Here is a 243,793-nt window from a genome sequence, read left to right as displayed (position 1 = left end):
GAAGCAGGCTCTTCAGGCTGACCTCCTTCCCTGCGGCCAAAACGAACCCAATCTCCCCGGGGTGTGACCGCTGCCTTTCACCACTCCCTGCCGTCCAGACACTCCGAGCTTCACCACAGCAGAGCCTGAGGTCACTGCCCAGGCAGGGCGGCAGCCGCAGGGAGACGGACTTTCTCAGCTCTGCCAGCCGGTGCCCACCTGCACCTCACGTCAGACCCCGGTATCTACCAGGTTCAACAGCACTCTGGGTCCCGGGCACCATTGGGCCGAAGTGGGCAGATGGAAATTTGGGATCCAGAAGTCCTCGCCTTCCCAGAAGCCTGGATGTTGTTAAAAAAACATACTTCCTGGCCGGTGTGGCTCAGTAGTTGAGCGTCGACCCAGGCACCAAGAGGTCGCTGGTTCGATTCCCGGTCAGGGCACATGCCCAGACTGTGGGCCCGATCCCCAGGGGGGCATGCAGGTGGCGGCCAGTCTATGTTCTCTCTCATTAATGTTTCTATCTCTCTCTACCTCTCCCTCCAAAATCAATATAAAAAAAAAAATCCTGAAGATGTTTAATTTGTCTGCATACACTTTTGGCTTGTTCATGTTTTAAGGTGTATTTTTATTTACAAAGTGAGATGATACATAACAAAGAGGTGATGCAGTTACAAACATGTCTGATCACTCCATTTTCATGAAAAAGTATATAAATATAGTAAATTCTATATAGTAAACATTAGAAATTGATACAGTAAACATTTGCTACTTTTTTTTCTATGCCAAGTCTACTGCCATTTAAAGCTTAAATACTGATTTTAAGTATCCCCTATAAAATAACTACATTATTAAAATACTGGAAAAGAATTTTTCTATAAACAAGATTGGTACACTAAAAAAAGACTCAGTGTGTCTCTGTAACAATGTCCACTATAATCAAATGCTGCACTAGTCAGTTAGTGTTAACATTTAAAAAAATAATTATCATAGGTTAAAGTGGCTGTAAAAATACAGCCTCTCGGCATTATTTACTGTTATAAAGATGCCCCTCTCAGGTAGAGAAGGATACGCCTAGTGGTGTGGGGTGGACTTGCTGCCTGGTCTTCGCTTTCGAGGCTAACAGGAGCGCCCCTGGGAAGCAGGGCGAGCCCGGAAGGCGTGCAGAGGCCGCTCTCTTCAGGTCATTTCGGAGGCTGCGGCTGCTCTTTGTGCTCTTCTTCAGCTTGAAGACGTGTCAGGACATAAAGGATGACTTGGTAGCAGAAAACATATTGATCCTATGGCGAGAAAAAGAGATGGGTCGGGGGGGGGGGGCTTTAGATGTATAATGTGAATGTTTTATAAATATAGCTTCACTATACTTGATGTTTGAGTAATTTTGAAAATACAGAAAATACTTAATGGGAGAAGCAGGATGTAGAATTGTGCAGTGTCATCAAAGTGATTACAAACAGAAAGCAGACTGATGAAATGAGAAGGGAGAAAGCCCTGGGTTGAGGTAGGAGGAATGGATAGAAATGTCCGGGGTACTAACTGAAGCTGTCCTTGGTTGGTGGGCCACTTCTATTGTTTGGTGATTTAAAAAATTTTTTTTTTCTTTATTCATTTTTTAGAGAGAGAAGAAGAGAGAGGGAGAGAGGGATAGAAACATCGATGAGAGAGAACACTGACTGGCTGCCTCCTGCATGCCCCCCACTGGGGATCGGGCCCACAGCCTGGGCATGTGCCCTGACTGGGAATCGAACAGGCACCTCTTGGTACATGGGCCAGTGCTCAACCACTGAGCCACACTGGCTGGGCTGTGATTTGGTTTTATAATGAAAAAGTAAACTTCCTACAAAATTTATTCTAGATTTATTGAACTCATCTTGATGTTTTTTTATCCTCATCCAAGGACATTTTGGCATTTATCTTCAGATAGAGCAGGAGGGAAAGCGAGGAGAAGAGAGAGAGAGGGGAAGAGAGAGAAAGAGAAACATCGATGTGAGAGAGACACATCGAGTGGCTGTCACCCACGTGACTGCAGCTGGGGCGGGGACAAACTGCAACCAAGGTACGTGCCCTTAGCGGGAACCGAACCCGGGTCTCTCTGGTCCGCAGGCCGACACTCTAACCGCTGAACCAAACTGGCCAGGGCTCATCTTGATGTTTTGAAATATCAAGAAATTAATACCGAAGAAGCTACACAAAATACTTTTCTTTAAATATTTAGAACAGGAAAATATGAAAATCAGTGTTTTATGAAAATTAACTGTTTTTGGTGAAATTATTCTCTATTAACTTGATGATGCAGGGGTCTGAGTATTTTTATTTGACAAGGATTTACTGAGTCTGGAAATTGAAAAATTCACAATATGCGAAATGGAAACTAATAAAATAATAACTATAGATGAATTGCACTGAAAATGGTGTGTGTGAGAGCATGAGCAACTGAGACTAAAGAATGTAAGAATGTTGCCGAAAAACATTAACTGAAGTGTAGGAATACAAGTAACACTTTTATTTACTTTTTTGCTCATTTTTTAAATTTTCCCACATTTTCTACAGTTCATCCTTAACCTTCTCTCATACCCCAAACAATCCATTAGCAAACCCACTTCTCTTGTTTTTAAAGATTTTTACTGATTTTTAGAGGGAGAGGAAGGGGGAGAGAGAAAGAAACATCAATTGTCCGCCTCCTGCACGCCCCCTACCGGAGATCGAGCCTGCAACCCAGGCTGTGCCCTGGCTGGGAATCTGACCGGCAACCTTTTGGTGCACAGATGATGCCCAACCAACTGAGCCACACCAGCCAGGGCAGCAAACCCACTTCTGTTCTCTCTATATCCACACCCGACTCCAGTCTAGGCCACCACTGCTTGCCACTACCTGACCTCCCAGCTTCTAACCTTGTGTCCTCTTCCCCCAGTCGGTCTTGTTTTAACAGGGAAGCCAGAGTGGGCCTTTAAAATGCGAATCAGATCACATTGCCCAACACGGATACCGACAGGCCTGCCACGGCTCCGTTTCACTCAAAGCAAAGCCCGAGCCCTGGCTCCGGGGCCTCCCTTCTCACTGCCCCTCCTCCCTCCACCTCAGCCACACGCCACCCCAAGCGCACAAGACCCACTTCCCCCCCGGACTTCCACGCAGGGGTTCTGTCTGCCCGAAAGGCTTTTACTCGCAGTATCGACAAGACCCCCCACGTGTTTGCTCAGGTGTTATTCTCAGCGGTGCCCCCTCTTCAGGCAGCGCCTGGACCTCCAGGACTTTCCCTCTACTTGTTTCCCTCTGCAGCTCGGGCACTTCAAATGTCCTGCATCATTTACTTCCTTAATGAGTCTGTTACCTGCCGCCCTCACACCACCCATCCAGGAGGTCTCTGTCATTCTAGCAGGACCTTTGTTTTATTCACTGATGCGCTCCAAGCACCCAGAGGAGCGCCTGGTACAGTCGGCGCCGATCGATACCACTGCCGCGCCAGTGAACGTCCCGGGGCTAAAGAACTGCCTACGCAGATCAACATGTTTCCTTCACCTATAAAAAATGTGACTAAAGCAGCTTAATGTTTAGGTTTAATTTGAATTAAAAAGGCATGTAAAGGGAAAGTGGGCACATTCTAATTTTAAAGATAGTAAACTTCTGTATACTTCAAGAGGTAGAGAAATGTGAACAATCAAAAAGGGCAATGGAGCTGCTCAGAGCAGACAGACACGGTGTGGGATGCAGACCTTGTAGAGGGCACAAGGCTGTAGGTTAGAGGGAGAGAAACTGGTTTGATCTCAGAGGAGTGAATTGAAAATGGTCAAAACGGAGGAAAAACAGACCCACCCCTTCACTATCCAACAGCGCCTTGTCCAGCCTGCTTCCTGCCTTCTGGTCGATGCTGCAGAATCCATTCCCTCTCGGGGAATTTCTGTAGCAACAATGTGGCCTTCAAACTTTCTGGGTGAATGCAGGGAAGGAAGGACACTAACTGCATGCTATTTTGTACTATACCACATTTTTGCCTGCAACATGCCACCCCATGCTATAATCTATTCAATGCAGATATTACATTTCTTCATTTTAAAATTAAAAGGCAACATTTTAAAAGATAGAGCCTACAAATATTTTCTTTTTTTTTTCCTGTATGAGTCCTCATGCTTTAAAAAAAAAAAAAATCCCTCATTATCATAATTCTTTGGATTTATGCACTAATGTGGGAAGCCTCAAAAGAGTAATGGTTTAATCAGAACTTTTAAAATATCAGCATCTTCATGAAAACCCTCACTGGAAGACAGCAAGACTCACCTCCGTCTGCACCATCCCATGTCTTTGCAGTCTCATGCAGCGCACCAAATCGGAGATGTCAAACTGCCCAAAACAAAACGAGGCAGTCTCTGTATGTTAGGTAAAAACCATAACCCAGTATGAACCCCAAAGCTTCACAGAGCACTGGCCTAGAGAGATCTCTGTACCCCATTCTTCTTCCCTTTCTAGCAGTCTAAACTATTCTGGACAAAACAGAGTGGTGAATTGACTTTGCCATCATTTGATCATTTTATTTATGATCTTTCAAGAATTAGGGAAGGTTATTCTATTTGAAAATTCCCAACATAAATTCTTGTCTCTGACATTTGACTAACTTCTAATGTTAAGAAAACAAGGGAAACTAATTTTCCTACCTTTGCTTTTCAGAAAAACATTCCTGATCTTTTTATTTTCATGGATATTTAACAGTTTGAAACAAGGGGGAAGTAGACCACTTCATTTTGTCCCCTTAAACTATTACGGTAGACACAGCAGAGTGTGAGGTGCAAGGCAGACCATTTTTAACTGAAATTCGTTAAAAGGCAATTATTCCAATTAAATATTATATATAGTTGATATTCTAACATTTTAAATAATCTTTGTACTGATTTGGGTTAAGTAATATTACATTCATTAGCTTCATTTTTATTTTTTTTTGTTAATCCTCACCCGAGGACATTTTTCTATTTTTTGTTCAGTTGAGTGGGAGAAAGAGAGAGGAAGAGAGAAACATCGATGTGAAAGGGACACATTGAGTGGCTGCCACCTGCACGACCAACCAGGGTCGGGGACAAACTGCAACCAAGGTACGTGCCCTTAGCGGGAACCGAACCCGGGTCTCTCTGGACCGCAGGCCGATGCTCCAACCGCTGAGCCAAACCAGCCAGGGCTTAGCTTTATTTTTTAAGTAATCTTTAAATTGGGAATAATCATTTAGAGAGACACTATTTAGCATTAATTTGTTTAACAAAAGATTCATTTCCCACCTATCAATAACAATAACCAAAAAAAAAAAAAAAAGAGTATAAGTCTGTTCATTTCAAAATATGCTTTCCTCTGTGCTTCAATATTTCCATCCCTTGCATCCTAAGATATAAGATAAAACTGACTTTATCTTATACAAGCCTAAAGACGATAAAGAGTAAACTTCAATACTGCATAAGGGGTTTTTGGTCACATGGTTAAAATAAAACAAACAAACAGTAAACAAATATAAATTTGAAATAGTAATTCTTTTTCATTACAGTATATGCAGTTTTGAACGTTTGCAAAAATACAATTCTATAATAGTAAGAAAATTAAGGCATTCATACAAACTGATAAAACAATCCCAAGATTGTAACTCATTAAACAGTTACATTCCACTGTTGTTTCTGGCGAAGGCGCGCTCAGCCCACGCTCCTGCTCACCTCCAGGTCCTGGCGGATCAATCCCAGAAGCACATCGATGCATATCAGGGTCCCTGAACGCCCGATGCCAGCGCTGCAGTGCGTGATGATGGGGCCTGACCTGTGAATGTGTCTCATGTAGGAGATGAACGTGAGCAAGTCGTCTGGCTGAGAGGGCGTGTCGTGGTCTGGCCAGGCAGTGAAATTCAGGTGGGAAATGTGTCGCACCTCTCCTGTCTGAAATCACACAACAAACTCCCTTGATGAGGGGCTTCTAGATCTACCTTTAAAATATTGGTTAAAACTTTTTGAAAATCCTAAAAGAAAAATATGTTTTCATAATGACCCCTTTTAAATGAACCAACTTCAAATTCACCCCAGATAAAAGCCAGTCATTGCAATGAATTAAAACCCTATGTAATTGGGCCCCGCTACCTCAGACCTAACCTCCTCCTCCTGGCCACTTTGCTCCAGCCACAGGGACATCTCTGTGGCTTTTTAAAAACACGAGGCACAATTTAGTCTTGGGGCCTTTGCACTCACTTGTCCTGACTGAAATGCCCCCCACCCGCACCCCCAGATATCCATGTGGCTCATTCAGCGCCTCCACGATTTTCCCCACAGCACCAGCACTTTCTCATCGGAGAGCAAGCTCTGTGACGTCAGCATGTCCCTTTGCTGTGCTAACTGCTAGGTTCCATAACGGCCTGAGCTCCAGAAACGTGCTATTAATTAAATTGGTTGAGGAACACTGAACAATTGTGTTAGCATTAGCAATGCAAGCTGGTGTATATGAAAAAGGAGGTATAAACTTCTTTGTAAAATAAAGAATAAAAGATCATGAAGGAAATTCTCCGGCTTTAATTACATGCCACCAGCAGAACTGAGTCAGTATGCTTGTAAGCTTTGTTTCTGTGAAAATAAAATTACTCTCGCTCTCTCTTTTTTTAAAAGAAAATATTTAGTTTTTAAACTGAATTTTAGAGAGAGAGGAAGGGAGGGGGGGAGAGAGAAAGAGAAACATTGATGTGAGAGTGAAACATCGATGGGCTACCCCCTGCACGCCCCCCACTGGGGATCAAGCCTGCAAGCCAGGCGTGCAGTCTGACCGGGAGTTGAACCAGCAACCTTTCGGTGCACAGGATGGTGCACAGGATGATGCCCAATCAACTGAACCACACTGGCCAGGGCAAACTACTCTTTCTTTAAGAGTGAGAAGACTCCAGTAGGAAACACATTATTCACACCTAGCTAGAATTACTGGGGGAGGAGTGAAATAAAGTGTGGAGGTGAGGAAACAGTAGCTTTACTTAAGGTACACCCAACTGTCTAATTCAGGCTACACTGATTCTGTTGTCAGGTAGCCACAGTAGGAATTACTTGAATGGCAAATGTTTATGCTACAATTGTCCATGTAGTATACCAAAGATGTTGTCTTTATGGAGGAATATCTTCTACTTAAAGATTAAAAAAAAAAAAATAGTTCTCAAGTCTACTTAGAGGTTTGATTTTTAAAAAACAGGTTGCCAGCACACAGCCTCTGAGCCATTCCGTGCTATCACTACACAAATGGTGGACGATCACGTTGAAAGCTGTCTTCTCATTTTCCTTTTAATACAGTACGTACTGGAGGAAACTGGCAGAATTTAAGAAGAATGTCACATTTAAACTTATATCAGATAAAAAAAAAATAATAGGTGGCATTAGCTCCATTGAAATGGGAACCTAGAAATCACCGGCTTTTTTTTGAGAAACACATTGATTACAATCATGGAAAGAGTCCAGGCCTGCATTCCAACCACGAGAGGAGCCTCAGTAAATGGAAAGATTTAACTCCCTTACCTGAATATCTTCTAGGCTCATTGCCCTTACTACAAAGCCCTTCAGCTGCTGCATCTTCACGAGCGCCAGCCGAAGCCTGTTGCTGACCATTGTCGTTTTGCCGAGGATGTTAGGCCAATAGCGCTGGCATTTGACTTTTTCTCCTTCTACCTCTTGGGTCATCATGGCTATCACTGTGGATTTTTGTTCCCAAATCATCTGCCAGAAATCCCCAACAGTGGTAGGGAGAGGTCCTTGGCAGGCAATATAAACAAATTCGTCTTTCCCCACTGGGATCTTAATGAAGCTGGCGTTGATATATCCACCTTCATCTCCAAGGGGCACTCTCGTGGCGTCATCTGTGAATTTCCCACCACAAAACAGCCATTGTCTCATGCATTTTTAAACAAGAGCTTTATAAACAGGGTGAGTCAAAGATTATGAGAAATTCCTCATAACCATAGATGAAATCACCAACACTTTAATAAGGGCATACTTTCAAATTATAGTATAAGTCGTTTTATATTTACTCATTTCATTCATGTTACAAGTATACCAAAGAGGGCAACTCAGTTTCTGACTGATAGTATTCATACAGATCTGATAAAAGATATTAAAATTAATAAATTAATAAATGCACTGAGAAGTTCTTAATAACTAGGGGAAAAATACAACTTTGTGACTTTTTTTCCATCCTATTTTTAATGATGACATGATAGTGCAGAAAAATTATTTCATAAAACAAAAATTAGTATCACCGCGAAACTATTAAAGTACTTATTACAAATATAATTGGCATAATTAACTCTTGCTCATCTAATTAAGTTATACTCTTTTTAATAAGCAGCCAGAATAATAAACACAATAAAAAGGGAGCTCACTTTATTCTCTAGGCATACAGACTCTTGTCTTTATCTAATTGTAATTTCATATAGTCAAAATATAAAATTTCAAAACAGGCAGCCTCAGTGAAAAGTATATATATATATATAAAGCTGTCTTATCCAAGAGAATTAATTTGTATGTACTTATACACTAGAAGTTATTTCTATTCCAAGTATTTATAAAATTAACTGGTAATTTCTGTGATTATCAAATTATGACTTTTAGTAACAGGTTTCAAAATCTTCCATCGATTGCCGTTCTATTACTTGACTTGTATCTCTTAGTCACAGAAACAAACCCACTCAGTGGTTTTGTATTCATTCAGAGTGGCTTATCCCACTCTGACTATGAGATAATAGTCTGACCATTTTCTTTTTTGCCTGAAATAATTCCCATTTATTTCATGCCAAACCATAACCTATTCCATTGTAAAATGCCAAGATGCACTTCTTACAATAAGTTTTCCAAAATGTATTTTGTGTTTTCCATCTTGATTGAAAAAAATGCAACTGTATTATTATTTATAGCATGATTTATCACTCTTGGTCCTGTTATTTATCTCTGGATTTATGGCTTCCTGGCAAAGAAAGGGTTAATGTGCCATATGGTATTATCCACTGTGCTAAGAGATATACAAATGTGGCTGATAATTTCTTTAAGAAGTTGCTAGACATAAATATTTTCGCTATACACATATACTCATATATAATTATAAAAAATCAAATGTTTGGTAATATGGGTAAAAATATTTTTTCCTTCTGGTACCTTCAAAGTATAATGCTACCTGGTGGTACCACTGTAGCCGCACGTATGCACAAAGCTGTTATGGACCACAGACGTTTCTCTAAACTTGTGATGAGTGAAATAAATAGATGTTGGTTGTGACATATAAACTATGAAATTGCTCAACCAGAAGGCAATTCATATTGTTAATAAGACTTAAAATACTGATTTGGCATCACTGATAAGGTGCACTTATGTGACAGATAGTAAAATTTGAAGCCAAATTGGAACTTACAGGGAAGTATATTTTTATATCGGTTTTTCCTTCTGTTTTCCTTAGTTTGTCCAATTAAACACTGATCCAAAGGTTTTAACTCTTGAAGATTCTGTAAGCAAAAATGGAAAAAAAGTTGAATTTGTTGAGATAAGCAGTAATTCAGTAATAACTGCAAATGCTTTAAACGTTCAGGATACATACAAAACTGGCTATTGATTGGGAAAGGCTTTGAGTGTTAAGAAATAGATGTCTTGCCGAGATACATAAGCCTAAATTCCCAGTACTAATTTGGTACACCAGTTGTTAAAATATTCTATTGCAAATATCTTTTACACGTTGTAGTCAACTAACTTTGTGAGGTAGCATTTTGTACCAAGATTTTAAATTCAAGTTTAAAGATGTCTATAATTATAATGTAAAACAAAGTACAATTTATAAAGCCAACTTTGTGAGGTCATAGAATATTCCATGTGGCTGAGTTGTAGTTGGAAAGTATTATGTTCTAAAGTCAACAGTTTTCACTTTTTAAAAAAAATCGTTACTCGAGGACATTTTTCCATTTTTTTTGTTCAGATAGAGTGGGAGGGAGAGAGAGAAAGAGAGAAACATCAACGTGAAAGGGACACATTGAGTGGCTGCCACCTGCATGACCCAACCAGGGCTGGGGACAAACTGCAACTGAGGTACGTGACCTTAGCGGGAACCGAACCTGGGTCTCTCGGGACTGCTGGCCGATACTCTAACTGCTGAGCCAAACTGGCCAGGGCTTACTTTTTTTTATCCTCACCTGAGGACATTTTTGTATACAACTTCAGATAGAGTGGAAGGGAGAGAGGGAGGAAGACAGAGAGACCCATCGATGTGAGAGAAACACATCGATTGGTTGCCACCCACACAACCCCAACCAGGGCCGGGGACGAACCACAACCAAGGTACATGCCCTTAGCGGGAACCGAACCTGGGACTCACTGGTCTGTGGGCCGATGCTCTAATCGCTGAGTCAAACCAGCCAGGACAACACTTTCTCACTTTTCATTCCTTTCATCTGTCACCATCCGTGCATCCATCCACCCATCTACCAACCATCTACACACTCAATGAATATATACAGAAAATGTCTACTATATATGCAAGGCAGTGTAATAAGTGTTGGAAATACAGTTTTGAGGAAAAATGATTCTGGCTCTCCACGAGCTTATACTCTATTGAGAGAAAGGCAATAAAGAAGTAAACAAGCAAATTTATAAAGGGTTGTGATGAAAAGTCTCTAACATTTATTTATTTATTTTAAAATTGATCTTAGAGAGCAGAGAAAAGGAGCGAGAGAGAGAAATGATTGGCTGCCTCCTGCATGCGCCCCAACAAGGGATCAAACCTGCAACCTGAGCAATGTGCTCTGACCAGGAATCAAACTCACCACCTTTTGTTGTACGGGAGGACGCTCCAACGAACTGAGCCATACTGGCCAGGGCAAGGTTTCTAACATTTAAACTCAAGACTTAAAAAAGAAGTCATTTCTGCAAAATGGAGGGGAACAGTGTATTCTTGGAGCTGTGTTAAGTTAGAAACTGTTGTTAATGATGAACCACATCTACAGTGTATTAGTTACGAAGTTTAGTGGATGATTGGAATTGATAATTGACTTTAAAAAAACAAAAACAATTACAAAAGTAAAATTTTATAGTTGACTTAACAAAAACAAAAACTGGTAGGGCTCAGTGGTTGAGTGTCGACCCATGCACCAAGAGGTCACCAGTTCGATTCCAGGTTAGGACACATGCCCAGGTTGTGGGCCCAGCCCCTAGTGGGGGGCATGCAGGAGGCGGCCAATTGATGTTCTCTTGCACTGATGTTTCTCTCTCTCTCTCCCTCTCATTTCCGCTCTCTCTAAAATCAATAATAAAAAAAAAAATTAATAAAAACAAAAACAAACACTTTATCCCTACATATGAGGCAGGGAGAATAATCTGCAGGGAGATGTATCAAGCTCCAAAATGGCCACAGAGATACTATGTTTTAGGATCCTAATTAAAACAATAATGTACTGCTAGATATGGTGAGACGGTGGTATTTTTACAGTTGCAAGTTAAGTAGTAAAGTAACAGACATTTTCAAGATTTCTTCTAACCCTCAATATAATTTTGTTTGAGAAAGAAAAACCATTTGCAGAGGCTACTTACCTCCAGCTCCTTAGCAGGAATCCCTTGATCTAGTAAACCCCGCAACATTCGGATGACTGATTTCAAGTTGGCGCCAGTGTATTTGCCAGAGGGAAGCACTCTGATGACGGGAAGTGCAGCGAGCGCCTCGTTGGTCAGAAAAGGGTAATCTAACAAGAAGTCAGCAGTCGATTAAAATAAATTCCCCCCAGAACTGATTGAGCCCACAAGGGAACTAAATTTGGCCTAGTCTCACCTCATCTATTTTTACAAGAGCGAGAGTCCTTAGAATTAATGAGGCACTAGAATTAATAGGCAGGCAGATAAGCACAATCCACACAGGAAAATCCTGGCCACAGCAAGGCCCTTGTACTCAACTTTCAAGGAAATACTGTTCAGAAATTCTTTTTTTTGATTCTTTGAAATACTGATTTGAGAGAGAGAGGAAGGGAGAGAGAGATACAAACATCGATGTAAGAGAGAAATATCAATTGGCTGCCTCCTGCACGCCCCCACCAGAGATCGAGCCCACAACCCGGGCATGTGCCCTGACTGCGAATCGAACCGGGACCTCTCAGTCCATGGGACGACGCTCAATCCACTCAGCCACACTGGCCGGGCCTATTTAGAAATTCTTAAGGCTCTTGACTCAAATGGCACTGCTTTCTTTATGAAAATGCATCTAGGCCTAGATACGTTCCATTTAAATGAGTTTCAAGCACATGGGGACAGGGAAAGGGGGAGCTTCAGAAATCCTTCACAACAGGGCAATGCACCAGAAACACTGATCTTCCCCTATCTCCTCACTCAGTGGCACTCAGGCCAGCATCTCTGGTATTTGATGGTTTTCTCCATGCACATGGAGCCCTTGGGGTCTTCAGGAGTTTATCAAACAAGTGGCATCAGTGTCTTAGAATAGACACATGTCTAATTTAGTACCTGCTCTATGGAAATTGCTTGTAACGGAAAGAAATTATTATCCTGAAAAAAAGTTGGAGAGATGTCCTGCTACAGTCTGTACAAGGGTAGCTTTTATTATGTCAATCAGTTGATTAAATAATTTTGATATGCAGCTACTACATAGGCAATAGTAATTTTAGGCATCGTGGGGGACACAAGACTGTACAAGATATATCTCAAGAAGCTTACCATCTGGCTGGGGTGAAGGCTAGCTATGAGCACATAATTCACTCATATGAAATAACGGTGAACTTCTACAGAGCTGGTGTGAATGCAACAGGAGCTTAAGGCTAAAGCGCACAGGCTGCCGGGATGAGCACTGTCATCAACAGGTCAACCTGAGTCCAAAACGTATTCAATACACTGCTTTTAACTAAGACTTCAGCTTACAAACCCATGTTCTTTCATTGCACTGGTATATTTCCTTATATGAAAAAGAGGAATGAAACTCCGGCCGAGGACTTCGTTTCTCCGCTGGCTCAGTTACAGAACGAGAGAAGCGCCAATACGAAGGACAGACCGAACGACGCTAGCTCCTAAAAACGAGGTTGAGATTCAAGGGTAATAAATCCTTATCTCTGAACTAGTCTACCTATTTCACTATAAATAAAATGTGCTCCTTGACTTCTCATCACAGAATGGCAAAACTGTGACTTTGTGTTTCCATTTAAGTCGTTACACATTTATTTGTTTTACTCCAAGCCACTGAGAATTTTAGCCTACAACTCTGCAAACTTCTGGTTATATAAATGAATTTGTTGATTTTTGCCTGTGTGATTTAACTTTATATATAGACTCAAACAACGTACACATATGGTGAAGTAATATATCCATATATTCTGAAAATAATCCTTTTCAAACATTTATTTTTTCTATCCATTGTTTTTGATGAAAAAATTGCTAATAAAATTCTTGCCTTTACTGGAATCTTCGTGGTTTGTTGTTTCTATTGGCAGTTCATCACTTCCCCATGTTATTTCATCATCATCAGTCCTTTCTTGTGACTTCTGAATGAATCTATGAAAATAAAACACATTTGCAATATTTTCTTCCATTTTGTCCCAAAATCTATATAATACTATGTCCTAGAACCACTTATTTCCTCTACAATTATTATGGTAGTTAAAAATAGATTATCTGATTAAAAAACCCAAGTCGACAATTCTTAAAATTCACCCTCAAACAAATCCCAAGCCTGGACCTCAGACTGCAGGCACCCACTCAGGAGGGAGGAGGCGGTGGTCTGTTCCACCGGGATGGCTGGGCACAGCTGGGCCGTACAGCGCTCGTCCTAACAGCCTCCTACTATCGGACTGCACGACGCACCCTCCTTTGCTTACAGAAGTCCCTGCCAATGAACACTGTTCTGCTACACTCGGGAGCCAGGACACTCCTGTACCTGGGCACCAGCTCAATGTGATAAAACTCAGGACAGTTCTCATTACTCTAGGGGTGCATAGTGGATGCCACCTCCCTGGTAAGGCAGAGGGCTAGAAAGACAAACTAGGTAGAAGAATGATGGTTAGTACTAAAATGAGGTGAAAAAGAATGATGTAAAAGCCGGAACAAATCAAGGTACATTTGTCCGTGCTCCCAAAAGGTCAATAATTGGGCATGTATTCAGTTTTAGGGTGGATGTTTTCCTCTGCTTCAACTAAATGTGGGTCATAATTAACATTTAATTTGCAAGTTCTGCATTCATGAGGTTGTTTTTGTCTTGTAGTAAGTATACTCTGTCTTCAAGGATGTGTTTTGGAGATCTTTCCATCACACATTCTATTCTATTCTTTCTCATTCTTTTGAATAGCTCTCTAGTATTTTATTGTGGAGTATACCATAATTTATTTTGCATCTGCTAAGGTTTTTTTTTTTTTTTTTTACTACTATAAGTGATGTTGCAATGAAGATTCTTATAGAAATATCTCTGCACACAAATTGGTAGTGGGACCAATTCTTAGAAACAGAATTGTTAGATACCACAGTTCTTTGAATTTATGACACTCATCATTTAATATATTATTTTGTATGCATTAAGAAAGAAATAACATTTATTGTAAATATTCATGATTTCAGAGATGTTAAAAAAAAAGTGTATCCAAGAATTAGTAGCATGCAAATAAAACTTATATGTTAATAGTGTTTCCAGTTGGTACCTAAAGTGCATTAATTTACCCTTATTCCTTCCTCTCCTTGCCCGGTTCAACTGGGCACAGCTGGTATTTTTACAATTATTGGCAGCTGCCTCAGATATTTGCTACTCTTTTAATTGTAAAGCTGTATGCATTTTGACATTAATATGTACCCCCTTTTCTAACTTTACAAAGTAAAGTATTCATTATCAGTTTGTGTTTCTAGGAAAATGCAAATCCCTCTGGCTGTTTGGTTATCATCTAATATGAAGCAAAATTTATGTACAACCACTTTGTTGGCCAACAATATATAAAACTTTTCTTGACCCATCATTTAGATTTACAAAAAAATCATATTTTATATTAAAAATTCTTTTCAAAAAGAAAAAAATAGTGGAGTTTCAAAATGTTCCTTCTTTGGTTTTATTTTGTTATTAAAGAAAATAATTTATAAAGTATAGAAAAATAGAGAAACACAGAAAGATAAGTTACCTATAATCTCACCAGGAGAAAATAATCAATGTCATCATTGTTGACACATTCCTTTTAGACCTATTTTCCATTTTTTTCATACGCTCAGCAGAATACTATTTTTGGAGCAATGTTATAACAAACACATTGTTAAATGTCACTAGAACCGCCTTGCAACAATATTTTATTTATTTATTTATGTAATTTATTTAGTCTCATCCAAGAATATGTTTTTATTTTTTGAGAGAGAGAGGGAGAGAGAGAGAAAGGGAGAGAAATATTGATGTGAGAGACACATCTATTGGTTGCCTCTCATACATGCCCCAACTGGAGATCAAACCCACAACCTAGGTATGTGCCTTGACTTGGAATCGAACCACAACCTTTTGGTGTGTGGGACAACACTCCAACCAACTGAGCCACCCGGCCAGGGCTTGTAACAATATTTTTAAAACATTCTTCCCTAGTACCATAATTTATGCAACAATTCTCATTTTATTGGAATAGAACAAATTAATTTTAAAATCAGTATCTAAAAGGAAATCTTCAGAGCACTAAAAAACAAACAAAAAACCAAAAATTGGAATTGTTATAAATACTTAAAAATTATTTTCTTACCTTTCACTTTTTTCTTTTTCTTCACAATACTCTTCATCACAGCCATTCATTTTGGTAGACTAAAACACATAGAAATAAAAATTAAATCAGCCCATTGTAAAAAAAAAAAAAAAATTAAACAATCTCATAATGTTCAAATTTTTCCTGTTGATTATTTCCTATATGGTCTGTTATTGTCCGCCTTCATATGACAAAGTCACTTATCACATTCAATTAATTAATAGATGCCAAACTGTGGCTGAGGCAATTTCAGTGGCCTGAGAGATTTTGCTGGTTCCAGTCACCTTCACTTGGAAATGGCTTTCCATTTCTTATACAAGGGATATCAATGGTATACAGGTAAGGATGAATCTAAAGTAATGATTACTAAGATAAGCATATTTGGCATATGTTTTTACATTATTTCAATTTTAAAATCTGAAAAATGGGCTAACCAGAAAAATCATGGTAATTTCCAACGTATAAGATTGTCTTGCCCACCCCTCCTTTTTAAAAATATGTTTTTATTGATTTTTTTTTTAGAGAGAGAGAGATAGAAACATCGATGTGAGAGAAACGTTGATCGGCTGCCTTCTGCACGCCCCTACTGGGGATGGAGTCCATAACCCGGGCATGTGCCCTGACCGGGAATGAAACCGGGACCCCTCAGTCCATGGGATGACATTCCACCGAGCCACACCGCTGGGTTGTCTTGCCCTTTTACTATTAAAGTGAAGAGTCTCTCCCTAGGGAACATGGATCAATCAGTTCGTACTATAATTAAGTATGGTGTCTCTGAGACCCAAATACTGCAGGAGCTGTTTGATACAGTTAGAAGATGCTGAGTTGCATTCTTACATAGATAATAAATCTTACATTTCAATCTTTATCACACAAATTATCTTCAGAAATGGGAAATTTCTTTCATTTCAAGACCCTGAGTCATCCGCCTGTCTACTTCTACCAGCCATCTGGTGTGCTCTCCCCTTCACTTACTAGGCTCCAAACCCACGGGCTTTCTCTTATCCTTCAAAGTCGCTCATCTCTCTTCACCACAAAGCTTTTCCTATGGAAGGTACTTTTTCTTCATTCAATGTGTCTTTTCCTTCTGGGACTGTTCCCTAAGCACCCAGTCTAAAGTAGGTCTCCTTGGTCTCTCTTTTGTAGCACTTATAAAACAACAGCAGCCCTGGCTGGTTTTGCTCAGCGGTTAGAGCGTCGGCCTGTGGTGCAGAGAGACCCGGGTTCGGTTCCCGCCAAGGGCTCGTACCTCAGTTGCAGTTTGTCCTGGCCCTGGTTGGGTTGTGCGGGTGGCAACCAGTTGATGTGTCCCTTTCACATTGATGTTTCTCTCTTCCCCTCTCTCCCTACCACTCTATCTGAACAAAAGATGCAAAAATGTCCTCAGGTGAGGATAAAAACAAAAAACAAAAAACAGCAAAAAAAAAAAAACCCTCATAGACCTTATCACAGGTTGTAATTGCATGTTTGTCTGTGTTTATTTCATCATTCTCTTTTCTTCTCCATTAGTCTGTAAGCTGCATGAGGGCAGGAACCGTGTCTGTCTGCCACTGCCCGCCCACACACGCTCATGCCTGAGACTCAGAAGGCTGTCTCACTTAGTAAATAAAAATGTGAAAGACCTCGAATGAGACCTCTTTTAGTTATAGACTTTGTAGAATTAAAAAGTATCTAAAATTAAATTATTATGATATCAATTTCAATTTATGAGGGAGATGCAGAACTTCTAAGAAAAAAAGGCTGTTTTTATGCACTGACAACTTAAAAGGAAGCCTTGGACTTGTCTGTTTTTAGAGGTTGATCACTTTTGTCTGGGTTAAATTTTTTTTCCAAGTGAAGTCATTTAAATTTCTGATTCTCTGTCATAATCCTGGTGTAAGAATCTACTCTGTGTGCAATAATTTTGAAAAGTATAAAGTCTTTTATAGGAGTCAAGTGCTATTGTTGACATTAATGTGGTCATACAAAGCCCGACTGGAAAAAAAACCCCTCAAAACTATAGTGATCCTTGCTTGTATTAAGCAATTTCCCACTATTTTTGCAAAGTTCACCTGTGTATGGAAGGGGTAGGGTTGGGTTAGAGGCTGACCTTCAGTCTCTCTTCTCATGATGGAGTACAGGCTCCTGGGAAGAGGAGGCAGCTGTAGCATTGCCTCAAGGAAAAGATTTAAGATTTTTATCATGGCCAGCCCATTGGAGGGTTACTCTGTAATCCTACGCTCAACGAATCCAGATCTAGCAACCTGAAGAGCAGAGGAGCTATCTCCTAGATCCAAGACCAGCTACATAATTTATAGTGCTCAGTGCCAAAGGAAACTAGGGCATCTTTTATGAAAAATCATTAGGAATTTCAAGATGGTGACGGCACAGCATTATTTTATAAATAATGTGGAGCTCGTCCGAGCACAGGGCGCGTGGGGCTGCCCTGGCTGAACACTGTAGAGCCAGCCTTGCCTGCGTCCTGCAGTCAAGCGTGATTATCTCATAGGTGATGGGAAGCCACGCAAAGTTTTGAATAAAAAATTAAAAACACTTTTTAAGACTAACTAGAATTAGAAGCATATTGATGCATTTCAGCACAATGATGCCATATCTTTGGAGGATATGCCTTTCTTCTCTTCATTCTGCTCTTTTGACTTCATGGGAAAATGTTTCTAACCTCTCTCAGGAAAGTCACCTGCCCAGAGATGTGCAAAGTCCAAATTCCTTGGTATGACATATGTCACTTCACAAACTCATCCTGCCTATCTCTTCGGACTTAGCTTTCAAGATACCACGTAATGCCCTACGCACAAGGATTCAGTTTCCAGGACGTTCCAGGCTGATCCAGACCCTCGTGCCTTTCTAAGCAGGTCCTCAGTGTGGAATGCTCTTTCCCATCTTATCTCACCTATCAAATATCTTTTAAAAACAATCCTCACCTGAGGATATTTTTCTATTTATCTTCAGATAGAGTGGGGGAGAGAGAGAGAGAAACATGATGTGAGAGGGACACATTGACTGGTTGCTTCCCGCACGACCCGACCAGGGCCGGGGATGAACCTCAACCAAGGTACGTGCCCTTGACCGGAATCAAACCCGCGACTCATTGGTGTGCGGGCCGACCCTCTAACTGCTGAGCCCAACCGGCCAGGGCTCAAGTATCTTTAAAATACTAATTCTCTAAGAAGCTTTAATAACCATACCCACCTACTCCTGTGTAGTCCCTATCATTACACAATTCTTTAAAACCCTCTCTGAACTCAATATAAATATTCACCAGGACATGTTTTTACTACAGTTTTTAATATGACATTTACTTATTCTGCACCTCCCAAATTGATTACTAGACTGTACAAGCAAATTTGGGGTGGAAAACCTGACATCCGTTCTTACCCTGTTACTCCCAGCACAAGCAGAATCAAACAAATTCAACAGTTAAGTCAATAGTTTCGAAACTTAGGCAATAATATACAATAATGTACATGACTGGTATTCATTCTTTAACTCATCAATAAGACACAGACAGAGGCCTGAAGCACTCAGTAAGAGGTAGTCAAGTGTCAAGACAATGTCAGTAGTGACAAATATGATGACTGTGCACAAGTAGCTACCAGAGGATAATCTTTCTTTTAAAAAGACACTCCTGTATTCTTTATAATACCAGTGGCTAGCATCTTAACTTTTGATACATGCTAAGCTTTCAGGGTTACAGAACATATTGTTAAGAAGCAATTCAGTATATAATCTACAATTCATTTAGGATGATCCCAGGGTGACACACTTACAAGAAACTGAATTATTTTCAGAAATTCTAAGAACTCCTAAAATTACTCAAATGTAGGCAATATTCTAGAAACAGAAGATGAAACTGAAAACGGTTCTGGAATACTGCAGTATTCCTTTCTGCTACGGAGATTATATTAGTTCTGAATTTGTCTGCTTATGAAAATAATGTCCATAGTGATTTTAACATTTAGAGTTTGATACAAATAAAACCTTTTTATGAGTTATCTCAGTGTCTTGTTTTCTTCTTTCCTGAATTTGTTTCCTCTCTTCGTTTGCTTATCGTTAAGTCAAAATCTCTTCTAAAGCAGAAGACCCATCTATACAAGTTCTAATTTATTATTTTTATTATTATTAAAAAGTGTTTTTCTTTATTGATATTAGAGAGGGAAAAAAGGAGAGGGAGAGAGAGAGAGAGATAGAAATATCAATGAGAGAGAACATCGATTGGCTACCTCCTGCATGCCCCCGACTGGGGATCAGGCCCACAACCTGGGCATGTGACCTGACCTGGAATCGAACCCACGACCTCTTAGTGCATGGGTCAATGCTCAACCACTGAGCCATACCGGCCGGGCCTAATTTATTATTAAGGACGAAGTGGCCCAAAGTATTTGGTGTTAAACATGTTGACTTCTCAAGGCACAAATTTGTGAGATCTTTGTGTATATTGGTGGCAGGACAATTTATATAATATTTCCAGATAACTGGTAGGAATATTCTCCCTCTACAAAACTTAATTTTTAGATTTGTCCTGGATAGTTTTACATCCCAATTCTTCCATGTGCATTTTAGAATCATTTTTAACAAGCCACTCATGCCTCTACTGTAAAAAAAAAAGTCAAATATATTAAGGGACCATATTTAGTTTATGAGTGAATTTAGGAAGAATTTAACTTTTGGGTTTTTTATCAAAGAACAAGGGCTGTTTTTCTTTAATACTACTTTTATGCATCTTTGTGTCGTTTTAAAGTTTTCCTAATACAGATCATAGACATTTTGGTTGAGTTTATGTCTAGAGCTTTTATTTATTTTATAACTATTGTGAATGAAATTTTCTCTAATTATATTTTATCACTGGTTAAAGCAAAGACTGTGTTATATATAGACCGACTTGTGTCTCCCCCAAATCCACAGGCCAAAGACCTAACCCCCAATGTGACTACGTTGGAAGATAGTGCCTTTATGAAGGTAATTAAGGCTAAATGAGGTCGAAGGAATGATGCTCCAATCCAAAGGGACTGGTTTCTTAGAAGAAGCAAAAGAGACACCAGCAGTGTCCGCACAGAGGAACGGCCACGTGTGAGGTCACAGCGAGAAGGTGGCCGTCTACAGGCCACGGACAGAGGTCTCATAAGATGCCAACCTGCTGGCACCTTCATCTTGAATTTCTAGCTTCCAAAACTGTGAGAAAATAACTTTCTTTTCTTTTTTTTAAAGCCATCCAGTTTATGGTATTTTGTTACATGGCCCAAGCAGAATAGGACAGACTTCAAAGTCAATAGCCTGCAGGAACCAGACCAGTAATAAGAACGTTTGAAATGCTGAGGCTGGGAGCGGTGGTGGTGAGCAGGGGTGGAAAATGAGAAATGGTGGGGTTAGTAGAGAAATAGTCAGAGCGTACAAGGAATTTAAATTTTGAAATTTAATTTTGTCTTGGGAATCCTGAGAGTTTACAGTATAAAGAAGTAGGAATGTGTTGCATTATTGTTTATAATAAATATGAAATTTAAAATTTATTAAGAGCCAATTTAACAAAGGTATATCGATGCAGTAGAATACTGGAAAGGCATCAGATTTTTACGTGCCTGTGGAAAGAGGATAATAATTATAAAGAGAGACTAAAATTTAGAACCATGTGATATAATTTATATTTTAAAAAAATCATTTAGTTCTTTCTCTCTCTTTTTTTGATCTGAGGAAACTTGAGCAATGATTCTTTCACTTGGATAGGATGATGATTAAATGTAACAAATAAAACTGATCTCCTTTTTCACCTTAAATGTAATGTTTCAGTAAAACAGGTAATAATTTCAGATGATGTCAACTTCTTTTCTTTTTTAATTTCAACATAATGTTATGATATATACTGAGCCCTAATTATTACACAGCTTATTCTTACCAGTTTGGATCCAACTATTAAAATGTATTATGAACCAGTCAGCTGTTCAAGTCTTTTTAAACAAGTCTCAATTGAAATCTCAAAATAATCATAGCAAAGCCATGGGATCATTGGAAGAATTAGATGTTTCAATGGTAAGTAAAAGACAAGAGTCCATGAGGAGCAGAGGGAGCATTCAAAGATAAAAGCCAAGTTTCCTTCCTAGGTTAGGGATTAACTGGAATGGGATCTTGGAATTCTCAATATTTTTTTTTAAAGACAGAGAGAGAGAGATCTGTTGTTCCACTTATTTATGCATTCATTGATTGCTCCTTTATTTTTATCTTATTTATTATTATTTAAAAACTTTTTTATCTTTATTGTTGAATGTATTACAGATGTTCCTCATTTTTCCCCCATTGACCCCCTCCTCCCCACTCCCGCCCCCCTCCCGCCTTTTCCTACACTGTTGTCTGTGTCCATTGGTTATGCATATAAGTTCTTTGGTTTATTTCTTTCCACCCCCCAACCCCCTTCTCTTTGAGGTTTGTCAGTCTAGCAACCAATTTGTTCTTCTTAATCCCTTCACCTTCTTCACCCATTCCCCCAACCCCCCTTCCACCTGGCAACCAACAAAATGTTCTCTGTATCTATGGGAATGTTTCTGTTCTGCCTGTTCATTTTGTTTGTAGATTCCATTGCCGATAGATATGTATTCATTACCATTTTGTTTGTTCATATATTTTATCTTTTTCTTCAAGAAGACCCTTCAACATTTCATATAATAATGGTTTGGTGGTGATGAACTCCTTTAACTTTTTCTTGTCCGGGAAACTCTTTATATGGCCATCGATTCTAAATGATAGCTTTGCAGGATAGAGTAATCTTGGTTGTAGGTTCTTGGTTTTCATCACTCTGAATATTTCTTGCCACTCCCTTCTGGCCTGCAAAGTTTCTTTTAAGAAATCAGCTGACAGCCTTATGGGAACTCCCTTGTAGGTAACTAGCTGCCTTTCTCTTGCTGCTTTTAAGATTCTCTTTGTCTTGAACCTTTTACATTTTGATGATGATGTGTCTTGGTGTGGGCCTCTTGGGGTTCATCTTGTTTGGGACTCTCTGCTTCCTGGAGTGGTATGTCTGTTTCCTTCACCAAGTTAGGAAAGTTTTCTGTCATTATTGTTTCAAATAGGTTTTCGATTTCTTGTTCTCACTCTTCTGCTTCTGGCACCCCCAAGATGCGAATGTTGGCACGCTTGAAGTTGTCCCAGAGGCTCCTTACACTATCCTCATTTTTTTGGATTCTTTTTTCTTTTTGCTGTTCTGATTGGGTATTTTTTTTGCTTCCTTGTATTCCAAATCGATGGGGCTATCTGAGTTATGGGGCTATCTGAGACCGGATGCTGCTTGTTTGAAAGAATTTAGGAAAACCTGAAGCAGGATCCAAGACAGGCCAATCCTACGATGAAGCAAGTGGCAACAGCTTGGGTGGGCCTGAAAGTTGAGTGGGGCGGGACCTCAGGGAGTCACCAGGGCGGGGCTACCAGTGTGAGCCAGGTTGCTGGAGCCCCAGATATGGCGGCGTCTGCCACCCCAGGGAAGGGCTCACCAAAGGAACAAAGGCCTCTGACAGCATGTTTGTCCTGGAGAAAGCCCCCTCTCCAGCCCTCACTCCAATGCCAAACAGCTCAGTTCTTCCCTGTATGTCTCTGGCGCCCCTCGAGCTGCCTCCCCTCCGAGCTCAGAGGGAGAGAGTCCGATAAGTCCGTGCGCGGGCCCTTTAAGGAGCTGCCTGGGGCTCCAGCCGCTTCAGCCTCCCTGAGCCTCAGTTCCGGCTGGTTTTTCCAGCCAGAAGTTATGGGGATTCTCTTCCTGTCACTGGAACCCTGAGCGGGGCACCTGGTGTGGGACAGGGACCCCTCAGTCCTCAGAGAGGACCTTCCCAGCCGAGGTGTCCTCCTGATTTTTATCCGCCACACGTGGGTGTGGGACCAGCCTGTCCGCCTCCGCCTCTGCCCCTCCTACCAATCTCAATGCAAGTTGCTTCTTTAATTCCATAGTTGTAGGACTTCCATTCAGCTCAATTTCAGGCGGTTTTGAATGATGATTGTTCTGTACTTTAGTTGTAACTTTGATGTGGTTGTGGGAGGATGTGATACTGCTTTTACCTACGCCACCATCTTGACTGGAAGTCCCATTCATTGGTTGCTTCTTGTATGTGCCCTGACCGGGGATTGAACCTGCAACCTCGACACATTGGGACAACCTCTTAACTGACTGAGCTACCAGTCCAGGACCTCAACTTTTATTTGGTATAAAAATAATGACATTAAAAAAAAATCATGTTTTTTTGGCACACCATTTTTATTAAATGGAAAATTTCACCAAAAGAAGTTAAAAGATTTAAAGGTAAGTTCTTTCTCCAAAATGAGTAAATGACATTAGTTCTCCTTCTTACTGAGGTTACTAAACAGCCATCAGGATATCATCTTTACCTCGTGTCTAAAAGGGAAGCTGGGAGATAGGAAGCGGTAAGGCCTCAGCAGAGAAAGCAAGTTTTAAAGTAAGGAGATATAAAATTCTAACAGGACATAACCCCCTACAGTGTTATCCAGGCGTTATCCTTACCTCTGTAAAATCTTCAGGTAAAGGGGATCCATCGCAATCTGTATCTTCTGCTCTCTCTTCAGACGATTTCCCATTGGTTTTCAGTGCACCTGGGAGAGATATAAAGAAGCCAAGGGGGGTTATCCCGAGAGGCCTTCTGGTACTCCTTGGCGTACCAACCGATTCCTCCGGCTCATCTACCTGGAGCACAGGCATCTCCTGCCGCGTTATGCTGGTTTAAAAGGTTCTGGGCTTCCTCGTCCACAACATCCAGCAAAGACTGGATCACTTCAGCTTCTTGAGGGTCATCATAAATATCATCTTCCTGAACAGCAGACTCTTGAGAAACAGCAATTTACATGGGGTTTTACTTTTAAAATACTGATATAAGGAAAAGACAACGTTTCAAACAGATTAAAGCAGGTCTTTCAAATTTTAAGCCTCGACTTTGAAAGTAGCCACGCTGGCCAAGCAGGTTACACTAACGGGCTAATTGTTCTCAGCTTCAGAACCACTCTGGCTGCTCTGACGAAGACCACGCAGATGCAACTTAACAAAGCACAACCCAACAGCAGTGTCTGTGATCCACCTTTTCATGAGACATTAATAATTTAATGCTTATTTTCCTAAATTAATCCCAAATTATTAAGTCATAAAAGAAACTCAAATTATGTTATAAAGATTAAGGATATGACAGAGCAGCCCAAATGTCTCCAAGAAAAAAAATTTTAATTATTAGGTAGCCTGTAAATTGTTCTTTCAAAAAATATAAGAAACACTATCAAACAAAAAAGCTATCTTTTCAGTCATTTAGAAATAGTTTTAATCCTAGAGATGAGAATGAATCCTGGACACCTGTGTAGTTATTCAGCTAGCAATGATTAATTTTACATCGTTCTTTTATTTCTCTGAACAAAAATCTGTCCTTTTAAAACCAACTGTAAAAAAAAAATAAAACCAACTATAGGCACATGTAAGGCAAAATAGAGGATAACTAGTATTTCTTTTTAGGGGATTTAGTGAAACTAGATGACTGATTTGGAAAACTACCTTTGGACAGAATCAAATTTGCTGATCCCTTCATCTGATAAGTAGAGCATTTTCCTTCAGGGTACACAACTTCCATTATTTCTTCCCCATTAACCTAAGGCATAAAACCAAAACAAATCATTAGCTTACTATTTTATTAACTTCCAGGTTAGGGAGCGACTATGCATTGCCCCTCAATGTCCTTCCCCCCTATTTCTTAGTACAAAGTCCATTTCATATCTCCCCACCTTAGACGTATTTTTAGAAAATACGAGTGCTCTAAAATGTGCAACGGGGATGGAAGTTTCCATCACCAGATATGTCTGCAACCCTAGATTAAATATTAAATCAATATTTTTATTCTAAGAATTCTCACAATGCTTACTAATATAAATTCTAAGTTGCCAAAAGAGAAATCTATTACCCAGTATTTCCTAAATTCACTTGAGTGCAGAAATCTCTTTTTGGAGACATACTTTATGGGACTTGTCTTTCTTAGAACTTCATAGAAAAGTTTAACAGGATTACTAAACTTAGACATTGAGGGAAAGGGGGAAAAATAATCAACTTTTAAGTATTTGTGAAGCTGTTATAATGGACATAAGTTCCAGTTCAGCAGCTTAATCAACTGTTAGGTATAAAGATTTTCAAATCTAGTCTAAATCTCATCTTAATTTAAGAAAAACAACAATGGGCTCATAACTATAAAGTAATTATTTATAATAAAATGTAACTTTGTAATTCAAGGGTAAATTGTAAAGCACTTCATGGTGGACAGCCTATTGATAACAATGATTTGGCAAAAATGCAAAGTTAAATAATTAGATAATTAAAGTAAATTAAATAATTTAATGCAAATAAAGGTTTTGCTTTATTAAGATAAAAAGTAGAGATGATAGATACAATATAATTATTTCTTTGTAAGTAGTGGTTACATGATGTCAAAAGTTTCACTGGATTGTGAAACCCTTATCTTTATGAGAAATTCATAGTACGGACTTTTGAATTCAAGGACGGAATATTGTTTGGGCAACTTTCTAGAATATTTTAACAACAACAAAAAGTGTTTGCAGCTATGAACAATCAAAATCGTAGTTTCTAGGGTTTCATGTTAATTTAAACAGAAACTCTACCCTTCTCTCCTTCAACAACATGCTGATATTTAAAAAGAAAAAAAGCACTATACAGCATGACTAACACTCAAAACATGTAAAAATTCAGTTGCTTCAGCTATGTGAAATTGAAGGCATTGTGAATAAAAAGAGAATAGTGAGTGTTGCTGTATCCAATCCACAAGCATACAAATACCAAGAAATTTTTATTGTTGTGTTCCAATCGCTTCTGCCTAATAATTCTTCTGCACAGTATCTTTTCAGGCCCTTGCTAACCCATGTCACAAGTCTGAGCTAATATAGTGAGATGAAAGGCACAGATTTTTGGGCTTCTGGCCACTAAATCCATTTTCTTCTCCTCCACTCAATCTAGGTCATGTCCAGAAATTTAGTTGAGACGGTAAGCTTTTCAGGTTGCGAGAAGAGTAATGCCTCAGCTCTGGACTTTACATGGAAAGACAGTCCAATAGTGAGGTTCAGAACAGATTGTATGGAATGTGTGTGGTATTAAACAGTCTCACAAAATGAAGATCCAGCTGTTATTATTTTATTTTTTTAATTCTTACCAGAGGATATATTTTCTATTGATTTTAGTGAGAAGAAGGGAGAGAGAGCTAGAAACATCAGTTGGTTGCCTCCTGTACAAGCCCCAAATGGGGACTGAACCCAAAACCTGGGTATGTGCCCCAACTGGGAATCAAACTCACAACCTTTCAGTGTACGGGACAACGCTTCAACAAACCGAGCCACACTGGCCTGGGCCAGCTGTGATTGCTTTAGAATGTACATTACATGCCAAAAGAGGATTATTAAACAAAATGTTAGCCAAACAAATGTAGCCTTAAAGAGAGAGCCTGAAGTGGTATTTAGTTATGTGATAAAATAGTTTTGTTAAATCACCGCCAGGTTTCTCTGTGCTAATCTTAAATTATTTAGGCTCTTTCATTTTATTATTGGTAAAGCATTTTCTGTGTCTCTCAAGAAGCAGGTAAGCCTATTTCTTTCGCCACTACTGTTCTTCCTCAGTAGCGGCAGAGATTTGTCATTTGAGAATCACTGCTGGTCAACATTAACCCAAAGGACCAATTTCACTCTTAATTGCATTCTTCTCTTCCAGGTATCTAAGACAACCAAATGCTTTGTCCACACTAATAAAAAATCCTAGCATTAAAGCTATCTACTTAAGTAATTAGCTTATTCAGAAGCAGAGTATGTGCTAAATAAAGTAAGGTTACTTGTGTGGGGGCTTGACAGTGTGAGCTTTACTTAGCAAGGTCTATTATTCACTGAATGTATTCCTGTTATCAATATATGTTTCTAAAAAGGCAAATATTGAAATGTGAAATGCGTTTGTTTCTAGACACAAACAAGCTGGTTATTCAGATAAGGAAGTGGGACACGAGGAGGGTGGCCTTTTACTTACCTTGGAGAACGAATCACTGTGAGCGAGGGCAGGCTTGCCACACGGCTCCACACTGTGGTGACCTCAAAGGGACAACAACAGAGTAAGGGGTGAGCCAGTCAGAACCACGGTAGGGACATCAAAATGATGAGAGAAAACCTATACTATCTGTACATGCTCTTATTTTGTACCCTTATTAGTACATTAAAAGAGATATCACGTCACAAAGTAATTTAAAACCGACTAGATGGAATCAAATATTAGAGAAGGATTTATCCCAAGAAAAAAGCCAGTTTCTTAAAAGAAAATAGTTTGCAAAACAGCTGTTCAGGCTGAATGGTTCCAGTGTGAGGTACTGAATATGAATTATCCCAACCAAATGGGAGACACATCACAGGTCAGAAACTAGATTCACTTTACTATTTAAGAAAAGACAGGAAGCCTCTTAGACTGTCAATTTAACACAGTAAAATAAGCTTTGGCTATAACTAGTTAGGATTTTTAATATATATCTAAACTAAATGCTAATTTGAACTCTTAGCTGTCAGTGCAAAAATTCAATACATATATTAAAATAAGATTATGCTTCTCTTACAGTTAAAGTTTGTATTTAAAAAGAAATCGATTCATTGAATTATATTTTTAAGAGATTTTAAAAGATATGGCAGAATTTGGGAAAGTTAAGAAGAAAAGAAAAAGGAGTTCTATTTGAGAATGACCCAAAATAACTTCACTTAGAAAAAAGAAGGTTGAGATAAAGTTTTAGGGATACATCTCTATACTTTCGTGAATGGTGTTACAAAGAGCCGAAGGATGCCTTTTAATATCACTTCCAGCAGATACAGCACAATACTAAACTTCTAGGAGAAATAGTGAAAAAGCATACTAACAATAAACCACTGGTTCTAAATATCAGATTAGAGAAGCATAAAACACAAGTTTATTATTTGTAACTGCTCCTCCTGCTAACAGGGCCGCTCCCTTTCCCTCCTTGTCTCCAGGCAACCACGAACCTGCTTTCTGTCACTATAGATTAATTTGCATTTTCTATAATTTCGTATGAGTGGAATAATAAAGTATGAACTCTTTTTTGTCTGTCTTCTCAGCATAATTATTTGAGGTTATTTTAATTATGTTCCTGTGTGCATCAACAGACCATTTTTATTGCTAAATAGTATTCGGTTGTTTGGATATATTACAACTGGTTTGTTCATTCAACAATTTTTGGACATTTCAGTGGTTTCTGATGTTGGCTATCACAAAGAAAGCTGCTAAAAACATTCTGGCACACGTTTTTGTGTGTAGATAAATGCTTTCTTTTCTCTTCAACGAACAAATAGGAGTAGGATGGCTGGATCATATGGTAGGAATAGGTTTATATTTTTAAGAAATTATTAAGCTGGTTTCCAAAATGGTTGTACTATTTTATATTCCCCTCACTATGAGAGAGTTATTATTGATACTCTATGACTTTTCAGAATTCACAAAAGAATTAGTTCTGTGGGAGCCAAGGAAGAGAAACCCATCAGGAGACCACTAGGCAGTTTCTACAAGGGGGGTGGGCATAGCTACTCTCTTTAGCTTCGAGAGTTACGAGCTGGAGTCTTCCCAGAGGTCCCTAGAGAAATGCCCAGGGGCTGTTCTGAGAGGCAGTCCGACTCCACTGTACACTGGAACTGCTAGAGAGCAGACAGGAGGAGGCGTCCGAGAACAGAGGAGGAGAGGCGCAGATCTGCCAGCGTTTAGAGGACAAACTACGACTGCCCTCTCAGTGAGGCTCCTTCGAGCTATTTTTGGTACTTAGGTATTACTACCCGATAACCTACAAGTTTAGTTATGTAAGAAATACTGAATTTACATTTCATATACACTGATTTCCACGACATTTTCTTGTGCCTAACATTCTCATTATTACATTAATACTAGCATTACAAGCTACATTTACGGAGTATAGTTATGTAAGGGAGAACACGAAGTCAGACATCCTAGGTTTAAATTCTAGCTCTGCTACTTGTTAACTCTGAGCGCGGGCAAGTCATCCAACTCGTCCGCGCTCCGGTTCCCCTTCCATGGAAGGACAACCCTGGTGAGGCAGGGCGGTGTGGTGGGGGCTGGCGCGCTTGGAAGAACACCTAGTGCAGAATAAGCAGTAAATCACTGTTAAATCTGCCATAACTACTAATTCGATAACTTATATTATGCTAAAATGTAAGACAGGCACTTTGCTTACTCATTGTCATATTCACAATGCCCAGAACCGTGCCCAGCACAGATAAGAAATTAACTGTCTGAATAAATTAGTATGTGACAATTAATGTGATGTTTCACATATATTATTGTATTAATACCTCATTATAACCTCACAAGGTAGATAGAGATCCCGCAAAACACTCTGCAAAGGCACTAAAAACATTTTAGTGATTGCCTCCATACCTGCTTCCAGGAAAATACAGTTACCTCTCCATAATGACTTGTGTCACAACATGAATATATGCTTACCATTGGCTTGGGTTGACTTTGGAGCTGAAGTAGCAGACTTCCTGGAACTTGGGATCACTGGCTGACCATCTCTGTGTTGTAAAAAAAATGAAAAGGCAATTGCAAATTACTTAAGATGTTTGCTTAAATATCCTCTGAGCAATCTGTTAATTAGACTAAGGAGTTTTATTTTGGAGGGCTTCAGGGATGTAGGCACTCCCTAAAGCTGATGACAAAATTTTATCAGTTGTCATCAACGTATTTTCTTTTTTTTTTTTTTTAAGTATGTTTTTATTGATTTTTAGAGAGAGAAAGGAAGGAGAGATAAAAACACCAACGAGAGAGAGACATCAATCAGCTGTCTCCTGCACGCCTCCTACTGGGGATCGAGCCCATCATGTGCCCTGACTGGAATCGAACCTGTCACCTTGTCCTGCATGGGATGACGCCCAACTCATTAAGCCACACTGGCCGGGCTCATCTATGTATTTTCTTTCTTTTTTTTATCCTCACCCCAGGACATTTTTCCATTTTTTATTCATATAGAGTGGGAGGGAGAGAGAGGAAGAGAGAGAGAGAAACACTGACGTGAAAGGGACACATCGAGTGGCTGCCACCTGCATGACCCAACCAAGGCCGGGGACATGCAGCCAAGGTACATGCCCTTAGCGGGAACCAAACCCAGGTCTCTGTGGACCGCCGTCTGATGCTCTAACCGCTGAGCCAAACCGGCCAGGGCTCATCAATGTATTTTCTGAAGAGAAATATTCTTGACCAAAAAAAGATTAAGAATCACTTCTTTATATAATCTCTCTTTGGGTTTCAGTTTAACATATCACTTTCTTTTCTCCCTCATTTCAAACACTTGTAATGTTCATGATCTAATAACTTGGTTCTCTGTCACTCAAGTGGTAGTTGAAAGATAACTTAGGCCCTGGCCGGTGTGAGTCAGTTGGTTGGGCATCATCCTATTGCACTAAGAGGTTGCCGGTTCGATTTCTGCTCAGGGTACATGTCTGGATTTTGGGCTCGATCTCGGGTAGGGGGCATGCAGGAGGCAGACAATGGATGTTCTCACATCGATGTTTTCTTTTTCCCTCTCCCTTTCCCTTCCTCTTTCTCTAAAAATCAATAAAAAAGAATATATTTTTTTTCTTTTTCTTTTTTATCTTCACCCAAGGACATTTTTGCATTTATCTTCAAATAGAGCGAGAGGAGAGAGGGAGGAAGAGAGAGAGAAACATCAATGTGAGAGAGACACATTGACTGGCTGCCACCCACACAAACCCAACTGGGGCCGGGGACAAACTGCAACCGAGGTACGTGCCCTTAGCAGGAACCCAATCTGGGTCTCTCTGGACAGCGGGCCAATGCTTTAACCGCTGAGCCAAACCGGCCAGGGCAATAAAAATATTTTTTAAAAAACCATACAACTTAGAAATCATAGATCACTAAGTTTTATGACCCTAAAGCCCTTGATATGTATTTTACTTTTAAGTTATTTAAAGTGAAAATCTAGACAACGTATATATATATATACATATATATATATATATATATATGTATATATATATATACTTAAAGGATTATAAGAATAATACCACCCAATGTGAAAAACAGTAAAAAAGCACCTTGGAAACTGAGGATTAGTATGCAATGTCATTGTTGTAAATACTTGAGAAGAAAGGTAGGTTGCCTAAAGTATACAATGCTGAGAGAGGTAGTTTGCCATGGGCCCTTAGCATCCCTGCATATTCTTCTCAAGTATCCCAGAAATGAAGGCTATGACCATTTTTTATCTGGGACAATTCTCAAGGCTATGTTTGTGGTGAGCAAGTTTGAGGGATGACATAACCTCTGTTCCCAAACCAAAAGCAGGCTTTCTATCAGGCCACCACAAAGGGGCAGGTTCCCAGGCTCTTCTTGAAGTATTCCTCTCCTGTAATACTACCCACCGCATGTGCAGAAGCCCACTAGGCCCACTATGTCATCTCCATGGGACTTAGAGGGCGTGCAGAACTGACACCAATACATCTGCAACAAGTCTCCTATCCAGGGGTTTCGTATCTCCTACCAGCATGCAAGAAACAATAACTGGCTAACTTGTTAGCTTGGAAGTAGGGTAAAGTCACAGACCCTTTACAGTTCTTGACATACAGAGAATTACCTTAAATACACACCCCTCCGTTATTGCTACCCTGAGGACGTTAGAGACAGCGCGTTAATACAACGGTGGAGAGAGAGCTGGGAGAACAAAGGGGAAAGCCGTTGGGACCCCCACTTCTATATCTTTAGTGACTCCAGGAAAGATAAAAGCAGAAAGAAAAAAGAAAGTAATTTCAGACCTAGAGTAAAGGTGCTCTACTGATTTTGAGACAAAAAAATTCAGCTAGATCTGTGGTTAATGGAGATGGTTAATTTTCATAAATTTTTTTCAGGCTGTTTGAACCCTTTCCTTCCCCACTAATTAACATTCAGCAACAGCTATGAAAGTGACTTTACACCCAATCTAATGTTTAGAAATATATGGGAGAAAATGGTCAGGAATTATATTCAAGGAAAAAAGTACACAATCTGACTTAAAGATTTAAATTTTTTTCTTTATTGATTTTTTTTTGAGAGAGAGAGGAAATGAGAGGGAGAGAGAGATAGAAACATCAGTGGAGAGAACATCGACTGGCCGCCTCCTGCATGCCTTCCACAACCTGGGTATATGCCCTGACCGGGAATCGAACCGGTGACCTCTTGGTGCATGGGTCAACGTTCAACCAATGAGCCAAGCTGGCCAGACTGACTTAAAGATTTAGAAGGAACAAACAAGTTTAATATCATGATTTAATTAATAGTCCTTATATTTTGAAAGGCACACTCTGTAAAACTCATCATGTACCACAGATAAAAATGTGAAGTTTCCCTTCATATACAGGCACCTGTACAGAAAGCCTGGATTTGTATACATTGAGGTAGGCAGCATAATGGCCCTTCCCCACATGAACACTGTAATCCTCAGGACCTGTGAGCATGGAACCTTACAAGGCAACAGGGATTTTGCAGATGTGAGTAAATTAAGGATCTAGGGATGAGATTATTTTGGATTATCTGGCAGGGCTCAGTGTAGTCACAGGGGTCAGAGGAAAGAGGCAGAGAGTTGGAGAAAGATGTGGCGACACAGGAGAGTGCTGTGATGCCGGCTTTGAGGACGGACGTGGGCTGGGGGCCGAGGAACACTGGCAGCCCCTGGACGGGGCAGAGACAAGGCCGTGCGCCCCTCCTGGAGCCTGCAGAAGGAATGCAGCTCTGCCTCCACACACCTCTGACCTCCAGAACTACTAAGACAATAAGCTTCTGTTGTTTTAAGCCACTATATTTGTAGTCATTTGAAACTCATACATCTATTTTTTCCCAATTTCTTTCTTTCTTTTTTTTTTGTGTGGTACGTGCCCCTAGTGGGAACCGAACCCGGGACTCTCTGGCCGATGCTCAACTGCTGAGCCAAACTGGCCAGGGCTCAATTTATTTCATTTTAAGTGAAAGAAAAGTTGCCATTATCATTTCTTATAATGTGAAACTGTTATGAGGTACAGTGGATGTGGTAGTTCCATGCCTCACTGGGTGTAGACAGGAGGTTTAGGTAGGTCTAGCTGTCCCAACACTGGGAATGGGCCGAGACTGGCCCAGGCCAATCAGTATATTCTTGTCTCTGCTTAATGCAGGGACTGGCCTTAATTCAGGTCTGAGACAATCAGCACTCAGTCCTGGCTGTACCATGGTGACTGGTGAGACTGTTGAAGGCTGCTCTGGATGTGCAGTGAGCAGGTGTGAAGCAGGAACCTGACACAGACACGTGGCTATCATGAAGCAAACACACACAGAGTAGAGCATAAATGAAAACAGCAAAGAAGTGGAGCCAGAGACCTAATCAAATTTTACCTGATGACAACAGAATCTTTTTAACTACATAAGGCAGTAAATTCCCCTTCTTATTTAAACCAAGTTGAGTGGTATTTTCTATTACTTGCAACTGAAAACATCCTAACTGTCAAATGTGGTAACCACCTTATTAATAACAGCAAACATGTATCCAAACACTAATCCACTTAAAGAGCTCTGAGAATCTCCTGTCTATCAGGAAGTCTGTTTAACTCTATTAAATCCTACCAGTGTAGTCTGTGAATGACTAATTTATGAGCATCTTTTCAAGAGAATAGAAGTAAAATCAAGAGCCTGAGATGTGTATGCATACACAAACAAAACCCACAAATAATTGCATAGTACCTTGTTGCTTTTAACACCAGTGAAGGAAGTGACGTGTCTAATGCTCTCTTAGCTTCTTCCAAGGTCATGCCTTGTGTGCTGACTCCATTCACATAGTGGATGACGTCTAAGAGCTGGAGATTACCCTCAGTCGCTGCAACTGACCTTGGATTGATATCGCTAATAAACACCACTTGATGAAGGCTGTCGTGACCTCCAGATAAGGAAAAACCTTCAGGGAATAAAAAATATTTGTTTCCTTAGCCTTTAGAGTACTTATTTTTAATCTAGCCAAGAAAAACCACACTGCACAAAGCTTGAATCTGCATTACCCAGCTCCTCTTCGCTGCACGTTAAGGGAATGTCAGGTAGCAAATGAGGCAGCACTGGCATCCTGGGTAATTCCAAAACTCGTCCGAGAACTAATCTGACTGTCTTGGGTGCAGCTCGGAGCAGATTCACCGCATCTGTGTGAGTCATGTTTGTAACATCTGTATCATTAACCTACAAAAATGAGAAAGGGGAAAAGTAAGATTATAAATTTTGGAACAGAGAAGTTGCCAAGAAAACCCCCTTAACTCAGCGATTTTTCAACCTGTATACCACAAGAATGTTTAAAACATGCAATACTTATTTAGTCAGGAGCACTGACCCCTTTTCCCTTAGATTGTCATATAAAAATATTAAAATAGCCAACACAACACTAGCTGTCTGGTGTGAATGATCAAAATTATACCTATTTTTTCCATCAGGTTGACAAAAAAAAAAAATGCATTTTTTGGCGTGCTGCAGAATTTTAGCAATTAGTTTATGTGTGCCATGAGATGGAAAAGTTGAAGATCGCTACCCTAACATTTGTAATATAATATATATTAGCCAGTAAGAGATTCACCATAAAGAATGGTCTCTAATTTACTGGTAATTCCCTGCACTGTGGAAATCATAAACACAATGATCAACTAATTATAAGTGAAATAATAATGTAAAATACTTAACAATTACATTGTTATTTTGCTAATATAGGAAATGTATCCTCATAGCAACTTAAGAAACTTTCTGTCCCTGAAACCCAAATAGCTTGTTTAATGCTTTAACTGAGATTAGGGGGGCTTCCAAATTAAAAAGAGAACTTCAAGCGTTTCTCAAAGTGTTAACTATATGAAGGCCTTCACATCTAAGAGGCGGAGAAGGAAGTGTAAACCAGAGAAATAGAATGTTGTATTAACTCCACCTTCCTGCGCTTCTCCAGCCCTGGCTTGCTCTCTGGCCACATTCGCACAGATTCGTTCCACACAATGTCTGACCTTTATGAGCCGGTCCCCAGGTTTTAGCCTTCCATCACTTTTGGCTGGATCCTGAATGACATCATGAACATAACAACCGATACTCTGATTGCCTTTGGTTACTGTAAAACCCAGGCTTCCTTTTTCCGATTTAATTAGGGTAATGACGAGTTCTACTTCCTAAGGGAAAAAAACAGTGAATCTTTTAGAAAGTCTATTCTGCCGTACAGACAAATATAAAGATGACTACTATTCCCATTGAATAACAGAGGAGGAAACCAAACCTTAAAAGGTTACTATTCTCGTCCAAATGAAGAAGCCAGGTCTATCCAATTCTAGAAAGGATGCCACCCCTCCATGTAAAAGTTGGGTTTAAATACAACATTATGTGTTTGTCTAGAGGTATCTGAGACAGAACTTACTCGTGGTTCAACTCTTGTATTTTCAGAATAAATAAGGACACATTAATGGTTATATCTTGATCATCAAAGAATACTTTTGAAAGGGGAGGTTCAGAAAATTCTTCATATATTTCTAGACAACCAAGATATATGTCAAGAGCCACCAAAAAAAATGTGTTTTTGAATATGAAGTCTTTGGGTGATTAAATATCACAACTTCATTATTTAGTTGTATAAAAAAAAAGATTTCAGCTGACATATAAAGGTTGCTTACAGTTTATGGGGGTGATGACAGATTTCCAAGGAAATCATTCAAAAACTATTTTCACTCCATTGCTGAGAATGAAACTGAAGATACAGAAGACACACACTCACACACACACTCACACACACACACACACACACACACACACATTATAGACAAATAAAGTATGTGGAACAATTAACTCCCAAATGTTTATGGTTTTTAGGTGGCAAGATAATAGTTTCAATCTTCTTTGTTTTCTAATTTTCTTATAATAAATATTTATTACATGAATAATAAAAACAGTATTGAAAGTGTATGACTTTCAATCAGTGTAAATGATATTCTTGAAAATTTGGCTTCCAAACAAAATTTGTAGGCTAAGATGTTCTAGGGCTATCAGTACAATGTAAAGGAGCCCATTTGAGCACACAAAAACAAGTAGGGAGGAGGAAAGGATTACATTCAGTCCTGATTAAAAATTAAACAGGTAATTCATCAGAATTTAGCAAGCAGCAGATACTGAACTAGATTATCTATCTATATTATTCCATTTAATCCTCACAATTGTATGAGATTACTAGCCCCATTTTATAGCCAAAACTACTAAGATCAGTAGTAGAAACAGGATTTGTACCTAAATATTTTTGCCTTTTATCCTAATTCTCAACAGAGAAACATACCAGATATGTTATCTTTTTTTTGGATATAAATATAAAGGTATGCTACAAGACAGTATGTGTAACTACCATGGGACTTTCTTTTTCTTTTTGGAATTTTCTTTCATTTATTTATTTATTTATGGAATTTTCTTAATACAGAGAAAATAACTCACCAGCTCTAAGTCTTCGAGGTAGTTTTCCAAATCATTTTTCAAAGATGTTACGTTTTCTTGTCTCGTTGGTTCAGAAGTGTGATGTACATGGTATTTATCTGTTAGATTAGTGGACACAGATTCTGTTTGGGGTGGCCCAGGAGTCACATCCGGTGGTAGAGGGGAAGGAGGATTACTATAGAGACAAAGAAGCAAGACTTTTTTCAAATACATTTCAATGCTAATATAGTAAGTCTGTGCCAGAAACATAAAATTTTAATAAATATTCATGTCTGCTTTTGAGATCCTAGCTACTCTTTGACTCTGGACTATGAGTTTATTTCACACCTGTCATATGCTAACATTACCATTTTTTTTCTCTGTCTAGGTTCTATTTTAAAGCTCTTTAATATGCACAAGTCATAAGATGTTAAAAAAATATACTTTTGATTCCTAGTACCTAATTCAAGGCTGAAGTTAATGTTACCTGAAGGCTAATGTGTTTCCATGTAATAAGAAAGAGATGAAATTTTTAAAAAAGTCTTATTCCTGTGGTTATTTTGGATAATACAACAGGAAAAAAAAATCATGAATAAATATGGTTGGACCTGGATATATACAAAGACATAACCAAACAGTAAAATGTGTGAATAACTATTAGAGGTATAGATGTAGTCTTTCTCTTTTTATGCCTCTATGTTTTCAATTATCTCTCCTTTCCCCATCTTCCACACTCTTTCATATCCTACCTTATGCAAACCTTCTACCCCTTTTCCACACCACTTCCCTTTGTATTTCTTCTCCCTACTCTCCCACCCCAGCCCTCTCTAGATAGATTTCTTCTCTTTTTCTTAAGTAACATGAACGATGGTGAAATACAGACAAATTTCCCAATTTTCAGTAAATATGCTCAAGAGAGCAGCAAGGCTCAGGTTGTATGGCTAGAGAGCCTACTGGTTAGCTCACTAAAACTGCAGTCGCAATAGTTAGATAGCCAATAGAGTCATCATCTATTCAAACATGAAGTTCACATACAGGCACATTTCATTCTTAGAGAAACGTAGGTTGCTGCTCCCGTTACCAACAACCGAACCGGTTCCCCTGAGTGCTATGCATTACAATACGGACAATACCTGTGGTCCAGTCCTGGCTTACTGGGTATTTTCTGAGGATAGCAAAACATGGTACAAATGGCATCTTCTTGACTTTTGGTCACTTCGTGTTGACTTTGTGCTTGTGGTACCATGTTGCTTAGAGTCTGATGCAAAGCTGGACTCCAGCTCATCCTGGGAACTTTCGCTGGAGCTTTCGCTAAGTCTTCTTCCCCGCCCCCACTGCTGTCACTGTAACTGTCCCTCTGGGAGGAGGATGTGCACTGTTGCAGGCTTTTGTCAGACACTTCGTTTTCCTCTGAGCTGGCGCCTTGCCCCCCACATGCTGGTTGAGAAGGGTCTTTACTGTTTGGAAATACTTGTGCTGGAGAATGCAGTGGGCTCTGTAATGGACACATTTAAAGAGATCCGAATGTGGCAACTTACATTCACTTTAGAACACTTAATTGAAAATGAACCTGTTGAACAACAGCACCTTCTATTAAAATATTCAACTATTTTTTTGTTAATTAAAGTAGTTATATTCACTAGAGAAAAATATCATATATAAAAATAACAACGGTTAATATTGTATGACTTATACTTTGAATCAGGATTAGTTACAGTATATACTTTGCATTGTAGCCTACTTTCAAAATTAAGGTTTTTATGAGTATTTTCTGAGGTCCTTAAATTTGCTTTGAAAACAACCACATAAAAGTGTATAATAATCCTACAGGTGGCTATACCGTTCATTTATTTCAGAAGTCCCTTTTTATTGGATACAGTGCTATTTCTAGCTTTACACTATTAATAAAAATCAAAGAGAAGTTCTTTGTATATAGATCTTCACCTGGGTTTCTCATTATTTCCTTGATATTTTCTATATAATAGAAATACCAAGGAATTTTCTATAATAAGCACATAGAATGTTGTTACTTATTTTATTTATTTTTTTGTTAATCCTCACCCAAGGATATATTTTCTATTGATTTTAGAGAGTGTGGAAGGGGGGTTGGATGGGGAGAGAGAGAGAAACATCAATGTGAGAGAGACAAAAAAATTGGTTGCTTCCTGTACTTGCCCCAACTGGGGATCAAACCTGCAACCTAGGTGTTTGCCCTGACGGGAATCCAACCTGCAACATTTTCAGTGTGCAGATGATGCTTCAACCAACTTAGCTACTGGCTGGGCAGAACATTATTTTAAGTAGACAGGACAATGGCTGTCTTTCTTCATTTGTATTATTATTCATCTATGTATGGATTCTTACCCATCACTATGCAATTTGTAAATAACACTAAAATAGATTTTAGATCCTTTAGCTATTCCTTGACATGAGAAAGGGAAATAAACAAACATATTGCTTACTCTTTGATTTCAGCATTAAAAATAAAGACAAAAAAATCTTAATTATCATTTTTATCTAATCAAGCTCAGATTGACGACTATATTTCCCAATTTGGTTCAATGAAGAAATAAACAAAATATTTTTTGTAGCCATTATTTTATGTCTTTTTCTACTTATGCTTAGAATACAAATTCTTAAAATCCTAGAATCCTAGAATTGGAAGGGAGAGAAGAGAAAGTGAATCGAATTACTTTATATTGCAAATATAGAATGCACCCAGAGGTTAAATGACACACACAAGACAATACTCTCAGTTGAAGTAACTAGGATAAAACCCAGGAGATCACACATACATGAAACCACTGCAGCTGAATTAATCACTCAATTGATATCCTATAAAAATAAAAATTACTTTGCACAGGTCTTACCAAAAGAGCAGGGTCGATGTCCGGCAGCACACCAGGTGGAGGTCTGCAGAGAAGCAAGGACACTTCTGGAGCTGTTCCTCGGAGAGTGGATATCACTTCCTAGGGTCCCACACATGACAAACGAAGCTGCAGTTAAACCACCGTTACTAGGTCATCCCGAAGGGCCAATCCGGCTCACATGCTAGGGCTCACCTGCTGAGACAGTCCTTTCAAAGAGGCTCCATTCACTTTCAAGATAACATCTCCCACATCAATTTTTCCACTCTCTGCTGCAGGCTGTCCAGGAAAGAGTTTTTTAACCCTTACTATGCTGGCATTCATTTGCTCAGGTATAAGATTATCTTCTCGAGAAAAACTGAATCCTAGGCCTGAGCTATTTTTAAACAATTTCACCTCAAATGTATTCTCTGCAGGAAAAAAGATATAAAAACATTTTAAATATTTTAACATGCTATATATACATATGAACACACAAACATAAATACTTTTAGACACATTTTTTAAAGCCCATTTTCCCACCATAGTTACAGTTTTATACACACTCGCTGCACTCTTATTCTATAATAAAATCCTATTTCATACTCTCTATCAATAAGAAAACTAAACCTAGTGAACTAAGCTTCATGAACTAACTGCTTGAACAGAAAAGACGATTTTAAGTCAGGGTTCTGAAAATGAAATTTAATCCCATGTGGTTTAAAAGACTGTAGAACCACAGAAAGAGAAGAAATAATTCCAGGAGAGGAGAAGAAGAGAAAGTTAGGTATACAGTGGGAGAACCATGGTAAGAGTAAAAAAAAGTTCGTGAGGCACGGGGAAGATGACATTCTCACATTTTGGTACAGTACAATGTAATTCAGTAAATTGCAATGACATTATGGAAAAAATTCTCATCATCAACAATAAAATTTTACAAGCAATAGCCAGAAAAGAATTTTTAAAAACATATTTAAAGGAAGAATGAGGGAAAAAATAAAGAATATATAAGGCAGTGAGATAAAGTGGGTATACTAATTTTACTTTCATAATCAGGAAAAATATAGGCTGTATTATTTTTTCTCCATATTTTTGGGACTAATTTAGAGTTGCTAACATTTGTGTAATCAAATAAGAATTAAAAATAAAAGAAAAACAATGACTATACCACCACTTTCGTTTATAAAACAAAGGACATTTATGCCCCTTAAAAGGAAGCTAAATGGAACCTGAGAATAAAGGAGATTTCTGTATTATGAAGATATTTAGCCTTAGGAAAAGTTCACTACTACATCATTCTTAATTTTCTTATTTTACTACCAGTCCAAGGGCTGTCAAAGTTTGTAAGAAAGATCAGTCTCTGGGATCTATTAGGTTAATTTCTATTCAGGGTTAGCTTGACAAGTCCATAAAATTAAACCTAAGAGTCAAGGTTTCATATGGGCTTGAAACCATTTTTGGCAATTATTTATATATTTTTCTATTTTTCCCTTACAAATATGATTTTGAATTTTACAACTATTTAAGGCACTATTATTTGACCCTAATCTGTTTCATGCATGACTTCATTATCCAGTCTTTCAGACTCTAAAAGCTGTGAATATGTCTTTTTTTAAAAAAAAATTCACTGTAATGCTGCATCAGGTTATTTATACTTGACAAGTGTAATTAAAGAGACTCAGGCATGAATTGTCAGCCAACATACAAAAGTCAAATTTTGAATAAGCCAGGAATAAGTGAAAGCTGAGATGACAGTGTCCCAAGGCCTGACCTTCAGTGACAAAGCTGTAGTCTTTGACAGGAGTCATTTTCTTCATTATTTTATCTGGGACTTGACCTTGGCTGTCCGGATCTGGAAGGGTGCACTGTGTGGTTACAAGGGCATGTTCTTTGGATGCTGGAGATTGTCCCTTTTCTAATAACAGATGAACCAACTGAACAAATAAAAAGCACTTCATTAACTAAAAAGAATTATAAGAAAGTAGATAAATTTTCAAGACTTTGTACAATTGATGGTATAAAATCATTTCAAGTAAATACCTGATCTACCAAAATGTAGGTAGAGAAGAAAAAAAAATAGAGGGACAAAAGCAAGGGACTGAATATTTCAAATTCAAGGTTTTTTTGTTTTCTAAAATCCTCACCCGAGGATATTTTTTCATTTATCTTCAACTAGAGTGGGAGGGGGGGTGGAGAGAGGTGGGGGGGCACATCGATTGGTTGCCTCCCGCACAACCACAACCAGGGCCAGAGACGGAACCACAACCAAGGTACATGCCCTTGACCTGAATAGAACCCGTGACTCTTTGGTCCATGGGCCAACGTTCTAACCACTGAGCCTAGCTGGCCAGGGCTCAAATTCAAGTTTTTTACTATTTTCTGTATAAAAAGATAAATGACTGAGAAGAAAAATTTCTATTATAAAAACAACAAACATGCCCTGTCCAGGTGGCTCAGTTGACTGGAATGCCATCCTGCACACCAAAAGGATGTGGGTTCAATTCCCGGTCAGGGCACACACCTAGTTTGTGGATTTGATCCGTGGTTGGGGCGCATGCAAGAGGCAACTGATCGATGTTTTTCTCTCGCATCAATGTTTCTCTCTCTCTCTCTCCCTGAAAATCAATAAAAACATATCTTCAAATGAGGATTAAAAAACAAACATACTATACAAAATTTGGCTATTAGAATAAAATCACCATTGAATTATTACATAAAGACTTTATAAATAACTTGGGAAACTCCCTAACTCAAAATGTATTTGAACAGAATGAATTATTTAGCCTTTGGGATAAAGAATGACTAGAAGTGAAAATCACTAGATATTTGTAGATGCTGATGAAAAATTTTAAAAATGCAATCTCCACCATCCCTCCTGTCAGGTCTCTGCTAATATTAGGAGTAAATGTGATCATAGAAAGCCAGTTTCCTCAGTAAAAACAACCACTAAAAAAACCTCGTCGTATACTTGCTTCTTAATCTGGAAGAAAAAAACACTAGGATGTTTATAAAACTCAGGCTTGGTTTCCTGAGTAACAAATTTGGAGCTCTCAATGAAAATTATATTATTCATATATTATTATGTTCTTTTAGGGTATCTTAAAAATTTGGCACAATGAACTATTACCTGTCCTGTATTTCTCAGTGTCTCCACAGCTTGCTTATGGGTAGCTCCTTCCAGACTAACTCCATTGACAGCGAGGACACGATCCCCTATAAATTAGGCAGTTATTTTGAAATAAGCAAATCATAAAATATAATCATGCTCTGTAATACCTTGTGGTCTTGTTTTGTATTGATTTGTTGAGGAGAGACTCAGACAATTCTGGACAAAACTGTGTCACAGTTACTTTTAATGTGTATTTAATTTCTTTCCCAATTCTATGGCTAATCTTAGGTACATTTTAGAACAAGATATTGTATATACTGTAAAACTGATTTAAATCATGGTATAAGATAACTGAACTACAAATGTAGAACAATTGGAGGGAACCAACCTAGTTAGTTCTTATTAGAAAGGGAGATGTCAGTGTTTTCAACAAGGGCACCATCCTGTTCCCATTCTCTGGTAATTTGTTTCTTAGAAAGTACAAAACATGAATTAAAACACTGTCAAGATATTTCTGATACTAGAGAATAAGCTGGAAAAAAAGAGTTTTTGCAATGACATCAAGGAGTGTTTTAATGCTGAAGTCTTAAAATAAATGTGTATGTTATTTTATGTCATGAATAATTTGAAGCTCCATATCAACTTTCTAATTTTATTTATTTGTTGACGTGATAATCCTATACATAACTCCCATGCACACACAAATACTCTACCTTTGTGAATTCTACCATCAAACTCTGCTGCTCCCTTGGGAATAACAGCTTTCACATAAATGCCACCATGTCTGACACTGGTATTCACACCTCCCTAAGTGGAAAAAGACAAATAAAATAACATTTGTTATACAAAAAAGTTCACACTCCATTTTTCAAATCTGAGATCTAGAAAGCATTCAAATTCTCAGCGAAAGCAGCCACAACATGTCAGCACATGCAATTACTTGAATACCCAAGAATATTCCTAGCTAAATTTTCCATCTGCTAAAGCAGTTACTTTTTAGGAAAACTCTTTATTCAGAAAATAACAACATGCCAGATCATGACTATAGGAAGAATTACTCTTCCTTTGCAAGTCTACACCATGCATTACGAGCAAGCAGAAAGCAAAATCCATCCATATAAATTAGCGTGAGAACTTAATTGTCAAAAAAAAATAGCATATGGAATAATATACTTCTGACCATATTTGGTATTCTGAAAGCAAATCTCATGAGTCAGGCAAAAAAATTTTTTTTATTTTGAAAGGTTTTGGTAGAGAAGTTTGGTTATAGTGTAGAATGAGAAGTAATGAGTAGATTCTCCATCTCATATGAATATACAGCTTTTATTTCCCTTCACAATAGGAAGATACAATTCTAAAGAAGTTAAGGGCAAAAGGAAAAGAATTGTAATATTTTTACAAGTGCTAGAAAATTAGGTGTTCTTTTTGATATCGATATATTAATAGTGCTATTTCTATGTTTCTAAATCTCTTTTTATAACTAATATCCTTCAAATATCATAAATGATAATGTTACCACTTAGGGTATAGTATACTCATTAATAGAATTCTAAAGTAATTTTAGCAAGTAGCCTATGCTCATATTTTAACTACCTTAAAAATTACATATATTCCTTGGGCACCTGTAATTCTAAAATATTAATCATGTTTATAAGTTAAGATGTATGATAGAGAGAAAGGGCATATACATTATACTTATATTATTTATGATGTAGGTTAAAATGTATATTATTCCATGCTCATGCAGAATCTATCAAATGTATACAAAGCATACTTATCAATTTTATATTTGCCAAGTCTCATGTCAGATTAAGCAACTGTGAAATCTATGGAAAAAATGTAGCGTTTGTCTAATTTCTTTTAAACCACAGGAAAAAGTGACTAGTACACTGGAGTTTTTTAAAAAGTTTTAACATATGGTTCAATTTTTAATTTTGGAAGTATTTGACAAGTTTCCTTTTTGAAGCAAAATAACTCAGTTAATAAATCGGAATACAATAGGCTGCTGGAAACGGAGAAGAGAAAACATTTGAAAACCTTGTCAAACAGTACCGTGACACTTATCCCCAAGCTGTTATCATTTTTAGCCAGTTCAACCTCAAAGATATCTCCAGGTTTAGGAGGTGATGAAGAAAAAGTTTTAAAATTCATTTTGTTGGATGTATTCATTGAGGAGGAAGATTCCTTAACAAAGAAAAAACAAACAAAAGGATTTCTTGTTAGATCAAAATGAATTACTACTGGAAGATTTGATGTGTTTTTTGGAAAAATTAAGAAAAAGCAAGGTATTAAGGGATAGAGTGGATTCAAAGATCATGAGGGTTGGAAAAGATCTTTGAGATCATCTAATCCAATGCCTTCATACTTTATGGTTGGGGAAAATGAAGTCTAGAGATTAAAGGGCTTGCTTCAGGTCAAACAGCTAGATATGGAAGAGGGAAGCCCAGAACCCAGTTCAAACCCGGCTTTTACATAATCCTTGCCCAATGCTTTTTAGGCTCCCAAATTTGGAAAGTACTCTCATTTCCTGTACAAAACATCAATATATATTAAGCAGTAGCTTTTAACTTAGAAGTTTTTGGATAAGTAGCCTGCATGTTTATAAATCCAATATAAACATAGGTACAACAACTGAGCCGCATTTAAAAGGGCATAACCCTCTAAAGAGGAATGTTGGTTTTTCAGTTAAAAAAAAAAAAAAAGGCTTAAGAGATCTTTTCTGAACTTGCTTGTAAATATGAGCTTAAATTTATATCATTTCTAGGAAATGAGCAAATTTCTGCATCATTGTTGTTCTTATTGTCATACATCCAGAATTTCAGAAGAATTTGGTTATCAATAGTAAAGCCAACTCCATGTAAAGGCCATTCCATGCACAATTTAGGACAATGTTTTTCAGTATTAAATTCTCTTATAACATGAAGTATGCCAAGAGATGCAAACTTGTAGGAAACTACCATGATTTCATTATTAATTCCTTTGTGTTATCAGGTAACAAGTTCCCAGAATAATAGCCATTTTAGAGTTAGTATTCAAAGCTGCTAATTTCTCCAAAAGTTAGCATCAAATGCAGTAGCAGTTAGTAGCACAACATATAAATTATTCCTCCTTTCCACAGTAGATTATTCTGCTCTATAACATATTTGCTGTTGTTTGTTTTGTTTAAATTTAAAAAACAACACACAAACAAAGATTCAAATTAAACTATGCCTTTTTTGGCGTTTGACGATCCTGACTGCTCGAGTAAGTGGCTTCGTCCATGTCTGAGTCTCCACGATCCGAGTAATCCGTTGCATCAGAAACGCCCGGTTTTTTAGCTTTGCTTTGGTTGCTGTCAGTAGAAGTCCTCTTCTTGTCAGTGGCTCTGGCGATCACAGACGGGGAGGGGCTGCCGTGCTGTGATTCCTGCCAGGTTCGGTCCGCTGCGTTGCTCGTGAAGAACCCATTGACCTGGCTCTGGGACAGGCTGGCACTCTCGGTCCTGGAATCCTGAGAACTCAGGCTTCCTTCCCGCAGCCCCCCAGGCAGCCCAAAAGAGCTCTCTGAGATGTGCCTCAGGGTACCGCGTGGCCAGCGGTGATCCTCAGAAGAATCTACAGTGCTGCCTTGCATGTAGGAAGGTTTCTTCATGTAATTTTTCATGCCGTTGGCAATGTGCACAGGAGTAGAAGGCACTATAAGTCAAAATCCAGCAATGAAAGTAACAGGTTAGTGACATGCACACCTGAGCTTGCACACATACACCATGTCCCTGGTGATTGTTGGGAGGATTTTACACAGGATGACACGTACACTGTACCTGACCGGGGGCCAGGACCCATGACAAGAACCCAACAAATGTAATGTGCTTTCTGTTTCCTTTGCTCTTCCTGCCTTTGGTCATTCTTTTTTTTTTTTTTTTAAATTATTATTAATTATGCTTTATTTGTTTTTTTCTTTCTTTTTTTTTGGTGGTACGTGCCCCTAGCGGGAACCGAACCCAGGACCCTCTGTTCTGCAGGCCTATGCTCAACCGCTGAGCCAAACTGGCCACGGCCCTTTGGTCATTCTTGAGGCAGCTTCACCTTCACTCCCCATTTTCATTCTCTAAGACCTATTTCAAGTAATCTGAGAAGACTTTCTTGATTCCCTAACTAGAGATAAGTTGGGTCTCCAAAAATCCTAGTTCTTTGTTTAATATTGTCCCACCAATTACTCCAAGCAATTATCAAGAAAGGCAACTCCGCTTTTTTTATATATAGTCCTTATCAAAAGCCACTTAAGAAAGCTTTCCTAAGTAAGACACAAACCACATGAGGCATTTGCAAACGAATCACAGATGTAAATTTATAAGAAACTAAAAGTTTTATGTAGCAAACAGAGCCAAAAAGAACTGAAGAGCAATGAGCAGATGGAAAGAAAACATTTGAAAAAAATAGCAAAAAATAACCAAAGAGTTAATACCATTAATATACAAAGAGTTTCTAAAAGTCAGTAAAGTTTAGCCTTGGCCGGTGTGGCCTAGTTGTTTGGAGCATGCGCCTAAGAATTGCAGGTTTGACTCCCGGTTGGGGCACGTAGGGAGGCAACCAATCGAAGTTTCTCTCTCTCTCTCTCAAAACAAAATAAAAATATCCTTGGGTGAGGATTTAAAAAAACTGAAGAAAAAAGAAAAAGAAAAAGTTTAGAACTCCTGTGGAACAAAGGTCTGATACATAGACTTGAAATTAGGAGTAAAATCCTCATAACTAATAAATATATGAAAACACATTCTCATTGTTGATCAGGGATATGTAATTTTCTACCTATTTGCCTGACAAAAATGAGAATGACTAATAGTTTCTCATGCCACGGATGGTGTGAAGGGCACTATCGTATCTAGTTGGTTGACTGTAAATTGATACAACTTGGGCAAATTGGAAGCATTTATCAAAAATTTAAATGTGCATACTCCTTAGTCTACTTCTAAGTATCTAATCTCTGGAAATACGTACATTTCCAATGGTGTGTAAAGAAGTGTATTTGCTGCAGCAACATATGTAATAGAATTCTAGATAACCTGGCTGCACAACAAAAGGAAAAATTAAATAAATTTTGATATGCCCATGAACATAAAATATAATGCTACGTTAAAAAGGTATATATTCATGGATGTCCAGAATATACTGAATGAGCAAGTTACAGACTGATATTCACAGTATTAAAAATTTTTGTAGCCCTGGCTGGTTTTGCTCGGTGGTTAGAGCATCGGCCCACGGACCAAAGGGTCTCAGGTTCAATTCCCAATCAAAGGCACGTGCCTGGGTTACAGGTTTGATTCCTGGCCCCAGTAGGGGTGGTGCACAAGGCAGCCAATCGATGTGTTTCTTTCACATCGATATTTCTCTCTCTCCTCCCTCTCTTCCACGCTATCTAAAACTCAATGGAAAAATATCCTCAAGTGAGGATTAACAATAACAACAAAAATAATAATTGTGTTTTTTTAAAAAGTATATGCCTGTATGTATGTATATATGTATACACACGATTTTAAAACATTTTATCTACAATATATTCAAACATACCCAATAGTTTCCCTAGGAAACAGGGTAAGGGGACTTTTAGTTTTTGCATAAATCAGATTCATTTAAATACACTAGTATACATTCTATAACTTAAAAAAATTAGCAAACAAAATAATAAAAGCCTTCTTTTTTGGTAACTGACAATAGAGAGGGATAGCCTGAGGTACATAATGGTCAATGTTATTTGAGTTTTAGCTACACACCATGATATTAATTGGCTTTCTGAAGAAATAATTTCACAGAACTATACTTATGCTTTTAATTTTTATTAAGAAAGGATAGTAAAAGATAAAATAACCACAGGAAAGTCTACCAAGAGGAAAGTTTTACAGAATACATACTAGGATTCTGTTATTTTTTATTTTATTTTATTTTTTAATATGTTTTAATTGATTTTTTTTAGAGTGAGGAAGGGAGAGAGAGATAGGACCATCGAAAGGAGGGAGAAATGTGGATCGGCTGCCGCCTGCACACTCCCTACTGGGGATCGAGCCCACAACCCAGGCGTGTGCCCCGACCAGGAATCGAACCAGGACCTCTCAGTCCATGGGATGATGGCTAATCCACTGAGCCTCACCAGCTGGGTGGTTCCTGTGAAGTGCTCTCTGGAACCTTGACTCCTTCCTCATGTTTATCAGTTATAGCTGATTAACAACTGTGTCCCCTGATAAAGTGTAAGTTTGATGAAGGTAGAGGTCCTGTTTTATATATCACAGGCACTCAATTAATATTTGTTGAACAAATACATTTTCTATACAACATTTATCGAAAACAAAATTAAGATGGGAGTCTTAGCTCTGGCCAAGCTCTGGCCAGGTGGCCCAGTTGGTTGGAGAGTCGTCCTGTATACCAAAAGGTTGTGGGTTCGATTCCTGGTTATGGCACAAACGTTGGGTGCAGGTTTGATCCCTGGTCAGGGTGCATCCAGGAGGCAACTGATCAATGTTTCTCCCTCACATTGATGTTTCTGTCTCTCTCTCTCTCCCCCCTTCCTTTCTAAAATCAATTAAAAACAAACAAACATATCCTTGGGTGAACATACAATACAGATATAAGTCTTAGAGCTTTGTTCAAGGAGAAAATGAGTTTCTTCTGACTTCATATGTTTCTTTTGCCAAAATAACGGTGAGTAACGGAACCCAATGTTCTGCTTTTGTTTGGGTCATGGTTGCTTGAAACTAAGAATGCTACAACATTTTCAACTATAATCATCTTCCTTTGCCTAAGATGACTAGACCACAATTAGATTATAAGGCTTTTTTGGGCAGTGGTGGTGTTTTTGTTCTTGTTTTTTTTTAAACTGTTGTGTTTGTTCACAGTAAACAAGTGCTGAAAACATTTATATATGTACATTATACACATATATACACACACATACAACATATGTAGAATATTTAGTGAATAAAAGAAGAAACCACAGTTATCTGTATCTAAACTCGATTTTCAGCTATTATATCACTAATTATTTTACATATTTCCTGGTACCTTTGGGATAAAAAGTAATTTACATGTATCTAATGCATCAATGTTTTTGAAAAATACTGTTAATAATGACAACTAATATGTTGTCACTTTTAAGTGCCTAATATGTACCAGGCAATACGCTAATTCTGCACACACATTACCTTATTTACTTCTCACAACATACGAGATAAGCACTTTAAAAAAATTTCTTTTTTCTTTATTGATTTTAGAGACAGAGGAAGGGAGAGAGAGAAACATTAATGAGAGAGAACATTGACTGGCTTCCTCCTGCATGTTCCCCACTGGGGATTGGCCCCCAACTTGGGCATGTGCCTTGATTGGAATCAAACCCGCAACCTCTTGGTGCATGAGTTGATGCTCAACCACTGAGCCATGCCAGCTGAGCAAGATAAGCACTTTTATACTCATCATTTGATATAGGAGCACAGTGAGGCTCAGCAAGTTCAAGTGATTTACTCAAGGTATACAGCGTTAAGAGTGAAGATGGAATCTGACCTTAGACGCTGGAGCCCCTCCCATTGCCACTGCACTGCACTGCACTGGGGCTGCACTGGGCTGCACTGCATCGACCTAGACTGCACTGCACTGGGCTGCACTGTATCAGACTAAACTGCACTGCACTGGGCTGAACTGCATCAGACTGGACTGGACTGCATCAGACTGGACTGGACTGCATCGGACTGAAATGCACTGCATCGGACTGGACTGCACTGGTCTGCACTGCATTGGACTGGACTGCACTGGTCTGCACTGCATTGGACTGGACTGGACTGCACTGCATCAAACTGGACTGGATTACACTACATCAGACTGGGCTGCACTGGACCAGACTGGACTGCACTGCATTGGACCAGACTGGACTTCATTGCATTGGACTGGGCTGGACTGTACTGCATTGGACTAGACTGGACTGCACTGCACTGGGCTGCATTGACTACACTGCACTGCACCACACTGGACTGCATGTGCAGTATGTGCTTCTTTTAGACACTGCCCTATCAATTGATCCTCGTGACAACTCTATGCCAGGCAGACAAGGCAGGCCCGAGACTGTCTCCTCTTTGAAGAGAAAAACCAACTGTGGCTCAAGAGGACTTAGGTCATCAGCTAGTAAGTGGCTCAGGCATGGCTCACACTTAAGTTGTCTGATCTCCGTCAGGGGGTTTTCTCTCACAACATGCAAATAGCAGGGATTGAGACAAAATGATATGGTCTTGTTTTGAAATTTCTAGTAAGTTGTTATCTTTTCCTTTTTATAATCTGGTTCAGGACAGAACTTCATAGATATTATATTTCTATCTGTTGTGTTTTACATTTCACTGGTAATGATAAAGAATTTCATTTCTGATTTGGCCTAAATGAGAAAACACCAAGTACTCAGGAAAATTTACTTAAGTGACATCAATTTTGCACAACAAATCCATTTTAATTCAGATACAGTTGGCCCTTGAGCAACACAGGTTTGAACTGTACAGGTTTACTTATACACACTTTTTTCAATAAATACCCGTACTATTTTTGATCGTGGTTGGGAGTCTGCAGATGTGGAGGGCTGACTGTATGCATTGACGTATGCCACGTTATAAAAGGGACACGGGCATCCATGAATTTTGGTATACATGGGGTGGGGGAGAGCTCTGGAACCAATCCCTTATGGGGAGACAATTTAGATTTTAGGGGAGTTGAAAGTTAGACAAGGAATTTAAAATGTGTGTGTGTGGGAGGGGGTTTGGTGCCCCTAACACTGGGTTGTTCAAGGATTAACTGTATTACTAAAGAGGAACAACACAGAAAATCTTCAAAGTAATAAATCAAAAAATATACTGATTCATAAAATCAAAACAATCAGAACTATACATGTAAAATTTCCAGAAAGGAAATAAAGAGCTTAAGTCTCATTTATTGAGCCAAGATATTGAAGTTCTTATAAAAACGAAACAGAACACACAGTTAAGAGACATTTATGTTACCTTTGGGTATCTTTTCTTTTGGCTGAGAGATAACAAGTGTCACATCTTCAGGTGCATTTTGCAAAATTTCGATTGCAGCATGGTGGCTGACCCCCTCTAAGCTCACACTATTTACAGATATCAAACGGTCTCCTGTAAAAATAGACATTCCAGTATTTTCAATGACAACGAGAATTCCAAGCTAAATATCAATAATGTCTTCCCTCCCATTACTTTTGTTTTGCCCAAGTTCCACGTTGACATCTGTGCAAATTCATGCTGATCACTGAAGTACTCAGGAAACTACCTAAGTGTCAAGTACCTGGCTTTAAGCATCCGTCCAAGTCAGCTGGTCCTCCAGGGGTAATGGAACTAATAAATACACCTAGATCCAGTCTTCCCATCTTCTCCCCACCAATAATTTGAAATCCTGTGAAACAGCACATTTTAAAAAGATCATTATACTGGTACTTTCGATGACTAATGATTAGCCTGTTTGACTCACAGAAAAAGTGTGGAGACTGTCATAGCAGATATGAGTAATAGGTAACACCTGTGAGGTAGGACTGCTAAATTTGGTGGAAGAATGGATTGTAAGCATGTCATGTTTGGCATTTCCTGACTGGACGGGTGGGGTGAGGAGTTGCGGGTGGGCAGCCAGTGTCCTGATGAGAAGTAGGTTGTGCCCCAAAGCCAGTGCAGTGCTATAGACTTTAAGAATCTCACAGTGACTTACCTAAGCCGTACTTTGCGTCTTTTTTCAGGTTCACCAAGGTGATCTCCCTTTCTGGTGAGGATACTATGCTCCATCTTTTGTGCAGCACATCTATTGAAAATGTATAATTTTAAGATAAAATAAACATAACATGCTTAGGCATTAAGACTGTCTGTTCCAATTTAAATGTTAACAAGGCTCATTAATAGATTGCTCAGTCACTATAAAATTATACTTTAAATAATATAATGCCATCATCTTATATTTTGATAGTGATTTATAGTTTACGAAATGACTGTATGTGATCACATTTATTCCTTAGAAATGATTCTCTGTGAAATAAGTATATTTCAGGTAGAAATTAGTAAACACATTTCAAGAGGTTAAATAATTTGAGCGGGTTCACTCAGCTGGTACTGGAAGAGTTTTTGTCTCCATGTCTTTCTGTTGCATCATCATTGACTTTCTGAATTTGACAATACTCAGTATGTTAAGAATTTCCTACTAATAAGTGGTTGACATTTTTATTTATAATGAGTAAAATATTCATGGTAAGTTCTAGAGTTAAACAGCCATAAAAAGAAATGATTTGTTTTTTAAAATTTCATTAATAATTACTTGGCTAGCACATTTACATTCTCAAAGGACTGTCATTTATTTCCTACTTTACTTGTGAAACAATCTCATGAGGTAGGTAGAAAGATTTTTAATCACTGCTCTGTGGATGAGGAATAACAGTTCATGACTTATTCAACATTACAGGTAGTACCACTGCCCAGCAATTCGTCATGTCAGTACTTGATAAATGCTAGTTAAATACTACAATTAACTTTTTATTTCTATTTGGGTTATTTTTATTTTTTTTATTTTGTCTCTTTATTATTTAGAGAGAGAGAAAGAGAGAGGGAGGGGGGAGAGAGAGAGAGAGAAACATCGATTAGAGAGAACATCATTTGGCTGCCTCCTGCATGGCCCCCCATCGGGGATCTGGCCCACACTGGCCAGGCTTGGTTATTTTTTTAAGTAGGATGATCATTCATAAATATCTCCTAAATGAAACCAATAAATGCCATTTGTCATTTTAATAACAAACATTATTTACTTGCAATCAAACACTCTTTCTCCCCTTGTTATGAGCTGAATTGTGACCCCCCCCCCATTTATATGCTGAAGCCCTAACTCTCAGCACCTCAGGATTTGACCATATTTGGAGACAGGTTTTTAAAGAGATAACTACATTACAATGAAGTCTTCAGGGCAGGCCTGTGTCTTTTTAAGAGGGAATCTGGATACAGACATGTGCACACGAAGGGAAGCCCTTGTGAAGACAGAGAGAAAAGAGCGTCACCTACAAGCCAAGGGGAGGCGCCTCAGAAGAAACCAGTGTTGCAAACACCTTGATTCCAGACTACTAGCTTCCAGGACTGGGAGATAATAAATCTGTGGGCCTTGTTATGGCAGCTTAATTAATGCAAATTAATGCACTTCTTAAACGTCAATTATAATTTGACAGTTCAAACTGGTCTGTGTGTGAAGGGGTGGTAGTGGTAGTAAATGAGTTAACACACTCAGAAAGATATTTTTGTAAACTAAATCTTCAAATTCATCTCTACATAGTTCTTAAGCATATTGGAGCCTTTTAAAATTAGAGTTTATCTGCCAACATATGATTTACCCATGGATTTAAAATTGTATTGTGATAAAACAAGAAGTAACTTTATTGTACTACATGCATTAATGCTTAAATATGTATATGTGATACTCTATAGTCTAGAAATAAAATCCTTTAATTTCAGAAAAGGACAAAAGCAATCATTTGGTCTCTGAAGTAAATTAACCTTGTCCCTTAAGCATAAGTATTAGTGAAAGTTTGCTAGCTCCTTGTAGTATACATGTCCATTTTATTGTTTCTCTTTTGACTAAAACTCAGTTATAAACTTAGTTATAATCACTAAGAATAATAGCAATTCAGTATTTCCAATTAATCTATTGAAATCCCTCCCCCAAATCACTGGGCAATAGTGTGACGTCTTAATATATATATTAAGCATATAAGTATAAACTCCATGTGTTTGTTAATGCTTAGCTTAATATTATCATCTAAGCATCCATGATGCTTTTATCTTAAAATAGACAATTAACTTGTCCTGGCTGGTGTGGCTCAGTTGGTTGAGTGTTATCCCACGTCCCAGGAGGTTGCTGGTTCAATTCCCGGTCAAGGGCACATGCCTGGGTTTCAGGCTCAATCCTTAGTGCGCATATGGGAGGCTGCCGATTGATGTTTCTCTCTCTCTCTCTTAACAAAACAAAAAAGTCGACTAACTCTAATTTTCAGCTAGAATCAAATACAAAATACAGCAGAACAAAACCCATAAAATAAATAAGGGAGTGAGGTTACATTAGGTATTAAATGTAAACTTTTGTCACCATTGTGAAGACTATGTCCATTTACTTTATACAGTCTTTTTGCCTTCAATCTTAAAACTGATATATTTTTTTTTATCCTCACCCGAGGACATTTTTCCATTTTTTGTTCAGATAGAGTGGGAGGGAGAGAGAGAGAGAGAGAGCGAGAGAGAGAGAGAGAGAGAGAAACATCGATGCTAAAGGGACACATCGAGTGGCTGCCTCCCGCATGACCAACCAGGGCCGGGGACAAACTGCAACTGAGGTACGTGCCCTTGGCGGGAACTGAACCCGCGTCTCTCTGGACCGCAGGCCGATGCTCTAACCGCTGAGCCAAACCGGCCAGGGCCAAACTGATATTCTTAATATTCCTTGGGAGTATCTGTTAGAAGTCAAAGAATAAAAATGCCATTGTCATTATTTTCCTTTCCAACACATGCACTAACAAGATTGGTTATTTATATTACTTATTAGGCTAATGTGTATGTTAACATATACCCTAGGTAAACATATTGGAACACATACACACACACACACACACACAGCTAAATTTGCAGAATTTTGGGGTATTTACTTTCCTAACTAGAAACAACAGATCAGGCTCTCTATATTCAAGGATTCACCAGTGATATTTGAACATTCATTTATTCAATTATTCTTTCATCCTTCAAATGTTTACTGAACAATTTTCCTGTCAAAGTCCCTCACTAGGCAATTAGCGAACATAAAATAATGTATATGAAAGTCGTTAGCATAATAAATGTGAGCTGAATCAAACCAAATCTCTGTTAGACTAGCAAAGATCTAGCCTGTCAGGGAAATAGCTGCTTAGCAAAGGTTTGAGCCAGACCTATAAGAAAGGAGAGGCTTCTTCCTGCCAGAAATAAAGACGACTTCAAGGAAATGGGGCAGGATTTTAGTAAGTGGATTACAGAGATGGGTATACAGCAACAAATATGGCATTAGCGAAAGTTGAGATGGAAATCAGGCAGAAAGTGTTCTGGGGAAATGCCACAGATCAGTTTGGCTAGAGTACAAGACTCGAGTGGGGCGGAGTTGAATATTCTTTTGGAAAAAGGAAGCCTTGCTGACCCATTCTCTTTCTGATATCCTCCCCTGACCGCCCAGTCTTCCTCCATCTAAAGTGGCTTATTAATGTGGGGACAGAGGAAGGAAAAATGTGGTGTGCAACTACATGTCACTAGTACTCTGCACATGCCAAGTTTTTATTTATCTTTGTATTCTATTTACGCAGATGTTCAAATACTCTTCCACTGGTTTAAAAAAGAGGGAGGAGGCAGTATCTGAGGGTATATGATACATGACAATTAAATTTAAAGGTATTTATGGAATTCAATGAGGACTGAATAGGACTATGAATCTCTGAAAGTGAGGTAGCTAGATATTTCAAATACCAAAATATTTGAGTCAATTACTACAAGGAAGCAAGTATTAATATTCAAGGAGTACTTATATTTAAATCCTTAAAAAATTTTTTTCCCCATTAATGTACTCTATGATTCGGCAAATTCTGCAAATATTTCAAAGTGAAAAAAGCCTCAACTTAAAATTTCCACTTCTCTGATAATACATGCTGTATTATCATGTCAGTAACTAAGTAATTATCAGTGTCATTCTCAATAATGTTTTCCTGGAACAGATCTTAATAAATGCATAATATAGAATAGAATGTATACCCTCTCTGCATTAGAGACTGCTGTTCCAACGTTGCCTTTCTCTCTCACAAGGTTCACGTGGATATCTATGGTCCCTAACTAGAACCAACCGTAGGTTCTAATGATAGATGTATCTGTGAGAAAACTAATTGAATTTCCCAGTAGGATCATATATCTAATAAGTCCAAAGTCATACAGGGTGGGGCAAAAGTAAGTTTACAGTTGTTTGTACAGAAAATAATGCAATAATTAATAAGTAATAATACAGAAACAAACCGTTTCACATACAACTGTAAACCTACTTTTGCTCCACCCTGTATAATCAATGTAAGTATGAGTAAACAATTTTTTTTTCAAGAACAACTAATTTCTTGGTTATAGATATAGACCCTTGTCAATTATAGGGCAGCTCCATGCCATTGATTCTAAGATTAACTGGACTACAGGTAGAGAAGGCCCTGGATAAATCCATCACTCACCCGAGGGAAAAGGACCCACTTCAAATCCAGTGAAAATGGGTCAGTAGCACCATATTGGTATGAAAACAAAGGGAAGTATTTTTCATTGTTATACTGCTAATATAATAACTGCCCCAGTGGTAGGTAACTGCCCCAGTGGTAGAGGATCTTAATGGAAACTTTGGTGTTTTATTTCTGTGCCAGTACTAAACAGCTAAGTGTTTTGGGCCACATAACATCTTGGGAACTTGATCAGCTCATCCATAAAATGAAAATACTTGGTTTAGATCAACTTTTAAGTTCCATTCGGTCAAGGGTTTAGCTGATTTTATTTTTCACTTTTAGTTAATTTCCACATCTGCTGAATTCTTTGTAAGCACTTTGGACTTTTATCTTTATTATAATTTTCAACTTTGTATACATTCTAATTAAACTGTAGTGGAAAAAAAAACTAGCATTTAAAATTACATTGGTACTTGACATCTGAGTAAACAAAGTGTTTTAAAATATTCTGTTTGTACATTTTATTTCTTGGAATTAAGATTCCCATAAAAATAATATTCAGTTTTAAAATCAGGGAGAAAAAAGAGCTTACTTTACTGTCTGTACCAAGTTCCTCTGCACGAGAATAACCTCTTTCACATGGCATTTTGTTTTTTGCATTTTGTTTTTGTTGAGAGTGTTTGACCCCATTTTTGTGGTTTGGACAGGAAGGAAGGTGACAAATCTAGATAAAAGTAACTTTTCAATTATATAAAAATCCTGAATTAAAGTAAAATGAGAAACACTGAAAGATAAGTTTACACAATTCCTACAAAAGTTCTACATTTTTGTTTTTACTATCTTAGGAAGAAATATTGTAAGTGTGTTGTTTGAAAGGTTAAGCAACCTTATTTATTTATTTATTTATTTATTTATTTATTTATTTATGAAATTACAATAAAAAAAATTGGAATCCTTTCCATATCTGTTTCATGAGATTAGAAGATTCATGCCTTTTTAATCTTCTCTTTCAAGGTTCACCTTCTTTGAGGGTTTCTGAAAGTTGTAAAAGGTTAAGATTAAATTTTATCTGTTGGTCTTTCTATTAGGTGATGAATAACTTAATATTAATTGATGCTCATTTCTAATTTTCTTCTAATAATCTTGACCAGCAAGGAAGAGCACTGAAGTTAGAATAAGAAGTCATATATTTGATTCATGGGCAAGTACTTAACTTTTTATCAGTTACTTTATTTGGAAAAACATTTGCCATGGTTTATTATAAGAAAACTCTATTCTCAGCAGAGCACTAATTCAGGGTTAATGGGCAGACCCAGAGAGAACCTGAAGGAGCCACAGATGTGCCTGCAAGGCAACTGGGGCACATCCATCGGAAGGCGGATCGACCCTTCTTTATAGGGACGGGGGGGAAAATGATGTTTCTAAAGGTTTAAACAGAGAAACTACCCACATGCTGCTCATGTGGTATCCAGTGTAAATTCATACTCTTTTCCACCAGAAGCTAGGTCAAAACACATTTCAATTTCTTATCCTTGAATAAATTATTATACAGCTTCTTCGCTGGTAGAAATAATACCAAGAATATAATCAGGCATTACCATGCTAGGAGACAGTTTGAAGAGTGGATTAGAGTGCATGCTCTGGAAACAGACCTCCTATGTTCAAGTCCTGCCACAGGCACTTGCTAGCTCCATGCTCCTGTGTAATTCAGCCTCTCTATGGTTTGGTTTCTCATTTGTGAAAAGGAAATGATATTAGCACCCAACTCATAGGGTTATTGTGGAGATTAAATGAGAGCTGAACAGCAAGTGTTTGGTACATAGTAAGCACTCAACAGCTGTTGGTCAGTGATTACCACCATTATAGACATTTTAATAATTGAGCTCTTTAGGCACATGGATATTCTAAATTCAGTCCATGTAGGACACTTGATCATCATAAAGATATAAGGGTCTTAGTAACTTGGGCCCAAGTATAAGTTCACTAACTTTTTCTTTAATGATATGCCCTCAGATTTTTCAAGATTGATATATATTTTTAAACAATATGATAAAATCCTACATTTGCTTTAAGTATTTAAGATATTGTGTGTATTTTTACATTATGACACAATTTTACTTCCAAGGAAAATTTTCCTCTCTCAAAGACCTGGTATGTGTATTTCATTTCTATTAGAGAATGAGAATTATAGAAAATAGCACTCTGGTGTTTGACCTACAAAAACAACACTTTCATACGGTTCAGTCTGTTCTTATGCCTTCAGTTTTGCCTTGGTTCTCAGGCAAATTAGAACTAAACTTAAAGCTTCATCAAGTTTAAATATATTAAAACATTTGCTTCTTTCTCATCAGATTTCTTATTTCAACTTCAAGAGTTTGAGGGTAAGACTGAAGTATTTTTGAAGGCAAGTTGTGTATGCATAGTAAAACGTTCTTTCTACCCATGAAAGAGCAAGTAAAATAATATCCATGAAAGTATTTTGTAACTTAATTTCTAAAAATTGTGAATCCGCTGATTTTGAAGTCACTGCACAAAGTTTCTTCCCATAACTTTGTTTCTAACTAGACTTCTAAAGTATAAATCTCAACATTTTAAGTCTTCAAATTCTTCCCCTAATACTTAGGATAAGACTCACAGCTAGTCCCTGTTTACTTCTTGAGCTTCAACCTAGTCCTCACCTGCCTCCACGCTGAGATTCTTGCAGTTCCCCGAATCTACCTTTTCACACGTCTCCATGTCTCTGACCATACTATGCCCTTGGTCTGGAATGCTCACCCTCACCAATCTACCTGAATTAATCATTTTATTTCAAGATTCAGCTCAAGCATGTCTTTAAAATCACCATCTCAGTTAAAACTCTTTCTAATCAAAACTCTCTCGCGCCTGAATTATCTTAGCTTCCCAATCAGTGTCCATAACTTTACTTTGTCATTTGTCTAGTTTATCAACATCAGCCTAAATTACAGGTCCTATCACACCACTATGATGTTGCAAAACACAGTTTTCCTTTGACTCCAATGTAAGGCCTAAAATCCTTGGCATGAATTTGGAGATGCTTCATTATGAAGTTTAAGATCAGCTCATAAGGTACAAAGACAAGATATGATTGAAAGGAGGGGAAAAACATGTTATAAACCTACCATTTTCTTTTAAGGGTACTTGGGATGAAGAATTTCCAGAACTATGCAAAGTCATTCCTGTGATATAAATTAAATTATTAGACAGTTTATAAAATGATCATATACTAGATATAGAAGTGATTTCTTCTGATAAATTCATAAAAAGCAATAAAACATTAAGGTAGCAACATTTTCTTTTATTTATACTCAGAAAAATGTCTTCCCACAATGGGTTTATTTACTATTTTTAATGTGGAAGTTAAGCATATTAACTTGTTTTGCAGAATAAATTTAAACACAAATGTATCCTTTCTGACAATGACATTTTGATATGCCACATATGAAATGATGAAACTGAAATGAGTTTTAAAAACATTTGCTCAAATGTTAAAAGAAAATGCAATATTTAATAAGAACAAATAATCTGAATAAAAAAATGTAGAAAATAAATTTTCTTTCATGAATGACGTTTATCTGTGTTTGTCTATGGAATATTTACTACTCTACATCTGAGATATGATGGATTTTATGTAGGCCAAAGCCTTCCTAATGAAAAAGCTTAGACTCTCTAAGAGATCCCATTAGTGATGGTACTTCGAAGTGTTTTCTAAAAGACTGAATCAGTGTCTTAAGCTATTTTTAACATATAAGGTGACCAAAATCTTGCCTTTTCTCTGTTTAAAGTTTTTTTTTTAACCCATTAAATTAAAATTGATGATAGTATATTAATAAAGTAATGTTGCTTTCCATAAATATTTATCAACTATAATGTAGAGTTCTTTTCTGACTTCACTTCACATATTCCCAATCCAATTACAGGATGAGAAAATACCGCTTTCTAACTTTATGGAATCAGAGTTAAATGATCAAACTCTGACCTCTCGATCATTAGTATTACTTGGTGAGCAGCAGCAGAAGAGGGTTACTCTCGTTTCCCTTTTGTCTCCCCAGCCATTTCCTATTTTGAGCAATCTTTTGGACCTTTGTGCTTAAATATCTACTCTTCTGAAAGCTCAGTTCTGCGCATGTCCCTTTGAAGATGGAAACCTGAGCTATTTATCTTGGAAGGACATCCAAAGCTATGGGTTCCTTGTCTGGGTTCTCCTGCTAAGACAGCTTTTAATTGCCACCACAAGAAAGCTAACTGATGGTCTGTGTCACGGAGCAATCACTTGTTAAATCATTTTTTTATTTGACTTGGTGCATTGTAAGTAGCCTAAAATTTTGTATTCACAAATAGTTTTGGCAGTTAGGACATAGAACCAAAAATAATTTCTTGGTGAAATACATGATCTCATTTACTTCGCTATGAGCACCAGCGATGGGGAGAAAGAAGGTAAGCTTGTTCATGCTGACCTATAACATATGCTTGACCAGGGTCTTCAAAAGGTGAGTCTGATTCCTGTTTCCTCCTTTCAGGACTTCTATTTAAACTTGCAACAGACCTTGAACTAAAGAGGGAAAAGGAAGGTAGGAGGGGGTAGTGTCAATGTAAAAAAAAATTTAAAAATGGTGAAAATAATAAAACGTCAAAACAAAAATAAATGTATGAAATGTAGAATTTACAAATATGTAGTTTGGGTTAGTTAATTATGGTCTTACTTATTAAGTTTTGTGACTCCTGCCAAAGATTCTGTATCAGATCTCGCCATCTGGTGAAATGATTTTCCTACCAACTCCGCAATGGATTGTGATGGGGATTCCATGTTAACAATGACATTTTTCCGATGAGGATAGAGAGAGGCCTGACTGAGATCATGGTATGATTTACTCATCTCTCTAGGCTTTTCCTCCCATGAAGCTTTGCCACTCTTCTCCTTTGTACTTTTTTGCAAGGGCTGGTAAAGCGACAGCTCTGAGCAGGATAGCCTCTTCAGAATCTCAGCTTGGACTGACAGAGGTCGAACGGCAAGTTTGTTCAGGGTGCTGCTGGCCAGACTGCCAGTGCTGATTGCTCGTCCCATATTAAATCCTCTAACGGACTCCGCTTGGAGATTCAGGCTCCTAAACGAAGCTCTCTCTACAAGGAAATAGGATTGCTTTACACGATGGAAACACTGCAGTACCTTTAGGAGAAGAGTTATTTTAATAAACAAAATACAGCATGCAGTTTCTAATTATCTTGATTGCCAGCATAAGTAGAAAGCTTTCAAAGTGTGGCAATCCAGGGTTTTAAGAGGAGGTGGAAGGTCTTGGCTTTCATACCATCTCTCCATCCTTGCAGCTTTCTCCCATCCAGGGCTTGGTCAGCATTTCCTACTTCATCTAATGATTCCCTTGGAGCCAATAATGTTTGGCTTCAGGTTTGCTGACCCCAAATTCCCAATTATGGGTTTCCTTTAGAAACGGGAATGACATTTGACAGAAAATTTCAACCCTACTAGTGTGTCTGCTCAAACACCAGCAAACCAAGGATGGGGAGAGAGAAAGGGGAACCTGGAGAGGCCAACAGGGTGAGATCATGCCTGGAAAAGAAGCTGTGTAGAGGAGTTTTGTCCAGAGAAAAAGTTCTTGATTATTACATTTTTAAAAGCTTATGGCAGATTGTGGTGTTGGTTTCACAACTCTAAATATACTAAAAACTGAATTGTACACTTTAAGCGGGTAAATCGTATGGAATGTGAATTATATATCTCAATAAAACTGTTAGCAAAAAAAAGGCTTTATGGTAAATTACTTTTGTTATTATATTACTATGCCAATCCCACCATCCAACCTTTGTTGACGTTTTATGATTTAAATGAGGCACAGGAACCATGGGAGAATCAAATAGTACTTGTCTTCTCTCTCTTGGTTTCTGTTAATTAATGTGATCAAGGAGCTGGGGTTGTCTTCATGTTTAAATTCATTTCACTGCTAAGTACACATCCAAAATCTTCTTTTAGAGGTTAAACTTAGAGAACCTTATAACAAATGCTTGGCTATTCTATTTTGGAGAACCAATGTCATGGAAGTATTTGAACATTTGAGGCTATTAACAAAAGCATTGCATCACAGAATTTTTGCATCAAAACCCTTCCATGATTTAGTTGTTCATACATTAGTAATCCACACCACAAGCACCCCATTTACCACCTCCTATGTGAATGACCAACCCTGTGTTGCACTCTAAGGAATACAGCTTGACTACTATGCAACAGCTGTGAAACTTCCTTTTAAAAAGAAAACATCAACTGTTGCTGACTCAGATCTTTAGATTGTTTCATTATCTTCTAATTCCTAGGGAGATTAATAATAAATATTTCATCTCAGGTATAAACAGATAGGAAAACATTGAAGGTTTCTAATATTCATGTATCAGGATGAAGTTTAAATGAACATGTCTCATTATCACCAGAAAAATTCAATGTTCTTTTTCTGAAGTAGAAGTTAAAACAAGATAAAGAAAGAAAAAGACTTTGGTTTAAAAATTCCCAGAATGACTTTTAGCCTAAAACACAATTTTTATTAGAGCACAAGGCATTTCTATTTTCTTTAATAAAAGACACAAAACCGAGTCTTACACAGATTCAATTACCAGGAAATACCTTTACATTCAATAGATTCTTCACCCTTAGGGCAAATGCAGACCAAACTTTGGCAGAAATAGGGGCAGCCAGTTCAGTTTAGGATATATCTCTTTTATAAACATCAAGGATTTGCTATTCATATCCACTAATATCCTATCCCTGGGTAGGACTTAAAATATTGCACATATTTATGGGATGGGATCATAAACCATCCAGTTACCTATTGATTTTCACCTGGAAAAAACTCTTAGTGTAGCCAGGATGGGATAAAACATTAGAATGAGTCTACATCCTAATGTAATGTTCAAGCCTTGAACTCACAGGCTTGCTCGTTTCACACTCAGTCTGCACTCCACACTGCCTGTTCCTTGTGCTCCTGTTCGGTCCCTGTTCCTGTTCTGTAATCCTTATGGTCAGCTCGACTGTATGCTCTCGGGAGGAGAGGGACTTCAGTTATTTGTTTCCCACAGCAGCTAGCATGGTGTGGACAAGTAGTAAGTGCTTAATAGATGATTATCAACCTTAATTTAATTCCAGGCAAATTAGTTCTTAGGAAGCTCACCAAAATAGAAAGATTATTGGATTAGGATCGAAGAGATCAGGGTTCCAGCCTTGCTTGACCACGAACTCTCAGGTTAGGTGAGACACTACCTTCTCTGAACCTGTCTCCTCACCAGTAAAATTTCGGACTTATTGGCCTCTAAGGTTCTTTCTGGCACCAAAATTCTATAACTTTAAAGAAGTAACATACATTTGTTAGCCTTCAACATCCTATAGAAAACATCAGTTATTGTCACTTGTCTAGTACAGATAGTTATGTGGGCAGGCAGTTACTTCTAAGCCAATTCTAACCAGAAAATAATTCCTTTGATGGTTTAACAAAATCTGGGGGAAAATGTAGATAATACCACCCTAAAATGCTTTCACATATAAGTTCAAGGATCCATAGCTGTTGTGTTCCTAGGGCAAATCTGTGAGATACAGGGAGCAGTCCCACTTCATGGATGAAGAAACTGAGACTCCAAGAAATCACTTATTTTCCTAAGGTCATACTACTCCTACTACTCCTACTCCTAGTAGTAGTAGTAGCAGTAGCAGTAAAACAATGTTGATGATGATCATAATAATATGAAATATTTATTCAACATGTACACTATGCCAGGCAATTTTAAAGTACTTTACAGTATGTTCATCTCAGAACAACCTAGCGATATGGGTATTGTCATTATGATAATCATTTTATAGACGGGGAACTAAACCAGAGAGTTTCAGTAGTATGCCAAGATTCAGAACTTATAGGTAATAGAGTTGAGGCTTGAACTCTGGCATCTGGCTCCATAGTTCATGATCTATATTGTTAAGATCTATACTATATTGTTCTTCAGTATAAGACATGTTGAGGATGAAAGGCTAGCTTCACAGTTTGTCTTCTGACTCTTTTTTACTATAGCATACTATATCACATCTATAACGATGAAACCTTCAATTGTTCAATTCTGGTTTGTACCGAACAGAATATAAATCCAAGTAGAAATATGAATAGTCCTAATAAGTTTGATATTGTACTTTACTTTGAAAATATATAAGAGCACATAAATTTTTTAGCAGAGCAAAGCAGGGAAAGAAAAAAACTAATGAGATGATAGCAGTAGTTATCATATTTTAGCATGCATAAACATCATTACTGAGGGAAGCCTGTTAAAATACAGATTCCAGGAACCTAATGTCCAAAGATTAAGATTCACCACGTTTCAGGTAGGTTTCTGGAATCTTCATTTTTAATAAGCAAACGGCCCCTACCACTTGATTTCGAAAAGCCGAGAAACATCTATTCATAGGTTGCATCACCCCATTTTGATCCCACAGGGAATATAATTTCTGTAAGACTTCAGGATGTGAGAAAGTTTGGATAAAGAATTCATAGGGCTCTGTTGTGCAAGGTCATGAGTGCTTAAATTTTTAAAGTCTCCAGAGTGTTTAACTTAAAGTCTACAACAATATACTATGCAGAATGAGATTTTGTATAACTTTAATTTCTATATATGATCTTGCAAAGTAACCTTTAAATATTTCGGTTCTGACTGAGATATTCTTTTGGAACTGAATTAGTTTCTCCTGCTAGTTCCTTTTCAAAAGAAACTGAAACCACTCTCCTGACCATGTATACTGAGTACTGTGGTTATTCACCTCAGTCTCAGAACACGGACACACCCAAGTAAAACTAACAGGTGAGAAATGTGCCACCCCCCAGCCCCTGCCCTGTTTCCCATGTTCTTTCCCTCATCTGGAAAGCCTGTCCATTTATTTTCAATCTATTTAATTATTTTTGTCCTTAAAAATTCCAGTTAAAGTGCCACCACTTAAGACCCCTTGTCTCTGATCTCCCTCTCCTCTGGTGGTGATCACAGTTTGTATGATTTAATCCGGTATTCAAACCTTGACGCCCCTATTGTGTAATAGTTGTTTCATGCGTATTAGTCTTCCCTTCCCAAATAGTACTTAGGTTTACTATGGGTAGAAAATATAAGCCAAACTTTTATGACATTTACATCAGCTACCTTAATGATAAGCACAAAACAGACATTTCAACATGTATTCCCTGACTGATCTGGGGTGTTGTTTTCAAAATGAACGTGAAGTTGAAATCTCGGCTTCATTTTGACACCTTTGTAAACTAGTCATTTGACATCTACATATCTTGTAATTTTCATCCTAAACATGGAAGTTATTTTAAAGCTTATGGCAAACACCATGCATATACCCTGGAGTCGTCTGCCGTAGTTAGCGTCTCCTTACCAATATCTTGGGCATCCTGGTTGCTCTGTCTTGCTCTCATCTGCAGCTGGAACTTATGCTGGGAGGAGCAGAGATGCAGCAGGTACTGGCACACCTTACTGTTGTCTGTCTGGAAGGCATGCTTTATTCCATCGGATGTATTCTGCAATGTGATTTTCTTCTTCTACGATATTAATCAGGGGCATTAATAATTAGGACATTTTCCAGTCACTTTATTACATGACTAAATTCTATGAACAATAATTAATATGTAAATATTTTTATTTCACATTATTAGGCATAAATATTCCTTGACTTACATTTAATACAAGTATAGAAAAATATAAACCTGTATTATTACAAATTCAGAAAATAAATGAAATTAGTATTATTGACCACTTTCAGAAATTACAGTCTAAATCAGACTGTACACCAGCCATCAGCAAGGAAAACAGGTCCCTTAATGAGATGGTTGATATTTTTCATTTACTGCAATGTTTACAAGCACCAAACCTATTTGAAACAGAACGTACAAGAAATATATGTTCCATTCTCTTGGATAAAAAAAAATGAAGTTCAACAAAAATTAATTTATCAATATATAATAACAGGAGTTGTGATTAGGTCAAGAATAATGTTAGTGGTATGAAGGCTGGAATGGAAGCTTGGGAATGTTGCAAGAAAATTCTGGAATGGAGAGACACTGGATAACAAAACTGCTGGGCTGAAAAATGAACACATCAGTATTTAGAGACAGTGATTCTGGCCAAATTCAGAGAAAGAATAAGAACCACAAATTAGTCTTATCTCCCTGATGTTTCTTGAAAACCCAATCTCTTTTGTGTAAGAGGGCATCCCAAAATGTTGCAACCTACATGGTGAGGTTTGAAGGTGATCTGTGTGCCTTAAATGACTAGCATTCCAAATGCCAGGATCTAAGACTAATGTCTGCAGAACTGCTTAAGCCCAGTTAGATTCTACACTAGCTCTTGGCTTCTTGCATGGTGCAAATTCTTCTCCCTATTTCATGTCCCTTGTTTTTGCTTCAAATGCAGAAATAAGCACAGAAAAGTCAAATTTGGTAGGCTCACAAAAGATACAATTAACAGAGTATTACTTAAACTTCATTCATGCAGGTGACATTTTCATAATTTCTGGTCTTGTTTATAAATTCTTATATTGACTTTACTTACATAAATTCACTTGAAGAAACTTTATATCACAACTGTAAATAAAAAGCCAGTACCACTTGCTATACATAGAATTCAGCTATAAAAATATGAAATCAATGCAATAAAAACAAAATAAGATGTTGTTGTCAATGAACTCTCTGGGGCCCTGTTCTCTTTGTTAAAAAAGAAAACCATCATTCCAAGATGACTGCAGGGTAGATGGAAGCTACACTCACCTGCTCTCAGCCCCAAATCAAATTTACAGTTAAAATATAAAACAATCAATCTCAACAAACAACTGAAGGCTAGCTGAACTGAAATAATATAACCAAAGATTTACAGAAGCCACATAGAGACTGGTAAGAAGGGTGGAGATGTGGAAAGGGCTAGCTCCCATACCCAGGTGCGGGGCTGAGAAGACAGGGGGATTTCTCAGCTGCAAAACTCCCTCTCCACAGGAACATGGGGTCACAACTCCACCCAAGGTTCCCCAACTCGGAGCAACAGAGATGGAAAGAGGAGCCCACATAGCATCTGGTGGTGAAAACCAGGGGGATTCAGTCCACCTGGGAAAGAAGGGAGTCTGCTAGAGACCTAGACACACCCTTCCCAGGTTCAAGCACTCTTATTGTTATAGCACCAGCCTAGGGAGTGCACTGCCCGGTCCTCCAACTACTGGTGACACCACTCTGCCATGCTCAGGTCCTCGGGTCATACAGAGGGGTCTGCTGACTGTGCCCAGCAGGAATATTGGAGTGCTCTTTTTTTGGGGAGGCTCTTGGCAGAGACTCAGATAGTGACTAAGCTGTGGCTTTGGAAAGGGGACAGGTTTCCCTCACCTCGAGTGCAGAGCCAGCATCTACCCCCACAACCCGTTGAATCACTTGGCTGCCCCATCCTGCTGAGTTCAGCCACAGAGAGAAACCAGAGTGCCATGCAGAGCCGGGACTTCTGGTGCGAGTCTCCTGTGGAAGCTTTTGTCTGGGAAACAGATGGGTGGGTAAAGGGTTGTGTGGCAACGTGGGGGCCACTTCTATCTCCCCTGTGAGCTGCACTACCCTGGAAAGGGAAAGAAGTGACTAACCCCCTCCTATAAACTTGCAGGCATAACCTCCAAAGGGCAACTGTTTGGATCTGTTCTTCCAAGTCCCAGATACCGTGCTCCACTGAGCCCAGTGTTGCAGGGGGAAGTGAGAGCTGCTCACAGCTGGAATATTCAGAGTGTGAGTGTCTCGGGGGCTATTGTCTAGGACCAGGACAAAGTGCTTGGTCCCCTTCTGTGGGCTAGACTGGCATCATCCAAAATGGGAGGCTCTTCTGATCTGTCCCTCTGAGTCCAGTGACTGCAAGGCTAAACTTGCTCCTGCAGAGGGGCTGGCTGGCTGCACCCAACCTAAACTTGCAATGAACCCCTCTAGGGGGCACTAGAATTGGAGCCTCTGACAGAGACTGAGTGGTTTGACTCTGAAAAAGGGGCCACTTTCCCATAATTGAGTGCCTGACTAGGTGATGTCCAAGTAGAGGACTCACTAGCCCCATCCTCCCAACCACAATTGCCCTGCACTACCAAACTTGCAGCCTGTGGAAGAGTCTAAGGGTTGTAGCCCACCTGGCCTTTCTTTGGAAGACTCTGGAGGAAGACTGAGCAACCTCAGGGGGAGAAAGAGTGCTGAAAGATAAAGGTGGACCTCAGGGAGCCTTGGTCATTTTAGATTTGCCCCCAGCTCTAAGTTGGAAGAAGATGACCCTTCTACATAGATTGGCCCCTTGCCCACACACACAGGCCCAGTAGATGCAGCCACCAACAGTGAACTGTGTAGTAGCTCCAGACAGGTAGCTTAAGGCTGGTTACACACAATGTATGACACTGACCTGACCCCGCCTAAGTGGTCCGAGAACCAACACAACCATTGGTGGGCTTCAGACCACACCAGAGCTTGATCCAACTAGACACACAAGCAGCACACCCAATGGGAAATTCTGGCAGGTACCAGACCCTGCTGGGAACAACTCTGCCTTGGGGGGCAACCCCTGTACAGCGACTCATACACAGTGATGGAGGATTATCCATACAGTCAGACAGCCTGAAGTGTTCACTCCAACCACAAAAGAGCCAAGAGCATTCAAAACTCAACTACAACAGGAAGGTGCATATAATGCATAAGAAACATTCCTGGAGCACAGAACTCAGGAGATCTGGGAGATGTTGCCACTAAGCCCAGTAAGATATCTTCATCATAAAGCCATTATAGCAAGTTTGAGAGTCATAGCAGATCTACCTAATACATGGAGACAAAATGGGGAGACAAAAAAATGTGCCCCAAAAGAAAGAAAAAGAGAAGTCCACAGAAAAAGAATTAAATGAAATGGAAGCAACCAAAATACCAGATGCAGAGGTTAAATCAATGTTTATAAGAATGTTCAGGGATCTTAGGGGAAGAATAGATTATCTCTGTGAGAACTTAAACAAAGAAATTGTAAGCATTAAAAAAAAAAAAAACCCACAGAAACCATAAAAAAACAACCAGTCAGAAATGATAACATAATATCTGAAGTGAAGAATACACTAGAAGGAATCAACAGCAGGTTTGATGAAGTAGAGAATCAAATCAGTGATTTAGAGGACAAGATAACAGTAAGTGTTCAAGTAGAGCATCAAAAAGAAAAAAAGAATTTAAAAAATGAGGAAAGCCTGCCCAGCTGGTATGGCTCAGTGGATTGAACATCGTCCCATAGACTGATAGTTCCTGGTTCGATTCCCAGTCGGGGCACATGCCCAGGTTGTGAGTTTGATCCCTAGTAGGGGGTGTGCAGGAGGCAGCCGATCAATGTATCTCTCTCACATCAATGTTTCCATTTCTCTCTAAAATAAAAACAATGTCAAGCATAACAACATGCACATCATAGGGGTACCAGAAGAAGAAGAGAGTGAGCAAGGGATTGAGAACCTGTTTGAAGAAATAATGGCTGAAAATTTCCCTAATCTGGTGAAGGAAAAAGTCACACAAGTCCAGGAAGTGCAGAGAGCCTCAATCAAGATGAGCCCAAAGAGGTCCATGCCAAGACATATAATAATTCAAATGACAAAGATTAAAGACAAAGAGAGAACCTTAAAAGCAGCAAGAGAAAAGCAATTAGTATCTACAAAGTACTTCCATAAGACTGTCAGCTGATTTCTTAACAGAAACACTTCAGACTGGAAGGGATTGGCATCAAATATTAATAGTGATTAAAAGTGATTAAAAGCAATGACTTACAACAAACTACTCTATGCAGCAAGGCTATCATTTAAAATGGAAGGCAAAATAAAGAGCCTCCCAGATGGAAAAAAAAGCTAAAGGAATTCACTACCACCAAACCGGTACTGCAAGAAATGTTAAAGGGCCAGCTTTAAGAAAAAGAAATAGAAGAAAAATGGCGGATGAGTGAACGGGGCTACACAGACCGTCTCCCAGAACCAAACTGGAATTACAACTATAACACAGACAAATCGATGGGAAAAACCAACAGAAAAGCAGCTTGCGAGGACCATACAACGATGGACACTGACTCCATCCCGGTAGGATTGCTAAGGCGCGAGACGGGGCTGGAGCCCACGGTCGGCAGCTCGGCAGCGGCCTCAGCTGGGAGCGGCGCCCTCGGGTTACACTCCCAGGCGGCTCCACAGCGCAGCCGGGACAGAGGCTGAAACAGCCACAGCCACTCACCTTGGGCTCTGGCAGAGGGAGGGCAGACTGGACTGGAACTGTGTCGGGACACTCGGGGTTTGGAGGGCTCTCGGAGCTTTGGCTGAGTGCAGCCACTCAGGACGGTGGCCACATTGCTCCTTCCCAGGGCTCTGAGGAGAGGCAGCAGCCCCTCCCTCGGAGATCCAACCCCACCCTGTGGGCCATTGAAGTGTTAATTGAGGCTCACTAACAACCAGCATCTGTCCCACCCTCGTGAAGCCCCTTGGCTGAGCACCAGAGGGAGTTTTTCAATCAACTGACAACCCAAAACTCATCAATTAACCTAGACTGCTAGCCTCCAGGCAAAAAGCTAAAGGATAACAGTACGTTTCCTGGGCTGGCAACTTTAACCAGGAAAGTAAGACTTGACAGTGGTGTTCAACGCGGGTCCTCCCTCGCTCATCTAAACACAGGAGAGGGAGCCACAAACAGCAGAACACCAACACCCACAGGGAGAACTTGACAGGCTCCAAAGCCCACAGTGATAGCTAAAATGGTGAAACACAGAAACAGAAGCCAAATGAAAGAGCAAGCCACCTCCACCGAAGATGAGATCAATGTGGAGCAATTAGGCATGTTAACAGAGCTAGAATTCAGAGCCATGATCTTGAGGAAGCTGAACAGCATGAGTAAGGACATAGAGACACTGAAAATAAGCCAAATGGAAATTAAAAACCAACAAGAAGAGATAAAAAATGACATATCCGAAATGAAAAACACATTGGAAGGTTTAAAAAGCAGAGTAGGGGAAGCTGAGGACCGGATCAGTGAATTAGAAGACAGGGTAGAAAAAATCAACCAATCAGAAAAACAAAAGGAAAAAACTATTAAAAAACAGGAAGACAGCTTAAGAGAACTATGGGACAACTGGAAACGTAATAATATTCGCATCATAGGAGTCCCCGAAGAAGAAGAAAATGAGCAAGGGATAGAGAATATATTCAAAAAAATAGTGAGAGAAAACTTCCCTAATTTGGTGAAGGAAGAAGGCATTCAAGTTCAAGAAGCACAGAGAGTCCCAAGTAAGAAGAACCCAAACAGTCCCACACCAAGACACATAGTAATTAAAATGCCACAAATTAAAGACAAAGAGGGAATCCTAAAAGCAGCAAGAGATAAGCAACAGGTTACCTACAAAGGGAACCCCATAAGGCTCTCAGCTGACTTCTCACAAGAAACACTACAGGCCAGAAGGGAATGGCATGAAGTAATCAAAGTCATGAAAAACAAGAATCTGAATCCAAGACTACTCTACCCAGCAAGGCTATCATTCAAAATAGAAGATCAAATAAAGAGCTTCCCAGACAAAAAAAAAGCTAAGGGAATACATTAGCACCAAACCAGCACTGCAAGAAATGTTAAAAGGACTGCTGTAATTAGCAGTAGAAATGGGAAGAAAAATAGAACCACACTAAACAAAAATGGCAATAAATAAGTACATATCAATCATCACCTTAAACGTAAATGGATTGAATGCTCCCATAAAGAGACACAGAGTAGCTGATTGGATAAGAAAGCATGACTCATCTATATGTTGTTTACAAGAGACCCACCTCTCAACAAAAGACTCACATAGGTTGAAAGTGAAGGGATGGAAAAAAATTTTCCAAGCAAATGGAAAGCAAAAAAAAGCTGGGGTAGCAATTCTCATATCTGATAAAATAGATTTCAAAATGAAGACCATAACTAGAGACAAAGACGGCCACTACATAATATTGAAAGGATCTATCCAACAGGAAGATATAACCTTGATAAACATATATGCACCCAATATAGGAGCACCAAAATATATTAAAAATCTTCTGGAGGACTTCCAAGGAGAAATCGACAACAATACAATCATAGCAGGGGACTTCAACACCCCGTTGACAGCACTGGATAGATCCTCTAGGCAAAAAATTAGCAAGGAAACAGAGACTCTAAATGAAGCACTAGACCAAATGGATTTAATAGATATCTACAGAGAATTACACCCCAAAACTACAGAATACACATTCTTCTCAAGTGCACATGGGACATTCTCAAAGATAGACCACATGATAGGACACAAACTAAATCTCTACAAGTTCAAGAAGATTGAAATCATATCAAGCATCTTCTCAGATCACAATGGCATGAAACTGGAAATCAATTGCAACAAGAACATGCAAAGACATTTCAACACATGGAAGCTAAATAGCATGTTATTAAACAATGAATGGGTCACCGAGGAGATCAAGGAAGAAATCAAAAACTTCCTGGAAACCAATGAAAATGAACACACAACAACACAAAATCTATGGGATGCAGCAAAAGCAGTTCTGAGAGGGAAGTTCATAGCACTACAGGCCTACCTCAAAAAACAAGAAAAATTTCTAATTGACTGTCTCACCTCACAACTTAAAGAATTAGAAAGCAAACAAAAAGAAAACCCCAGAGCAAGTAGAAGGAAGGAAATAGTAAAGATCAGAGCAGAAATATGACATAGAGACCAAAAAAACAATTCAAAGGATCAATGAAACAAAGAGCTGGTTTTTCGAAAAGATAAACAAGATTGATGGACCCTTAGCTAGACTCACCAAGAAACAAAGAAAGAGAACCCAAATACACAAAATCAGAAATGAAAGAGGAGAAGTAACAACCAACACCACGGAAATACAAAAGATCGTTAACAACTACTATGAACAACTATATGGCAACAAATTTGACAATCTCAGCGAAATGGACAAATTTCTAGAAACACACAGTCTCCCAAAACTATTCCCGGAAGAGATAGAAAACTTGAACAGACCAATAACAACTAAGGAAATTGAAGAGGTAATCAAGACTCTCCCAGCAAACAAAAGCCCAGGTCCAGATGCTTTCACGGGGGAGTTTTACCGAACATTCAAAAAAGAACTAACACCCATTCTCCTCAAACTATTTCAAAAAATTCAAGAAGAAGGAAGACTTCCAAACACGTTCTATGAGGCCAGCATAACTCTAATTCCAAAACCAGAAAAAGATACTACAAAGAAAGAAAACTACAGGCCAATATCCCTGATGAACATAGACGCCAAAATCCTGAACAAAATACTAGCAAATCGGATCCAGAAATACATCAAAAAAATTATTCACCATGACCAAGTGGGATTCATTCCAGGGATGCAAGGCTGGTACAATATTCGCAAATCAATAAACGTGATACACCACATAAACAAAATGAAGAATAAAAACCACATGATCATATCAATAGATGCTGAAAAAGCATTCGACAAAATCCAGCATCCATTTCTGATAAAAACGCTCAGCAATGTAGGAATAGAGGGATCATATCTCGACATAATAAAGGCCATATATGAAAGACCTACAGCCAACATCATACTCAATGGACAGAAACTAAAAACATTTCCATTAAGAACAGGAACAAGACAGGGATGTCCACTTTCGCCACTCTTATTTAACATTGTACTGGAAGTCTTAGCCACAGCAATCAGACATGAAGAAAAAATAAAAGGGATCCAAATTGGAAAGGAGGAAGTGAAACTGTCATTATTTGCAGATGACATGATATTGTACATAGAAAACCCTAAAGACTCCATCAAAAATCTATTAGACTTAATAAATGAATTTGGCAAAGTAGCAGGATACAAAATTAACATCAAGAAATCGACGGCATTCTTGTACATCAATGATGAACTCACAGAAAGAGAAACTGAAAAAACAATCCCATTTACCATCGCGCAAAAAAAATTACGATACCTAGGAATAAACTTAACCAAAGAAGTAAAGGACCTATTTGCAGAAAACTACAGGTCATTGAAAAAAGAAATAGAGGAAGATATAAAAAAGTGGAAGCACATACCCTGTTCATGGATTGGAAGAATTAACATAATTAAAATGTCCATACTACCCAAAGCAATCTATAGATTCAATGCAATCCCCATCAAAATACCAACGACATATTTCATAGAACTAGAACAAATACTTCAAAAGTTCATATGGAACCAAAAAAGACCCCGAATAGCCACAGCAATCTTGAAAAAGAAGAACAAAGTTGGAGGGATCACAATACCAGATATCAGGTTATACTACAAAGCGACTGTAACCAAAACAGCCTGGTACTGGCACAAGAACAGGCATATAGACCAGTGGAACAGAACTGAAAACCCAGAAATGGACCCAAGGCAATACGCTCAATTAATATTTGACAAAGGTGGCAAGAGCGTACAGTGGAGTAAAGACAGCCTCTTTAATAAATGGTGTTGGGAAAATTGGACAGCTACATGCAAAAAAATGAAACTCGACCATCAACTTACACCATACACAAAAATAAACTCAAAATGGATAAAAGACTTAAATGTGACCCGTGAATCCATAAAAATTCTAGAAGAAAATGTAGGCAACAAAATTTCGGACATCATACGGAGCAGAATTTTCACTGATATATCACCTAAGGCAACAGAAATAAAGGAGAAAATGAACTCATGGGACTACATCAAACTAAAAAGCACAGCAAAAGAAACAATCATCAAAATGGAAAGGCAACCCACTGTATGGGAGAACATCATTGCCAATGATGTATCAGATAAGGGGTTAATTTCCAATATATACAGAGTGCTCATACAACTCCACAAAAGGAAGACAAAGAACCCAATTAAAAAATGGGCAGTGGAGCTGAATAGACACCTCTCCAAACAGGACATACAAATGGCCAAGAGACATATGAAGAAATGCTCAACATCACTAATCATCAGAGAGATGCAAATTAAAACAACAAGGAGGTATCACCTCACACCTGTCAGAATGACCGCCATCAACAAATCATCAAACAACAAGTGTTGGCGAGGGTGTGGAGAAAAGGGGACTCTAATACACTGCTGGTGGGAATGCAGACTGGTGCAGCCGCTATGGAAAACAATATGGTGCTACCTCAAAAAATTAAAAATTGAACTTCCATTTGACCCAGTGATCCCACTGCTGGGAATATACCCTAAGAAGCCTGAAACACCAATCAGGAAGAATATATGTACCCCCATGTTCATAGCAGCACTATTTACAATAGCTAAGATCTGGAAACAGCCCAAGTGTCCACCAGTAGACGAATGGATCAAAAAGCTGTGGTACATATACACAATGGAATACTATGCAGCGGTAAGAAAGAAAGATCTCTTATCCTTTGAGACGACATGGAGGGACCTGGAAAGTATTATCCTAAGTGAAAGAAGCCAAGCAGAAAAAGACAAATACCACATGATCTCACTTATATACGGAATATAATGAACATAACAGTCTGAGGAATACAGTAGACCCAGACACATGGAAGTAGGGCACAGACTGACATCCCTCGGAAGAGGGGATGGGGGGTGGGGGGGTGGGAAGAGATAAACCACAGAACTTATATGCATGTATGCATGACCAATGGACATGGACAACTAAGCCGGGGACAGGGTGGAGGGTGGGGTGGGGTGGGGGGTGCCAATGGGGTAAAAAGGTAAAATATCTGTAACAAAAAAATAAATAAATAAATAAATTCATAAAAAAAAAAAAGGAAAAAGAAATAAAAAAAGAAATAGAGAGATAAATAAAGGTATAGAAAATAAAATGGCAATAATAAGTACCTAGCAATAACAACCTTAAATGTAAATAAATTAAATGCTCCAAAAAGACACAGGGTGATTGAATGCATAAAAATCATGACCCAGGCCCTCGCCAGTGACTGGGTTGGTTGGAGCATCATCCCATACACTTGGTCAGGGCACATACCTAGGTTGCGGGTTTGATCTCTGGTGGGGATGCCTACAGGAGGTAACCAATTGATGTTTCTCTGTCACAATGATGTTTCTCTCTCTCTCAAATCAATAAAAACATATCCTCAGGCGAGGATTAAAAAAAGAAAGAAAAGCCCTGGCCGGTTTGGTTCAGCGGTTGGAGCGCCGGCCTGCGGTCCTGAGAGACCCGGGTTCGGTTCCTGCTAAGGGCGCGTACCTCGGTTGCAGTTTGTCCCCGGCCCTGGTCGGTTGTGCGGGTGGCAGCCACTCGATGTGTTCCTTTAACATCGATGTTTCTCTCTCTCTCTGTTTCTCTCTCTCCCTCCCACTCTACCTGAACAAAAAATGGAAAAATGTCCTCGCGTGAGGATAAAAAAAAAAAGAAAGAAAAAAGAAAGAAAGCCCTGGCCAGTTTGGCTCAGCGGTTAGAGCGTCGGCCTGTGGTCCGGAGAAACCCGGGTTCGGTTCCCGCTAAGGGCACGTACTTCGGTTGCAGTTTGTCCCCGGCCCTGGTTGGTCGTGCGGGTGGCAGCCACTCGATGTGTCCCTTCACGTCGATGTTTCTCTCTCTCTCTCTCCCTCCCACTCTATCTGTACATAAAATGGAAAAATATCCTCGGGTGAGGAAAAAAAAAAAAAGAAAGAAAAAAATTATATATATATAATTATATATATATATATATATATATATATATTCCACAAGAGATTCACCTCAGAACAAAAGATATAGACTGAAAGTAAAGAGATGAAAAATAAATTATCCCATGCAAATGTAAACAAACAAAAAGCTGGGGTAGCAATTCTTTTTTTTTTTTTTTGTTTCAACTACATCACTTTATTTTATTTTATTTTTTTTTATGAATTTTTATTTATTTTTTTGTTACAGATATTTTACCTTTTTACCCCATTGGCACCCCCCACCCCACCCCCTCCACCCTGTCCCCGGCTTAGTTGTCCATGTCCATTGGTCATGCATACATGCATATAAGTTCTGTGGTTTATCTCTTCCCATGGGGTAGCAATTCTTATATCTGACAAAACAGACTTTAAAACAAAGGCCAAAGAGACAAAAAGGTCACTATATAATACTAAAAAGATCAATCCAACAAGAGGTTATAACTCTTGTAAATATATATACACTCAACATAGGAGCACCTAAATATATAAAGAAAATCTAGGGGGATATTAAGGGAGAGATCAACAGCAATATAGTCATAGTAGGGGATTTTAACATGCCACAGTCATCAATGGATAGATCTTGCAGACAAAAAAGTCAACAAGGCAACAGTGACCTTAAATGACACACTGGATTAGAAGGATTTAATTGATATTTACAGAACATTTCATCACAAAGGAGAAGAATATACATTCTTCTCAAGTGTGCATGGAACATTCTAAAGACAGACCATATATTAGGACACAAAATAATTCTTAACAAATACAAGAAGAATAAAATCATATCAATCATGTTCTGACTACAAAGATATCAAACTGAAAACCAAGTATAATAAAAAAAACTGAAAAACATTAACACACATGGAGGCTAAACAGCATGTTATTAAACAATGAGTGAGTTAAAACAATCAAGGAAGAAATAAAAAATGACCTAGAAACAAATTAAAATGAACATGTAACAACTCAAAATCTATGAGACAAAGCAACAGCAGTCCAGAGAGGGAAGTTCATAGTATTGCAGGCCTACCTCAAGAAGCAAAATAAATCTCAAATAAATAGTCTAAACCTACATTTAAAAGAACTAGAAAAAGAACAACAAAGAAAGCCCAAAGGAAGTAAAAGGAAGCAAATCATAAAGATCAGAGTGTAAATAAATGATATAGAGACCAAAGCAAACAAACAAAAACAAAACAAAAGATTAATGAAACCAAGAACTGGCTTTTTGAAAAGATAAACTAGACTGAGAAATCTTTATCCAGACTCATCAGGAAAAAAAGAGAGGACCTAAATAAATAAAGACAGACATGAAAGAGGAGAAGGAACAACTGACACCACAGAAATATAAAGGATTGTATGAAAATACTATGAACAGCTATATGCCAACAAATTAGACAATCCTAGAAACATACAATTTTCCAAAAGTAAATCAGGAAGAATCAGAAAACCTAAATAGACTGATTACAACTAATGAAAGTAAAGCAGTAATAACAAAAACTCCCAGCAAACAAAAGTCTTGGACCAAATGGCTTCACAGACGTATTTTAACAAACATTAAAAGAAAAACTGCCCTGGCTGGTTTGGCTCAGCGGTTGGAGCATCCCAGGTTCAGTTTCCACTAGGGGCATGTACCAAAAAAAAAAAAAAAAAAAAGAAGAAGTACTAACACCCATCTTTCTCAAATGATTCCCAAACAATTCAGTAGGAGGGAAGACTTCCAAGCTCTTTTTACAAGGCCAGTATTATCCCAATTTCAAAACCAGAGAAAGACACTAAAGAGAAAGAAAACTATAGGCCAATATCCCTGATGAATATAGATACTAAAATCTGTAATGTAGTATTAGCAGACCGGATCGAATAATACATTAAAAAGATCATACACCATGATCAAGTGGCATTTATTCTAGGATGCAATGTTGGTAAAATATTTGCAAATCAATAAATGTGATATATCACATAAACAAAATGAAAAATAAAATCACGTGATCATATCAACAGATGTAGAAAAAGCATTTGATATAATCCAACACCCATTTATGATAAAAACTCTCAGCAAGTGGGAATAGAGGGATCATACCTCAACATAATATAGGCCACATATAACAAACACACAGCCAACATTATACTCACAGGGCAAATACTACAAGCAATTCAGGAACAAGACAGGGATGTCTGCTTTCACCACTTATTCAAGAAAATACTAGAAGTCTTAGACACAGCAGTCAGACAAGAAGAAAACATAAAAGTCATCCAAACTGGAAAGGAGGAAGTAAAACTGTCATTATCTGCAGATGACATGGTATTATACACAGAAAACCCTAAACACTCCATCCCAAAACTGCTAGATTAAATAAATGAATTTGGCAAAGTAGCAGGATACAAAATAAATATCCAGAAATTGTTGGCATTTTTTTATATTGATTTTTTTAGAGAGAGAGGAAGGGAGAGAGAGAGAGAAACATCAGTGCGAGAGAGAAACATAGATCAGCTGCCTCCTGCACGCCCCCTACAAGGGATCAAGCCCACAACCCAGACATGTATCTTGACTGAGAATCAAACCAGGATCTCAGTCCATGGAACGACGTTCAATCCACTGAGCCACACCAACCAGGCTGATGGCATTTTTATATACCAATAATGAAGTATCAGAAATAGAAATTAAGAAATCAATCCAGGGCTGGTTGCAGTTGGGTAAAGAAGGGGAAAATGTGGTACATCTGTAATAGTCAACAATAAAAAACAATAACAACAATAATCCTATTTACTAATGCAAGGGAAAAAAAAGTACCTAGGAATAAATTTAACAGAGGAGGTAAAAGACCTGTACTCAGAAAATTATAGGATACTGAAGAAAGAAATTGAGGAAAATACAAATAAGTGGAAGTATATTATATTGGCTTCATGGAGTGGAAGGATTAACATAATTAAAAGTCCACACTACCCAAAGCAATCTACAGATTTAATGCAACTCCTATTAAAATACCAATAGCATATTTTACACATCTAGAACAATTATATGGAACTAAAATAGACCCCAAATACCCTCAGTAATCTTGAGAAAGAAGAAGAAAGTTGGAGGTATCACAATACCTGATATTAAACTAAGCTACAATGCCATTGTAATAAAAACAGCCTGGCACTGGCATTAGAATAGGCATATAGACCAATGAAACAGAACCGAGATCCCAGAAATAAACCCACACTAATATGGTCAATTAATATTTGACAAAGGAGGCAAGAGCATATAATGAGGTAAAGACAGCCTCTTGAATAAATGGTGCTGGTAAAATTGGATAGGTACATGAGAAAAAATGAAACTAGATCACCAACTTACACCATATATAAGAATAAACTCAAAATGAATAAAAGATTTATTTATTTATTTATTTTTATCCTCACCCGAGGATATTTTTCCATTTTTTGTACAGATAGAGTGGGAGGGAGAGAGAGGAAGGGAGAGAGAGAGAGAAACATCGATGTGAAGGGACACATCGAGTGGCTGCCACCCGCACGACCAACCAGGGCCGGGGACAAACTGCAACCGAAGTACGTGCCCTTAGCGGGAACCGAACCCGGGTCTCTCCGGACCGCAGGCCGACGCTCTAACCGCTGAGCCAAACTGGCCAGGGCTGAATAAAAGATTTAAATGTAAGTCACAAAACCATAAAAGCCCTAGAAGAAAAACATAGGCAGTAAAATCTCAGGCATCCCTCGTAGCGATATTTTTGCTGACACTCTGTATCTCCTCAGGTAAGGGAAATAAAGAAAAAAATTAACAAATGGTACTATATCAAACTAAAAAGCTTTTGCACAGCAAAAAGAAACTATCAATAAAACAAAAAGGGAACCCACTGTGTGAAAAAACTTTCAAATTTGCCAGTGATACATCTGATAAGGGGTTAATTTCCCAGACATATAAAGAACTATACAACTCAACACCAGGAATACAAACAATCCAATTAAAAAACTTGGCAAAGAACCTGAATAGACACTTCTCCAAAGAGGACATATAGATGGCCAAGAGACACATGAAAAAATGCTCAATGTCACTTATCATCATAGAGATGCAAATTAAAACCACAACGAGCTATCACCTCAAACAAGACAGAATCACTATCATCAATAAATCAACAAACAACAAGTGCTGGCAAGGATGTGGAGAAAAGGGAACCTTTCGTGCACTGTTGGTGGGAATGCAGTCTGGTGAAGCCACTGTGGAAACAGTATGGAATTTCCTCAAAAAATAAAAAATGCAACTACCCTTTTACCCAGAGATCCCACTTCTGGGAATATATCTTAAGAAAATGAAACACGAATTTGAAAGAATATATGCACCCCTATGTTCACTGCAGCATTATTTATAAAAGCCAAGTTCTGGAAACAGCCCAAGTGAATGAATGAATGAAAAAGCTGTGGTACATTAATTTACACAATGGAATACTACCTTACCGTACCTTTTGCAACAGCATGGATGGACCTGGAGACTATTATGCTAAGTGAAATAAGCCAGTCAGAGAAAGAAAAATACCTTATGTTCTCACTTATATATGGTATCTAATGAACAAAATAACTTGATGAACAAAATAGAAACAGAGGCATGAATATATGTAACAAACAGGCAGCTACCAGAGGAGGGGGAGGGGTTGGGGGACTGGATGAAAGAAGGTGAAGAGATTGGTCCAAAACCATACATATATAAAACACATAGACAAGAGTGTGGTGATAGCCAGAGGGAAAGGGGAGGGGGCTAGGTGGAGGTGGGCAAATAGGGAAAAATGGGGATGGAAAGACACTTTGCTTGCAGCAATGGACACACAATGCAGTGTGCAAATGATGTTTTATTGAGTTGTACACTTGAAACCTATATGGTTTTGTGAACCAATGTCACCCCAATAAATTCAATAAAAAAAGAAAAGGAAATCAGCAAGTATTAGAGAGGAGTTAAAGATACAGTACCACCCAACTAGTTAGTATCTTGACTCTCAGCATTATATCCTGTAGCTCCTCAAGTAGTTAGGAAACGTTTTTCCTTATATACCACTTAACCACTGTCAAGTAATTCCCAAGGATTTTGACCTCCACAGCTATAAAGCTGTACAGGTTTGAAACAAATTATTTGAGTAATTGATTCTTTCTAAGTTTTAACTGATGGACTGGACAAGAAAGGTGCCCAAGGGAATTCAGTTGTGAAAGATGAGAAGGACACAAGAGGGGTGATGCTTCCATCTCCCCAGAGGCTAGTGGAAGAAAATATGAGGGTTAACAAGTGAGCTCTGTGTAAGAGCAAGCACTTTGGTTGAACTAGATAAACAGAAATAGTTTGCATGGCATTTGGTTTAGTCTCTATTACTGGAGATCTTTAGAAATGAACTAAACATAGGTCCACATATGGCAGGGCTGGTGGAATGGCTTGGGAATGACAGAGAGGGAAATGAGGAATGATTATGTGATTTGTTGCCTTTCAAAACTGGTTCAAATGATATTTGTATTTAATTAATCTAAGGTTCCCTCCAGACACTTGCTATGCTAGCATCTCCACTGCAGAAAATAAATGAAATCCAAGTAAGTTTCTGGTCTTGACAATCTTGAGAAGATGAGGATGGTCTGGGCTTTCCTGAGATAACACGTTATCTGGTAATCTTAGTGGGACCTCTGGGTTTCAGTCTAGAACTGATTTCAAAAGTCTCTCTAGGTTGAAGATTATCTAGAGTCAGTTGGGGCCTTGATACTGACATTTTTATAGACATTGTTTGGGTGAGACCGTATTTCAGCTCAGACATAAACTAAAGATGTCAGCAGTCCTTGAATACTATTAGGAAAACAAATACCTGAATATATTTTTTATGCACCTCTGGGTTTTGCCAACTGCATTTCAATGTTCAGAATCAAAATATGCCTTTATAGCTCACTATCTTTCATAAACATGATTTTCTAAAAATCACTTTTCTAACTTTATGTTTATAGAGAATCTACACTAAAACTTAAAACTGCAGAAAGTTCTGGGAGTAGTTCATTAAGTGAAGTAGATGTGTGTACCCCTGAGATTCAAATACAGTTGCTTTAAGGAACCTGTTACCGAGCAAGACAAAGTTCACTGTGGTTAAGATAGTTATCTACCCTAAATACATTAGAGGGATATGAGAAGTTAGTATCCCAGAATAAGTTCTGAATTAACTGTGAAGTCCACTAGGTTGTAATTTAACTAAAGTTAATTGAGCGTATAACCACAGGAATGTACAATATATATAGTTTTAAATCACGTCCTGAGAAAACCAAACACAAATAAACCTCAATAATACTTCCTACAGCTAAGAAAGAAGAGTGAAAAAAAAGTATTAAAACATATTAGCCCTACTGAATGATAGGGTTAAAAGTTTACGTAAGTAAAGTCAATTAACATGCTACATTTCAAATTGACAACACCTATTTAAAAACACAATCAAATGGGGAAAAAGTGGACATACCGAGAAAGAAATCTTTTTGGTTTCCCTCCATGGAAAGCGAAGGACCAACGTTCGAACTCCATTGTGAACCTCAAACACAAGGACACCTTTAGAACAGACTCCTAGTAATATTCCAGTTTGTGACTTTTTCTCAGGGTGTACCCGGTGAAAATGAACTCCATATTCTGTCAGTCTTTGGCAGACCTGTTGGAACAATACAGTACACCTTGCTAAAAGGTGACAAAAAAAATATAGAACTCGTACCAATATAGTTTAATATAGAAAGGATAGTCTTTTCAACAAATGTTGCTGGAATGATTGAATATTCACATGCCAAGAAAATGAATCTTGACCCTTATTATACCCAATATGTAAAAATTAAGCCAAAATGAACCACAGACCTACATATAGGAGCTAAAACTATAAAACTTAGTAAATCTTTGTCACTGTGGGTTAAACAAAGATTTCTTAGACGGACCATAAAAAGCTTGAAGCATGAAATCCATAGTCAGACAGATATGGGTTAAAATCACAATTTTGCTCCACAAAATAGACACTGACTTTGGGAACATTACATTTCCTCTCTGAGCCTCGGTTCTCTCTTTTACAAAATTAGAATTAAAATATCATGGTTTTAGTCAGGAATACATAAAATGAGATAATGCACAGTCTATCATTTATCGGTATCCTGCTTACTTTGAAAAAGATATGAAGCTTATTGTTTGTGATCTTGCATGCTTACCTTTAGAAATTCTAACTCTGTCTCTTTTTCAGAAGCTCCAACATAGGTATTATGCAATTTGGGCAACTCTTCTTTAATGTAGGATAAATCAAGTTTCTCCATCACTCTGGGAGGTAAATAATGCTCCAGTCTAAAATAAGACACACCATGAACCTGGAAAGGAGAATTATTTTGTAAGCAATTCTGTTTGCCCTCTTCCTCCGATCCTAAAATTTCTTGCCTCAACCGAGAGACAAGGTACCTCTCCTTCTACCTCTCTGAGAAGTGAGTTTCAGAGGAATTGCACCAGTCTCTCTCTCATTCAGTGAGGTAGTATGACCAAACTGCCTGGCAAACTTGAGGAGAGACTGACAATCCAGGACCAAATGTCACTACAGTTAAGGGTTGTGTTGTAAAGGATGCTGCTCGAGTGGCACAGTCTCCTGCCCTTGCTTCCTCGTAGAGCCACTTAGATTCTACATTTGTCTTTGAACATCTATTGTCCATACAGTGAGCTCTGCTAGGACCTTGGCCCAGCACTGCATGGGTCCATGTGGAAAGTGAAAGACCGCTTTGATCCCGACTTGACTGGTAACTCTGTGTCAAGTATCTACCAGTTAGAAATCGGGAAAAGAAAAGGTAAGTGCTAGATAGCCCAAAACTCTGAAATAAATAATTTAAAAAAAAAAAAAAAGGAAGGAAGGAATAAATCCCACATTGCATGATTGTGTACAACCAGCGTACGTGGGGAACTTGGTAATTTTGAAGTACCAAACTAGCCTCGAAAATCTCTGGATCTAAAACAGCAAACACCTCAAACAGGTTTAGTCTTTAATTATGCTGAAGATAAGAACTCCAATGCAAAAGTGGTACTGGAGAAATAAATAAATCCCACCTCTGGTTGATAATCTCCATACTCAGCCTGGAGAGCCAAGGATGCCAACAGTAAAGAGGTCTCATCGTCACAGTGCATCATCTCCTCCAAGATATCTTTTCGCAGCTGAAGATAATACTGATGACAGGTCAGAGTATGTCTGGAAAATAAATACAAACACAAGACATCTAGGCTTTATCCTCAATCTAGAGGTAATTTTTATAATTAACAGATACGTTTAGTTTCCAAGATAGTTTACTATTATGTTTTTAAGCCACCATAATTTAATAAATGATGTTGAAGGAATTATTTCTTTTATGATAAAGGAGACATTACCATTGATTAGATCAAATAATTCCATATCAGTAAACTAAAGGGTCAAAAGCCCAGAGTCAAAAAGATCAAAATAGAAACTGTTGTGTACTCACTGTATTAGATTAACATCATCCATGAAAAATTTAATTCGGAAAAACAAAGTAAAATTAACGGTGGCTTTGTTCTTTTTCTTTGGTTCTTCTTTCCATCCCTCTGGGGCAACTTTGGTTAATTTTAAATCAGGATCAACAAAGAAATATTCATTATCTAAAACAGAATAAGAAAACATTCAGATAAAATAAAAACACTTTAATGTTTTCTTTCAATTTCTTCTTCTTTTTTTTAACTTTCACCAGAGGATATTTTTCCTTGCTTTTTAGATAGAGTGGGAGGGAGAGAGGGAGAAAGAGAGAGAAACATTGATGCGAGAGAGACACATCGATTAGTTGCCTCCTGCATGACCCCAGGGCTGGGGATCAAACCTGCAACCCAGGTATGGGCCTTTGATTGGGAATCGAACCCATGATCCCTTGGTCCTCAGGCTGACACTCTAACCACTGAGCCAAACTGACCAGGACAACACTTTCTTCATTATTCTTTTTTGGTTAGACTTGCACAAAATACTTTTACATGAGAATAAAATAAGATTATGAAGAAGTATGACAGGGAGCTCTAAGGCACTGAATATGGATGGAGGCAACATTGATCAGTCTTTTAAGAATGAGGGGTCTGAAGACAGACAGAGCTGGATTCAACTGCGGGCCACATAATTTACTATCTGTGTGACAATGAATAAATTTAACCTTTCTAGACATCAACTGTCTTGTCTGTAAAATGAGGATAATGCTATTTCCTGCAATTCCTGCCTTAATAAGTTGCTATAGGGAATAAAATGACATAATGGATATAAAACACTTGGTAAAGTGTGTGGTACATGGTAAGCACTTAATAAATATTAGCTATTATTTATTACTATTGAGCTACCGGCTGAAGCCTAGGAAGAACAAGACATTATTTTATTTTAATTTTTTAATGTCATCACTTAAGTATTATGACTCTCTCCAAATAATAGATTATTCAGTAAAATTTGACTTATCCACAATGTTTAAAAATTAGGTATATTATAAATAGAAATTCTAATTAACTGAATATCTTTATTTAATTAGTACTACTTACTTAGCATATCATTGTAATTAGTAAAATGATAAAACAACTGTAGGTACTAATTGAATATGTATTGTATGACTCTACAGAATGAACTATTCGTTTTTAAGAAAATAATTCAATAAATTAAATTGAAGAAAATGTTTCTCTTATGACAAAGAAGACATTGTCCTGATCTAACAGGATTTCAGGATGATTTGATCCTTCAATTATAATTTATGGTACTTTGTTTTTAAAGCTTTCTAACTTAAACTTTGAGGTAAACAGGAATATGAAATATTAAAGAGTAATTTATGCCCTGGCCGGCGGTTTTGCCCAGCGGTTAGAGCATCAGCCTGTGGTCCAGAGAGACCGGGTTCAGTTCCCGCTAAGGGCATGTACCTCGGCTGCAGTTTGTCCCCGGCCCTGGTTGGGTCGTGCGGGTGGCAGCCACTCAATGTGTCCCTTTCACGTCGATGTTTCTCTCTTTCTCTCTCTCTCTCTCTCTCTCTCTCTCTCTCTCGCCTCTCTCTCTCTCCCTCCCACTCTATCTGAACAAAAAATGAAAGCAATGTCCTCAGGTGAGGATAAAAAATAAATAAATAAATAAATAAATAAATAAATAAATAAATAAAGAGTAATTTATAAATATAATTATTTAAAGAGATTTATTAGGCCCAACTCCAAAGGGCTTCTTATTGCAATGGAAATTCCAATTGACCAACAGGAACGGCTTCTGATGAGGCTGTGCTCTGAGGCCACTGTAGATGCAAAAGTCACAGAGTCCCGCGGACATAATGCTGAAAAAGTAGGTGAAATGATATTTTCAGTCATCGACTAACAACATTTTAAAAACTCTGTAGTATATTTTAGGATAGTAGGCTTAAGAACTTGATGTGAAGATTCAGAAATAGGGTCCTGCTATATATTCAAATTCATATTATCAGGATACTAACTTCTAGTGTAGCTATATAGGCAACTGACATATATAATGTCTCCAAAATATAACAATTACAATCTATTTTTATATAGCCAAAGCCAAAGAAAAAATTTTCATGGTCAAGTGCAGAAGATGCAAAAAGACACATACTAAAACAACACGCCCAGTTGGGAGAAGGAAGGGAGTTCCCAACTCTTACTTCTTCATGCTGAATAACCATGTAGCTACAATTTTGCAAAACAAGGTTGGGCATGACGAGTATAGGAAGTCAAGTCGTTGCCAAGTTTTCATATTGTAATCTCAATTTAAAATGTCTTAGTACCTTTGAGGGTAGCTAAAGCAAACAAATGATGTTCCACTAAGCCGATGTGGGCCACGACCATATCAAACACATCTTTACATATAGTTTTGGTATCACAAGTCAGTTCCAGTCTCTGCCCGCTCAGAAGAATTACATTTACTTTTCTTCGGTTATCCTCATTCTTCCCTTTCTTCATCTACAATTAAAAAAAAAAAAAAAAAGAGTATGGCATCTAGTACAGCAAAAATTTATAAGAATTTCAACTTTTTCTTTAAATCACAACTAAAATTATTTTCTAAGAGTGACAAAAACTGGTTTTTTACTTACAAGGATAGACCGTGGCAAATCCAAAGATATAAAAGGTTCTACCGTCATTTTCACAAACTCAGGGCCAAAGAAATTCTGAAATCACATAAGTAAAATTAGTAGTTTTTACTATTTATTCTAGCTCTCTCCTGGAAAGGAAATAATGTAATAATAAGAATAAACTACATGTCAAGCCACCTGATTAGATCCAGGTAAGCTGGAACAAATGTAGAAACTTCCAATAAAGAAGTACAGTGGAATCTACCAAGAACAGGAGTGGATGGTGCCTTACGCTGTGAACAGAAATTTTTCCTCAGCTCTGTTTTCTACCAGTGATGTCAAATGTAAAGTCTTGTTGTATACTGTTTTACATTTTTGAACTCCAGAATGACTCAGACTCTCTAAAGAACAACAGTAGTCTTCATTGTTGAAGTAATATAGAGTTATCAAGCAAGATGTGGCTTAATACTGCTAATGTGTGAAAGGATTGAACGGAATCCCACTGTCTTAGAGATTTAGCCTAAAACAAGTCATAATTAAAAAACGAAATCTATAAAATGTTGTGATTGTTCGAAAACACATTTGTGATTATAAAATATCCATATCCATATGTAATCATGTTCCTAGAACCCCGTGACACTGTATTCTTTTGTTCTAAAAAGTGACAGCTATGGACAGTACAAGTATCACAGTCTCCGCCCCCCTGCTGCCTCAAGTAAGAAAATAATGTCTCAAGAGCTGGGGCACTCCGGAATGGGAGAAAAGTGGAGTCCACAGACTGCGTTCGTTGCTTCTCAATCTACTCTTTCCCTTGAGCTCCTGTACCTCCAGGGGTTGCTGCCAAGAGGGAAGAACTGGCTGAGGAGAGGACTTCAAACAAGATGGGCTCCAGGTGGGAGCAGGATCAGAAGCGATGCAACGATTGTGTCCAAATGGCCGAACAGTAGAAGAAAAGCAGGGCTAACCTTCAGGCCAAAGGCAGGTGGTGTGTGGATTTGGACTAATGGAGGTTACCGAAGTTTTATTTTTGTGTTTTTTCTTTGTCTTTGGCTGTACAGCTCATCTGGTTGCTTGGTGTGGGAATTCTATCCAATTAACCAAGTGTGGAACGTGTGACATGACAGATACCATTTAAGTAAAAGTTTAACATTATGGGTTTGTTAATAATCAACCAACCAACAGGACACATTTTAAACAAGAATAGAAATAGAGCAGAAAAAAATGAGAATGGTCTGCCATGGGAAACACGGAACCCAATGTAGACCAACTATGGCAACAGGGTATGATGTTAAACTATGCCGGCACCAACAGTAATACAGAAAAAAATTAACTACACATTTATGTTTGGGGAAAGAACATTACTTCAATTATGAAACTGTTCCTCCAAATACTAGTACCCTTCTTTAACCGCCAAAGCATACCCTTTCTGCTCTTTTCAGAAAAGAACAATAATAATAATTAAAAACAAAACAAAACACCACTATGTGACTCTCTAATGACCAGTTGTTCAAATTCTCTAGTCATTGCTTAAGCATGTCTCTGATATAGTGTGTGTTTTTTAAATAGCCAGACACTGACTTTCTGTAAGAAAGCACAGGTTTTTAGTGATATGACACATAATAGTAGCATATTGTAAAGGTACAGATTACTATCTATATGAATTTCTAATGAGCCAAAGTTCTACATTAATTCTATAATTTAGGAAAAAGATGTGTATGTATGTGTGCCGTTTATGCTTTATGTATGCCTTTAATTATTAGAAGCCTATGCTATTTAGAATGATATCCTGCCTATTGCCTAATTTTAATAAAGGCACTATTAATAATAATAAATTGATGGCCTTACTGAGCATCTTCCTTTCAGCTTAAAACAAATGCAGTTATGTTTTATTAGAATTTATTAACTTTAAAACTGGACAACCCAATTCCAATTTTATTTTTTATTATTATTATTTTTTTTATCCTCACCGGAGGATATATTTTTATTTTTTGTTCAGATAGAGCAGGAGGGAGAGAGAGGAAGAAACATCGATGTGAAAGAGACACATCGAGTGGCTGCCACCCGCACGACCCAACCAGGGTCGGGGACAAACTGCAACCGAGGCACATGCCCTTAGCAGGAACCGAACCCGGGTCTCTCTGGACCGCAGGCCGACACCCTAACTGCTGAGCCAAACTGGCCAGGGCCCAATTCCAATTTTAAAAGTTAGCGCATCGAGGCACAAAGAGGTTTAAAAGTTTACGTGAAGTCATAAAATAGCATTATTAGCAATAAAATCCAAGTATTCTAATTTGTCGTTTCAATGCAATTTTCACCACCCAATACTTTTTCTCTGTTTAGAAATATGAGGGAAATTTGAATTCTATCAGCTTCAGGGCATAAAAATAAGCTTTTCAGATAATTCCTTGAAATAAGTAACAAAAAATCAATAGGGTAATATATTTAGTGCAGAACAAAAAAGAAAATAATCACTCTAGATTTTATCATGTTTACTAGCATTTATTTTGCTTTTGAAGAATTATTTGTAAAGAACCAATACAAATGAGACACTGCCTTACCTATCAAATTGATGACAATGAAAAACAGAATAATAATATCCAGAGTAGGTAAGAATACAGTGAACCAGGCATGATCATAAAAGCATAAATAGTACAAACTTTTTAAAGAGCAATTTGATAATATGTGTCAAATATCTTAAAAGGTGCTTGTCTTTGACTTGAAGGAAGGTACCTGCAAAGATTTAGCTATAGGGATGTTCATCAGAGCAATGCTTACAATAGCAGCAACAACAACAAATTAGAAAAAAATTAAATATCCAATAATTGGAAACTTATTAACAAGACTAAGGTACATGGTAAATTCACACAATGGAGTACTTTTATGCCCCTTAATAATATTACAGAAATTGTAAAATGTTCAAGATATTTGACATGAAGTAAGTCTGATCATTTTGAGCGTATGTTTATAAAAATATATGACATACTGAAATGAAAATAAACTAAACACATTTAAAAGTTACCCACAGATATAAGATGCACATTTATTCTTCATTGTGTCTGGATATTGTAATATGAGGATATATGCTTGGAGCTAACATGACTATAAAGTGAACTACTGCCATAACTCTGAGGACAGAGCAGACAGACAGAATGTTCTTGATAACATTCTTGAGCTTCTGAATCAACCTTGAACGTCTATCTCTGATCTTCTTGGTTTTGGGGATAATACATTTCTTATTAAAAAATGATCCCTGCAATGCTGAATAAATCCATTTGACTTTAAGGATCACACATGTATTTTAAAATATAGAGTTAAGATACTCTAAACACATTCAATGTTATTTTAAAGCTGAAATAATAAAAACAGCTAAATATTTATTTTAATATCAACCAACAAGATTTTAACACCTATAAAAACTAACATGAAACTTCAATTTCATCTACAGGCAACTTTAGGATACCTAGAGGATATTTAAAAGTTCTTTGCATAACATTTCCCTGTGAGACGAAGTTCAGATGCAGTAATCTGAGGATCAAACTTACCCTCAGTTTTCTTTGGGTCATGGCTGTTTCTAGGGCCATTTCTCTTAAAGGATCCCTGGTGATGTCAAGCATGGAAGCTTTGATTGTGTCTCCTGGATACAGACTCAACCGAGACTGTCTAAGGGCCATTCTAGCTTGGAGTTGCATCATTTCTTCTTCTTGCCGTTTTAGCATAACCTCTTGATTAATTAAGTTGCCTTCAAGGGGTGTTTCATATTGTCTGCTATACAGAAAAGAGGAGAAAAGTACGGGTTGGGAAGAAAATTATTTTAAGTCTAATCAAGAAATAAGTGAAGACTTAAGAAGATCTTAGTAAGTACTAGATTATCCTTAGGACTCTACATTAACTCTATAATGTTCTTGGTATTAAGAAGAAAAAGCGCATTTGTCACAGAAATTTAACATGTATGTATGTTGCTTAGATAAATGTAATCACTGTAAACAACTACATGATCTAGGATTTTATTTTGAAATGGGAGCTTTTTTGTTTACAAGTTCATTAAAAACTAAAAACTAGGAAAAAAACATGTTAAATAAGGAATCAAAATTTAAACAAATTCTATTTTTGTCATCTCAAAAGAACACTTGCAGTAACATTTTCACTCTACTTTTAATGTATTGAAATAATATGCAGTCCCACTTCCAGTGGGTAGATCTATTTCCTCCACCTCTTCTCTGAACATTCAGCATCCTAAGGAAACGGCTTTCCCTGCAGTTTTCTCAGATTAGGGCTATTTTATTCTTATAATTATAAAAAACTGGGTCTAGAGATGGGATTGAGATTCCTCTTAATACTAATTTCAGCTTCCAGGTGATTGTTGACCCTCCTCCACCAGCCCCCAGCTTTCCTAAGGCACAGGCTATGAAATCACACCATCCATTGCTTGGCTTTGCTCTAGACATTTCTTGTTCTATTGGTCTACCCCCCCCCCCCCTTATTTATTAATGATTTAAATGCCTGACTCAAGTCCTAGCTGGGTGGCTAGGTTGGAGTGTCATCCTGTACACCAAATGGTGGCAGGTTCAATTCCCGAACAGCACATACCCAGGTTCTGGGTTGGATTCCCAGGTGGGGTGCATTCAGGAAGCAACCTATCGATGTTTCTCTCTTCCTTCCTCTTTCTAAAAAATCAATGGAGTAAAATAAAAATTTAAAAACAAACAAAAATCAATGCCCAACTCAGTCTTTTTCTTCTCCTCTAGTCATCATTTATGGCCGTGTTGTACACACAGACTGAAGAGTCCTCCAACTCTCTGGCCTCCTCCACTGCAGCCAACAACCTACTCCTACCGTCATACTGGCTATTAACAGGAACCACACCACCTCTAAAATCTCCTATTTTTATTCTCCAATACCTACCACCTCTATACGATGTCCTTATTTTTTCTAGCTTACTTCTCTTAATAGTCTTCTTCAAATAATTCTGGAAACCACGATCTTTTTATTTTCCTTCTGCTTCACTGGCTCCTCATTCTTCGTGTCTTATCCTGGGTCCTCCTTCATTTCCAATCTCTTAATGTTAGCCTACAACAGTGCTCAGACCTCCAGATTTGTCTAGTCTCCTTATGTATGCCATACCTATATCTCATCTCGTCACATGACCTTAATGACTTTATATGTTCCTATAACTCCAGCCTCTTCCCTGAATTCTAATTCTATCCACCTGCCTAGGTGAGTGTTTGACTCGGATGTAAATATGCATCTTTAACCTGATATGTCTAAAACCAATTCTTTTCTAGTTTTTTTATTTTTGTTAATCCTCCCCTGAGGATATTTTTTCCATTGATTTTTAGAAAGTGGGAAGGAGGGAGGGAGGAAGACACACACACACACACACACACACACACACACACTCGCGCGCGCGCAAAGATTGGTTGCTCCTGCACATGCCCCGACTGAGGCTGGGGAATGTACCTGCAACCCAGGTACATGCCCTTGACCAGGAATCAAACTCACAACCCTTTGGTTCTTGGGCTGATGCTGTAACCACTAAACCACACCAGCCAGGCAGGGCTAAAACTGAATTCTAGATACTTTCCCCCAAATCTAACCCTTCTCTCAATCATTTCCAGTTGCTTAGCAAACATATGAGAGTCATTTTTGATTCCTCTTTCTTGCAAATCTCACATCCAGTAGAGCAGCAAATCCTGAAGGCACAACCTTAAAGATATCTCTGTCTGATGCTTCTCTATCACTAACAACTGTGCTGCATCCATCTCACGCGGCGTGCTGAAATTGCCTAACTGGTCTCTTACTCCTCTAAATCTGGTTTCCACAGAGCAGATCTACGTAATCCTATTAAAATGTAGATTAGATCCTGGCTGTCTATGCTTTCAACTGCCAGTGGCTTCCCACCGTACTTTAAATAACATTCAAGTGCTCACCTCAGCTTCTGATGTCTGACTTGATTTGGGCCCTGGTACCATCCACTCCGCCTTTCCCTCACTCCACTGCAGCCACACTACCCTGCTTGCTGTTCCTCCAACATGCAACGCATCTCCCACACACCATGGCCTCTGCTCTTTCTGTTCCTTTTGTCTGGAACCCTCTTGCTCCTGGTATCTGCGTGGTTCACACTCTGGCTTCAAATAGTTTTCTGTTACAATATCACCTCTTGGGAGACACCTCCTCTGATCACCCTGCCTATGTAACACAGACCTTGGACATCATACCTCTGCACTCTCTGTCCCTTTAGCCCGCTTTATTTTTCTTCAAAGCAGCATCACCTCTAATGGTGCATCATTCACTTCTTTTTCAGTAGTTTATTGGCAATCTTTCAGCTCCAGAACAACCCCTGATGGACTTTTTTTTTTTTTTTTGTCTTGTTCCCAGTACATGGTAGATGCTCAACAATCATTTGTTGAGCAAATGACTGAATATAATTTTATGGCTCATGAATCTCACTTAATGGGAGTCAAGGAAAAAAAAAATGTGAATGTATATATTTTAATTCACACCCGTTATTTTTCATTAAATGTATTAGCCTTCTTATTCAATTTATTTTATACCAGAGCCACAAACAGGAAGCCAACGATTGATTATCATTTTATCTGTCCCAACACAACATTCGGTAGAAGTTACTATAAGAGACTGAAAAGTTTGAGTGACAAACAAAACAAAACAAAAAGACCAAACAAACAAACAAAAAACTCATAAAATCTGAATCATTTAGGAATGAATAAATAGGTTGTTTCGAGTCGGGGGAAAAAAAGTTACCTTGTCAAGCAGACAGGCACGGAAGTAGTGGGAATTGTACTATGTATAAACTACACTTCAAAGTTAACACAGAAGAAAACTTAGGGATGCTCGTTGGCAAACGGCATTGAATATGCTTTTTGATCACTGAAAGACACTTTTGATAGCTCAGAATCCAAAAATTACTCATTCTGTGGCATCTGACTCATAATTTCCTGTTAATCTACCCCCACCCCCCTGTTTTACAAATCAATAGCACTGTCTGGATCTGTTTTTCCACTACATTCTAGCTAAAGGGAATGGAAATTTTTATAAAGAACCATGCAACATGTTTAAATACAGCACTATTTATAGATCTCACAAATATGTGGCCTCAAGATCAAAATAAGATCTCCTGATTGTGTACCAGTGTGTTAAGGACTTTATCAGAAACTCTGTACACATTCAGGAAATTCTGCACCTGAATAAGGAATTTGAACAGTATTTCAGTTAATATGTTTTTCTGTGGGCAAAAAAACAAGCAGATGAATAGTCCCATTCTAAAAGAAATAGAGTTTAGCATCTTACGTTAAATATAACATATACACAGACCTAACAATCTAATTCTTGAAATATTTTTCTTTCACTTATATCTTTTATCTAATGCATATACTAGGAACACATACGGTATTTTCCCTCTTAAAGTGTGAAATAAAAGATATTTTATTACTAAAACATGATTTGATGAGCTAAGCTGGCCTTAAAGTAATGTATTTTATATAAAACTTGGACAAAACTAAGATACTCTCATAATCTTGATACTTTTGAGGTACCTTATCAAGAAAATTGAAATAAGACACACAAAATGATTTAATTTTATTTAGAGGAATATGCTTTATATGACTAACAAACTGACTACAAAATCAATCAATTTTAAACACACCATCCCAATAATTCTTTCAGTTGTCTTTTCTACTCCTACTTTTGATCAAGCTAAAAGAGCATTATATTAACTATTAATAAGTTTTCTCCAAATTACATATATAGAGAAGAGTGACTTCTTCAATTCAACACAGAGCTCAGTGCAGTTCAGTATGTGCTTCTTCCTGGTGGTCATACCCAAACACTTGTGCTTCTTTAAGAAAACTGTCATGTCAAGCACAGATCTGTCTTCGTTGCTTTCCTCTTTGCTCAAAATTACCCAAACAGGCTCATCACAAGTACTATTACCACAATGGATAGTAATATAAAAAGTTATCATGCAAGCATAACATCACTTTGGGTAAATGACTACTTATTAGAACTTTCCTCAAGTAAAATAAAACATCACGGACTATTTCAAAAGGTATAAGAGAGAAGAGAAAATTACATAAATTAGAAAAAAACTGAAACATTAAGGATAATTTTAGTGTAATGTATTTAATTACTTGGAGTCCAAACCTTTAATCACATGGCTAGGGTTACCTGGTCTATTAATAGTTTACGGGTGTGAAACACTGTCTGCCAGAATTAATTAGTTAAGGGGCAGGTTTTTGTTAATTTCCAAATGATTCTTTTGTATATGGTGCCACTTGAATGAAACAAACTGAGATAATGAATTTAAAAGGATTCCCATAGTTTAGGTATAAATTCTGAAGCAACCTCTGGTTCTCTAATATCGTATTAGAAATTTCAAATTAATGCTTAACATAAACAAAATGCTTTTGTTCATGTAAGGGACCTGTGCACAGGAAAAGAATACACACCAGTATCTTCACTACTGCCTTGATATTTTTCAGGTTAAACAAAGTAAATCAATACACAGCTATAATACCATCATCCTAAGTCTGGAACAAGAAAAATACCTAATACCTTTTAAGAAAGCGGAGTATTTCAGTATGAAAATGAACTCTTAGCCTAAATTAGGCTTTAAAAAAATACAAGATAACCTCTTCTAAACCAGGAAAAATGTAGTGAATAATTAACTTTTTACATAACAGGTTACTTAGTAGTAACCTACTCATTATTAGTTCAACAAATACTTAATGAAATCCAGCTTGTTGAACCTGTTTAACCTTTCAAAAGAGGTATTATTCTCTATCTTTTCACATGCTTAATGCCATGCCTTCAGAATTTCCTGTTAATAAGTTATTGACAATTTCAAAAATCAAGCACAAACTATAATGAGTTGATTCTAACTTGAAAAGATGTCAATAACTCAAACTTCAACTACCACTATGTCTTTCTCATAACTGAATACATTTGTGAGAACTTAAAGAGGAGGGGAAGAAAAAGAAAAATGGAGAAGAGGATAATTTTAAGAAATTCTATTGATTCTAATAAAAACAAAACCTGTCACTGGAAACATGTATTATTACGTTTTCAGGTCACATACCTTGATCTGTGTGACTGGCCCTGACGTGGAGTTTCATCCACTCCTGGGAGACCACTGTTAGATTCAAACCTCTTTGAAGCTTCACTTTTTCTCACTAATTGTAAATGAAAAAGGGGTAATAGCACAGACGATAAGAACACGAAGTAATCTTATTTAAAACTCAAGCATTTAGGAGACACTAAATCAGATTCAAATCAGATTCTAAATTTTATAAAGAATTATTCTTTTGCCACCTCACTCAACACTACTGAAAAAGAAGAACAATCATGGTTTCTTAAAAACATTTTACTTTTTGAGATGCCTCTCACCTTGTCTGAAATCTGATTCAGAGGAAATAATAGATGGACTTTCACTGGAGGTGCTAAAGATATCACTGTGGTAAGTTTTATATCTTCGAATTGGTTCTAAAAGGATTAAAATAAAAAAAAACATTAGAAAGTAAACTAATTAGCTGTTCCACACAAACCAAGTAAAATATTACATTTATTCTTGTGAGACTAAAACATTTCATACAATGCTTTAAATTTACAGATTGCTGGACGGTAGTCAAACAATGTGATTCCAATTTTGAGGCAGTTTGGCACACTGGTGGAGAGCCTAGACTCTAACGCCAGATTGCATGGGTTTGAATCTCAGTCCCACCAATTGCTACGAGCGTGACTTTAGGCAGGTAATTCAACCTTCCTGTGACTCATTTCTTCAGCTGAAAAAAGGGTATAACAATAGGTACGCCTCACAGGGTTGTTGTGAGCATTAAATGAATTAATATACTCAAAGCTCTTAGAACAGAGTAGATGTTATATAAAAATCCTCACTGACAACGACTTTTGAATGCTTACTATGTATAATTCTCTGTGTTAAGCGCAATAAGGGATAGAAAATCCAAAGACACAGTCCCCAAGCTTAAATACTCTTAAATGTACAAAAGATTTAATTCAAGATAGGATGTTTCGTTCCACCAGAATGGGATGAGCGAGCATTAGGAGTGGGGGAGGCTGTGTAGGGCTGTGCAGTGTGTGGGCAGGAACCCACTAAAATCTAAATTCTACCTTCAGAATGTTTCTGACCTGCCCCCTTCTCCATACTCACCAAGCTGCCACCAAGTCACCTTCACCTCACGCCCGACTACTGCGTGTCCCAGATTCCCGTTTCTGCAGTCGTGCTCATATTGTAACTCACATTATAGAGCATAAACTTTTCAGAAACAAAATCTGAGCATATTGCTATATTTCTTAAACTTCTTTGAACTAGAGATTTTAAGATACAATTGACCTTCAAAAGCCTTTTCTAGCTCAATCTTCGACTACATTTAGAACAGTGGCTCTTGATACTGTCAAGTCACAGATTCACTTACTAGAAACAGGCTAAAAATATAGACCTCTTTCTTCCTACTCCCCCCATATACACAAACATTTAACTAGAACTTTAAAAATTCAATGCAGGTAAAGCCCTTGTTCCAATGGCCTCATCGCCATCCACTTCCTCAGACAAATTCTGCACTCACGTTCCAAATTTGCAAATTTATTAACCAAAAGCATGTACACTTTACGCTCCTTCCTGAAACACTCTCTGCTAGGAATGTTGTCCATTCACCCCCCTCTTTTTTTAAAAAAAAACAAACCTGGATACTTTTTCTTTTTTCCTGTAAGAGAAGCCTTAACTTCAACACCAACGCTTTCATGACCACCTACAGGCTGAGTTGGGCAATGCTTCCCTCACCTTCATAAAGCTTTGCTAGCTGCAGCGAGTTCCAGCTCTTCCACCGCCCAATACTTCTCCACGTGTTTGTTTCCTCTACCTAAGTGATGAACTCTCTCACAAAAAGGATTGTGGTTTCATAGATGTATCTCTAGTATCTACCAAGTGTCTACTAGCAAGCATAAAAATAAATATTTTCTGAATGAATATAAATGTTAGGCAAAGGTGACTGGTGACCTTTGAGAGGACTATTTCCATTGTAGAGACAAGTCAGAGGCCAAATCAGAAAGGGTTAAAGAAGGACCACATGGTAAGGAATTGAGAAAATGAGTATACACTATTCTTAAAATTAGTTTAGGTGTTTGAAAAAAGGGGGAAAAAAAAGACTGAATGAGTAATGAGGGCTTTTTGGCAGCGTGGAATGTCTGAGCGTGATTTCAGGCAGGTTGGTGGAGACTGATGTTGTAAAGAGCAGTGGGGAAAACCAGAGAAGATGGAAAAAACCTAAAACGCATCGAACGGTTAGTTTGGCAAGGTGAAAGAACCTTTTCTTCTTAAGAAAAAGAAATGATGGAGAAGAAAATGTGAAAATACAGAGGGAATTCCAAGATACTCTTATCAGAAAGTTGACTTGCTCCTGGTAAAAAAAAAAAAGTGACTCACTTCCTGGGAGCCTATTTAGCTGGGAGCTTGAAAAGAGTAAAGAAATCCTGCCGTGAGGAATGTGGTAAGTCAGCAAAAACCACATGAAAGCTTTTATGTAGCCATGAGAGTTTAGATTAGGCCAGAAAGCAGGTATTGTATTGGAACCAATCAGAATGGTTTTGTGGCTTTTTCTTGGCACTAGAGAAGGTAGACCATGGGAAATATCTAGATCTGAGGGGTGACTTGGAATGTACGGCAGCAGATAAGCAAGGTATGTGAGGGAGTCTATTTCACTAGTTTGCCAACTCGAGAACAGGGATCTCACAAAATGAACTGTTCCTTGTGCTACAAGTTGTTCAGTACAGAATGTTAAAAGAAAGAGAGATGAATGAATGAATGAATGAATGGATGAATGAATGAATGGAAGGGAGAGAGGGAGGGAGGGAGGAAGAGAGGAAGGAAGGAAGGGAGAGAGGAAGGGAGGAAGGAAGGAAGGAAGGAAGGAAGGAAGGAAGGAAGGAAGGAAGGAAGGAAGGGAGGAAGGGAGGGAGGGAAGGAGGGAGGAAGGAAGAAAGGAGGAAAGGAGGAAAGAAGGAAAGGAAGGAAGGAAGGAAGGAAGGAAGGAAGGAAGGAAGGAAGGAAGGAAGGAAGGAAGGAAGAAAGAAAGAAAGAAAGAAAGAAAGAAAGAAAGAAAGAAAGAAAGAAAGAAAGAAAGAAAGAAAGAAAGAAAGAGAAAGAAAATAGTTAAATGGCAATATAAGAATCAGGCTGGGAGAACCAGGATTGAAATAATGGCTGGAAGAATTGGGAGATCGTGCTGAGGCAAAGCTTTAAAATAAAGAAGGATAAATGACTGGCCATGGACATGATGGAGAGGAGGCTGTGAATTCTTCTATGACATTACCTGGAGAAATAGGAAAATATAGCAGATTCCTTCTTTGTCCAGCTTTGTATATAATGAACATGAATATCAGATAATACTATAATAAATGCCAAGAGTTTTGGAATTGAAAATCCAAGTGTTTACCAATGTTTTTTTCAAAAACGATTCCATTGTACCACAGGAAAATCTTATGAAAAAATACATAATTTTTAAAAATCCTCTGGTTAAAATGAATGTGGTTTAAAAGGATTGCAGAATATATCAAACAATAATTTTATCTAATACTATTTAATTTTAATGAACATAGTTAAAAGATTACTTAAGAAGAATGGTTATTTTTTTTCAAGGGGCACCAAAGAATTTTTTATTTTTATAGAACTCCCATGCTAAATTTTTTTTTTTTTTTATCCTCACCCGAGGACACCTTTTGTTAAGATAGAGTAGGAGGGAGAGAGAGAGAGAAACATCGATGTGAAAGGGACACATCGAGTGGCTGCCACCCGCACGACCAACCAGGGCCGGGGACAAACTGCAACCGAGGTACATGCCCTTAGCGGGAACCGAATCCCTGTCTCTCGGGACCGCAGGCTGATGCTCTAACCGCTGAGCCAAACCGGCCAGGGCCCATGCTAAAATTTTTGAGGAATTTTCCCAAGGTAACTTGACCAAGTTACAAACCCAACATTGCAACATACAGAGCAGTAAAAGCAACAAGGCCAAGGAGAGGACTCAGTTGTGTAGGTGATGTAGTTTACCTTACAAAGAAAAACAGGAAGTCACAACTAGTCTATTGTATGACTGAAGCAGAAAACGTCAGTCATTTGGATGTTACACCATGCAATAATAATTTCACATGCCATATTAAATGAATTTACTGTTTCATGACTATTTCTGCAAAGTGGCTGTAAAATGGTAGTAAGTAAATTTTAATTTCCAGTCTTTGGTGGTGCTTCATAGTTGTTCTTATACTATTTTATGTGTCCATATTCCCTCTCTCCTGTTAACCTCTGTTTTGTTTCTTTTTTTTTAGTTTACTCTGACAATACTAGTAAACTTTTAAAATTCTTTGGTTCCCTCTGTAAGACAAATTAAGGTAACTTCAACTATCCCCTTTTTAAAATATAGTGATAAATCATCTTTCCTTGATGAGCTACTCGGGTTTGTAAATGTTCTCAGTACCACACCAGGGGCAGAAAGGGACCTGCCTTATGATGCTTTACTGCTTTCTAGAAATAAGGAACTAGCACTCCAGAAACATAAACTGGATGACTAGTTTGGCAGGACTATTAGGGGTAAAAAGACTTTTTCTCCCCCCAAGTTTGGAATAGGAATGGGTACCTATGTTAATTAAAGTAGTAGAAATCTTTTTTGTGAGGTTCTGTATTCTGAACTATATCTATTAAAATGTTGTTATCCACGTTCCTTTCATGTAATGGCATGGCAGATATAACCAGATTAAAGTTCCCAGGCAATAGTTACTATTCAAGCCATGCTCATAACAAGGTTATAATCAGATTAAAGTTCTCAGCCAAAATTTACTACTTACTTATGCTTACAAGAAAGGTTAGCCCTTGTAAGTACAGCCTTTCTATTTCTGAATTAAATAGTAAATTTAACCATTTCAGAAATTATTATAAAATTACACATCTTTTACCATGAGTATATTGCATTATTGGTGTATACAGAGTGGCACATTTTCCAAATGCTTGTAGATCATTTGGGCAAGAACAATTATTGGCCTTTTGAGATGATCTACATAAAGGCAGCCAGTAGATATTAACTGGAAAGAGAGCAGTTTTCCTCCTCTGTTCTGGTCTGCAGAAGGGTAATCCCCAATTTTCCGAGCTGTCCTAACATTAACAACTTTTCTTTTTGAAAGATCCAGATACTACAACTATTTTTTCTATTTAAATGCATAATGTTAGCACCTTAGATTTGGTCCAGATCCCAGGATTGTGGTATTAACTGAGTGATTAAAAAACCCCAAACAAAAACTTCTGGACAGACAAGAAAACGGAACAAGTCCTCACATAGCCTCTCCAGCATCAACAAAACCTAGTGATTGTTATTTTAATCAGAGAATGTCAGACCATTTTTTAAACAAATGCTCTTAAGTATTTATATACCATTATAAAGTTTTTTGAGGGCCAACTTTCTTGAATCATGTACAGTGGACCTTTTAAGAATACTCAAATACACACTTTAAATTTAAGCTTTCACCATTACAATTGCAGAACTAAATTTATTTGTCTTTTGTGGGATAAAATTAAACGTAATATCTAATTTTTGGTTTGCAAATTTCTTATCTCAGCTAGCAATATTTCAATGAAGAGTACCTTGTACAAATCAATGTATTAGGGTCCATTTAGGGTCATAATTATTCCTCATTTCACTAGAGAATTTCCTTCTCTGACTTTCATGAACATTGAGTTTGCAGATGTGGAACACAGAGTGGTAGGAAAGAATCTTAGTGTAGAAATATTATTAAATGGGAGAGTAAAATCAGCCTGAACACATATCACCAAATCAGAGAACCAAATTGGGTGTGTGCGAGTATATGTATATAAACACATAAAACATTTGGGAACATATTTTCTCCAAAATACATTTTGTGGAATAGTGGTGAGAAGAACAGGGACCATGGAAGAATGGCTTAAAGAATTAACATCTGGATAGAAGTCTAGAGATTTTGTAATCATACATACTTTAACATTTAACGAAATCTTAATTTCTATTAGTATCTTCTATAACTAAGAGTATACTATATTTTGTCAAATGACAAACATTTTATAGTCCTTTAACTGTAATCTGATTCTCCAAACAAAATTCATTTAAATACTAACAATAAAAAAGTAGCTTTTCTATAGACTAGAACGTTTGGCCCTGGGTTCTTGATGACTAAGAGTCACAATTTTCACCACCACTTAACATACTTTAAACATACAAAGTTATGACATGCAATCGTGACCAATATACTTTTAATGTTTAGGAGATTATAAAGATTTGCATGATATTCTGAGCTTACATAAGACTATTTCAGATAAAATATTCAAATCTACCATCTTCACATGAAGAGGAATCTAAGGCAGCACAAACTGCAATCTAAAAACACTATTTACAAGTGAGACATATTCAAGCTCAGACAAGTAATGCGCAGAAAGTAAAACTCAGCCGATTGCAACACTGAGAATTAAATAACCACATTTTGCTTGGCATTTATTTACTTTTAATATGACTCAGATTACACATATAAGTTTCAGAGAGAAATGCACAAAATGACTGGTTTTGTACTTCAAAACTATGAAACTTTAAAACCCTGAATTTTTAAGGTCATGGACCCTAACAAATAAAATATGTTAATTTTCAAATAAAGCAGAGAAATAAAAATAATAACATTATGTATTCATGTATGATGTGTTTTTCCTTATGCTTTCTTTTCAAGGAATTAATGTCTGGAGATCAGACATTGTACCTTGTAGAGTCCACTGATTCTATGGTGTACCCTGCTGCAAGATACATGAATAGAAAGTATCCTAATTCCTTGAGAGCAGGATCTGATCAATAAAAATTTCAACCAGGAACATAACTTATGCAAGTATGAATATATATAAATGAGGAAGAGTATATGGAGAAACGCTCAATGAACCATACTTTATAAATGTAAAATTTGTGCAGAGTAAGAATGGCAAGAAGAACGAATCGCCTCCAATTTCCTCTCCTCGATGCGGGTCTTGCTCAGGGCAGTAACCACAGATCTGGGCCACCACGCGCATCTGAGCTGGCTGCAGCACTCTCCAGCACCTGTTGTCACGACCTCACCGCCTGTTCTAAAGCCTTCAAACAGTACAGAGTTCTAAAGGGAAAGGGTTGTATTTATTGGTCAGGCTATGACCGACAAGTATGTGATTTTTCTCTTAGCATCGGACAAAACAGAGGGGAAGGAGGTAGATTTCTTCTCACCATAATTTGTCAGAGAATATTGTTGTATTCCATATCTGAAATAGCACCACCGAATATACTAAATATTTAATATTAATAGCCACAATGCAATACTCAGTTCGCATGAACACACAATTATGAGTATCTATTCTATGCAGATGCTCAGGATTCAGTTATGAATTAGACTAGGCCAAAAAAAACTGGTGTCCTACAGGAGGAGAAGCAAGTTCTTCAACAGAAATAATTCCGGTGGCAAACATAAGCCGGCATCCTAAAGCTGAGAGAACTTCCTGAACCAGGCACTGACGGAGCCTGGGTGGTCAGGAGGCAGAAAGCTGCATGAAGAAAAGCACAGAAATATTTACTGCCTGTACGCAGGGAGGGAGCACAGGAGGAAGGAGGTGGGGACAGAGGGACACGAGCGTGTGCACGCGGAGTGAGGTGTAAGACAGGAAGTGCTCAGGCATGAGACTCAGGAGAGATCATCCTGGAGGGGCTCGTATGCCACAGTCTGAAAAGAGTTAAATTTGTACCCTGCTCAGATAATGGAAAGTTATTAAATGACAGAAGGCAGAGAAGAATGTATGGCAGGGAAACGGAAGACAAAGTGTAGCTGCCAGATCAATTTAGAAAGCTATTTCCAGAGTCCATGGGAAACTAAAGGTATTGACTGGGAGGGAATAAAAATATTTTGGAGGTTACAACTGCTGGGTCTTCAAAATCACCATGACACTCCTCAGTAGTAAGAGCCATTCAAAACCTTTCTTAAAATATACCCATCTATGCCTCTCAGAAGGTAGAGATGTCGAAGCCAAATTGGGTCTATGTTAACTATGTGTGAGTTAGGTTTTAATTAGGTCCCTAACTTCTGATAATGTAGTCTATGACTTCTGTGGACTCCAAAATCAGTATTAGGTGATTATGAATATAGACAATGAAAAGTTCATACTAGTTTCACTTTTAACCCTGCTTAGTGTTTAAAAATGCACTTTCATTTATACTCTCTTGGATAAATCAAAAGTAAAGGTCTGTTCTCATTTGTATTTTAACTAAAAAATAACTTACTGTCTACCTCTTCTCAAACCAATCTTTCCTCAATTGAATATCAGTATTTTACACTGAACTAACCTTCTATTCTTTTTTTTAATTTTAATTTTTTTTATTTTATTTTTAATTCTCAACCCAGGATATTTTCCCCTGTATCTTCAGATAGAATGGGAGAGAGGGAGAGGGAGAGAGAGAGAGAAACACTGACGTGAGAGAGACACATCGACTGGTTGCCTCCCACATGACCCCAAACAGGGCCAGGGATGAATTGCAACCAAGGTACGTGTGTGCCCTTGACTGGAATCGAACCCATGACTCAATGGTCTGCGGGCCGACGCTCTGACTGCTGAGCCAAACCATCCAGGCCTGAACTAACTTTCTACGAGAAGGGTCTAAAGCTGTACTATTCTAATACAGTAGCCACTAGACACATGTAGTTATGCAAACTGAAATAGAATATTCAGTTCTTCAGTTGCACTAGCCAAAATGCAAGCCCTCAGTAGTCAATGTGACCTGTAACCACTGAATTGGACTTTGTAGCTAGAGAACATTTCCTCCGCTGAAACAGTTCCCTTGAACAAGCTGGTCTCAAATATAAATCTCTTCACACTTCAGCCTGGAAACACAGTAGGCACTTGCTTTTTTCTGGCTGAGTAAGAGAATGAATCCATCTGCGAGAGTGTGCTCTTTGGAGATACAAAAAATATTTGTATCTTAGTAGCTTAGTAAGTCATTAACACCTAGAAAACAGGTGATACTTGACCAATACCACATTAAGTCCCTGCTTATTCATATTTACTTCTGTGGAACTGAGTAAGATAAAAACTGAATATTAATGGAATTCAATTTAGTTTTTGGAGTATCTAAATAGCAACTCAATCATATCTCTTCTGTGTTGTTGTTGTTTTTTGTTTTCCTATTCAAAAGTAAATACGGTAAAGAAATGAAAACTGAATGCTTTATCTTTATCATTTTTGGATTTTAGAAAAGAGAGGTAAGTTTTGAAAAATTTTTTTCTCCCCATAAAATGTCACTAGAAGCATCCTACATGATGAACTGTAACATTTATGAATCCATCTCTTGCTTTTCTAAAATATACTATAAAAATGTATGAACTTTCAAATTCAATCTTCTCATGGAAATGAAACATTAAGGTGCCTCCACAATGAGAACGGGCTCGCATACTTGAGTGTGTCCACGTTCCAGTTGCAGAGCACAGACCTTAAACTGTATTCACAGGGCAGACAGAGAACAGCAGAACTCGGCTACACAGGGGACACAGCATTGAAAGGAAGGAAATAATTCGATTTTGATATAAAGTAGATTGACTTAAGTAATATTTAACAACAGTCACTTTTGTAGGATTTAATTATATCTGGTCTTCATACTTTCCCTTCTAGTATTATACAGAATACAGAGGAGTTTTGACTGTTGGAAGCAAAATGCTACTCATGGTCCCCACCCAGGGTGTGGAGTGCTTTTCATACTATACTCACAGGACTGGTTCCAAGTCACTGTCTCATAATCAGGAATGTGCTGCCAACACAGACAAGGGATGGGGAGTGTATGGTAATTACATCACAAGAGAGATGACAACAAATACGCCTATTAAAAAAATAGACCATTGTCTCAGATCTTAAGATGAAGTAGAGAAAGGTAGAAAAGAAAAATATTGAGAACAAGGAAGGAAAAAAAAGGAGACTAGGACAGTCCTATGGTGAGGTGAAAAAAAAAAAGAAAATGAAAAGAATAGAGCAATAAAAGAGAGCGGCATCAAAATTTAAAATGAGTTTTCACAAGAGAAACCTGTTCTGTTTCTTCCTGCCCCCTCCCTACTGCTTTATGTATATAGAGAAAGTTTAAGTGTTCACTTAATAACCATGGTAATAATCTTATATTTATGATTTGTAAACTTCAACTATAGTTTCGTTCCTGGGATCTTTTTAACGTTGCTATTTTGTTCACAAAGAAATCAGAGCACTCAGTGGCAACCACTGCTTTTCAATAGCTTACTCCCTCATCTCAGTCCCAGGACATCCATGTGACAGAACCTATCTTAGCAAAGCCCCAACAAAACACAGCCCACCGCAACATAGCATGTGTCACAACGGACCTCCATCGCACCCCCTCCCAGAGAGGTTTACTGCAGAAAGAACCAAAAGTGCCTCATTTTGAACCTTTCTGTCATAAAGCTAGCATGTTTTCCTGTATTAAGAGATAGAAATTTATTAGATTAGAAAGAGACTTAACGGGTTTGTTAGGCGGTTACTTGAATGTCCAACTTCCCTGGCAATAAAAAAGTTTTCCCGACAATGTATCTGGTTTCTGCTTGAAATCAGAATAGCAGTGGGAAAAAAACCTTGTTCTGGGGCTCGAGAGACCTGCATCCTAAATACGGCTCTGTTATGAATTATGCATCTCCTTTGGCAAACTAGTTTACTCTGGGCCTCAGAAAATGAGATGTTTGGTTTAAATGGTATCCAGATTTCTTCCTGCACCAAAGTCCATGATTTTAAGGTCTGTTCTCCCTGTGGTGTTGGTTGGTTGATGTCAGCTGAGGAGAAGCCGAGGGGGTGATTCAGGTAAAGTCTCCTTTCAAGAGGATGGGCTAAGGAGAGGGCTAGCTATCTGAGGTTCAAGGAGACTACTGTCTTTCCATAGTTCAAAGAGCTTCCTTGCACTCCCAAAACAACAAACTGAAATTCAGTAATTTCTTTTCTTCCGATTGTTGTATTAACTCAATGGACAATAGTATTATGCTAAGTGAAATGTCAGACAGAGAAAGACAAGTATCATATGAGTTTATTTATATGTGGAATCTAAAAAAACAAAATAAACGAACAAACATAACAGAAACAAACTCATAGATACATAGAACAAATTGATGGTTGCTGGACAAGAGGTTGAAGGACTGGGTGAAAAAGGTGAAGGGATTAAGAAGTACAAATTAGCAGTTACAAAACAGTCATGGAGATGTAAAGTACAGCTTGGTTGATAATAATGCAATCACCATATATGGTGTCAGGTGGGTACAAGACATTGGGGAGGAGGGTCACTCTGTAAGTTATATAAATGTCTAACCACTATGCTATACACCTGAAACTAATATAATATTTAATGTCAACTGTAAGTTAAAAATTACTTTAGATTTAAAAAAAATTAGAAAGTAATATGTAGTGGGAAATCCTTAGACTGAAACTCTGACATCTATGATAGAAATCTACAATCTCCCCTAATGTTGAAAACTCTATCATTAACTTGTTATGTGATCTTGGATACGTTATTCAATCTTTACAAGCCTAAGAACATGTACTCTACGACCTCTGCTAATTCTAAAATCACTCATATCCAGTAGCAAATGCCAAATTTAAAAATCACAAAAACTGTGCAGAACATTAGCAATATTTTAAAATGCTTTCAAACAAGAATATATATATTTTTAATACACATTCTGGAATGCAAAGCTCTTTTTTTTCTTTAATCCTTACCCGAGGATATTTTTTGCATTTATCTTCAGATACAGCGGGAAGAAGAGAGGGGAAGAGAGAAAGAAACATCGATGTGAAAGAGACACATTGAGTGGTTGCCACCCACACAACCCCAACGGGGGCTGGGGACAAACTGCAACCAAAATACGTGCCCTTAGCGGGAATCGAACCCGGGTCTCGATGGACCGCAGGCTGACACACTAACCGCAGAGCCAAACCGGCCAGGGCCAAAGCTCTTTTTAATTAAAGTATAGTTGACATACAAAATTACATAAGTTTCAGGTGTACAACATAGTAATTTGACATTTATATACCTGATGAAGTAATCACCACAAGAAGTCTAGTAACTGCCTATCACCACAGAAAGCTATTACAGTATTACTGGCTGTATTCCTTGGGCTGTACATTACATCCCTGTGACTTATGTTGTAACTGTAAGTCTGTACCTCTTCATCCCCTTCACCTTTATGCCTGTCGTCCCATCACCCAACCCTCTGGCAACTATCAGTTTGTTCCCTGTATCAATGAGTCAAACAAGAATATTTTAAAAGAAAGAGAAGTGTACAAGAAAATGCGAACATTAATAACACCCACTGCTCTGCTTGATTTATCCCACATAAAAGGCATCTGTGGAGCCTGCTTTTCATGAGAATTAAGTGAGATAAATGGGATATGTAGTATTTTCTATTCTTTTACTTTGTATATGAGCTAAAATCTTCTATTTGCAATCTGCACTTTTGTTTACACAGTTAAAAAATTATCTCACCTGTAGAAAAAGACACCACGACACAAAACCAACAAGCTACTCAACTAAATAACTAAAAAGTATTGCTTTTTAATTCCAAACATCAAATATTCCTTTTGAATAATGCTTTTAGTCTAAAGCAAATATAATTTATTACTATTTGAAAGTTACTATATAATAATGTTTATTTAAAGTGGTGTAAGCATTTCCATAATAAACAAACATTTTGAAGGCATTTTATTTAACTTGGTTATAAAATACACTCTGGGAAAAAAATGATTCTTTGTGGGAGCAAATGCTTTTGAAAACTCTTCAACAGTCCTGACCAGTTGGTAGAGAGTTGGTCCTCGAACCAAAGGGTTGCAGGTTGATTTCCAGACAAGGGCTCGTACCTGGGTTGCAGGTTTGATCCCTGGCCCCAGTCAGTATTGTGCGAGAGGCACCAGTCAACGTGTCTCTCTCACATCGATGTTTCTCTCCCCCCACCTCGCCCCTTCCACTATATCTAAAAATCAATGAAAAAATATCCTTGGGTAAGGATTAGCAAAAAAAAAGATGAAAACTGTCCTGTATCAAACAATTCAAAGCACTTTTTATTTTTAAAAAGAATTTTTTTCCTTTTCTCATACCTCTTGAATCTAAAATTTCTTAAATTGAAAATTGTGTTTCATAATAAGTTACCATTTTTAACAAATGAGGGTCTACAATGACTATACATCATCTTTGCAAATATATATGCATATGTGGAAACAATGTGTTCTGCTTGAGTTTCCTAAACACACATGCATGCACATATTACTGGAGAAAATAAAAGGCTCGTATGCAAACTAGGACATCATTTGGTTTAATATTCATTTTACAGGTAATTAAAAAAAATTACCTACTCAATTAAAATATATTAAATAGAACATTATAGCATAATTTAACAGGTTAAATATATTTTCATTAATGTTTGATTACTGTTTAACTCCCAAACCAAAGGTCAAGTGTAAAAAACACTTTCTCAAACTTCACTAATCTACACTTCTATTAATTTATCAAACATTAAGTCAATCCGCACAACCCAACCAGGGCCGGGGACAAACTGCAACTGAGGTAAGTGCCCTTAGCGGGAACCGAACCCAGGTCTCTCGGGACCGCAAGCCGATGCTCTAACCTCTGAGCCAAACCGGCCAGGGCCATTGGTGTCCATCTTAACTGCTTGTATTTTGAGACTATCATGGTTCATTGATTTGAATAACTTGGGTTTTGTTTTTTTGATTCCACAATGGGCAAGATTTCTTTACATGAATGCATCCATGAAGGCCTGCTTATAAGAAGGCCAGGCTAAAGCACTATTCATATGCTCGCTGTTGTGCAACACTAAACAGTCATGAAATACACCTTCTAAAAGGGAAGAGCATTTATGCGGCCAGAAGTGCCTATTCTTTGCTGTCAAAACTCAGAACACTTACTGATCAAAGTTAAACAGTGAAATCACTCATAAAACAAATTTCTAAGTTTTTATTTTCTGTATTTGAAAGTTTTCGGATCAAGGTTACAGATGACCATCTCATAAAGTTAGCTAATGTTTTTTAAGATGCAAATATACACAAATCGTTACTATCAGTTCAGTGTTCAATCATTTCCTCCGTACTCTCAAATTATTTACTAATTTGCAATTCCTGAATTTAAAATACAATTGCAAAGCTTCTTTTACTAGAAGTAAAGCACAATGTTGGGAGTATGTTCAGGTCCAGAACTATGCCTAAAACTTAAGAAACAAACAAACCTTTAAAGGCAGCCTATGAATAAAAAATATTCTACTAGAACAATGACCTTAAATGAATGAAAGCTCCTTTAAGTCTCCCCTCATCAGCTATATCCCCAGGGTTTGTCTAGAAAGCAAAGCGTAGTTATAAAAGTTTAATCCTCAAAAATGTGGAGGATCAGATCAAAAACTCAATCTTATTTTGTTTTCTCTTTCATCTATCTATATTAAAAATAGCCTCTATCCCTGTCTAGAACACAATTTTATTCCATTCAATATATTGAGCTTTGTATGTTAATCAAGTATTGTCGGAACAGAGCTTTTCCTGCAAATAATAAGAATTTATCATTTATAAAGTTATTTTTATGCCTCTCACACTAATAATGTAATAACCTGATTTATTAATCACTTTACATTCATTAACCAATTCATCTATTTTTGTTGAAAACATTTTTCAAATGGGGTAATTTAAGTGTGATTAAACCCAACTGCTGAAGGGTCACAAAGCTATTGCTGTAAAAAATTTACACCATAAAGATTTAAAACTTCATTCCAGACCAAACAAATTGTCATCCCCAGGAGTCGTGCCCCGCGTTTTGTGATCTGAACCAGTGGTTTGGGTGCACTAGCTCCGCCCTGCTCTGCCTCCGGCTCATTTCCCAGAGCCTGCCGGCCCTCGACGGCAGATGCCCACAGGCAGCGCATGACACTCGCTACTGTGGGGATTGAAACGTGGAAGACACGGTGCCGGCCCCTGAGCAGTTTACAATCTAAAAACATACTCCTCCAACACTGAGACTATAAAGTGACTGGCCAAGGTGGTTAGTAGGGATGACTCCGTGGAAGCAGTGGACTTTGATTAGGGTTTTGGTAGAAGGGGGAACAGAAACTGGTAGAGAAGTGAGACTGATCTGAGCACAAAGGGTTGGCAGTGGAAATAAGACTTGTGGAATTGTTTATTAACCCTTCTTTATTTCAAAACACAACTGTAAAGATTTCAATTCAATTCTCTCTCAAGCACACACAAAATTACTAACCTTCTACATTCATGGCTTCTCTCAGAACCTGAAGTTTCTTTTGTCTCTCTCGGATTCGGTCCAAAGCGCTTGATATTGCCGAGGAGGTGGGCAGTTCTCGCACGTGAAACATAGGATCCATTTTCTGAGGGCCGAAGACGTCCAAGGCTATGCTTCCGTCCGAGTACCTTGCCTCCTTTTTTCTAGGAGTAGTTGAAGTCCGCACTGCTACTGCCTCCGGGAGCCAGTGTCGGCACCTGCCGGTCTCCCCAGAACAGCCGTCTCTGTCAGCTGAGCAAAGCAAGTCGGTAGAGGAAGCCCAGATCTTCTTCTTGGGAAGCACTTCGGCGCCAGGGATCGCTTTTTTTTCTGGGCCACTAGTTTTGAACTGGTAAGGAGAGCAGGTATTTTCAGAATCTTCATGTCCAGAATTATCTGACAAAATGTCCTTGAAATAATCTTCCTCATCTTGTGTGTCTCTGATGGACAGAAATCCCATAGATTTACTAAGCCCTTTGTTAAGAAAGGTCTGATGACAGAATGAAGACTTGTGTATGTCTAGTGCATCAGAAGTAGAGCTTCTTCCTGGAATGATAAGAATCTATCATGTATGCACAGAATTTTTAGAAAATAACTGGAATGTAACCTTACTATTGACAATGAAAGTGGTGACGATTTTCTAAATTCTCCAAAGGGAGGCTCCGAGATGGGATGGGATGAATGGAATGGTCATGGTGGTGGCGGCAGAGGAAGTGGAAAGAGATGCTATACTTGAATAACTTTTCATAGTCCGATGTTTCTTATCTAACGAAATCAATATTATTTTGAACTTTATTTTTTGAGTAGTATCATTTGTTATTCATCAAAGGTGAACAAATGATTTTTAGAAAATAGATAAAAGTGCCTGATACTATCCAGTTTGGGGGAATATTAATTATTCATGAAATGATCTGGGGTAATAATAGAATGTATAGTTTACTCCTTTAACTTCAAACATGCATTACTGCAAATGTAATTCAAACATACTTCAATATGAAGCCCTGGTATTCTCTGGTCATTTGAATAAATATGTTTAAAGAATAAACAAAGAATTCTTGCTATAGTCTGAGTGGGAAAAAAAGGATTATAGCATTTGAAGTTCTTAAGTATCAAAGTTTTATTAAGATTAGATGTATTTTCAAAATTTGATTATGTTTGAAATCCAGATGATTTGATTGTGTTTAAATTATGTAAAAAACTTAAGTTTTTTCATGGCAAACTATCATGTACTAACATAGTTTTCTCTCTCAAACATAATGTAGCAATATTTATTAACTGGAATTAAGTACCAGTTCTTATTTATTCTTTAGTCCTTGATAAGTTCAAACCAATAAGCCATTCTAATTTTTTTAAGGCAGTGGACTGTATATGCACTGAGAGATGGCAAACATGCCCAGCCAGAAATTAATTTTTTGAATCCATAGTTCAACAACAAAAAATCATATATATGGTTCTACTATTGAAAAAATAGTAGAACTGGTTTGGCTAACTGGTTGAGCGTCAATCCATGCATCAGAAGTTCACTGGTTTGATTCCTGGTCAGGGCACATGGCCAGGCTGTGGGCTGGATCGCCAGTGGGGCGTGTGCAGGAGGCAGCCAAACCATGTTCTTGCTCATCGATGTTCTCTCTCATCGATGTTTCTATCTCTCTCTCCCTTCCTCTTTCTCAAAATTCAATAAAGAAAAAATACTATTAAAAAAAAAGAAACAGAAGAATTCTTTATAGTTACTAACTCAATAGCCCAGAAACACAGAAAATTTCCCTTGTGACCATCTGTGATCCTTCTTTAATTATCTTTTTGCTATGTACACAATATAAAATAATGACTCAAACCTTCTGAGTAATAAATTGCTTATTAATTAATTTGAATAAGTCAGTTGCCTGTTCAGGGTAACAGCTATGAACTTTAATTCCCTGACTACAAACTTTACCTTAATAACTTTAGAAAAGTGAATTCATTTCAAAATGAAAACAAGTACATTCTCTTACTTGAGAATTAGGTTCAAACAATTTGCTTTTCTTGCAACTCATCTTTTCTTGCACATTTCTACTTACGTGCAAATAAGGATAACAATATTTGGGGTGTGTCATGTAAAGAATACTGAGAAACATACCATACTACATCCAGACACACAGACCTATGTTTATAATTTTAAAATTAGATTAGAAGCTAGAGTCTGTGACAGACTGTATTACACTATTTTAGGGGTGAAGTACATTCTTAAACAAACCACATATTAAAACTCATTAATTTAAAATTTTATTTAAAAATACATAATAGGTATATTCTTAAAATTTAATAGAATACATTAAATAAAAAATAACAGAAAGAATTTAAGGCTCATACAACTATAGATAAACTCAACAATCTATCTTCTTTTACCACCCTGACTACCAACAGGTAGTCAAATGGAAAAAATCAAATAAGTGACTATTTTGGCAACCCCATAAATACATGGTCAACCACTTTGGACACTTAACATCATGTGTTAACAGTAAGGTAACTTACTCTCTACAATGACTGCTTCACTTTTTCTCATTCTTCAAATTTCCCACTTCAACTCCTTCTCTTTTACCTGATGATCTTATCTCATATTCCACCAAAAAAAAAATAATAGCTGTCAGAAGAGAGCTTTCTTATTTTTCCATGACTAATTCAACATATCTACGTGGGTCTGCTAATCTTTTCCCTGTAGTCTCAAAGGGTAAAATTTCCTACCAATTGAAGGCCCACTCTCAACACCCCTTCAATTCCCCCTCCTTTTACTTATCAAAGATTTCACTTCTTTGGTTAACCTCTCTCCTCTCTGCTTACATCTTCATTACTCCCCCTTTATACCGAGTCATTCCCATCAGTATACAAACATGCTCTAATATCTGCATGATAAAAACCAAACAAACCTTTCCTTGTTACAATACAAGGGTGGGCAAACATAGCTCTGCAGTTCTAAGGACAGGAAACAGAGTTTATTTTTGCATTATTTATTTGTATTACAACTGTAAGCCTACTTTTGCCCACCCCTGTATTTCCGTCTAGTTACTGCACTCTCCAATTTCTCACTCCCCGTTCATTATTTCTACCTACTTTAGTCAATTTCCAACTCCTCCAACCTTGGTAATGTTCATCATGTATCACTAATGACCTCTAATTGCCAGATCTAATGGACACTTTTGTATCCATATAGTACCAGCAACAGCTGTTAGTTATGACAATCCCTTAATGAATCATGTCTCTCCTTATAGGTCTGGTTTCCTCCTACTTCTCAGACTTCATTCTTAACCTTTGCTTTTTCCTCGTCCTCTACTGGATATCCAAATGTTGGATTTCCTCAAGGTTCAGTTTTAGAACCCTATCTTTTCACTCTTTTTTATATAATTTCGTCACTAACAAGGCTTTTTAATATTATCTATACACTAACATCTCCCAAACTTATATTCTTGGTACTGACCTCTTCTGGAAGCTCTAATCTTATATAATTAAAACTGCTAGTGTATATATATCAAAGCGCCTCAAACTGAACATGCTTGAAACTAATCTTTTACTTTCCACATCCAGAGATGTCCATTCAACCCATCTTTCCATTTCAGTAAGTGGCACCATCATCAAACCGACTACTCAGAACAGCAATAGGGGCACCATCCTGAAATCCTTCATCTTCCTCATTTCCCACGTCAAATCCATCAGAGTGCGCTGGCTATTTAAATCTCAAAGATACCTTACTCCGTGTGATTCCTTCCAATTCCACTGTCAACACCCTATTCCCAATGAATATTATCACTTGACTAGATAATTGCAATGACTTCTGAATAGGCCTCCCTGCTTCTTTTACTTTCTTCATCCAACTATCTTCCACTCAGCAGCCAGAATTATCTTTTCCAAATATAAACTCCATGGTGCCACTACCCTGCTCAGTGAGTCTCAAGGGCATATGGCTGTACTCTAAATAAAATCTAGACTCCTTATTGGTCTTGAATCCTTTTCAGTTTCATCTCCACTTCCCTTATTCCATCCAGGCCACAGGTTTTTCTCTGTTAAGCTCTATTATATGTTAGGCTTAGGGCCTTTGTACATACGTTTTTTTCCCTCTCCCCGGGAATAGTCTACTCCTGACCTTTCTCATGGTTAGCTGTTTCTTATCCTATAGTTTTATTTCAAACGTGACTTCTTCAGTGAAGCCTACCCCGACCACTACTGAAATAGAGCACTTCCCCAATGTATCACAAGTCTGTTCCATTTGTAACAGGTACATTTATCATTCTCTTTTAGGTCATTAGTATTTACTAACAATGTATCAGTGGACCAGGGTATCCTAAAAGAGCCATGTCTTCTCACAGCCGTGAGACCTAAGACTAACTGCTAATAAGGTGGCTCTTGGATAACCACTGCTTTATAAATGCTAGGTCTTTATCGTCATGTTAATGATATTCACTATCTTTACACTAGATATGTTCTTGCCTGATTATCACTTCACAGGTGGATACTATATATAGTATCAGATGTAGCAATATAGTATTATGTTTGTTTCATGTTGTTGAAGCACTAGGGAAAAAATTTCACTAATGTGAAAACCCAAAATGAGAGTTCAAATATAGAATCTGGCCATATAAATAAGGAAAAACATGGAATCCTAGGTTCATTAGATGCTTAAGTCCACTAGACCAGTGAAACCATGGACTATTAACACTAGTGTTACTTAACAACAGTATTTGAGACTAGATAAAATGCATTGTCTTCAACTGCTTTCTAGATCTTTCTAAATGTGGCCCAGGCTATTATAATTATTTTATCTAACAGGCAATAAACAATACTGAAATCGTTAATTAAGTACACCTAATGACTGTGCTCACTACCCATTTTGATCACAGGAAATGTTATTTCTCAAAGCAATGCCTTTGACGCTACTCTTAAAAGATTTCAGGTGAAAACTTCCCTGATAGTTCCCCATCCTGGCAGAATCAGTACCTTCTTCTGCTACACGCAGAGCATGCTGGGCCTCTATTAAGACATTTCTTTCACTGTATTAAAATCACCCTTCATATTATAGATCTGTCATTACTCCCAATCCTTTGTCCACCCCCAATTGGAACAATGACATAATATAAGGGACCGCATCTTATTTGTTTTTGTATTTCCAGTTCCCAATAATGGAGATTTCAAAACACGGCTTGCAGAATGGATTGATTACATAACTTTTTGAAACCCTTTAAAGCAAAAGCTTAAACCACCAGAAAGATTACTATAAAAAAAAACAACACTTGATTTTTAATTCTAGCTTTACCATTCAATCCATGAACTTGGGCAAGCCACTTAATATCGATTTCACACTTCCTTCATCTACAAAAATGTGTACAGAATTTGTTATGCCTTCTTCTTAGAGATGACAGAATACATGAATTAACTAATTGAACTAGTATGAGCTCTTCTGAACAAGGGCAACATAAAATTCTCATTTTGTTTTTCTTTTTTTTCTACTTTATTTTCTTCAGCATATAATTATCTACTAAGGGGGAATATAAAAGTTCCTTTGAGAGAAAAGCATGAAACTGGAAATCAAAAGATCTACACAAAATTTAGCTTTGTTCTACAATTAAAAAAATAACTTTATTCAAAATAGAAAAAGTGGTGACTATAGGTAGATTTTCTGTGCCTTAAGGCAGCTCTGAGTTCAGAGAGAGGTTACAGACAACATTAGATTATATACAATTATAAGCATTTAAATTTAAAATGAAACCATATTCCTTTTGGAGAGTACATAGCTTGCTAATAACTAAAAGGAGAACCATAAATACACTTTGAAGAGCTATGAATAAACAATTTTAAGAACATAAAAAATTTTCATAATAAAACACATTCCATTTTAGTTAAGCTGGAAAAAATCTTTCCTGTAAAATGCATTATATTTTAAGTATTTTTGTTATAAATGATAACATTATCTCTAATTGGATATCATATCATCATTTATCTTTCCCCTCCCACACAGACTCGAAAAATTCACAGCATCTCTTAGAAGCTAACTTCAAAATGACATTTCACTATTAAAAGAAGCTCCTCGATTCCCCATCTGTCCTCACAAATGTGTTCAAGTACATAAAAAAAGAAACATGATATTATCAATACACCCAAGTTCTGAAGCTATATCATGCTGATCTGATCATGGTGTAGGTTTCCACCTTAAGCTTGGCAGGAAATGTTTGCTTTCTTTCTGCTTAGTGAAGCCATTTTATCAGCATTGGCAGTATTAAATAACAAAGTGGGGGCAGACAGCCCACTAGTTTGGGCCTTAGCTTCTTTGACAGATCTCAGAGGTGGATATAAGGAGGGACCTTGTAAGGTCATTTATTCATAGATGAAACATTTTATTGTTAAGTTTTAGTTGAACAATCAAATTACAGAGACACAAGGCATCATCCTTAAAATTGTTCATTTTTCAAAATCTAAATCTGTACCTCACTGCCCATTTTGACATTTTCTTTACTAAAAATTGTGGTCAGGAGCCTAATTATACATGAAAGCTATCAATACATAGAGGTTTGAGGTTGGTTCACATCAAAGACAACACTTTACTACTAATGTAGTATGACAGGATTGCTTTGCTGCAAGTGACCATTGATAACTTGAGAATTGGCACTGCCCCCAAATAACACCTGTTCCCAGAGGAATATTGCTTTTACACAAGGTAATTTTTTCTTAATCTTAAAGCTTTTATAATGCTATATGCCACTGGCTCTTAGCTGCTAATAATTTCTGTCTGGTAATGGTTATAACTGGGATATTATTTTGATTCTGTTTCTGAGATGTGGTTTTATAAATTTGTTAACGGTAAAGTAAGAAAGCCCCTGAGCAGCAGGACTGTGGAAAGGTATGGCTAAGACGAACTGAGGAATCTTCTTACATTACACTTGATCCAAAAGACCAATTCCTTACAAATTCTCTTGAGTTTACCTACAGGGGAGAATTTTTCTCCAAAAAAGAGATAGGGCTATTAGAGAATAAGATCAATGGAAAGTATATTTAAAGATTTCTCTGTTAATTTTTTTAAGTCATTATTGTTAATCCTAGATTATCTGTGTTTGGATAGTCTGTTAGAGTCATAGAATTTTAAAGAGCTGTTAGACAATAATACTAAATCTTTCTCAATATTATAAAAACAAAGTCACAAATAAAGGACAATAATAATTTGGTTTAAAACTTAAAACAGTAAAAAAAAATATGAACCAATATAGTGAACTATAGTTTTTCTTTTTACTTTGTACAACCTCAGGTTTAAAATAGGTTATCTAAAAACAATAAATAAATCATACAGTCATATATATTTCTCTATGAATTTACTAAAAATTATATTAGAAATGTATTATTATATTAAATATTTTTAAACCCTTTTCCATACCCATCAATCAATACTCATTAAACACCTACAAAAACTTATGTACTTAATATAGTACTTTTCCCTATGCTTAGCATCTATATGTCTAGTAAGTTTTACTTTTATATATGACTTTTATTAAAATATATATGTAAATGACAAACAAATAACTATTTAAGGTATGTAATATACTAGGTATGGATTCAGTTCAATCTCTAATTCCTACCCCTAAAATATTATGTAATAATTAATGTCTATAACAATAAGATTGAATCAATGAAGGTAATATAATTTAACTATATTAACACTTGGGAGTTTTTAAAATTTAATAAACTAAATATGGCGGGGTGATCTTTTTTCTTTTCTATAGATTTATAATGAATAGGGATAAAATGAAGTTCTCCTATATATGGCATTTTTATTGTTAGGAAAAAACAAACTGTCTTTAACAATTAATAATAATGTAACATTATATTTAAGTAAACAAGTAGTAACAAACAAACAAACCTAATTTCATAACATGGCCACTTAATTGATAGTAGAAGCTGATAGAAAGGAATTCTAGAAATAGGTTAAAGAAAGTACAGAAAAGAAATAAGAAAGCAAGGAGGAAGGGAGAGAGGGGAGGGAGAGGATAGAGAGAGGGAGAAAGACAAAGGGAGGAAGAGAAAAGGAGCGGGGAGGGAAATAAATTAGGAAGATAAATAAGAGAAACAGAAATCATTTCTTTAAATCTAATGTTTCAGTTATTGAAGTATTCATTATGTCTCCCTGACAAAGACTCTTTCAGCTTGCCACTGACATTCAGCTCTAACTTTCTATTATTCAGTTCTAAAACAGGAGACTGCTGAAAATGTGATGAATCAACAAAGTGCTGCTATTCTTAGCACCAAGGTTCACACTATATCATATTTCAAATCCTGGTATAGTTTTAAAATAAAGGGAAACAGATTTTTACTTACAACAAGGTGTGTCTCTATATATGGAAGCATAAGTACATTAAATAAACACAAGAGTTAAAAATTCTTTTTGAATTGTCATGAAAGTATTGTTAAAGTCTAAAAACTAAGTTAAAGTCTGCCTTTTTTTTTTACATTTACATAAACTAATAATATATGTTAGAAAAGGGACCTTATGTAACCAGAAATAATTTGATTTTATTGGTGATATGAAAGCTAAAATAACTTTTCAGAAAAACAGTAATTATTTACAATAAGTAAAATAAAAGTACCAGAACAGGCACTTAACTAACTGCATCATCACAGAACCACTCCATCAGAAATAATTTTATTGCTTTTCTTTGACTTCTTCCAGAACACCCGTCTCAGATATGTGAGAGTTCTGAATTTGACAGAACATTTGGTCCAGATAATCAATCATCTATATTTAGTTTTCACAATGAGAGTTTCTCATGGGTTTTAAATAAGATAGCTGGGCTCTGATTATGTGATTGCTCTGAAAAGTTAGGCATTTTAGCTTTCTAATCTGACTATATCAAATAGAATGTTTTATTAGAATATATTTAAGCCATATTTACATTTACTTTACCCAGTCCCCATAAGATAAAATATTTCACTCACAAAATATTTTGTTAGCATGTTTAGATTATAATTATGAATATTGCTTGCTAAGAAGTAAAGAAAACAAAGATAATCAAAAAAACAAAAGTTCATTTTATAAATAAGCCAAGTCTGAAACTTAACTTTCATTTCACATGTTTGGAGTTCCTATTCATTTCCTTAAAAAATAAATTTAATGATTATATAGAATCCATAATTATCTAATGCTATTGGCAAATAGCAAAACCATTCTTCATCAGTTGTTTTTTTCCACTAAGCATCATATAACCTAAAACAGTATTTATAACTGCAAATCATGAAATTAGTTGGTCATGAAATCAATTTAGTGGGTTGTGACCAGCATTAAAAAAGGCAATGGAGTAGAAAATAAAGTACAATAAGAATAATGCTGCTTTGTGAAACTCTTGTTCCAGTAGTGTTTATATTCATAAATGCATATTGTTTTCATCTTGCTTTAAAATGCATTTTTAATGTAAAATACCATGCAAAGTAAATAACTGCTATTATTGCTATAATATGGGAAAGAAAATGATTTACTGTGAGAGTCTTGATTAATAATAATACTGTTATTAATCATATTAATCATGTTTTCTGTATAACTTGAATGAACTGATGCATTAATAAAGTTAGTGTTCCTATGTGTTCCCTGCCTCTGCCTTGCAAACTTATATTCTAATTATGGTCACAATTATCAGATTTTCAAGCCCGGTAGTATAATTTTGTAAGGGAACTATAAAATAAGGTTTAAGCCCCAAAATTTCCTACTACTATACACTTACCTGTTGGTAATCCTTTCCCTCTCAATCGGTCACGAATAGCCTGGCTTCGATCAGGTTTTTGTTCACTGTTGCAGGAAAGCTGATCCGTCTGTACATAGGTAATCAAAAATCAAGTTTGACAAAAGAATCTCCCCCTGTTTTTTCATAGTAACTGGCTACAGAATGACATTAGTTAGACAATTTTTGGAGGCTGTAGCATTAAGTAAAGACATTCCACATTTGCTATTAATTTGTATTTCTTGGATAAGATTTATGTAGCTCAGTTCTGGCCAATACATGGTCAGGAAACAAGAGGGAAGACACAAAGAGCGACCTGCTAACGAGGGAACAAAGTAAGCCAAATTAAAGTAGTTAAAACGAGTTCCATTTGAAAACTGTAAACCTGAAACATTTTCTTTCCCCCAAACTGATAACTATGTTCCTCTCTCAAATTAGGTTATAATTTTAAAACCATACTAATTTGGTATAATAAAGCTTTCACCTGATTGTAACTATGCATTGAGGGTACTGATATGGATTATTTTCGGAAATAATTTTCAAGCCCTGGCCAGTCTGGGTCTGCGGTTAGAGTGTTGGCCTGTGGCCTAGAGAGGCCCGGGTTTGGTTCCTGCTAAGGGCATGTACCTCGGTTGCAGTTTGTCCCCGGCCCTGGTTAGGTTGCCACTCTATGTGTCTCTTTCATGTTGATGTTTCTCTCTCTCTACCTCTCTCTTCCTCTCTCTCCCTCCCACTCTATCTGAACAAAAAATGGAAAAATGTCCTCAGGTGAGAATTAAAAAAAAGAAAAAATAATTTTCTAGATTTTTCCCTGCCAGAAATTACATTTGAGAAATGCTTTAAACTAAATGAACATATTGAGGAATGGCAATTAAATTTAAATCAACACTCTTTGGCCTATCAGGTGTGACTCAGTGGTTGAGCGTCAACCCATGCACCAAGGGTTGTTGGTTCGATTCCCAGTCAGGGCACATGTCCGGTTGTGGACTCGATCCCCACTAGGGTGCGTGCAGGAGGCAGCCGATCGCTATTGATGTTTCTCATCAACGTTTCAATTTCTCTCTCCCTCTCCCTTCTTTTCTCTTTGAAATCTATAAAAATATATTTTAAAAATTTAAATCAGTGCTCTTTTGAGTCACCTTTATAACAAAATGTTTTAGTAGTCTTAAACTTTAGTAACTTTAACCAAGGGTACTTGGTTTAAAATAAAGCATGTCAAATTGGATCAAATTCCACATTACAAGGGATGAAAAGTTAGACAGAACACTGGGTTTATTCAGATGGTTATCAGAGTGGAAATTTCAAGAAATAAATGGAAGGAAAGAGAATGGTGAAGATAAATTACTTAAATCTGGCACCAGAACATACATACACATCTGTTTACACACACGCGCACACGCACCCTAACTTTCCTCCTTTAGTGAAACTTGCTTGAGTATGGATTAAAAAACTGTTTAAGGTGGTATGTTCAAGGTATTATGTTTCTTACCTATAAGACTTAAATGAATACATTTCTAAAATGATGCTATCATTAAAATTACATAAATGATGTTAGTCCAGATTGCACTCTATTGTCAGTAATGAAGAAACAAAAACATCTGTATCACTGGGAATCCCTACTGTCATTCATTGAGCAATTACTATAAGGTATAAGGTAGGTACCTTAGTGTTTTACATACTTTATGTTATTTAGTCCTCAAAATACCTCACGTGTTAGAGGTTTATTATTCTCTTATTACAGTTAAAGGGAGAAATACCAAGGACATTTCTAAGAACCTTGAAGCAGCTCATCAACATTGAAATAATTATGTTCACAAATGTTCAGTAATATGGGTAGATGGAATGTACTATTTTTCCTATTATACAGATAACTAAAATTGAGGTAAAATATGTAACATTAAACCCATGAAAGAACCAGGACAAGAAAGCTAGCCTGCTTGATGACTTTTACTTTATGCTAATTAATTTAAAGAAAGGATGATGGTCACTTATAATTAATTTCACACTGAGTGAAAGACTAGCTCATTCTGTCAGCTACTGGACGTAACAACAGCTGCAGAAGAGCATAATGGCTAACAGAATGGGCTTGGGGTCGGAGAGATCCAGGTGCCACCGTGTCTGTCATTTACCATGTATGTAGTCATGGTAAGTTATTTAATCTTCCTGAGCCTTAGTTTCCTTACCTCTAAAATGAGGATAAAATTAAAATGATCTCTTGTAACTTGGGTTGTTATGATGAACAGATGTGAAAAAGCACCTAAGCCATTTAGCATAGTGCCTGACACAAGTAAACACTTAAAAAAAAATGGTAGCTGTCAGAGTTTCTTCTGCCCAGTGATGTCCAGGAGATGAGCAAGAGCATTGGAAAGATGAGGAGAGCACTACTATTTCTACTTAGTAGAAATTTGCCTCTGGAGAGGCAGGCTCTCTATATACTGATTCCAATGGACCCTCCTATTCTTCTCTCCCACTAAACACTCCCACAACACACCCCATACAGACTTACTGCTGTTCCTCAAACACAGCCTGCTCTTTCCTATTTTGCAGCATTTTTTTCAAGTTTACTTCCTTCTGCCTGAATTACTCTTTCTATCTAGTCTAGAGGATCTAGTTCAAAGTGCTGTTTTTCAATGTGGTATCCTTTTCCCTCAAGCTCTCATAGCCTTGAAAAATTTTACTGTTAATTTCATATCTTTCTTTGCATTTCCTAATTAAGCAAATGGTTGTAGAACTTTAAATAAGAGCTCTTAGAAAGCAGAGCATATTGTATTCCAATCTGTATCTCCTATAGTACCTAGCACAGGTTTCAGAAGTAAATGAGGAATGTACAGCTATTGCAATAAACTGAACTAAATACTAAAAGTGGTGGAGTCTTTTGTCTAATATGGGTAATTATTGGATGGATAATAGAATTTCATAGAAGAATATTTCTTCATGGAAACAGAAAAAATATTTCCAGCAATTTTACTATAAGAGTAAAAACAGCAAACAGGACAAAAAACTTAGAGAAGGTATGGTGTAACAGAAAGACCTCTGGACTGACTTATAAGAAATATAAGTCCCATAAGCTATGTCTCAATGTTCTTATTTATAAAGTAAAGAAGTTAATGTTGATCAACATTTCTCAAAGGGAGTGTTATAAGACGATCTGAAAAAAGATCAAAATAAGTTTGGTGTATGTTTCATTTACATGCTTATCTCTCTTGAAAGTTAGTACTATAGTCTAGTGTAATAAAGGTTCTGAGAAGTTGTGCAGTAAAAACACAAATTCCCTTAAATCGTTTTTCCTCAAGCTTCTTTAATCATAGCAGATTTTTTTTTTAAACAAATATATGTTTGAGCCGGGCTGGTGTGGCTCAGTGGTTGAGCATCGATGCATGCACCAAGAGGTTGCCAGTTTGATTCCCAGTCAGGGCACATGCTCAGGTTGTGGGCCCGATCCCCAGTGGGGGGCATGCAGGAGGCGGCCATCTGATGTTCTCTCTCATCGATGTTTCTATCTCTCTCTCCCTTTCCCTTCTTTTCTCTCTCTAACATCAATAAAGAAAAAAAAAATTAATGTTTGAAACTATGTAGAAAACTTCACCTTGCAGAGAGGACTTTCATAGATTTTTAGTTTTAAAAAAATCACATGCAGGAATATAAACAAATCAATCAAATAAAAGTGGAGCAGTTGTAGTTAAGGAGAGGAAATAAGCAGCTAAGTCCCCCATTCACTCAGCCTCTATTACCTGCATTCCCCTTCATTACAGAATCACAAAGGCTCCACAGGGTACAGTTTGCAAACCATTTAAGAATCTCTTAGCCTGTTTCTTATCAACTGGCAAATGTGTGGAATTTGGATATACTCCTGTCAGCCATACATCCTGGTTAAGGTGGCAGAACTAAACCCCAGGGATGAGGAAGCCAGCAAGAACTCGTGGGACAGTGATAAATATGTAGCTCACACAAAGGACAAGGACTCAGGGACCATAACTCCTAAGGGTAAGAACAGATAAAGTTCAGATTTAGATCAGATGTCAAAACCCAAGGAGTATCCAAACCAGGGAAAATAGGACAGAATATAGCTTAAGAAATGCAGAGGAGGAACTATTTGATAGAGTCTGTCATTCTTGGGGTTCTTCATATCTAAGACAAGAGGGAAAGTGGAAAAGTCCAGGTTTGGGGCAATATGGCAGGAATACACACACATCCTCTCGCCCCACCACCCACACACACCAGACGCCAGTGTCCAGCAAAGAAGGGGAGGGGTTTGGGAACACTTTTGGGGCCCAGACAAATAAGTGGCCAAGAAAGAAGAATAATGCAACAGAAAGTAAAACTCATTTTTCATATCAATGCATTTTTCACAACAGACAGAACCATGAGGCAAGAGCTGACATTTTCAGCTCTGATATGCTGAGATTCTATGACACTTCCTGAATTAAAGATCTAGATAAAGACTAGGTATCAATATCTAGGGCTAAGTTATTGCACTAGGCTAGCAAATTTTAATTCTTGTTCACATAAACAGTTGACATTAGAAAAGGCAACTCAATCTCCTGTTCTTAGTCTTCATTGAGAAAATGCTACGTATAAAATAACTTTAAAGAAAATATGTAATATGCTAAATATAAAATATGACTATAGGTACCAACTGGAATGGTAGCTTACCCCAGAAAGATTTCCCAGAACCAGTTTTACCAACTGTTTCACGTAGGAAAATGAAGGTGCACAGTTGCTATTCCGAATGTGGGCACTGCAAGCATCCAGCACAGTCCGGACAGAAACACGAGCATAAATGACATCCTCACACATTCCAAGCAGTATGCTGTTGAGATGATCTCCAAGCTTGATCGGCTGAATATAAAGAAAAGAGAAGCCACATTGATACGTGAGTAAATCTTACAAATCTAATAAGACAAGCCATTTTAAGAGTCATAGGACCACAACAAACACATTTCAAATACTGGGAAGAAATTAATTCCTTATCTAATAGTATATATATTTTACTGCATTTTACCTTCCAATATTCCAAAAAATTATTAGCAAAAGATCGTTAACATACATCTCCCAACATAGGAAGTACTATAGAAAAACTTGAGGGGGTTCTCTGTATATAAAGAAATGGAATTCTTTATTCAAATATTTTGGTCACCCTTTACTGTATATACACAACATTATGGGGGAATAAATAATTTCCTAATATTTAATAAAATGTAATATATTCAAATGTATATTTAGTATAAATTGACACTCTCATAACCTAGAAGAGATTTCAAATATTGTGATAACAAAAGATCATTTAAATATGTTTTCAGCCTGGCTGGTGTGGCTCAGTGGATTAAGCATTGTCCCATGGACTGAGAGGTCCCAGTTAGATTCCCTGTCAGGGCACATGCCTGGGTTTCGGGCTCCATCCCCAGTAGGGGGCGTGCAAGCGGCAGCCAATCAATGTTTTTCTCTCACATCAATATTTTTTTTTCTCTCTCCCTCCCTCTCTCTCTTTCTAAAAAAAAATCAAAACATATTTAAAACAATAAATAAATAAATATGTTTTCATTATGCTGGTGAAACAGAGAAGACAAAATGAAATTTTAAAAATGAGCTGAAATAATTTGTAGATTATATCTAAATGTCCAATAAGCATACCAAGAAATGCAAATTAAAATAACAAAGAGAAGCCACTACACACTTGATAAAGGAGTTAAAAATAAAAAGACTGATAACATGAAGTACTGGTGAGTACTGGAGCATTACTAATGTGAGTTAAAACTGGTTCATCCACTTTGGTTTAAACATATGCTAAGTCTGGGCCCCTTTCACTTCTCCATCTGAGCATTATGTCATATTTTAGATACAGCTTAGATGTTCTCTTCTTTATATTCTAACCCTTCAAGTCTAGTTAGAGGCTCTGAGTCTGGTTTTCTATAGCACCCTCCATTTTCCTTAACATAGCATTCATCACATTGTGTTATCATTGGTTTAGTTGTAGTACCCACGAATGAAATCTATAGTCATGGGCCATTATATTCCTAGTGTCTAGTACAGTGTCTAAAACAGGTAGGCACTTATTACATACTTCTAAATTAATGCTAAATATTTCCAGATAATTATTATTTCTAATAGGAAAATACAAGTAAATGTCTATACCTCCCCTCCAATTTATACATTATTGACATGGACTTTATTTTCAGTTACCAGAGTATGAAGTGTTAATTATAAGCTATCACATTTTACATGTAAATTAAGTTTTATAATACATGAGACCAATATGTCCAGTAGTAATTTAACTTTCTCATTTATATTTATAGAATTGAAATTGAGGAAAGTAAACATAGTATTTTTCATGATGTAAAATGAGATCAAATCAAGTTGAAGACTATTCCTCTTTCATAGACCTTAAAATGTATAAATTTTAGAATAAAATTTAGAATAAGTGTTTGTAACTTCTTAACTTAATGAAAAACACACCTAGTTATTTTGTTTTTTAATTCTAAATGCCTGTAATATAACCTAATTCTAATATACTACATCTTGGCTTTAATGAAATATAGCAATTTCAAAATTTTCAATTACTATTTTCTACTATGTTAACATAGTGTTTTTAGGAATCAGAATTAGTGCAGAAAATAAAGACTTAGAAGCATCCCAACGGTCATGAGAACCTGAGACACCTCAGTGTTTCCTTAACATCTGTGTCTGCTGCTGCGAGCAGGTAAGTGAGGCTTCCGAAGTGAAAAGAGAAAAAAGTAGCAAAGTCTAAACCCTACTCTGAGACACAGAGTTCCTATTCATACAGTTTTTGCACCAAAAAAGGTTATCACTTTCAGTATAAGAATGAATCATCAAAGACATTTACAATCCTTCTTTATCAGCCAATAAATTAAAATAAACAAAATATGTTCCCATTTCTCTTGCTATAGTTTTTGAAGAGTTTGAATTGTTAAAACCTGAGTAGTGACTGCTATAATTCTAAAAGCCTTTTAAAAAAATAATTTTTTACTACTTTATTATTATTTCACTGAGAGTCTGACATTATTTTTATTATGATTATGATTTTTAATTCTCACCCAAGGATATTTTTGCAGTTATCCTCATATAGAGTGAGAGGGAGAGAGAAACACCAACGTGAGAGAGACACATTGACTGGTTACCTCCTGTACAACCCCAACCAGGGTTGGAGACTGAACCACAACTGAGGTTCGTGCTCTTGATCAGAATTGAACCTGCAACTATTTGGTCTAAGGGCCGACGCTCCAACCACTGAGCCAAACCAGCCAGGGCAAGAGTGTGACATTAATGTGAACAACCAGCATAGAAATGTTGGTGTGCCTGACAGTTATGCTGTAGAACACATAAATATGTGAAAGAGCTTTTTAAATTTTTTATTTTATTTTTCAATTACAGTTTACATTCAATATCATTTTGTATGAGTTGTAGGTTTACAGCATAGTGATTAGATAATCACATACTTTCAATTCTGGTCAAGGGTTTAATCCCTGGCCCTGGTTGGGGTCATGGAGGAGGCAACCAATCAATGTGTGTCTCTCATGTTGATGTTTCTCTCTCTCTCCCTTCCTCCCTTCCACTCTATCTAAAATCAATGGAAAAATGTTCTTGGGTGAGGCTTAACCAAAAATAAATAAATAAATAAAAATATTATTGACAATAATCCCTATGCTTATTTTATACCCTTGTGACTATTTTGTAACTGCCAATTTGTACATCTCAATCTCATTCACATTTCTCACCTAGTCCCCAAATCCTCCCCCCTCCCCCACAACCATCAGACTGTTCTATGAGTCTGTTTCTGTTGTGTTTGTTCATTTATATTCTTCTTTACATTCTTCATATAAGTGAAATCATATTTGTCTTTCTCTGACTGACTTATTTCACTTAGCAAAATACCCTCTAGGTCCATCCATGATGTCGCAAATGGTAAGATTTCATTCTATTTTATGGCCGAGTAGTATTTCTTGTATATATGTACCACAGCTTTTTTATCCACTGATCTATTGATGAGCACTTGGGTTGCTTCCACATCTTGGTTACTGTAAATAAAGCTGCAATGAACATAGGGAAGAGCTTTTTTAAAAGTGTAAAGTACAAATGTGACAACTTACTTGGCTCTGAGGAACTTCATGATCAGCCCCCCAATACAATGTCATTCCAAGAGAATAAATATGGATCTAGGAATAGAATTTTTTTAAAAGTCATTTTATGGTAAAACAAGATTTAAAAATTTGATACATACTATATATTAATGATCTTTTGTTCCAAAGAAAGTATAACACATGATTTGAGAAAATCATTTTGTATTTTTTGTAAGTGTGACAGCTTTTAAAATAGAAAATAAGACTAGAAATTATTGGAACAGACCCCCACCACCGGAATTCCCCAGCCCATCCTCTGTGAGCAGTCATTTTTTATTAGTTCTTATTTATCTTACTGTCTTTATGCAAACTTAAGCAAAAGTGAATATACATTCTTATTTTCACCATTTACTAAAAGGTCAGAAACTTTAAAAATTACTTGTACTTTCATTTCATAAGAGAGCTATTTCCATATCAATGCTTAGAGATCTTCTCACATCCTTTTTTAGTGCTGCATAGAACTCAATTTTGCGGCTGCAACACTGTTGTTAAGGGGCAATTAGGATTTTCCCAAACTTTTGCTATTATAAATAATGTTTCAGCAGTCTTTTGGTATGTCATTTTGTACATGCAGGTATTTTTCTTGAGTTCATTCTCTGAAATTATGGATAAAGGGTAAATCATCTATAGTTCTGATACATGTTGTCAGATATCCCTATGTAGAAGTTGCATTATTTTTGCATTTCTACCAACAACATATAAGGTTTTTCACAAGCCTTGTCCATAGACTGTGTTATGAATATTTGGATTTTTGACAATCTGAAAATTAAGAAAAAAATCTCATTGTGGTTTTGATTAGCTTTTTTTTTTCTTCTTATTTTGAATGCATGGGGTAGTAGATGGAGAACAAAAAAAGATTTCACACTTTCTGATTTAATCATTTTACTACTAGTAACTTATTATGTTAATTTTCACACTTCTGTGGATAGTCATAGCCAATACTGAATTCTCCAAGGTTCCATATCTAAATTATTACAGCCTGCTATATATACTATATTTATCTCCAACTTTTCATAGCTTTGATGATGAAATCAGATCTTCTTCTGATGCCAATGGCATCACCATCCCCAGACTGAATATTTCTATCACAAACTTTGCCTTCTTCATTATTCCATCAAATGAAATGACAAACTGTCAGCTTTGCTTCCACTGTAGTGTGTCCTATATTCAGTTCTTTCCCCTGTATTATTACACTCTTCAGTCAGATTCCTGCAGTCTTTCATCTCATCTACTCATCCACTTTTCTCAAGCTTACCCTCTGAAATAAAAATGTCATTATATTACTCTCCTAAAATTAGGGTAGTTCACCACCGCCTCAGAAGAAACTCTCAAGTTCTGGCATTTGGAGTCTTCCTTACTCAGACCTATCACTTCCTTTTCTTTCCCTGATCACAGCCTTCCAGGCAGCTAATGCTCTCGCCCAGCGGGTCTAACCAATCGCTCCATCATGGTGGGTAATGTCTAACCTGCCATTCCACATACTAATAGCCCTGAGTGAAATGCCCATTTCTACCTATTTTCGCTTTTCTAAATTCTACTCATTCTACAAAGCCCAACATAAATACCACCTTCTCTATGATATCATTCTACACTAAAAATTAATTTGACCTCCTCTAGTTACCAAAATACTTTATATCTCTATATAGCATTTACTTCATTCTGTCATGTATTATAGATTGTTCTATACACGTTATCAAGATCATTTCTGTAGTTACTTTTTATCTTCCTTATGAGCACAATGTTTTATACTCTTAAAACATTTAATAAGTTTTTATAAACATCATTTAATAATGGCTCACATTTTTTCATATTTTGCTTAGATCCATAAAGTTTTTAAAACAATTTTGAATTATTAACATAAATACGAACTTCTTAAAATACAGGATCATTTTAAAATTAATGAGTTTTTCTTCAGAGGATTGAGGTAGGGTAGCCCAGTGTCTTTATTTTTCCTACCCCAACAAAATAAAAAACAAAATCAAGCAAAAAAGACTTAACAGTTACCTTTTCGACGTCTGAGAGAGAAGTTAGTGACTGATTTTGAAGAACCTCTGGTGCAGTGAATGCTCGAAGATCCTGATTGGAAATATTTTCGTCTGTAAATGACACACTACCAGATGGCAGCAACAGCAGAGACCACGGAGAAATGATAAAGCCAAGGGCAGCCGGATCAGCTATGCTTACTGCTTTGCAACCGCACAGAATAAAAGGAAAAAGGAAAGATAATTGCTCAGAATTATAATGAGAGGCAATACAGATCACTTAAATGAGCATCCATGGTAATTGTACAGTTACAGACACCATTATTAACAACAATGCCCTGATTTGGTTTAATCTTTCAAAACCCAGACGGAGATCTTAGAAACTATAAATAGAGAACTTTCATTGTCAGTCATAAGACTTAAACTGGTGTAAGTACTTTATTACAGTGAGGCATTTGTTCACTATTTCACTAGAATTTCAGGCAGCTTGTATATTAACAAAAGTGATAATGGGTCTCTAATTTTATTTAAATGTTTACCTGTGCCTAAGTGTTCATGTTTGGAAGCATTAAAAAAATTCCTTAAGATTTGAGTAGTCTTCCTTCCAAAAGTAAAGCTACACATTAGGCTAAACAAGCAGACTTATTAGAAGGAAATTTAGTTTGTTCTCCCATTTCACAAATAAGTTAACATAGCTTTTAAGGTAACTGCTAAGTGAACTGGATTACAGACTCAAGAAACTGTTATAGGAAAGTCACAAAAAGGCCTGTGACTGCCAATACCATTATTATTCCACCTGAATGGGTTACACTGATACCGAGATCAAATCATAAGAAATTGATAAAAGTCTATGGAACAGTTTATCAAACTTACAGTATGTATGAGTTCCCAAAAACTACTTTTATTAGAACTGAATCATTTATCCTTTCTGAGTGTGTAACCTCTACTTATGGCCAAGATCCTGATCTTTATGTCAATAAAAAAGTAAACTATTAAAGTTCATTGCTCCTTCAAAATTTAAAAAGCCATATATATATATATATATATATATATATATATATACACTCTTGCATGTTTATGAACCTGAAACAGAACTTTAATAGCTGTGTCAAGGAAGAAAAACGTGTTTGAATGCATCTTTTAATCAGTCAGCACATCTATGTTGCACTGAAGCTGAGTTACAGACCAATGGTCCTCACAGTCTGACCTACCCACACATCAAGCTGCTAAAAAATATGGCTCACAAGTCTCATGAAAAAATCTGTTTCAATGAACCATCATAGCTGGCAAGCCTAGGTAGACTGTCATCTTTCATAGCCACTTCATGCGTTTTCTGTTAAAAACTTCTTAGGTATCTCAAGAACAAACACAATCTAGCTTGAGAAAAACTCAAACAAGGCAGAATAATATTTTCTTTACCAAAGAATGCAATTCAAAATATTAAGGTATCACATGTCACAGCATTATAAAAGAGTCTACGATGAATTCCTTTCAAATGAGCAGCTAAAGGGAACCAACATTAGGAGACCAGTTAGGAAGGCAGTACACTAACACCTGCTATGAGATGATGATGGCCTGCAACCAGAGTGCTGGCAGCAGAGGTGGTGAGAACCTGCGGGAAACCCGATGCCCCTTCGTAGAGGTAGAGCAGTACAGGCAGTGACAGCAGAATGTTCTGACAGACTGGACGTGGAATGAGAAAGAGAGGAATCAGGATGACTCCAGGTTTTTGGTCTCAGTAACAGAAAGACTGGAGGCCCATCAACTGAGATAGAGAAGACTACAGACAATGCAGGTTGCTGAGGTAGCAGTTGGGAGATGGTGGTTGGAATTAGAACTTTACTTTGGAACCTATTAAGATATCTGTCAGCCCAGCTGGTGTGGCTCATTGGTTGAGCATCGTCCCATGCACCAAGAGGTCGCTGGTTCAATTCCTGACCAGGGCACATGCCCAGGTTGTGGGCCCGATCCCCCATAAGGGGCATGCAGAAGGCAACCACTCAATGTTCTCTCTCATCGATGTTTCTATCTCTCTCCCTCTCCTTTTCTCTCTCTCTCAAATCAATGAAGAAAAAAATTAAAAAAAAACACACAAAAAATATTTTAAAAAAAATCTTTCAGATACCCAAATGGGGTGTCAGGTGGGCAGTTGGATCTTGAGTTTGGGAAAAAGGTGTCAAGAAGACATAATTTGGAGGTAACTTGCCTAATAGGTACTATTTTAAGCCCTGTGACTGGATGAGATTACCAAAAAGTGAGTTACGACAGAAAAGAAATCAAGACCAAGAACTGAGCCCTGGTATACACCAGCACTGAGACGGCTTCTTCTCCATCATTGTTTGCAGGTTCTTTTGCTCTTGGGCATCCACAAGTATGGTGCTGTATCTCCCTATCACACTTCTCGTTCACTCGTCGCCCTCAATCTCCACCCCACTACTTTAATTCATTCTTTTTATTAGCCTCTCTATTCTGTGCTCTGGTATCCAGTCCTGAGCCTAAGATTAGGAGGCTAGGACTCTAACTCTCATGCTTAATTCCTGACACAATTATGATTTCTGGTATACCTGTTACCATTTGAATTTATAAATTGTTGGGAAGCAGAGATAACAGAGGCATGAATGCCTCCTAGAGGTCTAAATGCTATTCCTGTCCTGCCACCCTGGATACTGGTACTCCCTCAGGACGAGAAAGAGCTCACTACACTCCTCCTCCTCATCATCCCTGGCCACAGACCACACCCTCCCTGACAGGTGGCATGGAACAGAAACTGCTGAAGGTGAAAGAAATCCCTAATTGCTTATCACTCTGAAATTACTAAGGGATTTATTCACTTACCAACACAACCAAGGTCAGCAAAACTATTATTATTCTGGCAAGAACTGTATTTTTTAACTTTTGCTTTATATAGTAGGTATTTGTTTGCTTGTTTGTTTTTACTGAACACCTACAGTAAACCATAATTTAAGCACTATACATATTTAAACATAACCTTCCAAACATTACAGGTTGTTTGCTCATAGAATCCATACTACTGTTGGAGAGATTAAATGTATATATAGAAGAAAAAAAAGGAATATAAAAGTGATTTAGAGGATATCAAAATTTCTTCAACTACAATGAAAAGGGAATTTCTTTCTTTTTAAAAAATATGTGGCCCTTTCGATGGGTAAGATTTGATCATGGTTAAGGGGGAGATTCCATAGAGAAGTAACAGCCAAAGCAAAGGCATGTGGACAGGAAGTTATTAAGTTTGTACGTGAACAGCAGGAATTTTGGACAGAAATTTGGTGGAGAATAGTGAGAAACAATTACTAAGGTTGGACATATTTTTACTTGTTAAAATAAATACACACCCACAAATGACAAATATTTTCATATGTGATTTTTAAATGTCTTGTAATAAAGTTAAAAGTATCTGTGACAACAAACTACACTGCTGTTAAAATTCCCTAAACAAAATTCTTTAGGTGCTGAATCCTTTAGAAAACAATTAAACCACAAAATATATTTTTAAATGATTGTAAAATGTTACACAAACATACAAGTGAGGAAACAGAATCATGGCTAGAATTAGCCTAATTTACTCTCAATGTCCAATTATTAAGGAAGAAAATTCAAGCAAATGCATTCAAAATCTTTCAAAGAATGCTAACATTAGAATATTTAAAAATGAAATTCCAGCCCTGGTCAAGTGGCTCAGATAGTTGGAGCATCAACCCGTATTCCCAAAGGCTGCAAGTTCAATCCTCAGTCAGGGCACATACCTAGGTTTCAGGTTCAATCCCCAGTCAGGGCACCTGTGGAAGGGAACTGACAGATGTTTCTCTCTCACATCGATGTTTCTCTCTCTCTCTCAAAATCAATAAACATATCCTTGGCTCGGGGTTAAAAAAAAAGGAATTTTTGAACCTTGTAATTTAATGTCCTATAATATTTTAGTTGTGTGATGACTGACCTCAAGAATGCTACTATTATGAAAGAGTAAATCTGATGTGAACTGCTTCCAGCAGTCAAAGGATTCTATTTATAGACTTTACCAACATTCCACAGAAAAAGTTGCTTAAACAGAATTTTAAGCAGCTAGAAGCGGAGTTAGAAATAAACAGAAATTTGATATGCAAAGTAACGTCTTAGAGCTTCCTTGCAATGTTCTTTCAACTAGGACACCGCTCCACACATTTTTTTCCTGAGAGATATTGCCTTTTTCTTTAAATGGTCCCCCTCGTTTTATGTTTTGGATTTCCACTTATGGTATGAAAATAAGGGAAATGATCAGAACTGGGTATCAAACATGATAAGGGAATACCAATCAAAAGTATTAGGAAATTATCTAATGTCTTAGAACAACAATGACACCCTTTTGACCTGAAAAATCCCTTTGCCTACTTAGGCACAAATAGAGAAATTGTAGTCTTCCCATTTTATATGTGATGTCAGGATTCTTGGCAAAAATCTAGCAGTGGCCAGTTTCAAACTCTGAAGGATTTCATGAAGTCACACTATAATACAGATTCTCTCAAAAATTTAGTTCACATGGGCAGAAAAATGAATATGTAGTTAAATCAATCACCTGGTATAACTACACAAATAAACAAAAATAAATTGTTTAGAATATTTCCCCTGTATTTTCATTTTTTCTTGATAGTAAAGCTTTGTGATAAATTACTTAAGGCTCACTGAAAATTATAGTACATGCTACAGATTGATTCCCAATTCAAGTTTTATTAATTCTTCATAAAAAATTGTTTCTATTTTTTAAAAGTTAAGTTTCTCTAATATGAAAACAAAATAGAATAGCAATCTCGTTTTAAAAGTAAAGTCCTGGCCGGTGTTGCGCAAACCCTCGCACTGAAGGGTTTCAGGTTTGATTCCCAGTCAAGGGCATGAACCTGGGTTGCAAGTTTGATCCCTGGCCCAGGTTGAAGAGTGTGCAGGAGGCAACCAATTGATGTGTCTCTCTCACATCAATGTTTCTCTCCCTCCCTTTAAAATATCAGTAGAAAAAATATCATCAGAGGAAAGTAAAATTGTATAAATGTAAGTTGATAGTGATAATCTCTTCAAAGACATTTTCTATCATGTAAATTTTCTTGATACAGCCAAACATTCAACAGCATTTCATAAACTCCTACAACCTTTCATCCTCAAAAACTTATATTCTGATGTAGTAGGTCCCAGCCCTTGCTAATCATACAAATCTCTTACCCAGAAGTCATATTATAAATACAGATGATTTAAGGTACAAAGTATCCTAAAATAGCACTAATTTTTACTTTAATTCCTTAGGGAAATATATTTCTATCAGTGTTGTATTTATTACATGGTATTTCCTAGTTAACCCACATCCACAATTTAGAAAAACTGATTTAAAATTTTATAATCAACCTAATTAATACTTATTGAGTAACTATACAAATGAAATAGGTAATTTACTGTATCTAGTCATTATTTTTAAGTTTAACAGAAATTATCAAATGAAAATATGTATTTAAATGTACATATATTAAATACAGCATCAGTATATAGTTTTAGAAAAAATGTTATTTGTAATAGAAGCTATAGCATTTTGATTAACATGAAATTATGCAGACTTGTCATTCCAAATTAATATTTTATGAACTTTTCTTCACTAGACCAGGAGACAAAAGATATTTTTATTTCTTGGTAATGATCTTTGTTGCACAAACACACACAATACTTTAATTTTTATTCCTTGTTTTTTCCTTAAACACTAAACACATGAAAGGCACCTATTCAACCAAGCCACAACCCCTCGAATCTTGATACAACTTCTGATCCATTAAGCTTCTAGTAGTTTTGTTTTGTTATATACTTGTGAGACTCAAGGTAAGTCCAAACCGTGCATCTTGGTAATAAAACACTAATGAGATCTGAGTTTAACAAAAGTGAGATATAGGTAATCTATTAGTGAAATGAAACTGGTTATGGTTATTAAAAGCAACAGGGCTTAAACGGCTGGACAATATGGAGAGAAGGAAACAAGTCTCTAAGAATTTGCTTTCTTCTTCAGCAAATAAATCTCCTTGGCCATCTGATCCAGGAAGCATGAAAGAAACTGCAGCAGTTTCTGAGGAATCTGCCCACGTTATTTTGGTGATATATTAACTTCCTCCTCTTTGTTTTTCCTTTGGTTTCTACCTTTCCCACTAACCTTTATCCTCAACAATAAAAAGGAAACACCCCCAAATTACATACCAAAATACTGAACAAAATGCTTTCGTAACTGTTTTCACATATTTCTTCTAGAATATAAGTGGCTTAAGGATAGGATTTATGAATTTCCAAAAGATCAGGTACAATGGCATTATAATAATGTAATTCAAATACCTGAAAATAATAAATGTTTCCAATTCTAACTATATTCTATAGGTCCATGACCGTTTAAAGGTGTCCTTCTGCCCACTCTGCTCTGACAACAACTTATCAATTTAGATTTTGCTGGTCACACACACACACACAAGTTATTTTAGAGCTCCATTATGAAGAAAACAAAGCTTTGTTTCAACTTTCAAACACCAAGAACTCTACATTATTCAACCAGAGAATACTCTGGACCTTTAATTTTATTCTCCAGTCTTTATTACTTTCAGTTATTTTTTTCAAGTATGATTCAAAGGAAGCGTCAGCTTTGTTAACTATAATATTGAAAAAAAGTTACTTCCAAAGCATCTGACTTTGAGGGCTTGGGGTAATTAAGAAAGCACACAGGCCTTCTGTCTCTTAAGTCATCGAGAGTTTTTATGTGAATTCTGGCGAAGGGGAACAGTATTCTGCACAGTATTTTTTTTTAAAGCTTCCTAGGGATTCAGATGTGCATACCAATCTACCCGACACATACATCAGGACCACTAATAAAATGATACCATGGCTCAAGTAAGTTGCTTCTTGACCTTGTACTTGTTCCATTTCTATGTCAATTGACTGATACTAAGAACATCATCAAATGGAGTATGTACGACTTATGTCCTTCCCTAATGCTTAAAACAATTTTTTTTCAGGTTATAAAGCCAACAGTGAGGCATTTTGCAAGAGTTATGGCAAGCCAGAAAGTGTTACAAGTAACTGGTTTATATAATTATAATAAAGTCATTTCATATTGGAAAGGCATCTGAAATAATTTTAAACTAGAAGTAAGACCTAAATAGCTCTTCTCTGCTTACAAGGAAGAAGCTGAATAAATGACACCAAACTCAAGATGTCACTGACTATGAATTTAGAAATAAATTGCTTTACCCACCTAAAATATTATCTTTATTTGGCTTTTTAAAAACATCCCACTCCTAAAGTAAAATAAACCACTTGAACTGCCTACACAATTTGCTTCTCCTCTCACACTTGCTATAAATCCAATTAATATCGATATTTTATCTCCTCAAGCCTTGGAGTGAGCACCTTTGATCTCTTCCACCCTGTCTGAGAGATGAATGTATCATGAAGTGTATAACCAGTACCTAGAAACGATCCTGGGATTAATACCAATTTCTATTTTTCCAAGGAAGATCCAAACTTTGAGAGCAAAATTAATCCACAGAAATGTAATATTTTAGGCACTAGACTTTTAAGGTAGTTTCTTTCTTAAAATACACCAGTCATATCTTATTTGATCATCCTATTCAAGCGGTTGTAAAAATGATAAATTTGAATGATAAAGTATTTATTTATTTATATTTTTTTATACTTTTTCTTTATTGATTTTAGAGAGAAGAGGAAGGGAGAGGGAGAGAGAGATAGAAACACTCATGAGAGAGAACATCGACTGGCTGCCTCCTGCACGCCCCCCACTGGGGATCAGGCCTACAACCCAGGCATGTGCCCTGACCGGGAATCGAACCGGTGACCTCTTTGTACATGGGTCGATGGTCAACCACTTAGCTACACCGGCTGGACATAGTCATTTAAAAACAAGATTTTGTTGGCAGCTTATCGATTTTGTTGAAGCAACTTTGGAACCAAGTACTAAGCTTCTTAAAGCACTGCATTTACTTTGCCACCTAACGACATCATGACAGCCTCTGCAGATCACACAACTGCAATATTTTATTTTGCCAAACAAAATAAACTAGAATGTAAGTAATTAGCAGTAGAACTAAGTTTTATGGTAAAGATCTTTTATAAAGTAGCAGGTGTGTGTGTGTGTGTGTGTGTGTGTGTGTTTTCAATACAAAGTTTCAAATTAAAGGAGATCTTTTTCCACCCCTGCTATTTGCATAAAGCCGGGGGGGGGGGGGGGATTTTAAAAAATAATCTCAGTGACTTCTCTTTACTTTTCAGGGCCTAGAATCTATACAAAGACTGAACAACCAGTGCTTTCAAGGGGTGAGTAGCATTTATCTCATTTTGGAGAATTAGATGAAAAGATCAATGAAGATTAGTATATATTTTCAGTTTTCAGAGGGAAGAGGAAATACAGTTTTCTAGAGAGGAATTTGCTTTATTTATAATGACATGATTCCACATAACCCTGATCTGTAACTACTTATGAAAACTATTTCTGTGATCACTAATGCCATCCTTTCCTGCTCTTCAGCTATCATCCCACCATTTACATTTTAAAGAACCCTGGCCGGTTTGGCTGTCAGCCTGAGATCCAGAGAGACCCGGGTTCGGTTCCCGCTAAGGGCATGTGCCTTGGTTGCAGTTTGTCCCCAGCCCTGGTTGGGTTGTGCGGGAGGCAGCCACTTGATGTGTCCTTTTCATGTAGATATTTCTCTCTCTCTCTCTCTTTCTCTCTCTCTCTCCCCTTCCCTCCCTCCCTCCCTCCCACTCTGTCTGAACAAAAATGGAGAGATGTCCTCGGGTGATGATAAAAAAAATTTTTTTAAAGAAATGTTCCTTCTCAAAGAAGAAATGGGATAGGAGGTTTATTTGAATGATAAACTATCCCATTTTTCAAAAAGAAATATTAAGGATACGTTTCTCATAAAAACGTTAACCATGACTGGTACACATCACCCTAAAAAAGCAAAAATCTTAACTTGTTACTAAATGATACAAGGCACAAAGCCACCTTTTAATTTCTTTATTTGAGAAAGAAGTAAAGTAATTGTAATGTGATTTCTTTAAAAAGTTTGGTTACATAAAATGGATAAATATCAGAATGTTGAGTAAAAGAAGGCAGAAAACACAAAAGAATTCACGTTGTATGGTTCTATTTGTATATTTATTTTCAGGCAAAACTTAAACTATATGATATCTCATAATAACAATTACTCTTGGTAACCCAGAACTGACTGACTACAATGAAGCATGAGGGAACCTGCTAGAAATGTTCTAGAACCCAGTGGTGGTGATGGTGGTGGGTATATGGGTGTATACATTCATAAAATTCATCAAGCTATATAATTAAAAATAATGCTTTTTATGGTATACATTATATCTCAATATGTTTTAAAAAAATCCCTGTAAGTATATAAATTGAAATGAATACAGTGGCACTAGAGATAGACAGCATGACCCGTAGCAACCTTCCTTTCTAAATACATGATTCTTTAAATTTATTAAATGGTCTGTTTGTAAAATCTAGAGCCAAATAATTTCAAATCAAAACAAGTGTATCGACTGTGTATTTGTGGCACAGGAGAGGTCCACTCTAAGTGCTTCAAACACTTGTTAAACAACCCACGTTATTTATTTTTAAAATGTTAGATATTAAATTAATTTCATGTTTTATAGTTTGTTTCCAGGGGACATATGGGGTAATTTTATAAAGTTCAAACAAATTTAACTTGAAGAACCTGTTAATTCTGGCCTTATAAATGCAGGGCAAGATGCAGCATGTCAAAGACAACTGATGCACCCTGTTAAACAACATTATGATGGTAGATAATTACAAATGTGATAGAGACGAGTTAGGTTTTGGTCTTTAAAAAGCTGCATACCCTATGCCAATATTTACGCAAAAGTTTTTCATCTATAAAAACTTCCTATATTTCCTGTAAAGGCTTAAAAAAAATTAGAAATTAAATTTTAAGTTCTGTGCTTTGTCTCCCTTCTCATACACTGAGTTACTCCTTCTCCTTTGGTTCTACCAGATTGAAAGTTTTACATTTTCCTTCTTTGGTTTTATGATTATCCTTACTAACATTAAGAATATTTGACTATGCTAACTCTAAAGTCAATATCCTTACCATTCTCATGAACAGAATTAAACCCTTAAACTGTTTTAATTCCTATCATTCACACCAATCTAAATGTTATTTATAATTTTGAAGTTATATCATTATCATTAAGCTTTTATACAGCTAATGATTGTTTAGATTTACCATCATGTTGACTAATTCATTTACTTGTTCCTTCTTGAAGCCTTCTTCTTCCTTCTGCCTGAAATACATCCTTTGCTCATTTGTTCAGTGAGGGTTTCCTTGAGATGGTAAATACTCTCAGTCATGCTTAAGTATGATTATTCTACAAATAATAGCCACATCATTTTTTTTAAAGGCTAAAATTGCAAGGAGGCTCAAAGATGAAGAATTAAATCATTTTCTTGACCTGCGTTTAGTACCCCCCACCCCAGTAGAAATGTTTTTTACTAGCCTTTTTATTCATAGAAATGTCAATTTTCACTTAAATACTGAAAAAAACACAGGTTCAAAAATATAGGAAGAAAAAGCCATCCCTAAGAACCAAAACTAAGACACAGAAACCCAAGAGAGAAAAACACATTTTAGAACAACGAACTTCTTAGAGACCACCGTATTTTACCTGCTTTTATTCCCCTAACAATACTAGCATTATTCATACAGGTGTTCCCTAGAGAACCATGACCAACTCCATTCATCCACAAAATGAACAAATACAGGTATCCCCTGCTTTTCAAAAGTCTGTTTTACTCCACTTGGCTTTTATTAAAGATCTATATTAATACTTTTCTTCGCTAACTGAAAGAAATCTGAAGAGGATTTCCGCTTTCACAAGAAAGGGTGCAAGCAGCACTCAGCACCTGCTCTGCAGAGAGCCGCCACAGAGGCAGTGCTCCTGGGCAGCGGAAGTGGCCCCAAGCTCTTCCCGGAGAGACCAGGGGTCACTGTGACTTTGATTAAATTTAGCTTTGAATCCTAGCTCTAGAAATCATCTCTATCTCTCTCTATTCCTCAGAGACCTAGCCTTTTCCCAGGATAATCAGCAACCCTGGGGGCTGAAGAAGACACTGGCCCCGATCTGACTAATGGTGCCATGGTCTAGACCTCTGGCAGGCTAAAGATAACCTACTGACCTAACTTATGTATCAGAGCCTGAGCCCTAAGGTGGAAGAGGCCCCTGGCTACTTTACCATGAGACTGGATAGAGGGACAAGGGAACAGATCTCAAAACTGTCCTCAAGACAGAAATAAATGATTTATCACTCTTCCTCACCTACATCCAATCAGTTCCCAGCATGACCCCGAGCCCCCTGACCCCAGAGTGTCTTGTGCGTTTGCCCCATATACTCTGGAAACTACATGCCATTGGGGAGTTCGGGCTTTAGAGCACCAGCTTCCCATCCTCCAGGACGGCACCTCCACTGCAGTTCTCAGTGCTTGGCGCTTGGCTCTGTGGAGCTGTGTGGACGGACTCTTCTGTTCTGTAATACCTGGGGACCACAGTCAGCATCAGGCGCCCATGGTTTTGAACTGTGTCTGTGGGCATCTGTGCTTTATTTCCATTTACTTTGTACATCCATTACAAAAATGTGTTCTAAGGTATTCAGAAAAGCCTAATAGAGCTTGTGAGGGTTTTACTTAACACTCACCATAAAACTAGATGTAATTAAACATATTTGGTATGATTTGACAGGTTATTTGGGGGTGGGGTCTGGGAACACTCAACATTTTTTCCATACAAATTAATGGCAGCAGCATTCTTGATTTACAATTTCAGCTTAACGAAAGGTTTCATAGGAATGCTCTACTTCCGTACAGAAGGGGACACCTATCATTGTTTTATTTCAGTTTTTTGAGAGTAAGGGAAAAAATTTTGACAAAAAAAGACTGCGCTATTAAATACAAGAAATAAAAAAAATTCATATATTTCAGATAAACTAAATCAAATAAGCATAATTTTCTTCCAAATAAACAAATTTCCAACTGGCAATCATGATAGTTGGTAATCTCCAGACTGCTAAAGAATTCAATTCAATTTGTCTGTGTTACTGATGCTACTCTGTGAACTGGACTGAAGGCCTAGGTCTTATGGTAACTAGCTCCCATTGGACAGTGTGTAAGACTTAGCTGCCTTTTAATTTATTTTCTCTTATTAAATAATTAATTAATTAAATGTTTGTTAATCCTCACCCGAGGATATTTTTCCATTGATTTTTAGAGAAAGTGAAAGGGAGGGAGGGAGTGAAGGAGAGAGAGGGAGGAGAGAGAGAGAAAGAGAAACATTGATGTAAGAGAGACACCATCAATTGGTTACCTCCTGCAGAACCCCAAGAGGGGCTGGGGATCAAACCTGCAACCCAGGTACGTGCCCTTGAGCAGAATCAAACCTTCAGCCCTTCAGTCCATGGGCCGACACTCTAACTGCTGAGCCAAATCAGCCAGGGCTTACAATTAATTTTATAACACATGTAGTAAGTCTCTTTATTGTAATGTGCCAATATGTTATGCAATAATTACATCTCAATGACAAGTACTTTATATTGAGACATTGAATCTCTATTAGAATTACAAAATTTGAAAGGAAGAAAACCCTCAGGTACTCAGAGTATGCAAGATGCTTTATATTCTGAGTCACAACTAGGGCGGTGATCCTGCCAGTAGTACAATAAAAAGGTATTATCTCTCCCTCCTCCATGAACATCTGTAGTACTTACTGTCTCTATCCTCATTTGGCATACTGTCTCGAAGTAGTAAACTTTTCACGTGGACTGATCTGAATAAATCCCTTAAGGGCAACAGTGACATCCTATTGGGATCTTTCATATAATACCTCACAAGCAGATGTTTCTCAAATATTTATCTGGCGATAGTTAATTGAGTAATGCCACCATATCCTTTCTTCAATAATGTCTTTGGAGCACAGCTACCTCTTCTATATTCTAGAGTGCCTGTACTTTCAAATTCTCTGAACAACTAAAATGTGGCAAACAAAGCTACAAGGTCTTCTAAAATAGCTAGATTTGGGAGCATCCGAGATCTTGCTCCCCATGAAAAATCTCAGGGTTTGGACGTCTTTTTACATCGGTAGTGATAATGGCCACAGTGATGATGACAGCAAACTCTTCCTCAGTGTGTGGGCCCATGAAGCCCTGGACCTGGGGGCCTGGAGACCGGAGCAGGGGTCTGGGGAGAAAGGCCAGTTCCAAAAAGACCCACACTAGCAGCAAGCAGGGTGTGTTCAGAAAAAAACAAATAAATAAAATAAAATAGCAAGATTTTAAGTAAGTGGCACTAAATAAAAAGAATTATTTTTCTTTCGATTTATTGTAATTCTAATCAAAGGCCTTCAGACATCTAGGTTATAGCAGAATTGGGTGGGACCTAACACTGTTTTAAGTCCCAGTCACTGTATTGAAAAACAACAGCAACAAGAATGTCAATAAAGCTTTGCCATCTGTCCCCAGTCTGTACTCAATCAGTGGTCACTCCTACAACTTCCAAAAGGTCCCCATGCTTTAGGTCTTAAGCAATGCAACTCATAACATGCATCAGAACATCTTAAAAACTTGTTAAAACACAAATTTCTGGGCTATACCCCCAAGAGTTTCTTATTCAGTTAGGTCCACAGTGGGCCTAAGGATCTGCATTTCTAATAACTTTTCAGGTGATGCTGATGCTACTCATCCAGGGGCCATACTTTGAAAACTATTATCTCATCGATTTTTATTATTATATATATTTATCTGATTAATTCATTCAGATCAAAGACTGATTCTTCCTTTTTAGATGAAGCTTGGTTTCTTTACCTACTGTTCCAAACAGGTGTTGGTCATGTGGGGCTTTTCAGCATAATATAAAATGTTTCAGGACCACCAATGGGTGACTCCCTAATTTTTCCAGCTACAAAATGCCACACAACCATTTGGAGCAGGTGACGACCTCTACAGTGAAGCACCAGAGTAGTTGTTCAGTACACATTATCCCAATTTAGAGTTTCAGGGATGCAGAATAGTATTATTCTCTCTGCCAGAAATGTTTTTCCCTCCCTCTTACCTAGTTAATGTCACCTTTTCTTTCAGATCATAACTTAGGGATGATTTATGCAAGAGGGCTTCCTTTTCTTCCCTAAAACTATGTCAAATGCTCCTACTATGGGTTCTCATAGAGTCCCCGAATCCCCTCCTGTGTAGCCCTTGTCGTGGTTGAAGTTTTTACATAAATATTTTATCAATAGCTGTTTTCCACACTGGACTATAAGCTCCCTACAAACAGGGAATGTTTTTGGTTTCGATCATCATTATGTTTTCAGTCTTTAGCACAATACCAGGTACACAGAAGATGTTCAAATAAAGGTAGATAAATTCTGAGCTTTTTTTTAGTCCTAAGAGAGGTTAAGAGAAAGTATTCTTCTATATGCTACCCTTTTATCTATTTTCAGGTACTCAATATTCAAAATTAGGAAAAAAAACAAAACACAAAAAAACAAAACTTACCTTTCCTGAATAATTCTTGGAGACTTTCAGCACTTTGATTTAATACAGCCCATATTTCTTCCTCCTGCAGGGGTCCACCTCGAACCTCCAGGGCCTCAGCTAGTGACACGTGCATATTACCTAGGAAACAAAGGTAACAGATGGTCTACACATCGACTTTACTGCACATGCAGTAGTGAAAGTCCTACCTCAGTGATGACAGCGGTTCCTGTCTACCTCATTTTCAATGTGGTTTTCAATCTAAATATAATACTATACAAACTCATAGAAGGTAAAGGAATTGAAGGGTGGAAAAAAACCCTCAAAACAACCCCTTGCCTTACCTAGCACAACAGTGTCAACCTCAGAGACAGAACTAGAGACGAGTGGTGATGACTATTTTATGGAAGAAGACAGTGAGACCTCGGGCTCCCAGGAGGCCAAAGTGCAGATGATTAAACCAAAGCAGCCAGACTGAACTGAAGACCTTTCAGATTACAGTTCCAAGTTTCATCCTATCTATCCAGGTAAAATGAGTAGGAGAAGGTACCTCACTGTCATTTTAACTTGCATCTCTCTGATGATTAATGACATTAAACACCAATCAGAAAGAATATATGCGCCCCTATGTTCATTGCAGCATTATTTACAATGGCTAAGATCTGGAAACAGTCCAAGTGCCCATCAGTAGATGAATGGATAAAAAAGCTGTGGTACATTTATACAATGAAATACTAAGCAGCTGTAAAAAAGAAGGATCTATTACCCTTTGAGACAGCATGGAGGGACCTGGAGATTATTATGCTAAGTGAAATATGCCAGTCAGTGAAAGACAAGTATCACATGATCTCATATATGTGTAATCTAATGAACGTAATAAACTGATGAGTAAAATAGAACCAGAGGCATGGAAATATGAAACAGACTGACGAATCTCAGAGGGAAGAGGGGCAGAAAGAGATTAACTAAAGAACTTATATACATTGCTATGGACATAAAGAGTGGTGAAGACCAGGGACAGGGTGGGAACCAGGTGATGGGGAACAAGGGAGAAGAGGGGAGGGGTATCTGTAACACTCTCAACAGTAAAGATTTTTTAAGAAGAGCAGGAGTAGTACAGAGGAGACCCTGCAGCCATAGTGGAAGAAGCTGCAAATAAGGTGGGATACAACTCTTCCGTTCATTGATCGATTTCTGTGTCTCCAATATATATACTATAACTATAAATTATAATAGATTTAACTATTTCTAGACGCAGCTGTGCTGCTGAAGAGGTTCAGAAGAAACCTCCCCAAAGTGTGCCACTTCGGCATGTAAATTATTTTGAGCTGATGGCAAATTGAGACCCTCCAGGCTTGTGAGAAACTTTTACCTCTCCTTAAAGAATTAAAATGTGGGGCCTTGCCCATAGTAAGAGTTATTACTAGAGATTAATTTTTTTGACCTCTCTAGGGGACAGGGGCAAACATCTAATTACTGAACATCTGCTCTTCTTATTGTCCTTTAAATAACCTTCTTCCCCATGGGAAGCCCCAAGTTGCCTTACCTCACGCTCAGTTCAGAATGCCATATTAGACCTCGTTTTAACTGTCTCTGAACCTCTTGTGTTTGTGGGGTCTCTGAACCTCTCCTGAATGTGAGGTTCCCACATGTATGTATGTAATTCAATTTGTTTATTTTCTCTGGTTAATCTGTCTCATGTAGATTTAATTATTTAGACTAACTGAAAAAAAACTTTAAAGAGTGGAGGAAAATTTCTTTCTCCCCAACACTGCAATTTACCATTTGCCCCCGGGAAGTCATCTCACCTCTAAACATCAGTTTCCCATTGTGGCATAGGAATAATAATAATAGTAGTAGTCGTCATGCTTTTTGGGATGACTATGACAAGGAAAGAGGTTATGCCTACAAGCATACTTCATAATCTAAGACTCTACAAAGATTTAGAAATGTGCATTTGTGGTAACCTTTTTGTAGGGTCTATTTTTTCAGTGACATTCAATGAAGTAAATGATCAACTGATTAACATTTAAGGTTTTCTATGAGTCTCAATAATCCTATTTTCAATATATGTGTATGTGTGTGTGTGTGTGTGTGTGTACATATATATAATGTGCAGAAGCAGATGAGTTGGAAAAAAAGCCAAGAAGCTAAAAGAAACAAAAACCTTAAATATTTTATTTTTTGTAAAGTATCTTTTGTTAAATTAAAAAATTAACCTATAAAAAGTTAAACAAAAAAGCTAGTACTTTCTTTTATTCTACATTTATGATAATTTAACTCAGACTGTAAAAAGCAAATCCAACTATAAAATGAGGCCAGCCTTGTCCTGTTACTTTCCTTTTCAAATATTTACTATAGCATTGTATGCTTAGAATCAGCCTTGAAGATTGTTTAAATGGACAATGTGGTAGTTAAAAGGGAAGATATAAGCCCTGATCAGGTGGCTGAACTGGTTGGAGCATTGTCCCGTACACCAAAAGGTTGCAGAATCGATTCCTGGTCAGAGTGCGTATGTACGAGAGGCAATCAATTGGTGTTATTGATGTTTCTCTCTTACATCAGTGTTTCTCTCTTTCTCCCTTCCTCTTTCTTTAAAAAAAAAAAAAATCAATAAATTAGTAGATGAATGGGTAAAGACTCTGTAGTATATTTACACAATGAAATACTATGCAGCTGTAAGAAAGAAAGACCTCTTAGCATTTGAGATGACCTGGAGGAACCTGGAGAGTCTTATGCTAAGCGAAAGAAGTCAGTCAGAGAAAGACAAGTATCACATGATCTCACTTATTTGTGGAATCTAATGAACAAATTGAACCAATTAACAAAACAGATCCAAAGACATGGAAGTAGGGAACAGACTGACAAACCTAAGATGGAAGGGAGGAGGGAGCGGGAAGAGATAAACGAAAGAATTTATATGCATATATGCATAACCAATGGACATAGATAACAGTGTGGTGAAGGGGGGGGGGGATGTCCATAGGGGTAAAAAGGAGGAACATCTGTAATACTTTCAACAATAAAGATTATATATATATATATATATATATATATATATATATATATAAAATCTCCTCAGGTAAAGATTAAAAAAGGGGGTGGGGGAATATAAGATAGTGCTTGGAGAAGCAAAAATAGTTGTTATTTAGCTTGTATAAGAAGTATAATTATTTATTCAGACACCTTCACTATCACCAAAACTCCCTAGGTTTTTCATGTACTTTATTATATGATAAAAAAGGGGAAAAAATTAAATTTATTAAAGGGAAAAAAGCAGACGCTCATTCCTTTCTAAGAGATATGTTATATTCTAAATAAAACGCTATATTAAATTGGAAGTTTCAATGGAGACATCAAGATACTATTAGCACTCAGTAAGTAACATGACTTGTAAAAAAGATTATCCTGTTGCAAATTTCAAAGTTATATGTCTGAGAACCAGTTAGGCGGCTCTAAAACCAACACAGGTATGAAGATTAGATAGAAAATTGCATGAGAATTTCCTTGAAGAGAGTTATGCTGATTTTCTTGCTTCTCCAAAACAGGAGGGGTGTGGGGGGAAAACAGTTTCCTTGTCTCACCGAAAGAAGCTTCGGTGAGACGCTTTGGAGTGCTTGGTGTGTGTTCCTTAGAGTAAGGGGGACACCACAGACTGCTGCCTGATATTTTAGGGATCTAAAAGCTTTGGTTCTCACTCTGAGGCAGCAGCCAGTGGGGAGGAGAGGGGCACTGGAGAGTCAGTGTGAGGCAGAGGGTGTGTTGGGAGCTGGCCAGTCTTCCACTGGGGGGGGGGGAGGGGGGAGGGCAAGAAGCAGGGCTACACAGAGGGTCAGACTGGATGGGGTCAACCCTATCCAGATGATTAAAAAGGTCCCCAAAATTTATATTGTGGTAATTGTTCTGCGATTCTGTGCTTATACTAAAAACCACTGAAGGTACATTTTAGAAGGGTGAATTTTGTGGTATGTGAATTATATTTCAATAAAGCTATTTTTAAAAATCCTACCCAGGGCACTACTCAAGGCTTCCAGAGTACCACTAGAAGGAAACAGGGGGAGGGGGAGAAAAAGGGAAGGAAAAAGAGGAAGAATGAAGGGAGGGGAAGAGAAGGAGAAAGACGAATTAGGTATTGGCTAGTAAGAGGAAAAATGTTTTGAAGTATCACAGGTATTTTGGTTTGAGTGACGGATTCTGAAGAACCCAGAAAAGTACACACAAGAGAAAGAACCACCCTCAAGCATTTATCAAGTTCAAAAAGAATGAGGCCATTTTACAACAGGAGTCAGGTAAAAAAAATTGTTTGCCTCTCTACCTTTTGTCTTTCTCTCAGGTTAAGTCCTGGGGCAGAGGGGATGTCAGATAGAGCAACTTGCAAGAGGGTGAAAAGCTAAGCAACAAAGAGAGAAGCCAACCCCACTGTCTCCTTCCTACAGCTAATCCTAGCTTCCGAAAGTTTTAGCTTTAAATGAAGATTGAAATATTGATTAATGCTGACCAGGCACTTTTAATTATGGAACTGACATTGTGTTTTCCAGTTAAGTGACTGCAGCTATTGTTACTATAAAATTATGGGCCTGAGTTTTTACATAGAGGCAAGGGAAGAACATGCTCTCATGAAAGAAAGAAATAATGAGAGCAAGGAAAGTGATGGGCAAAATAAGTTGCTTTTGATTATATCTTCTGTACTATACTGTAAAGCAAATTATAATATACAGGGTAGGGCAAAAGTGCATTTAGAGTTGTAAGTGCATGAAATACAGTTTCTTCTTATATTATTATTAATTATTGTATTATTTTCCATATAAATCTACTTTTGCCCCACCCTGCATATTACATACACAGAGTTTTAAATCTTAATATATTGCTTTAACTTACATTTAAAGAAGTCGTTTTTTTAAATATAATTTTTCCTATAAATAAGAAAGTGAAAAAGTAAAAGTAAATGTTTGTTGCTTGATTCAATCAGGTCTTAGTTATGTTTTATTAACCCTGTTGATTTCCATTTATAAATTTTTTGATCTATTAGTGAAGGATCTCTATACATCTCGGTTGAAACTTGTTAGAATTCTAAAACACAGGAAGGAATATTTGTTTTTGTAATGTCATTTAGCTAACAATAGTTTTGATATTTCTAATAACAGTTATGCTAGAAAATATATTTAAGATCACCCCTGTAATCACTTAATCCAGCGGTTCTCAACCTGTGGGTTGCGACCCCTTTGGGGGTGGAATGACCCTTTCACAGGGGTCACCTAACACCATCAGAAAACACATATTTCTGATGGTGATTCATAACAGTAGCAAAATTACAGTTAGGAAGTAGCAACAAAAATAATTTTATCATTGGGGGTCACCACAACATGAGGAACTGTATTAAAGGGTCGCAGCATTAGGAAGATTGAGAACCACTGACTTAATATCAAGATTTAATGTAATGTTAAAGCAGCTTTCTAAAAATCAAACAATGACACTATACTTTATGAATTGTCTGCCACCACTATCTTTAGCAATTGCCTACCGTTATCATCTCTCTGTTATTTTTATTCACCTTTATTATAGCTCTCCAGATCATTACCTCCAAAAAAGAGAAGATAAAGGAATGAAAGAAATGCAGAAGAGGAAGACACAGACACACACACAACCAAAGTGGAGAAAAAATAGCTTGAAGTCAATTTGCAGATGAGAGAAACAATTCTTAAGTCTATTTCTTCAATTGTTTCCTTTAGACACAGTACTAGATAACGGGATACAGATATATGACTGCCATATTTTACTATAAAAATGGTCCTGCTTTACAATAAACATAACCATATTATTCACTTTTGTTTCCTTGAAAGTTGTGGGCATGTGATAACTAGACAGGTTTGGGGCTATCAAATAAGAAAAATATATAACCAGAACCATTATTATGTGTTTGGTTAACATAGGTATTATTGTCAAGACCTTAAAACTGTGTCCACATTTACACAAAGCCACAAAGGGATTCTAACAGATGTCATTTTAATCCTGAAGGATTTATGGCACTAACAGACAGAAAGCACATAAGTGATTTTAATAGAATGAAATAGTAAACAGATTAATGGAATCCAATCAAATAGCACAACAGTCTGTCCAGGAATAAACTAATAAATGAGGAATATTTAAATTAATTCTGAGGAAACGGGGCCATAAGAATACCCCATTTCAAGAACAAAGCTACTATAAAATAGAGCTCTTGTGTGACCCCTAGTGAGGGGCAAAGGTCACCCTCCTGGCTAAGGACTTCTTACTGAGCTGTAGGAAACCACAGTGAGTTGACAAGGCAGCCCCCCAAAACTGTAAACATCTTTAACCCAGGATAATTCACCATTAAGTTTATAAGTTTATGAGAAGTAAACACATATATAAGTATTTTTTTAAATTAAAGAATCTGTACATGTTTGGTATTTTAGCTGCTTATAATGTTTAAGAGAATAAGGTCAGTTAGAATAACAGATTAGCCTTGTGATTCCAAATTAAATAATGTTAATTAAGAAAATGAGATATTTTAAAGTGTGTAAAATAGCACTGAAACATGTAAGAGAACTTAAGTCTTAACATACTTATAAATTTTCATTCACTAGAAGATTTATTTAAGCACTTGGGAAGGTTTTTTTGGTCAGACAACTAAATATTTTAAAAATAGGCTTTAAATTATACAAATGTAGTTTTATAATATTTAAGGAATTTTAATGAACAGAGTTTGAAAATGGGATAATAGCCCAGCCGGTGTGGCTCAGTGAACTGAGCAAGGTCCCATGGGCTGAGAGGCCCCAGTGTGATTCTCAGTCAGGGCTCGCACTCAGGTTGCAGGCTGGATCCCCAGTAGGGGGCATGCAGGAGGCAGCCAATCAATGTTTCTCTCTCATATTGACATTTCTATCTCTCCCTTCCTCTCTCTCTAAAAATATCAATAAAAAGTCATTTAAAAAATGGGATAATACACGCAATCAAAAAGGCCCCTTCAACTTGACTTAAAATTTTTTTTTTTTTTTATCCTCACCTGAGGACTTTTTTCCATTTTTTGTTCAGGTAGAATGGGAGGGAGAGAGAGGAACAGAGAGAGAGAGATAAACATCGATGTGAAAGGAGAACACATCGAGTGGCTGCCACCCGCACAACCGACCAGGGCCGGGGACAAACTGCAGCCGAGGTACGCGCCCTTAGCGGGAACCGAACCTGGGTCTCTCAGGACCGCAGGCCGACGCTCTACCCGCTGAGCCAAACCAGCCAGGGCGACTTAAAATTTTCTACAAGTAGAATACAAAAACAAAATTGATCTTAACAGGTTAAAAACCAGGTTTTAAAATTTTTCATTAAGAATATTTATTTTTAAGTAATTTCCTATTAAGCTTTTATATGTATATACCTGGGAGACCTTTTTTCTTAATGTAAGAGAAAATCTTTGTAATACTGAATAGACAGAGTTTTCTTAGATATGATACTTAATGTGTATTCAATAGAAAAAATAAAGATAAATTGGGCTTCATCAAAATTAAAACCTCTGTTCTTTAAAATGAACTGTCAAAAGACTAAAAAGACAGCCTACAAATTAAATGAAATATTTTTGGATCACAAAACTGATAAAGGACTTGTGTCTAGAATATATAAAGAACTCTCCCAAACTCAATTATAGGGGGAAAAAAACCAACAATTTTTTTTAAATGGGCAAAAGACTTGAATAGATACTTCATCAAGGAAGATACAAATGGCAATAAGCACATGAAAAGATTCTCAACATCATTAGTCATCAAAGATATAAAAATGAAAATAATGAGACACACACAACTACATAACTATCAGAATAGTTACAATGAAAAAGACTGAAGTGTTGACAAGGATGTGGAGGACCCAAAACTCATACATTGCTAGTGGGAATGTAAAAAGTACTCCTTGGGTAACTGTTAAAGAGTTTCTTTAAAAGTTAAATATAAGCCTATAATGTGAGCTAGGCATTCCATTACATGATATTTTTCCAATACAAATTAAAAGCACATAACCATATAGACTTATACACAAATATTTATAGCAGCTTTATTTGTAACTAGGAGCAAGCAAATGTCTATCAACAAGAGAATGGATAAATAGATTTTAGTATATTCCCACAATGGGATACTAATCAATAAAAGGAATAAACTATTATTGATACATAGAAAATATGGATGTCAAAATAATTATGCTGAGTAAAGGAAGCTAGACAAAAGTATATTCTTTATAATTACATTTGTACAAAATTATAAAAATTGCAAACTGATTTACAGTTACAGAAAGCAGACCCGTTGTCTGAGGGCGGCACTGCCCGTGGAGAGGCATGTAAGCGTGATTACAAAGGGGCATGAGAAAATAAATGTTGGGAATGATGAATATGTTAATTACCTTGATTGTGATAATGGTTTCACAGTGCATACATATGTCAGAATTTATTAAATTGTACAATTTAAATATGTACAGTTATGTCAACTTTACTCCAATAACGCTGTTAAAAAGAGAAAACAAAAACTAAAACAGCCCAAAGCCAGAAAAGCATTCCTTTTGTTTGTCCCATGAACCTGTCTGGATTTTTATGGTCAGAAGAAACCAAACCCCAACTTCCGGTAATACATAGGTTTTGTTTGTTTGAATTGTTTTTTTAAATTTATTTTCTAAAGGTTAACTTCTCCCATTAAGAAACAATCTACAGCCCTGGCCGGTTTGGCTCGGCGGTCAGAGCGTCGGTCTGCGGTCCGGAGAGACCCGGGTTCGGTTCCCGCTCAAAGCATGTACCTCGGTTGCAGTTTGTCCCCGGCCCTGGTTGGGTCGTGTGGGTGGCGACCACTTGATGTGTCCCTTTCACGTCGATGTTTCTCTCTCTCTCTCTCTCCCTCCCACTCTATCTGAACAAAATATCAAAAAATGTCCTTGAGTGAGGACTAAAAAAAAGGAAACAATCTATAAAACTAAAGAAACCAAAATCTAAGGCTAAGGTCTAAGATCTTCACTCCTTAGACAGTCAAAGCATATCTAAGATGCCATATAACTTATGTTTATAAAGTTAGAATTTGTGGGTAGGTGACAGATCATTTTTTTAAAAATCCATTACTTAAGATAGCACTTTTTTGTTTTTCTCTCAATTTCTAATTTCCTAAAGCATTTAAATATAAGTGATAACTACAATAATTCCAAAACAATTTAAGTAATGTGAAGTTATTTCTACCTTCATTTTTTGATCCAGAATGATCAATACAAAGATAGGTGTTTACGAAGTAGAAATAATAAAAACACTATTAGAGCTCTAAAAGGCTAAAGCTTATCTCTCTAGTAAAATAGACTCATTAATATTTTTTTCCAGTAGGGGTAGGTATAGATCAGGTAGCAGAGAAAAAAACATTATTGCCTAATATAGTTAGGAAAGACTAAAAAAAATTTGGGATTTTAAGGAGAAAAAGAGAGAAAACCCAATGTTTTAATTGGATGTTGCTCAAGGTAGAAAACAGCATGTGTCTAAATATTTTTATTGAAGTTGGAGCAATGCATAATATTTGTCAACTTTTCCATTGTACTTTCCCAGTGAGAGAAAAGAAACTAAAACAAACACAAGTCTAAATTGCTTTTCTGGGTCTCTGGCTCATGTCAATTACTTATCTAAATAGAAATCATATATGCCTGCTCCCTGCTTTCAAAGGACAGTTTCAAAAAACCAGAAGAAAAATTCGGAATTTCTCAAACCCTCTCTGTATCATTTAAACTGAAGAATAAAGTAAAATTCCAAATTTCACATTTGTTATATTTCTTCTCACCGACTGAGTGGTACCAACAAAACAATGTAAGGGTAGAATTTTGGTTTTGAGAATTGTCTTTCTAGAACAACCCTTACTCTACACCCACTGACTTTGCTTAAAATCAGTTTTAGGAAACTTGCTTGTCTTCAAGTAATATAGACTTAAAATATCTCAGATTGGACAACCTTTAAAGGAAACAAATATGTATAAAGCACCAAAGACCAAGTAAAACTTTTCATATTTGTCCTTTATATTGTAGTAAACAAATTAGGGTAATAGATGGAATTCTGAGATTGCCCTCAAGATTCCTACCATGTTGCCTAAGTAGAAGAGCACATGGAAAGGACTCGAGGGTGGCCTCTAGGAGGGAACAGTGTACCCCAGCCAACAACCAGCAAGAAAATGATCCTACAACCACAAGGAACTGAATTCTACCAACAACCAATGAACTTGGTTGATTTCAGTCTGGTGAGATCCTTAAAAGGGTAACATACTAATCTGGACACAGATTCCTGAGCAAAATAAAAAAAAGTGTGAGATAATAAATGTGTGTTGTTTTAAACCAATAAATTAGGGGTAATTTGTCACACAGCAATAGAAAACTAGTACAGATTTTGGTACCTGAAAGTGGAATGCTGCTGTAACACTAACTAAAAACATAAAAGTGACTTTGGAATTAGAGAGCAAAAGCTGGAACAAAAAAACAAAATTTTTTTCTTTTATCCTCACCCGAGGACATTTTTGCATTTATCTTCAGATAGAGCAGGAGGGAGAGAGGGAGAAGGAGAGAGAGAGAAAGAGAGAGAAACATCGATGTGAGAGAGACACATCAAGTAGGTGCCACCCACACGACCCCAACCAGAGCTGGGGACAAACTGCAACTGAGGTACATGCCCTTAGTGGGAACCGAACCTGGGACTCTCTGGTCCAAGGGCCGGTGCTCGAACTACTGAGTCAAACCGGCCAGGGCTGGAAAAATATTTTTAAAATAATAATAGAGAAAGCCAAACTCTCCTTAAACCGATTTTTAATAGACATTTGAACTTTAATCTTGATGAAGATGGTGAGGGCTCAGAAGAAGTGAGGACATGTCATTAGACAGTGAAGGGGATCTTTGTTACGTAGTGGCAGAAAGCATGGTGACATTATGTCCTGTAGTTACATGGAAAACAAAACTTACAAGTGACAAAGCTGGATATATAGCTAAGGAGATTTCCAGGTAAAGTGTTAAAGGTGATACCTGAGAGCATACTCAAGCTGACAGTCAGCAAGAAAATGGGAACTTCAGACCTATGGCTGCAAGGAACTAAGTCCTGCCAACAACAAGTGAGCTTAGGAAAAGACTGAAAGGCTCAGATAAAATTTCTACTCTGGCAAACACCCTGATTTTTGCCTTCTACAACCCTAGCCTGAGGATTCAGTTAACATGTACCTGGACTTCTAACCCACAGGAACTATGAGATAATAAATTTGTGTGGTTTTAAGCTACTAACTTTGTGATAACTTGTTATATAGCAAGAGAAAACAGAGTCTAGATTTTGAAGAAAATACACCAAAGTAAAAAAATACACCAAAGTCTGTTACTCAAAATACTACCAAAGTAAACCCTCTTATTGAGGTGACTTTCATCATATTCTGTTTGGGATTTCATGTTAAATGGTCCACGAATATTGACCAAAACTCACTCCACAACAAAGGAAAGTAACTAACATAAGCAAGACAAACAGTTCCCACCATTTACGAGTTTCCGGCCACTTTTCTTATTCCCCACCATCTGGTATTCCCAAGATCAAGCAGTATTTCTGAAGTCATGATCTAACTGATAAGCAAGAAGCCAGCTATTATAGGTGTTAGAAGGCACAAGGCAACAAATGCAATCTACTCAGCAAATACTGGAAGTTGAATATTGAAGGTTAAAGCGTTTCTGTCTTCTCCTCTTACTCTTTCTTAAAAGTCTCCTAAATCTAAAATGTTTTGGGTAAATTTATATTGTGGTAAAAGAAAGTAGCAGATGTCATTCATATTAGTGTGAAACAAAATAAAACTCTGATTCCACAGAAAACAAATGAGAACAGTAAGCCCAAATAACTTCACAAGTGATAGATGAAGCATAATATATCTAGGCATACTTCAGTAATTGCAAGAATAGGTTCAACTTAATATTTGGAGACAAATTTCTACTCAAACTATTCTAGTCTGAAAATAATTTTACTGTTACCAATTTGCATGTTGAAATATTTTATTACACTTCAATTTTTTAAATATCTAATTTTGTATCTAAGCAGTTAGACAAGAGATATTAATATTGAATATTGTTCATTATGCCATTTTCATATTATTTCACATATCATTGTGATAACTAAATTAGATTGTTTGTAATTTAAATAATGATAACTTGCAAGAACTAATAAACTTACTCTCAAACCATGTGGTTTGGGCTACTCCCTTATTTTGTAGCAATCCAACTAACTCTATAAAGATGTGTTTCTCAAGGTATAGTTATTATACCTACAATTTTCATTTTAATTAATTACACAGCACTTCATACAACTGTCATAAATAAGAATGACTAATATGTAAAAATATTGGGGTCATTTTCACATGAGAAGGTAAAGGAGTTCTGGCTTATAGACAGACAATGACAAAGTCATTTTGATACTAATTCAAATTTAATATTACTGTATTATAGATAACAAAAACCAGAATAATGTACTCCTATACAACTGATTTGTCAAAATTACAAATTTCTGATTACATCACATTATCTTCTTTAACTATAATCAATGTCATTTAAATCAAAATTAATTTTTAGTCAAACAATATCCATCCATTCTCATAAAGTTAGTGTTCTTTATGGCCAGTTTCTAGAGGAGAACTCATCTGCCACCGACTTTACCTAATCACCTTAGAGCAGATTAGTCCTAAATCTATCTCCAGCCTTGAGATAGCCTTGCTTCAAAGTCTGGATTCTCAGTTTTAACTATATACCGTACATTTTTGCCTATGTAGATGCTGTCTTCTTATATCACATTCAAGAAATCTAATAAAACCCAGTGTTTTCCTCCTAATGAGCCTGTCTCACTGTTCTAAGTAGATTAATGGGACTGCTCCTCTGCAGACTCCAAGTCCCTCTTCCTTCATGCCCTCGCCCTTCCCCCTTAGCCTTGTCGCCAACAACTGTTGCTTATTCATTCTTAAGCTCTTCTAAAAGTAATCCTTCTTTCAAGTCTCGCTTTTTCTACCATCCATTTCCACCCTTATTTTGTATATATAAATATTTTTGAGTTTTTTAAATAGTAATTATTCTGCAAATATGCTTCCATGACTTGCTTCCTCCACTTCAAATTATATCATAAGATTCATCCATGTTCACTTGTGTGGCTTATTCACTTTCACTGTTGATTAGAATTCCATTGTAGGAACTTGGATTGTTTCTAGGTTTTTTTTTTGTTTGTTTGTTTTTGTAGTTAATAAAAATAATGTGGCTATGAATATTTTGGTACCTGTATGCATAAAATGAATAGAAATTCTTGATTATAAAGTATGCACATCTTGGCCCTGGCCAAGTAGTTCAGTTGGTTAGAGCATTGTCTCAGTATACCAAGGTTGCAGGTTCGATCCCAGGTTGGGGCACATACCAGAATCAATCAATGAATGCATAAATAAGTAGGACAACAAATCGATGTTTTTCTCTCTCCCTTCCTTTCTCTCTCTAAAAAAAGCAATACAATTTTTTAAAATAAAGTATGCATATCCTTAACATTTAGATAAAGCAAGTTGCTTTTCAAAGTGATTACACCCATTTACATTCTAACAAGTAGCATAAAAGACTTTGTCACATGAAATTGCAGTACTAGATATTCACAGTTTTTGATATCAAACTGGTGGGTATGAAATGGTATCACCTATAATTTTAATTTATATTTTTGTAATCACTAGTAAAGTTGAACATTAGGTTTCTGAATTTAGTTACTGTATTAGTTTACTAAGGTTACTATAACAAATCCCTCAGACTGGGTGGCTTAAACAATCATTTATTTTCTCGCAGTTCTGGAGGGTAGAAATCCAAAATCAAGATGTTGGCAGGGTTGATTTCTTCTGAGGTCTCCCTCCTCGACTTGTACGTGGCTGTCTGTTTCCTGTCTCCATGTGGTCTCACTCTGTCTATGTTGTCTGTGTCCTAACCTTTTCTTATAAGGACACCAATCATATTTGATTAGGGCCCACCCTGAAGCCAGTTTTAACTTAATTACCTCTTTAAAGGCCTTAACTTCAAATGTAGTCGCATTCTGAGGTACTAGGGATTATGAATTCAACATATGAATTTTGAGCATACACAATTTAGCCCATAACAGTTACCATTAGAACTATAACACACTTATGCTTTGGTTTCTTGATTTATCTACTGAGCTTTCATTAAAAAGAGTATAAAGCCTGGCCAGTGTGACTCAGTGGTTGAGTGTCGACCCATACACCAAGAGGTCGCTGGTTCGATTCCTGGTCTGGGCACATGCCCAGGTTGTGGGCCTGATCCCCCAGTTGGGGGCATGCAGGAGGTAGCCAATCGATGTTCTCTCTCATCGATGTTTCTGTCTCTCTCTCCCTCTCCCTTCCTCTCTCTCTGAAAATCAATAAAGAAAAAAAATGTTTTTAAGAGTATAAAGATTTTGTCATAAACAATCTGTCTTATATACAAATCTGTCTTGTACATTAGAATACAACAAAAACTACTTTTAATAACTGAATATTTGCTACTATTCAAAAGAAAAGTAAATGGTCATGACACTTAATTTTCCTAGCCATGTATCTCTTAGTACCTTACTCTTAAAAATACTAGGATCGACAATTATGATTCAGAAAAATATTCAACTTTCTAACATTCTCCTCTAACTCCCACTGCTCTTCCTTCTTGGCAGGCTTTGTCTTCCACCATAAAGGCTGGAAATTCCAGATATTTATAACTCCAGTCTCACTGCAGTTAGGATGTCGGCAACAACCCAACCTGGCTAATGGCACTGAGACAGATTCTAGTGAGAGACAACCAGGAAAGATTTTCCTTCCTAATAAAAAGATACGTGAAATGTTTTTAATCTCTGTCTACCTATGCAGAAAAGAATCAACAGTCAGACTGCTGGAAAGGTTGGCCATTGGCTGGAGTCTGGGAACTCAGATTTCAGGAGGATTCCCATTAGTCTCAGAACTCATAAGAGTGTCTCACTGTATCTAAACTGTTTGTGCACACAGTGTGGTTTATTTTTATTTTTTTATCCTCACCCGAGGACATTCTATCTATTTTTTGTTCAGATAGAGTGTGGGAGGGAGAGAGAGAGAGAGAAACATCAGCGTGAAAGGGACACGTCGAGGGGTTGCCACCCACACGACCCAACCAGGGCCGGGGACAAACTGCAACCGAGTTACGTGCCCTTAGCGGGAACTGAACCCGGGTCTCTCAGGACCGCAGGCCGACGCTCTAACCGCTGAGCCAAACCGGCCAGGGCCACAGTGTGGTTTATAATGAACATCTGCTTTTCTGCCGAGAGTCTGGAATTTTGGTACAGGTTAGTCTGTTACCCACATGATCAACCCCCACTAAAAACCTTGAGCACTGAGTCTCTAATGAGCTTCCCTGATAAATAACATTTCACACGTGTTGTAACAACTCATTGCTGAGAGGATTAAGCACCTATACGAATTTACAGGGACTCGAAAGTTTGCATGGACTCGAAAGTTTGCACCTGGTTTCTGCCAGGATTCGCCCCACAGCCTTTTTCCCTTTATTGATTTTGTTTTGCACCCTTTTGTTATTATAGCTCTACTGTGCTGAGTCCTGTGTGTCCTCCTAGCAAATCATGGAACATCTTGGGATCCCCGAAACACTGGCCCAGTGGGCTATATGTGGGTATCTGGAACTGTGGCAGCCATATTTCTTGCAAGCACTAGAAGATAAGCTTTAAAGATTCAAGATAAGATTCAGAAGAACACTCGGGGAAAAAAGTAAGCAAGATAAAACTAGACACCTTATTAAATGTACGACTGAGCCACTGAACAAACCTTCCAACCTCCTACCTCTACACTTACGTTCAACATTTAAAAATAAGATTATTTTAGCAGTTGCAAAGAGAAAAATCTTTAGAAGGACTTCTCCGAGGGTTATAAAAAACTGATTATGGAACAGTAAAATAGAGTTACCTGAAGACTTTATTCTTGGGGATTTTAACATTTTATATTAATTTCTCCAGAAAAGCAAAAATAAAAGAACAGAAGATTTTTCACTTCTTAACATCTCTTTATATAGTAATATCTAAGGTTGGAGAGTGCCTATATTTTAGTAAGTTATTCAAAGAGTTGTCCGTTTCATCTGTTATTGAATTTGTTGGCATAAAATTATTTTAGTTCTGGCCGGTTTGGCTCAGCGGTTAGAGCATCAGCCCTTGGACCAAAGAGCTGTGGGTTTGATAACCGATCAAGGATACGTACTATGGTTGCAGGCCCGGGTTGGGGTCCTGTAGGAGGCAACCAATTAATATATCTCACATTGATGTTTCTCTCTCTTTCCCTCCCACTCTATCTGAAAGAATCAATAAAAAAAATATCTTCAGTTAAGGATTTTTAAAAATTATTTAAAAGAAATGTTAATGTTTGATTTTTTAGAGAGACAAGGGAGAGGGAGGGAGAAACACTGATTGGCTGTCCCCTGCACGCACCCCGACCAGCAACCTGGATATGTGACCTGACTGGGAATTGAACCTGCGACTTTCTGGTGCATGAAATGACATTCAACCAACTGAGCCACACTGGCCAGGGAAAGCATAATATCATAGTAATTGTCCTTTATTATTCTTTTTATAAGTGCAGAATCTATAGTGATGTCACCTTTCTCATTCCCGATATTGGTAATTAGTGTCTTCTCTTTTTCCTGATCAGTCTTGCTAGAGGTTTATACATTTAATTGCTCCTCTCAAAAAATCAGCTTATGGTTTCATTAATTTTCTTTTTCCTTTTTTTGTTCTTCCCCATTTTCTATTTCACTTGTCCTCTGATCTTTATTCTATCATTTCTTCCTACTTACTTTTCTACTGCTTTCTACTTTGATCTTTTTCTAGGTGAAAGCTGAGGTCATTGGTTTGAGACATTTAGTGCTATAAGATTTCCCCTAAGTCTTGCTTTTGGAGCTTGCATCCCACACATTGATATATCGTGTTTTCATCTGTATCCCAAACAATATACTTTCTCACCTCCTCTTTGAGCCATGTGTTATTTAGTTTTCAAATATTTGAGGGTTTCCCAGAGATGCTTTGTATGACTTGAATAAATTTAAATGCATCAAAATTTGTTTTATGGCCCAGAAAATGGACTATCTTGGTGAATATTCTGTGTGCACCAGAAAAGAAAGTGCATTCTGCTGTTGTTGGATGGAGTGTTCTATAAATGTTAGATCAAGTTAGTTGATTGTGTTGTTAAAGTCTTCTATAACATATTGACTTTCTTCTTCTGTCAACTATTTAGAGAGATATATTAAAATTTCTAACTACATTTGTGGATTTAAAAAAGTCTCCTTATAGCTATTTTTTTCTTTGTGCATTTTGAAGCTCTATTATAGGGGAATAAATATTTAGAATTATTACATTTCATGATGAATTGACCCTGTTGTCATTATGAAATATTTTTTCACCCTGGCAATATTCTTTGTCCTGAGATCTGTTTTGTCTGATACTAACACAGACAGTCGTTTTTTTTTTTTTTTAGATTAGTGTTAACATGGTATATGGTTTCCATCCTTTTACTTTTAATAAACCAAGATTGCATATAGTTGAGTTTTGATTATTTTTAATCTAATCTGACAAGTTCTGCCATTTTTGTTTAATGTCAATTGTCTTAAAATATTTTATTGTGGCCAAATTGGAGTGGCTCAGTGGACTGAGCATCATCCCATGGACTAAAAGGTCCTGGTTTGATTCCCGGTCAGGGCACATGCCCAGGGTTGTGGGCTCAATCCCCAGTAGGGGGCGTATAGGAGGCAGCCGATCAGTGTTTCTCTCTCACATTGATGTTTGGTGTTGGTTTTAAATATTTTTTCTTTATTGATTCTAGAGAGAGAGAAAGGGAAAGGGAGAGATAGAAACATCAATGAGAGAGAACATCAATTGGCCACCTCCTGCATGCCCCGCCCGGAGATTGGGCCCACAACCTGGGCATGTGCCCTGACTGAGAATTGAACCAGCAACCTCTTGGTGCATGGGTTGACACTCAACCGTACTACCAATCTTTACCCACAGGTATTTTTTAAATCATCCCCATGTTTTTTAAACATCAGTAGTAGTAGTAGTAGTAGCAGTAGTAATAGTATAGGTCAGATAACCCAAACATAACTTTTGTATGTAAAGTCATAAAATGTTAACAACTGTTATTATAAATGAAAGAGAAAAATTGTTAAATCATTTAGGTCTATAGTCCAACCAACTGGTGAGAGACCTGGCTGAGATGATGTAAGGGCTGGCTCCCTGGATAAGGGTTCACCACCTCCCTGGAACACATGAGAATATATTTTTCCCTATTTCATACCTGCAGAAGGCACATTCTGAACTGTGTTAAGTTAGAAGAGGAGACCTGGACTTTTGGCTCCCACATCTATGTACATTTTGAATTAAAAAAAATTACAGTTAAAAGTGCCAACTTGAGTGGCTTTGACCATCCAATTGGAAACAATATATGATACATGTGTGAGGAATTGATGACATCTGCCAACTCTTCTTTATTTCTTCCTTCTTGACTCTTTGCTTGATCCTCTTTGACTGTACCTATTCCATACTATTTCCTCTTTCCTTGATGGCAATGTAGAAGAATGGTCAAGTACCTAAGTTTTCATGTCAGACAGAATGAGTTTAGACCCAGCCCAACCATTTAATAGTTGTGTAATCTTATATTAGTTATTTCACCTTTCTATAGCTTATTTTCTTCCTTTGCAATAGAAAAATAATGATACTTAATCATAGGGTTGTTAGATGGATTAAATGAAATGATATAGGTGAAACTTCTTGCCCATAATAGTGGTCAAAATGTTGATCATTATTATTTCATTACTGCATTTTGAGATTCTTGTAAAGTGGGCCTATTAATCTACTTTTCTCAGCCTTTTATCAATTCCCTTTTAAAGGCATTTAAATAAGAAAAATATCATATATGTTTACCAATGTAGTTAGCGTTTCCAGTATTCTTCATTTTGTTGGGTAGGTCCATTTGGCATCATTTTTCTTTTGCCTTAAGGACTTCAACACTTCTAGCATTTCAGGTCTCCTAGTGATGAATTCTTTCAGCTATTTTATCTCTGAAAGTCTTCATTTCACTCGTTTTTAACATGTTTTCAGTGGGCAGAGAATTCTAGGTTGACGGTTTCAGTACTTTAAAGATGCTGCTATGGCTCTGGCTGGTTTGGCTCAGCAGTTAGAGCATCAGCCCATGGACCAAAGAATCATGGGTTTGATTCTAGTCAAGGGCTCGTACCTTGGTTGCAGATCAGTCTCTGGCCCTGGTTGGGGTTGTGTGGGGCATGGCCAGTCAACGTGTCTCTTTCACATTGATGTCTCTCTCTCTCTCTCTCTCCCTCCCTCCCACTCTGTCTGAAGATATATGGGAAAATATCCTCAGGTGAGAATTTAAAAAATAAATAAAGATGTTGCTGCAATGTTTTCTTGTTTGCATTGTTTCTGACAAGAAATATACAGTCATCCTGATCTTTGTTCCTCTTCTCATGGTATCTTTTATTCTTTAACTGTCTTTAAGGCTTTCTTTTTATTACAGGTTTTGAACAATGCCTTGGTGAAATTTTCTTCACATTTTTATGCTTGGGGTTCACTGAATCTGTGGGTTTGTAGTTTTCATCAAATTTGGAAAAGTTTCAGCCATTATTCATTCAAATATTTTTTCCATCATGCCTTCTTTCTCCTCTCCTCTAGCAACTCAAATGTCATGTATATTAGGCACCTGAAGTTATCCCAAAATTCATGGATGTACTGTTTATTTTTTTTAATTATTTTTGTTTAATTTTGAATAATTTATGTTCGTTTATCTTCAAGTTCACTAACCTGTTCTTCTGTAGTGGCTAATCTGATATTAATTCCATCCAGTGTAATTTTCATCTCAGGCATTAAAATTTTCATCTTTAGAAGTTCAACATGGTCCTATTTAACTTTTGAAGATTTGGAAAACAGTTATAAGAATAATTTTAATATTCTTATCTGCTAATTTTAATTGTGTAGTTATTAGTCAGTTTAACTGATTTATCACTATAAGTAATATTTTCCTGCTTCTTTGCATACCCGGAAATTTTTGACTGAATGCCATATATTGTGAATTTTGTCTTGTTGATGCTTATGTCTAATTCTCACCTGAGGATATGTTTTATTATTATTATTGATTTTAGACATAGAGGAAGGGAGAGAGGAAGAGAGAGAGAAACATCAATATGAGAGAAAAACATCAATCAGTGGCCTCCCTTATGCACCCAAACTGGGGATTGAGCCTGCAACCTGGGCATGATGCTCCAACCAACCAATCCACACCAGCCAGGGATGGATGCTTATGTTTATATGTTTATAAATATTCTTGAGTTTTGCTTGTGGATGAAATTAATTATATGAAAACTTGGAAGTTTGATCCTTTTGTGTCAGCTTTTAAGATTTGTTAGACTGGTCCAGGACAATGCTCAGTGTAAGGCTAATTATTTCTTACTACTGGGGAAAATTCTTCTGTGTACTCTACCTAGTGCCTCATGAATTTTGAGGATTTCCAGTGTGGTCTGTGGAAACAGGCACTATCCCTAGCCCTGCATACACAAGTACTGTTCCCTCTAATCCAGCTCAAAAAGTTTCCTCACATGTAGGTGCTATTGAGTTCTCAGCTCAATACTCAAAGGAGACCTCTATAAATCTCCAGGGCTCTCTCTGTATGCATTTCTGACCTCTCCAATAATGGGTCCTATTAACCCTAGCTGCCTGTGTCTCTCAAGACTTTAAAGCACCATCTCCTAAATTCAGAAAGTCTACCATTCTTCACCTGGTTTCCAATACTTTGCATGCAACACAGTCTAGGAAGTCTCTTCAATTTAGTAAGCTGGGCAATCATGAGGCTCACTTTGTTTCCGTCTCTGAGAGATATCACTCTTTCATTGCCTGATCTCCACGGTCTTGAAAATTGCTGCTTCACATGTTTTATCCATTTATTAGTTGTTGTGGGCAAGAGGGCAAATCTTGTCTCCATTACTTCAACTTGGCTAGAAGTAGAAGTTTTACTCGCTTATTTTGTTTATTTTTTCTGTACTGAACCACTGTAAATGGCATCTCCTTCAATCATCCCTGATGGATTAGGGTCAAATCTTATATGGCTATGAGGCTGCCCCTCAAGATTGTTTCTGTGTGAGTCTTTTCACTAACCATCTTAAAGGCAGTCATTCTTCTGTTTAAAAAGCACATTTGAAAGCACAGTATTAAGGCTAAGGAATTTTAATGCCATGGGGAAGAATGTCTTAAAGTTTGTGCAGCTTAGTAAGTCACAAAATGATTTTCATTCTATGGAGTTTCTATAAGAAAGATTTCTCTTTTAAAATTCTTGTAAATGAAAAGAACATTTATGGGAGGAGCAGGGAGATACTAAATGTGGAGGCAGGAAAAGAAAGAATGGCAGATCTTGAGAAAGGGGTTTAAGAATAAAACTTTTCTAAGAAAACTCATGAAAGTCAAGTCTGAGACATTTACATACAAGATACTGTCTCTATATATTTTGTTCTTTCCTTTCTTCCTACACAAAAATTCAGTGTTTACCCAACTAATATGCTAACGTGAAGTATTAAAGCACACAACTGCAAGCATTATCGTTATTATCCCTTAATAAATGTCAAAACAAAATATGGCAAGTTCATGCAAGTGTAAGGTAATTAAGATAATCTAGGGCACAGGTAGCATACTGGTGGCCCATGGGCTTTATTTGGCCTTCAGTCATGTTGTATTTGGCCTATAGAGTGATGGTCCACATCATATTTTACAAAAATATGAATTTGTGACTAATATTTATAAATTAGACTTCACAAATTGGAGAGATTTCATATAAAAAATATTGAATAAAAAGGAGATATAACAGTGTTCAAAGTAGGCAGCAGGGTCTGAGCCTGTCAGTTTACTACAGTGACTATTATTCATTATTGTCATCCTCCCTCCTCAACTATCTCTGGCCCTACTTGCCCTTACAGTATGTTTAGGCAAGTGACACCTGATCAACAGTACTAGCCCACTTACAGAACAAATGTATAAAGTCATGACCAAAATATCCATTATTTTTTAAAGGGAAGACAGAATTTCTAGAAAGATACATTGAAAAGAGTACTTAGCCCTGGCCTGTTGGGCTCAGTGGTTAGAGCATCGGCCCACAGACTAATGAATCACAGGTTCATTCTGGTCAAGGGCAGGTACCTCAGTTGTGGTTTGTCCCTGGCCCTGGTCAGGGTCATGTGGGAGGCAACCAGTCAGTTTGGCTCTATCACATTAATGTTTCTCTCTCTCTCTCCCTCCCTCCTTTCCTCCCCCTACTTGATAAAAAAAAAAAAAAAAAAAAGAAAGAAAAAAGAAAAGAAGAGAGAAGAGTACGTATATTCTACTAATTATAGGAAAGCTGTATTGGAGGCACTTTTTCAATCCTCACCTGAGGATATTTTTTTCATTTATTTTTAGAGCGAGTGGAAGGACGGGAGGGAGGGAGGGAGGGAGGGAGGGAGAGAGAGAAATAACCACATGAGAGAGACACATCGATTGGTTGCCTGCCATATGCACCGGGGATCCAACCTGCAACCCAGGTATGTGCCCTTGACCAGGAATCAAACCCAAGACCCTAAACACTGTTCCACACTGCCCAGGGCTCTGGGACACATTTTTTTCTTTTTAATCCTCACCCAAGGACATTTTTTTTTTTTTCATTTTTTGTTCAGATAGAGTGGAAGGGACACAGAGGAAGAGAGAGAAACATCGATGTGAAAGGGACACATCGAGTGGCTGCCATGCGCACGACCAACCAGGGCTGAGGACAAACTGCAACCGAGGTACATGTCCTTAGAGGGAACCGAACCCAGGTCTCTCTGGACCTCAGGCCGACGCTGTAATTGCTGAGCCAAACCGGCCAGGGCTCTGGGGCACATTTTTAACTATAGATTCCTGGGGGTTTAGGAAGTATCTCAAAATGCTTATTGTTTAACAAATTCATAGGTAATTTGGACATAACTCACTTTGGAAAGCACAATGTACCCTACTTTTTGCCTACATTTAAGAAGATACACATAAAAGAAAGCACAATTTGACAGAGTTAAAACACAATGTTATTAGAAAATCATGCTCTGGTATCCTTTTCCTCCCAATGCACTCTATTTAAGCAGGAAAAAAAACCCTGAACTTCAGGTACACACTAAGACTAATACACACTGTATTAGTCTTTAGTATTCATCCTTAAGCCAAGGAAAGAAAATTAGAAGAGCAAACATGTTTTTTTAAAAAAGCAATACATCAAATTTCTATACACCAATAATGTCTACATACTGAGGTTTCTTTGCAACCCAGTACTCTATAAAACAGAAAAACTGAAATACATCTAAGTACCCCTTCCAACTGTAAAATGATCCAACTTCAACTATACCCAATATTTGTCAGCTTTAGTGAAAAGAAAATTTCCAACTTCACAAACAAAACAGTGTAAGACATCCCTGTTTGCTTTTATTACTAACAGATTTTTAGTTGCTAATAAAAGAATGGAAATTAACAGGTCAAAAGTGTCAGAAATGTCTAATGAGCTAATTTAAGGGGGGTAAGAAACATTAAAATGTACTCCATTATATAAAAAAGACTATATAAATATTTTTCAAAAGCAAAGAACTTTCTGCATACTAAAAGTGGATGTAAAGTTTTACATCAGCTTGACCTATCACTCATTAATGTTTCCTCCTGGCTTTGGTAATATTACTGAAAATATAGACTACAGAAGAGCACCCCAGGGAGGGGGCCTGGAAGCAGGGCTAGAAAGATGGCTTACTCTTCAATCTTTATACTTTTTAATCTTGTACAATACACATTTTATCTATTCTAAAAAAACAAACAAACAAAAAAAACAACTTAAAAATAAGAAAACAAACTTTACCTGCTATAATAATTAAAGTCTGCACAACTCATTCCCATCTGAGAGTAACAAAACTGGTTACCTAATAAAAGAACTGCTTGATCACCTAAACTCTCTGCATGAGGCTGCAACTCTTTTTTTTTTAAGATTTTTTTTTATTAACTAATTTATTTTTGTTACAGATGTTTCTTTTCCCCCACTGATTCCCCCCTCCCTCTCCCTCCCCACCCCATCCCCAGCTTTGTTGTCCATGTCCATTGTTCATGCATACATGCATATAAGTTCTGTGATTTATCTCTTCCCCACCACCCCCTTTTCTGGGGATTGTGAGTCTGTACCCCACTTCCACATCTCTGGGACTACCCCATTCCTCAGACTGTTATGTTCATTATATTCCACAAATAAGTGAGATCATATGATAATTGTCTTTCTCTGTATGGCTTGTTTCGCTTAGGATACTTTCCAGGTCCCTCCACGTCGTCTCAAAGGATAAAAGATCTTTCTTTCTTACAGCTGCATAGTACTCCATTGTGTATAGGTACCACAGCTTTTTTATCCATTTGTCTACTGATGGACATTTGGGCTGTTTCCAGATCTTAGCTATTGTAAATAGTGCTGCTACAAACATGGGGGTACATATATTCTTTCTGATTGGTGTTTGAGACTGCAACTCTTAAGTGGGGATAAAAAAAGGAACTGAAGAATGTTAAGGAAAAGGATTAATAGTGATTTTAGTTTTATGACTCAAAGAATTTTAGGATACAAATTCCACTTCTCCAAATACAAGCAAATGTCAATCAATTATATTGCAAATGAATTTTTATTTTTTATTTTTTTTATTGTTTAAAGTATTACAGATATCTCCTTTCTTTCCACAATGACCCCTTCCTTCCCGCTCCCACCCGCAAATGAATTTTAAAACCATACGATAAAATTTAGACACTTTTGTAGTTCCCCTATCAGACACTTTTTATACCACCACGTACAAAGCATCCAAGCCTACTAAAAGAGTTGATTCAAAGGAGAAAAACATAAACTTTATTAGCAGTTACCAACAGTTTGGGGTTCTGTAAACAACATCTGTCAACCAAACCAAAGGATTTTTTTAATGTACTAAAAATGGAATGGAGAGTTGGTCATAAGTATTCATTTTTAAAAATGTTTCTTGTTGAAAATATTACAGATGTCCCTCTTTTTTCCCCCATTAGCCCCCTCCTCCCTGCTCTGACCACCTTCCTGCTTTCCCCAAACTATTGTCTGTGTGCATTGGTTATGCATATAGACATATAAGCTCTTTGGTTTATCTCTTCCCAATCCCCACCCCCCTTCCCTCTGAGGTTTGTCAGTCGGTTCCCTACTTGCATGTCTCTGGATCTATTTTGATTGACAGCTTATTCTGTTCATGATATTCCATAAATAAGTGAGATCATGTGGTACTTATCTTTATCTGGGTGGCTTATTTTGCTTAGCAAAATACTCTCCAGGTCCCTCCATGTGGTCTCAAAAGTTCAGAGACCTTTCTTTCTTATAGCTGCATAGCATCCCATTGTGTAAATGTACCACAGCTTTTTTATCCACTCATCTACTGATGGACATTTGGGTTATTTCCAGATTTTAGCAAATGTAAATAGCACTGGTGTGAACACGGGGGTGCATATATCCTTTCTGGTTGGTGTTTCAGACTTCTTATGATATATTCCTAGAAGCGGATTCACTGGGTCAAATGGCAGTTCCATTTCTAATGTGTTGAGGAAACACCACATTGTTTCCCACAGTGGCTGTACCAGTCTGCATTCCCATCAACAATGTGCTAGAGTCCCCTTTTCTACACACTCTCGTCAGCACTTGTTGTTTGAAGATTTGTTGATGGCAGCCATTCTGGCAGGTGTGAGGTTTTCTGAGAGCAAGTCTTTTACCTCCTTGGTTAACTTTATTCCTAGGCATTTTAATTTTTCTATTGCAATGGTAAATGGAATTGTATTTTTAGTTTCCCCTTCAGAGTGTTCATTATTGGTATATAAGAATATCATTGATTTCTGGATGATAATTTTGTATCCTATTACTCTGCTTAATTCATTTATTAAATCTAGTAGATTTTTTGATGTAGTCTTTAAGGTTTTCTATGTACAGTATCATGTTATCTGCAAATACTGACAGTTCTACTTCCTCTCTTCCAATTTGCATGCCTTTTATTTTTTTTCTTCTTGTCTAATCACTATGGCTAAGACTTCCAGTACTATGTTGAACAAAAGTGAAAAAAGTGGTCATCCCTGTCTTGATCCTATTCTTATGGAAAATGCTTTTAGGTTTTGCCCATTGAGTATGATATTGGCTGTAGGTTTTGCATATATGGCTTTTATTATGTTGAGATATGATGCCTCTATTCCCACTTTGCTGAGCGTTTTTATCAGAAACGGGTGCTGGATTTTGTCAAATGCTTTTTCAGAATCTACTGATATGATAACATGATTTTTTTTTTAATCTTTATTGTTGAATGCATTACAGATGTCCCTCATTTTCCCCCATTGACCCCCTCCTCCCCACTCCCGCCCCCCTCCCACCTTTTCCCACACTATTATCTGTGTCCATTGGTTATGCATATAAGTTCTTTGCTTTATTTCTTCCCATCCCCCAACCTCCTTCCCTTTGAGGTTTGTCAGTCTAGCAATGAATTTGTACTTCTTAATCTCTTCACCTTTTTCACCCATATCCCCAACCCCCCTCCCATCTGGCAACCAACAAAATGTTCTCTGTATCTACGAGAATGTTTCTGTTCTGCCTGTTCATTTTGTTTGTAGATTCCGTTGTCAATACATATGTATTCGTTGTCATTTTGTTTGTTCATATATTTTATCTTTTTCTTCAAAAAGACCCTTCATCATTTCATATAATAACGGTTTGGTGGTGATAACTCCTTTAACTTTTTCTTGTCTGGGAAAGAATTTATATGGCCATCGAATCTAAATGAGAGCTTTGCAGGATAGAGTAATCTTAGTTGTAGGTTCTTGCTCTTCATCACTCTGAATATTTCTTGCCACTCTCTTCTGGCCTGCAAAGTTTCTTTTGAGAAATCAGCTGACAGTCTTATGGGAACTCCCTTGTAGGTAACTAGCTGCCTTTCTCTTGCTGCTTTTAAGATTCTCTTTGTCTTGAACCTTTTGCATTTTGATGATGATGTGTCTTGGTGTGGGCCTCTTGGGGTTCATCTTGTTTGGGACTCTCTGTGCTTCCTGGACTTGTATGTCAGTTTCCTTCACCAAGTTAGGAAAGTTTTCTGCCATTATTGTTTCAAACAGGTTTTCAATTTCTTGTTCTTGCTCTTCTCCTTCTGGCACCCCCAAGATGTGAATGTTGGCATGTTTGAAGTTGTCCCAGAGGCTCCTTACACTATCCTCATTGTTTTAAATTCTTTTTTCTTTTTGCTATTCTGATTGGGCGTATTTTGCTTCCTTTTATTCCAAATTGATGGTTTGCTTCTTGGCTTTACCTACTCCACTATTGAATCTGTGTAAATTATTCTTTATTTCAGTTAATGCCTTCTCATTTCTGACTGTGCATCCTTCATTTCTGACTGGTCCTTTTTTATGCTCTTGAGGCCCTCACTAAGTTTGCTGAGGTTCTCACTAAGTTCATTGAGCATCCTTATAAGCAGTATTTTGAACTCAGCATCTATTAGGTTGCTTATCTCCATTTCGCTTAGTTCTTTTCCTGGGGTTTTGTTCTGTTCTTTCATTTGGGACCTGTTTCTTTGTCTCCTCATTTTGGCTGCCTCCCTGTGTTTGTTTCTGTGTATTACTTAAGGAGAGTTATGGGGCTATCTGAGACCAGATGCTGCTCGTTTGAAAGAATTTAGGAAAACCTGAAGCAGGATCCAAGACAGGCCAATCCTATGGTGAAGCAAGTGGCAACAGCTTGGGTGGGCCTGAAAGTTGGGTGGGGTGGGGCCTCAGGGAGTCACCAGGGCGGGGCTACCAGTGTGAGCCAGGTTGCTGGAGTCCCAGATATGGTGGCTGTCTGCCGCCCCAGGGAAGGACTCACCAAAGAAACAAAGGCCTCTGACAACACTTCTGTCCAGGAGAAAGGCCCCTCTCCAGCCCTCGCTCTATTGCCAAACAGCTCAGTTCTTCCCTGCATGTCTCTGGCGCCCCTTGAGCTGCCTCCCCTCCAAGCTTAGAGGGAGAGAGTCCGACAAGTCCACGAGCGGGCCCCTTAAGGAGCTGCCTGGGGCTCCAGCCGCTTCAGCTTCCCTGAGCCTCAGTTCCCGCTGGTTTTTCCAGCCAGAAGTTATGGGGACTTTCCTCCTGGCACTGGAACCCTGAGCGGGGCACCTGGTGTGGGATGGGGACCCCTCAGTCCTCAGGGAGGACCTTCCCAGCCGAGGTGTCCTCCTGATTTTTATCCCCCACACGTGGGTGTGGAACCAGCCTGTCTGCCTCCGCCCCTCCTACCAGTCTGGATGTGGCTGCTGCTTTAATTCCGTAGTTGTAGGACTTCCATTCAGCTTGATTTCAGGTGGTTTTGAATGATAGTTGTTCTGTAGTTTAGTTGTAACGTTGGTGTGGTTGTGGGAGGATGCGATACCTCATTTACCTACGCCGCCATGTTGACCAGAAGTCGATAACATGATTTTTGTCTTCCATTTTGTTTATGTGATGTATCACATTTATTGATTTGCTAATAGTGTACCAGCCTTACATCCCTGGGATGAATCCCACTTGGTCGTGTTAAATAATATTTTAAAATATATTGCTGGCCCTGGCCAGTTTGGCTCAGCAGTTAGAGCACTGGCCTATGGACCAGAGTTCCGGGTGTGGTTCCCCCTCAGGGCACATACCTCAGCTGCAATTTGTCCTTGGCCCCGGGTTGGGGTTGTGTGGGTGGCAACCACTCGATGTGTCTCTCTTGTGTCGATGTTTCTCTTTCTCTTTTCCTCCCTCTCTCCCTCTCGTTCTTTCTGAAGATAAATGCAAAAATGTCCTCGAGTGAGGAAAATAAATAAATAAATAAATAAATAAAAATATATTGCTGGATCCGATTTGCTAATGTTTTGTTCAGAATTTTGGCATCTGTGTTCATCAGGGATACTGGCCTGTAATTTTCTTTCTTTGTAGTGTCGTTACCTAAAAATTAGGATTATTAGAAAAAGAGCTTGGAAGTCTTCCTTGCCCTTGAATTTTTTGGAAAAGTTTGAGAATAGCTATTCTGTAAATGCTTGATAAAACTCTCCATGTGAAGCCGTCTGGACCTGGGGTTTTGTTTGCTGGGAGTTTATTGATACAGCTTCAATTTCTTTAGTTATTAGACTGTTCATGTTTTCTGACTCTTCCCATTTCAGTTTTGGGAGACTGTGTGATTTTAGAAATTTGTCCATTTCACCTAGATTGTCCAATGTGTTGGCATATAATTGTTCATTGTATTTTCTAACAATCCTCTGTATTTATGTAGCATCAGTTGTTATTTCTGCTCTTTCGTTTCTGATTTTGATCATTTGGGCCTTATCTCTTTGTTTCTTGGTGAATCTGGCTAAATGTTCATCATTGTTTATCTTTTCAGAGAACAAGCTCTCGGTTTCATTGATCTTTTGAATTGTTTTTTTAGTCTCTATGTTATTTATTTCTGCTCTAACCTTTATTAATCTTTCCTTCTGCTTGTTCTGGGTTTTTCTTTTTGTTCACTTTCTAGTTCTTCAAGTTGTAGTGTTAGAGAGTCAATTAGAAATTTTTCTTGTTTCTTGAGATAAGCCTGTAATGCTATGAAATTCCCTCTCAGGGCTGCTTCTGTTGCATCCCATAGATTTTGTGTTGTTGTATGTTCATTTTCAGTGGTTTCCAGGAAGTTTTTAATTTCTTCCTTGATCTCCTTGGTAACCCATTTGTTGTTTAATAACATGGTATTTAGCCTCCACAGATTTGAATGTTTTTGAGTGTTTTTATTGTAATTAATTTCTAGTGTCATGCCACTGTGATCTGAGAAGATGCTTGATATGATTTCAATCTTCTTGAACTTATAGTGCTTGAACTTGTGTGCTAACATGTGGTCTGTCTTGGAGAATGTCCTATTTGCCCTTGAGAAAAATGTGTATTCTGCAGTAATTATCTGTGAATATCTATTAAATCCATCTGATCTAATGTATTGTTTGGGGCCTCTATTTCTTTGTTAATTTTTTGTCTAGAAGATCTATCCAGTGATGTCAGTGGGGTACTGAAGTCTCCCACTATGATTGTATTATTATTAATTTCTCCCTTGAAGTTCTCCATAAGTTTTTAAATATATTTTGGTGCTCCTATGTTGGGTGCATATATGTTTACCAAGGTTATATCCTTTTGTTGAATCACTCCTTTTAATATTATGTAGTGGCCTTCTTTGTCTCATTATGGCCTTCATTTTGAAGTCTATTTTAGCAGATATGAGTATTATTACCTCAGCTTTTATTTCATTTCCATTTGCTTAGAAAATTTTTTTCCATCCCTTCATTTTCAACCTGTGTAAGTCTTTTGTTTGAGGTGGGTGTCTTGTAGACAACATATATATGGGTCATGCTTTCTTATCCTCTCAGCTACTCTGTGTCTTTTGATTGGAACATTTAATCCATTTATATTTATTATTGATATGTACTTATTTATTGCCATTTTCATTTATTATGTCTGTTTCTTTCTCTATTTCTTCTGCTTATTATAGCAGTCCCTTTAGCATTTCTTGCAGTGCTTGTTTGGTGCTTATATATTCTCTGGCCTTTTTTTTTTTTTTTTGGTCTGAGAAGCTCTTTATTTCACCTTCTATTTTTAATAATAGCCTTGCTGGATAGAGCAGTCTTGGGTTCGGATGCTTGTTTTTCATTACCTTGAATACTTCATGCCATTTCCTTCTGGCCTGCAGTGTTTCTGTTGAGAAATCAGCTAACTGCGTTATGAGAGCTCCTTTGTAGGTAACCTGTAGCTTTTCTTTTACTGCCTTTAAGATTCTCTTTTTGTCTTTAACTTTTAGCATTTTAATTATGTTGTGTCTTGGTGTTGACCTCTTTGGGTTCTTCTTGCTTGGGGCTCTCTGTGCCTCCTAAACTGGTATGCCTTTTTCTTTCATCAAGTTAGAAAAGTTTTCTGCCACTATTTCTTCAAATAGATTCTCTAACCCTTGCTCACTTTCTTCTTCTAGTACTCCTAGGATGTCTTTGTTGTTATGTTTCATGTTGTCACACAGCTCTCTTAAACTGTCCTGTTTTTTAATTGATTTTTCTTTTTGGTTCTCTGATTGAGTAATTTTTTTTGAACCCTGTCTTCTAATTTGCTGATCTGATCCTTGGCTTCCTCTAATCTGCTGGTTGTTCCTTCTAATATGTTCTTTATTTCTGCTATGTCATTCTTGATTTCTGATTGGTCATTTTTCATTGGTTCCATATCTTTTCTCATGCTGTTAAACATTTTCATAATCATTAGTCTGAATTCTATATCTGATAATTTGCTTATTTCCATTTCATTTAGTCCTTCTTCTAGAGAATTCTCTTGTTCTTTCATTTGGGATTTGTTTCTTTGTTTCACCATTTTGTCTGTCTCAGCAGTTTGGAGACTGCCAAAAGTTCATAACTATTCTCAATGACCACACCGTCATAAGATCATTACGTATAACCCTGAACTAAAAGTTATAGATGATTTTCACAATTAAAATATTCAGTGTGCAGTGATTAAATACACAGGCTTTAGGACCAGATAGCATAACTAGATTGAAAATGTTGGCTCTCCCACTTAACTATCTATATTATTTGGGCAAATTACTCTCATTCGACCTACCTTAAGGCTGTTTTGGGAAACTGAAATTTTACTACAGCAAACAGTACATTTTATGAGTGTTTATTATCATTATTATTACTGAAATATCCTTGTGAAACAGTAACCTGGCCTTAAGTACAACTTCTAGTTTTTCTAAAGTGTTGGCTAAGATATTTGTTGCATTACAAGCAGTAAGGCTCTTTCGTATTTTAAAAAAATCTTCAGGTAAAATATCGTAACCTGTTTCTCAGCTCAACAGAACAGATTCTATATGTCATGAATTCTTCAATCTAATCCTTCTACCCTAATATATCCCTTATATATCACCATTTGGGGCATCTTTCTTTCCATTTAGCATTTTTAAAAATGAAAGTTTTCATAAAAATAAAGTAAAACAAAAACTATGGTTATAATCATGCTTTATTTACTAAATTTTATCTTTTCTCTATTTAATATATTTCTATGTTAGCCTGGCCAGTGTGGCTTAGTGGTTAAGCATTGACCCAATGATCAAGAAGTTGCTTGTTCTATTCCTGGTCAGGGCACATGCCCCGTTTGAGGGCTCAATCCCCATTGGGGGTGTGCAGGAGGCAGCCAATCAACGTGTCTCTCTCATCTATGTTTCTGTCTTTCTCTCTCCCTTCTTCCCTCTCTAAAAATCAAGAAAAACATAAAAAAATATACTTGCATGTTATAAAAAAAACTCTTATCAACCTAATTTTTGATCACTACAACATTCCATTGTAAGGACTTAGAATACTTTATTTATTTTTTAATCCTCACCTGAGGATATTATTACATTTATCTTCAGACAGAGTGGGCGGGAAAGAGAGAGAGAAACATCGACACGAGAGAGACACATCGATTGGTTGCTACCTGCATGACCCCAAGTGGGGCCATGGACTAACTGCAACCAAGGTATGTGCCCTTGGCCGGAATTGAACTTGGGACTCTCTGGTCCGCAGGCCGATGCTCTAACTGCTGAGCTAAACTGGCCAGGGCGGATTTAGAATACTTTAAACCAACCTCCTCTGTAAGCTATTTATGTTGTTTCCAATTTTATACCATTACAAATAATGCTGTGAAGAGCACTTAAATATTTTTTAAATATTTTCCGAAAGACGCTTTATTATATTTATTTAACAGTTTATAGTAAACTTGATGCTATGAAGACTACGGGTTAGTAGAGGGAAATCTTGGTGGAGGTGGCAAGGGAAGGCTGAAAATACACTACGTTTGCAAGAACAATTGTTCAAGAAGCTCATGACAATTCCAACATAGACTGTGGAGTTCTGTTTCTTATTTGCCATGTAAATTGAGGTACTATTTTGCTCCTCATTGTACTGCTCATTTCATTTATTTATTTATCTCCTCACCTGAGGACTTTTTTTTTTTTTTTTCATTTATCTTCAGATAGAGTGGGAGGGAGAGAGGGAGGAAGAGAGAGAAACAGTGATATGAGAGACACATCGACTGGTTGCCACCCACACGACCCTAACCGGGGCCGGGTACAAACTGCAACCAAGGTACGTGCCCTTAGTAGGAACCGAACCCAAGACTCTGATTCGCAGGCTAACACTCTAAATGCTGAGCCAAACTAGCCAGGGCATTGATACTGCTCATTTTAAAAGATACTATTCACATGAGAAGTTATGGTTAAGATAATTGACTTTGATGTCAGACAGACATGAATCCAAAATTCCTGCTTCACCACCAATACCTATGTGACTTAATGGTAACTCACTAAGGCTCAGTTTTGTCACCTATAATAAGAATAATAGTATCTTCTTACAGGACTGTTATAAAGATAAATAATATCCTACGAGTGTCAAATTCTTTTTTTTCTTTTTAGTGTTTGTATGGATTTTAGAGAGGAAGGAACAGGAAACGAGAGAGAGAAACTGCCTCCCACAAGCTCCCCACCAGGGATCCAGACCATGACGTGGACATGTGTCCTGACTGGGAATTGAGCCAGCAACCTCTGGGTGCACGGCAGGATGCCCCACCGAGCCATACTGGCAAGGGAAAGGCCATGTATATTTAAAAGTATGTTGTCTAAGTGAACTAGGAATAATTTATAAATTAGCTTAACATTATTTATTCTAGATTATTTCTCTTGGAAGTATGGAATATATAAACTAGCAAAAAGGAAAATTCACCAGCCACTATTATGTGCAATGGCAGTTAATTCTTTAATGATGTGGCTAAGACACTATTTTTAGAGGCCTACACTGAATTGTGCTGTTACTTAATAATCAAGTAGGTAACTTTAGGCAATCCACCATTATTTGTAGATAGCCAGCAGGTTTTGCAATATGCTGTTTCAAGAATTAAATGTTTTATCTGCAAATATAATGCTAACATCTAAGAAGAGGATAGAAAATTATTTTGTAGTCAAAGCAATTTGCAGAAAACATTCCCAATTAATTTAAAATTCTAAATCCTAGTGATAACAATCATAGTACTAAGTAAGTTTAAAGGCTACATAAGTAAAGTCACACTAGTGGTAAATAAAATACCCAACTACCATAACAGAATAATAAACACCAGGATGAGATTTTTATTTAAACACTTTTCCTGAATTTATAATTTAGATGGCTCATTTTAACTACAATCCTCAACCCCAGATTAAGTGAACCAAGCAGTAAATAATCCACATAGCAGTTTCAGTTGGACAAACATCACACACACTACTTAGAGACAAGATCTTTTGTCAGCTTGTTCTAACAAAGTGGCAGAGAGCAGCAGCAAATGAAAAATATCTTCAACTCAGTCAATAGTTGGCTTATTGAGCAAATTCAGAAGGTGCTGAATAAAATCACTTTCTACTTCATCCAATCCTCCCTGCCTCAGTGAGGTTTCTTCCTTACTGGAGGCCCCATATTTTACTTGACCATCACATATTACCAATAATCCCTATACCTTACTCTTCATTTTCTGCAGATCTGGATTTAGGCTGTCACTGTTCAAATTATTCAACTTCAAACTGATAAGACCTGGAAGTCCTTTATCAATCTCCCTTTACTTTCCCAACAGTGATGATTTCTAACCTTTACCTTGCCCCTCAAACTTCCAATTCTTCACCACTACCCAAATCATACTTAAAAGCAGATAATCTTGCCTCCTCCGACAGCACGTTCTGAAGATAACAACATTAAGTGTAAATTCTCTTACAAAACCTCGCTTTCATTTCTATCACTTGGCCCACATCTATCTTTGATGAATTCCCTTAAATCTTACAGAAAACTGTTGCTTTCCTCATGACTAAAGCTGGCAACCCTACCTAGGGCTCATTCTTTCACATCTAAACAGACTCTCACAAAAGGAGATTACTCTTTTATTATAATTTATTTTTATTTTTAAATATGTTTTTATTGATTTTTTAGAATGAGAGGAAGGGAAAGAGAGGTAGAAATATCCATGTGAGAAACATCGATCCACTGCCTCCTGCACACCCCCTACCGGGGATCGAGCCCACAACCTGGGCATGTGCCCTGACTGGGAATCAAACCAAAACCTCTCAGTCCATGGGACGACGCTCAATCCACTGAGCCACACTAGCAGGGCAAGGAGATTACTCCTTTTCACTCCTCTAACACTTTAAATCTCTTCATCTCACAGAATCTGTTCATCATCTTTAATCTTAGAAAACAATTTTTTTCTGACCTATTAAATCTCATCCATTTTGCAACCAAATACCATCCTATATTTTAATGTCCTTCCATTATTTCCCTTCCTTGCCAGTGTAGTAAAATAGTTTTTTGTTGTTAATTCTCACCTGAGGATATTTTTTCCCTTGATCTTCAGAGGCAGTGGAAGGAAGAGAGGGATTGGGGGAGAGACAGAGAAACATCTATGTGAGAGAGACACGATGATTGGTTGCTTCCTGCACATGTCTCAAACAGGACCAGGAATTGAACCTGCCACCCACGTATGTGCCCTTGACTGGGAATCAAACCGGAGACCCTTTGGTGCGCAGGCTGCCGCTCCAACCACTGAGCAACACTGGCCAGGGCTGGTTCTTTTGCTAGTAATAACGTTCAACTGATCACACTGTTCTGTTTCTTCTACTTTTCTTTCTGTGTTTTTTTTAATTGACTGATTTCAGAGAGAAAGGAAGGAGGAGAAAAACATGAGTTTGTTGTTCCACTTACCTATGTATTTATTGGTTTATTCTTGTATGTGCCCTGACTGGGGGTTGAACTCACAACCTTGGCATATCGGGACGATGCTCTAACCAACTGAGCTACCTGGCCAGAAACTTCTACTTTTCTTTAGTCATCTTTCTTTGGCTCCCTGTGGCATCTGGCACTATTGGTCACATAAGTCCTTGACAGATTCTCCTAACACGCTTTCTCTAGCATTATACTTTCCTATTTCTTTTACTCTGTACTCTTCCTTAAAAGTTTTATTGCACTTATTCACTGTTTTGAAATATAGAACAGTTTCCTATCTTTCTTATCTGTCTTGTTTTAACCTAGATTCAAAGTTTTTTGGTAAAAAGCATTTTCTTTTTATTTTCCAATATTTCTCAAAATACAGAAAATAATTCTGAACACAGAGAGGTCAGTCAAATACTGTAAGCTGTATAGTTAGTTTAGATAAGAAACAAAGGACATTCAAAACAAAAATAAATGTATATTACTTGTAAAACATTTCTAATTGTTGCTATTTTAACTATAGTCAAACAATCCTCTGGATAGTTTTTCTACCAATTTCTATATTTTTCCATAGTCAAGATGACATGGCAGATTTGCCCATTTTATTTCCTTTAAAATTTCAATCATTTTAGTCTTAAAATGGCATGTCTGTAGCTACCATGTCTAAAAAGATCTTACATATATAACAATGTAATAAAAGCAGTCAGTGAACGAATCAAAACAATGTATACTAGAGAAGTCAGTATACATTGGGGGATAAAGAGATAAACCATGCTATTGTCTCAGTATTATTAATCATATTTCTTAGGTAACTGTTTCCCCTAGTATAAACAGCTGAAGAAAGAAGTGAAAGGTAAAGAATTTTTATAAATGAAAATCAATGGACTGTGCCCAGTCATTTTATATGTGTAGTAAGTCAGGAATAAAGCTCACAAAAAACCATATGGTAGGTATTATTTCCATCTTAAAGATTAGACACAGAGAGATTAAATTACTTATCCAGAATGACTAATTACTAAAAGAGCTAAAATACAAACCAAAAACTCTCTAAATTCAAAATCTGCGTTCCTTCTATTACATTATACTTTCTAATTTATATTTGAAAGTAAATAAATAAATCATGATACTACCTAGATTTAGTTTTGACAAATGTTAACATTTAACAATGGATATAAATACATTAATTTTCTCTTGTTAAAGGTGAACAATAACTGAATTTAGTATGTAAATGGTAGACTGAACACTGATTTTTTTTCAATTGTACAAATGAGCCATATTATTTCAAGGAATTAAGTATCAAACAATGCAAAGAATAAAAGTACCAAATCTTAATGGCCATGAATCAGCCTCCACAGAAAGTGAATTCAGTTTCTTAAATATTCTCTACGTCAAGACACTGTAATCAGCATCATTTATGTGTTAGACACCAAGTGGGAAGTCAATAACAACCCCTCCCCCCAATCTATGCATATTACAACCAAATTCCACTAAACTGGAACCAAATGGAGATCAGATATTGAGAAGTCTGGAGAGAAAATAATTGGACCCCCAACATCTACTCTCTTCAATTAGTTTTGAGACAGCCAAGTGCCCAGCAAAGGCCATCGTAAGGAAGTGGAGAAGAACAATAAAAGATGTCTGGGTCGGTTCTGGAGTATTAAGCCTGGACTTCATGATATGTTAAAGGAAAATAAATCCCTACCTTCTTTTGGTCCATTGTTATGCTAGATCTCTTGTATTAGCAACCCAATGCAATTTCTAACTGTAAGAAGCAGAACAAATCATTGCAATGGTCTTGGACAGGGCACACACAGAGAATATTCAAGCAGCATTTTTCAAATCAGTGCTCCTATTATGAGACATGTTAAAAGACGTACTATGAATTCTGTAGTTAAAATGTCAAATAAATAACAAACGATATATACGATATCATCTTGGAGATTCAAAGGTATGTTAACATAGTAAAGGTTCGAAAGTATGCACAGTATCTGTCGGGAAATGTGCTACAAATACTTTCTAAAGAATTTGAGGTGATGACACACAACACTTACTCCCAGAGGCACAGCAACCTAAAATCCACAAATATTAAATAAGAGCTCTGTGTTTGTGAAATTGTGAACATGCACATATCAATATACTAGAATTTATAAGTCCAGGAGTGTTACCCTTCAAAATAGACACTTTGGGAGGATACATACCCATGTCCTCGAACATAATATTATCAAAAACATTTCTGGGACTATCTTTTATAATTATGTTTACAGCCACATTTTTATTTATTTTATTTTTATTTTTTATTGGTTCTAGAGAGAGGGGAAGGGGGAGGGAGAGAGAGATTGAAATATTGATGAGAGAGAACATCGATTGGCTGCTTCCTGCATGTCCCCCACTGGGGATTTAGCCCACAACCTGGGCATGTGCCCTGACCAGGAATCGAACCGGCAACCTCTTGGTGCATGGGTCAATGCTCAACCACTGAGCCACACTGGCTGGGCTATAGCCTTATTTTTAAAATCACTGCTTTTATTTTATAATCATTTTTCATTTTAATTCAAATTATACTCCTTAACCACTCACTCACCTTTCTAAAACATGAATACATTCTCTAATTGAATCAAACCCACTCTCAAAGAACAGATGTGCCACTAGAAAAGATATTCAAAACAACATGCCATATGCTCTAAAAGTAACTCCAAAACAGGAGATGTACTGTTCTTAAAATGAGTAGTTTGAAGAGGACATTTGTTTTCATGAAATGTGTGAAAATCAGGCACACATTACATATATCAAGGACCCAAATAATAAGTAGAAGAAATATGAAGCCCACAGAACAAAGCAAGGTCATAACTTTGAAACAAACAAACATAAAAAACCCTTTTTAGTTCATATATTACTTTTACCTAGTGTTTTTTTTTAACTTTGTAAATCAAATATATACCCAAAATTAAAAGCTAATATTTATCTAATACTTGGTTTGCACTAGGTACTACTCTAAGTGCTTTACATGTATTAACTCATTTGGTCCTTACAACAATCCCATAAAAGAAGTCTGGTAATTATCCTCCTTTTGCAGATGAAGAAAACAAAGCACAGGGAGGTTAAGAAACTTGCACAAGGTCAGAGAGTTGGTACGTCAGAGTCAGCAAATCAAAATCTAGGCGGCCTCACTCCAGAGTCTGTGCTCTAAACACCATGCTATACTGCCCTGGCCGGTTTGGCTCAGCGGTTACAGCGTCCGCCTGCGGTCCGGAGAGACCCGGGTTCGGTTCCCGCTAAGGGCATGTACCTCGGTTGCAGTTTGTCCCCGGCCCTGGTTGGTCGTGCGGGTGGCAGCCACTCGATGTGTCCCTTTCACATCGATGTTTCCCTCTCTCTCTGTTCCTCTCTCTCCCTCCCACTCTATCTGTACAAAAAAAAAAAAAGGAAAAAAAAATGTCCTCGGGTGAGGATAAAAATAAACACCATGCTATACTGATTCTCTAACTAATAGGAGAGGGCACATCATGCACAGCTGCATCTGAAAACAATTCATACCTATTCAGATAGTTCCCCCCTTTTCAGTAAAGTTTTACGAGTTCACATGTTATTTAATTTTCTCTTCACAACTGTTCTGTGCCAGTATATCCTGCCAATAGATCAATTTACTTGGCATGAACTCAGATGATTAAAGCTATGTGACCACAGACTATTTCATTTATGTGTTGTCTTGAAAATGTGTCCTCTCTGTGTGAATCACCATTGCCTAGTAAAGTACCTGTAAGAAAATAGGAATTCATGGTATATTTACAGAACACAGAACAATTAAAAAGGGAGCTGGGCATCAGAATGTGGATAGGTCAGTCCAGATTCAACACTACCAAAAAAAGTCAACTAACTGGTTTGGTTCACCAAAAGTGATTCGTTAGTATCCTTTCTTTGGGTGAACAATATTATCCATTTTTCAATTAAATCTCAGTATCTCAATACAATCTTAAAATCCCTTTGCAGTTTGGAATCTTGATGCACTAACATAAACTGAAAGATTCAGATAAAAATGTTAAGAACAGCTCAGTTTGGTCTTCAGTTACACAATGGGTGTGATATATTACGTGACCACATTAAAATATTTTCTTTCATTTGAAAGTTGAATGAAATCCCCATTAATTTAATAACAGAATAATATAGTCCAGAGGTTTTATTTCAACTATAAGAATTATGTAACTATAAACACTGGAGGATATGTTGACTTGAATTATAAGTGAAGTAACAGTATTGTTGGGTACTATATCCTATTTTTTATTCATTTCTATATACCTCAAAGTTCTGCCAGAATTTCAAAGTTCTGATTGAACTCAAATGAATGGTATATATCTACAATACAGTTTTATCTAGTTTTGATTTGATAATGGAAGATTCCTGAATTAAAGTTTCTATTATATTTATTTCTTTGTAATTATTAGGTTTTTGTTTTAACAAAACAGCCATTCCAGCTTTCAAGTGTAGCTTCAAAAATACATTTTAGCCTTGGTAAATTTTCACACAGCCCATAGAAAATTGAGATGTGTTACATTTGAACCACAGCCTCAAGCTCATTCCTTAAACTAAGCATAGACACTATCATCAGAATAAAATTAAAATAGATTGTGTAAAGAATGAAATCAATAAACATTATTATGTTCAAACAATTCCATGTAATTACATCTCAGCACAAATCAAGAACATGAAAGACAACGAAGAGGAAATAAATCTATCATTCAGAACCTTACAATAAGGAAAATTCCTGTACCAAAATACTAATTTTTTTTTCCACTTCAAAAACTGAATTACATTATATTTTCCAGAAGAGATATTTGACTACACTAAGACTTAAAACAATTAATCATCCCCCAATGGTTTAAATGTTTATTTTAAAAATTACATTTTTCTAGAAAAAGTGCTTAAGTAATAAATACTTAAGCAGTACTAAGAGAAACAAAATTTCTTAAAAGCGTTCCCTTATTTTACAAAAATTCCCAGACTATATCTTTCTTTTAAACACTACCAATCTTGAATATTTTTTACCACATACTCGGGTTATACAATCAACCTTAATTTAAGTTATTCAACAAGAATTTTTCATTTTTTTTCCACAGACTACATTAGAACTAAGTGGAAAAAATTAATACATAAATGTGATGTTGTATACAAACCATTACATCAGGCATCCTTTAAAAAAAAAAAAAAATGCCAACAACATTCTGGATGCAAATTTGTCTTATGTGAGTAGGTAAGAAAGCATATGTTTATATAAAAAGAAATGTACTACCTACCAATAAGGGAAAAGTAAATAAAATACTTTTTTAAAAAATATGTTTTTAATTGATTTTTTAGAGAGAAAGGGAGAGAGAGAAACATCAATTGGCTGCCTCCTTAATGCCCGCTACTGGGGATCGAACCCTGCAACTCCGGCATGTGCCCTGATGGAAATTGAACTGGGATCTCTCAGTCCATGGGAGGATGCTCAATCCACTGAGCCACACTGGCTGGGCTCAAGAAATTCTTTGAACTGAAAATAATTTGTTTCCATTTCTACTTAAGACACACTAAACCAATAGAGAAAACTTTGATTTTTTTTTTTTTTTATGTGTTAAGAAGGAGCTGCAGATGAGACGAACTACACATAGTAGTTTCTTCCAAACTGTGCATCAGTAGTTAACAAGTGGCAAAACACCATCAAAATTCATGACATGTTGTTAGTTTCCGATAATCTCAAATTGTTTAGAAACCTTATTTTGTTGAAGGGGATGCTTTCTCATATGGGAAAAAAATAGTCTCTTGTATATCTGCACGTTCATGTTAAAACTAATAAGATGATTTTCTGTTGAAAAATTAAATCATATTGTATGACCTAAAGAGTCTCCATTTGTAAAAGAAAAAAGAACCTTCCCCAAATAGAAAAACCTTGAATGAAATCCCAACATTTGAGTTGAAATGATAACTTTCTCTATTTCCAAACCAGAAACTGTTGTAATATACGAGAGCAATTTTGAACCGTTGGTTAGATTCAGAGCATTTTGATAAATAAACACAAAGACATTAAAGTTTCTCCTCGCAGTTAAGTTTAAAAAGGAAAACCTTACAAGTAGGTACAACACACTGAGGAAAGTGTTAATGTAAACATCAAAAATATGATATTTCCGCTCACTTATAAAACTATCAAAAGTACATATTTTTAGGTTATAAATGTGAAGGAAATGAACATGAATATGAATATTCCATTTGATGATGAGAAGTTGGAATACAAATTTTAAAATCTAGAGGTAATACAGAATTTTCTGCGATGTTAGCTACAAGTGGCTATTGAGCATTTAAAAGACTGCCGGTCAGAACAGGGAACTGTTTTAAATTGTTATCTAATTAATTTACATTTAGCCTCTTGTGACTGTAACTACTACACTGGACAATATAGCTCTAAAAAACTGGAGGAAGCCCTGGCCAGTTTGGCTCAGCGGTTAGAGCGTCGGCCTGCGGTCCGGAGAGACCCGGGTTCGGTTCCCGCTAAGGGCACATACTTCAGTTGCAGTTTGTCCCGGGGTGGCAGCCACTTGATGTGTCCCTTGATGTCGATGTTTCTCTCTCTCTCTCTCCCTTCCTCTCTCTCCCTCCCACTCTATCTGTACAAAAAAAATGGAAAAATATCCTCGGGTGAGGATAAAAATAAATAAATAAATAAAAAATAAATAAAATAAAAAACTGGAGGAAAATATCTGTTTCTTATTTCTGATTGAAATAGTAAAAAGTCCTATAGATGGGCATATACATAAATGCTTCTGTCTCATGAGTTCACTTTTTAAAAAGTACTTGTGGCCCTGGCCGGTTTGGTTCAGTGGTTAGAGCATCAGCCTGAGGTCCAGAGAGACCTGGGTTCGGTTCCCGCTAAGGGCACATACCTCGGTTGCAGTTTGTCCCTGGCCCTGGTTGGGTGAGTTGTGTGGGAGGCAGCCACTCGATGTGTCCCTTTCACGTCAATGTTTCTCTCTCTCTCTCTCTCCCTCTGAACAAAAAATGTCCTCAGGTACTTGTGATTTATATAGAAGAAAGAACTATAATTCTGTATAATAATGTTGTGGTATTTGTGCATATCAAGTTTTCTAATATTAACCTAGAGAGGAATAAAATATTGGTTCACAGGTTGGCTCTATGTTTAATTTCTTTCTTATTTTTTTTCTTAATCCTCACCCAAGGATATTTTTACATTTATTTTCAGACAGAGTGGGAGAGGGAGAGAGAGAGAGAGAGAAACATCAATGTGAGAGAGACACATTGATTGGTTGCCACCTGCACAACCCCAACCGGGGCTGGGGACGAACTGCAACGGAGGTATGTGCCCTTGGCCGGAATCGAACCCGGGACTCTTTGGTCTGCAGGGCAATGCTCTAACTGCTGAGCATAACCAGCCAAGGCTCTATGTTTAATTTCTTAGGGAGCTTCCAAATATTTGGATACATTAGTCTCACTCCCTGCCCCACCCTCCAAAGATTCTGGTTTAATTGGTCTTAGTTGAGTACTGGGTATAAAGATATTTCAAAGCTACTGAGGTGATTCGAACATGCAGCTACTCAACTAGAAATAAAATAGGAAACCGTTTTTTAGACATAGATGCAGTATGCAGCCAAAGACATTGCTTATAGATATACTCACTCATTTCTTACAGTTAGTATAAAACTTTAACTTACACCATTTAAAGTCCTAAATCAATTTTCTCATTAAAAGCTATCTTTTTAGCCTGGCCAGTGTGGCTCAGTGATTGAACATCGACCCCATGCACCAAGAGGTCGCTGGTTCGATTCCTGATCAGAGCACATGCCCAGGTTGTGGGCCCAATCCCCAATGTGGGGGCATGCAGGAGGCGCCAATTGACATTCTCTCTCATCCATGTTTCTATCTCTCTCCCTCTTCCTTCCTCTCTCTCTAAAAATTAATAAAGAAAAAAATTTAAAAACTCTCTTTTTAAAATCCAGTTCCTGAGTTGTTCAACCCATTTTAATTTTCAATTAAAAGAGAAAGGTTCTTCAGCCTCGCCACTTTTGCTCAGCGGTTAGAGCCTCTGCCTGCAGACCAAAGAGTCTCAGGATAGATTCCATTTAAGGGCACATACCTGGGATGCACTTCCATCCAGGCCTTGGTCAGGGCTGTGTGGGAGGCAGCCAACTGATGTCTCCCACACACTGCTGTTGTGCACTCTCTCTCTCTCTCCCCCTATCTTTTCCTCCTTTCATCCCTCCCTCTCTTCACCCCTCCCACTCTATCTGAAAATCAATGGAAAATATCCTCAGGTGAGGATTAAATTTAAAAAAAGAGAAAGGGTTTCTGAGAAAAAAATGGGAAATCAGAGCAACAAATCCTCTCCCTTCCCCATCAGCATGAATCCTTCTTCCTGAGACCCAATATCTTTTCTCCTTTTCCAGGCCCCTACCTTGTAAAGTGAGATTAACTCAAATGAGTCACACTTTGTTACATCAGAGGCCAGATAGAATACCTTCAATGAACTATTCTAATTAATAGCACAAGTATATGCCCAAATAAGAATATGTTGACAAGTAACTCCTAAATGCACTGACTTGGAGTATGGTAGTGTTTCTTTTCTATTTCAAATGGTATTAATTACAATTTAATTTTAACACAAAAATGTTTTATAGTTTATTTAAGAAATACAGCCCTGGCCGGTTTGGCTCAGCGGTTAGAGCGTCAGCCTGCGGTCCAGAGAGACCCAGGTTCGGTTCCCAAGTAAGGGCGCGTGCCTCGATTGCAGTTTGTCCCCGGCCCTGGTTGGGTCATGCGGGTGGCCTGACTGGTGTGGCTCAGTGGTTGAGCATCGACCCATGCACCAAGAAGTCGCTGGTTGGATTCTGGGTCAGGGCACATGCCCAGGTTGTGGGCCCGGTCCCCAGTGGAGGGCATGCAGGAGGTGGCCAGTGGATGTTCTCTCTCATCGATGTTTCTATCTCTCTCTCCCTCTCCCTCTCTCTCTAAAATCTATAAAGAAAAATAAAAAATACAAACTGTCAAAATATTGGATTAAGCAGTGGCAGCTTATCCCCAATAATCCTTTTCTCCACTCTCTTTGGAGCTCATCAATAAGATGAGCTAGAAAAATACATACTCAATTGATATAGGAGAAGCTACAATGCTCTTCCATTTAATCCGTAACCTATTAAAAGTGAAATAAAGCAAGGATTTGACCTGTTTCTCTTTTTTTCTAATATTTTTTAATTGATTTTTTAGAGAGAGAGAGGAAGGGAGAGAGAGAAACATTGATGTGATAAAGATGTCTCCTGCACGCCCCCTCTGTGGATGGATCCCGCAAGGGCAATGTGCCCTCTCCAGTAATGGAACCAGGACCCCTCAGTCCATGGGTGGCCGCTCAATCCACTGAGCCACGCCAGCCAGGCTGACCTGTTTTTCTTAATAATAAATAAAGAACACATAAATTTCATTCATTTAAAGATTGACATCTATTGCCCCCCTCACCCCCATGCAGTTCAGTTGGTTTAGCTGGTTCTGTGAGCCAGGAGGTCACTGGTTTGATTTCTGGTAGGTTTGATTCCCTGTCCAGACACATGCCTGGGTTTCAGGCTCATCCTATGATGGGTTTGCAGGAGGCAGCCGGAGGATGTTTCTTTCTCATGGATGTTTCTCTGCTTCTTTCCCTCTCCCTTTCTCTCTCTGAAATCAACAAAAACATAGTTGAAAACTAACTAACTAAATAAATATTTTTAAAAATGGACACCTATCATCTACTCAAAAATTGATCAGACAATTCTCGAATTTACTTCTTGGATTTATGAGACATACTTACAGAAGAAGATAATGTAAGTATTTACAACTTTTGACTCCTATCATAATATCAAAATCTATCTTTTCAGTGGACACTGGTTTCACTGGTTTGTGTATACATGTATTACTTGTGACATGAAAAGCTATTTATAAATATTTTTGGATGCTGGTAATCACCCTCCAAAAAGTAAGTAGGCTTTAACATGCATGTAAAAATCCCAGCCCTGACTGGTTTTGTTCAGTGGTTAGAGCAGTGGCCTGCCAACCAAGGAGTTGCAGGTTCAGTTCCCTCAAGGGCACATACCTTGGTTGTGGTTCCTCCCAGGGGGTCCAGTGGATGAGTCCCTCTCACCCTCTCACGAGAGTCCTATGTTTCTGTCTCTCTCCCTTTCACTCCCTCCCACTCTATCTGAAGATAAATAGAAAAATATCCTCAGGTGAGGATTTTTTTTAAAAAAATTTTTTTGGTGGGACAAATGTAAATTCAAAAGACAACCCTACCTAATGGTAAAGGAAGTCATAATTCTCCAATTGTAAAAGTGAAAGACACTATGAATTAGTCTCTTTTCTTAATAACTAACCCTAGTTACTTTTCTATTTTTAATTCCTGCTTCCATCCTACCCTCTCCCCCACACATACTCCCACAAAGCAGCTACGACATCAAAGTTAGAACACAATGTTATTATGAAAAAGTATAATAAATTTAGAATTGAATGATAAAACATTCAATTAGCCCTCTGTATGAATTTACTGAATCAATATATGCATGCATTTGACTTAAAAATGCTAATGACATGAAGAGGAGAAATAATTTGTATCATAGCACTACCACAAGCAACCAATAAGCATGAAGCAAGTTTTCACTTGGACCCTGGGAACTCAGTCATCAAGAATTTGGGAAAATATCAACGCTTGCTTCATAATACAGCAACTTTCATTTTCCCCCCATCCTTTAGTAAACTCTGTAGATATACATTTTTAAATCTTGCTAATTAGTTACCAGCGCCCTCACAGATCAGGTGTCCTACATTTTGTTTAGGTCCCCGCCTTGAAAACAAACCCGATTGCCCCATTTTCTGAGAGGTAAACTCAGCTCCGGGCAGCTCCCTATGAAGTCACCGCGTTTGTTGTTTCAAAGATGCAATTAAACAAAAATGACACAAGGCTGTCTTAGAGATTAGCTGGACGTGTGTGGGGGTGTCGTTCGTATACGTGCAAGGCCAATGAAACCTGTATTGTTTGCTGTATGTCTATTTTAGTGGTAAATCCCCCCCAGCTCCGTTTCCTCTCATCCAATATATTCACAACAGAAGGAAATTAAAGTTCGTAAGAACTTGCTCGACTTGACCAAACTTTAACTTTCTTCCCGCTTTCCGTACTAAAGAATCAAGTAATGAGTGGAAGGGGTTGGGGGACGGTGTTAACTCGCGCACCAAGAAGAAAAGCAATAAAAGAGCTTGCATCAGACAGTGTCTCTCCATCTGCCCCCACTGCCCCTCGTCCCCCACCACCCCACCCCCTCTTCCCCGAGCCCTTACATATACACATTCTTCTGGGCGGCCTCTAACCACATCATGTCCACAATCATTTACAAAAATTAGAAACAGACTCCGAGAGCCCTTCCCTTAGCACGCACAGAGCAGAGCTGCACTAGCATGATGGGACAATGTCACTCCCTATTACTCCACAATCTCGTACTTGCCCTTTGAGGTTTCATTCCCAGGAATCCGACTTTCCTCCGCGGAAGAGGTGGATCTACCTAATTCAAAATGACATTTCATCTCATCTCCCCCCACCCCCACTCTAACATGCAAAAACATCCCACTACGAAAACCAAAGAAAAGTTTCTTCCACCAGGGCAACAGAGGAGTTGGTTTTAGGGGCTGGAGCAAAAGCAGAGGGGAGAAAGAGGGCGAGCGCGGTGTACTCTGCTGTGCACTTCTGCACATGCAGTCCGGAGCCCGAGGCCGCTCTAGTCCTTACCGGCTCGCCTGGAGACCGGGTCCTGCTACTGGGGCGCGCGGCGAAGACGCGGCGTCGGGGCGGGCCGCCGGCAGCCGCCGCGGGCGCCGAGAGCCACCACCTCTTCTCCCCTACGCGGCTGCGGGCGTGGGCCGAAGGAGCTGGAGAAGGAGCCTGGGGAAGGGGCGAAGAGGAGCAGCATCTCCTCCTCCTCCTCCACGCCTCGGAAACGCCCCTCCAGCGGCGACCCGGGACGATCGCCTGACCCAGGAGCGCTCGCGCAGTCTCTCCGCCCTCCGGTGCTCAGCGCGTCTCCAAGGGCTTCGCCAAACCCCTCTGGGGCCGGGTGGCTCAACTCCTGCAGCCGGCTCCGAGCGCTGCCGAGGTGGCTGGGGCGGACTGGGGAGCCAGGGCGTGCTGCTCGCCAGCACGACGGTCTCTAGAGGCCGTGATCATGGTGTGTCACCCGCGCCGCGCCGCGACCGCGGGAGCTATTCGCACAACTCCGGCTCCACCTTAGGCGGCCGCGCCGGCCCCGCCCCCATTCCTGTCATTCAACCCTTCCCGGGCTCCTGGAGGACAGCAGATCTCCAACCCTGTGCTCCCCTCGGCCTGATTGGCCCACTAGGCCTCCAGCCCCGCCCCCTCCCAAGGGACGAGGTCGCCGGGGAGACCAGCGCTCCGGTTCCCATGACAACCGGTGCCTTGGGCCTGGCTTTCGCCTTCTGCGGACTAGGCTGAAGCCCAGGTTGATGGCCTCGCGGCGCTGTTCTTAGCTCCTGTAGCGTGGACTCCTCAGGCCAAGTTGAAAATGTAGCAGAGCGCCCCACACTTCCAACTTCAGAAACAGAACTTCAAGGCTCTGAGGAGTGCGAGGAAGAGTGGAAAATGCCTAACTGATCGCTCTTTCCCTATCTGTCTAAAGAACCCCTCCCCCTTTGGCCTCTCCTGCCTTCCAGCCCTGTTTCCAAATTCTCACCGGGCGGATTTGGCTTTGAAAGGGTGAAGAGAAGAGCAGAGATAAAGAGCAGGGCTGTGCCCTCTCCCTGCAGCCACTTGCAGATGGCGGGGTCAACGAACACAGCTCGGTGAGTTTTCCCACAGTTGTAAAGTGATCTTCAAAAGTGTGGTGGCAGCACTTGTCAACCCCCAATGCCCTCAGGAAAACTCAAATTCTCATATTTTTTTAAAAAAACGATGTACGTTTTTGCCCTGTTATTTTCCCTCTGAAACTAAAACAACCTTACAGTTTATAAATTTACCATAATTGAAGAAAATAAAGAACATCCATTTTTCTGTGTAGGATTACATACTACACTCGGCAAAGGTATGTCCTAGCAGCTATCCCACTCCTGCAAGCTAAAAGATTTGGGTTTCACAATTGACAAGAAGTCCTGCTGGATTCATGAGAAAATACTATCTTGTCATCTGAATTTCAATCTTTTGAGTTTATTCTCAGAGATCCAAGGTAACCTGGTCCACTTTGGGAAGGGGACCTAGAGGTAAATGTAGTTCTGGACCCTTAATGTTGGGCCCTAGGTATATCTAAACTTCATGGTTGGCTCCAAAACGAAGAGATTTGAGACAAAGTTAAAGCTGCAATCCTAGGTTCCCTAGCCCCTGAGGCTGCTGTGCATGTATGATGAATGAAGGAATTAATAGTAATGATATACCTTTGGTGAGCACTTAAATTTTCATTAACTCATTTACTGAACGAATAACTGTGATGGATGTCTTCAGTCAAACATGCCTTGCAAGTATGCATTGAATGTATTTACACACAGTGCGAAACACAATGGGGAATGCCCAGCAGAATTTTAAGATAAGGTCCCTGTCCTCAAAGGATCTAACCACAAAGCCTAAGAAAAAAAAACTAGCGCTCTTTGAAACAATTTGATAACAATGATAGCTAGAATGTACAGCCAAACTTGAAGTATATTAACAAATGGAAGTCTGTGGTATGTGGAATAAACTAGATTAGTCAGATTGTGGAAGAAGGAAATTTAAACTGGGTTTTGAAGGATAGGTAGTGGTATAAATGAATCAAAGATGAGGAAAGACAGTTGAAGGAAAAAACAGAACCAGAGAGCAGCAGGAATAGAGTGGTAGATGTAAATAATAGTGAGGAGACCGGCCTAGCCGAACTGGAAACAGAGTGAAGGCTTGGTACTCATTTCCCAGCCTTTCCTCATTTTTTGGAATAGGAGTTTTTAAATGTTCTGGTTCAGGTACCAGGCTGGTAAGATAGAGAGGGTGAGGTAGGTTTCTGAGAATAAAAACCTTCATGAAACATCTGCCTCTGTTTGCTACTGAAAGTTCATATATTTATTGGAAAGAAAAGCAATGTCCATAATACTTGGAATAGCTTGTGAACTCATGTCAGAAAGAAGGTATTGAGAGTATGCTGTTAGAAATTTTCACAAAAGCCTGGCCGGTGTGGCTCAGTGGTTGACCATTGAACCATGTACCAAGAGGTTGCTGGTTCAATTCCCAGTCTGGGCACATGCCCAGGTTATGGGCCCAATCCTCAGTGGGGGGCATGCAGGAGGTGGCCAATTGATGTTCTCTCTCATGGATGTTTCTATCTCTCTCTCCCTCTCCTTTCCTCTCTCTCTCTGTAAAATCAATAAAGAAAATAAAAATAATTTAGTTATAAAAAAATTTTTTTTCACAAAAGTAGACAAACCATAGTGTTGTGAGCCCTTCCTTCCTTCTTTCCCTCCCTCCTTCCCTCCCTCCCTCCTTCCTTCCTTCCTTCCTTCCTTCCCTTCCTTCCTCCCTCCCTCCCTCCCTCCCTCCCTTCCTCCCTTCCTCCCTTCCTCCCTTCCTCCCTTCCTCCCTTCCTCCCTTCCTCCCTTCCTCCCTTCCTTCCTTCCTTCCTTCCTTCCTTCCTTCCTTCCTTCCTTCCTTCCTTCCTTCCCTCCTTTCTTCTTTCTTGTCATTTCAAGTGGTTGCCTTCAAGGCTTTTGTACCAGTAATCTTTTCATTTCGTATGAGCTGAAAGGCTGTTTTTGTTTATTGTAATTGTTTTTTTAAATGGCTATGGTACCTGCCCTGGCCGGTTTGGCTCAGTGGTTGGAGCGTCAGCCTGCAGACCAGAGAGTTCAGAGTTCGGTTCCCGCTAGAGGCATGTACAAAAAAAAAAAAGATAGATAAATAAATAAATAAATAAATAAATGACTATGGTACCAAAACTTGATAAACAGTACACAAAAGAGAAATCTACTGGTTAATCTCCTTTCAGATGTAATATAAAATTAAAATAACAATATTAACAAATAGAACTCAGAACTATATTACAAATGACATGCCAGTTGACCTTTGCCAACCTCATAGGTACAAAATGCTCTCTCGTTAGAGGAATAATTTTCATTTCTATTATGAGTATCTCTTTGTATGCTTACAAGCCATTTTCTTTTCCACTACCAAAAATATCCTCCTATCTTTTCTTCTAGAACTTTTATGGCTTTGTTTTTTTACATTTTATTTTTTTATTCACGTGGAATTTATTTTAGTGGTAGCAACAGCTGCCCAGTTGTTCCCAAAACCTTAAAAGAATTTATAAATTTTACTACATAAAATATAAAGCTTCTAGCCCTGGCTGGTGTGGCTAAGTGATTAGAGGGTCAGCCTGTGGACCACAAAGGGTCCCGAGTTAAATTCTGGATAAGGGCATGTACATGAGTTGCAGGTTCTATCCCCGGCCTTGGTTGGGGCACATGCAGGAGGCAACCAATCGATGTGCCTCTCTCACATGGGTATTTCTCTCTCTCTTTCCCCTTTGTCCCCCACTTCCACGCTCTCTAAAAATCAATGGAAAAAATATCCTGTGTGAGGATTAAAAAAATATATATGTATCTATATATCTATATATATATAGATAGATAGATAGATATATCTTCTATATAGTAATAAAAATCATTAATAAGAAATTTACAAAAAAAGAAATTCAGAAAAGCAATTAATATTTGAAAGTAAAACAAGTGTATAAATTAAAATTAAAACAAAAAATGAGCTATAATATAAAACTATCAAATTGGAAAAATATTTTTAAAGACTTATAATATCTGCTATTGGTGAAATATGTGAAATAGGTAATGGCCCATGATTGTTGGTAGGATTATAGGTGGACTTATTTTATTTGAGAGTGCAATTGCAATGTCTTTTATAATTCATAATGTTTATATCCTTTAACTTATTACATTTTAGAAATTTATCCTAAGGAAATATTTACATACATGCCCAAAGATACGATCAAGAATATTTATTGCAGCATTACTGGCAATTATAATATAAAAAAATACATGTCCATATAGTGAATGGATTACATAAACTGTGGTCTGTTTGTATATATTATCTAGTGACAAAGCCATGTTGCAGTACAGTATGATCTGATTTCTGTTCAAAAGTTCATATATCTATGTATATGACAACATTCATACTGTTAACAATGGTTTCTCTGAGGATTATAATTACAGAAAACATTGCATATCTGAAATGTTTTTATTTAGAATCTTTACAATCTTTTGTTATAAAAGGTCAACATGGCCCAGCCGGTGTGGCTCAGTTGGTTGAGCATGGTCCCATGCACCAAGAGGTTGCTAGTTCAATTCCTGGTCGGGGCACATGCCTGGATTGCAGGCTCAGTCCCCAGTAGGAGGTATGCAGGAGGCAGCCGCTTGATGTTTCTCTCTCATTAATATTTCTATCTCTCTCTCCCTCTCCCTTCGCTCTCTCTCTCAAATCAATTAAAACATGTTTTTAAAAAAAGGTCAACATAGATTTATACTGCTAATAATAAAAAAATTAGATACTTTACCATAACACAAATTTTTTTCTTTTCTTTTTTATTGATTTTAGAGAGAGAGGAAGGGAAAGGGAGAGAGAGAGAGAGCAATATTGATGAGTGAGGACATTGATTGGCCGCCAACTGCATGCCCCCCCCCCCCCCCCGGGGATCGGGCCCACAACCTGGGCATGTGCCCTGACCTCTTGGTGCATGTGTCAACGCTCAATTACTGAGCCACACCGGCTGGGTCATAACACAATTTTTCTTTTTCTTTTTGTGGTATGTGCCCCTAGTGTGAACCGAACCCAGGACTCTCTGGTCTGCAGGCCGAAGTTCAATTGCTGAGCCAAATTGGCCAGGGCCTATAACACAAATTTAACTGGGCTCCCAGGTGTCCAATGAGCCCCAGAATGTTCATCACTTAGGGGCCATACTTGTGATACATGCTAAATCAGGAATATTTTATATGGAGCCCATGGATCACTCCATAATGGACCCCTTGAAACTATATTCCAAGTATGTGTATTCATGCATTTTTCTAGGAAGGTCATCTGTATGTTTTAATACATTCAGAAAGGGGTTTGTATCTATCCAAAATGTTAAGATTGTGTTCTTTAAATGTCAATAATTTTTTTAAAAGCACTTTTACCTCAAAGGCTGAAATGAATTGTGGGCTAATTTAATCTGTAAATAGCAATGTTTTCCCAGCTGGCTTCTTGTATTCATCTCAATGTGAAATATTTGTATTCTGGCTTGTACCAACTACGTTAGTGTTTTCTCCCCTATAAGCCCAGAAACATGTTATCCTTTCTTGCTTACAGAGTAAGGACTATGATGGGAACTTTGCCCAGGTGAGAGCAGAAGCCAGATAAGTAATCCACCAAAACATGAGCAGGTAATTGGAGCACAAACTCTGACAAGTGCTTAAGGAAGACTTTGTGAGGCGGTGGTAACACTTCCAAGTGAACCAAGAATTAGCTAGGGAAAAAATGCAGCGATGGAAACCAGATAGGACTACAATTACCCTCAGGTCTATTGAATAAACAGGTTATTTTCTTTTGGAGGTAGCTGAACTCTCTTTAAAATGTGAGAATTCCCCTAGGATGTAGAGTTACATGACAGCAATGGCACAGATAACTCTAACTGTTGGGAGGCAGCCTGGTACTCAGGACAATGAAAGAGCAAAGCATCTGCACTCAAAAGACTCAAGTACAAATCTTGGCAAGCCACTTAACTTCTCTGAGCATCATTTTCCTCATTTATAAAGTGAAGGAAATAAGAATAGCCAGTAATGTTCTTTCAGTATTCAACAGGATTAAATGAAATATGTAAATGAAGACTATAAACTTTAAGGCATTATTTTAAAAAAATCAAACAACAACATTAGCTATACAGATTTTTGACATTAGTGTGTTAGACATATTGAGAAAATTCTTTTCAGATAATTTCTTTCTTTCTTTTTTTTTTTTGGTACGTGCCCCTAGCTGGAACGAAAGCGGGACTCTCTGGTCCACACACTGATGCTCCAACCGCTGAGCCAAACCAGCCAGGGCCAGATAATTTCTTTTATTCCAAAGAGAAACTTTAAAAAATATTTATTAGGTATCAAGGCTAGCTAGTTGTATGAAAGGTTAAGTCAGGCAGGTTTCATTGTGGTGCTCCTGTAACTTTCACTTTCTTTGCCAACCAAAGATTCTTAGCTCTTTTCTAGTTTCTCCCCAACTGACTCCAAACTGACCAGGCTTGTTAGTTACCCCAAACAGGGCTGGCAGCCTGTTAGGCTTAAAGCATTTATCTACTACTTGATTTGCCAGGTGCCTAATGCCTCCAACCTGAACCAAAGTCTCTCTCCTGAATGCTTCTGCTACAAATTCTTTTAGTCAGTAATGAGTTAAACTCCAAAGATGTTAACACTAGAAGGTCAAGGTTTAAATTCACTTTACCTTCCAGCATTCTCTCTTTGAACATTAGTGTAGATAGGGTTATGAGATTTAGTGTAGATAGGCTTATGTCACTTTAAACCCTGAGGGCGAGAGATACTGGAGAGGTAAATTTTAATTAATGACAGGGAAGGAGGAGAGAGGGAAAGCTGGTTTCAGTGTGAGTGGTGGAGAAACAGGGCAAGAGAGGCATTTGGTGGGCAAAGGTTGGCCCTCAGGGCGATGATACCAAGGGAGAGGATCAGGGAGGTGTATGTAGTGGGGTGTGGCACTGAAATCAAACTGCCTAATTCACAATTTTTACTAGGGCTGGTTCTGTCTGACTCATTTCTACTACTTGTCCTGGCAAGTTATGTAACCGCCTGTTCAATTTGGATGAAGGGAGTATGGCAAATAAGCATAACCCTCTTGTTGTTTGAAACTTAGCCATGTTTGAACATACACAAAGTAATTTGAGTATGCTGTCATCTAAATCTGACCTACAGGGACTTGCCTCAGGGTCATGGCTGCTAATCTTGACTTTTTTAAGTGTTCTCAGAAATGGAGGCCAAATCAGAAGTTAAGCTTTCTAGTTAATGTTCTGTTTTGAAGAGGGTGATTTCACACTTTGTGAGCTGCTGTGCAAGAAAGTTGATCATTAAAGGCTTTAAGTGAAGTTGAGTGTTAAACAAAATAAAGCATCACTTCGTGAAAAAATTCTTACAAGTTGAGTGCCTTGATTTTTGCATTTTCCTCTATAAGGTCTAATAGAAAACCTACGAGGAAAGTGGTCTTATCTACAGAAACTGGTTATGAGTTTAATGCCAAATCCAGACTGATGATATTCATATAAATGAAAAAAAAATGCTTTTAATAATCACATGAAGAGAGGAAGTATATCTTAGAGAGGTGAAGTTCTTTAGTGCATCTAAAAAGTTACAGTAGAGAACTATAACAAATTATACATATGTAACTTAAATATTTTGTTTTTACTAAAAATCTATCATGCATTTATTAGCCAATCTTTACATGCTGGGCCAAGGCCTGTCTGACCATGAACTTGCTGTTGAGAGTTTCAGGTTGTCTTTCTTACATAAAAACCCTTCCCAAGGGCAAAATGAACAGTGTTCTGTTTTGGGTTTTGTTAAAACCAAGTCTAGGTTTTTGTTGAAACCTAGAGCTAAAGGACATGTGTAAAATAATGAGTTTAGAATACTATTACATTTGTATAATATATTTCAATTTTCTTGCCTACGATAATCAGTGGCAGTAATTTGTCTTTTCACAACATTCAACTCTGCTTTTTAAAAACTGTGGTAAAGCAGGCCCTGGCTCGGTACCTCAGTTAGAATGTCGTCCCCATACACCACAGTTTTGAATTCAATCCCTGGTCAGGGCACATACAGGAATCAACCAATGGCCTTGGCTGGTTTGGCTCAGAGGTAGAGCGTCGGCCTGTGGTCCAGAGAGACCCGGGTTCGGTTCCCTGGTTGGTCGTGCGGGTGGCAGGCACTCAATATGTCCCTTTCATGTCGATGTTTCTCTCTCTCCCTCCCCACTCTATCTTAACCAAAAAAAAAAAAAAAGGAAAAATGTCCTCGGGTGAGGATAAAAAAAAAAATAGAATCAACCAATGAATGGATAAATAAGTGGAACAACAATTTAGTGTTTCTCTCTCCTTCCCTCTCTGTAAAAATTAATAAAAAATAAAATAAAATTTGTGGTAAAACATATATAACATAAAATTTATCACTTTAGGTGCCAGCTGGTGTGGCTCAGTTGGTTGAGCAGCGTCCTGTGAGAGGTCTCCAGCCCAGGTTTCGAGCTTATTTTGATGCAGGCTCAACTTCATTTTCAATAGGAAAAATATATTTGTACTTATTTTTTTCTTTTTTATTGATTTTTAGAAAGAGAAGAAGGTAGAAGGAGAGAGATAGAAACATCGATGAGAGAGAATATCAATTGGCCGCCTCCTGCATGCCCCCACTGGCGACCTCTTGGTGCATGGGTCGGCACTTTACCACTGAGCCACACTGGCTGGGCATGCACATTTTTTTTTTTTTTTCTTTTTTTTATTGATTTGAGAGAGAGAGAAAGAGAGAGAAACATCAATGAGAGAGAACATCAATTGGCCGCCTCCTGCATGCCCCACACTGAGGATCAGGCCCACAACCTGGGCATGTGCCCTCACCAGGAATCAAACTGGTGACCTCTTTGTGCATGGGTTGATGCTCAACCATTGAGCCATACCGGTCGGGCATGCATTTATTTTTTTAAAAGTTACCTTATTGCCTAATTAAATCACCTAATTGCATTAGAAATAACTCGCATTAAAAGTTTGGAAAACTAAAACAATTGATTTTTATGTAAATTTCATAAGGACAGAATTTTTGTTTTATTCACTGCTGTGTCCTTAGCTCCTAGAACAGTACCTGACACATAGTAGGCACTTAGTATTAAGGCAACAAATGGCTCTTGGTAGTTATAACTCTGCAGCAAGCATAAAGGTGCAGGTACACTATGGTATAGCCCACCGGTAAGTATTCAGAGGCCTCGGCATTCATCTTTATAGAGGGAATGAAGAGCATTAGTTAATCTAGTGGTTGACTAAGTGGAAGTCAATTAATAGAGCTTCTATTTTATTTTTTTAAATCCCCATATAGCACACCCTATACACAATACATTAATCTTTGTTGATTGTTGGTTGATTTCTCTATTCTTGTTACTCTGCTGAGGGAGGAAGGGAGAGAGTGAGGGGGAAAAAGATTAAGAAGGAGAGAGAGAAGGAAAGAGGAAGGGCAAAGAGAAGACCTTTTAATATTGCATACATAGTTTGGTGTGTGGAGGAGAAAGAGAGTTTTCTACCCTCTCAAAACAGTTGCTAAATTATGCCAATAATATAAACTCAAAGCAGAATGAACTCTATTCCCTTTGATCAGAGAATAGATTCCATTTACCCAGCTTTTAATAAGCATTCTCTTGCTTCATTGTTTGAATGATCCTCCTTTCTCTTGTTTAGTCCTCTCAATGGGAAAGTCTTCTCAATACCACTAATGGCGGCTTGAATTAAATGAAGAGTTAAAGTTGGCCACAAACCTCTGTTTGCTGTAGACCACCATGTTTAAAGCTCTTGCCAGCTTGAGCTATGGACTGGATTCCAATTACATTAACAACTCAAATCAGCTTCATCTACTCTCATAGGACCTTCAGACTCTTGAAAATTTTTCACCTACTTCCCAGATTTCCAGGATTCCTCAAGAAATAGTTCATCTGTGCTCTGTAATGTTGGTTTTTGTTATTATTATTTTTTTTTTCTGTATAGATTTTGGAGAGGAAGGGAGAGAGAGATAGAAACATCGATGAGAAAGAACATTGATTGGCTGCCTCCTGCATGCCCCCCACAGCCTGGGCTGGTGCCCTGACCAGGAATCAAACCCTTGACCTCTTAGTGCATAGGCCAATGCTCAACCACTGAGCCACATTGGCTAGGCAGTCTTTGTTCTTTATTTTAAAAATATGTTTTTACTGATTTTTTAGAGAGAGAGCAGGAGAGAGAGATAGAAACATCAATGTGAGAAAGAACCAGCATCGATCGGCTGCCTCACACACACCCCCTACTGGGAGATCAAGCCCGAAACCCAGACATGAGCTCTGACAGGAAATTGAACTGGGACCTCTCAGTCCATGGGAAGATGCTCAATCCACTGAGCCACATGGGCTGGGCTGGTCTTTGTTCTTGTAGTCAAAACTTGCCTGAAAATGTAACGTCTGAACATCACTTGCAGTAGGGAGCTGGTCACTTCCACTGCTGCTCATGCCCTCCATGAGAGAACCAATGTTGGTATCAAGGGCATTGTCTCTCACCGCCCCACAACTGTCCACCAGTGACTCCAAGCGGGGCTGGGCCCAACTGCAGAGGTGAGGCTACACCTGTGCTTTTGTCACCCGGTTCTTGAAGCAGCAGTGCTTGTGTTCGTTATTATATCACAAAGTTTCTGATGAAATTAACTATTTTAAATGAGTGGAGGTGAAGGAAGAAAGTCACGATGCCATGCTTTTTCTTTAACTGTCATCACTCTACACACACCCATGCACACACATGCAAACACATACACACACACTCACCCTGGCACACATACTCTTTCACTCTTCTTCAGTGAAAAGTAAGAGCACTTTCGTGCATAAACTCATTTAAATAGACGCTTTGAGCAGTCACCAGCTGTTTCTTTCAGCATAACCAGGCACTGATAATCAGAATATTGCAGGAAGATGCAGTGGGTAGGTACATTCTCTTTAATTAAGATAAGAGAGCTATCTTATAAAGATAGTCATTTGCTTTAGGCATCTGACCATGTTTTTCTCAGTAGAATGTGAACTCTTTGAAGGCAGTGCATCAAAAAGACTATTGGCTCCAAGTACAGAAAGGGTTATTTTCTCACATAATAAACAAGGTGATAGGCAACTGCTTCTGATACCCAAGCCAAGGTCATTGCAATTCTCTTTGCCTTCCTTGCACAATCTATAAGAAGACTGCTGCAACTCCAGATATCCGACACTCTTTTAAGACCAAAAGGAGGACGGAAAAGTGTGGGGCCAGACTTGGTTGTTCATACACACACACACACACACACACACACACACACACACACGTAAAACTTTTCCTGAAAGACTTTGCACCAGTACTCTGTCATCTACGTACAATTGGCCAGACTTGTGTCATTCTAATTACAAGGAAAACAGGGAAGAAAGTAGTTAGCTCTTCTAGTCTCTAGTGCAGTCAGGCACAGGAAACAAGGTTTGCAAATGTATATTGGTTTATTTCGACAATCATCACTGACTGTACTTGAATATCCCCAGCATGGATTAAGGTTCAGGGGATGGTGAGAGTACGGTGCGCAGGTTATAAGGATAACTTTTTCCATGGAATCTTTTCTTTTTAATTCTCACCCGAGGATATTTTTCTATTTATTTTCAGACAGAGTTGGAAGGAGAGAGAGAAACATCGATTGGTTGCCTCCCGCACCACCCTGACCAGGGTCGGGGACTGAACTGCAACGGAGGTACATGCCCTTGACCGAAATCTCTTTGGTCCACGGCTGGCTAATGCTCTAACCACTGAGCCAAACCAGCCAGGCTTTCCATGGTATCTTTAAGGAAACAAGAAACTTGATCAACTATTTGAAGTTAAAACAAATTTTAAATGAATTATTTTAAAAATAATACGATATTTTTATTAATATGTATTAATTTTTAATAGCACCTAAACAATTGCATTAGTAACATGTTCAACTATAGCCACAGTAGTAAGATTAAAATATAAATGTAAGCTATCAACTAAAATGCAAAAATCTTTTTTTAAAAAAATTTTTATTAATTTATTTTTGTTACAGATGTTTTTCCTTTTTTTTCCCATTGACACCCTCCTCCCCATCTCCCCCATCCCGTACCTGGCTTTGTTGTCCATGTCCATCGATTATGCGTACATGCATATAAGTTCTGTGGTTTATCTCTTCCCTCCCCCCACCACTCCCTCTTCTGAGGGTTGTCAGTCTGTACCCTACTTCCACGTCTCTGGGTCTACTCTATTCTTTAGACTGTTATGTTCATTATATTCCACAAATAAGTGAGATCATGCAATATTTGTCTTTCTCTGCCTGGCTTGTTTAGCTGAGGATAATACTTTCCAGGTCCCTCCATGTCGTCTGAAAGGATAAGAGATCCTTCTTTCTTACAGCTGCATAGTACTCCATCGTGTATATACACCACAGCTTTTTTATCCCTTCGTCTACTGATGGACACTTGGGCTATTTCCAGATCTTAGCTATTGTAAATAGTGCTGCTATGAACATGGGGGTACATATATTCTTTCTGATTGGTGTTTCAGGCTTCTTAGGGTATATTCCTAGAAGTGGGATCACTGGGTCAAATGGAAGTTCAATTTTTAATTTTTTGAGGAAACACCATATTGTTTTCCATAGTGGCTGCACCAGTCTGCATTCCCACCAGCAGTGTACTAGAGTCCCCTTTTCTCCACATCCTTGCCAACACTTGTTGTTTGATGAAATGTTGATGGCGGCCATTCTGACAGGTGTGAGTTGATACCTCATTGTTGTTTTAATTTGCATCTCCCTGATGATTAGTGATGTTGAGCATTTCTTCATATGTCTCTTGGCCATTTGTATGTCCTGTTTGGAAAGGTGGCAAAAATCTTTTAAGAAAGGATTAAATTTCATGTAAAATATTAGTTTCTCAGTTACTATAGAACATTTCCTATCAAATTACTAATCTTTTCAAGGTCCGTCGGTTTAGTTCCCATTTTCTTTTTGATGGTCATCAGTGTCAAGCCACTGCCTCTCTCTTCCCCCTCGGTGTTGTATAATTGTGTTTTTTTAGATGACACAGATGATTATTTCAGTCTTGCTCTAGTTATAGATTAAGCCAAGTAAAATGTAATAGCTCTAAGATGCCAGAGTTCTATTTTGGAAGGAAAAACAAAGAGCTAAAGTAGCTGATTTGATATCATCATGAATGAGTGTAAAGTTCATATAGTTTTGGTAAGACCAAAGTTCTGAATTTATACTTGCATGAAATGTGCAAAAACTCTTGCTTAATTCTGTTTTATACTACTATTGTATTCTTTCTCTAAAAAGCATGTATTTATATTAAGTAATATAGCATCTGGCCCTTGAAAATAATATAATTTTATACTGTACTTCTAAAAATATAAAGAAAAATAGCCCTGGCTGGTTTGGCTCAGCGGTTGGAGCGTCCGTCGGCCTGCAGACCAGAGAGTTCCAGGTTCGGTTCCCGCTAGGGGCACATACCAAAAAATAAAATAAAATAATAAAAATATAAAGAAAAATGTATTAGCTATAATTTATCTTGGACTTTTAAATTTCTTCTTTCCAATAATAAATGATATTTGTTGTTCGTTTCATATTTACAGTGACGAATATTTCTTGTACTTTTGAAGACAAAAAAGTCTATAGATCACTGTGAAGCTCCTGAGAATTCCTGTTATGCATGGCACTTGGCTAATAATATTTTAACAGAAAATAAATTCCTATTTGAGTATCAATTCTGCATATCGCTTAATTTACATGCCACCACAGTGTTTGAAGATATGCATGAATGACTTACCATGTTTTCGTAAATTCTAGAAACATATCTTTGCCAGCTAATAACAAGCAAGAACATGCAATGAAACTGTTATGTTGTGTTTTTATTCCTATTAATAATGTATTTTTAATTGATAATCTATTAAAAGATGCTTGGATATAGACTGTATAAAGAATTTCAAGTTCTTACACCTTATCTTTGTCAAAAAGCCAGCAGACATACACACAATAATAAACAACTCAAAGAAAGATAACTTGACTGTGCAAAACCGAACAAGAGTAAACATACAAATTTGTTCAGCCAGAATACCCACTGGGAGGATTTGATATCATTGAAATATCATTAGTGGAGTTTTTTTTTTTTTTTTTTTTATCCTCACCCGAGGACATTTTTCCATTTTTTGTTCAGACAGAGTGGGAGGGAGGGAGAGGAAGAGAGAGAGAGAATCATCTCGATGTGAAAGGGACACATCGAGTGGCTGCCACCCGCACGACCAACCAGGGCCGGGGACAAACTGCAACCGAGGTACATGCCCTTAGCGTGAACCGAACCCGGGTCTCTCCGGACCGCAGGCTGACGCGCTAGCCGCTGAGCCAAACTGGCCAGGGCTCATTAGTGGAGTTTTGATGGAAGTGCTTACTATTTTTCTTTTCCTGCTTGTGAGTATACATAATTTCATGGCAGAATCTTGATTTAATTTTCTTAGAGAGTTGATATAATCTGCATTTTACATTTTCTCATCATATTTCTGATAATACATGTTTTTCACTTGTGGAAGGTTGGAAGGGGTATATGTCTTCTTTGCTTATGGTAGTTATGCAATCAATAATTTAACTTCTAATTATTTTACAGAGGTTGAATTTTTCTCTGTCCCCATTTTGAGGCCTGCAGCTGAACTTTTCCTTTTGTAGAATTCTTTTTCTTTTTAAAACTGGTGGTGTGACCCTGGAAAAATCAATCTAACCTCTTTGTGCCTCAGTTTCCTCATTTATAAAATGGATGATACAGCAGTACCTATCTCATAGAGTTATTGGGAGGATTAAATTAAGAAGTGTCTGTGATTTTCCAGGGTTCCTGGCAGTTTAAACTTTGTATAACTGTTAGCTCTTGGTTCTGCTGCAATATTGGTGCTAACACTTACCTTTGCTTTCTAGAAGGGCAGTAAATAATATATTGAACAATAATTCTAGCTTAGTTTGTTTGGCCTTTCTATAGTCTTTTATCTGAGACAAGGTTATGTCCATGTGCCTTTAAAAATGTAAACAGCCCGGCCAGTGTGGCTCAGTGGTTGAGCACCGACCGATACACCAACAGGTTCCCGGTTCGATTCCCATTCAGGGCACATGCCCAGGATGTAGGCCAAATCCCCAGTGGGAGGCATGCAGGAGGAAGCCGATAGATGTTCTCTCTGATCAATGTTTCTATCTATCTCTCCCTCTCTCTTCCTCTGTCTCTGAAATCAATAAAGAAAAAAATTAAACAGACATGGAACAATGCCTTCTGATTGTTACTAAGTCATATCCCTGTGATCTAGGAAGTATGTTGACTCCATAAAAATCAAAATAATGTATTTTGTCTTGAAATAGAAGAGGGCTTACAAATTTAATATTTACTCCCCAAAGATTATATTAGTTTGGAATAAAAGATTATTCATTAAAAAAACTATTGATCAGCTCAGCCAGGTGGCTCAGTTGGTTGAGTGTTGTCCCATACACCAAAACTGTTATGAGTTTGATTCCCGATCAGGGCGTGTATGGAAGTGTATGGAAGCAGCTGATTGATGTTTCTCTAGAACACGGATGTTTCTTTCTCTCTTTCCCTTCCTCTCTCTCTCTAAAAATATGTGTGTGTGTGTGTGTGTGTGTGTACATATACATATAAATAATCAGGTGAGAATTTAAAAATCACACACAAATAAACCATTGACCATAGAGTAATGATTTACCTAGGGATATATAATGATTTAACTATGGATATAGAATTGTATAAGGGCCACAGAGAACCTAAATGTCCACTGTAGAGAGTATAATGCTAAGTGAAATAAGTCAGACAAAGACAAATACCGTATGATTTCACTTATATGTGGAATCTGAAAAACAAAATAAATGAACATACAAAACAGAAACAGACTTATAGATATAGAGAACAAACTAATGTTTGCCAGATGGGAGAGGGGTTCGGGGCCTGGGTATAAAAGGTGAAGGGAGAAAGAAGTACAAATTGGCAGTTGCAAAATAGCCATGGGGATGTAAGTACAGTATAGGGAATAGAGTCAATAACATTGTAATAACTGTGTCAGTGCCAGGTGGGAACTAGACTTATTGGGGGAATCACATCAAAAGTTACAAAATAGTCATGGGGATGTAACCACTACGCCGTTCTACATCTAAAACTAATATAATATTGAATGTCAACTGTAATTGAAAAAAAGGGGAAGAGCCATGGAGAAACTCACACTCTCCTTCGATGTCACACTTCCAGGCCATGTTAGCCTGACTGAAGCCCTGTGAAGAGAGGGATTCCTGGGTTAATTTGGTGGATAGTTGTCATGAGCTGCATTTTTCTTTCCCTCCATTACCAAGCCCCCATTCTGAGCTCCACTCAAAGAAATGAGCTATCCAGTTTACATAAGGTTGGAGGATGGGGGGTTTAAATTCCATGCCTCTTAGCTTACCATTAAAATCTTGCAGGGAAAAACATTTTATTTTATATAATTACTTAGACTTTTAGTATTTGTTTTATTATCTTTGACTATACTAAAATGATATATATTTTTGTTGTTGTTGTTCAGATAGAGTGGGAGGGGGAGAGAGAGAGAGAGAGAAACATCGACGTGAAAGGAACACATCGAGTGGCTGCCACCCGCACGACCAACCAGGGCCGGGGACAAACTGCAACCGGGTACATGCCCTTAGCGGGAACCGAACCCGGGTCTCTCTGGACCGCAGGCCGACTCTCTAACCGCTGAGCCAAACCGGCCAGGGCCTAAAATGATATTTTTTAAATATAGAAATTAAAATATTCCATAAAGCAGCATATTATTTAAAATTTAAGTAATTACTTTTTAGCAATACAGAAAATGATACAAAATTTAGTCAAATTAAAACTGCCCTGGCCGGTTTGGCTCAGCAGTTAGAGCATTGGCCTGTGGTCTGGAGAGACCTGGGTTCGGTTCCCACTAAGGGCATGTACCTTGGTTGCAGTTTGTCCCCGGCCCTGGTTGGGTCGTGCGGGTGGCAGCCACTCGATGTGTCCCTTTCACGTCGATGTTTCTCTCTCTCTCTTCCTCTCTCTCTCTCCTGCTCTATCTGAATAAAAAATGGAAAAATGTCCTCGAGTGAGGATAAAAAAAAAACAAACTACTGATTTACTTTTATACAAGGGATACTGTTAGGTTTCATTATGAATTTGTTCCAAATATACTATTTGTTAAAGTACAAATTTTCTTTAAGTTGGCTTAACTAGAAACTTTTAAAAACACAGAAGATGCTCAGCCGGTGTGGCTCAATGGGTTGAGCATCGAGCCGTGCACCAAGAAGTCAGCTGGTCGATTCCTGGTCAAGGCACATGCCCAGGTTGTGGGCCTGCAGAAGGTGGCCAATCAATGTTTCTATCTCTCTCTCTAAAATCAATAAATAATAATTTTTTTTAAAAAAAGAAACTCACTTTCTCTTTCCTTTAAAAACACACACACAGAGAAGGTATACACCTGACTTAAAAATATATTTTTCTTTTAGTGTACCTGAGAACTAAAAAACTTTAAAAATGTGTTAAATAAGTATTATAGTATGGCATACATAGAGAACGTTAAACAGGATACCTGAGGGGGAAAAAAACAGAGATATGGGGAAGAAAATAGATATGGGAAAGATTTATGCAGATGGCTTGTTTTTCTGAGAGTCAAGAGTAAGATGATCTGCTGATCCGATGTATTGCTGTAGTAATGACATAAACCAGATATCTTTCTTCCTTTTCTCTGCAGTGTATCCTGTTAAAGATATGTTGTTTGTGGTACAAGATATTGGAAGTTAGGTGAATTTCCAAGTTAGATATGTATTTTCTGTATGGATTCTTTTTTTTTTTTTTCCATTTATCTTCAGATAGAGCAGGAGGGTGAAAGGGAGAGAAACATCTATGTGATGAGAGACACATCGAGCGATTGCCATCCACATGACCACAACCAGAGCAAGGACAAACTGCAGCTGAGGCACGTGCCCTTAGTGGGAACCAAACCCGGGACTCTGGTCTGCAGGCCAACACTCTAACCGCTAAGCCAAACCAGCCAGGGCTGTGTATGGATTCTTAAAAATTGCGTGATCTTTGTGACTTTAAAAAGTTAATAAAAATAACAGCATAACTTGCTGTCACTGTTTTTAAAAATAACTTAATTATTACTCCAATATGGATTTTTTATATGTAATGATAACGTTGGTAATCTGTCATTATCTAGTAAAGGTATTTTTGGTTGTTTGCCTATTATAATATGGTCTGAAATAGCTTTTCTGTTAGGAATCTGGATCTTCAAGATTTTCTGTCTGAAATGCTTTATTATGTTGCAAGTTGGAACTTGATGTGCAAGATGACAATCAAGATATATTTTGTCCTCTGTGAACAATTTTTTTCGTCTTTTCATTCATTCAACCAAAATTTACTGAGTCAACTCATATAAATTGAATTTTACTGACACTTCTAAAATTTGGGAGATAGTGATTAAGCTGAAAATGGTCTATGATTTGAATGTTTACAATTATTTTAACATTTAAAAATAAATATAATCTAAATAGCTCTTCTTGAAGTCTTTTAAAAAAGCAATAAAAGACAAAAATAGAATACAATCAACAACACTTAAAAAACACAGTCCACGCTCTTCCCGAAAGCAGCCAGAGGTGACCTCTGAAAATGGTTCACTGTTCACTTGACCCAGAAAACCCCACAAAATCATGCAAATCAAGAGGTTCAAATCTTCGTGTTCACTTTAAGAACACTCAGGAAACTCAGGAAACTGCCCAGGCCACCAAAGGTATGCATATTCAAAAAGCCACTAAGTATCTGAAGGATATCACTTTTACAGAAGCAATGTGTGCCTTTGCGTCGTGACAATAGTGGAGTTGGCGAAACAGTGGGGCTGGACACAGGGTTGGTGGCCCAGAAAGAGTGCTGAGTTTTGCTGCACATGCTTAAAAATGCAGAGAGCAATGCTGAACTTAAGGGTTTAGATGTAGTTTCTCTGATCATTGAGCACATCCAGGTAAACAAAGCTCCCAAGATGCATAGTATTTACAGAGCTCATGGGCACATTAACCCATACATGAGCTCTCCCTGCCACACTGAACTGATCCTCACTGAGAAAGAGCAGATTGTTCCTAAACCAGAAGAGGAGGTTGCACAGAAGAAAACGATATCCCAGAAGAAACTGAAGAAACAAAAATTTATGGCCTGGGAGTAAATTCAGCATAAAATAAAGACTAATAAAAGTAAAAGCAAAAAAAAAAAAAAAAAAAATCCCACAAAAAAACACACAGTCCACTAGTGTTTATTCCATCCCATATTTTCTTTCTGCAGAAGCAACTACTTCAAACGTTTCTAGCTCTTCTGATATTTTTTAAAAATAGTTTTATTGATTTTTAGAGAGAGGAAGAGGGAGAGAGAGAGAGAGAGAGAGAGAGAAACATTGATGTATGAACTAAACATTGATCAGCTGCCTCCTGCCCACCCCATACCAGAGATCAATCCCACAACCTGGTCATGTGCCCTGACCAGGAATCAAACCGGCAACCGTTCAGTGCATGGGACGACACCCAACCAACTGAGGCACATTGGCCAGGGCTCATTCTTCTGGTATTAACCTTTGTGTTTCTAAATAATGCCCTTGGGTTGCTATTGAGAAACAGCATAGTAAGATGGTCAAGAGCTGCTAGGATTCAGATCCCAGCTCTGCCACTCATCATTTCTGTTTTTCTTGGGCAGTGTTTCTTAACAGGCAGAATTGACATTTTGTGCCTGATAATTTTTTATTGTACGGAGATGTCTTGTGCACTGTAGAATGCGTAGCAGTACCCCTGGTTCCTACCCATTAGATGCCAGCAGCACCCCCACCGCAACTGTAACAACTGAAAATGTCTCTTGGTGCTGCCAAATGTCTCCTGGAGGAACAAAATCATGCCCAGTTGAATATCACTTCTTTGGGGAAGTTAAGCTTTCTGTGACTTGTTCTCTCATCAGCAAATTGGAATTAATAATAGTACCAACCATAGAGCCAATATGAGTTTTAAATAAATACCATTTGTGAAGTACTTCCTGCTTAGCATACAGTAAGAATTCTATATTTGCTAAACAAATACAACTATATTTTAAACTTTTCATCTTTGTGTTCCGATCCCCCCCCCCTTTACAGTATCGTTGTCTGTGTCCATTGGTTATGCATATATGCATGTAAGTTATTTGGCTAATCTCTTCCCATCCTCCCTACTCCTTGTCCTCTGAGGTTTGTCAGACTGATCCCCACTTCCATGTCTCTGGGTCTATTTTCATCAGCTTATTTTGTTCATTCTAGTCCACAAATAAGTGAGATCATGTGACATTTGTCTTTTTCTGACTGACTTTTTTTTTTTTTTTCTCTTAAATCTTCACTCGAGGATATTTTTCCATTTTTTTTGTTCAGATAGAGTGGGAGGGAGAGAGAGGAAGAGAGAAAGAGAGAGAAACATCGATGTGAAAGGGACACATTGAGTGGCTGCCACCTGCACGACCCAACTAGGGCCAGGGACAAACTGCAACCAAGGTACATGCCCTTAGCGGGAACCGAACCTGGGTCTCTCAGGATCGCAGGCCAACACTCTAACTGCTGAGCCAAACCGGCCAGGGCTGACTGGCTTATTTTGTATTCTCCAGGTCCCTCCATGTCATCCCAAAGGCTAAGAGATATCTCTTTCTTACAGCTGCATAGTATTCCATTGTGTATATGTACCACAGCTTTTTTATCCACTCATCTATTGATGGATACTTGGGCTGTTTCCAGATCTTACCTATTGTAAATAGTGCTGCTAAGAACATAGTGGTACATATATTCTTTCTGATTGGTGTTTCAGGCTTCTTAGGATATATTCCTAGCAGTGAGATCACTCAGTCAAATGGCAATTCAATTTTTAATTTTTTGAGAAAACATCATATTGTTTTCCATAGTGGCTGCACCAGTGTGCATTCCCACCCCTAGTGTACTAGAGCCCCCTTTTCTCCACACTCTCACCACTACTTGTTGTCTAATGATTTGTTGATGGCAGACATTCTGGCAGATGTGAGGTGATACCTTATAGTCATTTTAATTTGTATCTCTGTGATAATTAGTGACTTAGAGCATTTTTTCATATGTCTCTTGGCCATTTGTACGTCTTGTTTGGAGAGGTATCTATTTAGGTCCTCTGCCTATTTTTTAATTGGGTTCTTTGTCTTCCTTTTGTTGAATTGTATGAGTACTCTATATATTTTGGATATTAACACCTTATCTGATGTATCATGAGCAATTATGCTCTCCCATGCAGTGGGTTCCCTTTTTATTTTGATGCTTGTTTCTTTTGCTGTGAAGAAACTTTTTAGTTTGATATAGTGTCATTTATTAATTTTTTTCTTTGTTTCTTTTGCCCTAGGAGATGTATTGGTGAAAATTCTACAGCATGTGATATCTGAGATTTTGCTGCCTACATTTTTTTCTAAGATTTTTATAGTTTCATGAGTCACATTTAGTCTTTTATCCATTTTGAGTTTATTTTTGTGTATGGTGCAAGGTGGTGGTCTAGTTTCTTTTTTCTTTTTACTCTTTTTTCTTTTGCATGTAGCTGTCCAATTTTTCCAACACCATTTATTAAAGAGACTGTCTTTAGTCCATTGTATATTCTTGCCACCTTTGTCAAATATTAGTCGAGCATGTCTTGGGTTGATTTCTGGGTTCTCTGTTCTGTTCCATTGATTTATATGCCTGTTCTTGTGCCAGTGCCAGACTCTTTTGATTACAGTGGCTTTGTAGTATATCCATTAGACTTCTATTCCTCCCATTTTCCCAGTGCAACTGTAACAATTTCTATATGTCAATATTCAACCTTTATAATGACCATGACCATGCAATTACTCAAAACTGAGTCATGTAGTATATTCACATTTTCATTTATATTCAATATTTTCTTATACTATTTCCTTTTCCTCCTAATGTAAACAATTGTTCCTTTTTTTGTTTTCTTAGTTTAAAAAAAAATTTTTTATCCTCACCTGAGAACATTTTTCCATTTTTTGTTCAGATAGAGTGGAGGGGAGAGAGAGGAAAAGAGAGAGAGAGAAACATCAATGTGAAAGGGACACATCAAGTGGCTGCCTCCTGCATGACCCAACCAGGGCCGGGGACAAACTGCAATCAAGGTTTGTGCCCTTAGTGGGAACCAAACCTGGGTCTCTCTGGACCATAAACCGATGCTCTAACCGCTGAGCCAAACTGGTGAGGGAAAAAAATTTTTTCCTTTATTGATTTTTAGAGAGAGAGAGATAAATAGAAACATCTATGAGAGAGAACATCAATTGGCCACCTCCTGCATGCCTCCCACTGGAGATTCGGCCCACAATCTGGGCATGTGCCCTGACCAGGAATCGAACTGGTGACTTCTTGATGCATGGGTCAATGCTCAACCACTGAGCCACACCAGCTGGGGTGTTTTTTTTGTTTTTTTTTTATGTAGCTAACTATCTTTAAACTCTCTATTAGAAACATACATCTACTGTCAATAAGAGTGGACACATGTGGAAAATTTACATAATTTTCCCCGCTTGGAGACTGGCACTTCGCATTCTTCCTGGAGCTTTGTATTCCCTACTCCCATATGGACTTATATGGACTTGTTGCTCTCTAGGCCTGCTGCTTAGGTTGCATCTGGAATTTCTTTGCTCCACTGTCCTGGGATTACTCTTACCTTTGTTTTGTGTTTGATCCCCTATTTCTGGATTTTATGACTTTTTTCTCTAATTTACTCCCTTTATTTTATGGAATGCATCTCCAGTATTCCCTATGAGTGTCCTAAATATATTTATTCTAAGTATAATGAAAAAAATTTCCCCTAAAAATATTAAAGGCATTTTTCCATTGTCTCTTAACTTTCAGTGTCACAGTTGAAAAGTTTGATGTCATTCCAATTCCTGAGTCTTTATATGTAAATTGTTTTCCCACAGTGGAGCATTTGGGATCTTTGTTTATTTTGTCCGTGGTGCTCTGAAATTCTACAATAATGAGCATAATATAGGTATTTTTTGATATTATTATGCTGGGTATGTAAATTCAGGCTTTTTAGTTTAGGGAAATTTTCTTGTAATATAACTTCATTAATTCCTCTGCCTGTCCCCCACCCCTCCAATATCTCTGCTATCTCTGTGTGGAGCTGCCATTAATCTGAGCTTCTATTTTTCTTATGCCTCCTGCTCCCCACCTTAATTTTTTTTTATTTGGTCTTTTTTTTATATTTTCTGAGAATTGTTAAAATACCATCTTATGTGTTTTTAATGTTATGTTTTTATTTACAGGAGCTGTTTTAAGTTGTTTTTTTGTTTTTTTATCCTCACCTGAGGACATTTTTTCATATTTTGTTCAGATAGAGTGGGAGGGAGAAAGAGGACGAGAGAGAAACATCGATATGAAAGGGACACATCAAGAGGCTGCCACCCGCACAACCCAACCAGGGCCGGGGACAAACTGCAACCGAGGTACATGCCCTTAGCGGGAACCGAACCCGGGTCTCTCCGGACCTCAGGCCAATACTCTAACTGCTGAGCCAAACTAGCCAGGGCTGTTTTAAGTTTTTTAATGATCCTTCTAAAAATATACACTGTGAATGTTATTTTTCCTAGCATACTATGTCTTCTTACCTCTCTGAGAGTAACAATGATACTTTTGAATATTTTCTCTGCATATTGTCCTCTGTTTCCTCCAAGTGTCTTCGCTTTATTTGTTTATTTGGGGGTTGGCTTTCAAAAGTTAGAGGCCTCTCTCAAATGTTTTATCCTTGTCTGTCCTTTCATATTTAAGAAAGAGTTACGACATCATAACAAAATTAGGGTTTTGTAAGAATGCAAAGGTGGTTTGCCACTTGAAAAGCAATTGATTTAGTTCACCATATTAACAGACAAAAAAAAAAAAGAGAGAGAGAGAGAAAGAAAGAAAAGCCATATGATCATCTTAGTATTCAAAGATCATACTTAATGGTGAAAGATGTTTCTTCTCTCTAAGATCAGGAACAAAGAAATGATCTCTGCTCTAACTACTTCTATTAAATATTGTATTGAACATGCTTGTCAGAGCAATAAGAAACAACATATAAAAGGCATATGAAACAGAAAAGAAGAAATAAAACTATTATTATTTTCAGATCATATGATTATCCCCTCCCCTCAAATTCCAAGAAAGTCACAAACAAAATCTACTAAAATTAATTGGTCAATATATCTGGATCACAGGTTACAAAATAATTTATATTTCTGTAAAATTACAATGAACAATTAGAAATTGAAACTTTAAAATATCTCAACAGAACCAAAACATAAATATTAAGGGACAAATCTAAGAAAAATATGAAAGAGTTATACACTAAAAATTATAAAATATTGGTAAGAGAAACAAAAAAGAAACCTAATAGCCCTGACTGGTATGGCTCAGTTGGTTGGAGCATCATCCTGTACACCAAACGGTTGTGGTTTGACTCCCAGTTGGGGCATATATCTTGTTGCAAGTCCCATTCCTGGATGGGGCACATACAGAAGGCAACCAATCAATGTTCTCTCTTACATCAGTGTTTCTCTCTTTCTCCCCAACCCCCTCTAAAATCAATAAACATATCCTTGGGCTGAGGATTTTTTTAAAAAAGACCTAATAAATGGAGAGATATGTAATGTTAATGGATTAAAGGACTTGCTCTTTTTAAGCTGTCAATTTATCTCACACATTTATTTATTTATTTATTTCAGATAGAGTGGGAGGGAGAGAGGGAGGAAGAGAGAGAGAGAAATATTGATGTGAGAGAGACACATCTACTGGTTGCCACCCACATGACCCCAACCGGGGCTGGGGACAAATTGCAACCGAGGTATGTGCCCTTAGTGGGAACCGAACCCAGGACTCTCCAGTCAGCAGGCTGATGCTCTGACTGCTGAGCCAAATTAGCCAGGGCTATCTCACACATCTATAGAATGCATATTATTCAAATAAAAAATCTAAGCAGCTCTTTAGGTAGAAATTGACAGGCATTTAGTTATTTACTTAAAAACATTTTTTTATTCTTACCCAAGGATATTTTTCCATTGATATTTAGGTAGAGTGGAAGGGAGGGATGGAGAGAGAGAGAGAGAGAAACATCAATGTGAGAGACACACATTGATTGGTTACCTCCTGCTCTGAGCCAGGAATCAAACCTACAACCGAGGTATTTGCCCTTTACCAGGAATCGAACCTAAGACCCTTTGGTCCAAGGGCCAACACTCTAACCACTGAGCCAAACTGGCAGGTTAAATTTATTTGAAAATGCAAAGAACCGAGTATAGGCAAAATCATTTTGAAACCGAAAAAAAAGTGGAAGATCTAAGTCAAACTACTTGTCTTCAAGATTTATTGAAGTTACAGTATTCAAGACAATGTGCTATGGGAATAAGGACAGACATGCAGATAGAGTTCAGAAAGATGCTCACATATATATGGTCAAATGATTTTTCAATGAAGGTTCCACAGTAATAATAGTGTAAAAGATTTTTTAAAAAGGGTACTGGGGCCCTGGCCGGGTAGCTCAGTTGGTTAGAAGCACCATCTTGATACACCAAGGCTGTTGCAGGCTCCATTTCCGGTCAGAGCACATACAAAACTCAGCCAGTGAATGCACAAATGAGTGGAACAACAGGTCTCTCCCTCTCTCTCTCTCAAATCAGTACTTTCTATTTTTAAATAGTGCTGGGACAATTGAACATCATATGCAAAAAACTGAACCTAAAACCTACCTCTAAAAAAAAAAATTAAAATGAATCATAGACCAAAATGTGAAACCTGAAATTACACTAATGTTTAGAAGAAAATCTTTGTGACCTTTGCTTAGCACAGATCTCTTAAGACATAAAAATCATGACTGATACAAGAAAAAAAAAAATCCAGATTAAAACCTTGTACTCTTCAAAAGAACTACTGCAAGCCCTGGCCGGTTTGGCTCAGCAGTTAGAGCTCCAGCCTGCCGACTGGAGAGGACCGGGTTCAGTTCCCGCTGAGGGCACGCACCTTGGTTGCGGTTTATCCCCGGCCCTGGTTGGGGTTGTGTGGGTGGCAACCATTCAATGTGTCTCTCTCACGTCACTGTTTCTCTCTCTCTCTTCCCCCCTTTCTCCCTCTTGCTCTATCTGAAGATAAATGCAAAAATGTCCTCGGGTGAGGATTAAAAAAAAAAAAAAAAAATGCTGCGAAAATGAAAAGACAAGTCACAGGTTAGAAGAAAATATTTGTTAGAAACACATCTGATTAAGAATTATGTCCAGAATATATAAAGAATTCTCAAAACTCAATAGTAATAAAACAACCCAATTTTTAAGTGAGCAGAAGATTTAAACAAATATGCGCCAGAGTTTCAAGTCCCATCCCCGGTCAGGGCACATACAAGAATCAACAATGAATGCATAAATACGTGGAACAACAAACTGATTTTTCTCTCTCTTAAAAAAAAAATCAATTAAATAAATGAAATAAACAACTAAACTAGCTTTATGCAATGTTTCCACTGTTTTGGCAAAAACAAAATATATGCATGTATGAGCTACAAAATATGAATTGTATATTTTAATTATTCTGTATGTTAATTGCTCACATATTTGCATCTCAAACTAAACTAGCATTGCCAATATAAAGATGAATAGTGAAATTTGGGCTAGTAATTTAAATTAAATTTTTTTTCTTAGAAAATTAACTAGCAAATAAATAAACCAAAAGTAAAAAAAAAGTGACTGAGGAAGAAAGGAAAAAGCTGTATATTTTAGTTTATTTATTTGTTTTTTTAAATCCTCACCTGAGTATATTTTCCCATTGATTTTTAGAGCAAGTAGAAGGGAGAGGGGGAAGGAGAAAGAGAGAGACAAACATCAATGTGAGAGAGACACACATTGATTGGTTACCTCCCACATGACCACAACTCAGGCTAGGAATTGAACCTGCAATCCAGGTACATGCCCTTGACTGGAATCGAACCAGCCCTCCCCTCACCCCCTCTATTCTGGTAACCACATCCTGTTGTCCATATTTATGAGTTTTGTTTTGTTTGTTTGTTACTTTTTGTTTTATATTCTACATATGAGTGAAATCATACAGTTTTTGTCCTTTTCTGTCTGGCTCATTTCACTTAGCATAACACTCTCAAGATCCATTCAAGTTTTTTAATGACATTTTTTTCCTGCTTTTTGAACAAGGAGCTGACACATTATATAGCTGACTCTGTATAAATTAATTATACATTTAAATTATATGCTTAAAAACATATAAATTATATTGTATACTTATCATATGACCAAGAAATCATTTGTTGGGTTTTAATGTGGGATGACCAAGAGATACCCAGCCAGATAGCCCAGATACCCAGAATGCACATGTAGCATTCTGGGAGTTCAGTGGGAGAACAGGTTAACTCTCATCATTCAGAATTCGGATTTTTAATTTAACTCATCTGGTTTTAGTATGGCACTCTAGCCCTAATCTCTGTTTAGTGGCCTTAAATCCAGAGTTCCTCTGGTTTAAAAACTTCAGGGAATAAACCTCCAGTCATCTGCTTCATGAGATTGTTAGGAGCTGGGGGACAGAGGGGCCTAACTATTTTTCATTTAGACTTTTAACCAACTATCTTTTATGTTGTTGTTGTTGTTGTTGATCCTCACCTGAGAATATTTTTCTGTTGATTTTTAGAGAAAGTGGAAGGGAGGGAAGGAGGGGGAGGAGAAAGACAAAGAAACATTGATGTAAAAGAGACACATTGATAGGTTGCCTCTTGTACACTCTCCAGTGGGACCAGGAAATGCACCTGCAACCAGGTGTGTGCCCTTGACTGGAATTGAACCCGGGACCCTTCAGTGTGCAGGTCGACACTCTAACCACTGAGAATACCAGCCAGCAAGTTTGCTTCTTCATTTTATTTTATTTCAAATACAAGCAAAAGTTTATTTTAAAAGTTGCAGAGGTAGAAGTGAGCCATGAAAGAAGTGAGCCAGCTGGGCTGCGTGGACTCAGGAATAAGTTACAGAGGCAGAAGAAGGGCCCTTGGAGCTTAGAAGAAAGAAAACCCTGCCTAGGGGAAGGAAAGGGGGAAAGGTGTGGACATGCTTCAGAGAGAGAGAGAGAGAGAGAGAGAGAGAGAGAGAGAGAGAGAGAGAGATGCTTCTTATTTTAAAAAATTATTTTAAAGCATTTTCTATTATAGTTGACATTCAATATTATATTAGTTTCAGATGTACAGCATATTGGTAAGATATATATATAACTTATGAAATGATGCCCCTGATAAAACTTACATCCACCTGACACCATATATAGTTGTTATAATATTATTGACTATGTACCCTAAGCTGTACTTTATATACCTGTAATGATTTAGTAACTGCCAATTTGTATTTCTTAATCACTTCACCTTTTTCACCTAGCCCCTCAACTTCCCTCTCATCTGGCAACCATCAGTTTGTTTTCTGTATCTATGGGACTGTTTCTATTTTGTTTGTTCATTATTTTGTTTTTTAAATTCCACATATATGTGAAATTCATATGGTATTTGTCTTTCTCTGTCCCTTTTATTTCACTTAGCATAATACTCTCTAGGTCCTTCCATATTTTTGAAAATGATAAGATTTCATTCTTTTTTATGGCCAAGTGTATAATATACCATTGTATATATGTACCACTCTTCTTTATGCATTTATCTTTTGATTTAAGTATTTAATCCATTTACATTTGAATTCATTATTGTTAGGTATGGGTCATTGCCATTTTATTAATTTTTTTTTATTGCTTCTATAGTTTTCTGTTTCTTTTTATTCTCTTGCTTTCTTCTCTTGTATGTTGGAGATATTCTGTAGTGTTGCGACTGGATTCCTTTCTCCTTACTTCTTGTTTATCTCTTTTAGATTTTTGGTTTGTGGTTACTATGTGCTTCATATATACCAAGTTATTTTATAGCAGTCTATTTTAAGTTGATGGTTGCTTAAGTTTGAACACATTCTCAAATCACTACCATTTTTACTCCACGTTTATGTTTTTGTCATGTTTTTACATCTTCTCTGTGTGTGAATCTTTTAATTTACTGTTGTAATTACACATGATCTCCATACTTTTTCCTTTTACCTTTGTTCCGGCTTAAGTGTTGGTTGATCCACTGCTTTTATTACGTGTTTGCCTTTGTCAGTGGGAATACTTTTTCTTTGTGCTTTTTTTCTTAGTCATGTTTTTTTTTCCCCTCTTCTTCTTAAAGAAGTTTCTTTAACACTTCTGGTAATACTGGTTTGGTGGTGATGAATTTTTCAACTTTTTTTTCTTTTCTGGGAATAGTTTGCTTCTCGACTTTCCCAGGGATAAGCATTTTCAGTTCCTCTTGTTTGCTAAGAGGTCATTTACTACTTACTTTATCATATGCCTTTCAGCTTTCAGCTTATGTTTGACAGTTCTCTCTGCTGGTTTCTCTCTCCACTTCGCCTTTTCTTTGAGGTTTCATATTTTTAAAAATCCCTTTTCTGACATTATTTTTGTGATGTTTTGGGAGGGAGAAGGGGTAAGTATATACACATGTTTTTATCTGTTATTGGAAATATGTATTTAAAATTTAGATGTCACTGCAATGACTTTTATGTTTATTTTTTAAAATTTTATTTTCTACAGAATTCTACCACCAAAAAAAGTATTTTATTCTTTTAAATAAGACAATGCAACTTTAACAAGTGAATAGTGAACATGCTAAAAAGAGGACAGGCCCGGGTGCGTAAGAGGAGTGGAGCTGTGGTGTCCTCGCAGCAGAGATCTCTACCCTTGCCCACAGAGCACCATCAGATAGCTGGCTATACTTGGAACTGAGTCAGGAGTGATCAAAACCTGACCTAATTATATTTAATCCCATCTGAGCATCTGCTTATCTGGGGACCTGAACTGACCATGGGTGACTAAAGCTCACCCTTAGTGAACCCTCTGCTCATCCCCCTTATTTACCTTTGTTTGCTCCTTGTTAGCGTTTCACTCTTTGGATGCCGTCTACTCCCAGACGTCTGCTCTGGGAGTAGACCAAGCTGACTTCCGTGTTTCTCCCCAGGATTTTCATAGTAACCAGAATTCTCAAGTTATATTCTCTGTCACTGTATTTACCACATTATATTTTAGTTATATGTTTAATTATTTCAGTGGTTAGCATACATTTTCTGTAAAGTTTACAGTTAGCAAGTGTTTTAGGTTTTGCAGGCCAATCGGCAAAATCAAGAATATTATATAGGTGTGCTACTTTGCACACGTCATGAGAAGGCAAGGTTGTGTCTTACTTTGGGCTTGCCATGAGAAGGCAGTGTTCTTAGGAAAAAAAGGCAACAGGAAAAGAGGAAGACCCAATATGAGATGGATTGACTTAAAAAAAAAAAAGCCATAGGCATGAGGCTACAGGAGCTGAGAGGATTGTTGTGGACAGGACTGTGGACATCACTCACTCACAGGGCCACCAGGAGTAGGAACTGACTCAATGACATGTACCAAGAACTTATATAACAAGAAAGAAAACAAATGTTAATTATTTTTTGTTGACAAAATTAAAAATATAATAAAACAGTTGAGTACATTTTTTTGTAATACAGATAAAATCAGAAGAATGGAATTCTTCTGGAGAGGATAACAATTCTCTTAACTATGATTCATGGTAAGTGTGCCCATTCATCAGATTAACTACAAAATGTTTATCTGTTAAAACTATTCTTATCTCATAAACAGGCTTGCTGACCTTTAATCTATTTGTTTAACTCTTTATCTCTACTACATTTTGAGATCTGGGACCTGTTCTGGGTCTTATTTATCTTTGAACGCCCAAGCAGCACTCTATATGGCACATTGCAGGTGCTTAGTTATTTTTAACAAGTTTTTTTTTTTCAAGCAATAAAGAAATTTAAATATTGGCTATCTCAGACTTTTTTTTTTATCCTCACCCGAGGACATATTTCCATTTTTGTTCAGGTAGAGTGGAAAGGAGAGAGAGGAAGAGAGAAAGAGAGAGAAACATCACATGAAAGGGACACATCCAGTGGCTGCCTCCCGCATGACCCCAACTGGGGCTGGGGACAAACTGCAACTGAGGTACATACCCTTAGTGGGAACCGAACCTGGGTCTCTCTGGACCACAAGCTGATGCTCTAACCAATGAGCAAAACCGGCCAGGGCTCAAACTTTCATCTTAATAGGTAATACCTTGACTTTATGTACTACCTTTCCTGTAAGGATGTTCAGATCAGTTATCTCATATCTGTTATCTAATATGCAGTAAAAAAAAGATTGATGTTATTATTCCCATTTTATTGATAGGAAAGTGACATAAGAGTAGAACCATGTCCAGCTGGTGTGGCTCAGTGGTTGAGCATCCACCCATGCACCAAAAGGTTGCTGGTTCCATTCCCGGTCAGGACACATGCCCAGGTTGTGGGTTTGATCCCCAGTGTGGGACATGCAGGAGGCAGCCAATCGATGTTCTTTCTCATCAATGTTTCTGTCTCTCTCTCCCTCTCACTTCCTAGCTCTCTAAAATCAATAAAGAAAAAAAAAATGTTTTTAAAATAGTAGAGGCAACACTACAATTAAGGAATTCTGATCCTCAGATATAGAGGGTTTTCAAAGGATTACAGAACACATGCTCAGATATGCATGTCTCTTGTCCATTTCAAGAATTATGAGTTATCAGAGAACTCAAAGGTGTATGTAAACCATGATGGGTTGGTATAGATAAGAAAATTATTATAGCATTGGGGGGGGCATTAAAAATTTGACTAAGAAATAAAATCTCTAGAAATAATGTTCTCTACTGAGTTTTCAAGTGTCAGATAGTCTACGTTTGAATAACATTTTTATGTATAGTGTGAAATATAGGTAATTTTCAATTTTTTTATCCTCACCCGAGGACATTTTGCATTTATCTTCAGATAGAGCGGGAGGAAGAGGGAGGGAAGAGAAAGCGAGAAACATCGATGTGAAAGAGACACATCAACTGGTCGCCACCCACACAACCCCAACCGAGGCCGGGGACAAACTGCAACCAAGGTACGTGCCCTTAGTGGGAACTGAACCCAGGACTCTCTGATCCGCAGGCCAATACTCTAACTGCTGAGCCAAACCGGCCAGGGCTGAAGTATAGGTAATTTTAAAATGCAGTCTTAAAAGATGAATACCAAATTCAATCTCATGAGGACTTATGTTATTATTGGTCAAAACATAGTATAAGTTACTTTTATATCTGTTGAATTTAGGAAAGGAACGAAGTGTTTTCAGTGAAGTTCATGTGTGTGTTTGTTTTTTGTTGTTGTTTTGCGGGGCTTGGGGGGAATAATTTCCTGAGAGATTCTACCCTAGTCATTGTTTTTCATAGGTCCATCATTGTCACATCAACATTATTATCAAAAACAGTCTTTTTTGTTCTAGTACTTTTTAGTTCTAATTTCTGGGGATAAAATAGACAGTATGTAGACCTGATCCTTGACCTTGGGAAAGGGAATAAATATATAAAGTGTAGCAACAGATGGAGGCATTTAGAAGACCAGACGATACTTGCCAGAGCAGTACAGGGAAGAGGGTTCCACACGAGTGTGATGTGTGCAGACCTGTTGGTAGGGAGGTGGTCGGAGAAGGCTTCCTGGAAGAGCTAACACTTGAACCACGTCTTCAAGCAAGGTAATAAAGAAGTGAGAAAATGCTTGGGGAAGGGTTTGAGTTAAATCGAGAAAGAAAGAATGTGAATGATGTGTTCAGGAAACAATAAATAGACCAGTTTATCTTGAGCAGGAGTTCTAGGTAAGAAAATACCTAGATACGTTTGAAGTGTTATGAAAGAATGTGAGGAGAAAGGCCAAGTAAAGGAGCTTGAAAGTTTACTGTAGGGAATGGAGAGCTGTCAAAGAAGTTTAAATAGGAATGTGGGGAGGGAGTAGGCAACAAGTATTGTGTGCAGGCTGAATTTTATCTATTCCTGAGTTGAAGCACTAAATACTAGATTATTTTTGCAGCATAAAGTGTGCTACATAAAAATGTTACATCCAGCCTTGGCTGGTTTTGCTCAGTGGTTAGAGCGTTGGCCCATGGACCAATGAGTCGTGGGTTCGATTTTGGTCAAGGGCATATACCTCGGTTGTGGTTCGTCCCCAGCCCTGGTCGGGTTGTGTGGGAGGCAACCAGTCGATGTGGCTCTATCATATTGATGTTTCTCTCTGTCTCTCTCTCTCTCTCTCCCTCCTCCTCACTCTGATGATAAAACAGAAAAATATCCTCTGGTGAGGAATAAAAAAAAAAAAAAGTTACATCCATGTACTTGTTTTTCATTGTGCTTTATCTCCCTTAAAATTAGTTTTCAAATGACTAAACACACGTTTATCTCTAATGATTCAGAAGGAACTTTCAGAAGATCTTTCAGAGCTTCAACTATATGTACTATTTTTGGATTAATTATTGTGGTTGAGCTGAAGTGCTAACTTTCTTTTTTTAAAAAATATATTTTTTATTGAATTTTTTTTTTTAGGGAGAGAGAGATATAAACATCGATGTGAGAGAGAAACATCAAGTGGCTGCCTCCTGCACACCCCCTACTGGGGATCCATCCCTGCAACCTAGACATGTGCCCTGACGGGGAATCAACGGGCACCTCTCAGCCCATGGGACGATGCTCAGTCCACTGAGCCACACCAGTCAGGCTGAAGTGCTTTAGAGAAAATTTGTGTGTTTGAAATCCTTTGTAGTCTTATCATAGTGTTCAGAAATATTTAATATCTTATACATTTAAGATTTGTGTATCCTGTCTACTGTTTTAAAATTATTACAACGTAATTAAAAGGACAGGAATGACAACTCTTAGTTTATTATTTTTTTAATTGATTTCTGAGATAGAAAGAGAGAGAAAGAGAGACATTGATTTGTTGTTCCACTTATTTATGCGTTCATTGGCTGACTCTTTATAAATGCTCTGGCTGGGGATCAAACCCACAACCTTTGCATTTTGAGATGATACTCTAACCAACTGAGGCTACCTGGCCAGGGCCTGAAACTTTTAGTTTATTTTAACATGGGTTTATTCTTCTCAGCAGAGTGTGAAGTGAGTGTATGTGTAATCTGAAAGTATACAGTACTCTGGATTTCATCAATTAAAAGGTGTTGCTCTGAGCTAGTAAAAAATGAAGTTGTACAAAAACGAGTTTGATTGCACTGTGTGTTAGTGTGCAGTCGGAGGCTGGCCCATCTTCTCTTGTGTCCCAGCCACCTCATCTTCTGACTGAATAGGGGCCATCTGGCTGCCACATGTGCAGCCAGCTCCATTCCCAACAGGAGTGGGAAGTGGAAGAACTTCTCACAGAAGCTCATTTGTAGGTTAGACTTCCTCCTGCTAGTCTGGAGGGGTTCTCTGGATGCCAAGTCATTAAGCACACTTTCCAGTGTGGGAGGCCCTCAAACCTCCCCCATTATCTCCTGCTTGGATAAATGCAGATTGTTCCACAAGCCTAGGCAAATACTTTCTTGTGTTATTCTCCAGGGTATTCTGACCTTGTATGCTTGAAGAATTCCTCCCCAAGACTATCTTGCCCTACCGGAAATTCACCCTTTTTAGAGCTTTGAGGCCTAAGTACAGACTAAAGAACATTTGCGTGTTACATCTCCTGGACATGGTGGTGGAGGAGGGGAAGGACCTTTCTCATGGCTCCTTACCTGGGCGGGATCACACAGCCTCCTCTTTATTGCAGAGTGGGGCGTGGGAGAGTGGGGTTCATTTGGTAGTGTCTCAGCACTTCTTCATCTATAGGCAAGTAAATGCTTTCCACACTGTTTCTTCCCTTCCAGCATCCCCTTTGAATCATGCACTGTATCTTAAGAGAGGAAAGGGAGAGAGACTGTAGTGGGGGAGCAGACACAGGCTTGAAAACCAGCTGATTTTAGGGGGAGGCAATTCCTGTGCTACTTAGAACAGTTGCCGTCTCTTCTCTCTTCTCTCCTTGCATGTCCTTTCCAAAACACCACACATCCAGCATCCTTTTGTGGTCAGAAGACTGTTCACCTCAAAGCTATGTGAACCAGAAGGAAGGTTATATGTATCAAGCAATCAGAAAAGTAACTCCAATTCCAAATGGGCTTACTTACCACATGACACCATAAACAAAGACGACAAAAGTGATTAGATATTTCAGCATGTAAAATCTGGCCACTTAATTGTCTAGATACAAATAATACTGCCACTCTGAACAAGTTCTCTTTGAGATGTTCTGATTTTTCTCTTTCTCCTGGAATTTTCACAATGATTTTACCCACTGACCTCAACACCTCTTTGTACCTCCCCCATATTTGGTAAAACAATGAATTATTTATGTGAGAAATTGAAAATTTCTTGTACGGAAATTATAAATCAAGATACAATTATGAACAAAATTCCTTTCTTTAGTATTAAAGTTTTACTTCTTTTACTTTAACAAAGCTTTCCATGACATTTATCTTCACTTATATATTTGCTGTCATCTCTGCACACTATTTGTTCCTCTTACTGTATTCATTCAACACCTCACACGTGTTTACTAAGTGCTCAGTATATATGACACATGCCAAGAGTTATGTGGTGGTTTTATATGCTTGTAAGGAAGAAAGAAATAAACATAACAATACAAGGTAGTATTCGACGGGCGCCATAAGAGTGATGCAAAGAAAGAAAGCATTTAGATGAGACAGAGAGAGAGAGAGAGAGAGAGATCAGTTTCTGCTGCAGGAATTCTGGGTAGGCTTTATGGAAAAAAAGCAGCATATGAACTTGACCTTGGATAGGCTTTTAATCCAGGGAATTCTAAACACTGGGGACAGTGTAATCCAGGGTGGAAATATGGGAAAGTGTGTGTCATATATAAGAAACTGGGTAGACTGGCATCTGATTTTGAAAGCATTGGGGCTGAGGCTGGACTAAGAAATTATAACTTTATTCCAAAGGGATTACTTTTTGAAAAATTTTTTTTTTTAATTCTCACCCGAGGACATTTTTTCCATTTTTTTTGTTTAGGTAGAGTGGGAGGGAAAGAAAGGGAGAGAGAGAGAGAGAGACACAGAGAGAGAGAGAGAGAGACAGAGAGAGAGAGAGAGAGAGAAGAGAGAGAGAAACATCAATGTGAAAGGGACACATCAAGTGGCTGTCCCCCCCCCCCCCATGACCAACCAGGGCCGGGGACAAACTGCAACCGAGGTACATGCCCTTAGCAGGAACTGAACCCGGGTCTCTAGGGACCGCAGGCCAATGCTCTAACCACTGAGCCAAACCCAGCCAGGGCTAATTTTTGAATTTTTAAAACCTGTATGAATACAGTCAAAGTAGAAGTTAGGATGAATGATCCAGGAAAATTAAGAGGGTGGATTTCCCAGAGGTTGGAAGACGTTTTAGAGGAGACCACTGTAGTAGTCTAAAAGGAAGTGGTGAGTGCCCAAACCAGGGAGATAAACGTTAAGGGGATGGGAAATGAATGGTTTGTCACGAACTGCAAGGAAGAAAAACAATTTCTATTCTAACTACATTGCCGGTTTTCTGAGAGCAAGGATTGTGTCTACGACTTGCATCCCCAGTGCCAGGTACATTGCTTCACCCAGAGAAATATTTTATGATGAATTACTACTGTCCTTTATTATCTACTTCATCCACTTTCATAATGTCTGTTTTAAGTACACACACACACACACACACACACACACACACACACACACACCACAGATGATTTTCCATAAAAACAGGCCTCAATAATACCAGAGCAGAATTTCATTCACTATGTTAACAAGAGAAACAACAATGCCAATAAATTTGATAATAAATAAATAAATAAATCAACAATGAAGAGTTGATTCTGGAAAAGAGGGAGGAGGATTTGGTGAATTGCATTCAGTAAAAAAATGAAAGAGCTTTTGAAACTGAGCTCAAATATGCCTGGAGCACATGAGAGTCTAGTTAATTAAGGCATGAGAGAATGTTTATTAGAAATACTACTACTACTACAGTGAGCGTTATATTATTCACATTGTATCATAAAAAGTCATGATACACAGCAACTGACAGTCATCTAGGAAATTGAACAGGGCTTTTACTACAATATGAGAATGTGATGTGCCTTGCTCTATTTTTGACATGAACTTTAAAAGAACCAAAACACTTCATTCCTGCACAGCTCATTAAATATAGTCTATGATGTCCTAGTATTGCACAGGAAAGGATCTACTAACTGAAAATGATTTTAAGATTCTTTATTTTGAATTGAAAATAGTTTACCCAGCTTTCTATCCCTAAATCAGTAGGGCTTATTGCAGTTTTTTCTTTCTTTCTGTTTTGCAATGCTGAGTTTATAACTTGCTGCATCAGTTAAAAGGGGGAATGCTAATATATTACTACTTAACTATCTTAGATTAGCTGTTCAAGAGATAAGGGTGATGAATGGTGCTTAGCACCAAATGGTGAAATTGACCCAGTTTTAAACTACCAGGTAGAACAGGCAGGTTTATCAGCTACTCCCTAAAATAAATATTTGGAAGTGTAAGACAAATAAGTGTAACTGATTCTATCCAAAATTTAGAATAAGAATTCCATTATAATTTGTAATAAACATGAAAACATGTATCCTTCTTTTGAAAACTCATTTGAGGAAAACAGAACATATCTCTACTTTAAGAGGAAATGATTCTGTAACATGTCCAAGCTATATGGGCACTGGTAGACTTTGGAAAATATTTAAAATATCCAAAAATTGAGATTTGTTTAACAGGGCTCAATCTGACCCTGAGACTTAAAGTAATTCATTCATATTGAAAAGTCTTTCTATTTTTCTTAAACCATATATATGTGAACTTTATATAATATGGTGAACTTTATACTATGATTTAATTTAGTATAGCAGAATTTTAAAACAAAATATTAACTGCTGCAATCATATGACTAATAATATTGTAAATTTAAAAATTGGTGGTTTTATATAAGGCTGATGAGTGGGCATGAAAGGTGAAGAATAAAGTATTTGAATAGTGTTGTTTCAAAATTAAAATGGTGTGTTTTTGCCTTTCCTTCTTTTCTTTTTTTAACCTTTTCCACAAAAGTAATCATTGCATTGTATTTTATACAAATTTTCCAAAGTAGACCAGGAGAAAGAAGAAAGCGTTCATTGTGAGGAAAGAGAGAGCCCATTTGTTGGTAGCATGATCTGATACAATTAATGGAGTAGTAGGACATTTTAAGAAAACTAAGCAGCATAAGCAAACCAAACTTAGAATAAATCTGATAATAGTGACATCACCCAATAAGCATTTTCATCTAGACAAGGCAATTAAAATAGAATTTTTAAAATCCTGTGATTATTAATACTTATTTGGGAAAATTGCATTTTATTTTTTAATAAGAGATGCTAGTCATGTGAGGGGTAGAAAAACAAAGCCATTGGATTTGGATAAGCCTTAAAATAAACTTTTTGGGATGTTTCATTGAGAGAGAGAGAGAGAGTTGGTTTTCTCTTTTCATTTTGCTTCAGTAGCAGACATTTGCCACTGAACTCTAATAGAAACGTGGAGATGCAGATGTACTTTCTCCGTTGATGTGAGGCATAATGCAATAGCAGACAAACTAGTTGTAACTGGGTTTATGGCAGGTCTTCAGTTCACAAAGAGCACATGCCCGAACAAGCCAACATGAGTCATTTCATGAGGTTGTATCATAACAATATTACCATAAAGATTTCTGAGTGGAGTGAATGGCCTATGTGGACTCTAAAATGTCACTATAAATGATCTGATACTGTATGCTAGACATTTCCTAAAAGTTTTATATGTAACTGTAAGTAACACAAAATCTAATTTCCTCAGGATACCAACTTGTACATTCTGTTACAAAATGTCAAAAATCCATTTTGTAGCAATAAAATTAATCTTCAAAGAGGCAATGTAAATTTTTCAGAGTGAGAAAGTAATTCAACTTAACTATGTTGCTAAATGAGAAACTTTTTCTGTTGAGGATGTTAAAACATTGCTACTGATAGGAAGGAGAAAGGAAGAGGCATGGTTGTCTGTGAGTTTTGTAGCTCACACCAAATGAGTCCCTGGTTTACTCCATGTCACTGGGCAGATCTCATACTAATCTCTTTTTTGTCTTTGTTTCCTCAACTATAAAAAGGGGATAATGATACAAACCTGTCTCAGAGGGGTGTGGTAAGAATTAATTAAGGCCCATAAAGGGATTCAAAGGCTGAAGATGAAAGACACCATACTAAGTACAAAGCCTCATCGTTAGCCCTGAAGTTGATGGACTATAAAAACTCATTTATTGATGCAAAAATTCTAAAACATTAAATAAGAATGCACTTTCTTCATTTATGTGACTTAAATTTATGAATTGGTTCATAAATATTTTATTTGGGTGCTCTATATTTAATTTTTCAACCTAAGCTAATAAAAGAGAATTTAAGAGAACCCTAGTTTGAAAATAGAAAGTATAGCCATTTGGAATAAAAAAATATATTTTTATTTACTTTTTATTTCAACTCTGTATGTTATGAACAAGCTAATCAGGTGTTTGTTTCCAAAGAATAACTGAGTTTAGAAAAGTTTCTTGGTAGTATATGAAAGAACAAAACATTTAATTTATTGCCAACATTTAGCATCAAGGTAATACAATTCAGTTTAGAATAAAGATGTCATTAAATTTTACCCAAGTCAGGACATTTAATCAACAGAAATATGGGAAATATGTTTCTCTAAATGCCTGAATTTAGGAGCCAACAGATAGAGTATGTACAAATAGCGATTTAATTTTCAGGTATGACTCCTATTGCACACCCCCTCCCATGACATATTGAGTTTCTTGGATTTCAAATTACTAATATGAAAGAAAAAATAAAAAAAAAAAACAACATTGTGATGAATCAATCACTTCTATGTTCTGTGATAAGAAAAAATATTTGTCGCCTACTTTTGGCTGAAACTAAACAGTATCTTGGTTTCATTAAATTTCAACAACTATTGCTAAATAAATGAACAGTTTTACCCTTTGAAATATTATCAAGTATATCAGTAGTTTATAAATGATTACATCTAAAGCCAATAAAATTCTTAAGGTATTATTTCCTAATTAAATATTTGCCCAAATCTTGGATGACATAAGTTAGTAATGAAACTATCATACCTCAGATTTCTACCTTTCTTAGGTTTTTAAAATGTACTCATTTTCAGTGGCAGTCTTTCCTTAGGTCGGTTCATGGGAACAATTCATTACTGATGTTTATTTTGCCTTGGGTTGGGCTGTAAAACTACTCTACAATAACATGACTTAGGAGGTTGTTATTTTAGAATTATTATATCCTATACTGGTTGTGGTCAAGAAAAAGACAGACTGGAAAACAAGAAGCAATACATCTTTAAAACATTTTCTACTGCCATTAAAAAAAAAAAAAAAAGAGTTTAACTCTAGTTAGAATTTCATTAATGGTCCACTTCATATTTCTTTTGCTAAAAACTCATTTATCCTTTACCCCAAATTTTGAATGTAAACATTAACTGTCAAGATTGATAGCCATGCAATTAACCAGCTTAATTTTGGTTAGAAGATGAATGATTCACTGCTTTTTTGTGTCTGATGAGTAGGCAGAGCACTGTATTTAAAATGGCTCTGTCCCAGAGGGTGAATCTTTAGGGTTTCACTGCCCAGCCCAGTCAGAAAAAATAAATGTTATAGAGGTCACAGCTAAGTACACAATGAGCATGAAATGGTGAGGACATCTCATAACTTGGTTATCTTGCCAGCGTTATAAGAATGGTTCTCATTTTTCATATTGTTAAATTTTAAATTTTAGGAGACTTTTGAAGATATTTTCCAAGTTATCTTTTGGTTTGGTTATTCTTTTTGCATCTCAGACTTAAAAGGGCTCTGTAATAAACAAACACTATAGTTTGTTTTGCTCACCATATCATTCATTTTGCAATCACAGCTCTCCATTCTGTGAGACAAAAATATTTCTCCTTTCTCTGGGGTCTGTTTTATGTACTATCTCTTTTAGTAGACACTTTTCATCTTCAGTGACTGAATCAGCAATTACTTTGCAGATTTCTCTGCCCAAAGTTTGTCTAAAAATATTGCTCCATTTCTGTTAAATATTACATAAGAGAAAAAACAAGTCTTGTCATTCTTTTTGATGCACATGTATTATATTTTATTACATTAGACAACAGATGAGTATGCCTTATTAGACTACCATTTAAAATTGTGTATTCCATTTAACACAATTCTGCAAAGGCATATTCTGAATGTTTTACCTGGAGAAAAGGTGAGACAAATAAAAGCTTTCTATCCTCAAGAAACTTGTAATTTCCTAGGCTAGATAATGTAGGTAACTCAGATTTCTTCAAGTTTCATCAACCTATGGGTACAGACCAGGTCATGTGAAATATAAACACACAATCTGCCTTGGTATTTTCCCATCCCTCTTGGTGAATTGCTTCTTGCCCCTCATTTCCCATTTATGTGTTTCTGAGACAGCATAGGAGGTGTTTGATCAGTTTGACAAAATAACCAAATCAAATGCGATGGACTTCAAAATACTATGGCCCAAAACAATGAAATCGACTCTCTGAACAAAATATACACATAATCTTAGTAACCAGAATAATCTTTTGGGATCTTCAAATTAAATTCTTATTTTATTAATAGGGTTCCTGATATTATAGTGCATGGTGTGATTAGTAATACATTCATATCATACACAAATTCTCAATCTTCTAAATCTTCATGACCCTTAGGGATGCAAGGATAATTCATAGGTGCTCCTCATCCTTTTTTTTTTTTTTTTTTAAATTCTCACCCAAGGATACTTTCCATCCATCTTCAGATAGAGTGGGAGGGGGAGAGAGAGACATCCATGTGAAAGAGACACATCAATTGGTCGCCTCCCACACAACCCCAACCAGGGCTGAGGACTGAATTGCAACTGAGGTACAAGCTACGTGCCTTGACTGGAATTGAACCTGTGACTCTTTGGTCTGTGGGCCAGTGCTCCAATTGCTGAGTCAAACCGGCCAGGGCAGTGTTCCTCATGCTTAATTTAGCTATTAGTTTCAATATTTTTCCTATCAAACCTCTTAAACTTTTTTTTAATTTTTATTTTCTTAATCCTCACCCAAGGGTACTTTTCCACTGATTTTTAGATAGAGTTGAAGGGAGGAAGGAAGGGAGGGAGGGAGAGAGGAAGAGAGAGAGAGAGAGAGTGAGAGAGAGAGAGAGAGAGAGAGAGAGAGAGAGAAACATAAATGTGAGAGAGACACTTTGACTGGTTGCCTCCCGTACAACCCCTACCGGAGTCAAGGATCGAACCTGCAACCCAGGGACATGCCCTTGACTGGGAATCGAGCCCATAACTCTTTGGTTCGAGGGCCAATGCTCTAACCACTGAGTCAAACTGGCCAGGGCAAACCTCTTAAACTTTTAATAAAGAGCAAAATTTAAACTTATTTTTCCCTATGTGATAGCTCATTATGTTTATTTAAATAACCAAAATTGACTTATTATGGTAAGCATTTATTATACAAATATCTAATCATTATGTTGTATACTTGAAACTAATACAGTATTAAATGTCAATTATACCTGTGTGGGGAACAAGGAGAAACATCTGTAACAAAAATAAATTAATAAAAAAATGTCACCCGGCTGGTGTGGCTCAGTGGTTGAGCATCAACCCATGTACCAAGAGGTCGCTGGTTCGATTCCTGGTCAGGGTACATGCCCAGGTTGTGGGCCAAATCTCCAGTAGGGGGGCATGCAGGAGGCAGCCAATTGATGTTCTCTCTCATTGATGTTTCTCTCTCTCTCTCTCTCTCTCTCTCTCTCTCTCTTTCTCTCTCTCTCCCTTCCTCTCTTTCTAAAATCAATAATGAAAAATAAATGTCAATTACACCTAACTTTTAAAAGAAGAAAAAAATGTAAATGAAAATAGAAAAAAATAGCTACCCTGGCTGGGTAGCTCAGTTGGTTGGAGTGTCGTCCTGATATACCAACGTTGTGGGTTTGATCCCTTTTCAGGGCACATACAAAGAAAAAACCAATGAATGCATAATAAGTCAAGCAACAATTGAACCCTCCCCCAACTCAAATTAAAAAGAAAAAATAACCAAAATGAAGGTCGTCAAGGAATAAAGTTTTCAAAGAATAAAATGTATCAAATATGGAAAATATTGAAAATATAAGCAATTGTTTGTTCAAGAACTGAGTCCAAGGCGTTCACTGGATTCCAACTCGACATGGGAAATTAAGTTATTAAGTCAATAAGCATTTGTTCATACATATTCAAATATTTGCCTAGGTATCCAGGACTCAAAAATGAAAAACCTGCAATCCTTACTCTTAAAGAATTCGGTCTAGCCCTGGCCAGTTTGGCTCAGCGGTTAGAGCATCAGCCTGTGGTCCAGAGAGATCCGGGTTCGGTTCCCACTAAGGGCACGTATCTCGGTTGCAGTTTGTCCCTGGCCCTTGTTGGTCATGCGGGTGGCAGCCACTCGATGTGTCCCTTTTACGTTGATGTTTCTCTCTCTCTCTCTCTTCCTCCCACTCTATCCAAACAAAAAGTGGAAAAATGTCCTCGGGTGAGGATAAAAAAAAAGAATTCAGTCTAGTGGAAGAGGTAAATACATGAAGAAATACATTGGATACACAGAAACAAGTGCTGTGGTAGATGCTAGGAACCTCGGGAAACTTGACAGAGGAGGTAAACTCTGGATGGTCTTGAATACAGATGGGCATTTACTATATACAGAAGAGGAAGAAAGGGCATTTCAGGCAAAGAGCATAAAATGTGCAAAGGCATAGAGTTTTGAAAAGATATGTGAGAAGTTCATTGTGGTTTGGAGCTTAGGGTTGTGGTGGGGAGTGGAAGGAAATGAAATTGGAAGAGTATATTCGGGTTACATCATGAAGCACTGTACCCAGACAAAAGAACTTGGCTTGTATATGGCATCTAGTAGGAAAGCAGGAGAAAATGTTTTGTTTGTTTGGAGGGTGTAATCATATTTATTTGATAAGAAGATAATTATGGCAGGAGTGTGAAAATGGATTGTAGAGAAGAGTGATGTGGAGAGAGACCAGGAAGGGCACTGTATCGTTAGTCTTGAATAGAAATCGTAAGAGCCTGAGTTGAATTAATGGCGATAGAAATGGGGAAGAATGGTCATATTTTGGATATATTTCTGAAACAAAATGGATAGGGTTTGGGTGTGGATGGTTAAGAAGAGGAGGGACTCCAGAATGAATTTCTCACTGGGGATATTAGAAGATGTTGACTTTATTAACCGTATTGGGAAGGTGAGACTTTTTAATGAGATAAGGGTTATTTCAGGTTTTTAAAAATGTATTAGGTTGACATGCCTGTGGAAAAGCCAAGTTGATAAGCATTTGAAAAAGCTTATCTGGAACTTGATATGTTAAAACTGGAGACACAGACTTGAGAACCATAAGAATATAGATAGATCCTACAATGCAGGTAAAATCAAATATGAAAAGTGTAGAAGGAAAAGCCACCAAAGATGAAACTGTGGGAAACATGAGCACTAAGACAAGCAGTGTCCCTCACTTTTTTCAACCCACAACTCCTTTTGAAAATATAAATACTTCAGCTTGCCTCTGAGCATGGCAATTCGGACATTTCCCCCTCAAGGCCCATGAGAGCCCCCTCTTCTAAATTCTCCTGACTTCTAACTCTTTTAAGAATTTCTAATCAAAGAAGTGGTTTGAGAAGAAGTCATTGAGGAAAACCAAGGGCCTCTTAGAAAAGTTGAAGGAGCCCTGGCCAGTTTGGCTCAGCGGTTAGAGCGTCGGCCTGCGGTCCGGAGAGACCCGGGTTCGGTTCCCGCTAAGGGCGCGTACCTCGGTTGCAGTTTGTCCCTGGCCCTAGTTGGTCGTGCGGGTGGCAGCCACTCGATGTGTCCCTTTCACATCGATGTTTCCCTCTCTCTCTCCCTTCCTCTCTCTCCCTCCCACTCTATCTGTACAAAAAATGGAGAAATATCCTCAGGTGAGGATTAAAAAAAAAAAAAAAGTTGAAGGAAAATAAGAAGTAAATAAGGTCTTAGAAAACAAGGTCATATTAGCTTCAAACCCCCACTGCAAAACCTGAACAAATCATGTGAATGGAATCTGGGCACTCTCTTTCCTCTTGGAACTACGTAGAGCTAATGACTTGGGTGTCTAGGTCCAACAGAGCCACAGAAGTTGGAATCCTTCACCTCCCTCAACGTCCCCAGCATATTGGAGTTGTGCATATGGTTTTTGTTCCTTCTTGTGACAGGGAGATCAACCCCACCTCCAGTTACCTTTCTCTGGAAAGCAGCTAAGGTCAGGGTAGAAGGGATCAAGGGAGGAATCTGGGGTGTGGTGTGTAGGGAGAGAGCAGCTCCATGCCAGTAATTAAAGTACATTTACTTTCCATTCTGAGCAACTGACAGGCTCAGTCAAAATTAAGTTTCAGTGTTTTCAGACCACCGATGCCCTTTGTCAATTTGGCAATTCCTCGACCCTTTCTATTCCCTAGCACAGGAGAGCGAGCAGCAACTGAAGCACCATTCAGGTGACTTTTCAATCCTACCTGTTGTTATTCAGACTCTAAATATTCATGACCAGGTAGGACAGTAGGAGAATCCCTCCCCGCGCCCCCCTCCCCACCCCCATCTTCCTCTGCTTACTGTTTGGGCAAGAACTTCACTACTGGGTCCTAGGTGTTCTCTTAATTACCAACTCAGTCCTTAGCATCCTTTGTCTTTCCAGAGAGTCACATTGGTCAGTATCCCATTCTTGTTGCCAAAAGCTGTCAAGTTGGCTTGCCACAATTTGTGGTGCTAGCAAAAAGACAGGAGACTCCTAAGTCAGAGAAAAAGGACTGTATCTCATAGCACGTCAGGCATCGTAGCATTCATGCGCCCACAAATTGCATGGAGGTGATGGGCAGTAACTCACGTGAGTGCTATGCGTGCAGCTGAGTACTTAGAAGGTTAGGCAGCCCCAGTCAGTTACAAGGGGGCTGCCATCAAGCCTGCCCAACCTTTGACCTAGAGGGAAACGTTATCTTTATAATACTGTGCAGCAAACAAACCTGCCCTCTACTCTCAAGAGATACACTTCTGTCTTCCAAGGTTGTTCTCTATACAAACATCCTCTAAAAGATAAAGCAGAAAAAAAGTCAGTTCCTCTGCTTGTATGTCGGAAATGTGAGAGACCCATGGAGAATTGTTTCTCAGCAAGTAGGTACTGTGTCTTCTTCTTTCTCCCTCTGTTAAACTGTCTTATTTTGTGTTTCTTATTTCTTCCTCTTTATTTCCCTTTTAAGATGCAATTTAACCTACTGAAATTGTTTTTTTAAAAAATAGGTATCCTCTAATGACAAAATTCAGTCGAAATAAAAATCTATCTTTAAACCTATGAAAATAAAATTTATGCCCAAATGGTTATGGCAGCAAAAAGTTACGAGAATGATTGGAAAAAGAAAAACTCAGGTTATTTTTTGAAGTATTTATTTTATTAGCCTTAATGAAAAGTTAAAATTAGGAATGATCTTTTTGATAAGAACACTCATTGATTATGAAATAAGCTTAATTACAATTATTCATTGAGTAAAGGCAATCACACAATTTTTAAAAATCTGGTTTTGGCCCAGCTGGTGTGGCTCAGTGGTTGAGCATTGACCCATGCACCAAGAGATTGCCGGTTCGATTCCTGGTCAGGGCACATGCCCAGGTTGTGGGCCTGATCACCAGTGGAGGGCATGCAGGAGGCGGCCAGTCAATGTTCTCTCTCATCAATGTTTCTATTTCTCTCCTTCTCCCTTTCTCTCTCTCTGAAATCAATAAAGAAAAGAAAAAAAAAATTTTTTAATTGGTTTTGCCTAGAAAATGTATTTTTAAATTAGAAAAATTAAAAATTGACATTAATGAATCTTGCATAAATCATGTGATTATTAAATAGTAAAAAAAATAATTTTCTATAAAATATGAATGAATTAGTTTTGTTTTTTGTTTTTTGTTTTGGTACGTGCCCCTAGCCACTAGGGCCTAGTGGGAACTGAACCTGGGACTCTGGTTCACAGGTCGATGCTCCAACCGCTGAGCCAAACCGGCCAGGGCTGAATTGGTTTTATTTGATGGATTAACACACGTATATACAGTTTGTTTAACTGGCCATTTTTTACTGTACATTTTATTTTTTATTTTTTGCAGTGAATATCATTTCTTTTTATTTATTTATTTATTTATTTTGTAAGGAGAGCTTAAATCTAGATTTGCATATTGTTTTTATTTTTTATTTTTTTTATTAATTAATTTTTGTTACAAATATTTCTCCTTTTTCCCCCACTGATTCCCCTCTCCCCCTCCCTCCCTGCCCTTCCCAGTTTGTTGTCCATGTCCACTGTTCATGCATACATGCATATAAGTTCTGTGGTTTATCTCTTCCCCACCACCCCCCTATTTAGGGGATTGTCAGTCTGTATCCCATTTCTGCGTCTCTGGGACTACCCCATTCCTCAGACTGTTATGTTCATTATATTCCACAAATAAGTGAGATCATATGAAACTTGTCTTTCTCTGTTTGGCTTGTTTCACTTAGGATGATACTTTCCAGGTCCCTCCATGTAGTCTCAAAGGATAAGAGATCTTTCTTTCTTACAGCTGCATAGTACTCCATGGTGTATATGTACCACAGCTTTTTTATCCATTCGTCTACTGATGGACACTTGGGCTGTTGCCAGATCTTAGCTATGGTAAATAGTGCTGCTATAAACATGGGGGTACATATATTCTTTCTGATTGGTGTTTCAGGCTTCTTAGGGTATATTCCTAGAAGCGGGATCACTGGGTCAAATGGAAGTTCAATTTTTAATTTTTTGAGGTAACACCATATTGTTTTCCATAGTGGCTGCACCAGTCTGCATTCCCACCAGCAGTGTACTAGAGTCCCCTTTTCTCCACACCCTCGCCAACACTTGTTGTTTGATGATTTGTTGATGGCGGCCATTTTTACTGTACATTTTAAAAGATCAAAGTCAAACTATACAAAGTGACATAAATCTGGATGATTAATGCACTATGGATAACATTATCGATGTTCACTTAGTTCTTTTTTCCTCTATTTTCTGGCAAATCAGAGTATTAGGCTTACCTTCCTCCTTGAAGTGAGGTGTAGCTGTGTGGCCAGCTTCGGCCTGTACATTGTGTGTAGAAGTGACGTA

General features: G+C 37.6%; 1 protein-coding gene across 6 annotated transcripts; it reads right to left on the bottom strand.

Annotated features, from left to right (window-relative positions):
* Positions 1–576: 576 nt before the first annotated feature.
* Positions 577–195,966, bottom strand: PTPN13 (protein tyrosine phosphatase non-receptor type 13). Of its 6 annotated transcripts, none has more exons than XM_036259635.1 (48): positions 195,491–195,966; positions 147,883–148,002; positions 133,312–133,490; positions 131,278–131,343; positions 127,826–128,011; positions 123,176–123,263; positions 113,433–113,996; positions 98,509–98,604; positions 98,201–98,294; positions 92,652–92,874; positions 89,131–89,205; positions 88,825–88,999; positions 86,533–86,686; positions 86,126–86,264; positions 85,252–85,404; positions 84,531–84,713; positions 66,787–66,949; positions 62,084–62,501; positions 61,838–61,932; positions 60,503–60,559; positions 52,841–52,930; positions 52,427–52,534; positions 52,126–52,257; positions 46,338–46,801; positions 45,165–45,311; positions 43,841–43,934; positions 43,146–43,231; positions 41,790–41,952; positions 40,235–40,449; positions 40,043–40,141; positions 38,306–38,667; positions 37,194–37,368; positions 35,735–35,893; positions 34,763–34,934; positions 34,452–34,662; positions 30,198–30,268; positions 27,720–27,781; positions 25,206–25,299; positions 24,357–24,494; positions 24,177–24,265; positions 15,686–15,744; positions 13,384–13,484; positions 11,529–11,677; positions 9,367–9,457; positions 7,485–7,822; positions 5,664–5,879; positions 4,255–4,317; positions 577–1,259 (listed from the first exon to the last, which is right to left on the bottom strand). In XM_036259635.1, exons 2-48 carry the CDS (start codon positions 147,995–147,997, stop codon positions 1,164–1,166), a joined length of 7,467 nt encoding a protein of 2,488 aa, XP_036115528.1. In that variant the 5' UTR covers positions 147,998–148,002; positions 195,491–195,966; the 3' UTR covers positions 577–1,163. The 6 variants fall into 6 exon arrangements, with proteins under 6 accessions (XP_036115528.1, XP_036115534.1, XP_036115561.1 ...); XM_036259641.1 differs by having other exon boundaries at positions 45,180–45,311; XM_036259648.1 differs by lacking the exon at positions 45,165–45,311 and having other exon boundaries at positions 612–1,259.
* Positions 195,967–243,793: the final 47,827 nt, after the last annotated feature.

The sequence above is a fragment of the Molossus molossus genome, unplaced genomic scaffold (genome assembly GCF_014108415.1).
Source record: "Molossus molossus isolate mMolMol1 unplaced genomic scaffold, mMolMol1.p scaffold_m16_p_1, whole genome shotgun sequence".
In the NCBI taxonomy this organism is placed as follows: domain Eukaryota; kingdom Metazoa; phylum Chordata; class Mammalia; order Chiroptera; family Molossidae; genus Molossus; species Molossus molossus.
Note: the sequence above shows the minus strand (reverse complement) of the source record. Positions and strands in the feature narration are given on the sequence as shown.

Coding starts and splice junctions, on each gene's coding strand:
- PTPN13 (XM_036259635.1), bottom strand. CDS start 147,997: ATGCACGTGTCACTAGCTGAGGCCCTGGAGGTTCGAGGTGGACCCCTG. Junction 40,142..40,234: donor TGAAAGGACTGTCTCAGCAG/GTGAGCCCTAGC, acceptor GTGGGACCCTAG/GAAGTGATATCCACTCTCCG. Junction 35,894..37,193: donor ACCTCGAAGACTTAGAGCTG/GTGAGTTATTTT, acceptor TTTTTCCCTTAG/GAAGTAGAACTCGTCATTAC.